This window comes from Homo sapiens, chromosome 8, assembly GCF_000001405.40.
Source record: "Homo sapiens chromosome 8, GRCh38.p14 Primary Assembly".
Taxonomy (NCBI): domain Eukaryota; kingdom Metazoa; phylum Chordata; class Mammalia; order Primates; family Hominidae; genus Homo; species Homo sapiens.
In genome coordinates, this window is record NC_000008.11 from 100,117,288 (window position 1) to 100,383,883 (window position 266,596).

The 266,596-nt window shown below is 39.8% G+C and overlaps 4 protein-coding genes, 2 long non-coding RNA genes, 1 other non-coding gene and 1 pseudogene across 42 annotated transcripts, besides 23 other annotated features; 4 read left to right on the top strand and 4 right to left on the bottom strand.

Moving 5' to 3' along the window:
* Positions 1 to 16,063: 16,063 nt before the first annotated feature.
* On the bottom strand, positions 16,064 to 33,282 carry FBXO43 (F-box protein 43). 8 transcript variants are annotated; one of them, XM_011516990.2, is made up of 6 exons: positions 33,246 to 33,282; positions 23,396 to 24,881; positions 22,203 to 22,331; positions 20,278 to 20,380; positions 16,874 to 17,077; positions 16,064 to 16,763 (listed from the first exon to the last, which is right to left on the bottom strand). In XM_011516990.2, the coding sequence occupies exons 2-6, from the start codon at positions 24,862 to 24,864 to the stop codon at positions 16,515 to 16,517; spliced, it is 2,154 nt and encodes a 717-aa protein (XP_011515292.1). In that variant the 5' UTR covers positions 24,865 to 24,881; positions 33,246 to 33,282; the 3' UTR covers positions 16,064 to 16,514. The 8 variants fall into 8 exon arrangements, 7 of the variants coding, with proteins under 7 accessions (XP_011515292.1, XP_011515289.1, NP_001025031.2 ...); XM_011516987.4 differs by lacking the exon at positions 33,246 to 33,282 and adding an exon at positions 27,764 to 28,530; XM_017013358.3 differs by lacking the exons at positions 16,064 to 16,763; positions 33,246 to 33,282 and adding exons at positions 17,669 to 17,717; positions 27,764 to 28,530 and having other exon boundaries at positions 16,997 to 17,077.
* Positions 26,993 to 27,142: an enhancer, noted in NCBI's record as "active region_27684". NCBI's record gives its function as "activates an Ori minimal core promoter by ATAC-STARR-seq in GM12878 lymphoblastoid cells {active_cell/tissue: GM12878}" and the evidence as "EXISTENCE:reporter gene assay evidence [ECO:0000049][PMID:35858748]".
* Positions 28,254 to 28,713: a silencer, noted in NCBI's record as "silent region_19407". NCBI's record gives its function as "represses an Ori minimal core promoter by ATAC-STARR-seq in GM12878 lymphoblastoid cells {active_cell/tissue: GM12878}" and the evidence as "EXISTENCE:reporter gene assay evidence [ECO:0000049][PMID:35858748]".
* Positions 32,731 to 32,870: a silencer, noted in NCBI's record as "silent region_19408". NCBI's record gives its function as "represses an Ori minimal core promoter by ATAC-STARR-seq in GM12878 lymphoblastoid cells {active_cell/tissue: GM12878}" and the evidence as "EXISTENCE:reporter gene assay evidence [ECO:0000049][PMID:35858748]".
* Positions 33,184 to 33,687: an enhancer, noted in NCBI's record as "H3K27ac hESC enhancer chr8:101162699-101163202 (GRCh37/hg19 assembly coordinates)". NCBI's record gives its function as "activates a minimal SCP1, AML or CMV promoter by ChIP-STARR-seq in naive H9 embryonic stem cells {active_cell/tissue: H9 hESC(naive)}" and the evidence as "EXISTENCE:reporter gene assay evidence [ECO:0000049][PMID:30033119]".
* POLR2K (RNA polymerase II, I and III subunit K) lies at positions 33,349 to 36,716 on the top strand. Its single transcript, NM_005034.4, has 4 exons — positions 33,349 to 33,422; positions 34,060 to 34,129; positions 34,537 to 34,629; positions 36,007 to 36,716. Exons 2-4 carry the CDS (start codon positions 34,069 to 34,071, stop codon positions 36,027 to 36,029), a joined length of 177 nt encoding a protein of 58 aa, NP_005025.1. The 5' UTR covers positions 33,349 to 33,422; positions 34,060 to 34,068; the 3' UTR covers positions 36,030 to 36,716.
* Positions 33,381 to 33,470: an enhancer, noted in NCBI's record as "active region_27685". NCBI's record gives its function as "activates an Ori minimal core promoter by ATAC-STARR-seq in GM12878 lymphoblastoid cells {active_cell/tissue: GM12878}" and the evidence as "EXISTENCE:reporter gene assay evidence [ECO:0000049][PMID:35858748]".
* Positions 40,624 to 40,693: a silencer, noted in NCBI's record as "silent region_19409". NCBI's record gives its function as "represses an Ori minimal core promoter by ATAC-STARR-seq in GM12878 lymphoblastoid cells {active_cell/tissue: GM12878}" and the evidence as "EXISTENCE:reporter gene assay evidence [ECO:0000049][PMID:35858748]".
* Positions 40,751 to 124,617, top strand: SPAG1 (sperm associated antigen 1). 11 transcript variants are annotated; one of them, XM_047422128.1, is made up of 19 exons: positions 40,751 to 40,913; positions 44,992 to 45,133; positions 48,527 to 48,686; positions 60,529 to 60,654; positions 66,088 to 66,149; positions 66,669 to 66,775; positions 67,341 to 67,446; positions 69,833 to 69,963; positions 74,103 to 74,209; positions 76,825 to 76,981; positions 95,803 to 96,141; positions 96,532 to 96,631; positions 102,992 to 103,144; positions 107,886 to 108,052; positions 113,869 to 114,001; positions 116,124 to 116,250; positions 121,953 to 122,117; positions 123,116 to 123,484; positions 123,604 to 124,617. In XM_047422128.1, exons 2-19 carry the CDS (start codon positions 44,994 to 44,996, stop codon positions 123,733 to 123,735), a joined length of 2,781 nt encoding a protein of 926 aa, XP_047278084.1. In that variant the 5' UTR covers positions 40,751 to 40,913; positions 44,992 to 44,993; the 3' UTR covers positions 123,736 to 124,617. The 11 variants fall into 11 exon arrangements, with proteins under 11 accessions (XP_047278084.1, NP_001361250.1, NP_757367.1 ...); NM_001374321.1 differs by having other exon boundaries at positions 40,751 to 40,841; NM_172218.3 differs by having other exon boundaries at positions 40,751 to 40,831.
* Positions 40,764 to 41,203: a silencer, noted in NCBI's record as "silent region_19410". NCBI's record gives its function as "represses an Ori minimal core promoter by ATAC-STARR-seq in GM12878 lymphoblastoid cells {active_cell/tissue: GM12878}" and the evidence as "EXISTENCE:reporter gene assay evidence [ECO:0000049][PMID:35858748]".
* On the bottom strand, positions 47,043 to 48,256 carry UFM1P3 (UFM1 pseudogene 3; annotated as a pseudogene).
* Positions 95,599 to 95,788: a silencer, noted in NCBI's record as "silent region_19411". NCBI's record gives its function as "represses an Ori minimal core promoter by ATAC-STARR-seq in GM12878 lymphoblastoid cells {active_cell/tissue: GM12878}" and the evidence as "EXISTENCE:reporter gene assay evidence [ECO:0000049][PMID:35858748]".
* Positions 95,879 to 96,238: a silencer, noted in NCBI's record as "silent region_19412". NCBI's record gives its function as "represses an Ori minimal core promoter by ATAC-STARR-seq in GM12878 lymphoblastoid cells {active_cell/tissue: GM12878}" and the evidence as "EXISTENCE:reporter gene assay evidence [ECO:0000049][PMID:35858748]".
* Positions 99,910 to 102,996, bottom strand: LOC105375669 (uncharacterized). Its single transcript, XR_928450.3, has 3 exons — positions 101,812 to 102,996; positions 100,108 to 100,256; positions 99,910 to 99,996 (listed from the first exon to the last, which is right to left on the bottom strand). It is a non-coding gene; the product is annotated as an uncharacterized LOC105375669 (long non-coding RNA).
* Positions 111,909 to 111,958: an enhancer, noted in NCBI's record as "active region_27686". NCBI's record gives its function as "activates an Ori minimal core promoter by ATAC-STARR-seq in GM12878 lymphoblastoid cells {active_cell/tissue: GM12878}" and the evidence as "EXISTENCE:reporter gene assay evidence [ECO:0000049][PMID:35858748]".
* On the bottom strand, positions 139,780 to 218,917 carry RNF19A (ring finger protein 19A, RBR E3 ubiquitin protein ligase). 17 transcript variants are annotated; one of them, XM_047421668.1, is made up of 14 exons: positions 218,821 to 218,917; positions 196,004 to 196,085; positions 192,580 to 195,123; positions 185,873 to 186,078; positions 183,241 to 183,364; positions 170,214 to 170,980; positions 157,666 to 157,874; positions 152,582 to 152,726; positions 151,498 to 151,660; positions 147,384 to 147,498; positions 146,747 to 146,908; positions 144,255 to 144,468; positions 142,567 to 142,710; positions 139,780 to 141,959 (listed from the first exon to the last, which is right to left on the bottom strand). In XM_047421668.1, exons 6-14 carry the CDS (start codon positions 170,885 to 170,887, stop codon positions 141,269 to 141,271), a joined length of 2,517 nt encoding a protein of 838 aa, XP_047277624.1. In that variant the 5' UTR covers positions 170,888 to 170,980; positions 183,241 to 183,364; positions 185,873 to 186,078; positions 192,580 to 195,123; positions 196,004 to 196,085; positions 218,821 to 218,917; the 3' UTR covers positions 139,780 to 141,268. The 17 variants fall into 17 exon arrangements, with proteins under 17 accessions (XP_047277624.1, XP_047277621.1, XP_047277629.1 ...); XM_047421665.1 differs by having other exon boundaries at positions 185,873 to 186,114; XM_047421673.1 differs by lacking the exon at positions 192,580 to 195,123.
* Positions 141,345 to 141,444: an enhancer, noted in NCBI's record as "active region_27687". NCBI's record gives its function as "activates an Ori minimal core promoter by ATAC-STARR-seq in GM12878 lymphoblastoid cells {active_cell/tissue: GM12878}" and the evidence as "EXISTENCE:reporter gene assay evidence [ECO:0000049][PMID:35858748]".
* Positions 141,835 to 141,884: an enhancer, noted in NCBI's record as "active region_27688". NCBI's record gives its function as "activates an Ori minimal core promoter by ATAC-STARR-seq in GM12878 lymphoblastoid cells {active_cell/tissue: GM12878}" and the evidence as "EXISTENCE:reporter gene assay evidence [ECO:0000049][PMID:35858748]".
* Positions 191,899 to 191,948: a silencer, noted in NCBI's record as "silent region_19413". NCBI's record gives its function as "represses an Ori minimal core promoter by ATAC-STARR-seq in GM12878 lymphoblastoid cells {active_cell/tissue: GM12878}" and the evidence as "EXISTENCE:reporter gene assay evidence [ECO:0000049][PMID:35858748]".
* Positions 192,219 to 192,268: a silencer, noted in NCBI's record as "silent region_19414". NCBI's record gives its function as "represses an Ori minimal core promoter by ATAC-STARR-seq in GM12878 lymphoblastoid cells {active_cell/tissue: GM12878}" and the evidence as "EXISTENCE:reporter gene assay evidence [ECO:0000049][PMID:35858748]".
* Positions 192,319 to 192,408: a silencer, noted in NCBI's record as "silent region_19415". NCBI's record gives its function as "represses an Ori minimal core promoter by ATAC-STARR-seq in GM12878 lymphoblastoid cells {active_cell/tissue: GM12878}" and the evidence as "EXISTENCE:reporter gene assay evidence [ECO:0000049][PMID:35858748]".
* Positions 192,769 to 193,158: a silencer, noted in NCBI's record as "silent region_19416". NCBI's record gives its function as "represses an Ori minimal core promoter by ATAC-STARR-seq in GM12878 lymphoblastoid cells {active_cell/tissue: GM12878}" and the evidence as "EXISTENCE:reporter gene assay evidence [ECO:0000049][PMID:35858748]".
* Positions 192,864 to 193,023: a silencer, noted in NCBI's record as "fragment chr8:101322379-101322538 (GRCh37/hg19 assembly coordinates)". NCBI's record gives its function as "represses an EF-1alpha promoter that drives an FKBP-Casp9 reporter gene in an ReSE screen in K562 erythroleukemia cells {active_cell/tissue: K562}" and the evidence as "EXISTENCE:reporter gene assay evidence [ECO:0000049][PMID:32094911]".
* Positions 196,454 to 196,603: an enhancer, noted in NCBI's record as "active region_27689". NCBI's record gives its function as "activates an Ori minimal core promoter by ATAC-STARR-seq in GM12878 lymphoblastoid cells {active_cell/tissue: GM12878}" and the evidence as "EXISTENCE:reporter gene assay evidence [ECO:0000049][PMID:35858748]".
* Positions 198,787 to 198,846: an enhancer, noted in NCBI's record as "active region_27690". NCBI's record gives its function as "activates an Ori minimal core promoter by ATAC-STARR-seq in GM12878 lymphoblastoid cells {active_cell/tissue: GM12878}" and the evidence as "EXISTENCE:reporter gene assay evidence [ECO:0000049][PMID:35858748]".
* Positions 198,867 to 198,926: an enhancer, noted in NCBI's record as "active region_27691". NCBI's record gives its function as "activates an Ori minimal core promoter by ATAC-STARR-seq in GM12878 lymphoblastoid cells {active_cell/tissue: GM12878}" and the evidence as "EXISTENCE:reporter gene assay evidence [ECO:0000049][PMID:35858748]".
* Positions 218,133 to 218,945: an enhancer, noted in NCBI's record as "OCT4-NANOG-H3K27ac-H3K4me1 hESC enhancer chr8:101347648-101348460 (GRCh37/hg19 assembly coordinates)". NCBI's record gives its function as "activates a minimal SCP1, AML or CMV promoter by ChIP-STARR-seq in primed H9 embryonic stem cells {active_cell/tissue: H9 hESC(primed)}" and the evidence as "EXISTENCE:reporter gene assay evidence [ECO:0000049][PMID:30033119]".
* Positions 218,946 to 219,757: an enhancer, noted in NCBI's record as "OCT4-NANOG-H3K27ac-H3K4me1 hESC enhancer chr8:101348461-101349272 (GRCh37/hg19 assembly coordinates)". NCBI's record gives its function as "activates a minimal SCP1, AML or CMV promoter by ChIP-STARR-seq in primed H9 embryonic stem cells {active_cell/tissue: H9 hESC(primed)}" and the evidence as "EXISTENCE:reporter gene assay evidence [ECO:0000049][PMID:30033119]".
* On the top strand, positions 219,021 to 264,637 carry LOC124901991 (uncharacterized). Of its 3 annotated transcripts, none has more exons than XR_007061030.1 (2): positions 219,021 to 220,428; positions 264,359 to 264,637. It is a non-coding gene; the product is annotated as an uncharacterized LOC124901991 (long non-coding RNA). The 3 variants fall into 3 exon arrangements; XR_007061028.1 differs by lacking the exon at positions 264,359 to 264,637 and adding an exon at positions 228,681 to 231,791; XR_007061029.1 differs by lacking the exon at positions 264,359 to 264,637 and adding an exon at positions 228,681 to 231,791 and having other exon boundaries at positions 219,021 to 219,210.
* Positions 265,287 to 265,386: an enhancer, noted in NCBI's record as "active region_27692". NCBI's record gives its function as "activates an Ori minimal core promoter by ATAC-STARR-seq in GM12878 lymphoblastoid cells {active_cell/tissue: GM12878}" and the evidence as "EXISTENCE:reporter gene assay evidence [ECO:0000049][PMID:35858748]".
* Positions 265,476 to 265,558, top strand: MIR4471 (microRNA 4471). The gene has a single exon (NR_039681.1). It is a non-coding gene; the product is annotated as a microRNA 4471 (primary transcript).
* The last annotated feature ends 1,038 nt before the right edge of the window (positions 265,559 to 266,596 follow it).

Here is a 266,596-nt window from a genome sequence, read left to right on the forward strand (position 1 = left end):
AAACCCACAGCCAATATCATACTGAATAGGCAGAAGCTAGAAGCATCCCCCTTGAAAATCAACACAAGGATGCCCTCTCTTGCCACTCCTATTCAACACAGTATTGGAAGTTCTGGCCAGGGGAATCAGGCAAGAGACAGAAATAAAGTGTATTCGAATAGAAAGAGAAGAAGTCAAGCTATCTTTGTTTGCAGATGACATGTCCTATATCCAGAAAACCCCATTGTCTCAGCCCAAAGGCTTCTTAAGCTGATAAGCAACTTCAGCAAAGTCTCAGGATATAAAATCAATGTGCAAAAATTACTAGCATTCTTATACACCAACAACAGGCAAGCAGAGAGCCAAATCATGAATGAACTCCCATTCACAATTGCCACAAAAAGAATAAAATACCTAGGAATACAACTAACAAGGGAAGTGAAGGACCTCTTCAAGGAGAACTACAAACCACTGCTCAAAGAAATCAGAAATGACACAAACAAATGGACAAACATTCCATGCTTATGGAAAGGAAGAATCAATACCATGAAAATGGCCATACTGCCCAAAGCAACTTATACGTTCAGTGCTATTCCCATTAAACTACCATGAACATTCTTCACAGAACTAGAAAAATATAAAACCAAAAAAGAGCCCAAATAGCCAAGACAATCCTAAGCAAAAAGAACAAAGCTGGAGGCATCATGCTACCCAACTTCAAACTATACTACAGGGCTACAGTAGCCAAAACAGCATGGTACTGGTACAAGAACAGACACATAGACCAATGGAACAGAATAGAGGCCCAGAAATAAGATCATACATCTACAACCATCTGATCTTCGACAAACCTGACAAAAACAAGAAATGGAGAAAGGATTCCCTATTTAATAAATGGTGCTGGGATAGCTGGCTAGCCATATGCAGAAAATTGAAACTGGACCCCTTCCTTACACCATATGCAAAAATTAACTCAAGATGGATTAAAGACTTAAATGTAAAATCCAAAACTTGGCCAGGTGTGGTGGCTCACACCTGAAATCCCAGCACTTTGGGAGGCCAAGGCGGGTGGATCACTTGAGGTCAGGAGTTCAAGAGCAGCCTGGCCAACATGGTGAAACCCTGTCTCTACTAAAAATACAAAAATTAGCTGGGAGTGGTGGCTCACACCTGTAGTCCCAGCTGCTCGGGAGGCTGAGGCAGGAGAATCACTTGAACCTGGGAGGCAGAGGTTGCAGTGAGCCAAGATCGTGCCACTGCACTCCAGCCTGGGCAACAGAGTGAGACTCTGTCTCAAAAAACAAACAAACAAGCAAACAAACAAACAAAGCAAAACTATAAAAACCCTGGAAGACAACCTAGGCAATACCATTCAGGACATAGGCACCGGCAAAGATTTCATGACTAAAACACCGAAAGCAATTGCAACAAAAGCAAAAATTGACAAATGGGATCTAAGTAAACTAAAGAGCTTCTGCACGATAGAGGAAACTATCATCAGGGTGAACAGACAACCTACAGAATGGGAGAAAGTTTCTGCAATCTATTCATCTGACAAAGGTCTAATATCCAGCATCTGCAAGGTACTTAAATAAATTTACAAGAAAAAAACAACCCCATTAAAAAGTGGGCAAAGGATATGAACAGACACTTCTCAAAAGAAGACATATATGCAGCCAACAAACATGAAGAAAAGCTCAACATCGCTGATTGTTAGAGAAATGCAAATCAAAACCACAATGAGATACCATCTCGCACCAGTCAGAATGGCAATTATTAAAAAGAAGAAACAATAGACGTTGACAAGATTGTGGAGGAAAAGGAACACTGTTACACTGTTGGTAGGAGTGTAAATTAGCTTAACCATTGTGGAAGACTGTGGCAATTCCTCAAAGACCTAGATGCAGAAATACTATTTGACCCAGCAATCGCATTCCTGGGTATATACCCAAAGGATTATAAATCATTCTATTATAAAGATATGTGCATGCATATGTTCACTGCAACACTCTTCACAATAGCAAAGACATTGAACTAACCTAAATGCCCATCAATGATAGACTGGATAAAGAAAATGTGGTACATATACACCGTGAAATACTATGCAGCTATAAAAAGGAATGAGATCATGTCCTTTGCAGGGATATGGATGGAGCTGGAAGCCATTATCCTCAGCAAACTAACACAGGAACAGAAAACCAAACACTGCATGTTCTAACTTATAACTGGGAGCTGATTGATAGCACATGGTGGGAAACAACACACACTGGGGCCTGTTGGAGGGTAGAGATGGAAGGAGAGAGCACATCAGGAAGAACAGCTAATAGATGCTGGGCTTAATACCTAGGTAATAGGATGATCTGTATAGCAAACCATCATGGCACACATTTATCTATGTAACAAACGTGCACATCCTGCACACGTACCCCTGAACGTAAAAAGTTTGAAAAAAATAAAAAAGTCTATTAGTCATCCAAATGAAGATTTTCAGTTTGCATTTGACATAGGAACCCAGAATTTGGGAGATAGCAGTTTGAGAGTTAGCATGTAAGTGGGCTCTTCAGGCATTTGCTTGTGCTGTTTCTACCACCAGAGAAACTCTCCCGGCCTTTCTTTACCAGGCTAAATTTTCTCATTCTTCAAAACTCAGCTTGGGTCTCATCTCCTTCAGTATACCTTCCCATGAATTATTTTCATTTGTCTCTCCTCTTGCTCTTGAATACTTGGGGCAAACCCATATCTCAAAAATGTATTAAAATCACTGGTACAAAGAGGTACACCCTCTTCCCCTAGTGCCACCCACCAGACAGTAAATTCCTGGGGGCTGAGGGAGCTATATTTTATTTTAACCTCCTCCCAGCCCCACCACATCCCCTGCTGAGTGCCTACCACTCACTAGATCTTTGTTGAAATGAACTTCTGGAGTTGCTCTCCATTGCAATCATTCTGCATGGTGCTTTGCTCACAGGCAGGATTTGTTCATCCCTATTTTAGATAGCCCATGCTGATGGGAAGTCAATTTGTTTTAACATTAATAGTAGCTAACATTTATTACATTTATTACATATTTGCTATGGGCTCCTAACAATAGCCCAAAGAGATTGATATTAGTCTCAGTTTACAGTTTACAAAACTTAGAAAGGTGAGATGATTTGCTCAAAGATACATAGCTTGAAAGTGCTGAAGCCAAAAGTCTGATTCCAAAGCCCTTGCTCTTTGACCACTATGTTATGTGGCCTTTCTCTCTAAAAGCAATCTCACGAGATTAAAGAATGGTGTGAGAACCACAAAGACAGTAATTTGAACCCAAATGCCTAGGTTATAAACTGTTATAATGTTTTGCTAATTTCTTTGGTAACAACTTCATTGAGATATAATTGACATATCACAGTTCACCCATTTAAAGAACACAATTCGGCTGGGCACAGTGGCTCACGCCTGTAATCCCAACACTTTGGGAGTCCGAGGCAGGCAGATCGCCTGAGGTCAGGAGTTCAAGACCAGTCTGGGCAATATGGTGAAACCCCATCGCTACTAAAAAAAAAAAAAAAAAAAAAAAAAAAAAAAAAAATAGCCAGGTGTGGTGGCACACACCTGTAATCCCAGCTACTCGGGAGGCTGAGGCATGAGAATCACTTGAACTATTTACTTTTAGCACATTAGATTCTGTCTTTGCCCCCCAAGTGATAAACCCTAGCCAGTTTTTCTTTTTTTTTCTTGAGATGGAGTCTCACTCTGTCATCCAGGCTGGAATGCAGTGGTGCAATCTCAGTTCACTGCAACCTTCACCTCCTGAGTTCAAGCAATTCTCCTGCCTCAGCCTCCCGAGTGGCTGGGACTACAGGCACGCACCACCATGCCCAGCTATGTTTTGTAATTTTTCTTAGTGGAGACAGGGTTTCACCATGTTAGCCAGGCTGGTCTTGAACTCATGACCTCAAGTGATCCATCTGCCTCAGCCTCCCAAAATGCTGGGATTACTGGCATGAGCCACTGCACCCAGCCCCTAGCCAGTTTTTCTAAAACTGTAGAAAAGCCTTTTTTCTTTATCATTGTTGAAACCAAGATAGTTTAAAATCAAAGTCTTTAATGGCAAATAGAAATATAAACATAAATGGAATTAAGCTTCTCTGTTTATTCTCTTCTAACTCTGGACATATAATCAGCAAATTTGAAGTGTTTGTTTGGGATGTTCTTACATAAATTTTTTTGTACACCTGAAATTCAGCTTGGGGAATCCTGGAGAACATCTCAGGCAATCACCCTGCAAAACAGCTAAAACTATGATATGAGAAACCAGTATAATTGTGGGACAAAAGTGATATCATATTAAGCTGCTACAGACAGAGAAAAAGACCGTAGGTTTTCCAACATGAGCCTCAAACCAAAAACCACAAGGGCTGACCTTCTGAAGTACAATGATTAATTTGCTTTGGGGTATTTTATGTAGCTTGTTTAGTGTGAAAAACTACAGGGATTTAATGATTCTCCCAAGTACTGTTGGAGAGACTGGCTAGTATATGTATGTGTAAATATCTCCTTGACAATCAGAAGCATATTTTCAGGCATCCTACCTATTGTTTAATGATTTTAAAGTGTCAGTCCTTCTCTGAGTTTGGTGTGGTAGGGTCCAACATAAGCCAACGTAAGCCTTGTTCTTAACTTTTCTGAGTGTGAACAGGAATAGCACCAAGAGACAAAATTCATATTATCATTGTGATTTTAATTTTTGATGGAAATTGGATATTTTATATGGCTGAGAGTCTGAATATACAAATGGACAGTGGCCATGCCATGTATGACAAAACTCTGGCAGCAGTCAGCCTTGGAAGCCAACACAACTTTTGCAGCAATAGGATCAGAATGGTATGGACTTGGTAACTGCCAGCTTCCCTAATTTTGCCCTCTCTTCCCTCTCTTTGACCTCTTTTGTTGGTCCTGGTTCTCTTCAGGACCAACAAAAAAAAGCCGAGTATGTTCCCTAAATCAATCACATAGGATGCCCACTAGATTCTAGTTAACTCATTTTCAGCTTCCTATGTTAACAGCCTCCAATGGGAGTATGCCTAAAATCTTCTCTTTTTTTCACTATAAAGATTTCCCACTACTTTGCCTATATTTGAGTCTCTGCAAAATACAAGTGATGGAGGCTGACTCCCTGGCTATAGCAAGCTCTGAATAAATAGCCTCTGTTCCTATTGGGGATGTCTTCATGTATTTCCACATAGCTAAGGCATACTTTAAATTTGTATACACAAATGAATCTGAATGACAGGACAGTGCATTAGAGTGTTTTTCCTAGGAGCTGGATGGCAACTCCACATGGAATGATATGTGGTACCACCCCCACATTCCAATCTCTAAAGTAACTGCGTGTGGTAAGGAGATTTAGAAACATGGGTTATAAATTTTATATATTGCTTATTTCCATTTTTTAAATAATCATTGGTTATTTTTACTTTTGTTAAATTATGTATCTTATCTATACTGGATAACAACTACCCACATCATTATTACATTTAACTGGAAAATGACTTTTTTCCCTTATTTCCTAACTTAACAGTTCATACTTTTTTTGAAAAAGGAACATAATTAGTTTAATATATTCATTAGGCAATTTCTTAACTTATCCAAGATAACTACCATCTGGACCTGCTGGTTTAGATTTATTCTAATTGTCAATATATTCCATTACATTACTTTGTTTCTTGCACAGACTGATGAGATAATTCAATTTTTAACCCTTCCCTAGTCAAAGTTTGAAAACTCTTAATATTGCTTTAGGACATTATAATTTTTACTAGTAGATAATAATTTATTTTTCTCTTCTCCTCCTTTGTTTCTTCTTCCTCCCACCTCTTTTTTTAAAATGGATTTTAGCTCTAAGAAATTTTTTTGACCTGTGTTGGTCTCTCCTGTAGCCCCAGCACCTAGAACAAAGCCTGGCATAATGCAGTAAATGCTCAATAAATATTTGTTAAATGAATTGACCATATTTAATTAAGAAATAAAGATTATGTTATTAAAATTTATAATAAGAATATTAGATTGGTCAAAATAAATGATCTCAACTTTTAATCCCCCAATCAGGTATCGGTGGTCAGAAACAAAGAAGTCCAATAACTTGAATTTCTAATCTCCTTACCTAAGGCTAAACCAACAGCAAGTGATTCTTTAATAAATCAGGGGTTAGCAGCACCAAAGTTGGGCTGATGCAGGAGAAGAGTACTATTCAGGAAAGTATGAGCAGGCAGAAAGCCAAGGTGAAATATTTGGAATCAAACAGCCACCATTTTTTTCACTCCAGCTCTGAATTTACTAACGTGGAATGAACATATTTTTAAGCTCCTCTAAGCCTTGGTTTCCTTCTCTGGAAAAGAAATTGCAGATAATAGTCGTACTGCCTCATAGGGTTGCTCTTAACATAATGAGATAATGTCTGTAAGACATATAGTTTACTGCCTGGCCAAACTGAAAATTAGCCACCAATGATAAAGATATATAAAATGTATGCATACTGACAGCAAGGGGAAAGAAGGGAAAAAAGATATATAAATATTTTTAATTGGTGTCACTGTTTTAGGATTCTACAGCCCTTTTCGTCAACATTTACTGTGTCTCTATCTGATTATAGTACCTGTAGCAGACACTAGAGCACTGGAGAGAGGTAAGCACAGCCCTTGCCCTTGGGATATTTACACACCTCATAAAACAATTCAAGAGTACTTATAAAGTAACTGGAAAATGAGTGCAAATTATACTCTGTATCAGTACATAAAGAGGGAGGTAGCAGTTTATATATTTCTCACAGCACAGAAGAAAAAATGAGATCTTTGACATCAGCAGCCTGGACATCTCTTTATTTTTTTTTTTTTTCAGACAGAGTTTCACTCTGTTGCCCAGGCTGGAGTGCAGTGACACAATCTTGGCTCACTGCAACCTCTGCTTCCTGGGTCCAAGCAATTTGGCTGCCTCAGCCTCCCAAACAGCTGGGATTACAGGCATGTGCCACCATGCCCAGCTTTTTTGTATTTTTAGTAGAGACGGGGTTTCACCATGTTGGCCAGGCTGGTCTCGAACTCCTGACCTCAAGTGATCCACCCGCCTTGGCCTCCCAAAGTGCTGGGATTACAGGCATGAGCCACCGTGCCTGGCCTACATTTCCTCATTTTTAACAACAATAGGGAAGAACTGTTTGACTTAGGCGCTCCCTCTTTGCCCCATAGCACTGTGTGTATACCCAACTTAGACTGGGAACAGAAGAGGTGGCAGGGAAGGCTTTTGCCAAACTGAACATCTATTCAGTGCTGAGACACTAAACAAAATAAGTATTGGGGACACAGACACAGGTCAAAGGAAATCACTGTCTAACAAGGAAAACATAAAAGATCTGATAAATGCTGTGATAACACAGTATAGAGGGGCTCCAGCTGTGTTGAGGAGAAAGATACAACCAGCCTGGGGAGGTGATCAGTTGAATGACCCCTGAGTAGTCTTCAAAGGCAAGTTCAATTGGGACACATGGGGTAGGGAGAGAACAACAATCCAAGAGGGAAAACAGCATTGGCAAAGGCAAGGAGGAATAGAAAAATGGAATGCTGTCCAAACTCCAAGTAATTGGAGGGTTAGAGCAAAGGGAGTGTGAAGAGGGTGGTGTCTCCATTTTAGCTCGCTCAAAAACAACTGTATTTCAAGTTCCCCATGATACCAGCTGAAAAAGTAAAGAAAATTGAGATTTGGATGAAATTTGTCATATCACATGACAACCAGTCATCACTACTTCAGCAATTCAATGAACACTTGCTGCACATTTTGTCATGCACAAGATACCATGCTAAAGGAGGTAGAAAGAGAAAACAGTTTGGCCCTTAAGGAACTTGCTAATGGTAGAAGACAAGTAAAGAATTATCACAAATAAAATATGCCATAAATACCATAAGAAAAGTATAAATAAACACCAGATTCAATGAAGGTAAATATCTCATCTTGTTGGAGAGATCAGAAAATGATTCATGGAAATAAACTAAGGATTAGCAGGATTTTTATGTGATTTAATATGGTAAGGAGGAAGGAAGTAGAGAAATCACATGGCAAGTTTAGAAAACAACAAAGAATCTAGTTTGGCTAGAACAAAGTGTACAGAGTAGAATGATGGGAGAGATTGCTAGAAAGTTAGGACCATTAGGAGATTCTAAATTCTGCTACGTTTTTAGTAGGAGGCAACATGACGGGCCACATTTTGGTACAAATAACCAGGCAGTGGACGTTTAGGAGAGATTCAAATGGGGAGAATTTGAATCTCCCCAAATTCAAATTCTCACGTTTGAAACATGAGAAGAAAGAAACAAACGTGTTAGGAGGCATTTATAGTAATCTAGGCAGGATGAGATTAGGACCTGAACTGAACACTACCTTTCTGCAGGAATGAGAATGCCAGAGGGAAATCACTGGTTGCACGCCACCACCATTCACAATAGCACTCACCTGCCAGGTTTCCATTGCTCCTTCTACTCCTCTGGCTCCACAGTCCATGCTGAGGGAGCCAGGAGTGCAGAGCTGTTGGGCAAGTAAACACAGATGGCCAAAGCACAAACCAGGGCCTGCCAATAGGTGTTCTGGGGAAACCAATAAGGTATTCCAGGAAAACAGTACACTCTTGCAAGCCAACTAAAATATTTTAATTACCAACTCTAAGTAATAACTATTACCAAAATTTATTCTATATACACTTTAAAAATTAACTCAAGGAACATTTCCCCTATTTGGCAATGTCACAGCACATCAGCGTCAAATATATAAAAGCTACATTTACTTTTTTGAAGAAAAGCCAAAATCATCATAAATGAGTCTTTGGTGCCCCCTTGTGAAATGTTCAGTGTAATCCTTGAAATACCCTCCATACAGAAATAATGGGTATTTCAATTTTTAAAAACACTTAAAGCATTTTCTATTTATGGTACACTATTTTTAATGGAAATAACTGAAAATAAAGCCATAATAAATAACTTAGTGCAAACCAGGAACATAACAGATAAAATTTTTTAAAGTTCCGTAAATTTTTGTGTCATACAATTATGACAATTTTGCTTTGTGTTGTAAACTAAGCAAAGGTAGTGAAAAAACTTAGCTTTACACAGTGCTAAGTATCAAAATATTTTCTCAAGAGCAATTCAATCCTTAAATTATTGCTAGGAAATCCATAATAAGACTTAAGTCTTTCAATAGCTAGGATAAATGTAAATCCATATTTGTGTATAAAATTATCAGATAGCTCTTAAAGTGTTGTTTCTCTTTACATTATTTGCCACAAGTTTCTGGCAATTTTTTCTAAACTATGGAGTTAGAAACAGAAAATACCTGCCCTTCCTGAAACTAAGTAGAAGTCAAATAGGAAGAATAATCTTACCCATTAGTTAGCAAGACTGTCAAGGCAACAGACCATAGGGAGAAAAGATTGAGAGGTTATTACCCCAAGTCAATAGAAGGTAAAACATTTATTGGCTTTCCTCTTAATTTTCTTTTTTTTTTTTTTTTTTGAGATGGAGTCTGGCTCTGTCGCCCAGGTTGGAGTGCAGTGGCGCAATCACCGCTCACTGCAAGCTCCGCCTCCCGGGTTCACGCCATTCTCCTGCCTCAGCCTCCCCAGTAGCTGGGACTACAGGCGCCCGCCACTACGCCCGGATAATTTTTTGTATTTTTAGTAGAGACAGGGTTTCACCATGTTAGCCAGGATGGTCTCGATCTCCTGACTTCGTGATCCGCCTGCCTTGGCCTCCCAAAGTGCTGGGATTACAGGCGTGAGCCACCGCGCCCGGCCAATTTTCATTATTTTCTTATATCCTTATTAAGAAGTGAAACAAACCACAAAAATAAAGTGCTAAATTTAATCATTCCTCTTGTTTTGGAACCTCCTTGGGAGCCCACAGTACATCCATCAATAAATGTTTGGTCAATTTTTCTTATTGCTTTCCCTCACCTAATAATAAAAATCTGATAAGAACGTAGCAATAACTGGAATGTAGAAATACTTACTCTTGTTTTCATGCCATATCTTTATAAACACTTTGGAACTGGAGCAGTTCTCTTTCTTTTGAGCTGAGCTCTTGGATAATAGTATACTCATTTCATTCATTTAGATTTTCAAGTAATGAAATTGTTTAAGCTACTCATGAGCTAAGGAACTACTTTATTCAAGCAAAATTATTCTCAATTAGAATTGTTTTTTCCCTGAGTAGACCAACTTATTTTTAAAAACAGGAAAACAATTTTCCATTTATGACATTGTAATTACATGTGTACTGAGTTTACCAGTAGCTCTACAAGGAGTTTTGTTATGTACTAATGGCAGACTGCTTGTTAGAATACTGGCCCCTACTTTCTGTGTGATTTTTTTTTTTGAGACAGCGTCTTGCTGTGTCTCCTAGGCTGGAGTGCAGTGCTATGATCATGGCTCACTGCAGCCTTGGCCTTCTGGGCTCAAGTGATCCTCCCTCCTCTGCCTCCTGAGTATCTGGGACTACAGGCATGCACTACCATGCCCAGCTAGTATTTTTTAAATTTTTGTAAAGACAGGGTCTTGCTATGCTGCCCAGGCTGGTCTCACACTCTTGGGCTCAAGTAATCCTCCTGCCTCAGCCTCTGAAAGTGCTGAGATTACAGGTGTAAGCCACCATGCCTGGCCTAAGCCGGACATTTTTTTGCAAGCTGGTTAGAAGTTGATTTTATAGTTTCATTTGGCAGGATGATAATGATATCAAGGTTATATATTCTATCCCCACAAATGCTATTTCATTTTATTCTATTCACATGCAGGCAAATGTGTAGTAACACAAATTGGTGTAAGAGTTTCCAGAGTGAGTTCACAATACATCATGCCTTTTAACTTTCCATTTATAGATAAAGGAAATAGGCTCAGATGCAATAAGTAACTTGCATAAGGGGACAACTAGTAAGTAGCTCAGGAGACCAACCCCAGCTTTTTAACTTCTAGACTAAGGTTCCTTCCATTATACCCTAAATGGTTCTACTCAGCTAAAAGAATGAGTAGACCAAATATATTCATGACTATATATTTACATGGAATTTAAGAAATCATTTAGATCCCACTTTTTGTATATTAAAGCATTAATCACTGAAAATCAAACATTAAGAAATTAACAAATTATTAGGATAAAATTGTTTAGTTACTATTTTATAGTGGTTTACTTGGATGAAAGTACCAATAGCACCAAAAAAAGCAACTTGTTCAATAACTATTTACTAAGCACCTTTTACTTGGCTGGCACTATGCTAGGTGCTAGGGATACAATGGTATTTACATCAAACGTGCGATACTCTAGGACTTCACAGAGGTTACAGAGAAATAAAGTTAACAACTGATTTAAATAAAGTGAACTAAGTGCCATGACAGAGGATGTACAAGCTGCTATGGAAGTACACGGTTGGGAAAACTGGTCCAGTCAGTTATGACAATACACAATAACAATAGTGTCGCTTTTTTCTGGGTAGCTGGATCCTCTGTTTGATGAAGTTGTATACAATACTATATGATTTTCTTCTAGTTAACCTATCTCTTGACCCCATCACAAACATAAAACCCACCAAAAAGAAATGCCTTTTGAATTCCTACTCTGATCTTTTTTCTTCAGAGTTTTATTACAAAATCATTAAAATACGGGTATTCAGTCTTAATACTACTTCATTCACATATACTTGATTGTAATATTTAAACCCCAAATAAAATCAGAAATATAGAAAACATCCATTTCCATTGTTTCACAGTACTTGTAGTAAAGAGAACCACTTATTTATTGTTGATTTCTAAAATTAAATGTGATAAAATATTTTTCACCACCAAAGTGAAATAAAAGATTACATTCTAATGGGCTGGTGTATTAGTCCGTTTTCATGCTGCTGATAAAGACATACCCGAGACTGGGAAGAAAAAGAGGTTTAATTGGACTTACAGTTCCACATGGCTAAGGAGGCCTCAGAATCATGGTGGGAGGCAAAAGGCACTTCTTACATAGAGGTGGAAGAGAAAATGAGGAAGAAGCAAAAGTGGAAACCCCTGATAAACCCATCAGATCTCCTGAGACTTATTCACTATCCTGAGAATAGCACAGGAAAGACCTGCCCCCATGACTCAATTACCTCCCTCCTGGGTCCCTCCCACAACATGTGGGAATTCAAGGTGAGATTTGGGTGGGGACGCCACCAAACCATATCATTCTGCCCCTGGCCCCCCCAAATCTCATGTCCACACATTTCAAAACCAATTATGCCTTCCCAACAGTGCCCCAAAGTCTTAACTCATTTCAGCATTAACTCAAAAGTCCAGTCCAAAGTCTCATCTGAGATAAGGCAAGTCCCTTCTGCCTATGAGCCTGTAATACAAAAGCAAGCTAATTACTTCCTAGATACAATGGGAGTACAGGTATTGGGGAAACGCTACTGTTCCAAATGGGAAAAATTAGCCAAAACAAAGAGGTTACAGGGCCCATGGAAGTCCAAAAACAAGTGGGGCAGCCAAATTTTAAAGCTCCAAAATGATCTCCTTTGATTACAGGTCTCACATCCAGGTCACGCTGATGCAAAAGGTAGGTTCTCATGGTCTTGGGCAGCTCTGCCCCTGTGGCTTTGCAGGGTATAGCCTTCCTCCTGGCTGCTTTCATGGGCTGGCATTGAATGTCTGCAGTTTTTCCAGGCACATGGTGCAAGCTGTCAGTGGATCTACCATTCTGGGGTCTGAAGGATGGTGGCCCTCTTCTCACAGCTCCACTAGGCAGTGCCCCAGTAGGGACTCTGTGTGGGGAATCGAACCCCACATTTTCCTTCCTCACTGCCCTAGCAGAGGTTCTCCATGAGGGCCCCACCCCTGCAGCAAACTTTTGCCTGGGCATCCAGGCATTTCCATACATCTTCTGAAATCTAGGCAGAGGTTCCCAAACCTCAATTCTTGACTTCTGTGCACCCACAGGCTCAACACCAGGTGGAAGCTGCCAAGCCTCTGAAGCCACAGCCCAAGCTGTACACTGGCCCCTTTCAGCCATGGCTGGAGTGGCTGGGACACAGGTCACCAAGTCCCTAGGCTGCACACAGCCCAGGGACCCTGGGCCAGGCCCATGAAACCACTTTTTCCTCGTAGGCCTCCAGGCTTATGATGGGAGGGGCTGCTGTAAAGGTCTCTGACATGGCCTGGAGACATTTTCCCCATGGTCTTGGGGATTAACATTTGGCTCCTTGCTACTTGTGCAAATTTCTGCAGCCGGCTTGAATTTCTCCCCAGAAAATGGGTTTTTCTTTTCTATTGCATAGTCAGGCTGCGAATTTTCCAAAGTTTTATGCTCTGCTTCCCTTATAAAACTGAGTGCCTTTAATGACACCCAAGTTATCTCTTGAATGCTTTGCTGCTTAGGAACTTCTTCTGCCAGATACCCTAAATCATCTTTCTCAAGTTTAAAGTTTCACAAATTTCTAGGGCAGGGCCAAAATGGCACCAGTCTCTTTGCTAAAACATAACAAGAGTCACCTTTACTCCAGTTCCCAACAAGTTCCTCATCTCCATCTGAGACCACCTCAGCCTGGACTTTATTGTCCATACTGCTATAAGCATTGGGGCAAAGCCATTCAACAAGTCTGTGGGAAGTTCCAAAATTTCCCACATTTTCCTGTATTCTTCTGAGCCCTCCAAACTGTCCCAACCTCTGCCTGTTACCCAGTTCCAAAATCGCTTCCACATTTTTGGGTATCTTTTCAGCAACACCCCACTCTACTTGTACCAATTTACTCTATTAGTCCATTTTCATGCTGCTGATAAAGACATACCTGAGACTGGGAAGAAAAAGAGGTTTAATTGTACTTACAGTTCCACATGGCTGGGGAGGCCTCAGAATCATGGTGGGAGGCAAAAGGTACTTCTTACATGGTGGTGGAGAGAAAACGAGGAAGAACCAAAAGCGGAAACCCCTGTTAAACCCATCAGATCTCCTGAGACTTATTCACTATCTGGAGAATAGCATGGGAAAGACCTGCCCCCATGATTCAATTACCTCCTCCTGGGTCCCTCCCACAACACGTGGGAATTCTGGGAGATACAATTCAAGTTGAGATTTGAGTGGGGACACTGCCAAACCATATCAGCTGGGTAACCACAAAATGACAAAGGTGATCAGATCAAGAGATCAGTATGACTGCAATATATAAAAGACAATAACAGAGTGTCTCATGATGGACTAGAAATAGGATTCCAGATTCCTTCATCGTACTACTGACATTTTTCACATGTAAAGTAAATGTTTCTATTTCCTTTTGCATTATTCTGTAATAAAATAAGAAAAATTCATAAGATATTGGGAAATGTGAGTATTTAAAATGACCCATTAAACTGAATAGACAACATTGCATTTCATTTTTTTTAAATATGTCAAGGAACTGGATCTGTGATTTTTAAGATCTAAAAAGTCACTGAAGGAATGTCATTTAGGCCAGGCAGAAATCAAGAGTATAAAATAGCAATACTGTTCATATGACAGATGAAGATATGGTTTGATCTGAGCCACAGAAAGAGAGGGCTTAGGTCAGGCACAGTGGCTCACACTTGTAATCCAAGCACTTTGGGAGGTCAATGCGGGCAGATCACTTGAGGTCAGGAGTTTGTGACCAGACTGCCATACATGGTGAAACCCCATCTCTACTAAAAATACAAAAATTAGCCAGGTGTGGTGGCAGGCACCTGTAATCCCAGCTACTCAGGAGGCTGAGGCAGAAGAATTGCTTGAACCCAGGAGATGGAAGTTGCAGTGAGCCGAGATCACACCACTGCACTCCAGCCTGGGTGACAGAGTGAGGCTCCGTCTCAAAAAAAAAAAAAAGGAAGAGAGGGCTTAAATAAATTAAATAATTAAATTAATCAAAGAATTAACTTCATAAATTAAGAGAATCAAGACTGGAATAAATTTCCTAAACACAAATAAACTTCTCTTATAGAGAAAAAAAGTTAAGACTAAGTGAAGAATATTAACTAGTAAATTGATCCTGATGTGAAAGATGTCTCAGAAAATTTATGAGTAAATGTAATTTACATAAATATAATTTAGTCTCCAAAAACCCTTTGTGGAATTAGAAAGGATATAGATGAAAATTTAATATTTAGCAGCTAATCAAAATTTTATAGCAAGTTAAGTAACAAGTTAAAATTTCAGGCAGATTTCCATCACGTATGTCTATATCTAACTCATACTTTAAATTGCTTTGTTAAAATAACATATAAGAGCTACATTTAAATCTATGCATAGATTGTGAACACAGATATGTATATATATCAGTTACCCATATACAAACAAAAAAATTATGAAACTATCTTCAAATTTTCTCCTGGTATTAGTAATTTGTTCAACAGTAGAACTTATCTCTTAGCCTGGCGCGGTAGCTCATGCCTGTAATCCCAGCACTTTGGGAGGCCCAGGCGGCTGGATCACTTGAGGTCAGGAGTTCGAGACCAGCCTGGTCAACATGATGAAATCCCATGTCTACTAAAAACACAAAAATTAGACAGGCATGGTGGTGCATGCCTATAATCCCAGCTACTCTGGAGGCTGAGGCAGGAGAATCGCTTGAACCTGGGAGGCAGAGTGTGCAGTGAGCCAAGATCCTGTGAGATCATGCCACTGCACTTCAGCCTGAGGAGACAGAGCTAGACCATGCCTCAAACAAACAAACAAAAAAAAACTTATCTCTTTCTTGCTGTTCTATGAATGGATCATGCAAACTCAAATCATTTTTGGAAATGATTTATAAATCGTTTAAGTACTTTATAAATAACTTAGTAAATCTTCTTACTTAAATCTGTCTTTTCCAAGCAGCCCAAATTTGTCAGAATTTCCAGATTAAATAAATGAAATCTGTGCCTGTAGTTCTAGAATTTTTTAAAGTACTTATTTGAAATGTGTTACTTACAAGGGTATATTAGCTAAGACTCCCATTATGAATAACTATATACTTCCAATAATTTACTCTTTATGTCTTCCTAGTTATTAATATTCAGTAAATTTTACTTAACCAGAGACTGAAATTATAGAATAAATTCAATAGAACTTCTGAAAATATTTTATTTATATTTCATTTCAGTCAAGTACTCATTTTCCAAATCTATAAGGCCATCTGTCTAGAGTTCAAAATCTTTAATATTATCTGAAAAACTATTTTTTAAAAAATGATTGAAGAACATGTCAAGAGTGATGAAATGCACAAATTTAAAATGTTACATAAAACAATAAAGTACATACATATAACAACAATGAAAATTCTTTATTTAAAATACCAAGTTATTAAAATGGGTAAAATGACATAGTAAAATAAAATTTTTTCAAAACAACTTTAAAGAAAACATACAATGACATCGATTATAATATATACAAAATAGGAAATTAATCATCACCTGTCATTAATGGGAAGATTTGCATGTATTCAAAATATTCATAATTTTAAGTCAGATAAATAGAACACTGCATGGGGGAGTTCTATATTTAGTCTCTTCAGAGGCGTTTTAAATTCCGCTTACTCTGGGCACTTCCTGGGAGAGCATCTTTTCTATTTCTTGGCTTTGCTGCTCCTCTACTACATTCTTCAGACCCATGATAAGCACACAGACATAACACACAAAAGTCAAAACCACAGGCTGTTCGGCTACACAGTCCCCTTTTCTTATATGGCTGGTACTTAGCAGGGGACTGGCACCTTGGGCAAGGTTTTAATGCTTCATCAGTAAAAAGTGTTTTGGCAACCTGCAGTGAAAGCACACACACTAAATCTTCTGGTTTCATATAGAGGAGCACTTTATTTCAAACTCTGTAAATATTTATTTCTAATAACTTATGACATAATAAATACTTACCTTAACATATTCTTCCTGTTTACTACTTAAGTGAGTAACAGAAGAGCTTGCTAGAGGTGTCAAAACTTCTCCCCAGGGAGATAATGTTGACCCTTGCTCTCTCTGAGAACCAGGTATCCTAGCCTGTGCCTGCACAGATCTTAAAGCTGAGCGATTTAAAAGCTGGAGCCGAGTGGCAGCATCCTCGACATTTAATACAGCCCCCTGTGGTAAAGGACAAGAGGCATCAATACTGCAATACCAAAACAGTTCCGGGATAGCTTTCTGATGCACACGGATTTATATGCTTTGAAGAGGTTTTTTGCCATCCGAATTCTCTCCCTAGGCTGTTCCTTTTCAGAAAAAAAAACAAACAAAACAAAAAACCAACCTTTTCTCACCTAACATATAAAAGTTAAATAAATATAAAAAGAAAAAAATTTAAATTAAATTCTTCATCTAAGTTTGTATGGCTGGTTATTTTTCCATTTATTTTAAACTTGGTTCAGCAAACCTTTCCTGCAAAAGGACCAGATAATATAATATATAATCTAGACTTTGTGGGCCATGTAGTTCCAGCTACTCAACTCTGCGGTTGTAGAAAAAGCAGCTGTAGACAAGAAGTAAACAAAAGAGTGGAGAAAACCATCAAATAACTTTCTTTTATAATTTTTTTTGTTTTGGTTAATAATACATTAGAATAGTTCAAGTAGAAAGCAACCAGTCTATGTTGGAATAGGACAGCAAAGGGCCCCAGGAAGGATGTCTCTGAGGAAAAGAAGGAACAGGTAGAATACCTGATTTGTTTGGACTTACACAGAGGAGACTTTCAGTTCTGGTGGATAATGGGAGATGAATCAGGGATCTGTATAGAGAAACACTAAGCAAAAATAAATAAATAAAAGAGAGAGAAAAAACTATGCAATTATTAACTGGAGGGAAAAAGTTACACTAGAACGGAAGTGTAATCATAGTGTACAACATACTATAGCTGTGAAAAAAGTTATAATAATCTCAACACAATCTTTATAATGTCAGCACCTAATTCTGATTCATTCCCAAATGGTGGTGTAATTATAGTCATAAGATAGGAGAAGAGAGAAAGGAATTCAGAGAGAGAGGGGTTATGTAGGTAGTGGCAGTAGTAGTGAGAGGTTAGAGAACCTAATCCTTCTATAGAAAATAGTAAAGAAATGACAGGGAAATAAAATTATTTCGAAATATGGAGCTAAACACTAGAAGAAAGTGTTGAAAATGATTGTCTTGATGGATCAAGAATCAAGAGTATGAAGGCATAATGGTATATTTTGTTAGGATAGTCCAGTTTGACTTTTTAAACCATGTATTACTTTGAAAAAGATTTTAAAAAGCAAGTCAAAATAAGAAAAAGAGCATAAGAAAGGGGGGAAAAGTACAGTTCTTTAAGAAACTGAGTTTTTAAAAAAGTGATTGCTAGAATATAAGGATATAATTTTTTTTTTTTGAGACAAAGTTTAACTCTGTCATCCAGGCTGGAGTGCAGTGGCATGATCTCAGCTCACTGCAACCTCCACCTCCCAGGTTCAAGTGATCCTCCCACCTCAGCCTCCCAAATAGCTGGGATTACAAGCCTGCACCACCACACCCAGCTACTTTTTGTATTTTTAGTAGAGACAGGGGTTCCACCATGTTGGTCAGGCTGATCTTGAACTCCTGATGTCAAGTGATCCACTAACCTCTGCTTCCCAAAGTGCTGGGATTACAGGCATGAGCCACTGTGCCTGGCCAAATATGAGACTATTTCTTTTCTTTTTTTTTTTTTTGAGAATAGAACATTTCATTATTTGGAGTTACATGGAGGGTTGCCAGCACAACAATATGCTTCTTCCTTAGAGGAGTTAAGGAGTATATGGAGCCAAATGTTTAAATATTAATAAGTGCATGCTTAAACAACTGTTTTTTAAGTCTGTCCCTAGCATATAGGGCAGCATTTGAAAAACAGATGTTAAGAAGGCAATTAATATCTTCCTTATTACAAACTCCCAGAGCCAGCAGCTGCAGAAGCAGCCATGAGCTCTGAACAGGTGAAAAGGTAAAGCTTTTCTTCAAAATAAAAAAGAAAGTCAAAGTTTTAGTTAATAGCAGTCCCTAATAGTTCACTGTAATGAGAAACCTGTCAATCTATATCTGGGTGTTCATATTTGTTTATGCCATGCTTTATTCCAATTATTATATTTAGTCAAATTAGAAATTTACTTATAGTATGTTATTAAATATTTTTCGCTAGAACAAGAATGAATTAGTGAACTCTCAGAATCTTTTTTGGCCTAAAGTTGAATCTATAATCAAACATGGGTGCTAGTCATCAGATGCCTATTACACAAAATAGCATGCCTGAGAGGAATCCATCAGCTTCTATAGGACTTTTCTTGTAACTTTAAAGCCAGAATTCAAATCCTCAAGGGAGTGCAAGTTTATGATGCTTCACAGGTACTGATGTGCTTTGCTCACTCACCTTCAGGCTTGTACATATGCTACTTTCTCTGCTAAAACCCTCTTCTCTGTGTTCACCTGGCTAACTGCTAACTCATCATTCAGGTCTCAGTAGAGATGCACTTCTCTTGATTCCCAAGTATCAGTCAAAAACTCCTTTAAATAACTCTGGGCTTCCTCTAACACACCTGGATTGTAGTCACCTATTTACCTATATCACCCTCAAGGTGTGTGCTCCAAAAGAGCAGGAACCATGTCAGAAATGTTCACCATTGTAATCTGAGCACTGGCACAGTTAACTAACATGTAATGTCCACTCAAAAGACTCGGTTAGAAATGCTATAAGGGTATCTCATTATAATTAGGATCCAGCATATCATTGGTATTCAAATGCTGTTAAGAGCACACCCACGTAAGCAGCAACAAAGCCCAACAAGATGTTCTTTTTTTTTTGTTTTGTTTTGAGAGAGAGTCTCGCTCTGTCGCCCAGGCTGGAGTGCAGTGGCGCGATTTCGGCTCACACTGCAAGCTCCGCCTTCTGGGTTCACGCCATTCTCCTGCCTCAGCCTCCCGAGTAGCTGGGACTACAGGCGCCTGCCACCACGCCCGGCTAATTTTTTGTATTTTTTTAGTAGAGACAGGGTTTCACCGTGTTCGCCAGGATGGTCTCAATCTCCTGACCTCGTGATCCGCCCGCCTCGGCCTCCTAAAGTGCTGGGATTACAGGCGTGAGCCACCGCGCCTGGCCAACAAGATGTTCTTGATGCTATGTTGTTTATTCCATTTACAGACTGGGTGAAAATTGAGTTTGGGAAAACTAAGGAATTTATGAGTGAATGTTTGTTAAATGGAAAAGGTTAAAGATAGCAGGAAAACCAAATTAGGTTGTCTAGCAACATGAGATTATTATGTATTTATACAAATCCATTTTAGAGAAGTATTACATACATTACCTCAGAATCTGTTTTCAGTTGTGTGATATAAAATTTCCTCCTCCGATTTGCATTTTTATCTTGAACAACAATTTCACGCCAATTTCTGCTTACTTTCCAAACACTATAACAAAAAGATCCATCCTTATATTGCATACATTCTATAGGATTAACATTTTGTTGTATACGCTAACTAATGAGAAAAATTTGTTTTAAAGATTTCGGGCAGTAAATTTAAACCTAAAAATTTACATAAAAATGTGACTTGGTCAACATTGTTATTTCATATTAATTCATCATATAAAAGAATTCCAATTGTATATGCCAGCAATATACAGATAGATTACTCTTTTATAAATGGTCATATAAAGCCAGTATGAGTCCACTGGGAGACTGATTAAGAGGATTTAACTTCAAATGTAACATTAAAAATTTGGAACAAGAGATGCAGGAAATGATTGTCATCTATAACACAAGAGGTTTCATCAATTTCTCCTATTCCTGTGTTTAACAAATCTCTGTCATTTTGATTACATAAACACAAGCACAATTAATCCTTCATTGGCATTACTAAGTGCCAACTATAAATACTATTATGGGTCGCACCACAGAGTTCCTATTTCATTAACCAAAGTTTATGAATATGAAGCAGCTAAAGAAAAAACACAATTTTTGTCCAGTGATTGCTGATTTATCAATAACTTTGATAATATTATTATTAAAAAGTAAGACTTTGACTATTAATCTGGTCTTTCTTTGTTATTCTAACAAATCAAAAGGAGTAAGGTCAGAAAAGATTGAAATAAGTCACTTCTTACGGAGGGTCCCAGTTGTCAACGCTACTATTCTTCCAGCTACCATGCCCACTTCAATTGTCATTGACTCTCTCTAGGCTGATATATGTGCCCTATATCAGAGGGAAGGAAAGGAACAGGCAGAAGTCACCCAATGATGGGGAAGAAATGAACTACATAATTGGGTATTTGCCACAGACATTGCAACTGATCAACTCTCAAGTTACCAGGAACAGTACTGCCAACATAGTTACATACTTTGCAGTACAAATACTGTATGTTTGGAGAGATGGGAAGGAGAGATAATTGTTGAAATATGACTGAAAATCAACTGCTCACATAAGCAAGCACCCAAAAGTGTCACCCAATTTTAATTTTAACTGGCCCAAATACTCCAGCATATAAAAATAGCATTCCTGGCTGGTCACAGCGGCTCACACCTGTGACCCCAGCACTTTGGGAGGCCAAGGCAGGAGGATTGCTAGAGCCTAGGAGTTTGAGACCAGCCTGGGCAATGTAGTAAGACCCCATCCATACCAAAAATATTTTTAAAATCCTATATCTCAGCCATCTCCTTAATTTTTTAAACAGTTTATCGTTTGAACATTTTTAAAAGGCACACAATATGGGTGCACTAATCTGTTTATTATCCTACTTAAGATACACCAAATACATTCTTGATCAAATCTATTCCAGAAAGCCTTAAACCTTAATAAGAGTTTATGGAAAAATACTGGATTAGAAATCAGAGGGCTCATTATAGACCTAGATCTATTCCTGTCGCCTTGAGTGGCTGTTAGCAGGTCACTTCTCTGGGGCTCATTTCCTCATCTGCAAAACATGTGAACTAGATACCTTAGAAGACTTCCAGCTAAGAAATCCTACAGTTCTCTATAATAGACATACAATTAATGTATGGAGGAAAGATAAAGAAGGGCTTCGATAGAAGTAGTGGCCATAAAAACAACAAGAACAGAACAGGCAGTGGCTCACACCTGTAATCCCAGCACTTTGGGAGGCCGAGGTGGGAGGATCACTTGAGCCCAGGAGTTGCAGACCAGCCTGAGCAACACAGTGAGACCCCATCTCTACAAAAACTAAAAACAAAACAAAAAAACCAAGGACCCTGTAAAAAACTCTTTTGACATATACCTATCAAGAAAGAGGCTCACTAACTTCCCGCATGCTCCTCCATAACCATCATCTTGCAGAAATCCTGTTCCACATGACTTCTCTCCTTCATTGCCACGGCATTCCCATGGGTCTTGTCTTCTGATAGTCCTGTAACTCCCCCAAATTGGCATGAACAGAGTCTCATTTTAGTCTTTGTAACCTTAGTTCCCACCCTCAATATTCTGAAATTTGTTTCTCCTTATTATGTAGCAGCATTCAATCTACTGCAACATCTGTGAACACAAATTCTTCAGTTTCTAATTTCTTGAAATTCCCCAAAGTAATTAACTTTCACTGCTGTGTTAACAATAAAAATGAAATAATCCACATTCCCCTGGTTCTGGAAAGATCAAACCCTAAAATGAAAGCTAACGATTGTTTTTAAATTCTAGAACTTAAATAATTAAGTGGTATTATTTGTACACTGTCATTTCTCGGTCACCACAATGCATTACATTATTTCTGACCAAGTGTCATAACTTTAATACTGCTTGCAATCTGACAATATGATCTGAACTATTAAATCATTAAACAACTTCCATGGAATAGAGCTTGCCATCTTGAAAATTTAAAATTCAACTTTTAGCAACTCTCTTTCCAAATAACAGTGACAAGAACTTTATTCAGAAAAAAAAGACTATATTATTGCTACTTAAGCAGGCTTTTAAACAGAAGGATCAGCAGGTGCTGTGGCTCACGCCTCTAATCCCAGCACTTTGGGAGGCCGAGATGGGTGGATCTTGAGGTCAGGAGATCAAGACCATCCTGGCTAACACGGTGAAACCCCGTCTCTACTAAAACTACAAAAAATTAGCCGGGCATGGTGGTGGGCGCCTGTAGTCCCAGCTACTTGGGAGGCTGAGGCAGGAGAATGGCGTGAACCCGGGAGGCGGAGCTTGCAGTGAGCCGAGATCACGCCACTGCACTCCAGCCTGGGCGACAGAGCGAGACTCTTGCTCAAAGAAAAAAACAAAACAAAACAAAACAAAACAAAAAAACGGAAGGATCTGTACTAGGTAGCTCTGTTGGGACGTTCACTTAAACTATCTTTGATATAAGACAACAAAAGACAGAGATAATAAAACAAAATAAAGGACAACCACTCAAGTCACAGAAAAACTTTTCAACTTAAAAAAAGAAGTTTTATTTCATAAACAACTCTTACTTCTTACCTGCATAGGCTCTCTGCGGTCAAGGACTCTAAAACCATAGCAAGAATATGCTTTAAATTTCTATATTTTAATTCTGTTAAGATGTCCAGTTTTTCTATACCCATTTTCTTGCCGATCAGTCCTGCAAGTATACACTGCAGTACAGCTATTTTCTCCCCATCCCCTTGCTCTAAGAATTCATGTCCACTATTTTCCTGTAATCTTTTCCTCTTGCTTTTCATGAACAGCTCATGTACCAATTGCAAGGCTGGGGTCTTTGATAAATTCTTTAAGCTAAAGGTCAAATCCCCACTCTCATCACTACTCAGCTGACCCTCTGAGATGGCAGAAGCAGCTGCTGCTCTTTTTTCAGAGTCAGGGTGGACAATCTGCTTTTCCTCTTCTGTCTCTGACTGCGAGCTTTGTTCCCGAAGGGTGGACAGTCTTCTCGACCTTCCAAGATGTCTTGTCTTTCTTATGGTGTCCCCAACTTTGGGAGTCCCCTTATGTTTCTGCAGTAGTTCTTGAAAAGAACCCTCCTGGTCAGACAGGGAATCTTCTGATTTCTCCAAGCTAAGTGAGTTAAAACCACTGTCTTCAGGCGTTGAAATACTGCCTCTCACTTCAGGTGAAGGAGAAAGTATTTGACTTGCGTTAAATCTAATGTTTGCCACAAGATTACTTATCGGAGTCACAAATATGTCCTCATCTGTTCCACAAGTTGTTCCACTAACAGAGGAGCCCAGGAGCTCTGGACATGCATTCTCATCATTAATGCATAAACTGCTATCACTAAAGTCATGTGTGATAGAGTCTTTAAAATTATTGCCCTGAATTGGAGATATACATTCAACTTCAAATAGGCTACAATCATCTTTGGAATCATCAATTGTGGAAGTCTTTTGCTGAGAAAAATTAAGCCTCAATTTTTGACTGCATGAAGTCACTTCTTCTGTTTTTAAAGTGCTAGTAACTAAAGGGCTAAAATTATTTGCCCTGGAAAAACCTGAAGCACTGCTTGGAATATTTTTTTCTAAGTTGATAACTTGGCTTATACTACTTTCTAAAGAACTATTTTGTGATTCAAAGTCCCCTTTTAGAAGAGCGAAAGATACATTCAACCTTCTGCGAGGTAAACATTTTTTCCCACTGATTTTAGGTGTTTCACAAAGTTCTGGGGTTTTATCCTTTTCCTTTCTAGGCAAGATACATTTCTTTTTTTGAGTGGGAGATTCTAAAGGATGTGTTAAGCCCAGGCCTGAAGTTTCAGGGTGCTCATAGAGTAATGTTGGGCCTTTTTCTTTCTTTCCAAGATATTCTTTATCTATATTATCAAAGCTACAAGATTTTAACTCATTGTAGCCACTATCTTGAAATGAAGATGTGGAACAAAAATCTCTGAAGGTGGAGTACTTGGAGTTGACAATTGGAGGAGAGTCCGCCCCATTTCCTGCTTCAGTGCCAGCTTGACCTGAGTGCCTTTGCGACATCTTCAAAATCTCTGTTTCTGCAAAGTGACAACAAAGTTATTCTGCCTTTGAAATGAGTATCCAGGCAGCTTATACCAAAATACATTATTTGTTATGAGTACAGATAATAATGGAAAATTGTATGACAATTTTTGAAAAGTTACTTTAAAAAAACAATTCTACCCCATAAGAAACTGATGTGTATCCTACTTAAAACGAGTTCTTGACATCACAAAGCCAAAATGTTCAGGTTATAAATATTCAAAGATCACTTGATTAATCATAGGCTAAGCATCATGCACACATATTTTATTGAGCTACCCTAAAGAGAAAAAAACCTAGAAGCATTATTTTTAGATTATTTTATTACCTTATGATTTTCACAGAACTAAACAATTTTGATTTTAATATTCCAGCTTATTTGTGCCAGCCTATATTAGTCTACTCAAAAAATGCTATATGCTACTTTTTAAACACCTTGGGAATGTGTCAAATAATGAGTGCTGCCTCTAGATCTACCTGCAATCAGGCTGAACAACTCAAGTAATGTTCAAACATGTAACATAGACCTGTTGTAGAAACCTAGTCCCCATAACCATTCACGAGATGTGAATTCCCAGACTTAAGACTTTGCAAAGACTGGCTCATCAATGAACTACTAACACATTCTTCTTGAGCTAACCATAATGAACCACTGCACCACAGATAGGGCCATTTCAAACTTGGCATGTTGTACTTATTCATATCTCACTTTCTAAATATTTTGTGATGCAAGGTCCAGTTTCAGCCTTGAATTCACAGTTAATAGGCAACTATTTATGGGAAAACCACCATTTAAAATATTCTTGAAGTTGCAAATAAAGAATGCAACTCAATTACTTAAAGAACAGTTACTCAGTAGTTACATGAGCAAGGAATGACACTAAGAAATATTTTACTCCTTAAACTTTTCAACAGTGTCATCACATTCCTTCTTTTTAGAAACTTGAAATAAATCTTAACTCAAAGCTAACAAATTTGTTTTGACAAAAATAGTGTTAAGAAAAAAATTTATTATAGTTTTTGATATTTTTCCAGATGATTCAAAGGACATGAAGAAGACTGTCATTCCTTCAAAGTTTTCTCCAGGACAAATGCACAATTTTTCTCCATTAAAAGATCCTGGGAAGATCTATTTATTGGCTGTAATGCGACAGTAATTTATTTATGCTTAAACTTAATCAGATATATGAGTGAATGATCTTTGTTACAAAAGCAAATTGCTACTCTAAACACAAAATATTTCTTTATGGTTTGATGATCATTAAAAGATTATTTTTACTAAACAAAGTCTAAGTATTTTTTAACCTTTTAAATCTATACTCGTTTTTGATAAATGTCATACATGTCCCCTTCTGATCTACATCCTCTCAGATCACTGCTAACTTCTGCACATGGTCACAAACCAAATAGATTTATCAAATTGCTTTTTATAATTTTGTTATATTTTTAAACAATTTTGTTTTACAAATATTAAATAAGTAGAATGCATATTAAAATTACATCTCCACCCATGAACTGTTTTCTCCCTCTCTGAAGGTAATTCTGTTAAATAACACTTTTCACTCAATTTGCGTCACAGCCCTTTTATTTTTAATTTTTAATTTTTTTATTTTTTATGAGACGGAGTCTCGCTTTTTCGCCCAGGCTGGAGTGCAGTGGCGTGATTTCTGCTCACTGCAGCCTCTGCCTCCCGGGTTCAACCAATTTTCCTGTATCAGCTTCCCCACTGACTGGGATTACAGGCGCCCACGACCACGCCCGGCTAATTTGTGTATTTTTAGTAGAGACGGGCTTTCGCCATGTTGGCCAGGCTGGTCTCGAACTCCTGACCTCAGGTGATCCACCCAACCTTGGCCTCCCAAAGTGCTGGGATTACAGGCAATAGCCAACGCGCCCGGCAGGTCACGGTCCTTTTAAAAGGTTATGGCAATTGTACTGCTACTTCACCACTAGGTGTCTCACAATGCTAGAATTTGGGAAACTCAGAGGCAAATTGTTAAAAACAAAGTGGGGAATGCAGATATTATCTCTTTCCTCTAAAATGTTATCCAAAAATCTATTCTGGCCGGTGGCTCACGCCTGTAATCCCAGCACTTTAGGAGGCCGCGGCGGGAGAAATGCTTGAGTCCAGGAGTTTAAGACCAGCCTGGGTAACATAGTGAGACCCCATCTCTTAAAAAAAAAATTGTTTCTGTTCATCTACACACTTGAAGTTGCCTCCAACGTCCTTTCTCTGCTAGCATTTTCATCTTTCTACTACCCCAAGACGTTGGTCTCAAACGTGGTTCTTCGCAACTGAATTTTAAAATTATTCATGTAAAATCATGGACTGTCTGTTGTATTTTATGGACTCAACAGTTCACGGATAAATCAATCAAGCCTCTTCGATATTCATTTTTAAAAACTAGGCTTCTGATAAAAGGCTGAGAAAACTTATTCCTAAAGTGTTCTTTAAGAAAAAAAAAAAAAAAAGCAGCGGCCGGGCGCGGTGGCTCACGCCCGTAATCCCAGCACTTTGGGAGGCCGGGGCGGGCGGATCACGAGGTCAGGAGAGCGAGACCAACCTGGCTAACACGGTGAAACCCCGTCTCCACTAAAAATACAAAAAAATTATCCGGGCGTGGTGGCGGGCGCCTGTAGTCCCAGCTACTCGGGAGGCTGAGGCAGGAGAATGGCGTGAACCCGGGAGGTGGAGCTTGCAGTGAGCCGAGATCGCGCCACTGCACTCCAGCCTGGGCGACAGAGCGACTCCGTCTCAAAAAAAAAAAAAGAAAGAAAAAAGAAAAAGAAAAAAAAGAAAAAGCACCTACCACATCAGAGAATGAAGTACTTACATTAAACCCAAATGTTCTTCATTTGTTAAAGTGGAAACTCTTACCATCAGTAAATCTTGAGCTCTTAGATGTCAAAGTTACGTAGGCTTCCAAACAAGAAATTCTCTCATCTTTGTCTTTAAAACTCATGCCAAAATAATGCCACTTAAAGAGGAAAACTTTAGTTTGCACAATTAATTGAAAGGTGCAGCAGCATCATGATTGCTCAAAGTCGAAGGGTACACAGGGTGCATGCCGCAGGGATTATTCCTAACACTTGAGAAGGTCTAAATCATTTTGAATTTCCTTCAGCCCTCCAGAAAATAGTTATCTTAATATCCTTGTTTTCTCCAGCTGGACTTAGACATGAGTAAACTTCCCAAATTCGGGTTCCTGAAAAGGCAGCGTGTGCTGCAGCCTGGCACTGACTCCCCCGAGGAGCTATGGCGGGCGGGTGGGTAACGGTCTCACCAGGGCGTCAAAGATCCGCTAGGCCCAGAAAGCCAAGGGCAGCAGGGGATGGGCTGGCGTCACCAGGAGCGGAGGAGTGAGGGCTGCCGCGCGCCTCCCTAGGCCCAGCACCTGGAAGACACAGGGCGACGCGGGGCCGGGCCGCCGGGAGACCCGCTAACGGGCACTCGCCTGGGGTCCCGCCGCCTGCCTGGAGGCCGCGGGGCCGGGCGAGGCGCCGAAGCGGACAGGTGGGAGAGGAGCCGGGCAGCAGCCGCTGGATGGGCCGGGGAGAAGCCTCGGCCTCGCCCCCTGGGATGCGGGCTATGGCAACCCCCACGCCAGCTTCGCGTGGGGCCGCTGCCTTTACCTCCTTAGGTTTGAACGGCCCGCCCGGGGTAACCGCTAAGCGCAGCCCCGCCCCGCGCCGCGCTGTCCCGCCCCTTCCTCCGGCTCTGCAGCGCTCCCGCCCGGCCGCCCGCAGGCCTGGGTCCTCGCTTGAGCGGGAGGAGCGCCCCCTCTCTCGCTCACCCCTGCACCCGTCCCGAGGCGGGTCAGAAAGGCTCTGCTTCTCCCCATTCCCACTTTGGGAAGCATTACCGTATTTAGGAATGCTAACGTGGCCTACAGTGGGATGCCATTAGAAATCATGTATGAGAATGTTCCCTTGGAAATGATTCTCCAAACTGTCAAGTGCAAAAAGCAAGTTACAAACTGACCCCTTTTAGGTTAAAAATATGGATATACACAGGATGAGGTCTGAAAGGTATGAATAACTTGGATACGGTAAATTTGTACAGGATTATGTTTGCTTTTTAGTTCTTTTTATCTGTGTTTTCTTCTCATGTTTCAACAATGAATATATACAGATTTTGTGATAAAAAAGCTGAGCCGGGCCTGGTGGCTCACATCTGTAATCCCAGCACAGAGGTGGGAGGATCACTTGAGCCAAGGAATTTGAGACCAGCCTGGGCAACATAGTGAGACCCCCATCTCAAAAAAAAGATTTTTAAAAAATCTATTCATAAAAACCAGAGTGAAATGTGTTCATTGTTTACAAACATCCATTTTTGGGCATCATGAACTCCCAAGTACCCTCAAAGCCAAATAAATTTTTTAAACCCTAATTTTTTCATTCAATAAATATTTACTGGGCGTCTATTATATGCCAGGGACACTCCTGCTGCTCTTGGCAGCTTCTTCCTAGTCTCCTTTTTCTGGCTTCTTTTCCTTGGCCTACTCCCTAAATGAGAGGTCCTACCTCAGCATTTTTATTAGTTTATCATCCCATGCTTATGTAATTCTTATTCAGAACTTCAACCATCACTTTTAAGCCAATAACAGGCACTACCACCACTCTTCTCTGACTGGACATTTCTCCAACTGGATGTCCCTCAGTCATCCAAAACCAAACTCACTAAAATTATTATGAGACAGGGTCTCGCTCTGTCACGCACGCTGGAGTGCCGTGGTGCAATCTTGGCTCACTGCAACCTCCACCTCCCAGGTTCAAACGATTCTCCTGCCTCAGCCTCCCGAGTAGCTGGGATGACAGGCACCCGCCACCACGCCTAGCTAATTTTTGTATTTTCAGTAGAGACGGAGTTTTGCCAGGTTGGCCAGGCTGGTCTCGAACTCCTGACCTCAGGTGATCCACCTGCCTCAGCCTCCCAAAGTGCTGAGATTACAGGCATGAGCCACTGTGCCCGTCCACTAACAGTTATTAAATTCCAACTATGTGCCAATTACTGTGCTAGGTACTGGGAATACAGAGCTGACACAGCCACAGTTACTGCTGTTAAGGAGCTCATTGGTATAGAGCAAGTGCTGTAACAGAGGAACAGTAGCAGCACAAAGGAAAGAAGAACCAGCTAACTCTACTGGAGAACAGAGTGCATGAGATAGATTTTGATGTACAAGTGGCAATTTAAAAGGCAGACAGCAGGAAATTCCAAACTTAAAATGTATAAGGGCAGGAAAATTTCAAACTCAAAACAAAATGTGCAAGAGCAGTTGGGCACATGGAGAAGCTGCAAATAATTTGTTATAGGCAGAAACTAAGAGTTGTTAGAGGAAAGGATTAGAGAAAATTCCTGAGAAGTGAAGAAGCTAAGTCTTGGGAAGTTCTGGTTGCACCTTCAGAGTTTGAAGAGCATTTTAGAAAGTCCACTCTGGTGGCAGAATGGAGGACAGAATGAAGAGAGGCAAGGGTGGCTGCTAGGAGACCAGTAGGAAGCTACTGCATTTCTCCAGAAGGCAGTGGGGGGTGGAGCAGAACCAAGATGTGACATGTTCAGTTGGCAGAATCAACTGCATGGGGCAAGGAGTGAGGGAATGAAGAGTATAGGCTTGGGAGAAAATAAGATGCATTTAGTGTGAGGTTGTTAAGTTTGAGGTACCTGTAGGACTGTAAAGAATTAATGAATTACACATTCTTCAAGACAGCACCTCTCTGAAGCCTACCCCCACACTCCCTGGTAGAGTGAATAGTACCCTCTCTAGCTCTTCAAACAAATCTCTATTACAGCCATTTTACCCTTTCCTGCCCCACATTTGCAATTCTCCTGCAGAATTCTACTGAATTTTCTCTGTGTAGTTTACTACCTTCTAAAATCCCATATTATCTACTCATTTTTGTTTAATGTCTGCTCCCCATCTCCATCCCAATGTAAACAGGGCAGGGAATTTTGCCAATGGTTAAGTAGAATCCACATAACCCCAAAACCATTTAAACATTGCCCTTTTCTTTTTTCTCCAGTTAATTTATTTTTCTTGAGATATTTTATTATGTCTGAGGAGTGAAAGACTATATCATATCTCCTTTATATTGTTCAAGGAAGAATCATTGTCACCTCTCCCCACCTAAAAACGGGCAAAAAGACACCTAGTTATATGTAGTTTGCCTGAGCTTTACTTACATACTCCAGATTGAAGCCACTGAGCTGTAATTTCATATTCTTTACAGTCTTTTGCCTTTTTGCTTCCCTTTTTTTTGAGACAGAGTCTCACTTTGTCACCCAAGCTGAAGTGAAGTGGGGCAATTTCAGCTCACTGCAACCTTCGCCTCCCGGGTTCAAGCGATTCTTGCACCTCAGCCTTCCAAGTAGCTGAGATTACAGGTGCATGCCACCATGTCTGGCTAATTTTTTGTATTTTTAGTAGAGACGGGGTTTCATCATGTTAGCCAGGATGGTCTTGAACTCCTGACCTCAAGCAATCTGCCCGCCTCAGCCTCCCAAAATGCTGGGATTACAGGCGTGAGCCACGGTGCCCAGCCCTTTGCTTTCCTTTCTTGCATTGGGTGTCATCCCATCACTAATTTCAGAACTCTAAAACCCACCTGCTTGCCACAAAATCTGATGCTTCTTTTTGGGACCATCCAATAAAACGTAATGGGAGATTTCCCAAATTACCATGATATTCAAGCTATCTGGATATATTTAAGTGAATATAATCAAGGAAAAAGGAAAGACAGAGATTCAGGGAAAAAATAGCAACTTGCATCTCCATAACCTTCTTAATAAAGAGTTAAAAGCATTGTTTTCCAGGATGGCAAGACAACTACCCCCATTAAAACAGAGCAATGCAATGATGTCTGGCATGTAGTACATGCTCAGAAAAAGTTAATGCTATCATTGATAATAGTGTAGCTTACACTGACCAAACTCCCAAGTGATCCTAGAACTACCAGTCTCTGTTGATAGGAAAGAGCGTGTTGGATTGGGAACTAGCACCAACATGAATTCTTGTTGAAATTCTGGATCTTCTTGCTATGACTTGTCATTACTTTGCCCTTTTGTAGGGCCCCAGGACCCATTTGTATTCTACATATGTTGATCCATTCTGATCTCCATAAATTGTTCTGCACGAGAATTATCTTGATATTTCAACTGGAGAGTTAATATACAAGAGAGCTTGTAAATATGAAAGTTTGACTTTTGGGATCACTCTGTCATCTTTCGCTTAGGATAACAATGGTTCCATCTAATAGTTCTTACAGGGAAGCCTATTGTGCCTCTTGTATTAGATCACCTCTTTGGTTAAGAGGAGAGGTACTTTGTAACAGGGCTAATGGTTAAAATATTTATGCTCTGTTAGCCTGTCTGTGAAGAAAGAAGCCAGGAACTGCTGCGTTTTCCTGAAGGGTTTTTAAATGGCATCTTCCTGGAAAGATCAACTTAAATCTCTCAAGCTGGTCTGGGGAGATGCAACAGAAGGAGTTTGAACTTCTGGAAGTGAAAGGTGAAGCTCAAAGTTCTCAGATTTCTGGATGGAGGGCCCGAAAGGAGTATAACCTGCTTAATAAAATATCAGACATAGTGCGTGTTGGGAGAAAGAACGCCTACTTCTTTCACTAACTTTAAAATAGTTATTAACAATTAAGTTATTTTTAAATTTTTTAAAATAGCTTCATTTTCTTCACCCTACTAAGTAAAATATCTTCTGGAAAAAAAGGAAACAAATGTAAACGTTCTGAACCCAACTGATCCATCATACTGAAATTCTGATACTTGAAAGAACGCACCTCCACTGAGCAGGGCGTTTTGTTCTTCTATGGTGGAATACATAGAACGGAGGGCGGGTGAGTAGACAGCGAAAGCTACCAAAATCTCTTAGATTTAAGAGGGAGTTGTTCATGTAGCTACCGTCACACTAACCTTTGCTTTAAAACAAGTAAACGGATTGGGCGAGGGATGTGACAGTAGCCTATCAGAGAAGGGGCCAGAAAGCAAAAACAAAATCAAGAGAAAGGTAGGAGGCAGCTGCCCCACTGCCCCAGTACAGATATCAAACAATTTTTAAAAACAATCTGGAAAAGTGTTTTTCTACGTGAAAATCATTGGTGTAGTCGATTCTTCTATGTTCGTCCGAGTAACGGCTATCCTAGTACTTCTCGGACACTGTCATCTCGGTTTTTCTTCTAACCCTCTACCCTTCTGGAAAAGTGTTACTTTGTACCACTACATTAGTCAGAAACACACACCGCCTTGTACTTGCATAACTGTTAAAATGCTCTGCTTTCCTGCAAAATTAAAATAGCTGGGGACCAGGCACTTAAACCCGTAGAATCTAATAGACAGAAAGCCCCTGCTTTACCGCCTTTGCGCCATCCGGGTTGTCTGGCCACGCCTGGGGCGGAAGGGGCGGGGAGTAAGAGAGAGAGAAAGAGAGACAGCACTGTGCGTCATGTACCAGCGCCGGAAGTTGGTCTCGACACCTGGACTAGCCGGGTTGTATTTGGAAACGCGGAGTGAGTTTTTCCGTGCTGTGTAGGTAAGCGAATTGGCGGGTTGGGGTTTGTGGTGGATATTTGGGCCAAAACTGGAAAGACACTTGGGGTAAAAAGGTCCGGTATGGGGGTAGAGTTGAGAGTGGCTGGGGATACGGTCCATGCTATCGCTCTTTTCCCTATTTTCTTTTAGTTTAGATGTTTAGCCAGTAGGAGTTATTTCATTGTTCTTCCCTCGGTGAGCCTGTTCCCCTGTTGAGGGATATAATTTTTTTTGGCTAACTTCTGCTAGAGTTTGGGAAAATAGAACTTGTGTTAAACGAGAACGCGAGCTTTACAGTCAGATCTGTATCCCTTTGACTTTTAGTAGCTGAGTGATCCTGCGGAAATTAACATGTCTAAGTATCGGTTGCGTCCTCTGTAAAACAAGAGTGATGTCTCCTAGGATTGTTATGAAGATTATAATGGCCTAACACGTATGAAGTAGTTATTATGTCCAGTTTGGGGTAAACGCTCAATACTTGTGTGTATGCGTTTCGTCCTTGAGACCTAACCCATAGGATTTGGGGAAAGGAACAGATTAGGAATTGGATCTTTGTAGCTTTTCCTGAGAAAAATGGGCCCGGATGGACTTGTGAGAAGCCCTTTTGAGATATTCAGTATTTGAGTCTGTGATTTCAGGGGCTAACAATGGACACCCAGAAGGACGTTCAACCTCCAAAGCAGCAACCAATGATATATATCTGTGGAGGTAAGAGTAGCACTTACCTAAAGTAAGAATATTTTATTTAAGTTTTTTTGAAATTGTTACATTTATTCTTTGCTTAAATGAGTTACTGGTCTTCAGAGTTATAAAGTAGAACACTTTAGCAACCATAAAAAAAATCGTTGAGGTCAGTAGACCTGGGTTCGTCCTTGGTCTTCTGTTTACTAACAGAAAAAAACAAAGCTCGTTGAGATTTCATTCTCTCTCCTGGAAATATGCATGGCCTACAACCTTTTTCTTTCCTATTTAATATATTTAATAAAAGCAGCAGACCCTTGAGATTGAGTATATTTTAGTGTTTTGGATTGCCTTAGGTAAATAATACATTTAAGATAATTTGTCTGTAATATTTTCCTCTTAGGCATTGAGTAAATTTTTTTTTTTAATTCTAGAGTGTCACACAGAAAATGAAATAAAATCTAGGGATCCAATCAGATGCAGAGAATGTGGATACAGAATAATGTACAAGAAAAGGACTAAAAGATGTATCCTTTTAACGATGCTTTCTAAATATGAGTTAGGAGGAAATGAATAATGCTGGGGTTGATAAAGATTAATTTCTGGTTAAAATGATAACTTTCTGGATTACAGTACTTAAAAAACAAACATGATTAGCATTTTCATGGACCAATGCATAGGCTCTAAATAATCTAAATAATGCTAGTTGATTTTGGTTCTCATAAATTTATTTTTTAGGGATTCTGTGCAGTCAAGCTTGAGGATAGGGATACATTCTGAGAATTGTGTCCTTAAGCAATTTCATCATTCCTACAGAAACCTAGACCGTATATCCTACTATACATACACATCTAGGCTATATGGTATAGCTTATTGCTGCTAGGCTACACACCTGTACAGCATGCTATTGTACTGAATAGACAATTGTAACACAATGTTTTTGTATATCTGAACATAGAAAAGGTACAGCAAAAATAGAGTATAATCTTATGCGACCACTGTTTATATGTGCTCCATCTTTGACCAAAACGTCATTATGGGTGCATGACTACATTTATATAAGTATTCATTCTTGAGCTTCAGTTTATGGACAAGCTAAAGTTCACGAGGAGAAATACAAATATTGTGTATACTACCTAATGGAAAAAGTTGGGCATACAAATTGTTCAAATACTGAGAGTAGGCCCAGCATGGTTGCTCACACCTATAATCCCAGCACTTTGGGAGGCTGCAGGAGTTCAAGACCAGCCTGGGCAACATAGTGTGACCCCCATGTGGAAAAATAAAATACAGAGTAAATTGTTATGATACAACTAACACACATTGTAAATCGACGGATTATCCGCTTTAACATTACTTTAGTGTTTTTTTTTGTTTGTTTTTTGTTTTTTTTTGAGACGGAGTCTCGCTCTGTCACCCAGGCTGGTGTGCAGTGACGCAATCTCGGCTCACATTGCAAGCTCTGCCTTCCGGGTTCATGGCATTCTCCTGCCTCAGCCTCCTGAGTAGCTGGGACTACAGGCACCCGCCACCATGCCCGGCTAATTTTTTTTATTTTTTAGTAAAGATGGGGTTTCACCATGTTAGCCAGGATGGTCTCGATCTCCTGACCTCGTGATCCGCCCACCTCAGCCTCCCAAAGTACTGGGATTACAGGCGTGAGCCACTGCGCCTGGCCTGCTTTAGTGTTTTTTGATACATTTTATGGAAAAGGTGGTAATAAAAATTGAAAGTGTTTTTAGTTTATTTAAAAACCAGTTGTCATAGTAAATAGTGAATTCCATTCTTTTTTGCATTTTAAGTTAAATAACAAACCAGCTTATTGCAAAGAGAAAGTGACTTTGAAACCTTCAGTCTTAATAATGTTTAAGTACCGTTTTTGTCCTTAACTCAAATTAATACAGTGGTCGTTTTTGATGCTCGATGAATGCTGGGAATTCAGAGGAATGTCTTCACTTATACTTGGATTTGCTCTCTTCCCATTTCTGATTGTTGTATAGCTTTCGATTTTGCTTACAGTAGTTCCCCCTTATCTTCGGGAGATACATTCCAAGGCCCCCAGTGAACTCCTGAAACCTCAAACAGTACCAAACCTTTATACACTGTTTTTTCCATATATATATACCTATGATAAAGTATAATGTATAAATTAAGCATAGCAAGAGATTAATAATAATGTAATAGAACAATGATAACATACTATAATAAAAGTTATGTGAATGTGGTTGGTCTCTCTTGCTTTCAAAATATCTTCTTGTACAGTACTCACCTATTTTAGAATGTGGTTGACTACAGGTAACCAAAACCACAGAAAGGGAAACTTTGGATGAGGGGGGCACTACTGTACTTAGGAATACAACTATATACATATGATTTTATTTTTAAGACCATATTATATTTGGGTATCTACTAATATTTTGTATAAAGCAATTTTTTGTTCCATTACGTGACTTTTTGTTTTATTGTATATGTAATTTAACACACAATAAAGGGTAAAGTTGCTTCCCCAAACCACACTTTTAATCAAAACCTAGAATCATCTGCAGTCCTTGTTAAAAATGCAGGTTTCTAGAACCCTCTGAAGTTCTGATTAAATAAATTTATTGCAAACCACTGTCCTGTGTCACTGTGTCATTTGATATGAAGTATACCATTGTGCTTGGTGTCAGTATGCATATGTCATCTTGAGTTCAGTTTTTCATTTATTACTAGGTATAGGCCTTTCTGTATTTTCATATAATGCTTGGTTCTCTTTTAAATCTCAGAATAATGAAGGGAAACTTTAATTGTTTTCTGTAAGGCAAAATCAACCCCAAGCAAAGTGAATGAAGCAGGCTGTTAAGCCAAGTGCAGTTTCCAAGGTGTAATCACTCATTAAGGTCAACAGTTCTGCTTTTAGGATATAAAAAGAACAGGCAGTGACTCGGGAGGCTGAGATGGGAGGATCACTTGAACCCAAGAGTTTGAGGCTGCAGTGAGCCATAATCATGCTGCTGCACTCCAGCCTGATGGACAGTGCAACACCCTGAGTCAAGGGCTGGGGAGGGGAGCGTTGGTTTACACTGAATTATTGGATAAATGTTTAAGTCTTCAGCCTTGATCTTTGGGATGTAGAATTAATGGTCACACTTATACGCTATTCTGTTCAAGGATTCCATGGTTGTGGAATGTCATGTTGGCCAGCCTGATGTGCATTTTAAAGATTAGATGTATTCCAACTTTATTAATAGTTATGTCTGTCTTTGACATTCAAAATATTGTCCATAATACTTTGTTAAAAAAAACCCTGCATTTTTACCACCATCTTCATATATTAAATTCTATAAATTTATTACATGCTATATGAAATACTTCCATGCTCAGATTTTTGTTTTGTTTTGTTTTTTTAAGACCGGGTCTCCCTCTGTTGTCCAGACTGGAGTGCAGTGGCATGATCATAGCTCACTACAGCCTCCATCTCCCAGGCTTACACAATCTTCTCACCTCAGCTTCCTGAATAGCTGGGACTGCAAGCACACACCACCATGCTGGCTGATTATTTTGATTTTTAGTAGAGATGAAGTCTCACTACATTGCCCAGGCTGGCAATGAAATTGAGCTTTCATAATTTTATAATTTTAGTATATTCCTTCTTGAACTTTTTAGATATGGGAGTCTCAATACATGGTATTTCTTTATGACAGTTCCCTAAACAGATAAATCCCCAACTTATGGGATAATATACTTCTCTTAACTCTTCTCATTTTAGACTAAGTCCTTTGCATATCAGTAGTTTAATTGAATATTGTTATCTGGTTAACTGGGCAGAATAACTTCATGCAAAATGTATTACAGCTGGAACTCAGACTGCTTTCAGTCAGCCACTTTTTGTGCTCCCTTCATGTATAAACTAGATGTAATTTTACCTCTTACCTACCTAGACAGTTTCAAGGAAAAAACTGATATAAAATTGCTTTTAAAACATTCTTTTGACTAGTGCTCTGTCAATATGAAAATTAGTAAGCTTGAGCTTGATGTTAGCACATCACTTGGTACCCTGTAAACTGCTTACTGACTGCACACACTGAAAAGCACATCCTTGTCCATGGGAAAAGCACTGAATGGAGATTTGTTCAAATTCAGCCCTGCCCCTCAATGACTGGCCAATTCACTTTATTTCTTTTAACTTCAGCTTCTTTATCAAAGTGGAGGAATTATGATTATAAGTAATCACAGGGATTATAGAGATAACAGTGCTTTAAGATAGCTATCTTAAGAGATTGGAGTTATGAAAAATTCAAAAATGAAATCAGAAATGAAGCCAGGAGTGGCGGTTCACACCTGTAATCCCGGCACTTTGGGAGGCCAAGGCGGGAGGATCGCTTGAGCTCAGGAGTTCAAGACCAATTTGGCCAACATGGTGAAACCCTGTCTCTACTAAAAATACAGAAATTACCTGGGTGTGGTGGTACATGCCTGTAATCCCAGCTAGTCGGGAGGCTGAGGCATGAAAATTGCTTGAACCCAGGAAGTGGAGGTTGCAGTGAGCTAAGATTGCACCACTGCACTCCAGCCTGGGCGACAAGTTGCCTCATAATACATAATACACACATGTCCTCACCCTTCCTTAGAATAAGCTTTGTGTAATAAGTTTAGGTGGCGTGGTTATTTGAACAGAGAGGACTGAAGGATGAGAAAGAACATTACCGAAACAGAAAACACTCCATGTAAAAGTCATGGGGTGGAAAGTGAGCTTAATCTTGTTCCCACTTCAGAATCAAGCCCATGTGACTCAAACTTTATGACAGGAGGGATAGTGGGAGGAGATGAGGTTGCAGAGGTGGGCAGAGGCCAGCTCACTTAGGGTGTTGTGATGCAAAGCCATTGGGACAGTAAGCAGGAGAGTGACCTGGTCTGATGTGAAGAATTACCAGGCTGTTGTGTGAGAATAGACTATGTAGGACAGGTAGCAACAAAGAAACAACAGACCGTCTGTAATAGTTAGTGGTAATGGTGGCTGGGCCAGGGCTGTAGTTGTGGAGGTGGTGAGAAGTATCTGGCTGTGGGACTTACTGATGGATTGGTTAGTAATTAAGTGCTCAGTAAACAACATGGGCTTTGGTGTAAGGCTTTGGGTCCAAATACGTGCACCACCCCTTGTTACCTGGCTAAGTGACCTTACCAGGCCTCACTTTATCTCCTTGTTTCTTGGATGATATCTTCTTTTATCTCTATGAAGACTAAAGTGATTTAAAAAAATTTTTTTTTTATTTTATAGAGCCAGCCTCTCACTATATTGCACAGGCTGGTCTGAACTCCTGGGCTCAAGCAGTCTGCCTGCCTTGGCCTCCCAAAGTGCTGGGATTACAGGCATGAGCCACTGTGTCCTGCCAAGCATTAGAATTTTTGCCACTAACAGTGCTTGGTAGCAGACCGCAGGTCTGTAATTTAAGTGCAAAAGGGAAAGAGAAATACATTTACAGAACTGCCAGACACTGTAAATTAACTTTGATCTTCATCATCTATTTTAACTAGTTTGAAATTATAAAACTGAAATAAATTTCCTGACAAGTAACCTCTATTGTTTTATTCATCTGAATTGTATTAGTATTTTGTCTTATTCACCTTTTCATCCCTGTGCTGAGTATGGTGCCTGACTCATAACCAGCACTCAGAAAACGTGGAATTCATGAAAAGGAAGAGGGAATTTTGTCTTTCATTTACTCTTTTTTTTTAAAGAGGAAGAGGTAAGTAAATCTTGGTTGCAATGCACTCTGAAATTTTAATTACATTTTTTATAGTTAAATAGGAGTAATCAATTTACTTAGCAGGGAATACAGCAGTCCGGGATAACAGAACAGTAGCAGCGTTTTAAAAAAATATTTTATTTATGGGCCAGGTGTGGTGTCTCATGCCTGTAATCCCAGCACTTTGGGAGGCCGAGGCGGGCAGATCACTTGAGGTCAGGAGTTCAAGACCAGCCTGGCAAACACGGTGAAACCCATCTCTACTAAAAATGCAAAAAAATTAGCCGGGTGTGGTGGCGGGCGCCTGTAATCCTAGCTACTCAGGAACCTGAGGCAAGAGAATCGCTTGAACCTGGGAGGCAGAGGTTGCAATGAGCCAAGATCACGCCACCGCACTCCAGCCTGGGCGACAGAGCGAGACTCTGTCTCCAAAAACAAAAAACAAAAAACATAAATACAATAAAAATTTAAAGTATTTAAATATATATATACATATATATATGTGTGTGTGTGTGTGTGTGTGTATATATATATATATATATACACACACACACACACACATATATATATGTATAGTGTAGAGGCAGGGTCTCACTGTGTTGCCCAGGCTGGTCTCCAACTCCTGGCCTCAAGCCATCCTCCCGCCTCGGCCTCCCAAAGTGCTAGGATTACAGGCGTGAGCTCCCGCGCCCGGCTGATGCCAGCGTTTTAACTCTACAACAAACTGAAACTCAAACGAGAGGAAGTGGACCTCTCACACCAACTCTTATGCCCAATTGGTCCTCTGCCAGTGAAGGCGGGGAAGGTGAACCTGTGGCCGTCGGCAGATCTGCAGATCTGCCGGACTGCGGGTCGGGGCGTGGCAGGGGCCTAGTCCCCGCCCCGGCCGTCAGCCTGTCGCCTCTGGCTCGGGCCGGGCGACGAGACCCTCCCTCAGCACCTGCAGTGCAGCCAGAGCCGGTGCGGCGGCCGCGACTTCCCCGACGCGGGGCGCTGAGAAGCAGTGAGTGCCTGTGTGTACCTGCCGGCCGGGAATATAGGACTTGTCGCATCTCAGCCCTTCCCTCCCGGAGCGGGGGCGAGAGGTCGAGGCGGGGAGGCGAAGGGGCGGTGGGCCGCGAGGGAGAAGGAGCGATGGGGTGGACGTCCTTCAAGGCCGGGGAACACGCGGGGCTTTCCAGGCCGCGGGGGACGGTGGCGGGTGTCGGGGCGCGGTGGCAACGCTGGAGTTCCCGGGTCCACCGGCGCGGTCAGCCCTGGTGACCCAAGCCAGGGGCTGGGGAGCAATCTGAGACCATTGCGGCTGGGCTGTGGGGCTCCCCAGTCCCGGCAGGTCCTGGCGCCGCTGTACATAGAAACCGTTGCCACGGCGGGAGGATGCCGTTTCTTTTCGGTCTCCGACTGCAGGGGGCGGTCGGCCCTGTGGATGCAGGAAAGAGGGTGCCTCGGTGGGAGAGACCCAGCTTTTCGCGTTAGTAGGCCCGAGCAGTTTGAACTGGAGGTATTACTAAGCTGGCTACGAAATATGGGAGGTGGATGTGGATCAGGATGATGGAGAAATTAAATCCAGCTAGGATCGAAGGTTTTCCCAATTAGAAACAAAGACTGCAAACAGAGGTGGAAGAGTTCTAAAGTATTGTATAACTTGTTTTTTGGAACTTGAGATGGACATTCAGTAGTCTTGAGAAGGTGTATCCTACAGAAAGAAAGAAAAAAAGAGAATCCTTTTTTTTCAAAAAGGATTCTCAGAGAGACTTGGTCCAAAGGTAGTGAGTTCTCTCACTTGATTGTTCAGTTATAGATCCACCTCCTCGTTGTACTCTTTCTCCCCTTCTCACTACTGCACTTGATTAGTCAAAAAAAAAAAAAAAAGATTCTCAGAGAAATGTTAAAATGATGTTCAGAATGAAATTCATTTGATTAGGTAAGAGATGGCTCTATCATTTCATGTGTTTTTAATCACATTTTATTGAAATCATAAAATCTCAGGGGTTGCAAAATACCTTCAATTCAAGGTAATCTATTTTAATCCCATTAGATGCTTAGATCTCTCCCACCAAAGATCCCTTGCTCTTTGGAAAAATCCTTCTAAGGCAACCCATTCTATTCTGGGCAGCATCAATAATTTACGAGTTCTTCATCTTGCTTTCCTGTAACTTCTACCCTTGAGGTTATCCTTGTCCTGGGAGCCATTCATCAATAGGCCCTGAAGGTATGGTGTGAAAGCCACATCTAATTTCTCAGCTAGATCTCATCCGGAAGCCTAAGAACTGTCATCTATATCATATACCTAAGTCAAAGCCGGCAGGAATTTGGAGAAGTGGACAGTGTCATCCTTTTCTGCAGAGGTCTGATATATGACCAGACTCCCAGAGGGCTGAAAGAAATACTTCTATGAATTAGACCCATTGCTACTTCTTGTTTTTAAAATCATTGCCCAAGTACAGTGGGTTTTCTTTAACCTTTGACAGTGACCCACAATAAGAAATATAGTTTACTTTGTAACCTCGTGCATTTATATACACACATAATTTCCATTTATATAGACATGAAGTAAAAGTTTGTATAAAGCAATATTTACTTTAATGTTATATGTCAGGTAGTCTATTTTTTATTCTATTCCATCTCATTATAAAACAATGTTAATTGCAACTCACTAAATTTATTTATGGGTTGCTACCTGCAGTTTGAAAATCACTGGTACAGTGGTTAAGTATGTGGGCTCTGTAGTTAGCCTATTGAGACTCGTATCCTTAGTTCACATGTCGACTTGCTCATTTGTAAAATAGGAGTAATTATTAATATCCTTTATGAGAGAGGTTTTGAAGATTAGGTGAGATAAGCTATGGCACATGGTAATTTAGCTCCATAAATGTTAACTGTTATTACTAATGTCACTTAAAACCTACCCGGTACAGTAATTGAGGGATTAAATGAAGTAATATATGTAAAGTACTTAGAATGGTGCCTAGCACACATTAAGAACTATATATTTGTTGCTATTATTATTATCATTAGCATTAGCAGCAGTATCTTTAAAGTGATGTTCTCCAAGACCTCCTTATTCCCAATTCAATTAAATGCAGCGAATGTTTCTGAAGGGGTATAGGCACTACTTATTATGTTAGTCCTGGAGCTGTGAGGATAAATAAAGTAAGTTCTTTCACAAACTAGAAGGGAAGACAAATAAACATAATTCAAATTTGTGCTAAGAGAGAGGTATGTACAGGGCACGGCACGGTGGCTCACGCCTGTGATCCCAGCACTTTGGGAGGCCAAGGCAGGCAGATCACTTGAGGTCCGTAGTTCAAGACCAGCCTGGCCAACATGGTGAAACCCCATCTCTACTAAAAATACAAAAATTAGTTGGGCGTGGTGGCCCACACCTGTAATCCCAGCTACTCAAGAGGCTGAAGCAGGAGAATCGCTTGAACCCAGGAGGAGGAGGTGGCAGTAAGCCAAGATTGTGTCACTGCACTCCAGCCTGGGTGACAGAGCAAGACTCCAACTCAAAAAAAAAAAAAAAAAGGAGAGGTATGTACAGAGTGCCCTTAGAACACAGTTCATTGTGTAGTAGGGAGAAGAAGTAGGCAGGGAGTGGGAAAAGGATTGTGTTAAGGCAAGTTACAGAAAGGATGTTATTATTTATGTTTATGGTGAATCACAAAGAATGATTGGGATGTTAACAGCTAAACTAGCAGAAGGTCATTCAAAATTAACATTAAAAAATCTTAAAAAGCAATTTGGGCACCACAACCTTCTCTGTCATTGTATTCCAGCTTTGCTTAAGTGAAGATTAAGTGAGGTAATCTGTGTATGGCACACAGTAATTTAACTCCATAAATGTCAATTGTTGTTATCAGGGACAGAGAATTCAAAATTAGTTGACTTCCTCCATGGAAAAAAACCTCTACCTTCTTTTTCTACAGAAGTACCTAGAAGGGCTGGGCGTGATGGCTCACACCTGTAATCCCAGCACTTTGGAAGGCCAAAGTGGGAGGATCACTTGAGTCCAGGAGTTCGAGACCAGCCTGGGGAAAATGGCAAAACCCCATCTCTACAAAAAAATCTAAGAGAAATTAGCTGGGAGTGGTGGCACGTGCCTGTAGTCCCAGCTACTCAGGAGTCTGAGGTGGGAGGATCACCGAGTCCAGAAGGTCAGGCTGCAGTGACCCACGATTGCACCACTGCATTTCAGCCTGGGTGACAGAGTGACACCATCTCAAAAACAAAAACAAACAAAACACTCCACCTCCTTTTATACAGAAGTACCTATGTGGCAGGCCAGGTCTCACTAACACAGACCTCCATAACAATGATTTCGGTACTGACTGAGTGGTTAAGTTAAATATTAAAAGCCAGTGCCCTTATACAAAGGCTGGGATGTAACAAAAGCCCACCAAGAGTTTTGCCTAGGCCTTTCCTGGGCCTTAAAGCATGACAAAATAGAAAAGGAATTTTTAATGACCCACTTAGGATTAAACAAGTTTTACTGTGGGTCTGAAGAAACTCCCCAGACCTCCACAAACAAGTTTATGGAGGGTCTGAAGGAACTCCCCAAACCTCTGTGATTTAGCAGGAGACAAGATAAGGGTAATTGCCCCAGCACCTGGACCCATTTAAATTAAGTAAATTTACTGAGACCCCAGAGGAAGGTCTTCAGCACTCAGACTTTAGATATAGATTAAAAGAAGTTAATCACTTATGTCTTTAGATGAATGCACGCTTACACATGGACATATGGCTTAGAAGGTATATAAGCTCTGGAAAACTTTGTAATTTTGAGTTGGTCTGGTGATAATTTCCAGGCCTTCTCCCTGTAGCCAGTTGCAGAAGTAAATAACGTCTTCCTCCTCGGTTCATCTGCATCTCGTTATTGGGCCACAAAACTAGCAGGCCAACCCTCAGTTTGGTCCAGGAACACCTAGGTGGGACAGGCACAATGGCTCATGCCCATAATCCCAGCACTCTGGGAGGCTGAAGCAGGAGGATTGCTTGAGGCCAGAAGTTAGAGACCAGCCTGGGCAACATAGGGAGACTCTGTCTCTACAAAAAATTTTTAAAAATTCAAAAAAATACAAAGAAGTACCTACATGGTTACCACTATCCAAATTGAGTATTATTTATACATTAGATTAATAACTTTTAAATATTGTATTTCAGCTATGACCACCAAAGATTATCCATCATTGTGGGGCTTTGGAACAACAAAAACATTCAAAATTCCCATTGAACATCTAGATTTCAAATACATTGAAAAATGTTCAGATGTTAAACATCTGGAAAAAATTCTTTGCGTGCTCAGGTAAGCATTTTAAAATCATTACATGTTTTAGTATGACAGTTTTAATTATCTTGTTGTTACCTTCTAAAGGTAAAAGCTACATTAGAAATATCTGTTTTTGCCCATGCATGGTAGGTCCCAAAATAGTGGTTTTGATCCTATGGTTAGTTTGGAGAGTTCCACCTAGGTCTACTGCCAGCATGAGACGCAGGCTAATTAATATCCAGGAGGGTATTTTTCTTGCCTTCTCTACATTTTCTAGGAGAAGGTAAAGTAGCTGTGAAAGCAGCCATTAGGATGGGCTGTGATGGCTCACGCCTGCAACCCCAGCACTTTGGGAGGCTGAAGCAGGTGGATCATTTGAGCTCAGGAGTTCAAGACCAGCCTGAGCAACAGGGTGAAATCCTATCTCTACAAAAAATACGAAAATTACCTTGGCCTGTAGTCCCAGCTACTCAGAAGGCTGAGGTGGGAGGATTGCTTGGGCCTTGGAGGCTATAGTGATCCCTGGTTGTGCCACTGCACTCCAGCCTGGGTGACAGAGTCTCAAAAAATAAAAAAATAAAAAATAATAATAAAAAAAATAAAAAAAGCTATTAGGAGGTAAGCTTATCTCACCAGCCTAGGCTGGTGGCACTTTCCCACTTCATATCACCTGACAACAAGGGAGGGTGACCCACCGCACACTGATCACATGGAGGGTGGTGGGGAGGCCTGACGGTAATACCAGAAGGCAGGGAATTAGGACCTTCTCAGGATAGAGCTCCATTCTAGTGACTGTCCAACTGAATATACATCAAATGTGGTTGTTAAAAATGCACATTTGAGGGCCCTATTCCCAGCGATTCTGCTTCAAAAAATCTGGGGTAGGGCCAGGGAACATGTGTTTTTAACAATGGAGCTGGCTGATTGATATGTAGGTGTTCAAGGAACCCACTTGAAGAAACACTGTCCTGAGTACCACCAACCTGTGACACCTCTTTTGGATTTCTTTTCTTTCTTTCTTTCTTTTTTTTTTTTTTTAAGACTGGATCTCACTATGTTGTCCAGACTGATGTCAAACTCCTGGACTTGAGCAATCCTCCTGCTTTGGCCTCCCAAAGTGCTGGGGCCTCTTTGGGCCTCTTGAGCTATTTTCATTTGGATACCAGAGTTCTATTGCAGAAGACACTTGTGGAGCATGAACTGCTTTCCAGGACATCTAGAATTCCTATTACCCTGTGGTGGTTCTTTATTTCCTCTATCCCTATTCCTTATCACTGGGTTCTTCCCTTTTTCTCTTTCATCACCTTTAGCTTCCTTTCTTCCCTGTTGGTCCACAGCCAGATGCTGATGTGATAACATCATCATTTTTAAAATGGAAAGTGAAAAATCAATAATATCAATTGTTTTCCCTTTTTTAGCAGAATATTATCATGTATACTTGGTCAAGGACGGATAAATAAAAATGAAAAGTTTATTGGATGAAACAGTTGGAAAGCTACAGTTATAATAATGTTGGTTCCAAGAAATTTTATGAATAGCCTAATTCAGTGATAATATATTGAACTTGGAATTGTTTTTTAAAATTTAATTTGGAAATGAAATTTATTTATATTTTTCTAGAAATGTAAGAGTGAACAGACCTAAGAAAGAATGGGAAAGGACTGATTTTCCTTAAAATAAAAGGAACAGATGTCTCCATTTAACTCTCTAAGGAAGGAATTCTGTTCCTTGAGTGGTTGGATTTCAGGGTGTTTTGTTTAAGCTGTTTATCTGCCATTTTCTTCCTACCTCTTTGAAATAAAAAAATTTATGAACAGAAACTCCTTGTTGAAAAGGAAGTCCAAATTCTCTTTCTGCTAGTCTCTAATATTGAATTTATGAGCTTAATATCATGTACAAAATGAACATATGAACATATATATGTTGAAGAGAAAATATTGTTTTTGTTAGATTAAAATTTTGTTTCTTTGGTTGATATTAAACTGAAATTTATATGATACATGAGATTTGAAACTTAGAAAAAGTAAATGATAAAATTTTTTTTTATTTTTATTTTTTGAGATGCAGTCTCACTCTGTCACCCAGGCTGGAGTGCAGTGGTGCGATCTCGGTTCACTGCAACCTCTGCCTCCCAGGTTCAAGTGATTCTCCTGCCTCAGCCTCCTGCATAGCTGGGATTACAGGTGCCTGCCACCACGCCCGGCTAATTTTTGTACTTTTAGTAGAGAGTCCATTTCGCCATGTTGGCCAGGCTGTTCTCGAACACCTGACCTCAAGTGATCCACCTGCCTTGGCCTCCCAAAGTGCTGGGAATACAGGCCTGAGCCACAGTGCCCAACCTGATAAAAATTTAATATAGTTAACTATTCATTGATATGTTTATTGACTTCATCATAAGCTATATATTTAATTAAAAATCAAACTATGAGTCTGCAAACCAGATGCTATCAAGCAAATTACCATCCATGATCCATAATTCTTTTTATATTTTTAACTCAGACAAATATGTAAGATTCAGTAAGTTTTAATGTTTCAAATGTTTTCCAAAAAATTATCAGAAGCTCCCAGTTATAAAATAGTTGGAGAATCCATTCACCCCAAATGAACTACCTGTTTGTGTGTGAGGTAGCAATCTTCTGTGACACTATTACCCTTAATTCATATGAATTCCCTCTTCACATGAAGAGTACAGACAACAAACAGGGACAGATGAGTCTCATTATTCATTGACTCTTGGTGTTTTCATAGTGTGTTAAATGCCTGATTTCAATTTTACAGCAACAAAAAATACCAATATTTATTCTGAAAGGTAATTGTATGTTCCAAGCAGCCGATATTAACAACTTCCATCACGACTCTAGGAATAATTCGCAGTTCTGAACCATGTTTTAGAAAAACATTTCCAGCAGGTCTGTGCAGGATTTTTTCCTATTCCATCATTGGTAATAATTGCACTTCTTGCAGCAGGAACTTGAAATTCTTCTGTTGCAAACTGTAAGACTGCTGTGAAAGGTGTACTTTCAGGAACAGAGTACTTTGTACGCCAGCCGCGGGTCAGACCTCAGAGTGATCTTAAAGGAAACCTTTGACATGGTGGCGCCGGGAGGAACCCAGAACCCACGCCAACTCCGCGGAGCAACCCCACTTCCTCCACGGTGCCGGGGACCACACCGCCCCACTCACCCTTATCCAGTTTTTAAAGTGTGTGATGAAAATTGGTTACTTTGGAGTTCCTTTTTTTCTTCTTTTAATCATTCCATAGATTAACGGGTAAAAATGGAGACTATGCGGGTTAAGGAAAGAGACTGGGAAGCAGCCCTTGAGATCTCCACAGAACCTCAGGGTTCCATGGAACCCAGCCTGCAAACCGCTGGTCTAGATGATCCTAAATAAGGTGCTAACTCTAAAACTTATTTATTTCTTTTTAAGATCTGGTGAGGAAGGATATTATCCTGAACTTACAGAATTTTGTGAAAAGCATCTTCAAGCCTTGGCCCCTGAAAGCAGAGCTTTGAGGAAAGATAAACCAGCAGCAACAGCAGCCAGTTTTACAGCTGAAGAATGGGAAAAAATTGATGGTGATATAAAGGTATATAGTAATACCAATTTTCCATAGATATTGTTGAGACATTCTATATATGTTTACTTCACTTATCGGAAATCCTAGGCTTCTTGTTTGTCCGTAAAGGGCTTTTAGTGTCAATTAGGCAGGATTGGTTGCTTTTTACACCCAGGGGAACATTGCGAATTCGCGTGTGTGTGCGTCCGTACATGTGTATATTTAAATTGATTAAATAATATTCTGTCCTATTAAAAAACCTATAATTTAATCATCTTCAATAAATAGTGCTGTATAAACATGTTTATTTGTAATTTTTTTTCTTTTTTTTTTGAGATGGAGTCTTGCTTTGTTGCCCAGGCTGGAGTGCAGTGGCACGATCTTGGCTCACTGCAACCTCTGCCTCCCAGGTTCAAGTGATTCTCCTGCCTCAGCCTCCCGAGCAGCTGGGATTACAGGTGCATGCCACCATGCCTGGCTAATTTTTGTATTTTTAGTAGAGATGGGGTTTCACCATATTGGCCAGACTTCTCGAACTCCTGACCTCAGGTGATCCACCCACCTCGGCCTCCCAAAGTGCTGGGATTACAGGTGTGAGCCACCATGCCTGGCCTATTTGTAATTTTTTTGCACCTCCCTGATTATTTCCTCAGGATAAATTATTATAATTCAAATTGCTTGGTCAGATGTGGTTGCTCACACCACCTGTAATCCCAGCACTTTGGGAGGCTGAGGCAGAAGGATCACTTCAGGCCAGGAGTTTGAGACCAGCCTGGGCAACATAGGTAGAGCTGTCTCTACAAAAATATAAAAATTAGCTGGACGTGGTGGCATGTGTCTGTAATCCCAGCCATTCAGGAGGCTGAGACAGGAGGATCGCTTTATCCTGAGAGACCGAGGCTGCCGTGAGCTGTGATGGTGTCATTGCACTCCGGCCTGGGTGACAGAGTGAGACCCTGTCTAAAAACAAAAAGCAAGAGAAAGAGAAAAAGAATTTAAATTGTTTGATCAAAGGATTTGAATATTTTTAAGCCTTTTCAAACATATGTTCTCAGAAAAGTTGTACCTTCATACACCACCCCCAACAGTGTATAAGAATGCCCAAGCCAGGTGCAGTGGTGTGTGCCTATAGTCCCAGTTACTCAGGGAGGATTGCTTGAACCCAAGAGTTCAAGGCCAGCCTAGACAATACAGAGAGACCTGGTTTCTTTATTAAAAAAAACAAAAACAAACAAACAAAATGCCCATTTTTAGGTACTCTTTGCTGGATACTGTAATCATTTTTAGTCAATTAAATAGTTGAAAAAATGGTAGTACCATAGTCCCTTCTTATCTTTGGGGCATACTTTCCAAGACCCCCAGTAGATGCCTAAAACTGCAAATAGTACTGAAGCCTAAATATACCATGCTTTTTCCTCTATATGCATATCTATGATAAAGTTTAACTTATAAATTAGGCACACTAAGAGATTAACAATAAAAAACAGAACAATTATAACAGCATACTGTTGTAAGAGTTATGTGAATATGAGCTCTCTTTCTCTCAAAATATCTTACTGTATTGTACTCACCTATTTTTGGATGGCAGTTGACTGTGGGTAACTGAAACCACAGAAAGCAAAATTACAGATAAGGGGAGGACTATTGTAGTATATTTTTTGATTGCTAGAAAAGTTGAGTTATTTTTCATGAATCTGTCACTTAAATTTCTTCTTAAATATTTACAGATTTCTTTTAATCAGCTTTATTGAGATAAAATTTACATTCCATATAAATTACCAACTTTATAGTGTACATTTCACTGAGTTTTGACAAACGTATATGATACAGAACATTTCCATCACCACTAAAAGTTTTCTCTTGCCCATTTGTGGTCAGTGTAGACCCCACTGCCTGGCCTTTGGCAACCACTGAACTGTCAGCATAGTTTTGCCTTTTCTAGACTTGCATATAAATGTAATCATACAGTATGTTGTCATTCCTGTGTGTCTTCTTTCACTTATATAATGCTTTTGAGATTCATCTGTGTTGTTGCATGTGTCCATAGTTTGCTCCTCTGAGTTGCTAAGTAGTATGAAATTGTATGAATATCCCACAGTTTGTTTACCCACTTACCTTTGATAAGACCCGCAGTGGATGCCTAAAACCTAGATAATACTGAGCCCTAAATATACTATGTTTTGACTGCCAAAATGTTTTCCAAAGTGGCTGTACCATTGTGCAATCCTGACAGCAATATATAAAATTTCCACCTGCTTTACATCCTGGTCAGCACATAGTATTGTCCGTTTTGTTAGTTTTAGCCATCCTACCAGGTATCTCATTGTGGTTTTAATTTGCGTATCTCTAGTGACTAATGATATTGAGTGTCTTTTCATGTAACTTCTATTGTGAGGTGTCTTTACATCCTTTGCCCGTTAAAAAAAAATTGCCTTGTGTTCTTATTGAGTTGCCAAATAATTGTTCTTTATCAGATACGTTGCTTTTTTGCCCAGGCTGGAGTGCAGTGGCACCATCACAGCTCGCTGCAGCCTTGACCTCCCAGACTCAAGCGATGCTCCCACTTCAGCCTTCAGAGTAGCTGGGACCACAGGTGTGTACCACCACACCTGGCTATTTTTTTTTTTTTAATTGTTTGTAGAGACAGGGCTTCACTATGTTGTCCAGGCTAGTCTTGAACTCCTGGGCTGCTTTGGCCCCTCAAAGTACTGGGATTACAGCATGAGCCACCATGCCCAGCCATCTTTTTTTTTTTGTTGTTGAGACAGAGCTTTGCTCTTGTTGCCCAGGCTGGAGTGCAATGACACAGTCTCAGCTCATTGCAACCTCCAACTCCCAGGTTCAAGCAGTTCTCCTGCCTCAGCCTTCTGAGTAGCTGGGATTACAGGCATGCGCCACCACGCCCAGCTAATGTCGTATTTTTAGTAGAGACAAGGTTTCTCCATGTTGGTCAGGCTGGTCTCGAACTCCCAACCTCATGTGATCTGCCCATCTCGGCCTCCCAAAGTGCGGGGATTACAGGTGTGAGCCACCACGCCCGGCCTCTTTTCATTTTTTTTTAACAGTATCTTTGGAAGAGTGAAAGTTTTAACTTTTGATGAAATCTTTTTTTTATTGTTTGGGCTTTTGTGTTTTATCTAAGAAATCTTTGTTTAATCCAGGACATCTAATTTTTCTCCTAGGAAGTTTATAGTTTTAATTCTTATATCTAGGTCTATAATCAGTTTTAATTTTTGTATTGGTGTTTGAACAAAAAGTGTTCAAGCACCATTTAATAAAATATTATCTTTAAATTTCTTGGTACCATTGTCAAAAATCAGTTGACCAAAGCTGGGTGTGGTGGCGCATGCCTACAGTCCCAGTTTCTCTGGAGGCTGAGACAAGGGGATCACTTGAGCCCAGGAGTTTTAGGCTATCATGCACTATTACCAAGCCTGTGAATAGCTGCTTAACTCTAGGCTGGACAACACAGCAAGACCTCATCTCTAAAAAATCTTTTTTAAAAAATCAACTGGGCTGAGCACAGTGGCTCACGCCTATAATCCAGCACTTTGGGAGGCTGAGGCGGGTGGATCACTTGAGGTCGGGAGTTCAAGACCAGACTGGCCAACGTGGCAAAACCCCATCTCTACTAAATACCAAAAATTAGCTAAGCATGGTTGCGTGTGCCTATAGTCCCAGCTACTCAGGAGGCTGAGGCACAAGAATTGCTTGAACCTAGGAGGCAGAGGTTGCAGTTAGCTGAGATGGTGTCACTGAACTCCAGTCTGGATGACAGAGCAAGACTGTCTCAAAAAAAAAGAATCAGTTGATCTTATGTGTGGGTCTATTTCTGACTCTTTCAATTCTGTTTCATTATTTTATTTTTTATATTTATTTATTTATTTTGTACTCCTTGAGGAGCAAGGCTACCCCCTAGGCAGCCTGCCCACAGTAGCCTGTTTCATTATTTTAAATGTCCATCTTTACTCCATTACCTTCTTGTCTTGATTACAATAGTTTTACAGTAACTCTTGAAATCTTACTGTAATAAGAGGCTGGAAAAAAAAAAGAGACTGGAGGTAGTACAAGTCTTCCACCTTTGTTCTTTTTAAAAGTTGTTTTGGCTATTCTAGGTCTTTTGCTTATTACAAAATAACTTGCTTGTGTTTGAATTGGGATTGTGTTGAATTTATGGATCAATTTTGGAAGAACTGACATCTTAATATTGAGGTTTCGGATCCATGAACATTGTATATTTCTTCATTCATTTAAGTCTTCAATTTTTTTTACAGCAATGTCTTATAGTTTTCAGTATGTAGTTCTTGCATATTTTTGCTAAACTTATTCCTAAGCATTATATGTAGCTCATGCTATTATAAATGTTAATATTTTTATAATTTCAATTTTTTGCTCATCCTGTCATCTCAGTTATGAAATTTTGTTTTTTTATTATAGTGAAATACATATTACATAAAATTTATTATCTTAACCAGTTTTGAGTGTACAGTTCAGTAGTGTTAAGCATATTCACATGGTTGTGCAACCACTCTTCAGAACTTTTTCATCCTGCAAAACAAATGCTATACTCATTAAACAACAACTCCCCATTTTCCCCACTCCCCTGTCCCCTAGCAACCACCATTCTATTGCTGTTCCTATAAGTTTGACTACTTTAGATACCTAATTTTAATTTCAATTTTTAATTATACAAGTTTGTATTTATCTAATTGCTTTTTCATATTGACTTCATATCCTGCAATTTTGTTAAATTCATGGATTAGTTCTAGGAATGTTTTTGTAGATTCATTGGATTTTCTACCTGCAGGATCATGCCATCTGTGAAAAATAAGAGATGTGCTTCTTTTCCAGTCTGCCATTTATTTATTTATTTATTTATTTATTTATTTATTTATTTATTTATTTATTTTTTACTTGCTTTATTGAACTGGCTAGAACCTCCAGTTCAGCAGAAGTGGTAAGAGCAGATCCTCGCCTATTTCCCAGTCTTACAGGGAAATCGTTCTGACTTTCACTGTGAAATATAACGTTAGCTTTAAATTTTGTGTAGATGCCCTTTATCAAGTTGAAGTTTTCTTCTGTTCCTTGTTTGATGAGAATTTTTATCATGAATGGGTTTTGAATTTTGTGAAATGCTTTTTCTGCATTTATTGAGATGAACAGATGATTTTCTTTGTAGTCTGTTAATAAGGTAAATTATGTAGATTGTTTTCAAATATTATACCAACCTTACATTCCAGGATAAACTCTACTTGGTCATGATATATCTTTTACAAATATATTCCTGGATTTGATTTGCTAAAATTTTGCGAAGGATTTTTGTGTCTATGATCATGAGAGATATTGGTCAATAGTTTTATTTTCCTGTAATATCACTGTCTGGTTTTGGTAGCAGGGTAATGCTGGCCTCATAAGAGGAGTTGGGAAGTATTGTCTCCTCTTCTGTTTTCTAAAAAAGTTGGTATATGATTGGTATTATTTCTTTCTTAAATGTTTTCAATTCATTGTTGACACTGTATAGGCCTGGAGTTTTCTTTGTAGGAAAGATTTTAACTGTGAATTCAATTTTTCAAATAGATACAAGGCTGTTTAGGTTATCTTTAGAGCTCTCTTTCTGTACGGCTTCCTCCTTTCTGATATTTTTTTCCCCCGAATCCTCACAGTCTTGGCCTCCCTAACGTCCAAACTTTGTCTGCTGAATTCAGCAAGACCACAGGGTTCTGTCTGGGTACTTTTCCTGTGCTGCAGCCTGGAAACTGCAGTGAGTTGGAGCAAATGTAGGGCTTACCTCATTTGTTCACCCTTCTTTCAAGAATCACTGTCCTGTGCCACCTGTTGTCTAGTGTCTGACCACCATCACTCCATATATCTTACCCAGTTTTCTAGAATTTAGGTAAGAGAGTAAATCTAGTTCCTGACTCCGTCAGGCCAGAAGAAATCCCTTTATTGATTTTTCTTTTTTTTTTTCTGAGACGGAGTCTCGCTCTATCGCCCGGGCTAGAGCGCAGTAGCACAATCTTGGCTCACTGCAATCTCTGCCTCTCCAGTTCAAGTGATTCTCCCGCCTCAGCCTCCCGAGAAGCTGGGATTACAGGCACGTGCCACCGCGCCCAGCTAATTTTTGCATTTTTTCTATTAATGTGTTTCTCATTGTTTTGTAAGAGTTCTGTACTGTATATTGTAAATTTTCCTCTAGCTTGTTGTTTACCTTTTAAATGTTGTGTGTGGTGTTTTTTATTTTTTTAAATTTTTATGCTATCCTCTTAATTTTATTCTTTAAGAACTTTTCATTGGCTTTTATAGTTAGGAAGGTTTTCTCTCCACCAGATACATATTTACTTATATTTTCTCAGAGTTTCTTCAGTTTCATTTTGCTTAAGAAATTATTTTTGGGCTGGGCACGAGTGGCTCATGCCTGTAATCCCAGCACTTTGGGAGGCCGAGGCAGGCGGATCACCTGAGGTCAGGAGTTCGAGACCACCCTGGCCAACATGGTGAAACCCTGTCTCTACTAAAAATACAAACAATCAGCCAGGTGTGGTGGTGCATGCCTGTAATCCCAGCTACTTAGGAGGCTGAGGCATGAGAATCACTTGAACCCAGGAGGTGGAGGTTGTAGTGAGCAAAGATGGCACCACTGTACTCCAGCCTGGGAGACAGAGCTAGACTCTGCCTAAAAAAAAGAAATATATGTGTGTGTGTGTGTGTGTGTGTGTGTGTGTGTATGTGTGTGTGTATGTATGTGTATATATATGTGTGTATACACATATATACCTCGCAGATGCTAGAGAACCAGTTTTTTGGTTTACTTTATTTTATTTATATTTTTCTGGGGTTAAAAACAATTTTAAAACATCTAAAAACAATGTTGAGGTATATGTATTCTGTAACTTAGAATGCTGCTTTTTAAACTTTCAGCCTTCTCATTTTATTGGCTTGAGCTCAAAAATATGGTAATTAATCTACCAGTCAAAAATAGCACTTTATGTCCAGACTTTTTGGCTTTGTTTTCAGGATGCAGACAGCTTGATTTTAGTTGAAGAGCCTAGGTTTTTCCCCATTGTGTGTCTTTGCTCTTCTTGACCACTTCTTTTTTTTTTTTTTTTTTTTTTTTTTTGAGATGGGGTCTTGCTCTGTCACCCAGGCTGGAGTGCAGTGGCACAATCATAGCTCACTGCAGCCTTGAACTCTTGGGCTCAAGTGATCCTCCTGATTCTCCCAAGTAGCTGGGATTACAGGCATTCACCACCACACTCAGCTAATTTTTTTGTAGAGACAGGGGTCTTGCTGTATTGTCCAGGCTGGTCTAGAACTCTTGTTGGCCACTTTGCAAGTTAGTCTCCTTCTCACTTGCCTTTCTTTCATACTTTGTTTGCCACTTGTCCCCTTTTCTCCATTCTTTCTCGCTCCCTTCCTCCTCTATAAGTCTTCCTCTTATCTTTTACCATTCTTACCTTATTGCTTTTCTTTTTCTTCTCATATTTCTCCTCTTTGCCCCTTTCCACCCTCCCTGCCTTCTATACAGATAGAACAGATAATATAGTTGTTGGGTTTTTTTGCTGTATCCCAGTGCTTTTAAGAGTGTCTAACAAATATTAGAACCCTCAATACATCTTTTCTGAATAATAAGTAATACAGTTTCACAGATAATAAATCTCTTACTCAATTTTTTTTCTGGCACCTGTGACAATTTAATAAATGTTAAGAACCTACTATATGTCAGACACTGAATCACAAAGATGAAATTAAGACATAGGCCCTGCCCTCAAGGAATTTACAGTATAAGAAGAGAGACTAACAATAGATGATTTTTAAATCTTTATGCTAATGTATTATGGAGGAGAAGCACTTTTAGCCCAACTAGGAAGTTCTGGGAAATCTTGCTGAAAAGAATGATGAATAAGGTATTGCAAGATAAATAAAAGTAGGAAGGGCAACAACAATGTATATATACTTAACAAGACTGAACTGTAGACTTAAAAATGGTTAAGATGGCCAATTTTATTATGTTATACATATTTACCACAATTTAAAATAAAAGGTAGGAAGTATGTTCCAGATAGTGAGGATGGCATGGATCACATTGTCTAAAAAATTGACTCATAGGAAACTATGATAAATATAGCTGACTCTTGAACAACACAAGGAGTTAGGGGCGCTGGCTCCCTACACAGTCAAAAATCTACTTACAACTTTTGACTCCCCCAAAACTTAACTATTGATAGTCTATCGTTGACTGAAAGCCTTACCAATAACATGAACAGTTGATTGACATATATTTTGTATGTTATATAGATTATATACTGTATTCTTACAATAAAGTAAGCTAGAGAAAAGAAAATGTTATTAGGAAAATCATAAGGAAGAGAATATATATTTACAATGTATTAAGTGGAAGTGGATCATCATAAAGGTCTTTATCCTCGTCATCATCACATTAAATAGGTTGAGGAGGAGGAGGAAGCATAGGAGGTGTTGGTTTTGCTGTCTCAAGGGTAGCAGAGATGGAAGAGGTGGAGGAGATGAAAGGAGAGGCAGGTGCACTTGGTGTAACTTTATAGAAATCAATCATAATTTCTGTCTGACTTTTGCTTTTTCATTTCCCTAAAAATGTTACTATATGGTACCAATCCTTCTTCCACCGTTTGCTTTAGTTTTAGTCCCCGTATCACAGAGGGTAGATGTTGTGAAAGAAGTCAAAAACAGTCTTGTGTAATCGGAGCCCTTCTGCCAGATTGTCTAATGTTAGTTTATTTTCTGGCATTGCTTCTTCTATGTCTTCTCATTGTCTGGCACTGGTTCAGAAGCACTTACCTTCATGAAGTCATCTTCTGTTAATTACTGTGGTATGGTGTTAGCACTTGAATTTCTCCAACTTCCATATCTTGAAACACTTCACTCCCAACTTTTTTTGGCATATTCATAATCTCTTTTATGATTTCCTTGATTTACTCTATTGTAAATCCTATGAAATCCCGGACAACATCTGGACAGTTTTTTTCTAGCAGGGATTTATTATTTCATGGCTTTTTTTTTTTTTTTTCTTAGAGATGGGATCTTGCCATGTTGCCAGGGCTGGAACGTAATGGCTATTCACAGGCAGGGTCATAGCACACAGTACAGCCTATAACTCTTGGGCTCAAGCGATCCTCCTGCCTCAGCCTCCTGAGTAAGTGGGGCTACAGGTGCATGTGCCACCACTCCTGGCTTAATGGCTTTTTCTATAATAATGATGGCATCTTCAATGGTGTAGTCCTTCTAGACGTTCATGATGTTCTATCAGGGTTCTCTTCTGTAGTGTTGACAATCCTTTCCATAGAGAAGGGCGTGCAGTGAAGTTCTTTTTTTTTTTTTTTTTTGAGATAGAGTCTTGGTCTGTCGCCCAGCCTGGAGTGCAGTGGCTCGATCTTGGCTCACTGCAAGCTCTGCCTCCCAAGTTCACACCATTCTCCTGCCTCAGCCTCCCGAGTAGCTGGGACTACAGGCGCCCACCACCATGCCTGACTAATTTTTTTTGTATTTTTAGTAGAGATGGGGTTTCACCATGTTAGCCAGGATGGTCTCAATCTCCTGACCTCGTGATCCGTCTGCCTCAGCTTCCAAAGTTCTGGGATTACAGGCATAAGCCACCGCACCCAGCTAGCACGCAGTAAAGTTCTTAAAGATCTTTGTGACCCCCTGATCTAGAGGTTGAATTAGAGACGTTGTGTTTAGGGGTAAGTAGACCACTTGACCCCTTCGGTCTTGAACTCATGGGATTCTGGATGGCCTGGGACATTGTCCAACATCAGAAGAACTTTAAAAGGCAGTCCCTTAGTGGCAAGGTACATCCTGACTTCAGGAACAAAGCATTGATGGAACCAATACAGAAAAAGTGTTCTTGAACCAATACAGAAAAAGGCCTTCTTGTTGTACAGCCAAAAGACTGGCAGCTGATATCTATCTTTTCCCCTCAAGGCTTGAGGGTTAACAGCTTTACAAATAAGGTCAGTCCTGATCATAAACCCAACTGAGTTTGCACAAAATAGTTGAGTTTCCCTATCCCTTCCTGCCTTAAATCCTGGTGCTTGCTTCTGTTCCTTACTAATAAATATCCTTTGTGGCATTTTTTTCCCCAAGAATACAGCACTTTTGTCTGCATTAAAAACCTGCTCAGACAGATATTCTTTCTCTTTATTGATTTTCTCAATGGCGCCTGGAAACTTGTCTGCTGCCTTTTGGTTGGGAGAAGGTGCTTTTCCTGTTCTCTTGACATTTTAAAAGCCAAACCTTTTTCTAAAATTCAAACCATCCTTTGCTGGCGTTCAATTCTTCAGCTTTATAGGTCCATCATCTTCCTTTTGCTTTAAGTTGTCATATAATGACTTTGCTTTTTCTGGAATCATATTAGAGTCTATAGGAATGTCTTTCTTTTTTTTTTTCTTTCTTTCTTTTTTTTTTGAGACTGAGTCTTGCTCTGTCGCCCAGGCTGGGGTGCAGTGGTGCAATCTCGGCTCGCTACAACCTCCGCCTCCTGGGTTCAAGTAATTCTCCTGCCTCAGCCTCCCCAGTAGCTGGGATTACAGGTGCCCACCACCACACCTGGCTAATTTTGTATTTTTAGTAGAGACGGGGTTTCACCATGTTGGCCAGGCTGGTCTGGAACTCCTGACCTCAAGTGATCTGCCCGCTTCGGCCTCCCGAAGTGCTGGGATTACAGGCGTGAGCCACCACGCCCAGCCAGGAATGTCTTTATTACATCAATTTTGCACCCACATGAAGGCTGCATTTTCAATAAAAGATAAAAAGGCATTTCACAAGAAGTGCAAAGTCTTTGCACCTGATGGTGTAGCCGCAGTGATGCAATGATGGCCTCATAAATTTCCCTCTCCTCTCCTCTCCTCTCCTCTCCTCTCCTCTTCTCTCTCCTCCCTCTCCCCTTCCCCATACCCCTCCCTCTCCCTCTCCTCCTCCCCCTCCCTCTCTCCTTTTCCCTCCTCCTTTCCTCTCCCTCTCCTCTCCTTCTTTTTTTCGTTTCTTTCTTTTTTTTCAATGGTCCTTACTCTGGATTCATTTATTTTGAAATGGTGGGCAACTGCAATGGTAGCTTATGCCAGATCTTAATCTCTGGCACATATCAAGCAATTCAGCTTTTTCTTGTAATATCATGTGTTCTCTCTGCTTCTTGGGAGCACTTCCAGCATCACTAGTGACACTTTATATGGGTCCCATGGTGTTATTTAAGGTTTACAGTATTACACTAAACATCATAAAAATATGTGAGAACTGTGAGAGATCACTTTTTATGGCAAGATGCAGTTTACTAGAGACAAACTGCTCCTGCAGAGATGACTAGTGTCACAAGGCATTTTAAGCAGATACTTGTAACTCTTAAGCTTACCACAATAGCAACAGGAGGTGGCTGTGAAATTATTACGTATTATAGTGTCTCCTACAGTCAGTTTTATGCAGCTATGATTTAATACTGCATCTTCATGTCTTTTTTTTTTTACATTTCTCTTTACTGTGAATGGTGCCATTTATGGTCTGTAAGTGTTTGTGTGGGTAAGTTTTGATAAATTTTAACTTTTTATAACTTGTGTATACTTTATGGTAGTAAATGATAAAACAGACTAGTATCTACATATATTTTATGCATTCATGAAATACCTAACTTTATCTTAATTTTTTTGATATTTCTAATTCATCTGTGAGTTTTTTCAAATCGTCACAAATCTCCAAAAATTTTTCCAATATTTTTACTGAAAAAAATCCACATATAAGTGGACCAATGCAGTTCAAACTTATATTGTTCAAGGGTCAACTATAGTTCTTTCTTATGCTTGGTTATAATTATTTCAAACTATATATTTACCCTTTTCTCTATTCTCAGAGTTGGGTATCAGAAATTAAAAAAGAAGAAGATAAAATGCACTTTCATGAAACTGAGACATTTCCAGCAATGAAAGATAATTTGCCTCCAGTTCGTGGTTCAAACAGCTGTCTTCATGTAGGCAAGGTAGGCTTCTTTGATATCTTTGTGGGTGGTAGCAGGAGAGGATTGCTGCTGTTTATTAAGGGGCAATCTCAGTTTAATTGGAGCAGCCTATGTGTGATGTCCTCTAGGAGAATTGGGGAGTTTGTTCAGCTGGCTGGGAACTATCGGCTGGGAACTATCACGTTCTTTACTGTCTCATTACTTGGAAATCAAAATGAAACAGTTTTTTCCTTTGAAGTCCTGCATCTTGGGCTTATTTACTGCCTTTAGTCTTTTTTTTCTTTTTTTATACACCCTGTCTCTTCCGTCCAGTTTTGATGAGAGCAAAAGGTCTGATTCAGTGTGTGAAAATTTCAGGGAACAATTGTATATATCTAGTAGGGCTACAGAGGATATATCATGTTACATAATTTAATTATGGATTTAAAACAGTAAACAGATACTTTCAGTACTTATAAATGTCATTCCTCTGTTTAGTGCATGTTTTTTCCTCTTATTCCCATTTCTCTGTCGTTGGTCCCTATTTTGTCACATAGACCTCTCCTTTTTAATCTGTGGGCTCCACAGAGAAGGGGCCTCTTGAAGTTCCAGGCCCATTCTATTTAACTTTAGGTTGAAACTGGGGTTCCTGGCATCCATCTGACCTTGTAATTTCTCAGATGACTCCCCAAGCCTTTTCATTCTAGGTTAACTCATTCTTGTTATTCTCGTCTTTTCTTTGAATCAATTTTATTTTAAAAACATCCATGGCTCTTCATCACTCTGCTCTCTGATAATTTACCTTCCTGGATCTTTTTACTCCTCATTAGGAATTATGCAGGTAATGGAGGTGTACAGTAATCTGGTGAGGATGCCACTATCTGCAATCAGTGAAATTGTATTTATTGAATAGTTGGCCAGGCACGGTGGCTCACGCCTGTAATCCCAGCACTTTGGGAGGCTGAGGTGGATGGATTGAGGCCAGGAGTTCGAGACCAGCCTGGCCAACATGGTGAAACCCCATCTCTACTAAAAATACAAAAACATTAGCCAGGCATAGTGGCATGTGCCTGTAATCTCAGCTTCCTGGGAGGCTGAGGCACGAGAATTGCTTGAACCCAGGAGATGGAGGTTGCAGCGAGCTGAGATTGTCTCCTCTGTCTCAAAAAAAAAAAAAAAACCACAAAAACAAACAAAAAAACTCTGGGCATGGTGGCTCACACCTGTAATCCCAGCACCTTGGAAAGCCAAGGAGGGTGGATCACTTGAGGTCAGGAGTTCAAGACCAGCCGGGCCAACATGGTGAAACCCCATCTGTACTAAAAATACAAAAATTAGCCAGCCATGGTGGTGGGCCCCTGTAATCCCAGCTATTTGGAAGGCTGAGGCAGGAGAATCGCTTGAACCTGGGAGGCAGAGGTTGCAGTGAGCTGAGATCACACCACTGTACTCCAGCCTGGGGGAAAGAGGGAGAATCCATCTCAAAAAATAATAATAACAATAATAATAGTCCCGGTGTACTAAGACTGTGCCTTGAAAATATAACAATGAACAAGCATTGCTGAAGGAGCAATGGGGTGGATGGACTAGTGGTACAGTAGTTCTTAAAGTATGGTCTAGGAAGCCCTTGAAGTCCCAGAGATTCTTCCAGGGGGTCCAGAAAGTTAGTGCTATTTTGAAAATAATACTAATGCTTTGTCCTTGTCACTGTGTTGGTATTTGCCCTGAGGATAAAGCTGCTATTGCTTTAACATGAAGCAAGGCAGGCACCACGTTGTATATACAGTAAAAACAAATTCCAATTTTACTTAAAAATACCTTTGATAAAATAATAGAATATTTACTTTGTTAGATCTTGAACTTCCAGGACATGTCATTTTAGTATTTTGTGACAAAGTGAGAAGTATGCAGAAAGCACTTCCCTGCATAGTCAAATATGATGGTTATGATATGATGCATAGCCACGTCTTCCTGGAATGCTGTTTTTACTTGAAATAATGGTTGACAAACTGTCATTATTCAGACTTAGGATTTTGGCAAAAATTTTGTTGGAAGTGAATGAAGGAGGCCTGTCGCTTTAAGAAAAACAACTCACAGTATTTGTTGCTAGTAAGAAAATCTGACCTTTCAAGTGCAAATTAGGTCCAGGCACAGGCGGGCAGTGGCTCATGCCTGTAATTCCAGCACTTTGGGAGGCCAAGGCGGGTGGATCACTTGAGCCCAGGAGTTCGAGGCCTGGGCAACATAGCGAGACCCCATCTCTACAAAACATTTTTTTTTTTATTAGTGTGGTGTGGTGGCACATGCCTATAGTTCTAGTTCTATCTATTCAGGAGACTGAGGTAAGAGGATTGCTTGAGCCCTAGTGGTCAAGGCTGCAGTGAGCCATGATGACATCACTATACTCCAGTCTGGGCAACAGAGCAAGACCCTGTCTCTAAAAACAAAGTGCAAATTAGGGCTTGAGGTATTAAATATTTAGTATAATATAACAATATCTAATAATTTAGATATTATGTGTTTCTCAAATATCTGCTTGTGACAGAAAATAGCCCTTAAGGGGGATACTTGTCAAAGGACAAAATTACAACAAATTTCAAGATCTAATTGGCTTCTATTAACAATTCATGAATCAGGATGGCATCTCCTCTAAAAATTTAGAAAATATGCTCCAATGGCCATGGCAGAACAGCTGGTTTTTATAAGGTAGCTTGAGCAGGGATAAGGCATACAAAAAATAGACTATTTAATAACAGGTTACTTTCCTTGTAAGGGTTAAAGCAGAAATTTGGCTATTATCTCTGTCTCTTGATTTCTCCAGTCAGATAAGCAACTTAGTTTTGGTTTGGTGATATGGAACTTGAGCACTAGTGACTGTATTTAAGTCTGTTGGGGCCTAGTGCAGGAGCTTAGTCCAAATCATTGACCTTCTATAAATTTTATTTAACATACTTGAAAGTCTTTTTTGATGATCTCCATGCAGATATTAACAAATTGTGATTTTTAAAATTGCATAATGAAATCTGTGAATATTTGGAAAATCTGTATAACTCCAATGACCAATAATTTTGAGGAGTGCGAGAGTGTCATGATACTGAAAAGTTTGAGCCCCACTAATGTAGCATATAATGGATTATGACAGTAAATATGCAGTGTTATGAGAATACATAGAAGGCACATGTCCCAGCCTTTCAAAGTCAGGGAGCATTGCCTTCTTAAAATATCCAAATATAATATTACACATTAGAATTTATCATGTATACTGAGTCCATGTCTTGAGACTTTTATTGCTCCACATTCTTTTTTTATTTATTGAAAATCTTCTTCTTCTTTATTCAGTCATAATTGATAAAACTTGCATGTATTTATGGTGTGCAATGTGACATTTTGATATATCTACACATTTTGAAATGCTTACCACAGTCAAGCCAATTCATGTCCATTTCTTGATCCCTAAAGGGGGATATTTTTTGTCACAGGTAGGTATTTGAGAGCCACATATGAATATTAAATACCCCTGATTTTGAATCAATGACCTTTTGAAACTAAGTGATACCACTTGTATTAGTTTCCTAGGGCTGCTGTAACACCACAGGAAGTGGTTGGCATAAAACAACAGAAATGTATTCTTTCACAGTTCTAGGGGCTAGAAGTACACAATCAAGGTATTGGCAGGGCCTTTCTTCCTCCAAAACCTGTAAGGGAAGATCCTTCCTTGGCTCTTCCAGCTTTTGGAAGCCCCGGCCTTCCTTGGTTTGTAGCGGCACAACTCTAAGCTCTGTTTTCATTTCCACACCACCAGCTTCCTTCTATTGGAACTTCTTCTCCTCTTTGTATAAGGACACAGTCATACTGGATTAGGGCCCACCCTAATGACTTCATCTTCATTTGATGACATTGCAAAGACCCTATTTCCAAATAAGGTCTCATTCACAGGTACCGGGGTTAGGACTTCATCATATTGTTTTTGGGAGACACAATTCAACCCATAACATCATCTTAGCATTGAGAACATTGTCTTTATGAGTAGGAAATCGAGTTCAAGCATCAAATGATACTTTTTGAGCCTGTAAGGACTGCATAGTACTCATTTATGTAGTTTATATAGTTCTTAGTATTGCTATTAGCAAACCTGAGCCTAATGAGAATGAAGATATGTAATAGTTTAAAAACAAATCAGTACCTACTTTATTATTATAAATTCTGCTATACTTACCTTTCTTCAGACTATATAGATAAATATTTTAAAGTTAATATTCCTTAGTACTTATCTAGCAAAAAATTGTACCCTCTCTGGGAGACTGATTATTTGTGAGCATTATGGCTATTGTTTGCCTTTCTCTCATTCTGTTCTGGTGCAGAACCTGCCCTCTGTCTTTAGCAGTGGGAATGTGGCTACTTTGGGCCACTGTTAGTGCTTGGTTAGGATGGGCCCATGACCCAAGCTAGCCAATCAGTCCTTCCTTGGAATTTCTCTAACTGAAGATGGAGAGAAGAGTCACTCTCCTTTTCCTCTGGTGGAGAGAGCTGTGAGGTTATAATTCCAGAATGCTTGTGGTGATGTTTCCTGCCACATGGAGAAAGCAAGTACCCATCAGGGAAAGTGAAATCAGTAGGTAGAGAGGAGCAGAACCTGGGAGGGGCAGGGAGAGCTGGAGAAAGGGCATAGGAATCCCCTCATCCAGCAGCACCCTTGCCCTTCCATCAGTTTAGTTATATAAGCTGATAATTTCTTCTTTTTTAATGTAATTATTCCAAATCAGATTACTATCATTGCAAACTTCTGACTAATATAGCAATTATTCTTGTTTCTCCAATGCCTAGGTTTGAAAAGAATGAATCAGAATTTAGTACTTTTTTATTATAAGAAAATCAGTAATAATCATATTCACACATAAGTTTTAAAATTTTATATGTATATACTTAAAAACCTATAGATTGTCCCCAGAATTAACTATAAATTTAAAATTCTTTCTTTTACATGCTGTATATTATTATGTTAATAACTGTAATACTGAAGTTATTATAACTTCCAGGGTACCTATTTTTCTTATCCATTCCATTTGTATATCTTTATTTTATTTTTATTTTTTTGAGACAGTTTCTCTTTGTCACCCAGGCTGGAGTGTAGTTGCTCGATCTCTGCTCACTGCAACCTCCACCTCCCAGGTTCAAGCAATTCTCATGCTTCAACCTCCAAGTACCTGGGATTAAAGGTGTGCGCCACCATGCCCAGCTAATTTTTGTATTTTTAGTAGAGACGGGGTTTCACCATGTTGGCCAGGCGGGTCTGGAACTCCTGGCCTCAAGTGAGCTGTCCACCTCAGCCTCCCAAAGTGCTGGGATTACAGGCGTGAGTCCCCGCACCTGGCTTCCATTTGTATATCTTAACCCAATACTTTCCATTGCATTTACAGTAAAACCTGATAATCTTATATTAAATATGTCTCATAAAATATGATTTTATTCTTTTAGGAAAAATATTCTAAAAGACCAACTAAAAAGAAAACTCCAAGGGATTACGCGGAATGGGATAAGTATGTTTTACATGTCTTTATATAAAATGTATCACTAAAAAAGTTATCTACCACAAAATACTGCAATAATTTCTTAAATAATTATTATAAACCTTAACATGTCAAGAATACCAAATTACTTCAATAGAGTACTGAGAATATCTGGCCTCAGCACTTTTGATGTTTTTTTCAGTACATAAAAAACTTCTACATCCTATTTTTTTATAAAGTCAGCCAAAAAAACTAATGTATTTTTTATACCCATCCAAACTAAAAAGGAACAAAAATTTAAAATTGAGATAAGTTAGTCAAAATTTTAATTTCAAAGTTCTGACCAGTTTAGATTTGATTAACGTTTAAGTTCTCACTAAATTGTATGTTTTCTTAAGAAGGAACTCAGATGACTTGAACTATTAACTTACTACATATTTTTGAATATGTATCCAAAGGCATACTTGTACAAATATAAGAATATCAATGATAAATTTATTTTCTTGCCTGTATTGTACTTTTTTGGTTTTTATTGTTCTTTCATTTAAGATTTGACGTGGAGAAGGAATGTTTAAAAATTGATGAAGATTACAAAGAAAAGACGGTAATAGACAAGTCACACTTGTCTAAAATTGAGACAAGAATAGATACAGCAGGTAATTGGAGAAAAAATAATAATTTAGTAGTCTTTAAAGTTTTTCAATTATAATAAAAAGTGTCAATCTAGAAGACATTGTCTTTGAGTACTGCACAGATTACCATGAAAAGTTTATGGATTTTCTCTTACAGTTGACCACTCAACAAATTCACTTCTCTCTTTTACCCACTTAATTTTTAAATGTAGTAAGGCTTTAAAATATAAACCTATTTTTCTTACTGTAATTCATTTGTTTTTAATTCCTTTTTTCCAATCCTCTTTTTCCTCCAAATTCCTAAAATTGTTTTCTTTTTGCTTCAAAACAAAAAGATGGGGCAGTTTATTGGACTAGCACCTATAAAGTGAAACGAAATCAATCATTAAAAAAATTCTGAATCCTCAAAACTTGTGAATGATTTAAAAAGAAAACATCCCTAAGCTTGGGGAACCTTTTATTTTCTTTTGTTTATTTTATGATCTTTCTGCTTTCTTCTGCTTCTGTTAAAATAAGCATTCTTAGATTTAAACTTGAAAAATTCTGTTAAATTATACGTTTACATATAGCAGATAACATTTATTTCTAGGTCTAACTGAGAAAGAAAAGGATTTTCTTGCCACTCGTGAAAAGGAGAAAGGAAATGAAGCTTTCAACTCAGGAGATTATGAAGAAGCAGTGATGTATTATACCAGGTGAGCAGATGTTTGTTGGGGTTTAAACTTGCCTTTTAAAAAATGATAATGTTTTAATTGTTGAAACAATATAAATAAGCGAAAGTCTATGTCAGAATCTCTCAATGTATTGTACTTGTGATTTATCATATATTCACTTGTGTTTCTCCTATTTTTTCAATAATTTTTCTCAAACCTCTAAGCTCCCACTCCACTCCTACTTTTGACAGAAGACTTAACTTCCTATCTTGCAGAGAAAATAGAAGGCATCTGACAGGAATTCAACAGAAGGCCCATATGATATAGAAGTGAATAACTTGGGTTCCATTGTAGACTGCCTGGATTTACTTCTAGTACTTTGGTGCTCCTTCCTACCACAGGGCCTTTGCACATGCTGGGTGCACCATCAAAAATGCTTTTCCCATGGCTGGTCTGAGTACAGTGGTGTTTACAACTAATTGATCACAACCAGTTACAGATTTCCTTGTTCCTTCTCCACTCCCACTGTTTCACTTGACTAGCCTTTAAAAGAGAAAAGGAAATTAAGAAAAAAAATGCTCTTCCCTCGTTCCATTATCTAGTTAATTCTGATTTATCCTTCAGATCTTAGTCTTCACCTTACTTCTTTGGAGAAGTCTTACTTCACCTTCCAAACTAGGTTAAATCTCCATCTCACCCCACCCACCTCACCTCCCAATTTATAGGCTCTTATAGCAGTCTTACCTCTCCTTTGTAGCACTTGTCAGAAGTATAATTTAAGCTTGTGTGATTTGATAATAACTAGAATGTAAGATTTGTAACAGCAGAACCCATTTGTCAAGGATTTTTACACCATTGTATCCCCAAGGCCCAACAAAGTACCTGGTTCATAGTAGATGTTCAATAAATATGTATATGAACTTCTGAAGTTCTTAACAGCCTATGAAAAGTAGACTAAGTTTTTAAAATGTTGTTACAGATAAACTGTTCTTATAGAATCACTAATGCTACCTTAGCACTAAACTCTGTACAATCTTTTTTCCACCTTTGGAAATAAGATAGATTTTTTTCAATGTTGTTGGTGTATCTAAAGAAGTTTTCTCAGATTGTTTAAATGAAGATACGAGGTAAAGAGGATATATGATGGATCATTCATTCAGTACAGCCTCCCCTGTTCAGGCAGGTGGATGTCAGCCTTGATAACTGTTCTTTCTTTTCTTGTAGGTTTATACCAGAGATTCTCTTGTCTATTACAGGTTACAAAGCTCTTTTCTTCTTTTTTGAGGAGTCATATAGTTGAAGAATTAAAGCAGCATAGTATGATGGTTAAGGGAATTCAGACTACCACTTTCTGACCTTGGGCAGATTCTTTTTTTTTTTTTTTTTTTTTTTGAGACAGGGTCTCACTCTGTTATCCAGGCAAGAGTGCAGTGGTGTGATCATAGCTCGCTGCAGCCTCAAACTCCTGGGCTCCAGGGATCCTCCCACCTCAGCCTCCTGAGAATACTGGGACTACAGGTGTGAGTCACCATACCTGGATAATTTTCTCTTGTGTTTTTTGTAGAGACAGGCTCTCATGATGTTGCCCAGGCTGGTCTCGAACCTCTGGCCTCAAGCCATGCTGTCACCTCGGTCTCCCAAAGTGCTGAGATTACAGGGGTGAGCCACCATGCCTGGCTTCAAAAAATGTGTTTGGTATTTGATATTTGATGTTAACTTACATCAACGGTTTTTTTTAAAGTGATCTATAGGTATTTATCTTTTTCTACCTTCATTTTTTATTCCAGTAACTAAAGCTCAGATTCCAGATCTATCAGTATTTAAATTCCCATAATGCCTCTAAAGCCTGAGTTAACTTTAAGGCTATTAACTGGATATTTAAGCATCTGTTTAAATATTGATTTAGTATGCTTGTAGAATTGTATTTTATTATTTTTGATAATATAGGCTGTATTTGTTTGCTAAGGTTGCCGTAACAAAGTACCACAGACTGAGCGGCTTAAACGAGAGAAATTTCTTTTCTCACACTTCTGGAGGCTGGAAGTTTGAGATCAAGGTGCTAGCAGGGTTGGTTTTTTCAAGGCCTCTCTCCTTGGCTTGTAGGTGGCCGTCTTCTCCCAGTGACTTCACAGTCTGTCCATACATGTATGTCCAAATATCTTCTTCTTATAAGGAAACCATTTTTATGGGATCTGGGCCCCCTCTCATGACTTCATTTCACCTTAATTAGCTTTTTAAAGACCCTATCTCCAAATACAGTCATGTTCTGAGATACTGTGGGGTTAGGACTTCAACATACGAATGTTGGGGGATACAATTCAGCCCATAGACAGGTTATAATTGTTTTATGTATAACTGAAGCTGAATTTCTCTACATTCTTATGTTTACCTTAGGCTTGCTTGTTGCCAGTAACTGTTTCTTTTCTAGGAGCATATCAGCGCTTCCCACTGTAGTTGCCTATAACAATCGAGCTCAAGCAGAAATCAAATTACAGAACTGGAATAGTGCTTTTCAGGATTGTGAAAAGGTCTTGGAGTTAGAACCTGGAAACGTAAAGGGTAAAAAATATTATAGAATTCTTTTACATTTACAGCAGGATCCATTAATAAAGACCATTTGTAGATACTTGTAATGTTTACATTAAAAATATTTCAGATAAACTCAAATTTCTGTATGTGAATCACCAACTTCATAAAGTTGCTTTTAAATTGAACTTGTAAGTTAAGCTCCTGATTATTTGTACTGAAGTAGCTAATAATCCCAGAGGATTTAATAAAATACATATATATTTTAAAGAAGTATCTCAATAAACAAAAAACCAACAACAACAAAAATAAAATAAAAGAGAAGTATCTTGGCCAGGCACAGTGGCTCACACCTATAATCCCAAAATTTTGGGAGGCCGAGGTGAGACGATTGCTTGAGTCTAGGAGTTTGAGACCAGCCTGGGCAACACAGCAAAACTCTGTGTCTCAAAAAAAAAACTCAAGCTTGCATTTGAACATTCTTTTTCTCCAAAAAAAATTAAGTATAACTTAATATAGATTTTCTGGTATTTATAAATATAATAAAATAATAAGCCCACACTGGACCTCTAGAACCTTCTCCCAGCTTCTTTGTGGATATTTCCACCTAGGTGGCTATATATAATTTTGTTTGTTTGTATGTTTGTTTTTTTGAGACTGAGTCTCATTCTGTCACCCAGGCTGGAGTGCAGTGGCGTGATCTCGGCTCACTGCAACCTCTGCCTCCTGGATTCAAGTGGTTCTCCTGCCTCAGCCTCCCAAGTAGCTGGGACTATAGGCGTGCACCACCACGCCTGACTAATTGTTGTATTTTTAGTAGAGAGACGGGGTTTCACCATGTTGGCCAGGCTGGTCTTGAACTCCTGACCTCAGGTGATCCACCTGCTTCAGCCTCCTAAAGTGCTGGGATTACAGGCGTGAGCTACTGCTCCCAGCCTGTTTTTGTTTTTTTGAGATAGGGTCTCACTCTGTCACCCAGCCTGGTGTGCAGTGGTGCAATCTTGGCTTACTGCAACCTCCACTTCCCAGTCTCAAGTGATCCTCCCACCTCAGCCTACCAAGTAGCTGGGACTACAAGCACGTGCCACCACACCCAGCTAATTTTGTTTGTATTTCTTGTAAAGATGGGGTTTCACTGTGTCGCCCAGGCTGGTCTCAAACTCCTGAGCTCAAGTGATCTGCCCACCTCGACCTCCCAAAGTGCTGGGATTACAGGCATGAGCCACCAAGCCTGGCCTGCTATAAATAATTTAATTTTCATTTTAAATTAATAATTTGAATAACTTAATTCTAAATTAAATTTGTCCAAAACTGACTCTTTCTGCCAAAAACCTGCACTCTATTTTGATTCCCTGTCCCTCTGACTGACCACCTTGTCATGGTTCAGGCCTGAAATATGCAAATCAGACTCTATTCTCCTTTTCTGTTATCAAGAAGGAGTCATTCCAAGAGGGAGTGACATACATTATAATAGACACATTATATTTCTTTAAATTTTTATGGATTCAAATAAATATAAACACTTTTTTCACATGGAATGTATCCCTTTTTGCCTATAAACATGGTGGAGGTGGCAGAAGCCATGGGAGTGCTAAGGGGAAGCCTGGTGCATCACCTGCCACTGTCATTGCCATGGATTGCCCTCCATTTACCAATAAAGTCCTGTTGGGCCTGTGTTTTACGCAAGCTGGTCTCTGTCACAGAGTATGGCTGGGCTCCCAGCTTTAGGCAGCAGCCCACTGAAGGTTTTGCCAACCCCATACCACTGCTCTGCCAGGCCCCGTGCCAAGCACTTTACATGTATTAACTCTGTTAATTTTAACAAAACTCTCGGCCAGGCTTAGTGGTTCATGTCTGTAATCCCAGCACTTTGGGAGGCCGAGGTGGGCAGATCACCTGAGGTTAGGAGTTCGAGACCAGCCTGGCAAACATGGCAAAACTCCATCTCTACTAAAAATTAAAAAAAAAAAAAAAATGGAGGGGTGCAGTGGCTCATGCTTGTAATCCCAGCACTTTGGGAGGCTGAGGTGGGTGGATCACTTGAGGCCAGGAGTTCGAGACCAGCCTGGCCAATGTGGCGAAACTCCATCTCTACTAAAAACACAAAAAATTAGCTGGGCATGGTGGCAGGCACCTGTAATCCCAACAACTTGGGAGGCTGAGGCAGGAGAATCACTGGAACCCAGGAGGCAGAGGTTGCAGTGAGCTGAGATCACGCCACTGCACTCCAGCCTGGGCGACAGAACGAGAATCCATCTCAAAAAAAACCATAATAAATTTTAAAAAAAATTACTAGACATGGTGGTGGGCACCTGTAGTCCCAGCTACTTGGGAGGCCGAGGCAGGAGAATTGCTTGAACCTGGGAGGCAGAGGTTGTACTGAGCTGAGATCACGCCACTGCACTTCAGCCTAGGGGACAAAGAAAGACTCTGTTTCAAAAAAAATAAATAAATACAGAATATGTTAGCATTAGGTAAAGCTGAGTTAAGGGACACAGGAACTCATTGTACTATCTCTGCAACTTTTCTGTAAATCTCCAATGATTCCAAAATAAAAAGTTTTAAAAAAGGATAATCATTATGTCATGAATATTTCTTCATAGAAATTCCCTTCAGAAATCTGTGTAGCAATAGCAATAGCTAAATTATATTTAAAGTGCAGTGCTACAATTTTAATTAAATTTATAACAAAATGATTTCTCATTTAGATTTTCATAGCTCATTCTAACACTAAAATTCAAATTGGTCAAATTTATAATTATGTTTTAAAATAGCATATTAAAATATGTCAGATAAAATTTCTAACTTTTCAGGCAGGCGCGGTGGCTCATGCCTGTAATCCCAGCACTTTGGGAGGTTGGGGCAGGCGGATCACGAGGTCAGGAGATCGAGACCATCCTGGCTAACACGGTGAAACCCCGTCTCTACTAAAAATACCAAAAAAAATTAGCTGGATGTGGTGGCATGAGCCTGTAGTCCCAGCTACTTGGGAGACTGAGGCAGGAGAATCGCTTGAACCCGGGAGGCAGAGGTTGCAGTGAGCCGAGATTGTGCCACTGCACTCCAGCATGGGCAACAGAGCAAGACTCTGTCTCAAAAAAAAAAAAAAAAAAATTCTCACTTTTCAGAATTACCAAACTTGATTCTTTTTCAAAGTAATGACTTATTACACAAAGTTCTCCTTATATAATAGTTAATGATGAGTCTAGAGAGGCATTCATTGTCAGTATTAAATAATTACCAAATTATACATTGAAACGTACCCAAAAAATCAAATGCGAATTATCAAAGTGCTTAATTTCTGACCTAACTGACTTAATCATCAGGATTCTCTCAGTTCCCTATGCTAAGTCACTCCTTCTAATCATTTTAGAGATTGCTATACAGATGTCACTAATGAGCCACATTCTGAGCTAGATGCTGGTCAGTAATATACTTTTTTTTTCTTTTTTTTTTTTTTTTTTGGAGACAGAGTCTTGCTCTGTCACCCAGGCTGGAGTACAGTGGCACAATCTTGGCTCACTGGAACCTCCACCTCCCAGGCTCAAACAATTCTCCTGCCTCAGTCTCCCGAGTAGCTGGGATTACAGATGTGTGCTACCATGCCAAGCTAATTTTTTTTTTGTATTTTTAGTAGAGATGGGATTTTGCCATGTTGGCCAGGCTGGTCTTGAACTCCTGGCCTCAAGTGATCTGCCCACCTCAGGCCCCCAAATTGTTGGGATTACAGGTGTGAGCCACTGTGCCTAGCCAATATACTAAATTTTGATAAGGGATTTTATGTTTTCAAAAAGTGGCTAAATAATACTCGCCATAATTATAAAAAGGAAAGGATTATTATCAGTGAAAATCATTCCGATATTGCAATACAATGTGTTGCCTGTGAAGGGTTGAGGTATGAAATCTCTTAGTTCTTGGAAAAGCTGGCGGGGCCTGGGGCTGCCAGAGGGCCAGAGGGTTGTTATAGAGGGGACAGCTGGCTGATGTAGCCTCTTTTATGTACCTCAGTGTCATCTCCTATGTGTGTATCAACATGAAAAAGGGTGTAGTTGAGCTTTGGGTAATTACATCCTAAAGTATTCTGTGCTGCTCATATCTTCCACTTGCCAAATATGTTGTAACCATAATGCCACATATTAAAAAACATAACTTTTATATTGGTAAATTTTCAGCTCTTCTGCGTCGTGCTACTACATATAAACATCAAAACAAGCTCCGGGAAGCTACAGAAGATTTGAGTAAAGTACTAGATGTTGAGCCTGATAATGATTTGGCCAAGGTAAGTATAGAATGTGATTTCTCACCTAATTCTGTAGTTGGCTGTTTCTGTATTTATTTTAAAGTGGTATCAATCTTGCCAAACAAATTATGTTGAAGATCAGGTCACAGCTTTAAAAGGTAGGTATATTCCAGACACCCCAAAACGTTAACATCTATTTCAAGTGGAAGAAAGCAGAATCTTAAAATTTTTTTTCAAAACTATAAACCTTCCTCTGAAAGACAAATATCAATTTTTCTTTTTCCTATAGTGTTGTAGGCAATGTTTTTCTCTGAGCCATGTGGAGTGGTATAGAAGGTACCTTCCTAGGTAGGATTAGGGGTGAACTCTGTGGCCATTGAAGAGTGTTTCTCTTTGTAATGAGCATGGTAGCATTTGCTACCTGACTGAGCAGACTGACTCAGTTATACACTTAGGGGATCTGTATTCACGCCTAAAGAGTAGAGGTAAGTGTCAAGAACTGAGATTTTCCCCTGCTTACAAATGAACAAGGTGGCCTACCAGAGGATACAAGATATCCTGAGTCAAACACGAAAAGACTTTGTCACTCCAAGCAGATGAGCTTCACGTTCATGTCAGTTCCCCTTGCTCCCAAGTCCCACAGGGGTGACATAGAGTGGCCCAGATGGATGTTGCACACTCAATGGATTTATGTGATGGCTGACAAATCAAAAATTTAGGAAACCAGCTGAGTGCAGTGGCTCACGTCTGTAATCCCAGCTCTTTGGGAGGCTGAGGCAGGCAAATCACCTGAGGTCAGGAGTTCAAGACCAGCCTGGCCAACACTGCACTCCAACTGGGGCAACAGAGTGAGACTCCATCTCAAACAAACAAAAATTTAGGAAACCTGCTTCTTTTATGATGGGATATAAGCAAACCTGCCCAATCTCTGCTCCATAGGGAAGCATCACCTTTATTACACTGGAGAGCCAACACACCTGCCCTCTCCGCTGCAGATGAATACTATTTCTGTTTGCCAAGGTTGTTCTCAGTACAAACATCCTTAGAGATGTCCAGAAAGAAGGTGGTTTAGTGCCTCTGCTGGCAGTATAGTCAGAAATAAGAGAAACCCATGGAAAAATTGTTACTAAGTTTCCACATACACCTATTGGGTTACCTATCCCACTGTCTCTGAGTGGCAGCTAATGTTCCTAGAATATCAGCTGCTTTGTCAAGTCAACATTTTAGGTTTAGGTTTAGGGCCTGGCTTAGTATTTCCTTTTTGTAATGGTTATGTTTATTTATTTTTGAGACAGGGCCTTGCTCTGATGCCTCAACTGTAGTGTGGTGGGAACATGGCTCACTGCAGCCTCCACCTCCTAGGCTCAAGCAATCCTGCCATCTCAGCCTCCTGTGTAGCTGAGACCACAGGTGCACGCCACCTCCCAAAGTGCTAGGATTACAGGCATGAGCCATTGTGCCTGGTTTCAAATGCATTTTTATCTTAACCATATGCAAAGATTAACTCAAAATGGATCATATACTTTTTGATGTAAGATATAAAATATAAAAGTTCTAGAAGAAAACATAGGAGAAAATCTTTATGACCTTAGACAAATATTTCTTATGTAAGACATGAAAAGTACAATCCATAAAAGAAAAAGTTGATATATTGGACTTCATCAAAATTTAAAACATATACTTTTCAAAGACACTATTAGAAGAATAAAAGACAAGCCACAGCTGGGCACGGTGGCTCACACCTGTAATCCAAGCACTTCAGGAGGCTGAGGCAGGCAGATCACTTGATCCCAGGAGTTTAAGACCAGCCTGGGCAAGACAGCTGAACTTCATCTCCACAAAAAATTTAAAAAGTTAGCCAGACATGGTGGTGTGGGCCTGTAGTCCTAGCTACTCGGGAGGCAGGGGTGGGAGGATAATTTGAGCCCGGGAGGTCAAGGCTGCAGTGAGCTGTGATTGCACCACTGTACTCCAGCCGGGGCAGCAGAGGGAAACCCTGTCTCAGAAACAACAACACCAACAACAACAAAACAAAACAAACAAAAAAGCCACAGACCACAGACTGGGAGAAAATATTTGAAAATCGTATATCCAACAAAGGATGATATATCTATTTTTCATCAGAGTCAGCATAAAATATTTCAGAATTTTCAGCATTACTCTAAAACAGTAATGTGGGCTGGGTGTGGTAGCTCACGCCTGTAATCCCAGAACTTCAGGAGGCTGAGGTGAGAGGATTGCTTGATCCCACCGTTTGAGACTAGACTGGGCAACATAGTGAGACCTCATCTCTATATTTTAAATAAACAAACAGCGTATGTAGCATGATTTCATTTGTGTAAAACTGTACATCTCTGTGGGTATATATGCATAGAAACATCTAGAAAGATGATTATCAAAATGTTAATAGTAGTATCTGAATGGCAAGATTTTAGGTGATTTTTTCTTTATTTTTTATACTTGTTACACCGCTTTTTGTGTGTGTGTGTTTTTTTTTTACAGTGGACATCTATGATTACAATCAAAGGCCACCAAAAAAAAGCCTTGTCTTAGTTGTATTCATTTTTCAACATCTTTATGTTTTTAACCTGAAAGAATGGTTATATTTATTATTAGAGGAAAATATTTTCTTTAATATGGTAATTATGTTGCAGAAAACCTTGTCAGAGGTTGAAAGAGATCTGAAAAATTCTGAAGCTGCATCTGAGACTCAAACCAAAGGGAAAAGGATGGTTATTCAGGAAATAGAAAACTCCGAAGATGAAGAAGGAAAAAGCGGAAGAAAACATGAAGATGGCGGTGGAGATAAGAGTAAAATATTTTTTCTATTTAGGTTATGTAAAAAGCTGCCTTTTAATATGATGAGCTGGCTCAATTTTTCTATTCGTACAGAAATTCGTAATCTATCAGTTTTTCTAGCTTTGCCTTGTAAATTCACAAGCCAGTTTCGCTCATCTTTTTCTTAATACAGCTTGGTAGAATCTCTCAAACCCATTTTCCTTCTTAACCTGTCACCTTTTTCTAGTGCTCAGTTTAATTCCTGGTCATCACCTTTAAATGTAAATGGCTGTGTTTATTTGACACAGACCATTTGCCAGTTAACTTTAAATATCTCTCTTTGATAATTGTTTTGTATATATCTACTTGATTGCAAACAAATGTGTTGGTTTCAAAACAGGTATGGGTAGCCCCATTTATATGCCAAAAATGAACGTATTACTAGAAAATTGCTATGTGTGTTTTTCAAAAATATTTTAAATATGCAAAAGAAATAAGTATAATTTAACACTTGAAACAATATTTTAAGAGAATCTAGACTAGATAAAGGGTTATCTTCATAATATAAAACATCGAAAGTTATGTCAACTTTGAGGGGAAGGATTTGCCTCCTCACATGACAAGGGACATAAAAACTTTTCCCTCCGTCAGCTGGGCGCGGTGGCTCACACCTATAATCCCAGCATTTTGGGAGGCCGAGGCGGGTGCATCATGAGGTCAGGAGTTCAAGACCAGCCTGGCCAACATGGTGAAACCCTGTCTCTACTCCAAATACAAAAATTAGCTGGGTGTGATGGCATGCACCTGTAACCCCAGTTACTCAGGAGGCTGAGGCAGGAGAGTGGCTTAAACCCGGGAGGCGGAGGTTGTGGTGAGCCAAGATGGTGCCATTGCACTCCAGCCTGGGCAATAGAGCGAGACTCCATCTCAAAAAAAAAAAAAGAAAAAGAAAAAAAGGTTTTTCCCTCCTTCTTGAGAACACCTGAGCAACTGGCAGTGGCGGGGCAGTGGAGGGGGGAGATATTATCAATTTTGAAAATCATTCACAAGTAAAAATCAACTTGTAAGTAATTTGACAGAATATTCTAATTTTGAGAGAGATACAAAATGTTCAGTTCATTCAATTTTAAAAATAAAGAACGAGTTTTAATTTTTTTAAGTGACAAAAAATAATGCAATGTATACACTTCAGATTAAAATACAATCAGTTAAGACTGGATAAAGACAAAGGAACAGAAAGGGAGGGAGCGAGAAAGAGGAAGACAATCAGAGAGGTGAGAAGGAAGAGAGAACATAAAAAGGATTGAAAAGGGAGAAATTAAGGTAACCAGTTTTTCAAGGATTCAGGCTTGCCTTTTAGCCAGATTGTAAATACGATCTGGCAGCAAATCTTCTTAGGGTTTATATTGAGCTTTTGCATAATTAACCATATGTCTTACAGTTAAAGGAAACCATTTTAAATCTTATCTGAAGTGAGATGAAGTATAAACTATATTACTTCCTATTATTTTAAAATTGTTATTTTAAAATTTTATATATAGTAAAAATGAACCTTTTGAATATACAGTTCTAATACATGTACGGTTTCATGTAACCATCACCATAGTCAGGATACAGAACAGTTCTACCACCCAAAAAGGCCTTCTTGCTGTCCTTTCAGTGAAACCCTTCCCTCACCCCAGCTCTTCTCTATTCCTATAGCTTTACCTTTTCCAGAATGTCCTATAAATGGAACTGGAAAGTATGTCACCTTTTGAGTCTAGCTTCCTTCACTTAGCATGTCACTGAGATTCATTCATGTAGCTGCATGTATCATTGTCTCATTCCTTTTTACTGCTGAGTAGCATTCCATTAATAGTTGTACCAAAGTTTATACATTCGGTTATTCAAGGACATTCAGGTTATTTCCAGTATTCACTAATCATGAGTAAAAACTGCTATACACACTCATTTGCAGGTTTTTGTGTAAACATATGTTTTCATTTCCCCTGAGTAAATAGCTAAGAGTGGGACTGCTGGGTCATACGGCAAGTATATGTTTAACTTTATTGGAAGTTGCCTGACTGTTTTCCAGAGTGGCTATACCATTTTGCATTGCCATTAGTAACATATGAGAGTTCTAGATGCTTCTCGTCCTTGCCAGCATTTGGTATTGATTTTTTTCCCCTTTTTACCCATTCTATTAGGTGTATAGTGGTTTCTCATCAGTTTTAATTTGCATTTTCCTGATGAGAATCTTTTTATGTGCTCATTTACCATCTCTATATTACTTTTTGTGAAGTGTCTCTTCAAATTATTCCACCAATTTTCAAAAATTGGGTTGTTGTTTTCCTACTGTTAAGTCCTGAGAATTCTTTTTATAATCTTGATGCAAAGTCTTAAAATTTTTTTGTCTGTAGCTTTTTTCATTCTTTTAACAGTCTTTTACAGAGCAAAGGTTTTTCATTTTGTAGAAGTACAATTTATCCAGTTTTTTTAATGGACTGTGCTTTTAATGTTATATCGATGAACACTTTGCCTAAGTCAAAGTCATGAAGATTTTCTTGTAAGTTTTTCTTTTTCAGAGATAGGGTCTTGCTCTGTTGTTCGGGCTAGAGTGCAGAGGTGTGATCATGGCTCACTACAGCTATGATCACTCTTTATTATTTTCTTCCTTCTGCTTGTTTTTATGTTCATTTGCTTCTCTTTTTCTTTTCTTCTTTTTGAGATGGAGTCTCGCCATTTCGCCCAGGCTGGATTCAAGCTCCTGGGCCAAAGATTCTCCCACCTCAGGCTCCCGAGTAAATGGGACTATAGGCACACCACCGCACTCAGCTTGCTCCTCTTTTTCTAAGATAGTTTCTCAAGACAGAAGCTTGGAATATTTATTTGAGAATTTCTCCTCCAAATATAAGCAGTGGATGCTATAAGTTTCTTTCTGATAGAAAGAATATAATTTTTAAGCCAGGCACAGTGGCATGCACTCATAGTCCCAGGGAGCTCAGGAGGCTGAGGGTTGCTTAAGGCCAGAAGTTCAATCCCAGCCTGGGCAACATAACGAGACCCCATCTTTTTTTAGAAAAATAATATAATAGAAATTTTAAGACCAGTAAGTTCCCTTTTATCAGAAAAGTCAATTGAGATGAAGTAGAATAAATAGCCGGAAACTCAGACATAATCTTTTCATCTTAAAATGAAATGAAATCAATTGAACTAGTTTACATTCACCTCTAGTTACATTGAACTAGTTACATTCAAACAAGTTACATATCAAACAGTCATTGTTTGATAGAGTGTGAAAAGAGGTGCTGGAGCCTTGGACACAAGAGAAGCAACCCCAGTCACTTTTAGGAAAATCATGTTAAAGCCCAGAGGAAAGTTATCAAGTTGGAATCTTTACATGTGGTTCTCCATCTCATCACATTCCGGGAAAGAATTCCCAGTCATTATGGGGTATGTTCCAGGACCATGGAAAAAGGCAGCAATTTGTGTTTTTTAACCTTGTCTGGTAATGCTGTCCCTTTATGATCTCCACTCGGGTTGGCCAGGCCCAGTTCATCCCGACTGGGGTATAACATAACTGATGAATTTAATTTAACAACTGACAATTATTGAGCACCTACTCTGTGTCAGGTGCTGAGATAAGACAATTGATAGGCTTTCTTTGCCTCTCCTTCTAAGGGCCAGTATTAACAAATTGCCTATTGGCCAGGATGATTACACCTGGGGATTTGAGTTCATGGGCTTTTTCCTGGAAGCTCCCTATCTGTTTGCCTTCTCTAGTAGAGATCATTTAGAAGGAAGAAGTGGCCATTACCATACAGCTGTAGCTGTCAAAGAGTTTGGTATTTATTCCATCTATCTCCTTACAGAGACGCAATCAGAGGAAAGTGAGCATCTACCCTCCCTTGCAGTGCTGTTGGTGTTGCTACTTAAAAATGAAAGCTAAGAAAATTAAAGTCACTCACAAACAGAAGAATAAATATAGATCAGTATTTCTCTTGTGCTAGAACTGGCAGGATCAGGAGAGTGGAAGTCAGGGATTTCCAGGAGTTCAAACAATCAACAAAATCATAAAGGTGAATAATTTTGATTATGTGAAAATGAAAAACGTGTATGTTAGGCGCCATAAAAAAAACTAAAAGACAAATGACAAACTAGGAAAGATGGCAAAGGGTTGATAACCTTATAATATGAAAAGTTTCTACAAAACAATAAGAAAAAGATGAGGTGCTAGTACAAAACTGGGCGAAGCATACAGACAAATCACTAATGAAGAAATAGAAATGATCAGTAATCTTTGTATTACTCATAAAAATGAAAATCAAATATTCTTTTTCTTTCCTATCAAATTGGCTGAGATAGAAAAAATAGTACCCTTTGTTGTCAAAAGTGAGGTAAGATAAGCATTAAAAATATTTTAATATAATGCATATATAGTAAAATCCATCCTTTTCAAATTCAGTGAATTTTAGTATATTCATGAAGTTGTACAACTATCACCACGATCTAATTTCAGAACATTTTTATCATCCCCAAAAGAAATTCTATACCCATTGGCAGTTACTGCCCATTTTACCCTTCCCCTGGCCCCTGGCAACCACTAGTCTACTTTTGTTTGTATGGATTTGCCTATCTTGAGTATTTCATACAAATGGAATCATAGTATGTAGACTTTTGTATCTGTCTTTCACTTAATGTTTTCAAGGTTCATCTATGTTGCATCTTGCATTAGTACTTCATTCCTTTTTATGTAGAAATAATATTCCATTGTGTAGATAATACCAGATTTTCTTTATTCACCAGTTGATGGACCTTTGGGTTGTTTCCACTTTTTGGCTATTATGAATAATGCTGTCATGAACGCTCATGTACAGATTTTTGTTTGAACAGATGTTTTAGATTTTCTTGTGCATTATTTTGGAGTGGAATTGCTGGATGATATACTAACTCTGTGTTTAACTTTGAGGAAATGCAGACTGTTTTCCAAAGTAGCTATCCCATTTTACATTCCCACCTGCAATAAGGGTTCCAATTTCTTTACATATTTGCCAGCACTTGTTATTGTCTGCCTTTTTGGCTATAGCCATCTTAATGGGCATGTAGTGGTAACTCCTTACGGTTTTAATTTGCATTTTCCTAAGAACTAATTATGTTGACTGTCTCTTCAATCCCTATGGGCTATTTCTATATCCTCTTTGGAGAAATGTCTATTCAAGTTCTTTGCCTTTTTTTTGTTGTTGTTGTTGAGATGGATTTTCACTCTTGTTGCCCAGGCTGGAGTGCAATGGCATGATCTTGGCTCACTACAACCTCCGCCTCCCAGGTTCAAGCAATTCTCCTGCCTCAGCCTCCCAAGTAGCTGGGATTACAGGCTCCCACCACCATGCCCAGCTAATTTTTTGTATTTTTAGTAGAGATGGAGTTTCATCATGTTGGCCAGGCTGGTCTTGAACCCCTGACCTCAGGTGATCCACCTGCCTTGGCCTCCCAAAGTGCTGGGATTACAGATGTGAGCCACTGCGCTCAGCCTCTTTGCCCATTTTTAATTGGGTTATTTATCTTTTTACTGTTGAGTTGTAAGCATTTTTTATATATTCTAGATACTAGACCCTTATTAAATATGATTTGCAAATACTTTTCCCATTCTGTGGGCTATCTTTTAAGTTTTTTGATAATTTCCTTTGATGCAGAAGTTTTTTGTTTTTTTTTTAGGGTGCAGCAACTCATTTTGACTTTTTTTTTTATTATACTTTAAGTTCTAGGGTATATGTGCACAACGTGCAGGTTTGTTACATATGTATACATGTGCCATGTTGGTGTGCTGCACCCATTAACTTGTCATTTACATTAGGTATATCTCCTAATGCTATCCCTCCCCTCACTCCAACCCCATGACAGGCCCCGGTGTGTGATGTTCCTCTTCCTGTGTCCAAGTGTTCTCATTGTTCAATTCCCACCTATGAGTGAGAACATGCAGTGTTTGGTTTTCTGTCCTTGTGATAGTTTGCTGAGAATGATGGTTTCCAGCTTCATCCATGTCCCTACAAAGGACATGAACTCATCCTTTTTTATAGCTGCATAGTATTCCATGGGGTATATGTGCCACATTTTCTTAATCCAGTCTATCATTGATGGACATTTGGGTTGGTTCCAAGTCTTTGCTATTGTGAATAGTGCCACAATAAACATACGTGTGCATGTGTCTTTATAGCAGCATGATTTATAATCCTTTGAGTATATCCCCAGTAATGGGATGGCTGGGTCAAATGGTATTTCTAGTTCTAGATCCTTGAGGAATCGCCACACTGTCTTCCACAATGGTTGAACTAGTTTACAGTCCCACCAACAGTGTAAAAGCGTTTCTATTTCTCCACATCCTCTCCAGCACCTGTTGTTTCCTGACTTTTTAATGATTGCCATTCTAACTGGTGTGAGATGGTATCTCATTGTGGTTTTGATTTGCATTTCTCTGATGGCCAGTGATGATGAGCATTTTTTCATATGTCTGTTGGCTGCATAAATGTCTTCTTTTGAAAAGTGTCTGTTCATATCCTTTGCCCACTTTTTGATGGGGTTGTTTGTTTTTTTCTTGTAAATTTGTTTGAGTTCTTTGTAGATTCTGGATATTAGCCCCTTGTCAGATGAGTAGATTGCAAAAATTGTCTCCCATTTTGTAGGTTGCCTGTTCACTCTGTTGGTAGTTTCTTTTGCTGGATGCACAAGTTTTAAATTTTTATATGAAGTCCAATTTTTTTTTTCAGAGCCCCCCTTAAGAAAGATTTTTTTCAGATTTTTTTTCTTTTGTTGCTTGTACTTTTGATATCATATATAAGAATCCATTGTCAAATCCAAGGTTTAAAAACTTACTCCTGTGTTTTATTTCTTTTTCCTTCCTTCCTTCCTTCCTTCCTTTTTTTAGACAAGGTCTTACTCTGTTGCCCAGACTGAAATGCAGAGTGGCACAATCATAGCTCACTGCAGCCTCTAACTCCTGGGCTCAAGTGATCCTCCTACCTCAGCCTCCCAGGTAGCCTGGACTACAGGCACATGGCAGCATCCCTGCCTAATTTTTTCATTTTTATTTTTTGTAGAGACAGGGGTCTCACTTCGTTACTCAGGGTGGTCTTGAACCCCTGGGCTCAAGACATTCTCCCACCTCAGCCTCCCAAAGTGCTGGGATTACAGGCATGAGCCACTATGCCTGGGCAACTCCTGTGTTTTTCTAAGATTTTTATGATTTTAGCTCTTGTATTTAGGTTATTGGGTTATTGATCCATTTTAATTCTTATATACAGTGTGAGGTAAATGTGTGTGGTATTACATATGTGTGTGTGTATATCCATATATATATGTTTTTTGGTCATAGTTCCTGATTTATACAACTCCCGTAGCCCTTGTTACAGACTTTTGTCATAATGCTGGCTATCTGAGGCTTCAGGAAACAATCTCTCCAGATCTCCTTTCACCTTCCCCAAGGCAGGACTCTAATCTTACTCTGCCTTTCTGATTGTGGGTCAGAAGACCCTCCCCAGAGAGGGTCCTGCCACATACTCTGAGGGAAGGAATGCTGACTTCAAAAATTTTCCTTCCGATAGCTGAACACAGGGAGGTTCCTGGAAGGTGCCTGGCCACCCTAGGCACCTCTTCCTCTGTAACCCTTGCAGTATCCTTTGTAATAAGCCATTAAACATGTTGTCTGGAGTTCAGTGAGCTGCTCCAGCAAATTAATTGAACTCAAAGAGTAGGGGTCATGGGAACCCTAACTTGAAACCTGTTGGTGAGAAGTTCTGGAGGCCCAGACTTGTAACTGGTGTCTGGAGTAGGAGACAGCCTTGGGGACTAAGCCCTCATCCTGTGGAATCTGACACTATCTCCAGGTATATAGCATCAGAACTTAACTGGAAGATGCTCAGCCAGTATCTGCTGCTTGGTGCCTGGGGATAAACCCTCACACATTTGGTCACAGAAGTCTTCTATGTTGATGATTATTGTGGTGGTGTAAGAGTAGAGGAAAAACAGTTTGTGAGAGTTTTTCCAAAAGAGCGTCCAACTTAGTTTTGTTTTCTGTTTTGTTTTTATTTGTTTTTAGTATGTGGAAATCCAGTTGTCACATCACCATTTGTTTAAAAAAAAAAACAAAAAACAAAACAAAAAAACCTGTTCTTTTCCTACTGAATAGACTTGGCACCCTTGTCAAGAATCAACTGGCCAGGCCGGGCGCGGTGGCTCATGCCTGTAATCCCAGCACTTTGGGAGGCCGAGGCGGGCGGATCACGAGGTCAGGAGATCGAGACCATCCTGGCTAACACGGTGAAACCCCGTCTCTACTAAAAATACAAAAAATTAGCCGGGCGTGGTAGCGGGCGCCTGTAGTCCCAGCTACTCGGGAGGCTGAGGCAGGAGAATGGCGTGAACCCGGGAGGCGGAGCTTGCAGTGAGCCGAGATCGCGCCACTGCACTCCAGCCTGGGCGACAGAGCGAGACTCCGTCTCAAAAAAAAAAAAAAAAAAAAAAAAAAAAAGAATCAACTGGCCATAGATGTATGGGTTTACTTATCAACTCTCAGTTCCTTTCCACTGGTCTATGTGTCTTTCCTTATGCCAATACCACACTGTTTTGATTACTCTAGCTTTTAGTAAGTTTTGAAATCCAGAAGAGTGAGACTGGGTGCAGTGGCTCATGCCTGTAATACTAGCACTTTGGGAGGCTGAGGCCAGAAGTTCAAGGCTATATTGAGCCTACCACTGCACTCCAGCCTTGGCGTTTGTGCTGGTTAATACTGAGTGTTAACTTGATTGGATTGAAGGATACAAAGTATTGATCCTGGGTGTGTCTGTGAGGGTATTGCTGAAAGAGATTAACATTAAGTCTGGTGGGCACAATCTAATCAGCTGCCAGCAAATATAAGCAGGCAGAAAAACATGAAAGGAGAGACTGGCCTAGCCTCCCAGCAGCCTACATCTTTCTCCCGTGCTGGGTGCTTCCTGCCCTCGAACATTAGACTCCAATTTCTTCAGTTTCGAGACTTGGACTAGCTCTCCTTGCTCCTCAAGCTTGCAGACAGCCTATTGTGGGACCTTGTGATTGTGAAAGTTAATACTGAATAAGCTTATATATATATATATCTCCTATTAGTTCTGTCCCTCTAGAGAAACCTGACTAGTATAGATTTTAGTACCCGGAGTGGTTCCAGAGGAACAGACTATTAAGGATGCAGTTCTTTCGTTGGTTTTGGGGTTTCTGGAGTTGGCTACTTAATATGATTAGACCCAAAAATGCTAAGGACTCTACTTCTAATAGTATGGAGAATACTGATAGTCCTTGGTGTGAACTGTTTAGAGAGTTATGCAAAATAAATGCATTTGACACTTCTGATTCATCACTCATGAGAGGCAAGGAGTTTAGTAACTCTATACATAGTACCTTTGACCATATGTGGAGAACCAAGGAACATAATGAAGCTGGTTGGTTGCTCCTAAGTTCAGTGGACAAAGTAGTGAAAGAAAATGAACTCAGGGATTCTGTCTCTCAGCTTCAGAAGCAGATACTGAGCCTCAAATCTGCCAAGATTGCCCTGAGTGAGAGTCTTATCTCCTGTAGAGAAAGAGCTGAAATTGTGGAAAAACAGACACAAGCTCTCATCATGCGAGTGGCTGACCTGCAACAAAAGGTGCGTGCACAGCCTTGCCAGGTGTCTACCGTTAAAATAAGGGCATTGATTAGAAAAGAATGGGACCCTACAACTTGGAATGGGGATGTGTAGGAGGACCTTGATGAAACTGGGGACACTGAATTTGTAAACTCTGATGAACCTTTCTTTTGCCAGAAGGAACAGATTCCCCATACCCAGTAGTGGCAACATCCCCTCCCTGATCCATGCTGCCATCAGCCTTTCCACCTTTGTCTGAGGAGATAAATCCTGCACTGCCTGACGCAACAGTGATGGCCTCCCGAGACAGTTGCCAGGCAAGATAATGTTGATTCTCCTCAGAAGCCACCCCCAACAACCTTGTTTGCTTCTAGACCTATAACTAGACTAAAGTCCTGCCAGGGACCTCTGGCCAGCCCCTAGAGGTGAGGTTGAGAGTGTGACCCATAAGGAGGTGCGCTACACTCAAAAATAACTGTTTGAGTTCTCTAATTTATATAAACAGAAATCTGGAGAACAGGCATGGGAATGGATATTAAGGGTGTGGGATAATGGTGGAAAGAACATAGAGTTGGATCAGGCTGAATTTATTGATTTGGGCCCATGAAGTAGGGACTCTGCTTTTAATGTTGCAGCTTGGAGAGTTAAAAAAAAAAAAGGTTATAATAGATTATTTGCTTGGTTAGCTGAATTATGGATTAAAAGATGGCCCACTGTGAGCCAGCTGGAAATGCCTGATCTCCTTTGGGTTAATATAGAGGAAGGGATCCAAAGGCTTAGGGAGATTGGGATGGTGAACTGGATTAGTCACTTTAGACTGACTCATCCCAGCTGGGAGGGTCCAGAAGATATACCCTTGATGAATGCCTTGTAAAATAGATTTGTGAGGGGAGCACCTGCATCTTTGAAGAGCCGTGTAATTGCTCTTCTCTGTATGTCAGACCTAACAGTGGCAACTGCAGTCACTCACCTACAAAATTTAAATACAATGGGAATAATTGGATCCTGAGGTGGCAGGAGCCAAGTGGTGGCACTCAACCATCAAAAGCAAGGTGGACGTAGCTACCATAATGGACAGTAGAGGCAAAGCAGCAATCAGAATAGTCTGACTCATGTAGAGCTCTGGCATTGGCTAATTAATCACGATGTTCCTAGAAGTGAAATTGATAGGAAGCCTACTGCATTCCTACTTAATTTATACAAGCAGAAAACTTCTAGGTCAAATGGACAAAAGACTAATTTGAATTATAAAAACAGAGAATCATGGCTTTTCAATTAATTTCCAGACTTGAGCCAGTTTGCAGACCCAGAACCCCTTGAATGAAGTGGAGTCTGGGTCCCCTTGAGGAAGGACCCCACTACAGTACCAACAATTTATGCAGTGAATCTTTCTCCCATCCTTCCCCAAGGAGACCTCTGGCCTTTTACCAGGGTAACTTGCACTGGGGAAAGGGAAATGACATTTCAGGGACTACTGGACACTGCCTCTGAGCTGATACTGATTCCAGGAGACCCAAAACATCATTGCGGTCCTCCAGGTAAAGTATGGACTTAGGGAGTTCAGGTAATTAATGGAGTTTTAGCTCAGGACTTACAGCGGGTTCAGTGGGTCCCCGGACTCATCCTGTGGTCATTTCCCCAGTGCCAGAATGCATAATTGGCATAGACATACTTAGCAGCTGGCAGAACCCCCACATTAGCTCCCTGACTGGTAGGGTGAAGGCTGTTATGGTGGGAAAGGCCAAATGGAAGCCACTAGAGCTGCCTCTACCTAGAAAAATATTAAATCATAAATAATATCGCATCCCTGGAGGGACTGCAGAGATTAGTGCCACCATCAAGGACTTAAAAGATGTAGGGATAGGGCTGGCTGGGCATGGTGGTTCATGCCTGTAATCCCAGCACTTTGGGAGGCCGAGGCGGGCAGATCACGAGGTCAAGAGATCGAGACCATCCTGGGCAACATGGTGAAACCCCGTCTCTACTAAAAATACAAAAAAAAATTAGCTGGACATGGTGGTGCATGCCTGTAGTCCCAGCTACTCAGGAGGCTGAGGCAGGAGAACTGCTTGAACCTGGGAGGCAGAGGTTGCAGTGAGCCGAGATCATGCCACTGCACTCCAGCCTGGCGACAGAGTGAGACTCTGTCTCAAAAAAAAAAAAAAAAAAAAAAAAAAAAAAAAAAAAAAGAAAGATGCAGGGGTGGTGAGTCCCATCACATTCCCATTCAACTTCCCCATTTGGCCTGTGCAGAAGACCGATGGATCTTGGAGCATAACAGTGGATTATTGTAAGCTTAACCAAGTGGTGACTCCAATTGCAGCTGCTGTACCAGATATGGTTTCATTGCTTGAGCAAATTAACACATCTCCTGGTACCTGGTATGCAGCCACTGACTTGGCAAATGTCTTTTTCTCCATTCCTGTCCATAAGGCCCACCAGAAGCAATCTGCCGTCAGCTGGCAAGGTTACCAATATACCTTTACTGTCCTACCTCAGGGGTATATCAACTCTGCGGCTTTGTGTCATAGTCTTATTCGGAAAGACCTTGATTGCTTTTTGCTTTGGCAAGATATCACACTGGTACATTATATTGATGACGTTATGCTGACTGGACCTAGCGAGCAAGAAGTAGCAAACACACTGGACTTATTGGTGAGACATTTGCATGCAAGAGGATGGGAAATAAATCCAACTAAAATTCAGGGACCTTCTACCTCAGTAAAATTTCCTGGGTTCCGGTGGTATGGGGCCTGTCGAGATATTCCTTCTAAGGTGAAGCAAGATATTCCTTCTAAGGTGAAGGAAGATATTCCTTCTAAGGTGAAGGGGCCTTTGGCCCCTCCTACAACCAAGAAAGAGACACAATGCCTGGTGTCACAAGGCCTATTTGGATTTTCGAGGCAACACATTCTTCATTTGGGTGTGTTACTCCAGCCCATTTATCGAGTGACCTGAAAGGCGGCTGATTTTGAGCAGGGTCCAGAACAGGAGAAGGCTCTGCCACAGGTCCAAGCTGCTGTGCAAGCTGCTCTGCCACTTGGGCCATATGACCTAGCAGATCCAATGGTGCTTGAGGTGTCAGTGGCAGATAGGGATGCCGTTTGGAGCCTTTGGCAGGCCCCCATAGATGAATCACAGTGGAGGCCTCTAGGATTTTGGAGCAAGGCCCTGCCATCTTCTGCAGATAACTGCTTTCCTCTTGAGACAGCTCTTGGCCTGTTACTGGGCTTTGGTGGAAACTGAACATTTGACTATGGGTCATCAAGTCACCATGCAACCTGAACTGCCTATCATGAACTGAGTGCTTTCTGACCCATCTAGCCATAAGGTAGGTTGTGCACAGCAGCCTTCCATCATCAAATGGAAGTGGTCTATATGTGATCAGGCTCAAGCAGGTTCTGAAGGCACAAATAAGTTACATGAGGAGGTGGCTCAAATGCCCATGGTCTCCACTCCTGCCACCTTGCCTTCTCTCCCCCAGCCTGCACCGATGGCCTCCTGGGGAGTTTCCTGTGATCAGTTGACAGACTAAGAGAAGACTAGGGCCTGGTTCACTGATGGTTCTACACGATATGCAGGCATCACCCAAAAGTGGACAGCTACAGCACTACAGCCCCTTTCCAGGACATCCCTGAAGGACAGCAGTGAAGGGAAATCTTCCCAGTGGGCAGAACTTCAAGCAGTGCACCTGGTGGTACACTTTGCATAGAAGGAGAAATGGCCAGATGTGTGATTATACACTGATTCATGGGTTGTAGCCAATGGTTTGGCTGGATGGTCAGGGACTTGGAAGAAGCACCCAATGCTTCTGCCAGGACTACCATCCATGGACTCATGGAATGCCTTATCCGCCATCATGTTATTCCACACGGCATTGCCTTTGACCAAGGCACTCACTTTATGGCTAAAGAAGTGTGGCAGTGGGCTCATACTCATGGAATTCACTGGTCTTACCATATTCTCCATCATCCTGAAGCAGCTGAATTGATAGAATGGTAGAATGGCCTTTTGAAGTCACAATTACAAAATCAACTAGGTGACAATACTTTGCAGGGCTGGGGCAAAGTTCTCCAGAAGGCCGTGTATACTCTGAATCAGTGTCCAATATATGGTACTCTTCCCCCCATAGCCAGGATTCATGGGTCCAGGAATCAAGGGGTGGAAGTGGAAGTGGTACCACTCACCATCACCCCTAGCAATCCACTAGCAAAATTATTGCTTCCTGTTCTTGTGACATTACGTTCTGCTGGCCTAGAGGTCTTAGTTCCAGAGGGAGGAATGCTGCCACAAGGAGACACAACAATGATCCTGTTAAACTGGAAGTTAAGATTGCCACCTGGACACTTTGTGCTCCTCCTACCTTTAAGTCAACTGGCTAAGAATGGAGTCACAGTGTTGGCTGGGTGATTGACCCGGACTCTCAAGACAAAATCAGTCTACTCCACAATGGAGGTAAGTAAGAGTATGCATGGAATGCAGGAGATCCATGAGGGCGTGTCTTAGTATTACCATGCCCTCTGATTAAGGTCAATGGGAAATTACAATAGCCCAACCCAGCCAGGACTACAAATGGCCCAGACCCTTCAGGAATGAAAGTTTGGATCACTCCATCAGGAAAAAAAACCACGACCTGCCGAGGTGCTTGCTGAAGGCAAAGGGAATATAGAATGGGTAGTAGAAGAAGGTAGTCATCAATACCAGCTATGACCACGTGACCAGCTGCAGAAACGGGGACTGTAATTGTCATGAGTATTTTCTCCTTTTGTTAAAAACATGTTTGTGCATGTATACATTTGTACTAAGAAATGTCTTCATTTTATTTCCTTTTTCCTTTATCATGTGACATAAGATTTATTGACTTCATATCAGCATTTAAGTATTAACTTTATATTATAGTATTTGGGTTGGGGATTGGTGCATTTCTGGTTGTACAAAGGATAGTTGTATTATGTTAGGTGTAATTATGACCTTATTATTGTCTTTATTTGAAGATTATGTATAATCTCAGGAAATGTATATGGGTTCAAATTGACAAGGGGTGGTTGAAATGGTTAATACTGAGTGTCAACTTGATTGGATTGAAGGATACAAAGTATTGATCCTGGGTGTGTCTGTGAGGGTGTTGCCAAAGGAGATTAACATTTGAGTCAGTGGGCTGGGGAAGGCAGATCCACCCTTAATCTGGTGGGCACACTCTAATCAGCTGCCAGCGAATATAAAGCAGACAGAAAAACATGAAAAGGAGAGACTGGCCTAGCCTCCCAGCCTACATCTTTCTCCTGTGCTGGGTGATTCCTGCCCTTGAACATCACACTCCAAGTTCTTCATTGTTGAGACTTGGACTGGCTCTCCTTGCACCTCAAGCTTGTAGACAGCCTATTGTGGGACCTTGTGATCATGTAAGTTAATACTGAATAAACTCCCCTTTATATACATATATATATATATATTCCTACTATATATATAATCCTACTAATATATATATTATATATCCTATTAATTCTGTCCCTCTAGAGAGAACCCTGACTAATATATCATTAGAGTGAGACCCTGTCTCAAAAAAAAAAAAAGAAGAAGAAAAGAGAGTCCTTTGATTTTGCTCTATTTTTTCAGGATCTTTTTGGCTATTCTGAACTCCTTACAATATTGTATGAATTTAAGGATTGTCTTTTCCATTTCTGCAAAAAGTTTTGATAGGATTGTGTTGCATCTGTAGATTGCTTTGAGTAGTATTAACATTTTAACCTTAATAACAATAAGTCTTCCTATGATTACAGGATATATTTCCATTTATTCAAGTCTTTTAAAAAATTTCTTAAAGCAATACTTTTATCTCCTTGGTTAAATTTATTCCTAGGTATTTTATTCTTTTGGATGCTATTATAAATATAATTGTTTCCTTGATTTCCTTTTTGCTCTGTTCATTGCTAGTGTATAGAAACACTGATTTTGGCTTGTTGATCTTATACCCTACAACTTAGCTAAATTTGTTTATTGCTCTAGTTTTTTTTGGTGGGGGTGGTGAAGGGGGTGGATTCTTTTTTTTTAATATAAATAGGATCATATAATTATGAATAGAGATACTTTTACTTTCTTTCCAATTTGGATGCCTTTTATTTCATTTTAGTGCCTAATTGATCAGTCTACAACTTTTAGTACAGTGTTGAATAGCCGTGGTGAAAATGGGCATCCTTGTCTTGTTGCTGATGTTTAAGGGAAAGCTTTCATTACTTTTATCTTTGAATATGATGTTGGCTCTGGGTTTTTCATAAATATACTTTATTATGTTGAGGAATTTCACTTCTATTCCTAGTTTTCTGAGTTTTTTTTTTTTTTAAATCATGAAAGCATGTTGGATTTTGTCATGCCTTTTCAGCATCAATTGTGGGATCATGTATGCAATTCTTTACTTTTTCTGTTAATGAGGTGTGTTGGCATTGATTGATTTTCTAATGCTGAACTACCTTTGTATTCCTGGGATAAATCCCACTTGGCCATGGTGTATAATCCATTCAGTATGCTGTTGAATCTGTTCGCTAGTATTTTGCTGAGGATTTTTGGTCTATCAACTACTCACACTACCCTACTTGAGGCTACACTGTTGGCCATTCATTCCTTTGATAGTTGTTATTGTTGACTCCTTTCTTCCCAAACTACTCTTGGTGTTTCTGAGGCAGTATGCGCTCCTGTTTTTTTCTCTCATTTCTAGGCATTTCTGTGCCTACACTGTAGATTTTTCCTCTCTTCATCCTTTAAGTGTTAGTATATCTCAGGGATCCTTATGAGCCTTTGAGTGATCCCATCCACATCCAAACTTTTATTTTTATTTTTTGTAGAGATGGAGTCTTGCTATGTTGCCCAGGCTTGCTTCAAACTAGTGGCCTCAAGCAATCCTCCTGCCTCAGCCTGCCAGAGTGCTAGGATTATAGGGGTGAGCCACCTTGCCAGTTCCACACCCAAACTTTTTTTTTTTTTTGAGATGGAGTTTTGCCCTGTCGCCCAGGGTGGAGTGCAATGGTGTGATCTTGGCTCACTGCAACCTCCACCTCCCGGGGTCCAAATGATTCTCCTGCCTCAGCCTTTTGAGTAGCTGGGATTACAGGCACCTGATACCATGCCCAGCTAATTTTTGTATTTTTAGTAGAGACAGGGTTCACCATGTTGGCCAGGGTGGTCTCGAACTCCTGACCTTGTGATCTGCCTGCCTCAGCTTCCTAAAGTGCTGGGATTACAGGCATGAGCCACCGTGCCCGGCCCCAAACTTTTATATATTAGTAACTCCCAAGTCACTGTCTCTGGATAAGGCCACTTCTCTGATCTACATGTAGAGCCACCCTCTGAACAGCTCCATTGCATTGTCCCACGGGTATCCCAACACCCAACAGAACTCACAAGTCTTTCATGTTTGGGCCTCTGTTTACCTGTCCAGAGACTATCAAAGTTGTTCAGAGCCATTTCAATCTTAAGGTAAGAATGCTTTGCATTCAGTTCAAATCTGGGTTATGGCTGGGCACAGTGGCTCATGCCTGCAATCCCAGGACTTTGGAAGGCCAAGGAGAGAGGACTGCTTGAGACCAGGACTTTGAGACCATCCTGGACAACATAGCAAGGCCTCATCTGTATAAAAAATTTTAAACATTAGCCAGGCATGGTGGCTGGCTCTCACCTGTAGTCCCAGCTGCTCTGGAAGCTAAGGGGAGGATTGCCTGCCCCAGAGGTTGAGGCTGCAGTGAGCTATGATGGCACCATTGCACTCCACCCTGGGCAATAGAGCAAGACCCTGTGTCAAAATAAATACAAACAAATAATAAAAATAAAAACAAGTCCGAGTTATGCTGGCTTCTAGCTCTGTGTACTAGAGCGCATTCCTTAGCTTCTTGTTTCTCTGTTGCCTCATTTGTAAAGTGGGAATGATAATACTTGGTATTAGGATTAATGTGATCCATATCAAGTTCTAAATGAACTGCAGCTCTTTAGTGATAGCATTGGTCAGACCCGAGGGGATACTGTGCAAAGGGGTGGAAAGTAATACCAAGCTGACCATTGTTTCTGCCGACCCTGACTTTTGTGCTTTCACCCAGTTTCTGGTGGAGAACCTGATTGACAGAAACCAGATTAAAACTGGAGCCTTACTCTAATAACCCTACTGGGTTTAATCTGCAGATTTATCTTTATAGCAAAATCTTTTTATTGTTTTAATAATTAAGATCCCTTTGGCTGGTGATCCAAATTGGATGTTATTCTGCTGTATAGAAAACAGTATTTATTAATGTGTTTTTATACTTGATGCTTGTCTTAAGGTGATCATCCACTGATTTTCACTTAAATAATTGTGCTTTTCTATTCCCTCTGTCTCTGTGCTTAAAATCTTGGCTTTACCATTCATGAAAAAGAATGGAAAATATATCCATTAAGAATCAGATAAGAATTCGTTAAAAGAGAAAGCTTGGAAATCTCTATATTTAAGTACTTTTTAACGGTGCTGTGAAATGATTAATTGCTTTGTTTTAAATATTGCTAAGACACCATAAATTAAATATTTACACATCCTTTTTATATTTAAAAATAGATTCAACAATTATTAAAGCTATTAATACCTGAACTCCTAATCAAAATCAAAGAAATTTTTAGTTTGAATAAGGCAATGGGATGGAAAATTTGCTGTGTTTTTAAGGCTCCCTTTAAGTTTAAAAACTAGGTGCCTAATTTGTGACTTTTTTGCTAAATTCACTTTTAAAATGACTTAAAAATCACTTACGCTTTATTTTTCTTTCAAATCTTTTTCTCCTAATCTTTTAAAATAAGGAAAGGTGCCTCCGTGTTGGGTATTATAATTGTATTCAAGTTTTTGCAACTCCATTCAAAAAAGTACGTATTTTGTAAGCTCACCTGGACAGGTGGACTTGATGAAGGGGATGGCTCTGAGATGCCGGTTTTCAGCCACAGGCCCTTCAGCGCTTAAACAGTTAGAGACAGGGTACGTTTCTGGCCGAAACCCGGGAGCCGAGTCCTCAGGAAGCCGCAGGGGGCCTCGAGGGAGCGGACTGGGCCGACTGGCTCTAGAGGTCCGGCAGCACAGGCTCCGCCCGCAGGGGCGGTGCCCGAGCCGGCTTCCCTAGAGCCCGCCCTCCGCGTCCTGCACCCCCGCGGCCTCCGCGGCCTCCGCGGCAACTGCTCCCGGTGATGCAAACCCTCACTTCCCGCATCCACTTCCTCACAGAGCCCGCGGAGCCGGCGGGAGCCGCGCGCGCCGCCCAGCCGTGCGTCATGGGCAACATCCAGAAGAAGCTGACTGGCAAAGCCGAAGGCGGCAAGCGGCCGGCAAGGGGCGCGCCGCAGCGGGGCCAGACCCCGGAGGCCGGCGCGGACAAGCGGAGCCCACGGCGGGCCTCTGCGGCGGCGGCGGCGGGCGGCGGCGCCACCGGGCATCCGGGCGGCGGGCAGGGCGCGGAGAACCCTGCCGGCCTGAAGAGCCAGGGCAACGAGCTGTTCCGAAGCGGGCAGTTCGCCGAGGCGGCCGGCAAGTACTCGGCGGCAATCGCGCTCCTGGAGCCAGCAGGTAGGTGCGCCGCGCCCCGCCGCTTCCTGGGCCCCTCGCGCTGCGGTTCACCCGACCTCCGGGGCCCCCGTGGGAGAGGCGCTGCCGCCTCCTGAATGACAGGCGCCGGCATCGCTGCATTCCTCCCAGGTGACTAAGAGCGCCGTGCCACCTGACCTCAGTGAGCAGCACCTGGGAATGCCGGCATGTTCCCGGCCAGGCACGTTTGCCTCCGTCCCCGCCGGGTTTTCCCTTGGTGGCTGTTGCGGGTAGCAGCTCCGTGGAGTTCTGCATGATCAGTCTGCAGGACTGCAGTGCCACCCCACCGGAGACCTCGGCCGTCTTGTAATTCTGGTGAACTGTGATCTTGCTAATGGATTTTAACTGTATTTAATTAAATGTGATTTTTAGGAAGTGAAATTGCAGATGATCTAAGTATCTTATATTCAAATAGAGCAGCATGTTACCTAAAAGAAGGAAACTGCAGTGGCTGCATTCAAGATTGTAACAGGTAAACTGCACGTTTTCAGGTTTGTCAAGAGATTGTTATAATTTCATTATGGTGAATGCAATATCCAAGATCCTAAATTTTCTGCCTAAGGATCTAATTTCTTAAGAGCTTTATGGTATGTTAATTGATTGATGCATAAAAATCATAAATTATCTTACGTATATGAAGAGAGTTATAGAAGATTGTGCAAACTTTTTTCATTTCCACTGCTACCGCCCTAATTCGTGCTCTTTTCATATCACTCCTAGACTACTGGAGAAGCCTGATAACTAATTCCAATCCACTGCGGCATCAGAATAACTTTCCTGAAACATTATTTTGTTCAGATTGTTTCCAACAGGCCTTTAATGGCTCAGTATTGGCTTCGAAATAACTGTAAACTTCTCTGTCACTACACTGCCTCCAAGCAAGTTTCTCCTTCCGTTTGGTCTACTGGACCACTTGCTTACTCTCGCCCACCTTGTTCTCTGAGCCCTTGCCCATGTTGCCCCTAATGGTGGTAATGCCCTTTGCACATCTTATCTTCTGAAGTTCTTGCTCAGCTGCCCCTTCTCTCTACCTTCTTGAGTGCCCTAGACTTCCTGGTCATCTGCAGGCCTGTAACACCTACACTGACACTCGGTCACACCTCTAAGTCCTGTTATCCACTGAAGGGGGTTTAAACACATCGAGGTTAGGAACCATGTCTTTTCTTTTTTAATAGACAAATAATCACTGTACATATTTATGGGGTACCGAGTGATGCTTCGATATATATGATGTGGCCAGGCACAGTGGCTCATGGCCAGGCACAGTGGCTCACGCCTGTAATCCCAGCATTTTGGCAGGCCAAGGTGGGTGGATTGCTTGAGGTCAGTTTGAGACCGTCCTGGCCAACATGATGAAAGCTAGTCTCTACTAAAAATACAAAAATTAGCTGGGCCTGGTGGCATACCCTTGTAGTCTCAGCTACTCGGGAGGCTGAAGCAGGAAAATTGCTTGAACCTGGGAGGCAGATGTTGCAGTGAGCAGAGATGCCACCACTGCAGTCCAGCCTGGGCAACAGACAAGAGACTCTGTAAACTTTACTCATATATATATATATATATATATATATATATATATATATATATATATATATATATATATATATGAAACTATGTATCATTGTTAACTATAGTCATCCTACAGTGCTATAGAACACTAGAACATGTGCCTCCTATCTAGCTGTAATTTTATATCCTTTAACAAATCTCTGCCTGTCCCCCTCTTCCCCCTACCCTTTCCATCCTCTGGTGTCCTCTGAGGAACCCTGTCTTATACAGCTTCGTACCCCTCGAAGCATAATAGTCACCCGTGGTACTCAATAAGTTACCTGCCTGGATGGTAAATAGCTACATAAATAAAACATTGTTTTCCACCATGAAGTAATAAGAAGCCCTTTGGCAAGAAGCTACTATTAGTACATCTAAAAAAGAAGAAGTCATGTCCTAGTTTGACTAACACAGCTCTGGCTTACTCCTGTTGTCTCATATAACACTCTCAGAAACTCTAGTTTGAACAGTAAATTATGTGGACACTGTTTATAAGGTGAGTAATGTATTATTGTTTTCATTGGCTGTATCAGTTTATTTTGTTTTTTTGTTTTGTTTTGTTTTTGAGACAGAGTCTCGCTCTGTTGCCCAGGCGCCATCTCGGCTCACTGCAAGCTCCGCCTCCTGGGTTCACCCCATTCTCCTGCCTCAGCCTGGAGAGTAGCTGGGACTGCAGGCGCCCGCCACCATGCCCGGCTAATTTTTTGTATTTTTAGTAGAGACGGGGTTTCACAGTGTTAGCCAGAATGGCCTTGATCTCCTGACCTCGTGATCCACCCGCCTCGGCCTCCCAAAGTGCTGGGATTACAGGCGTGAGCCACCGCGCCCGGCCCAGTTTATTGATATGGGTAAAGCTTGCTAGTATCTGTGCCTAAGTTTAAAAAGAAGGCCTTGAGGCACTTGAATTTTTTTGCCAGTTTTACATATTTAAATTTGAAGTGAATAATACTTATATTCTCTTTGGCCTGACATCAGACCGCATCCTCAGTTGTGCTGGCTCACACTCGCTAATCATTACATTTTTCAGGATTTTGTGAGCTGGTTGATGTCAAGTTGATATTTTGAAATCTGCCATGGTGGGATACCATTTAATACCATGAAATGAGCAAATGCCACAAATCTGGGCTTCCCACCCCTCCTTTTTTCTTTACCCAGAGAGCCAGTTGTTAAGGGCTTTTACCAGTGCTCCTAACAGACCAGACCATGTGAATTTGTTGGATACCAAGCCCGTGGTGATTTGCAGCCAACATCCTTTCAGCTCAACTGTCTGTTTCTAATCCATTACCCTTCAGACTTGTTTTAGGCCTTTCCACAGTGAGGGAGGTCAGGACACTTTAGTTAAAACTTGAGACCCCTAACATTAGAGCTGCTGCAAAAGAGTGGATTTGTGTTGTCCTTATCTGAGATCCTCTAAGGTGATTAACATTTACTGGCTAAAATTGGCTGTGTTTCAGTGTAGACAGAGGAGAAAGTCAAGTATGGGACTCCAGCCATGGTGTCCAGGGTGGCTAGAGTAGGGGCTTGTCCAAGGGGAGGGCAGGAGATGGCTCACCAGAGAGGGAAGTGGGCGTCGGTTTAGGTAGGTTGTGCTAACCTTAAGAGCTGTTTTCTAGGCAAGGAACCTGGCCTTGCTGGTTGGTGCTGACCTCCGTAGAGACCGACCTACTCAGATGTTTTCTTTGATAGCTGGCCTACCAGTCCCAGTGTAAGAGAAATGGAGATGAGGCCCAGCAGGGGGTGATTTTACACTAAAGCAGTGATTCTCAATCTTGTTTTAATGCCAGAGAAGCCACTCTGTGCTTTTGTGAACATCTTTTCAGCTCAAGTGACTATATTCAAACAGATTGCATACATGTTAAAGGGAGTTTTTGTGTTTTCATTTTGTTTTGTTTTAGTTTTTCAGTTAATTATCTTTGCTCTTTGGAGAGTTCCATGAGTTCTTTTTTTTTTTTTTTTTTTTTTTGAGACTGAGTCTTGCTCTGTCCCCGAGGCTGGAGTGCAGTGGCGCAATCTCAGCTCATTGCAACCTCTGCCTCCCAGGTTCAAGTGATTCTCCTGCCTCAGCCTCCCGAGTTGCTGGGATTACAGGCACTCACCACCGCACCTGGCTAATTTTTCATATTTTTTGTAGAGAAGGGGTTTCACCATGCTGCAGGCCAGGCTGGTCTTGAATTCCTGACCTCAAGTGATCCACCTGGTTTGGCCTCCCAAAGTGCTGGGATTACAGGGATGAGCCACTGTGCCTGGCCCAAAAGTTCTTATCACCAGATAAGTGGTATCAGGAGTCAAACACTGAGAAAGAAAAACAGGCAAAATTTAAAATAAGAGGAGAAAATTTTACCTATGAAAATAATTTTTAAATGTATTTTGGGAAAAACTACCATTTGATTTTAAATGTCTTACCTCTGAGGAGCATTGGTTGTTTTCCAGGGGTGTGTTTGGAGAGTGGCCATTTGGAGTGCAGAGTTGGGGTTGGGGGGGTGTTGAAGATCTTGAAGGTCTCTAAGCCTGGCCTCTCCCCTCACCACAGCATCTCCATGACTCTTTTAGACCTCCAGGTGAAACATGAAAAGGGGTTATGATGCTTCAGTTTGAAAGCCATCATTTTACAACTTTTAAAATACTCATAATTGTTTATAAGCTAAAATACTTCACTTTTCTCATCTATCAGAACCTTTTTGGTTTATCTAAACCACACCAAAAATCTTTTGGTGACTTTCCATTGAGGACATTTCAACAGACTAAATACAAATGAATGTTGCCTAGTAATTCTCTCCTTTTTCGTTTTTCTTTTCTTTTCTTTTTTTTTGAGACAGAGTCTCACTCTATCACCCAGGTTGGAGTGCAATGGCATGATCTCTGCTCACTGCAGCCTCTGCCTCCTGGGTTCAAGCGATTCTTGTACCTCAGCCTCCCAAGTAGCTGGGATTACAGGTGTGCACCACCTAACCCAGCTAATTTTTGTATTTTTTTTTTAGTAGAAACAGGGTTTTGCCATGTTGGCCAGGCTAGTCTTGAACTCCTGGCCTCAAGTGGTCTGCCAACCTTGGCCTCCCAAAGTTCTGGGATTACATACAGGCTTGAGCCACCGTGCCTGGCCAGTTCTCTGCTTTTTCTTATCTTTGCTACTCTCACAGTCTTGAAATTGGAAGATTTTTTAGGGTCTTAACTGTGTTACCTTGAATAGATAGCCTCTTTTGTAAGCTCTGCTTCAAAAGTTCTCTGTGCTTATTTTTATACATGGGTGGTTTTTTTCCTTAATGGAATTTCCATTCATAAGTTCATATTCATTTTCAGGATTGTAGTTAAAGAAATAAATTTACTGGGCAGAAAGTGCTAAAAATTAATACAGCATCTCATCAGTTTTAGATCCCAAGCTTGGCTTAAGGCCATCTTGAATAGATAAATGGCACCTTGGTCATTGGAAGTCTTCTGTGAAGTGAAGGTAGTCACATGGTTGTGACTCTGCTCATAGAGTTAATATTACCTAAACATTAAACTAAGCTAAATTTAAGGCAGTGGTACAGGTGACAGATCCTGATGCCCACAGATCTATTTTCTAGTGTTGAAATATGTTTACTTGATTTTAATTTTATATTTTAAATAACATTTACTGTTTTAAAAAACCACTTACCTATTATAGAAAACTTAAGAAAAAACTAGCACAGCACAAAGACTATCATTAAAATCACTCACAATCCTAACACCTAGGCAGAGTGAAATTGGTTATTTTTTCAGAGAAGTGAAGCAGATTAGGTTTAACAGCATTTCTAGAGTAACTTCTATGATATGCCAGAAGGGCTCCCACAAGTGCAGCTGAGTATCTGTATGATGTGGTCTGAGTGGCAAATGACTCAAGAGTTCCTTCATTTGCAGTGTTTGTATGTGTACTGCGGTAGGCAGAGTGTAGGCTTTTGAGGGCTCACAGAGAAGTTTGCTGAGTGCCTCTCATGACCCAGGTGATCTAGGACTGGGAATATAGTGGTGCTCAGGACAGGCAATGCCAATTGCCTTCCTGAAGCTCACATTAGAAAGAACTGACCTGTGGGCATGTCACTCCTCATGTTTCTGTTTCTTCACCCACATAATGAACATATTAATATTTACCTGACAGGTTTGTTGTGAGATTAGATGGGGAAGTCTACAGTGACTAGCACATAGCAGATACTCTGTCAATGTTTCCTCATTGCTGAATCATTGTAGACAGGAATAGACAGCAGATTTCTAAGAGTATCGGAAAAACAGCAAGTTAAAGAAAGCAGCCCTTGCTCATGCTTTCCTGGAAAGTTAAATACTTGTTATATTAACTGTTTATAGCATGAGTTGAAAGAATAAATCCACCATCTTCAATGTGGACAGTCTGGTGCAGATGTTAGTTAGGTTATATAGAAAGGAGGCTCTTCATAGGATCTCTGCATGGAGGACTTCTTTGCAGCTTCTGTTGATTTTGTTAAAACCAAGAGTACTATAGTTTTCATTCATAAATACAGATTTGTGATTCCTTAACCAAAGGCTCTGCGCTGCCTTTTGACTTAACATATTTTCAGTTTACCATGGGATTATTGGGACATAACCATATTGTAAATCGAGGATTATATGTACAGTTTTTTTATTGTTTTACTTCAGAATATAATGAAGTACGTTAAATGCTGAAGTAGCTTTAAACACTTCAAACAAAACCAAAAAACACAACCATGAGATACATCTTTAGTGATATTGGAAACACTTCATAGACTAAAACGTGCAAGATGAAAATTCATAACTTAGAAGAAATCATTGTAGGTTTAGTTCCTTGATTCCCCTTTGGTCTGTTTTTGAAGCCCTTTTGCAGCAAGTGAATCATAATGAACTAATAAGTTTTAGAGTGCCGATTTTCAAAATGTGATGCAACTTTTATGGTTCTGTACTTTATTATTAAATACATAGGTGCAAATAAGAATTTTCATTTTAATCTGTCAACGACAATCTGTTGAAACCCTGCTGTGTGCCTTGTGCCATGCTGCTCTGTTAGGGGACTGGGGAGGCCAGGACATGCTGCCAGGGAGCTCCCGGCTCAGTGGGAAAGAGTAAATGCAGAGTGCTTTGCTACTGGTTTAAAAGAAAGGAACACAAATATGATTGCTTTCTTACTCTGGGTTTGCCTTTCTGGCATGTTGCCTGGTTCCCAAGACGAAGTCTCGGATGTGTACATATTTGAGAGTTCAGTACTGCAGTATCTATTCAGTGAAGTATAAACGAAAGAGCATTTTTCAAAACAAATGGTATGTAATATTTTTGTCTTCTTTAGGGCTCTGGAACTTCATCCATTCTCTATGAAACCTCTTCTGAGGCGGGCGATGGCCTATGAAACTCTAGAGCAGTATGGGAAAGCTTATGTGGATTATAAAACAGTGTTGCAGATAGACTGTGGACTCCAGCTAGCAAATGACAGTGTTAACAGGTAATTAATCTGAGGCAGCTACCTAAAATCTAGTTGTTTTATACTGTTTTTCCCTTCCCCTCCTTCAAGAACATGTCAAAATATAGATGTGTTATCAGTTACTTTTATCACCTGAATGATTGCCTTCTTTTATTCCATTACATCAAATGGTTCTCTCCCTTAACTTAATTTCTGACTCTCCCTTAATTAATTCTGACTTGTCCTCTAATGCCTTTGTATTTGTTTTCTGATCCATTTATTACTGTTCAATCAGTATTTTTTTTTGGTCTTAGTAACACAGGATATAACTCATATGTGCTGCTTAAATATATGTGGTGATAAGAGGGTATTTACATAGATATCATAAAATCAGTACTAGTAGCTGGGTGCGGTGGCTGATGCCTGTAATCCTAGCACTTTGGGAGGCCAAGGCGGGTGGATCACTTGAGGTCAGGAGTTCGAGACCAGCCTGGCCAACATGGCGAAACCCCATCTCAACTAAAAATACAAAAATTAGCCAGGTGTGGTGGCGGGCGCCTGTAATCCCAGCTACTCAGGAGGCTGAGGCAGGAGAATTGTTTGAACCCAGGCTGCGGAGATTGCGGTGAGCTGAGATCATACCACTGCACTCCAGCCTGGACAACGGAGCAAGATTCCAACTCCAAAAAAAAAAATTAAAATAAAATAAATAAATCAGTACTAGCTATAGAATAAGATCCAAAAATGTGGTGAAAACTGCTATGTTGAATCCTCTCCTCCCACAGGATTTGCAGGTGTTCATTGGCACCATATCTGTCAGTGGAAACATATCTCTTGTTTCTCCTGAGGAGAATGGATGTCTTCATGAGCCTGCCAGATATTTCTGTTATATGCCCTTGTAAATAGACACTTATCTAGGATGAATAGTAATTTATAATGGCGAAATAGCAAAGAATTTGGATCTAATTTATGTTATGACCTATTTACCCCCAGCGTGAGAATGGGAAGGTAAAAACTTCCAGACTTCATCAATTGCTTTCCGGTGAAATTTGAAAATTAACTAGTTGGATAACATTTCTAGTTATGTATGACATTTTCTGATCCCATTTGCTTAAAGTGTAACTTCTGAAATATTTATATGTTACACTGTACCCCATGCTAGTCTAGTGGACCAGGCCTTGATCCTCTCAAAAAAGAAAAAAAGGGGAAAAAATGACATGGTCTCCGTCTTTAAACATACTAGAATATAGTTGGGTAGAAACAGTGTACAGCAGTTTATCTCCAGGCTCGGGGAAGGGGATCACAGAGAGGCCAGGCCACCTGTGTCTGTATGGGCTGAACTTGTTGCAGAGAGAGCACTTGAAGGGGGCTTTGAAGGATGCTGAGAGAACATGAAGAGACCTTAAACAAAATTGTAGAAAATGAGAATGGTAATTCAAGGTAAGTTTTAAAATCAGACCTTACCTTCCCATGTGGTCCCAGCCCTGCTGGAAAGATACATAGGCAGAAGTGACAACCGTTCTCTTGGTAGTCACAGGGAACCTGTCTGATCCCAGCCTGCCTAGAAGAAAGGGACATACATCCATAATCTGTGATGGGGTGAGATGAGACGTCTTGAACCTCTGGCACCCACAGCCTCCTTGACCTTGAGCTTCCTTGGCCTTGACCAGGCGGTCTCACCTGGCGCTGCACAGCCACCCCACGGTGCGCCATCTGCTGCCTCCTTTTATGTGCCTGCAGGCCCTTTCTCCTTTTTGTCTTTGAATTCCTTCTCATCTATCAGGAGAGGACTTGCCTCCTCTAGGAAACTACTTGCCCTGATCCACTGTCTCCCTACCCCATAGGTGCACCTTAGGTTCCCTTTCTCAGTGCCCCCATAACACTGGGCCCTCTTTTATTACCCAGCTTCTATATTGTTTTCACGTTTGCTGTCTCCCTGTGTAAAATTCTTTTCCTGTAGCTGTAGCCGGTGTTCCCTGAGGTCAGAAATTGTGTTTTTTCATCTTTGTCGCTGCACTGCCTCCTGTGTCTGCCTCCAGTAGACGTCCTCAATAAAAATGAGTGCATTTTCAAACAGAGAACACAGAGTTCACTCCTGTGCTTTGGGGCATTGTTTGTTGCTTTTAATTCGCCCCATCCTCGGCTTAGTAGTTTTCAAGGTAGAGCTGGAGAAAGTAAGATCTTCTCACAGTGTTAGAGGTTATCATGAAATGGAAAGTGGGGAGACACCGGAAGTATCTGGCAGAGAGGAGGGCCTGATGAAAAGGTATTTTAGGAAGTCTAATTAATAGTAGGCTGAATGGTTGAAGGGAGAAATGGGTCTGAGAGAACATGATTACTGACATTTCTGACCTTTTGCATTATAGTTTTTCTAAAAAATTGAGGTAGAATTCATGTACATAAAATTAACTAAGATGTGCAATGCAGTGGCATTTTGTACACTTACCATCTTGGGCAGTCATCACTTCTTTCTAGTTCCAAAACATTTCCACCACCCCAAAAGGAAGCCCTGTACCCAGTAAGCAGCCACTCCCCATTTTCCTTTCCCCCCAGCCCCTGGCAACCACAATCTGTGTTCTGTCTCTACGGGTTTATCTGTTCTGATGTTTTATCTAAATGGAATCATATATGGCCTTTTGTGTTGGGCTTCTTTCACTTAGCATAATGTCTTCAGGGTTCATCCACGGCATAGCATGGATCAGTACTTCATTGCTTTTTATGGCTAACATTCCATTATATGCATGTATATATCATATCACATCTTGTTTATCCATTCACCAGTTGATGAACATTTGGGTCATTTTCACCTTTTGGCTATTGTGAACAGTGCTGCTGTGACCATTCATGGACAAATTTTTGTTTGCATACTTGCTTTCAGTTCCTTTTCGTATATGCCTAGGAGTAGAATTGCTGGGTAATTCTATGTTTAACTTTTTGAAGATTGTATTATATTTGTTATATGTACTCAGGAAGGTTCATTTAAAGTAATTGACTTTTAAGACTGAGTCATTTTTTTTAATTGAATGGTTCTTGTTGATATTTTGTTGATGAGGAGGCTTTGGTTTTGCCATATATATTTTTATATACAATATCTGTTTAAAATTTTTCACTATTTCTTATTTGTGAATCCCACATTTATGCTTGCTTTTCCATCTATTCCAATTCATTATGGAAAATTAAACAGCAGAAGCTTTTTTTTTTTTTTAAATTTAAACATCTGTATTTATTTTGTTTCTGTCTTCCATTAACCATATGCCTCTCTTCCTCTCCAGGAATCTTATATGTTAAATTTCCCTGCATATACTTATTTATTCCCTGGCAACACATCATCTCTTTTCAGCTGCTTCTTCCTTCCTCTCTGCTGGTAATATAAGTTTTGCTTGAAAATTCTTTTTTCTGAAACTTCTTTTTCTTCTGCAATTCTGGGTGGTTATACATTAATTTAAATTTTTTTTTACATTAAAGCATAAGATTCAATTATTATAACCAAAGATCACTATGGAAATTTAAGTTTAAGAAACTGTAGGGAAATTATGTGCATTACATTTGTCTATATATAAATATAAAAGTTTTTCACACAAAAAGTTGCGACTAGATTTAACTAACTTGAATTTATTCTGCTAATTGCCAGTAAACCAATTCAGTCTTAGGAAGCAGTTCTTTTTAACCAGATTTGTTCAAAAGACGTAATTTTTAATTTTATTTTTAAATCTAATTATGACATTCTGTATGTTTAAAATAATGAAAAAGTGATCACTGAGGATATTAATCTAAATTTTATGATGGCCATCAGTAAATGCCATTAATAAAAAAGCCCTTGTAGTAGAATCTAGTATCTTGTATTTTCATCTTTATTCATATGAAAAGAGAATAAATGGGGCTGGGTGCGGTGGCTCACGCCTGTAATCTCAGCACTTTGGTAGGCTGAGATCACCTGAGGTCAGGAGTTTGAGACCAGACCGGCCAACATGGCAAAACCCCGTCTCTACTAAAAATACTAAAATTAGCTGGGCGTGGTGGCGCGTGCCTGTAATCCCAGCTACTTGGGGGGCTGAGGTAGGAGAACTGCCTGAACCCGGGAGGCAGAGGTTGCAGTGAACCGAGGTCGCATCACTGCACTCCAGCCTGGGCGACAGAGTGAGACTCCATCTCAAAAACAAAACAAACAAACACACAAAAGAATAAACTGATAATTATAGAGATGAAAAAAATACAGAGCAAGAAAGAGTATCTTAAACACATGTAAGTGTTTTGAGAAAAAGCATTATTCACATGACAGCGAGCCCTTACCAGTGTTGGCAGCCAGTCTTGTACACCTGTTGTCAACCACAGTAGTTGGTAATGTGGTTATCATAATGTACAGTTTGGGCACAGAAATTCTAAAATACTTCTGATCATTCTCAAGAGTAATACATTATCAATTTAGTAATGATTTTAAATATTACAGGAGACATTTCTTCTAGGCCTCCTAAATTTTAGTTTTATTAATATATTTAACTTTCTCAAAAAATACAATTTTATTATGTATATGTTAAAATTTTTTAACAAATTAAAAATGTCTTTTTTGTTTTGATTAAAAAATAGTCTAAGTTGCATCATTTATGACAACTTGTAAATATCTTTTTGAAAACAGTTTATACGGACAGAAAATGCTCAGGATTGCATGTTTTCTACAAGGAAGTACACATTTGCATAGCATTTGCAAATTTTATTCTTAATCTGACCTTCAGTAATATAAAAAGCAAACTAAATGATCAACAGAGAAAATTCACTTTCTCTTTAGGCTATCAAGAATTTTAATGGAGCTGGATGGACCAAATTGGCGGGAGAAGCTGTCACCTATTCCTGCTGTGCCTGCTTCTGTGCCACTGCAAGCTTGGCATCCGGCAAAAGAGATGATCTCAAAACAAGCAGGAGACTCCAGCAGCCATCGCCAGCAGGGCATCACAGGTGGGGGATGCCTGCACTCATTTCTTCTCAAGGTTACCTTGAGTTGTGTGTGTACTTTCACAGTAAAGCAGAGAGATAAGAGCATTAATTCTAGAATCAGACCTAGGTTTAAGTGAAGTCCCTGTTCTCCCTATTTTATTATTATTTTGAGACAGGGTCTTGCTCTGTTGCCCAGGCTGGAGTGCAGTGGTGCGATCTTGGCTCTGCTTCCTGGGTTCAAGCAATTCTCCTGCCTCAGCCTCCTGAGTAGCTGGGATTACAGGCATGTACCACCACACCTGGCTAATTTTAGTGGGTTTTTTTTTGTTTGTCTTTAGTAGAGACAGGGTTTCACCATGTTGGCCAGGCTGGTCTCAAACTCCTGACCTCAAATGATCTGCCTGCTTTGGCCTCCCAAAGTGCTGGAATTATGTTCTCCCTCTTTAAAACTACATGGTCTTAAGAAGTTGCTACATACCTCCTGTGTCCTACTAGTATACATGTAAAAGCGTTTTTTGTTTTGTTTTGTTTTGAGACAGGGGCTTGCTCTGTCACCCAGGGTGGAGTCCAGTGGCGCAATCACGGTTCACTGCAGTCTCGACCTCCTAAGCTCAAGCAATACTCCTGCCTCAGCCTACTGAGTAGCTGGAACCACAGGTGCACACCACCATGCCAGCTAGTTTTTTTTTTTTTTTTTTGGTGGAGTCTCACTTTGATGTCCAGGCTAGAGTGCAGTGGTGTGACCTCGGCTCACTGCAACCTCCACCTCCCAGGTTCAAGCGATTCTCCTGCCTCAGCCTCCCGAGTAGCTGAGATTACAGGTGCCTGCCACCACGCACGGCTAATTTTTGTATTTTTAGTAGAGACGGAGTCTCCCTATGTTGCCCATGCTGGTCTCAAATTCCAGGGCTAAAGTGATTCTCCTGGCTCAGCCTCCCAAAGTGCTGGGATTATAGGCATGAGCCACCATGCGTGGTTTAAGGCAGGGGAATGTATTAATAAATGTCTCACAAGGAGGTTGTCAGAAATAAATGGAGATGTGTATATAAAATAGTATATTCTGACTTTGTAAACCTGTAGTAACCTCTTAAACATTGTTAACTAAGAAGGCCAGGTGCAGTGGGTCACTCCTGTAATCCCAGCACTTTGGGAGGCAAGTGGATCACTTGAGCCCAGGAGTTCAAGACCAGCCGGGGCAATATGGCGAAACCCTATCTCTACAAAAAAATAGAAGAATTAGCCAAGCGTGGTGGTGCATGCCTATAGTCCCAGCTACTTGGGAGGCTGAGGTGGGAGGATCCCGAGCCCAGGAAGGTTGAGGCTGCAGTGAGCTGTGATGGTGTCACTGCACTCCAGCCTGGGTGACAGAATAAGATGCTGTCTCAAAAAAAAAAAATTTAAATAACATGTAGCTCTACAGTAGACCCTGTATGTGATGAGGCTAAAGGAATAAGACTGATATGTTTAAAATAATAAAGTAAAGCCCCACAACATAAATATAATCATGTGCTCATAATGGTATTTCAATCAACAATGGAGCACATATATGACAGTGATCCCATAAGATTATATACTGTAACTTTACTGTGTTTTTACTGTAAAGGTACTATACTCTTACTGTACCTTTTCTGTGTTTAGATACACAAATACCATTGTGTTACAGTTGCCCACAGTATTCAGTACAGTAACATGCTGTTACAGGTTTGTAGCCTAGGAGCATTAGCTTACACCATACAGCCTGGATATATGGTAGGCTATACCATCTAGGTTTGTGTAACCACACTCTATGATGTTTGCACAATAGCGAAATTGCCCAACGACAAATTTCGCAGAATGTATCCATTGTTGAGTGATGCATGGCTGTGTAATGCAGGTGCTTCCTTCTGTCTTTATTGTAGTTGTTAAAAAATTTGTATTCCCTTAGTGCCTACATTATTACTTTGAGTGTAGTAAGTAAGCATTTAATAAATGTGACTTCACCCTTGCTTTCTGCTTTAAAGCCAGCTGAGGCCCCATTTCTCCCACAAAGCTTAGAAACTCCATATGTGTCCCCAGGCTGTGCTTCATCTTGCAGATGCCCTGAGGTTCCTGACCCATGATGTCCAGATGGCTAGTGTTGGACCCTCATTTTCTTTATTGCCAAGAAAGAGCAGACAGGGAATATCTGCCAAGTAGATGATCTAGCAGTCCTAGGGAAATTATGGAGATCTGTAGTTTTCTAGAGTCCATTATTAATAGGGCCTGACACAAAGCATTTGTTCAGTAAATAAGAGCTACTTCTTATTAACAAAATGCATATATAGCTGTGAGTTAGCAAACCATAGCACAAGTATAATCAGCTGTGTTTGAATTTTTCTGTCCATATTTGTTTACTGATTGATAGTGAGAATGGATACCAAAGGTTTAAAGACACTGGAGGATAAAAGCTTGAGGAAAATTTTTCAGCAAAATCTTCCCTAATATTCTATTTCAGGGTTTATATACCAGGATTGGGAAAGTACCATTTGACCCTATTGTGTCAGATTTTTTTTTTTTTTTTTTTTTTTGAGACAGGATCTTGCTCTGTTGCGCAGGCTGGGGTGCAGTGGTGCAATTTTGGCTCACTGCTGCCTCGACCTCCTGGGTTCAGGCAGTCTTCCCACCTCAGTCCTGAGTAGCTGGGACTACAGGTGTGTGCCACCGTGTCTGGCTAATTTTGTATTTTTTATAGAGACAGGATCTCATTATGTTGCCCAGGCTGGTCTCGAATTCCTGGGCTCAAGTAATCCTTCTGCCTCAACCTCTGAAAGTTCTGGGCTAACAGGTGTGAGTAGCCTAGGCTATGTGAGATCTTTTGAAACATGAAACATGGGCAGAAATATTCTGTGATTTGAAATAGAAGATGAAAAGTAAACTAGCATTTTATACAATTTGTGCAGAGGGACAAATAAGATTATTGTTTACATTCTGAGTTTATATTATAAATTTAGGGGGCTGGGCATGGTGGCTCTTGGCAGTAATCCCAGTAGTTTGGGAGGCCATGGCAGGAGGATCACTTGAGGCCAAGAGTCCAAGACCAGCCTGTGAAACAAAGCAAGACCCCCATCTCTACCAAAAAAAAAAAAAAAAAATTGGCTGGGTGCGGTGGCTCACACCTGTAATCCCAGCACTTTTGGAGGCTGAGGTGGGCAGATCGCCAGAGCTCAGGAGTTTGAGACCAGACTAGGCAACATGGCAAAACCCTGTCTCTACTAAAAATACAAAAATTAGCTGAGCATGGTAGCATGCCCCTGTAGTCCCAGCTGCTTGGGAGGCTGAGGTGAAAGGATGGCTTGAGTCCAGAAGGCAGAGGTTGTGGTGAGCCGAGATTGCACCACTGCACTCTAGCCTGGGCGACAGAGCCAGACCCCATCTCAAAAAAGAATAATAATAATAAAATAATAAATTTATCTATCAGAAGATTTTAAGATTACAAAATTTAAAGGTATATTTTAAATTTTAATTTATGGATTTTTATTATATATCAAATTATTCCATAGGATAAACTTATTACCTAGGTTTAAAACTTTAAATTTTAATATTTTGTGTATGTTTGAAAACTTGGTTGTAAGTAACAGAAAATCTGTTGACTTAAAGTGTAAGGGATGGTCTTGGCTTGTGTCACTGAAAGGGCCCAGACAGGCTGTAAATCAGGCTCAACTCATTAAGACTTAGGCTGTAGCAGGAAACAATAGAACTGTAGCAGTTTTAGGCTTTACATCTGCACATATCAGTGTCCAAAGAGAGAGAGAAACCATTGATTTTGATGGCATTAAGAATGAGGAAGTAGGCCGGGCGTGGTGGCTCACGCCTGTAATCACAGCACTTTGGGAGGCCGAGGCAGCACTTTGGGATCCTCGAGGATCACGAGGTCAGGAGATGGAGACCATCCTGGCTAACACAGTGAAACCCCATCTCTACTAAAATACAAAAATTAGCCGGGCGTGGTGGTGGGTGCCTATAGTCCCAGCTACATGGGAGGCTGAGGCAGGAGAATGGCGTGAACCCGGCAGGTGGAGCTTGCAGTGAGCTGAGATTGCGCCACCCACCGCACTCCAGCCCGGGCGACAGAGCGAGACTCCGTCTCAAAAAACAAAACAAAACAAAACAAAAAAAAACAAAAGAATGAGGAAGTACATTTCCCCAAGGCCCAGGCTTTTTAATCTGTTATTCTGTTCATCTGAATTGGGCCATGTGCCCATCCCTGAGCCAGTCTCTTTTATGAGGAAACACCCCACGCACTGAATGGCTTAGACCTGGGGTTTTGATCAGTGAGGTCAGCCTCCCCTGAACACGTGGTCTGAATAGGAGAGGGGTGATAGCTGAATGAATATTGAGGTCCTGGAAACAGATTCTGAGCAGGGTATCAGCCATGTTCACTGCAAGATAATAGGGATAGTGTGTAATTCTGGTAATGAGCAGTTCAGACTCTGATTGTAGATAACAGAAAGCCCAACTTATAATGCCTCAAGTAAGCAAAAAGCTGTTTATGGGCACTTACTATAGACATATCCACAGGTGGAGTGGCTGCAGGGATGGCTGGATTCAGGACTCAGAGACTCCAGCTCTCCATCTTGGCCTCTTCCTTGCTCTGATGGCCCCATTTTCACATCATCCCTTTTTATCACAAGATGGAAAAATAGCTCCTCCTTTGAGCCTTAAATCCCACAGGAAAGAAAAAGATTTATTTTACAAGAACCTTGCAAAACATTTTATCAGCTCTTATAGACTCATCCCTGAACAATTGGATTACTATGGCCATAGGACCATGATGTGCTGATTAATAAAATGATTATCCCAAAGGTTAGGGCTGGAGTGAGGTTTGCTTCACTTAAACCAAAGGAGCACAGAATGAAAGAGATATGATTTCCCAAGGAAATTTGGGGTGCCGGATAGATGTCCACTTCAGGCTTTAAGAGGAGTGTTCACTATTCACAAAATAATTGCCAAGCAAAACACTGTGGATATTTGTATCCCATTTCATTGACTGGTTCTGTCGTATCCAAGCTTAACCAGAGGTCTGAAGTGCTCGTGTACCACTGTAAAAGCGCTGTGTGAGGCAGCATAGATGGAGATGACAGAAAACACTGTGAGGGTTGCTAGTTCACATGTGCAGCCTTATTGGAGACTCTGCCTCTTGTCATATAGTCACCTGAGCCCTGTTAGCATTGTTTGCTTAATTCTCTCCATCTCTAAGGTGGTTCTGGCCTCTGTTACTGTCTTTAGAATCCCAGTAGAGAAAAGATGGCATGTCAAGATGGATAACATGACAGAATTATTACTTGTATCTTATTTTATTTTTTTGAGATGGGGTTTCGCTCTTGTTGCCCAGGCTAGAGTGCAACGGCATGATCTTGGCTCACCACAACCTCTGCCTCCCAGGTTCAAGCACTTCTCCTGCCTCAGCCTCCCGAGTAGCTAGGATTACAGGCATGTGCCACTACGCCCAGCTAATTTTATATTTTTAGTTAAGATGGAGTTTCCATGTTGGTCAAGGTGGTCTTGAACTCCTGACCTCAGGTGATCCGCCCGCCTCGGCCTCCCAAAGTGCTGAGATTACAGGTGTGAGCCACTGCACCCGGCACTTGTATCTTATTTTCTAATTAGAAAATAATAGTATCATAATTATATAATTATTTTTACTTATAGCCTATTTGTCATTTTAATTTGTCTACAAAGTTTTGTTCTAGTTAGATTTTCACCCTGCATGCTGTGTGGTCAAGTTAATTTGCAATAGAAGATTTACTTATAGTTGTACTTAAGATTTTATAGAGGTGCTTGTACAGATACTTCCTCTTCTTTGTTTTTTTGTCCCATAGATGAAAAAACATTTAAAGCCCTTAAGGAAGAAGGAAATCAATGTGTAAATGACAAAAACTATAAAGACGCCCTCAGTAAATACAGCGAATGCTTAAAGATTAACAATAAGGAATGTGCCATATATACAAACAGGCAAGTTCTTTGTAACTTTATATATTTCTTATGTTAATAGTTTTGATTATTAAAAATATTTTAAGTTATTTTATTAACACAATTAAGTAATTGCCAAAGTTTTTTGTGATGGTTCTAAGAATTTCTATAGCAAGCTGTCCTAACCAAGTGTGTCTGAAAGAGGTGAGGCCGTGGGAGTTCTACAGAGACTGGAAGCCTGAGGTGTGGGCGGGATGGGAGGTCTGACATAGTTTGTGCCACCAGGTTCCCAAAAGCGACCATGGCTGCTTTGGCTTGTGCAACTCTGATTCGGCATTTCCTGGCTTGCCGGCCTCGTTGCAGCTAGCTGGGCCTGGGCATTGTCCAGTGTGGGAGGAGCAGGAATCAATGGCCTTTCAAAATAGTGTCTTGGCTGGGCACGGTGGCTCACGCCCATAATCCCAGCACTTTGGGAGGCCGAGGCGGGTGGATCACGAGGTCAGGAGATCGAGACCATCCTGGCTAACACGGTGAAACCCCGTCTCTACTAAAAATACAAAAAAAAATTAGCCAGGCGCAGCGGCAGGCACCTGTAGTCCCAGCTACTCCGGAGGCTGAGGCAGGAGAATGGCGTGAACCCGGGAGGCAGAGCTTGCAGTGAGCCGAGATAGCACCACTGCAGTCTGGCCTGGGTGAAAGAGCAAGACTCTGTCTCAAAAAAAAAAAAAAATACTGTCTTAGGGAGAATGCCCTTTTCCTTCTGAAGTGCTGCGGGAAGGCACCAGCGTCATTTATAGCGTGCAGCAGGAATGGGCAGATTGTTGCTCAGGTACCGTCTTTACCACGTAGTAAAAGATACCTATATAGAATATGGTGATAGAATATTGGACAAAAGATGTCACTAAATCCAACAGATGTTTTTCTGCCCTTCTGTTCAGCCTCTGTAGGATCGGGCATTATTGGTCACTCAGTTTTCTGTGAAGACTCCTCCTCCTCTTGGCTGCGGAGGAGGAGGCTGGCAGCTCATTGCCTGGTTCTCGTCCTCTCCCTCTCCTTCTGTAGGCTTTTCTTTCCCTAGAATTCTCATAGTTCTGAGGGTCTAGATCCTTTTTCCTTTCTACGTACTCTAGAGGCCATTCCATCCTCTCCCCAGGTCCACTCACCACCTTACAATGATGTCTTCCAAATCTCTGTCTTCTGAGCTCCAGACTGAAGCGCTCCCCATCTCTTCTGCACTCAGGGCTGGATATCATCCCCTACCTCCCTCTTCCAGTCAGCAAGCTCAGATGCTCCTACCTTCTAAATCCCAAATCCATCTTCAGTGTGACCCTTTCTGTCTCCTTGCCACCATCCCCCTGTCATTCCCTTGCTCTGGGCCACTGTCCTCTCCTCCTAAATGTCTGCAGCACCCTTATGGTGTCCTTGCACAGCTTTGTTCCATCATCTCATTCTCCAAGCTGTAGCCAGAGGGACTGTCTAAAACATGGCAAATGTGTCAGCCCCTATTAAAAACCCTTCATCGGACTTCCATTAAGCTCAGTTTATAAAGCTCAACTTCCTTCCATGACTTACAGTGCCCTTCGTGATCTGGCCTGCCTGCTCTTCCAGCCTCATCCCTGCATTCCAGCCATATGGAACTCTTCTTAATTCTTCAGGAACACCATATTCTCTTCCACTGTAGGTGCAGGTCTGTGCACTCGCTGTGTCCTTGGCCTCCACTCCCCGCTACCTCCATCTGAACTTTCTCAACCCAGTGCATTTGCATTGGATAATTCTTAACTTCATACTCTGGATTTCAACTTAAATGTCACTTCTTCCAGGAAGTCTTCCCTGCCTGCTCTGCGCCTTGTCTCAGCCCCACTGAATCTGATGTAGTTCTCAGCTGTGTGCTCCCAGAGTACTTTGCACAGATTTTATTGTGTTTGCTTGTTTTAATGGTCTGTCTCTTCCACTTGATTGCATCCTCCTTGAGGGCTGTGACTGTATTTTGTTTGCGGTTGTATGCCCAGTGCCATAATTGAATCAAATGTTAAGTTTCAATGGAAACCGCAGTGGTATAGCAACAGACATATTGAGCTATTTTCTGATTTTTCTTAGCTGTCTAAAACTTACAGATAGCCAATCTTTACCTTTCATAATACTGAGTTCCATTGCATTATGCCAGAGCTCTCTGTTACTTGAAGCTGTGCCAGTTTGAAGAAGCAAAGCAGGACTGTGATCAGGCACTTCAGCTAGCTGATGGGAACGTGAAAGCCTTCTATAGACGAGCTCTGGCTCATAAAGGACTCAAGGTGAGGAAATCTTCATTTTAATGCATAAACTTCAGCTCTGAACAAATCAAGTGGTTTTCACAAGCATAAATCTCCAGATCTTGGGATGGGATTGAGGTTATTCTTGGATTTAATCCTAGAACTGTACTAACCAGTTCTAAAACCTTGATAGAGGCCTCAGATTTCACCCCTAACCATAATGTGAAACTAGATTGCTTCTAAGATTCCTTCCAGCTCCAAAATAATGATTTATTCTCTAGTTTTCTGAGGAATATTGTTAGTTATAGTAGGTTCATTTTAAGATAGAGGAAGGTTTGGTACTGAATTACCGAAACTAGCAGTAATGCTGCTGGTTCCTCCGGCAAGGATTGCTGTTGGAGGTTGGGTGGGGAAGGCATCAGAATAGAAGATGGGTGACCCAGCGGAAGTTGGGAGAGACACATCGGAGACTTGAAAGCTTATAGTGATCTGGGCCTTAAGCCAGCTGATGGTCAGTGTAAATCTGTAAAATGCCATTCTTCTCTAAGAAAACCATGCCATTAGTTTAGAAGAAAGTGGATATTGTATCATTCCACTTTTCTTCACACAGATTCTTCTGCATGGAAATCCTGAGGAATGAATGTTCATATTTATAGAAAATAACATCACAAGGAAAAACCAGAACATATTGGAAAATAGTACTTCCTGAAATAATTTTTTAAGCTCAATTTTATTAAGGTGTAATACAATGAAGTTCATACATTGTAATTGTGCAGGTCATTGACTTTTGGTATGTGCATATCCTCTTGTAGCCAATATCCCAATCGAGATAAAGAACATTTTCTTCTGAAGGTGGTGTGTGCTAAAAAAAAATAACATTTTCATCTTTCTAGAAAGTTCTCTGTGCCCCTGTACAATAAATCTTCCTCCCTCCACCCCTACCCTCAGGCAGCCATTCATCTGATTTCTATCACTATAGATTAGTTTTGATTGTTTTGGACATTACCATAAATCATATAGAATGGACTCTACTGTTTGGCTTCTTTCAGCATAACCTGAGATTTGTTTATATTGTGTGGGTATCAGGAACTGTTCCTTTTTATCACCGTGTTGTATGAATATATCACAATTTGTGTATATATTCACCAGTTGATGACACTTAGGTTGTTTCCAGTTTGGGGCTGTTAGGAATAAGGCTGCTGTGACATTCTTGTGTACATTTTTAATGGATGGACTTGTTTACAAACTGTACAGCTGGAGGCCAGATGTGACTAGGAGTGGGGATAGAGGGAGATGGTCAGATCCTGAGGGGCTTGGTAGGCCATGCTGAGGAGGCTGGACTTAATTCTGAAGGTGATGGAGCCTCCAGAGCAGGGTAAATGGTGGTGTAATGGATCAGATTTGGGGACCTCATGGAAGGTTGATAAGAGGGGCCCAGGATGAGGAGGAAGGTAAGTGAGAGATCACCAAGGTGAGAAGCAGGTACCTGAAGGAAAGTAATGTCCAAGGAAAGGGAGAAGTATGTTAGCTGCTGTGGCTGCTATAACAAAGCGCCATAGACTGGGTGGCCTGAACAACAGAAATCTATTCTGGAGGTGGGAAGTCTCAGCTTGCGGTGTTAATAGGGGTGGTCTCTTCAGAGGCCTATGTCTCTGGCTTACAGTTGCTGTCCTCTCCCTGGGTCTCCATGTGGCCTTCCCTCTGTGTGTGTGTGCCCAAATCTTCTCTTTTTATAAAGACACAGTCATCTTGGACTAGGTAGGGCCTACTGATTTTAACTTGATTACCTCTTTAAAGGCCCTGTCTCCAAATATGGTTACATTTTGAGGTACTGGAGGTTAGAACTTCAACACAGGACTTTCTGTGGGGACGTAGTTCAGCCCATAACAGAAGGGAAGGGGCCAATTCAAGGGTTTATGGTAAAGTTGACATAGCAGTCAAATGTCTAGGGGAAGTGATGGAGGGGATGCCTCCCAGGTTCTGGCTGGGTGGCTGAGGGTAGTGGTGTGATAATGGGGAGCATTCAGGAGCGGGGCAGTTTGGGAGTGGGGAGAGGATTGTTTTGACTGATTGAGTCTGAGATAGTTGTTTTAATTCCGTGCCCATGACTGAAAGGGAACTATCTAGGTTCTGCAGGGAGAAGAGCAGTCATGTTGCATAATATAGCAAATGAGGACCACCCAGGTGCACTGAATGGCCACCTTTTCCAGATTGTAGATCCACTCTGGCTGCAGTGCAGTCAGCGTGCATGTCCCGCCAGGACCCCCGTGCTGCCCTGTGACCCCCGCCCCATGCTGAGGGAGCCACACAGTGTCCATGTGACCCTAACACATGCCTCCCCGCCGGCCCTCTTTTTTTTTGGTTAGCAACACACTCACTTGTAAAAAAAATTCCTAGATGGTGTATGGCACCACAAATTAAAAGAGACTCCTTTGAAATTTACTCACCTCTTTGAGCTTAGTAGATTTGGTAAATGAGGATCTGTATGGCTCATGAGTTTACAGATGGCCAAACTCTTGGAGCACATTTACCTCTTACTGGCTGCCTGACTTTCTGAACCTGGTGAGCTGACTAAAGGTCAGAAGCTGCACCCTAATGAAAGACTGGACTTTAGTTTGTGTGGGTATCATCATTAATACTTCATTGGACTTTTCTATTTCCTTGGAATGAATTCCAGAAATTATATTATGATGCAGAAAAATAATCCCAAATTTGAGTAATCCTATCCCACTAGATTATGAGGCTGGTAGCTTATAGCTTGATTTGTTGTCCAGTAATTTGAGGTATGTGCCAGGTGAATTTAATTTCAGAATTTTAAAAAATGTTTAAGAGAGACAGGGTCTCACTATGTTGGCCAGGATTGGTGTTAAACCCCTGGCCTCAAGCAATCCTCCCACTTTGGCCTCTCAAAATGCTAGGATTACAGATGTGTGCCACCATGCTTGGCCTAATTTCAGGATCTTCAAAGGCTACAACTGCTTATAGAATGTGTCAGAACTCACGCCCAGGCCTGTTTGCCCAGGGTGACTGCAATGAGGAAGTGGCACAGGGGCTCACGGTGGCAGGTGTCCTGCCTTTAGCTCCCAGCTCAACTCTATGTTTTCCTCAGATCTTCTGTTTGTTTTCTGACTTTGTTATTTTTAATGGTGCCAGCTTTGAAAAATATGAGCTTTCTTTAATGTACAGCTGTTCTTTGTAAGAAAAGATCACTGAACATTTTGCTTTTATTTACAATTTATTTCTCTTATTGAGTGCCAATTATGTGCTAGGTGTTAGGAGTATAGAGGTGAATAAAGACATGGTGCCTACTTAGGGAATTTACACCCAATAGAGGGTGCTGCAAGATCCACCCAAAAGAGGATGCTGTAGAGGATGATACATACAATTGTTATGTATCAATACAAATATCAAAAAGAATATCATAAAATAACTATTGCTTTTATGGTTTCAGCAAAACTATTAATGGTAAATATCACAAACACGTGATTATAATACATCCCTTTTTAAAGGCCTAATGAGGTTAGCAACTTTTAATGCCTTCTTTCTTGTCAAAGCTACATTTTCTGGTTTGTTGTTGTTATTGTTTGTTATTTGTTTATTTTTGAGACAGAGTCTTGCTCTGTCACTCAGGCTGGGGTGCAGTGGCGTGATCTTGGCTCACTGCAACCTCCACCTCCAGAGTTCAAGCAATTCTCCTGCTTCAGCCTCCCGAGTAGCTGGGACTACAGATGTGCACCACCACATCTGGCTAATTTTTGTATGTTTAGTAGAGACGGGGTTTAGCTGTGTTGGTCAGGCTGGTCTCGAACTCTTGGCCTCAGGTGATCCACCCACCTTGGCCTCCCAAAGTGCTGGGACACACTTTCTATGAGCTCTGCTCTTCCCTCTACACTGCATGGCTGGGTTCTCTTCAGGTCTTGACTTCTCTGACACCTGTAACTGTAGAAAAAGGAGGCTCTCTTGTTAGTATCCATCTCAACCTTTAGTTTTCTCCATGACATCAATGACAGTCTGTAATTATCTATTCATTTGTTTACAGGTTTTTAATTGCTTCCCCTCATAGGACGTAAGCTTCCATAAATGTAAAACTTAAGTCTGTCTTTCTTTGTCTTTTCCGTGGTCCTCTTAGCTCCTGGCACATGGACGTGCTCAGAGACCATCTGTGAAGTGAATGAGCCTCGCCCCCTCTTAGCTGCCTCCTTGCCCAATTCTGTCTATGCCCTTGCTGCCATTCTGCCCTCTTCATGCTTGTCTGCAGTGCTAACACTTGTCAACATGCATTTCTTGTTTTCTTATGTCTCTTCCAACCAGTCAGGCTGCTCTTTAGGCAGAGACTTTCCGGATTCATGAAAATGATCCTATTGACTCCTAGGGTGCTGAGCTTCCATTTCCAAGGCTGTGGCTCACAGGTCTCTATTTCCAGTCCTTTCCCTTGAGCTCCATGCCATGTAATCATCCACCTTCTGGTCATTGCTGTTGTGACCATCCCATTCTTCATTTTTAAAATGGGAACAATAGAAGTTAATATTTGTAGGGCTGTTGTGAGGGTAAAGTAATAATTGTAAAATGCTTAGAATGGTAAGAATCAGCCTTTATTACTTCCTCAACTTGCCCTCCTGCTCCACTCCCTTGCCTTTCAGGTATGGCTCCCTGCCTAGAACGCTTAGGATATAAATACAGTGTCATTTTTCCCCCGGTAAGGTTCCAGTGCTGGTCTAGGACAGTGGTATCTGGAGATTTGTTATACTTTGTAAATAATTTACTTTTATAAACTAGAGCAGATTTAAGGTTATCCCTTTAAATATGTCCCTCTTGCTCTGGTGTGTTGCTGTAGGGGAGGGGAAAGGCATGTGGGATTACAGCTAGGCCCCCGGGAATGTCACATAATCACTAGCTCAGCTTATCTGTGCTCAGCCTCTTGTGCATGCTGTTACTGATGTGTCATGAATACTTGAAGAGGTTACACATCCTTGCAATTCTTTGCCTCTTCACAGTTTGGTTTATTCAAAACATGGGTCTAGTCTGTAGTTTAGAACATAGCTTGTCACAGCAGACTGACTTTGGGGCATCTGTCTTTGCTGCTAGATTCAGTGGTCATGTCTTGTTAGGTGCCCTTTCTTTCCCTCAACTTCTTCAGTGTATTGTGTGACTCATGGAAGATTAAATGTTGACTCTAGCCAATTCGAAGAGTAAACAACCTGGAAGGATTTTATGGAACAAAAGTATTATAATAACTACCATTTGCATAGTCCTTTATAGGTTTAAGCCACTTATTATTTGTTCATTTATTTCTTGGTACAGCCTTGTGAAAATTTGAATAGAGCTTTTGTTCCCCTTATGTTAAAGATGAGAAGACTGAAGCCCAGAAAGGTTAAGTAGGATCTTAAGTTTCATTGCTAGTAGGTGCTAATACAAGGATGAGTTCATTCTTTCATTTATTCATTCAGCAAGCAACAAGTGCTTATCATGTGTTAGGGACTGGGAAGGTTGTGGTGATACAGAATTTAACTTGCGTTTTCTAACTCCAGATCCTGTGCTTTTTCTTCTATAGTCGATGTTCACTGTATCATGGGTTATACTATTTCAGCTGCATATTCACCCCACAGGCTCACTTTGTAAGAGTGGTATTAATGTGGACCCTGCACACATACTGCACAGCTCACTACATCCACCCCACTCCCACTCAGGTTACTCTAGGCTCCTTCTATTTATGAAAGTTATTTTCTCTGTCTTCCTACTTACAGAATTATCAGAAAAGCTTAATTGATCTCAATAAAGTTATCCTACTAGATCCAAGTATTATTGAGGCAAAGATGGAACTGGAAGAGGTAACTAGACTCCTTAATCTTAAGGATAAGACAGCACCATTCAACAAAGAAAAGGAGAGAAGGAAAATTGAGATTCAAGAGGTATTTGTATTTGATTATCTTTGAAAGTACTCCTTTGGGGACCTTAGACTGGATTCTAAGGTCATATTCCTGTGAGTTCTAAAACATTTTTAATTTTGTGTTTTTATTCTGATGATCAGTGACAAAATTTTAACCAGCAACAAAATGTCTCCTTTGCAATGATAATTAGCCATTGTATTTCCCAACGTGGGTCCATGGATGGTACTGGGAGTCTCTGCATTACTGCAGTTCTTCCTTTCTTTGGCCTCCATCTGTACTGCTCCCACTCCAGAGTACACTGGGAACCAGCGGCCACTGACTTTGCTCCAGGGTAGACCTGGAGAATCCTGACGGGACTGATTTTGTTACAGGGGCCCTGAAAGCCTCACCTCATAGAGATTATCCAGATTGATTCAGACCTTTTTAGCACTCTGAAATATGACTGCCTCATCAGAGATCTCGAACTACCTCAGGATCAAACTGCTTTTGTGATTCAGATAACTAAAATGTTTTTCTCTGCCTAATATTAGGGAAGAATGTTAGGCTGTGAATCCCTGTACATTCATGAATGCTAATACCCCATTTATAGTCTCACATTTCCACTAAGAGTAAGAGGCTAATATGTAAGAGAAGCTAGGAAGGTTTTTTTTCCTCTTTAAGGAGGGAAGAAAAAACTGTTTTAGGAGAATCGAGCAATGTAAGTTCATTTCTCTGTTAAAATTTATTGTGAAAAGGAGATAAAATTGACATAGGCATTTATACAACAATTGTATAAAGTCTAAAAATTAAATTTTGTTGTCATAGTTTCAATGTCAAATAATTTTTTAAAACTTTTATGAATTGGATCTTACACCCTAAAACTTCTCTTCCTAAAAAAAATTATTACAAAGTTTTCACTTGGAACTGGACTACAGTACAGTCTACTTGTAGTTTTCAATTCTCATTCTGACAGACGTACTTAGGATGTATGTGGTGATTGTGGTTCAGTGTCACAATGCATTTTTCTTTTCTTCATGAAGGTGAATGAAGGCAAGGAGGAGCCTGGAAGACCTGCAGGGGAGGTCTCCATGGGATGCCTTGCTTCTGAGAAGGGAGGCAAAAGCAGCAGGTCACCAGAAGACCCTGAGAAACTTCCGATAGCCAAGCCTAATAATGCCTATGAATTTGGTCAGATTATAAATGCTCTCAGTACCAGGAAGGATAAAGAAGCCTGTGCACATCTTTTAGCCATCACTGCACCAAAAGATTTGCCGATGTTTTTAAGTAACAAACTTGAAGGGGATACATTCCTTCTCCTCATTCAGTCTCTGAAAAATAATCTTATTGAAAAAGATCCCTCATTGGTGTATCAGCATCTTTTATACCTGAGTAAAGCAGAAAGGTTTAAGGTAAGTGGCTAAGTATTTTATTAGTAGAAATTGGTTTTATTAGGGTTTCTGTAACTTAAAAATGTTACTTATGCTAACATAGTTGGTTTTTTGTTTTTTTTTTTTTTTGCTTCTTTTAGATGATGTTGACACTAATTAGCAAGGGCCAAAAGGAGCTAATTGAACAGCTGTTTGAGGACCTTTCGGACACACCAAACAACCATTTTACTTTAGAAGATATACAGGCCCTAAAAAGGCAGTATGAGCTTTAAATCAAGATAATTGTTAGATTTCTTCCATGCATGTATGTGTTCCAGGAATGTTAATGAGATGGTATTGTAAAAGAGTTGCATGGATAAAACTTGGCCTAGAAAAGTTTGGTCTGCACTATAAAACATTTTACTTATTTTCCTACATAGAACATGTATATTCTACAATCTGCTTTTTATTAGTTGTAAATATTTTCTTATGTACCAGAACCAAATAAGTATATTTAGAACTTGTTAAAAATACATTTTAATTTATGATATACATATTATTTTAATTACTTGTTAAAATTTTGAGTTAAGTTGCATTTCTTTGGGCTATGAAGGAGTCCTCTTAAGTTTGATAGAAATGAATTTCTTGTAACATTCTTTTTTAAAAGTGGAAGTCATTAACAGTGATTATTATATCACTTATATCCTGCTAAGATACACATAAATCCCATTTTGTACTAGTACCTGTGGATTACAGTCAGTTAAAATGAAATGCAACACTGAAGTCTATAACATGAAATGATTATTAAATTGTTTATTAATTTAGAGCTATAAGAGGAACTTATTTTTTCTAATACGGAAGCATTGCCTAATAATTAAGAACAAAAATTGCCAAAAATTTCTACCACTTTTTACTAGATTTTAAAAAGCTACTTTCTTTTATATTGCCTATATAAGCAAAAAACCAACCACTGTATTAAAGCAAACTAAGCCTGCATTTATATCTGAATTATTACCTCCATATTTTACCAAACATTTGAATGTCCCCCTTCCCCCTTTTTTGTTTTCTGCTTTTATGACTGTATTTATTCCTTTACTGTAAAAGAATATGAAGAACTCATACATGTTGAAAGCTCCTTTGTTGACTGGGTCAAAGTGAAGGAATTTCAATCTCCATCAGTGTACTGTCATTTATTTCTGCGGTCTGTAGTGCGTTCCCCCTTTCTGGAGCATTTTCTTATTCACTTAGAAGTGAAGATGAAAGTTAGTATCATGTTTACTATTTCCATATTCATTATTATTTTATCTAATCTTTTATAGTTACAGAATATTTTAACTCATCTTGGGTAAATATCTTTCAAACTGTGCCATTTTTCTTTGAAACTGCTTTCTTTGTTCATAAGTGAAAAATCTGTAATGGGACTTTAGTCTTCAAACAAAATTTCTCCTTTTTAATGTTATTGAATTTTTATAAAAGTAAATGGTGGATTGTTAGAAATGTATCCTATGTATGGAGTTTACTTACAGAAATGGGACCACTCTTTTCCTATACATAGCAACTTGAAATTAACTTTAGAGACAAAAGGGAACTTTCTCTTTTGGTGCCTGACACAGTGACATTAATAACTGTAGGTGATTTTGTTGAGCTTTGTGATAGGCACTGTGTGTCATTTATCACACATTGTCTAATTTAATCTTCATAACTCTGCTACAGATGAGGAAACAATGGAACAGAAGGTTGTATAAATTAATGAGGATTTACAAATGTTGCAAGTGGTCTCTCCAGTATCCAAACCTGGGCAGTCTATCTTTTGAGTTCATATACTCTGTGCTGTGTAATGGAAAATATTAAATATGTGAATGGACTAATGGTTCAGGTGCCTATTCCTTAACAGTCACAGATGAGTAAAAGATTAGTGAATGTAAATTGGCAATTTTGGTATTTATAGTGAAAACACAGAGCAAGAGGAATGCCCAGGCCTGCCTGAGAGAGGGTTAGGAAAGGTTTCTCATGGGGCACAGTTCTGCCACAGCTTGAGTATGTCATAGGCAGAGGAAACGAGATGCAAGGGCATCAACGTGCATATTGAAGGTGCAGGTTGAATGAAAGTGTGAAGTCACTTGGCATGTTCAGAGAACTGCGTGAATCTTAATATTACTGGAACATGTGGCTTAAGAGATAGCTGGATAGAACAGAAAATTGCATGCTGCATATAAAATGGCAGAAAATATCAGAATTTTAATTATACTCTGGCATTACTCTTAACTAAGACCTGGTTTTCTTCCCCTTCTGGGCATACACAAGATTGTACTTTTCAGCCTCTTTGTGATTGGTCGGGGCCACGTGACCACTTCTGCCAGTAGGGTTTAGGTAAAAGTGATGTGTCACTTCTGAGCCAAAGTATGCAAGATCTGGCCCCAAACCCTCCCTGATCGTTTCCGTTGCTACAGTGACAAGGCTTCATGTTGCAGTCAGTGCAGTTAAAAGATGACTGGCTCTGTCAGCCTCGTTCTTTGAATGCTGGTTTGAAGCAGGGTTCTGCCAGTCCACATTGGACACAGAATGAACAAGCTTATGCTTTTTTTGTTAAGCCACTGAGATTTTTATTATTTGTAACTATATCCAAACACTTAACCTCTCAGTCTGCTTCTGTATCTCTTCTTTCTTCAGCCTTTAAATCTTTCCTGAGCTTTGACCTGTAAAGCCAACTTCAAACTGTTCACCTCTACACAGATGTCTTACAGATACTGTAACTATACATGCCCTAAATGGAACTCGCTGTTCCCTGAAACTCAGGCTTCACTTATCCCATAGTTCCACAAAAGGTACCAGCATTCACACACTGGCCTAAGAAACCTGGGCTTCTAAACTTTCCTTGCTCTCAGTCCTCACATCTAATATTTCATCCTGGCAGACACTTCATTACACGAACATGGCACACTCACCCAAGACTAACTGCGTTTGCGCAGGATGTCTTACCACATTGTTTTGGTGTTTTTGAGTTTACTTGTCTGATACAAAATATCTGGTTCAGTTCTGTTTCCCATAGTGCTCAGCAAAATGCCTGGCATAATAGATTCAGTAAGTTATTCACTGAATGAATGATGTCTTAGTAATTGTATAATTATATTTGTGGGTACATGTATTACCTAAAGTATTTTAGTGGAATGTCAGCACTTGTTATATCTAATTGGTTTGCTGTAAATTGTGCATCTGGAAGGAGAGAAGTCTCAAAAGTAATTCTATACAGAGTGTGGGTTATTTAATCATCAGAGCTTAACTCATGCCTTAGGGACCTTATGAACAAAGTTTCTAGACAAAAACATCAAAGACAAAATGTTAGAAAAGGAAAGGAAAGAAACTAAAAGCCCTTGAATTAAAACTGTGTGACAATTATTTACTAGATGTAAAAACATCCAAGCAAATCACAGTCACTCTGGGCTTAAATTTGCTTATTTTTAAATGTTAAGTAAATATCATCTGGAATGACAGATTTGTTGCAAAATAACATGAAAATACTTCCTAAATTGCACAGTATATAAGAGACTAATGTCATTACTATTTCTGGCTTGTGGGTAATATGAAAGTTCCCTGTGTGCAGATCTTGAATGCAGGATTCCACACCTCCCATGTCCAGCCTCTTAATATCTGGCCCCTGGAGTTTTTACCACATGCTCCCATGGTCACCCTCAGCCTCCTGATCTTAACTGAAGTAACGGACCATCCCATAGGACTGCTCCAATCAGCTTCCCCTCCTCTTGACTCATCACCAGATCCCCTGCCTCCAACTGTTCTCTCCCTGAAAGTAGTCTTACTCCTCTTTTCTAATGCTGACCCCTGATCTTATTCCTCCCTTTTCTTCTAGGACTTTCCTCTGAGAATAATACCTTCTCTTTCATGTCTGCAATATCTCCCTTTTCATCGCTGCCATCCTGTCAGCCTATAAACCTACGCAGCTATTCTTCACCTAAAGAAAAGTCTCAACCTTTCATCTTTCCCTATACCATTGCTTTCAAAACTGGATAACTTTCTGTTTACAAGACAAAATGAAAAAATCATTCTCCATTTTCCCCACCTCTCACTGATTCCTTTTTTGAAGGAATTTTGGCTTCTGCCTCCCATCACTATTGAATTTAAACTCCTCTCAACAACCTTGATCAAACCCAGCAGCCTTTTTTTTTTTTTTTTTTAAGACGGAGTCTCGTGCTTTGGCCCAGGCTGGAGTGCGGTGGCGCGATCTTGGCTCACTGCAAGCTCCGCCTCCCAGGTTCACGCCATTCTCCTGCCTGAGGAGAATACTCCCGAGTAGCTGGGACTACAGGCACCTGCCACCACCCGGCTAATTTTTTGTATTTTTTAGTAGTGACAGGGTTTCACCATGTTAGCCAAGATGGTCTCGATCTCCTGACCTCGTGATCCACCTGCCTCGGCCTCCCAAAGTGCTGGGATTACAGGCGTGAGCCACCGTGCCCGACCCCAGCAGCCTTTTCTTAGTCATAGAATTGCGTCGCATTGTAGCCTGGAGAGAATTGTTATAGGTCATCTCATCTAAATCCTTTCACTTATATTGAAGCCCAAATAAGAACACACCTAAGGATATTGTGTATTGTGAAACGCCGAGAAACTGTGGCTGGTTTGGCCCTTTTGCTATCTGGGATTTGAGGGAAAAGGTGAAATTTGGAAGGCAAAGAAAGCAAACCTTAAGGACAGCTATGATACTGAGTCTAGACAGGCTATTATATTTCTTTTTTTTCTTTTTTTTTTTTTTTGAGACGGAGTCTCGCTCCGTCACCCATGCTGGAGTGCAGTGGCACTATCTCGGCTCACTGCAAACTCCGCCTCCCGGGTTCTCGCCATTCTCCTGCCTCAGCCTCCCGCCTGGGTAGCTGGGACTACAGGCGCCCGCCACTACACCCGGCTAGTTTTTTGTATTTTTAGTAGAGACGGGGTTTCACCGTGTTAGCCAGGATGGTCTCGATCTCCTGACCTCGTAATCCACCCGCCTCGGCCTCCCAAAGTGCTGGGATTACAGGCGTGAGCCACCGCACCCAGCGCTATTATATTTCTTAATTGCTCAGACTGAGCCATAATCTAATCTAGGCAAATTCAGAGAGTGCCTCCTTCATGAGCAAGATCTTAAAATGAAAAGGCCTCTACAAGTCGAGACTGCAAAGTGATGGATATATTGAGAATTTGATATTTGTCAGGAAAGCTTCAAAGACATGGAGCTTCTAAGCTTAATCTTTTCATTTCCACTTCTTATGCATCTTAGTGAAAACTCCCTTTATCCTACCAAGTGGTGGTGCCTATTAGTAGTATACTGTTCGCTAGAGGCCTCCCAGGAAGTAGTTCAGAAGGCTTGATTTCTATGTTATGTGCAGAGATGAAGCATGAGTTATGGCACAGCATGTTGTTAAAGTGATTTCAAATATATTTTCTTATAGTTACTTTCCTAACACATGGGTTTTGCTCTCTAGGAAGAGAATGGAGCAAAGTGTGTAGCTGGAATTTGTTTTACTTTCCTATTAGCCTGTAGGTACCACTCAGACCAAAAGGACTCCCTAAAAACTGATGTGCAAGTCACAGAATTCTCCTGCCTGACCTCTATCAAGGGATGTCTGTAAGGAGAAATCTATCTCTAAAGTACTATGAATTTTGTCACGTTTATAGGTTTTTTGCTTGTTTTTAGAGACAGGGTCTCAGCTCTGTTGCCCAGGTTGGAGTGCAGTGACATAATCATGGCTCACTGCAGCCTCAACCTCCTGGACTCAAGCAGTCCTTCTGCCTCATCCTCCTGAATAGCTGGGTCTACGGGCATACACCACCATGCCCGGCTATTTTTTTTTTTTTTAAAGTAGAAACAGGGTCTCATTATGTTACCCAGGTTGGTCTCAAACTCCTGGCCTCAAGCGATCCTCCTGCTTCAGCCTCCCCAAGTGCTGGGATTACAGGCATGAGCCACCGCACCCAGCCGAGTTTATAGGTTTTGATGCCTTTTGCCAAAAATCAAAGAGGTGGCTGAAAGTCAATTGATATCAGAAGAATCAATGAAAAGCAAGAGACTCAGCAGCTCTCCTTTTCCTCTGGGAAACTGCTTAAGAGCACAGAATTTGGCATCAGATACACCTGCAATCAAATCCCAGCTCTACTTAGGAGCTGTATAACCTTGCAGTCTTTGGGTTCCTCGTCTGCAAAATGGAGTATCTTCCTACCATTTGGGGTTGCTGGTTTATGTGGTTCATGTAAAATGCCTTTTATTTGATAAGCACCTTATCTTTCCTTCCATGTGTATAACTGCTTTCTTCTTTTAAGTATAATATCATCTATGTGTTAGAAAAATGTAAGAAACCTCTTTTCAAATAGTGTGGACACCTTAATAGTTATTTACTGGAGCAGAGGCACACATTAAGATCCCTCCAATAGAAGTATTAATATAGACAGAAGCAGCTAGTCTTGGACCTCTGGTGTCATCTCCTGGAAATTAGTCATGGTACAACAGCCAAGAGGTTACCCCACAACTTGAGCTACAGAGAATGTTTGCAATAGCATCTTTATTTTCCAATCTGTCATTGTTTTGAGAATGAACCAATATGCAAACAGTTGTACGTCCAGAGTCTGGTATAGGCTAATGGATGCTTAGTAAAGTTTGCTGAATGAATGAATCCAGAGGACATTGCCCCATTGGTGTTCTTGTCTCCAGAGTTCAGATTAGGAAGTTCCTATTACAGAAATGTTTACAATGACACTCTAAATATTTCTCAAACAGTTGTTCTTGAAATGTTTGCACAGAGTCACTTGAGAATCTTACAGTCTAGGGGGTTGGAAATCTAAAAATCTCTCATGATGCTTAGGGAAGTTAGAATTTATGATCTACAGCATAGAAGCTGAGGATGCAATAATTAACATCTGAATTGCATAAGCATTGCCAGTGAATGACACTATTTATGATGCTCTTAGTAAGTATTGTGGGGGATAAACTTTTTAAAAGATAGCCCCTGCTTTTAATGAGCTCATACTTCATTTGCAAAAAAAACTGTCAATAACACCAAGTGCAAGAGACTCTCCTAGGAGAAAACAGCATCAATGAAATGTTCAAGTGTTAAAGGTATTAAAAGGGCCAAATAGGTTACTCAAGAACATTTCAGGAAGAGGTAAAACCTAAGCCATGTTTTGAAATAGACTCAGGTCAATGAGAAGGGAGAGCTCAGTGTGACTGGATTACTTTACTGTAGAATTTCCAGTACCACATTGCAGGAGGAAGGAACTTGGTAAGAAAAATTCTGCCACTGCAGGTATGCTTCACAGTGCAGGAAAGAGCAGACAGGAGACTTACGAAGCAACCTGAATTAATATTCTGTTTTTAATAGTGACCCAAGTTCGAAAATAGCCTAAAATTTAATCTTACTACCTGCCGTTAGATCTCTTTTGTATCAGTTTCCCATCTGTAAAATAGGACCAATTTATTTTTATTTTTAAAAAGGAGGTCAGAGTGTCCCTTTTGTATCAGCTGTTTTTTGTTCTTTTTTGTTGTGTTTGAGATGCAGTCCTGCTCTGTCACCCAGGCTGAAGTGCAGTGGCACGATCTCGGCTCACTGGAACCTCTGCCTCCCAGGTTAAAATAATTCTCCTGCCTCAGCCTCCCAAGTGTCTGGGATTACAGGTGTGCACCACTTCGCCCAGCTAATTTTTATATTTTTAGTAGAGATGGAGTTTCATCATGTTGCACAGGCTGGTCTTGAACTCCTGACCTCAAGTGATCCATCTGCCTCAGCCTCCCAAACTGCTGTGCTGGAATTACAGGCATGAGCCACTGCGCCCGGCAAAATAAGGCCAATTATTTTCTGTAATTAAGCAGCGGATTGGGATGACTATTTCAATAAACATAACTTTGATCCTAATTCATACTTGTGCTAAAACAAGGGCAAAGATTTTGTTAGGGTGGCTACAATAAAAAAAAAAAGGTGGACAATAACAAGTATTGGTGAGGATGTGGAGAAATTAAAAACTGCATACATTGCTGATGGGAATGTAAAATGGTGCAGCTGCTTTGGAAAAGTTTGGCAGTCCCTCAAAAACTTAAACAGAGTTGCCATTTTGATCCAATAATTCTGCAACCCCTATTACTGAAAGTAGAAAACATATGTTCACACAAAAACTTGTACACAAATGTTCACAGCAGTTCTACTCATAATAGCCAAAAAGTGGAAGCCACCCAAATGTCCATCAACTAACTAATGAATAGATTTTTTTTAATAAGGACAGAGTTTCGCCATGCTGGCCAGGCTGATCTTGAATTCCTGACAGATGATCTGCCTGCCTCGGCCTCCCAAAGTGCTGGGATTACAGGCGTGAGCCACCACACCTGGCCTCTATAGGCTTTTCTGTATAGGCTTTCTATAGGCTGAGGCAGGAGAACTGCTTGAACCCGGGAGGCGGAAGTTGCAGTGATCTGAGATCAAGCCACTGCACTCCAGCCTGGGCGACAGAGCAAGGCTCCGACTTAAAAAAAAAAAAAAAAAAGTCTATAGAATCTACAAAAAAACTACTAAAATTAATATGATTTACAAGGTCATAGGATTCAAGATCAATATACAAAAATCTATTGTATTTCTATATACTAGTAATGAATGTAATCATAAATTGATCTCTTTAAGAGATCTGTACACTGAAAACTACAAAGCATTTCTGAATATTATTCAGCCATAAAAAAGAATGAGGTAGTGATACATGCTATCCCTTGGATGAACTTTGAAAGTAGTAAGTGAAAGAAGTGGGACACAAAAGGCCACATTTTATTATTCCATTTATGTGAAATGTCTGGAATGGACAAAGCCATAGAGAGAGTAAATTAGTAGATGCCAGGGACTGAGAGGAAGGGGAAGTGGGAACTGACTACTAATGGGTAAAGGGTTCTTTCTGGGGTGATGAAAATGTTCTGGAGTCAGATATTAGTAACAGTTGTACGACCTTGTAAAAACACTGAATCGTACACTTTAAAATGTGAATTATGCGAACTGCATCTCAATTGTGAAAAATGAAGTGGGGTGGGGGGAAGCAAATCACCCAAGGTAGTGAATAACTTAGAGGCAAACTCTGGGGTTTTCCAATCAATCCTGATAAGGCCACCTACTTGAGTTTTTCAAGAACCTGCCAGGAGGAATAAAAACTGAGGAAGACTGAAAGACTACCTCCACCCCATGACTGGAAACAAAGTAAAGATGTCCTCTTACCCTTCCTATTTAACATTGTACTGGAGGTTGAAACCAGTGCAATAAGGGGTTAAAATGTTATAAAAGGCATCCAGATTGGAAAAGAAGAAGTAACCTTTCTTTATTTGCAGACACAATTATCTATGTAGAAAAGCCAATAGAGGCTGGGTACGGTGGCTCAAACCTGTAATCCCAGCACTTTGGGTGGCCGAGGCAGGCGGATCATCTGAGGTCAGGAATTCAAGATCAGCCTGGCCAACATGGTGAAACTCTGTCTTTATTTAAAAAGAAAACAAACAAACAAAAAAACCCCACAAAAATCAGCTAGGTGTGGTGGTGCACACCTGTAATCCTAGCTACTCTGGAGGCTAAGGCAGGAGAACTGCTTGAACCCAGGAGGCGGAAGTTGCAGTGATCTGAGATCAAGCCACTGCACTGCAGCCTGGGCGACAGAGCGAGGCTCCGACTTAAAAAAGAAAAAAAAGTCTATAGAATCTACAAAAAAACTACTAAAATTAATGTGATTTACAAGGTCGTAGGATTCAAGATCAATATACAAAAATCTAATTTCTATATACTCGTAATGAATGTAATCATAAATTGATATTTTTAAGAGATCTGTACACTGAAAACTACAAAGCATTGTTGAAATTAAAAAACTAAAAGATAGATATACTGTATTCATGAATAGGAAGACTTGATATTGTTAAGATGCCAGTTTTCCTCATATTGATAAATAGGTATCAGTGGTGATTCAGTCAAAATCCCAGCAGACTTTTTGGTAGAAATCTAGAAATGGATTCTAGTGTAAACACAGTATTCAAATCACTGGGAAATTTGGAAAGATTATTTTAAAAATAGTGCCATCACAAATGGCTTTCTATCTGGAAGAAAGTAAAACTGGACCTTTATATTACACTAAATGCTAAGATAAATTGAAGATAGATTTTATAAAATATGAAAAATTTAAAATCTCACTACAAACTACCAAAAGAGACTACAAGTACAATTTAGAAAGAGAGGAGAGCTTAATCATGACCAGAAGGTCTAAAATATTACAATTAAAGACACACAACAGGTTTCATATTGCAGAAAAAAAATGTAAAGAGTATGTGGAAATGCTGAAATATCTGCAACTTTTCTGTAAATCTAAAAATATTCAAAAATTAAAAGTTTACTTAAGGATAAAATAGAATGCACACACAATGCTAATAAAAGTCGAATGACATATTTGGAGAAAAATACAAGAGTCAAACTATTAACAGCTATAGTATAAAAAATATATTTATTTTCATTTTTTTAAATTTATTTTTCTGAGACAGAGTCTTGCTCTGTTGCCCAGGCTGGAGTGCAGTGGCGTGATCTCAGCTCACTGTAACCTCTGCCTCCCGGGTTCAAGCTATTCTCCTGCCTCAGCCTCTCAAGTAGCTGGGATTATAGGTGTGAGCCACCGCACCCGGCCCTATTTTCATTTTTATTTATTAACAGAGATGGGGTTTTGCTATGTTGCCCAGGCTAGTCTTGAACTCCTGGCCTCAAGCAATCCTCCTGCCTCAGCCTCCCAAAGTGAGCCACTACACCTGGCCAAAATACCTTTCAAACTGACAAGAAAACAATAAAAAAAAAAAAATAGGCAAAGGATATAAGAGCCAATTTAGAGAACACCAAACTCAAATACCATCTTCCAGCCCCTAGGCCAAAAAAAAAAAACAAAAAAAAACAAAAAAAAAAACACAAAAAGATGTACACATTTACTAGCCAGGAAAATGTAACATTAGATAATAGATAATACTTTACACCAAACAGTTTAAAAGTTTGTAAAGCTCTAATACCTATTGTTAGTAGAATGCAGGGAAAAGGGAACTCATGTATTGTTAGCAAATTGTAAATTGTGACAGCCTTTTTTGGGAGACAATCTGGTAAACCTTTTAAAAATTCAATAGACATGGACTTTAACCTAGCCATTTGATTTCCTTGAATTTATCTCCCATACTTAGAAGTACCAGAATATAAGGACGTAATTATTAGAATTTTTTTGCAGTGTTTTGTATTGAGGAAAGAAACAACAAATAACAAAGTGAATGCTCATCAATATGAGAATGTCTGAATAACTGCAGCACATCTATACTACAGAATTCTTATGCAGCCATTAAAAAGAATGCGTTGGAGTTATACAGTTGACTTGGACAGATTTCCCAAAGATATTACTGAGAAAAAATCAAGAAAATTAATGTATATATGCATTGTGTGTGACTATGAACATGGAGAAAACTGGCATCACACACATTTTGTCATTTGCACTGGTTATGGGGGAAGATAATGAGGGAAGGAGGCAGAGAAGAGAAGGGGAGAACAAAACACAAAAAGAAGGCAAGGAAAAAAGGATGGGGAAATAATTTGTGCACATTTTAATTAAGCTTTCAATAGAAAGTCTCTAGAACATCAGTTCATGATACCTCTAAGGCAACTGTGATTTCCTTATCTAGTTGAAAGTATTACATTTTCTTTAAACAAGCAAAAAAGCAACAAAAAGCCCCCAAAAGCAAAATTAAAATGCCTTGGCTATATTAACCCTGAAAATTAGGTCCAATGGCTGTCATACATGATAGAATATTTGTAAACTAATGTATTTGGTATAAAACCTTGTTAAAAGTTAACTGTCTTTTCAGCCACTGTATTGCTTCAAACAACTTATTTTACTGTACAATATTATGAAGTGACTGGTTATCAACTCTGAATTGAGTCCAGAAACATCCTCATTCCCTTTGCTCAGTTGTTCTTCTGTCCCATCAGAATTTCCTCTTCATATATATAAATACTATAAGTATAGGAAAAATAAAAGGAAAGACAAGGTCCCTGCCCTCATGAGACTAGAGTTCCTTTAAGATTTGTTCTCCTAATATCTTGAATACAGAATTAAGAATCTGGAGGTATTAATACCTGGAACACATGGTGTTATGTATGTCTATATTTTACCTCCATGCAGGACAAAAAGTGACAGAAATATGTGATCCAACGCTATTTAGGCAAAAGGCTGGAAAGAAAAAAAAAAAAAAAAGCAAAAGCAAGACTATCTTGTCACCAGCCAGCCCACACATTCTAGAATTAGTCAACTCTTATAGAGCAAAGAGACTGCCTTATCTTACTGCTCATATAGATGAAAATGAGCTGCTTACTAACCCTGAAAACCTGGCTCTCTCTTGTACTAAAAAACAATTCAAGTGCAGACAGCCTTAATAGCAATTTCTACCAAACATTCAAGGAAGACATCATTCCAATCTTACATACTCTGATCACTGAAGTTTGCCCCAGGTTAACATTTGAAGAATCAAATTCACTACATTAACATGTTAATCACAATTATATGGCAGATGCTCCCCCCACCAAATAAGCAGCCAATAAAATTCAACGTATTTTCAAAGGTAAAAACTCTTGGCAAACTAGGAGTTAGAAGATAATTTACAAAATTCAATAAAGGATATCCTATAAATATATCTGTGGCAAATAATAGCTGAAATGATGAAAGGTTTCCCTTTGAGGTTATCAACAAATCAACAATGCCCCCTATAACCACCGCTATTCAGAAGTATACACTAGAAGTCCCAGCCAGTGCAAAAGGCCAGAAAAATAAATAAATGATGCAATGATCTAAGAGAAAAAAACCAAAACAATGGGAATCCCACCTCTACCACTTAGCAGCTGTGCAACTCCAGGCAAATTACTTAATATCTCTGTGCCTCAGTTACCCCCATCTGTAATGAAGATAGTAATACCTCCTTCACAGAGTTGTTCTGAGGAATAAGTATTTTATTTTGAACCAACTCTAATGATAATTAAGACTTTAGTATATAATTTGATATACAATTACCTTTTGCATCTTTCTAAATTATATGACCCCTATTCACTGTTCAAGGTAAACCTAATATTACTTTTTAATTTAACTTTAAAGTTCAGGGGTACATGTGCAGGTTTGTTATATAAGTAAACTTGATAAGTTATATTTTTCTTTTATTGTTTGCTTTTCCATAAGTTACTATTTTAAAAGTGCTCGGAAAGTATTTCACACTTCAAAGCACTGTAAAAGTGTTTAATACAAACATTCACAAGTGATAATTGTACAGTGATATCCCAAAGAATCTGGAGATAAACCATTGGAATTAAAAGAGTAAGATTCACCAGATACAAAATTGTTAATACAAAATCAATGGCATTTCTCTATACTATTAGTTACAAACAGAAAATGAGGCTGGGCGTGGTGACTTATGCCTGTAATCCCAGCACTTTGGGAGGCCGAAGCAGGTGGATCACTGGAGGTCAGGAGTTTGAGACCAGCCTGGCTAACATAACGAAACCCCTTCTCTACTAAAAATACAAGAAATTAGCTGGGCGTGGTGGTGGGACACCTGTAATCCCAGCTACTCAGGAGGCTGAGGCAGGAGAAACACTTGAACCCAGGAGGCAGAGGTTGCAGTGAGCTGAGATCGCACCACTGCACTCCAGTCTGGGCAACAAGAATGAAACTCTTTCTCAAAAAGAAAGAAAGAAAATGACATTTTAAAAATATACATTATAGGATAAAAAATATCAAGTACCTGGGAATGAAATTTAACAAAAGATGTAAAAGAATTCTATGGGGATAATTATAGATTCAATGTAATCCCAATCAAAATTAGTGAAACACAACAAGGTTATTCTAATATGTTTATGGAAATATAAAGTGCCAAGGACAGTCAAGACACCATCCAAGGAAAAAACAGTGGCAGACTTGCCCTATTAGATAGCAAATTCAGATTCCAAGACTGATGTCTAAATTGTCCACTAACTCACCTTGGAGATGTTTCTGAAAATGCTCATTCACCAGGTATGTTTTTACATGGTTCCTTCATTTCCTTTAGATCTTGGGACAAATGTCTTCTAGAGACTTTTCCTGTTCTGCCCTGTATAAAACAGTACTGCTTCCCCAAAATCCCAGTCACTCTTATTGTGCCCACCTCTAATTTTTCATAGCAATCATCATCTGGTTATTTTACATCTCGTTCCATTATTTTAAGCTACATGCATATGTTTATTATTTTTGTATCCTCCAAATTCTAATACAAGCCCTCTGAAGCCAGGGTGTTTGTTTATTTGGTACTATGCTGTATTTCCAGCATCTACTTTGTTGAACGAATAAATTGGTAGAAGTCACAAAAATTCTGACTAGCATATGATGTACAGTGATCCAATCTGAACTAAATTTTAAAACTGCAAACTTTTTCATATCCAGCTATTAAATAATAGCCACCCTAAATAACATAACTCTCCCCAAGTTTAGAATACTATTTTTGGCATTCAAAAATCAACCAGTATGTAAACACTGGCTGTTAAGCAATGATATCTCATGCTCTAGTGAAGGAAATAAATGAAACAACAAATCCATTAAAAGGAACCATATGAAATGCAGCCTTGAGAAAAGAATTTTTTTCCTTAGATCCAAGTACAGACTAGAATCTGTAAGAAGCGTGATGACTGTGAATGGAAAGGCAAAACAATCTATGGAGCAGGAGTTTCTTTTGCTCATGTCATGTAGCAATTAATAGCTCCGATAGTTTTCAACACATACTTTATCCTTTGGTGATTTGTCTATATGTTTACCTAAATAACAGGCTAGGGAAAGTCTTACATGTTTACAAATTAACACAATTTCCAGGAAAAATAAGTTAGGAGTGGTGGATTATGTGCATTTAATATAAAAAGCTAACTAATTAAGTGCTCTGAAGCTGGGAATTTGTACAATGAAGTGAATCTACCAGTTAAATTGGTGGTCTACATAATCAACAGTAGGATATACTATTATAATCTTTGTATTTCTTTTCTCTCATTACCAGATGATTTTTCCAACAGGCTTTAAAGTACAAAGAGTTTTAACAAGATTTCAGTGAGTTAAGGTTTATTTTGAATACCCTGGAGGTATCTCTTGTTCAAGGCTAGCCCAGAGTTGAGTTCCAGGGAAAACTGGCTTGGTCCTAAATTAATCCAACTTTGAAGGATACAGGAGACAAGGAATTTCTGAAGCTAGTTGAAAGGTCCAGGAGACAAGGAATTTTTGAAGCTAGTTTTAAGGTGAGACTGAAGTGGTACTGGTTGGGAGTATCACCAGAAGTAGGTGTAGGGTGAATGAATGCACCAGCCTCCTATAGGGCACTATTTTTGCTGTATTCCTCTGAAGATCATTTAGCTTTCCATTTCATCTTTAGCCTTTTAAAGAAATGTCAACAAGGCAGTCAACATATTCATAAGATTATTTTGGCCGAGCATGGTGGTTCACGCCAGTAATCCCAGGACTTTGGGAGGCCGAGGTGGGTGGATCACTTGAGCTCAGGAGTTTGTGACCACCCTGGGCAACATGGCGAAACCTCGTCTCTACTAAAACACACAAAAAAATTAGCCGGGCGTGGTGATGTTTGCCTGTAATCCCAGCTACTTGGGAGGCTGAGGCACGAGAACTGCTTGAGCCCAGGAGGCGGAGGTTGCAGTGAGCTGAGATCGCACCACTGCACTCGAGGCTTGGGCTACAAAGTGAGACTCCATCTCAAAAAAAAAAAAAGATTATTTTCATGAAGCATTAACTATATACCAGGGAAACAGAAAAACCATCTATGCATTTTACAGAAGCTACAAGAATAGAAAGCATCTGATTACAATTAGCTTGAATTTAAATGGCTCATTTCATAATCTAATGTTGCTAGAATAGAATCTCTTAAAATAGTCTTTTAAGATCTTTTTACTTTTTTCCCCTTTTCCCAAGTTAGCTGATCTTTCCACTTTTCTGAGGATTTATAATACTGATTTCTCTTCACAATTTAATGATACATATATTTACTCAAGTTAAATTCAACCAATTTACTCAAAAAAATTATGTTGATGTATACAGTATCTTTTTTTCTGGTGGAAAGGCAGGAATTAGACAGGAAAAAAGGGTAGTTTCTAACACTGTTGAAAAGTTCAGCAAATGCTTCCCCTTGAGCTGAGACCAGAAGGCAGAATAATCACAATGGCTTGCAATATTTATGAATACTACCACATGGCCAATGAATATTCTCATTCTTATTAAAAAAAAACACTTGTGTACACACCAGAAGGCAGCAGTACATTAGTATTTACATTTATTTAACGTATGCAGTTTACACACTCATTATTAAACAAAATTGGAATGCAAACAAATATACAAATACCATAAGCATTATCAAATAAAATAACTGGCACTAGTGTTATAAGCATATTAATGGACCTGGTAGGGAAAAGTGATGGAAGAAGACTGCAGCCCATGGCATTTTTCTTTTTACCAAAAGAAAACGCTCAGTAGCACCATAATGGTAATACTTAAAAGAAATACATAAGATAGAACATTTTAACTGCTATCATTGAGGTTAACCTGCTTTTATTTAAGTGAATTATACAGGAAATTAACAGTACAGGCAGTATTTTGGCCAACTTCTGCTTATGTCAGCTGAACATTGTCCATAAACAAAAGCAAAAGAAAATAATGCTAATCATACATGGACCTTTTGTACTTGGTACAAGTTCTGCACCGTGCTTTGATTTCATGGTTGGAGAAGATATGCATGTGTTAAAAACTGAGGTTATGTAAAGTTATTCACTAAAGCCTGAGTGTGTCTTTGGTAGGCTAATACTTTTTCAGCATTATTAATCACATTCATGTTTATCTATTTCCTGTATTTTTATATATAATCCAAGGTGACCAGAGAAGACATGGAAAACAACACAGCAAAATCCTCAAATAACTAGGCCATTAAAACCCAGTCGATCCCAAAGGCACCAAGAATCAATGGGGTACAAACTTCCCCTTAGAGAAAGGTGGATTTTTTGTAATACTTATAACCTAATGGGACTTTATTTTGTAGTTTTATGTATCTTATTTGTTGCTGTCATATGCTTAATTACTTACCTTTACATTTTTTCCTCTAAGATGGCATCAACAATAAACAAGATAGAGTACCAGGTATTTCTATTTCAAAGTTGTGCAAAAACTGCCACAATCTTGCTCAAAGTGTCTAAGTATCCAAATGGTAGCAAATGAGCTGCATTAAGCTTTATATAACCACATTGCATATGAAGAAAAAAAATGAAATTTATGCCGATATAAATAGAAATGTTACAGAGTATCATATACTGAGAGTAACCTATGCAGTTCTTTTAAACTTATCTCTTTAGTGGTTTCAATAAAATATCACTAACCACTTATCCCTAAAGCCTCAAGTTTTCTTCATTTGAATGCTGTAGAATTGCATTAGTATTTTATATTGATTATATAAATTAAGACCAATTTCTATCTAAGTATGTGCTTCAAGCAATGTTTTGTGGCAAACACACAAAACATGCTTTGCTCTTCAAATTTATTATCCTTAAAATAATGCACTTTTAAAGCCTTCACTTCATAGTTTGGTAACTAAGATCCACATGACACACAATGCCTTGCTGAACACAGAAAATGTATCTGCATTATGATAATGAAACCCGGCTTTTGCTGGTAACCTGAAACTTAAGTAGTCACATGTAGTTCAACCAGCTCCAAACACGGTTGTACAGTGGTAATTATTCTGCAGCATTTATGGGCCTAAATTTCAGTCTGAATTGCAACTTTTAATTCCATTGTCTGATGTGAGTGGTTGTTATTTGTTTCTTTTAGTGCATCGCCAAAATATAAATCAACATTAGGTTTTATTCCATTGTTACCATGTTCTTCAGCAATATGATTCAACTGTGAAACTTCTGAACAGGAAGCAGTTTGGGTAACCACAGAAATGCTACACTGATGTGGGGAATTTTCCAGACGGTCATTTTCTACCTCAGGAAGAATGTTAACAGTAGCAAAGCGGGTGTGATAATCACTGGAACCATGACTACAAGAAGTTTTCATGCTTTCTAGGTCAGAACAACTAAATTCAGAAAAATGACTAGAGTGAGAATCTGCTACAGAAGGCATACTGTCACTGAGGGATGGAGCCTCAAATTCACTTGAGTTCGTGCTTTGTTGTTCTAACAACTGTGCATCCATGTCCTCTCTCGTCTCATTTATCTTCATGTTACCCTTTTTCCTCAGTTTACCACTTTTTGATTTTTTCCCTGCTGTTGCTTCTTTGGACCACTTGGTGGCACTAGATTTACCTTCAGGCAAGCCACTGGATGAACCGCCAGCATGACTTCGGGTGGCACTGCCATCATCCACACTACTGCTTCCACTGTTGTGCCTGAATTTGGATGGCTTTGACTCAATATCTACTTGCACCTCCATACTGTTGCCTTCTCTGAAATATAAGAGTAACAAATACAAACATAATTGCTGACTTCTTTTTGTTCAGATGACTGGGGGAAGGGTTTCTATGTGGAAAATTCAGACTATATATAAGCTATGAGAACACCTTAACGCAGAACACGTTCTACTTAAAAAACATACTTGATATAACAGAACTCTTTATAATGCTTCAATGTTTTAAAATAGTGGTGGACACATTTATTGCTTATGCTGTTCTAGACACTATGCTACCTTTTTTTAAAGAACAGCTTTATTCAGATACAATTCCCCTGTTTAAAGTGTACAATTCAGTGATTTTTAGTTGTGATCAGAGCTGTGCAACCATCACCACTACCTAACTTCAGAACATTTTCATGATCCCAAAAAGGGATCTTGCATCCATTAGCAGTTAGTTACCATTCTTCCCTTTCCCAGCCCTTGACAACCACAAATCCACTTTATGATCTATACAGATTTGCCTACTCTGGACAGCTCACTGTTTCCTTTTCTCAGAGAACTTAATAGTTGGTAGCCACTTTTCACTGGTAATTTGTCTAATGATAGGAATTATTCCTTTAATTTAAAAAATACTTTCAATTTTTTAACAGTTTTTTCCTTACTTGTCCAATGGGATGTAGGAATTCAGAATGGATCCTGCCATTGCTTTGGTGCTGGCATTATCACTAACTGTTCCCAAGCTGACTGTGCCAGATTCTCCACTTAGACTGTACCGTTCTTTCTGTACATCTGCTTGTACTTCCAACCTTAAAGGGGGGTATGAAATCACCAAAATTATATTTAATATCAGCACTACTGTAATATGTATCTTTAAATAATTCAGTTAAGAACCCTAGTAACCAGAAGCTATTTTAGGAACCATTATTTTTTATTTCCTTTTATTTAATTTAAATTCTACTGCAGCACACTGCATAGTACCAGCCATCCAAATAAAATGGGGAACATCAGCTGTCTGCCAAGTAAAGTGGTAATGAAATAACACAAAAAAGACACAAAGGATTTTCACTTAAATGTACTCCATTATTCTCACTCAGCATATGGCACTTTGTAATGTTTCAATGCAAAACACAAAGTTAGAATACATTATTAATCATTAAACATGACACACCAATGAATCCAAAAATCCTGGGCATCTATATTAAAAAATGACTCTATAAATAACACCTGCCTTTTAATACTTTATTTATTTATATATATTTTTAGAGACAGGGTCTCGTTATGTTGCCCAGGCTGGTCTCAAATTCCTGGCCTCAAGCTATCCTCCCAACCTGGCCTCCCAAAGTGCTGGGATTATAGGTATGAGCCACTGAGCCCAACCAACATTTGCCTTTTTAAAAAGAGGTAGTATATACCACTATAACTTAAGAGTTTGTATTTAAAAGGCAAACTACCTAAAAATAAGATGTCTAATTTATCTTTTAATTCATGTATTCTCCCCTACACTTAAAAAAAGCAAGGCTAATAAGCCTAAGTGAAAAATAGTGAATTAAAGAGAAACAGGGGAAGATAATTTTTCCTACTTATCTATATGGCTATTGATAAAAGACTTGGTGAGAACAAAGTAAGCAAGCATTAATACATAAAAGGACCCTAGCCGATTATCCCGGTCCCAGTTCACACATTCCTGGATGTCCTGACTCCACCTGTTTCCCAGGACTCAGCCAAAGTCCCATCTCCTAATATCTGGCTGTTGTTACCCACAGAGGTAAGATCTAGGCTTAAGTACTGCCTTTGCTTCAATGTCTACTGAAGCAGCTGTAGCAACGATTTATAATATAAAATGTGACAAGGACAGTGAAAAAATTGGCAGAATGTTATTCCTTAGACTTAGAAATCTACCACCAAATTTTTCTTTTTTTTTTTGAGACAGGGTCTCACTGTCACTCAGGTTGGAGCTCAGTGGTGTGATCTTGGCTGACTGCAGCCTCCAACTCCCAGGCTCAAGTGATCCTCCTACCTCAGCCTCCCGACCAGCTGGGACTACAGGTGCATGCCACCAAATCCGGCTAATTTTTTATATTTTTTTAGTAGAGATGGGGTTTCGCCATGTTGCCCAGGCTGGTCTCGAACTCCTGAGCTCAGGCAATCCACCTGCTTTGGCTTCCCAACATGCTGGGATTACAGGCGTGAGCCACTGCACCTGGCCCCAAATTTCATTTTTAACATTACTATTTTGAACCTTGACATAGTAGGGTTATATATAATCATCATGCTTTATGTTCAAAATTCTCACCTAATTAATAATTTGTAGTTACCAGAAAGCAGAACCAAACCAAACCAAAACACACACCTGTTAAAACAGTTTACCATGGCACTTCCTGACAGACTCCCCGTTATACTGGCTCCAGCTAGTGCCATGGTGCTGGCCGTTTCACTCAGGTTGTCTCGGATGGCTCCTATTCGATCCATGTGGCTTCCACTTGCACTCAAACTGCCAGTCAGCCCACCAACACTTCCCTCCCCTATGCTTGGGTTGTGTCTTGCTTCTGCTACTGATGTTGTGTCTAAATGCAAATATTCCAAAGAAACTAAGTAAGTATGATTATCAATTTTCTCCTTCTTAAATTCCTCCATGATTTCAGAGAGGACATTATATAAGGTATAAAATATACGCAGACATGGAAAAATATTTTTTTCAGGCTAGTCCACTAGAAGCAGTGGGAATAGAGCCAACAATTTTAAATGGTCACTAGTTTCTTTTTTCAAAAACCCAGATTTAGGAATTCTATAAAGAATATGATTGTTAAAAAATATCGCTGACTTTAGAGGAAAATTATGTGACAGTTTTCATTAAGGGTGTCATTTAAAGAGCTTATTATTCTCTAGGTCAGTAAGAATAGGCTAAAAGTTGATTTCTAGATATATGCCACAGTTCTGTCTACAAGCTATTATTAAGATCTGATAACACTATGTTCCAATTTTACAGTACCTCTCACACATTTTGTATTAAGGAGTCACTTATTTGCACCAATATTTGAGTTCCTATTATATACCCAATCACACGGTGACAAATGCTATGAGGAAAAATACAAGAGAGTAAAGGGGAGGAGAGTGATGAAAAGTGCATGTACGTACATGTCTGTGAGCCATTTTATATGATGTGATGACAGAAGGCCTCTTTGATAAGGTAATACTTGTAGAGACAAATGAAGTAAAACAGTGAGTCATGAAATTTTCTAGGGAAAGAGTATTCCAGACAGAGAACTGCCAGTTTAAAAGCCTAGAAGTAGGATAATGCTTGGCACCCTCAAAAATCAAGCAAGAGTGGTATAAAATAAGAGGGTGACAAGAGATGAGCTCAGAGACATAGTTGGGGCAGATCATGTGGGGCCTTTTGGGCTATGATAAGGACTTTGGATTTTCTTCCCCAGTACAGTTAGAAGCCACTGGGGAAGTTTTGAGCATAAGAAAGTTATAATCTGACAGGGTTTAGACATGTGACTATGGCTGCACTATGGACTAGTGAATAGAAGCTGAGAAGTTGATACAGCAGTTAAGAGGCTATTACAATAGCCCAGGAAAGAGGATGGTAGCTTGGACTAAGGGAAGGACAACGAAGAGAGTAAGAAGTGGCTGGATTATGGCTAAATATTGAAGGAAGCAGCAGAATTTGCTGACAGATCAATCAGATGTAGGACAAGAGGGAAAAGAGGGAGGCATTGTTAAGTGAAGGTTTTTGGCCCAAGCAACAGGAGGAATGGAGAAGCTACTTATTGAGTTAAGGAGGATGAAGGGAAGAAGAGATTTTAGAGCCAAGAATTTGGCTGTAGACAAGTTAAGCTTGAAATTCTTGTTAGACACTCAAGTGCAGATTAAAGAGGAAAGTTACACATGCAAGTTTGAAGTTCAGGGGAGAGGTCGGTCTATGCATTATTTAATAGATGAGATTAGGGGAAAAGTGTAGATACATAAGAATTCTGAGAACTGAGCTCTGGGGAACAAACATTTAGAGGTCAGAAGAGGAAAATGAACCAGCAAAGATTAATGAGACGGACTGGCCAGGAAATATGGTAAGAAGTGGTTTCCCATAAGAAAAGTGAAGTATTTCAAGAAGGGTAGAGTCTCTACCATGTCGGATATACTGTTAAGATGAGGACCAAGACCTGACCACTGTATTAGGTTACGTGGAGGCCACTGGTGACTCTGCTTCAGTGAATAGCAGAAATAAAATTCTGGAGTGGTAGGGACAAAAATCTGATTGAGGCCAGTTCAAGAGAAAATAAGAGGTAAGAAAGTAGGCATTATCTTTACACATCTGCCTAATTATTTCCCTATGACAAATTTCTAAAACAAGAATTGCTAGAATATAGAACATGCACTTTTTAAAAAAGGTTTATTGACATACTCCTATAGGCAGTCTATGAAGGCTTTTTTATTCTTCTTAATCTTTGCTCGTTACTGTTCTAATTCACATTTCTTTGAATAACATTGAGTTGAAGATATTTTTGTATTATTGGTCATCCGTATTTCTTTTATTAACTGTATTCCTCTTCATATCCTTTACTTAGTTATTTATAATGTTTCAGGCAAAATTTAAGATGAAAAGTTTATGATTTCTAAGACATTATATTCCAATTAGAGGTCAGATACCCAGAATTACCCCCACCTCTTTCATCCATACACTCCTCCTTGGCAGTTTATTCACTTATGTACTTCTGAATGAATACTATTAGGCCTAGTAAAAGGATGGCAATGGAAATTCTGAGTTGCATGTTATCTCTGGCCTCCCCACTACTTACACTGTTAATAAGCACATTTTCTTCCTTTGCTTAAAGGACTTACCTACAGCTGTGTTAGTTCCACCAACATTTATATCATTTTCATCATCAAATTCAATCCTAACTCCTTTTCCATTGCCTGCTGAGACTCCACAACCTCCGCTTCGACAAAGAGAAATTGGAACTACGCCATAGACATAAGCTAACATAATAGGAACACCGATACCTAAAGAGAAATTAAATCAGTCATTACAAACAACAACAACAAAATAACTCACAGAAACATGAGTTTTAGAAAGTCTTTTCAAGAGAGTCATACAGAGAAAAGCGCCAGGGTTCTGAAGAGTTGGCTGGAACATTTGCCAAAAGTAGATTTACCCAGTTGTTAAGCAAATTCAAGGTTCCCAGCCTTTCAGGTAATGCACATAAGGGGAAAAAGAGAGAGATGCAAACTTTTTTCTTTTGAAGTGCCAGGCCTCCGAACTGTACTTGGGGTGGAGTGGGGAGGAAGGGTATCAGCCACTAACAATTTACCAACTACTTTAAGGCTAGGCTCTTGAATCTGTAATACTTTCAACCAAGACTTACTGCAGGCTCAATTTAAATTGTCCTCAAATTAAAAAACAATTAAAAAAAATCCTTCCACAAAACTTTAACTCCATAAAATTGTAGGTAATTAGTACTTTTCAGCATTTTCTTACCTACAGTCACTGCAGCTACTACTGGAGACACGATTACAGACAACGTTACACCACCTGCTATGGCCAAATTCCGTTTGTGCTTTGAAACATCCTTGCCTTCATAGCGATTGTGAATCTTGAATTAATAAAAATAGGGGTGGGGGATTAAAGAGAAAATACATTACAATTTAACTTAGTTGAAAAAGATCTATACTTGCTAAAGTGATTTTTCATAGAAGTTCGTAGCTGAGTATCTTAGTTCAAGGTAAACCTACTAGTGTCCTTAAACTATTATATATTCTCACAAATAATTTGCTCCTTATTAATTTGCTTAAGACAGTGATTTAATGGATTTTACTTTGTGCTTAAAAGTTCTGAGTAAAAGTCATCTTTATAATCTTAATCAAAAGTAGTGTAATTATGTATCGAGCAAAGAGGAAGAAATTAAGATTATTATTTTCAACACAGTTATGAGTTACATGGTTCACCAACAGGATACTTCCAGCATTCTAAAGGTTTCTTTCTAAAGAATATTCTCTAAATGGTAAAAATTGGCTTCTAGGGAAGGTTTCTTTTTAAAAATTGACCTTAAAAAGCAGTTCTAATAAACAAGTATGAATAAACAGTATTATTTTTTTCTCAGATCCTTTTTATGAAGACAATATTGACAAATGACTCAAATTCCAGGGCTCTCATTTATAGCTCAAAGTAAATGGCAGAGAAAGAAAAAAGATGATAAATAATGGCTACCAGAAGACAGGATTGAATTCACTCAGCAATCTCTGTACAGGACAGGTGTTAATAAGTAGAATTTGATATCATCATAGAAGCGGTGATTAAAAACTGGCTTGTGAAATTATATGAACTTTGAGATCTTTATTTTCATGGTTTGCAAGGGCTAATATGGCACATTTTCCCCCTCTGTTCCAAAACAAATTCAAAACAGCCTCAAAAGTATGGGGACTCTCTAAAATAAAATGACTTATAAACAATACTACAGATGGGACTTATAAAATAATCTATTATTACATGGTATAATAACACCTTTGGCCTTTGGAAGGCTGTAAAGTACGATGAGTGTTGTGGAAAACAGTAGAAAGGTTGGGGTGGGAGGTGGGTGATGCATGTATGGGACAAGAAACCTTTCTATTTCCTAGTCAGAATCCCATTTCCCAGCATTGACTAGAGGTTCCTTGTCAATGAGCCTCCTCACTTCCCTACACAGTCCATGCAGGCAGAGATGGTAGACCTTCCCAAGGTACCTTTCATTATCCTTCAGCACTGCAGCTAATTCCTGCTCCTCCCCACTCCCATTCCTGGGAAACTTAGCACTGAAGAAGAGAAAAGGCACAACTGATGGAGCAGACTTGCAAAGGCAGGCTGCCAAGAGAAAGGAGTCTTCTAGAAAATTTTTCAGCCTCAAGCACCAATGTTTGATTAGTGATCACATTATCCCACTATTTCTGGTTCAACTTAATTTTTCTGTTTACTATTTTTTGCCACATTCTCTACTTTTTATTGTTAAGTGAAGGCTCAGCTTTTGGGTACTTTATTGACTTAGCAGGTTTTCCTAGGCTGGTTGGGATCCCAAAGCACCACAGAATATTATTTCAATGGAAAACTAATTCATTCATTTACAACCCTTTGGGTACATGTTTGAAAAAAGGAGATCTGTAACTGTACCCTATGACCTGAACAATGAGGTAAATAATCTCTTCTCTATAAATGATTTATAGGTACATGTGGTACAACAGTCTCTCTTTCCCTTCTAAGTATCTGAATAGTTTTGTTTTCAGCAAAGCCTTGCTTTGAATAACTACATGAAAAATTACGATCAGCTAATATATTTTGAAATTTTTTATTTTTTCTCTCTTTTTTGGAAATAGGGTCTCTCTGTGTCGCTCAGACTAGAGTGCAGTGGCACGATCACAGCTCACTGTAGCCTCAACCTCACGGGCTCAATCAATCCTCCCATCCCAGCTTCCTTAATAGCGGGGGCTACAGGCATGCACCACCACTCCCAGCTGATTATTTAGTTTTTTGTAGAGACAAGGTGTCACACTGTGTTGCCCAGGCTGGTCTCAAACTCCTGGATTAATGCAATCCTCCCTCCTCACCCTCCCCAAGTGTTAGGATTACAGGCATGAGCCACCACACATGGCCCAACATTTTTTAAAGTCCAGGTTTACTCACTTAAAACCTTCAGAAATAAATATGTGACTTATAAATATGTTTGTCATCAGCCCCAAAACTAATTTTTAAGAAATAGTATATATTATTTTTCTGATTATAAAATGTATGTTGAATATAAAAAATTCAGCTGTTTTACAGAAGAAGATCAACCTTATTCCCAGTCGGGTCCCAGAAGTTAGAAACAGAAATAAAGGAAACAAAAGGAAACAGATCTGACTCAAACGTAACAATTTTGTAACAATTAGTAGCCATTTTACAACAGAATGGATTGCTTCATGAGTTGGTGGTTTCCCCATGACTGAGTTCCCAAATAGCTACTGAAACTTAATCATGGAACTTATATTAAGAATTCATGCATCTGAGTTCAAATCTCAGCTCTGCTTCTTTGTGTGTAACTGAAGATATATTACATAAACTTTCCTAAATCTCAATATTTTAACACACAGAGACCGAAATATCGAGGTTGCTGCAGGGTTAAAATAAGTAAAAGTACATACAACACCTATGACACAGTATGACAACCTTTAGATCCTTTTTTTATTTTAGAGATAGGATCTTGCTCTATCACCCAGGCTGGAGTGAAGTGGCACAATCACAGCTCACTGCAGCCTCCACTTGCCCATCTCAAGCAATCCTCCCACCTCAGCCTCCCAAGTAGCTGGGACTACAGGTGCATACTACCATACCCAGATAATTTTTAAATTTTTTTGAGAGATGGGGTCTCACTATGTTGTCCAGGCTGGTCTTGAACTCCCAGCCTCAAGTGATCCTTCTGCCTCAGCCTCCCAAAGTGCTACGATGACAGGAGTAAGCCACCATGCCCAGCTTGTTAGTTCTTTTTTTTTTTTTTTGAGATGGAGTTTTGCTCTTGTTGCCTAGGATGGAGTGCAATGGTGCAATCTCAGCTCACCGCAACCTCCACCTCCCAGGTTCAAGTGATTCTCCTGCTTCAGCCTCCCGAGTCTGGGATTACAGGCACCTGCCACCATGCCTGGCTAATTTTTTCTGTATTTTTAGTAGAGATGGGGTTTCACCATGTTGGCCAGGCTGGTCTTGAACTCCTGACCTCAGATGATCCACCAGCCTCAGCCTTCCAAAGTGCTAAGATTACAGGGGTGAGGCACCGCACCTGGCCTGTTAGTTCCCTTTTTGAAAATTGCTATCCTTTGTTCTGCTTGGGTACAAGGTTGGGATTAATTTCTTTTTATTTTTTAAAAAAAGTTTTAATTTTTTTGATCTTCTTGGATACCAAAGAAAATTTCTTTTTTTTTTCTTTTAGCTATATTCTACTGAAAGTTACTTCTCAATCCAGAGATTCTATTAATTTAGGCAACAACAGACTTCTTAGGACCTCATAAATTATCCCATTAACCCTTAACAAAAGAACTATTTGCTTAGCTAATGAAATATAATTCATCAATTAGAGGCCAGTGGTAGTCACTGGTGTTTGGACTTTCACAAGATTGTTATAATTTGCAAAATAGTGTATTTATTAAAAGCAGTAATCCAAAAAAAAAGCTTTGAACTACAGCAGAAATAATTCAAGAACTGGCTAATTATTCTTTGCCTGAGGGCATGTGTTATTTAGCTATTAACTTTCATTAAAAAGATCTCATAGACCTGACCTTACAAGGATATACCTATGAGAAAAATCTCAGGTGTGTATCCTTCAATATTTTATACTCAAAGTTTTATAATACAAACATACTAAAATTTTCAGATTCAGAACATTTTAAAGCAAGTCTGCTTTATACGTATTTATATATGCTTGCCAAACACTAAAAATTTATGAAAAAAGAGTAACTGTTTTATACTGAAGAAACTAAAGATACCCTTTGTCTAAAAAAAAAAAAAAAAAAAAACCCAAAAATCATCAATACTAAAAGAATACACCTAAAGATTTAGAATAAGATAATGGACTAACAAGAAGTATGCATTTTACCTTGCGGCCCACATACACAGGAATGCCAATAATCATTGCAGGAATAGCAATGCCAGCTATTAAAGCGATTCCGACAGGAGCACCAACCAGTGTTCCCAGTTGCCACAATATTTTCTTCTTTCGGCTCCAGGGTTTCTTCCCCCAAAAAGTACATCCTGATGGACTAACGGAAAAAATTATAATGTAAATAACTGCTGCAAAACACCACAATAACAAATTAGTGCACTATATTAAAACAATGACTATTTTTAAAAACTTCTCATAGTTAGGAGCTTTTTTCCCCTTTAAATTCTGAGTTCATTAAACTAAGGTAAGAACCACTATAAATTATATTAACAAGATATTGATATATCTTATTTTATATTATATTTTATTATTTAATCTATATTATATTAACAAGATACTGATAACTGAAATTCAGGTTAAAAATTTATCCCTAGTCTTCCATTACCCTCATACCCTTAAGTCAGTTTAATAGTAAATTAATGCAAAACATGCATATTTTTAGGCATCAATTATCTGATTATATCACAAACTCACTCTGTAGCCTAAACGATAAAATTTATGTATGGGAAAATTCAATGAAGTATAAGGTAAGAACCACTGTAAATTATATTAACAAGATACTGATAACTGAGATTCAGGTTAAAAATTTATCCCTAGTCCTCCATTATCCTCAAACCCTTAAGTCAGTTTTTTAATAGTAAACTAATGCAAAACATGCATATTTTTAGGCATCAATTATCTGATTATATCATAAACTCACTCTGTGCCTAAATGATAAAATTTATGTATGGGAAAATTAAATGAAAGTATTTATGGGTCTAGCATAATTACACAGGGTATTACATACTTACTAGCATTCTAGTTTAACAAAAACAAAAAAAGGAAATATCCATTTCCTATTTTGACTAGTTATTAATTCCAAATGACTAGCATAATAACTTGGTTTCTTTTAAATTTATTTAACTAGAATAAAACCAATCCCTTTAAGTATCTTATAAAACCCAAATTTAAGACAAGTTATTTTGTCTTACAATATAAAATTACATTTACATATAAATAGCTCCTTCTATAAGCTTACCTTAGATAATGCAAATCTGAGATTTCTTTCATACACAACCAACAAAACTCACAACCACAAACAGCACATGTCATGTGATTGCAGCTCCCATCATTCATCTTTATTATATAAGCAGCACATCGTGGACATGGCTTTATATCATCAGCTATTGGGAACACAGAGAAATCTATTAAGTACATAAAACTGGTCTAAAAATAACTTCTAGCAGTTTACCAATTGTAGCACTGTCAAAAAATCTTAAGATGTAGTTTGTTAACTTATAGCTTCAGCCTGCTGTTTTTAGTATATAAAGCATTTTTTCTTCCCTTCTAAGAAAACATACTTTACATTAAAATATCAAGTTATAAACATTTTTAAAACATAGTAGTAAAACAATGAGAACAAAGAATAAAAAAAGAATAAAAAGAGAAAGGAGAATCAAGGACAGCTCTAGGCAAATTGTGAACTACGTAAAGTTTGTCTTTGTCCTGGTCCCATAGAAGTCTTCTGAATGGTAGTTCCCGGTTCCAGAACTTTTCTAACCATCTTCCCTTAATTCAAATGTACACGTTCTGTACACTATTCCTTTAGTGAATGAACACTAACAGGAGGTGACAATTTGATATTAATCTGAGGTGCTATATCCAAAGCACTATGAATTTATTTCTTCTAATTACATCAGTTATAAGCACTATAAAAATAGCAAAACAGGTATCTTTAGAAAAGCAGCCTTTTCCCAGTATTTTACTTCACACAAAAGAGAGATGGACCTTGCAAAGAATCAGTACCCAAAATACAAGGAAGGAAGGAAGAGATTAAGGAAGGGTCATATGGCTATGAACGTTATAAACCATGGAAAACAGTTTCAGAATAAAAGCAATCATTGTTAGTTATGCTCATGACTTTTAAATTAGTTGTGTTTATCCTTTTTATTCATTTATTCACCCATTTACTCAACTGTTGTTGGTCTATGCTCCTTGTATAATAATATGGTTACAATGCACAATGGCGTCAAGTTAAAATCAAGTGTAACATAACTTTAGGAAAATTATACAACTACTTTGCATGTTGGCATCTGTTTAAATAGTAACTTGTAATTACTATTAGCCAGCTATATTTTCCAACTACTCACAGTTAAGAAAAGATATTTATAGTGCTAACCACTGAATTTAAGTATTTGTTCCAATGTCTTACATTATAAGCATTAAGCTATATTCCATTCTTTCTACAAGTTTTATGGTCAAACTTTACCTGTGCTTTATCAGTTAATTCAGGTTTCCTTAGCACTTCTTCTAGGACCAAAGATGCTTTTTTTTTTTTTTTAACTTAAGATCTGGTCAATGCTCACAATTAGTATTTGCTTTAATGATTCAAGCAATTTTGAGCAAACTGATACTCTAAGCAGCCAGACCAGGACAATTGATAATTACTAGAATATAAAAATTAAAAATATCCATGTCATGATTTAAATGATCAAAAGAACATGAAGTCTGCATTTAACAATTTTAAACATTGGGGTATGACTAAAAAAAGCTGGCTTTTATGCCTGATACAACACGTGGTATACTAAATTAAGGAAATGCTAATCCTATCTGCGTAAGCAGCATGTTAATCGATAAACTTTCTCATTCCAGAGTATGCTCAAGTAGTAGGTATCTCAACAAGACAGGGGAGTAAAAAGACTCAAGCTTTGGTAATGATGCATGCAATCTTTGGAACAAACTGAAAGGTAACATCCCCATTTATTCTTATGGTTCTAAAAACACAAAACAGCCTTTTAATATGCTAAAATCACACATGAGAATTAATACCACAAGCAATGTATTTTTGATAGGTCTCTATATACTTGTACCCATATCTTTCACTCTCTGTATACTTATTTATCTATGAAAGGCTGTTTAGTTTGCTTTGTGTCTTTCCTCAAAGCAACAAATTAGGAAAAACTTACTGTGCACATTATAGGATGATATATTTCTCTCCAAATACCCTCATGATGCAAAAATCCTAAATGAAATTGTTTATGGTTAGTTGATCCCCCATTCCCCAAGAATCAATTAAGCCACCGTTCCCCGATATGAAAAAGCTTCCCATTTCTATTTACAGTGTTTGGCTAAGCTTTCATCTTCTGTATCTTTTTGTTTACTGCTAAAATATGGGCCATTGTCATATTAAGAAAAAACAACAGGTTACAAAACACCATGTCCTCAAATGTTAACAATGATAATCTCTTAGGGTGGTAGCGGTAAGGGGACAGAGGCAGGAGTGGAGAGCCAATTAAATATTTTATTTGCATAAAATGGGAAAACTACATTAACAAAAATGAAAAATATGTGGTTCATTTAAAATTTAACTCCAAGTGCCTAAACCTCCTAGTAGCTATAAAAAAGAGCCTCAAGTGGATGCAGTGCTGTCACAATTTAAACACATATATAAACATTATACTATAAATATTGTATTATTTTATAAACACAAATATTAATGTACTTTATGTAACTAAGCACACATCTTCAGTGACTGGGGAAAAAAAACAACTAATTATTATACCAATTAATATTAAAAGTAAAACTAGTTTTTTAGACTATCATGATACAGAAAACAATACCAAAATATCTGGAATAATAATAAAACCATTTAGATGGTAGCTTCCTTTTTAACTTTCTACGAGTCTGCGAGAAGCCAAGTTCACTACACTTTTTTTTTTTTTTAAATTAATAGGGTCTTGTTCTGTCGCTCAGGCTAGCATGCAGTAGCACAATGGCAGCTCACTGCAACCTCCACCTCCTGGGGTCAAGCAATCCTCCACTTCAATCTCCCAAGTAGCTGGCACACACCACTAGAGATGCACACCACCACGCCTGGCTAATTTTTGTATTTTTAGTAGAGACGGGATTTCACCATGTTGCCCAGGCTGTTGAAGTTTTAGAACTTCTGAGCTCAAGCAATCTGGCCGCTTTGGCCTCCCAAAGTGCTGGAATTATAGGCATAAGCCACTGCGCCCAGCCCTCACTGCATTTCTAATTCTTCCTCTTGTTTTTGGAAACAGGGTCTCACTCTGTCACCCAGGCTGGAGTGCAGTGGCACAATCATATTTCATTGCAGCTTTGACTTCCTAGGCTCAAACGATCCTCCCACCTCAGCCTCCTGGCTTGCTGGGACCAGAGATGCCCATCACCACGCCCGGCTAATTTTTTAAATTTTTTGTAGAGAAGGAGTCTCGCCACATTGCCTAGGCTGGTCTCGAACTCCTGGGCTCAAGCGATCCTCCTGCCTTGGCCTCCCAAAGTGCTGGGATTACAGGTGTGAGCCATTGCGCCCAGCCAAGATTTTTAAACAAACATGGAACAAATTCCAAATGAAGTTTTTTTTTAAAACAATCGCCTTGAGACTATTTATTCCAACAATGTTATTGTTCGGCTAAAAGCATTTGGTAAGGTTTTCTTTCATAATTACCCTCAAAGCTCCTTTAGATAAAAGAAAAATCACTCATGATCATATAGTCACATCTTACTTTGCATCTATACCAAACCAATAATCCAACCTGGTATGATACTCTAGCTGCTAGACTTGGCTCTAAAGCAACTTTTAGTCATTCTCAGAAATCAAACTGATACTAAGCTGACATATCCTAAAAGTTATGCCAATGAGGCATTCCAGGGAAGCACTGCTGAAATAAACACAAAAACTCCCATGGTGACTACGTTGAGGAAGACCAATATTCATTTGGATAACTAAATCATGATTTATTTTAAAAAATAATAAAAGCCATTTCTGTCGTTTTTTAATTTAATGATAGCCCAGACATACTTAAATCTCTAGAAAGTGACTGTGGTTTCTCTAAGGTCCCCTACCTCATATAGCAAAAGCACTTACTATGAGCCAGGAACTATTTCAACTATATGGACATAAGCATTATTAGTATCTTTATTTTATTATTATCATCATTATTATTTTTTGAGATGGAGTCTCACTCTGTCATCCAGGCTGGAGGGCAGTGGCACAATCTCGGCTCACTGCAACCTCTGCCTCCTGGGTTCAAGTGATTCTCCTGCCTCACCTCCCGAGTAGCTGGGGATTACAGGCGCCCGCCACCACGCCCAGCTAATTTTTGTATTTTTTTAGTGGAGACAGGGTTTCACCATGTTGCCCAGGCTGGTCTTGAACCCCTGATCTCAAGTGATTCGCCTGCCTCAGACTCCCAGAGTGCTGGGATTACAGGCATGAGCCACCGTGACTGGCCAGTATCTTTATTTTAAAGATGAGACAAGTAACTTGCTCAGGATTGCTCACGGAGTAAGTAGAGAATGTGGGATTTGAATTCAGGCAGTCTGATTCCAGAGTCATTCTCTCTTGCTCTGTATGACTGTGTGTTCTGTGACCAATAAATACACACCCCCAACTTGGAGGAGAGGAATATCATTTCCAAGTGAACTACCCAATGGCTACTGCTGACTCTTCAGGGAACAGTTTAGGTATATTCAGGTCCTCTCTGAATTGCTTCTGGACCCATACCTACAAATTAACACTAATACTACTGAGTTCCACAAATCTTTAGGAAAGAGAAGCAAATCAATCAGCAAACAAGTATAAAAAAACATTTATGTTACAAAAGTATTAAATGTCGAACATTCTGTGTTAAAATTTCATGTGACTTTTTTTCTAGTAGCATAAAGTACATGATTATCTCAATACACTGCTGGCAGGAATATAAATTATTTTTAGTAGAGATGGGGTTTCACCACGTAGCCCAGGCCGTTCTCGAACTCCTGGCCTTAAGTGGTCGGCCCGCCTCAGCCTCCCAAAGTACTGGGATTACAGGAGTGAGCTACCATACCTGGACAGATACCTTTATAATCAACAGTTTCAGACTATCTTTGGCTATCAGTTATATAAATCATCACAACACTTCCTTTTTTCCTGGACAGTATAATCTTTCTAATTTCAGAACCACTTTCTTCCATAGGAAAGAATGAGTGCTTCTGGGATAGAAATGCACTTAAAAACACTTTCGGCAAGTGAAAGGAAAACAGGAATACTTAACTTTAAAAAGTTAAAATAACTAGTGTTTTGTGTCAAATATTTTATTAGAAAAAATTAGACATAAATACCTGCTGCTCCAGACTCTTGACTATAACTAATGGATGAAGAACGTATAGTTCTCAAACGTAAGCTCTGGGCTCTCTCTTGTCGAGCAGCATCACAGGTCTGGTTGGGGTGCCAAATCTGTTTACAGTGGTAGCAAAACTCTGTTCCACAGCCCTCTCGCCCACAAGTTAATTTTGGACAGCTGGCACATCCAAATGCTATCACAGCATATCTTGAAAGAACAAGAAAAATGATTTAAAATGTGACATAAAACAAGAGATACTCATTTCAAAAAGTATCCAACTAAAGATTATTCCTGAAAAACATTTTCTATTTATACATTAGCAAACAGTCATAAGCACAATCTCACCAATATAAAAATGGGGGAAAATGAAGTTTACAAATGAAGATATATAAATGGTGTAAAATATTTTAAAAGTTCAATTTTTAACTTTCAGGGTTTTTTTTTTAGGTTCAGGGTTTTTTTTTTAGATTCAGGGGGTACATGTGCAAGTTTGTTACATAGGTCTATTGCATGATGCTGAGGTTTGGGCTTCTAATGATTCTGTCGCCCAAACAGTGAACACAGTACCTGACAGGCAGTTTTTCAACTCTCGCCCCTCTCCCTCAACTTTTAAGTAGGATACCAAATTGCATTTAGCCTAATCTCAATTTTATAAAAAACCATATTAAATTAGTACAGTATTGTATGCACACAAAAAAAAGACTAGAAGGAAAAACACCAAAAATCTTAATAATGGTTTTCTTGGTATTGGGTTTTAATTTTCTTGTTTATATGTTTATACATTTCTGATTTTCTACAATTACTTGTTGAAGTGGAAAAAGTTAAAAGAAAAAAAGATTGCCTGTTTAAAAATGTAGTGACTATAGGTTAGTTTTAACTGTCAGGTAATGGCATACTGTGCCAATTTATAAATTTTGTGATAATTTTGTATGTATGCAGAAGTCACACATTTTTCTTCCTAAGATGCATGGCAAAAGTGGTCTTTGGTGCCAATCTCCTGCCAAAAAATAAAAAAAAACTGTTTTTTTTTCCTTCGGATTAAAGACTGAGAACTGTAGATTCATGACTAGCAGGAATACCTTTCTCCGAGTTAATATTTCTGACACTTTAAAAACTTATGACTTAACTTCTAGGCATTCTTTGGCATTTATCCCAAACAAATGAATATTTGTGCTCACACAAAAACTTGTACACTAATGTTCAAAGCAGCCTTATTCAGAATAACCAAAACTGGAATGAGCCCAGATGACCTTCAAAAGGTAAATGGTTAAATAAGCTATAGTGCATACACACTACCATCAATAAAGAAAGTATTGATGCAAGTAACACCTTAGGTGACTCTTCAGAGAATTACACCGAGTGAAAAAAGTCAATCTCAAAATGTTACATACTGTATGATTCCATTTATATATTTTTGAAATGTCAAATAGATTAGTGGTTGCCAAGGATTAGGAATGGGGACTGGGGAGGGGAAAGAGTGGGGGGAAGTACATGTGATTATAAGAGAGCAACACAGGCCAGGCATGGTGGCTCACACCTGTAATCCCAGCACTTTGTGGGGCCGAGGTGGGCAGATCACTTGAGGTCAGGAGTTCAAGACCAGCCTGGTCAACATGGCAAAACCCCATCTCTACAAAAAATATTTAAAAAATTAGCCGGGAGTGGTGGCACACACCTTTAATCCCAGCTACTTGGGTGGCTGAGGCAGAACTGCTTGAACTTGGGAGGCAGACGGAGGCTGCAGTGAGCCAAGATCACACCACTGTACCAAAAAAAAAAAAAAAAAAAAGAAAAAAAGGAGTAAAATGAGGGATCTTTGTTGTGATGGAACTGTTCAGTATCTTGACTGTGGTGGTGGATACACAAACTTAAACATGATAAAATACATATAACTAAATACACTGTGCAGAAATAACTAGAAGTAAATCAGGAAATTTGAGTGAGATTGGTAGATTGTGTCTATGCCAATATCCTGGTTCTGATATTGTTCTATAACTTGTGCAAAATGGCACCACCGAGACAAACAGTGAGAAAGGTACATACGATCTCTGAATTATTTCTTACAACTGCATGTGAATCTACCATTACCTCTATAAAACTTTCAATTTAAAAATTTCTAGAAGTTTCTAGTTTGCTTTGAAAGCAGCAACAATCAAGTTTTATCAATGCATGTCTTTTGTAAATACTAAACATTTCCTTTTGCCTGGAAATTTAGGGGAGTTTTCAGAGCTGTCAATAAAATTTAAGTAATAATTGTAACTGAGATTGCAATTAAGTTTTAAGATACTCTATAAAATTGTGCAGGATTTTAAGAGTCAGGGAGTTCCCTCCATTTTTGGACTTGTTGATCCCTTAGTATCACACTCTTTTTTTTTGAGACAGAGTCTCGCTTTGTTGCCCAGGTTAGAGTGCAGTGGCGCGATCTCGGCTCACTGCAATCTCCACCTCCTGGGTTCAAGCTATTCTCCTGCCTCAGACTCCCGAGTAGCTGGGACTACAGGCGCCCACTACCACGCCCAGCTAATTTTTTTGCATTTTTAGTAGAGACGGGGTTTCACCGTGTTAGCCAGGATGGTCTTGATTTCCTGACCTTGTGATCTGCCCGCCTCAGCCTCCCAAGTACCACGTACTCTTTAAACACATCTTAAATTCCACTTATTTCTGATAGACCAATTATCTAATTACCATTCTCTATCCAGATATGTTCAAACAGGACTGAATTAAAGGCAATTTATAATCAGCAATGGGTAATTTAACAAAGCTTCATTTCCCTGAGCTTTAAAATTTCCAAGACAGCTTATTCATCGCAGTCCCAGATAAAGAAAAAAGACCCTATTTTTTTTAATCAAAGTTTTAATCTAAAGTATCTATAAGCTAAAGTGTAGTCTTTGTTTTAAAACAATAACGTCAGTGAAAAGGATTCTCTTCCAAACTTTTTCTCTACCTACCTTTTATTGAAGGAAGGAAGAAGGAAAGAGGAGGGGCAGAATGGGGAAATCTGTGTATGCAGGAGACAATGCCAAAACTGTTTTCTGAAGTTGGTTACAATTTACAAAGGCAGCAAAGAAGTTTTAGCGTGGCCAGTTCAAATTCTACTTCCACCACTTAATACTTGTGTAATTTTAAGTAAATTACATTATCTCCCAACAACTAAGTTTTCCCATACATAAAACAGGCATTCACTTTAGTTTGGCTTAGCCTCAGTATTCAGCCAAAATAATCTTTGGCTTTGGCCTTGGCCTTTAGAATGCCAAATAAGCACATGGCTGCTTTGATAACATTTCTCATAGTTCTGCACTTGTGCTTGACTAATGACCATTTGATCATACAAGTGACTATCATTTCTACATAAGTAATATAAATAATGTGTTATTAGGATTGAATATTAATATCTGAATACTCAAAATAAATATTGGTTGGCATTTTAGACATAACAATAGAAATCTTTTATATGGTAACATTTTACTGGATAACTGAGTCACTTAAGTATAAATGTCCAGTATGTTGCAAGAGTAAAATGCTATAATCTTTGTGATGACTGTAAAAGCCAAATTTAGGTACATGCTTAACTTTCAAATAATTAAATAGGAAAACAATTTACAGCTAATATGAACACTGAGAGTGCTTTATCTATATAAATTTAGGAAGAATATATCGTTTCTAAGCAAATAAGTATTTATAAAAATATACAAGGCAGATTAATAGAAATTAGATTACATATAATTCTAACCTTTGTAGAAGGCTGTTCAATATACTAGTATTCATAGCACTACACTAACTTTAAAGAACTGACCTAATTTTTAATTAATGATTTAAGTAAAAAAAATTAATGAATTAAGTTTTAAAAAAAAGTACTTCTTCTTGACAAGAAGAATTAAAAGCAGAACATCAACCTCGCCGTTTAAAAATTTCATGACAAGTTCCAAAATCTGGTACAATTTCCATAAAAACATGAAGGGGTTTGGCAAGAAAACAGAGAAAACCGTGGACCTAAAGCATATTTTCTTCTCAAATTTTTCCTTGTATTTCTAACTCTGTTCAGATCTTCTCAATAATTAAATTTTAAAACAGCTTCATAAATTGCTTTCAGATGATAATTCCTTACAAGTTCTGAGTCTAGAGACTTAAACTCATGAAAATGGCTGCTTATAGAGAACAAGATTTTTGAGATTTATCCAAACTTTATACCAAATATAATGTTCCTCCTATAAAATATATTACTATAAAACTTTTTCCTGAATTATATCAATAGTGATATTAAAGTGAATATTTAGAATTTTTAAAATACACAGTATAAAATATACATATATACACACGGTATATTTATTAGGAGCAAACTAATAGCTGGTAGTGTAGGGGAAATTACTAATCCTGCATTACCACGTCAAACATTTAATATTTGATTGCCAGGTTTTGTTTTGTTTTGTTTTGTTTTTTTAAGCAGAATCTTACTCCGTCACCCAGGCTGGAGCACAGTGGTGCAATCTCGGCTTGCTGCAACCTCCACCTCCCAGGTTCAAGTGATTCTCACGCCTCAGCCTCCCAAGTAACTGAGATTACAAGCGTGAGCCACCAGACCTGGCCAATTTTTGTACTTTTATTTTTTATTTACTTTTGAGATGGAGTCTCACTCTGTTGCCCAGGCTGGAGTGCAGTGGCACAATCTTGGCTCGCTGCAACGTCCGCCTCCCAGGTTCAAGCTCAGATTACAGGGGCGCATCACCATGCTTGGCTAATTTTTTTTGTATCTTTAGTAGACACGGGGTTTTGCCATGTTGGCTAGGCTTGTCTCGAACTCCAGACCTCAAGTGATCCGCCCACCTCAGCCTCCCAAAGTGCTGGAATTACAAGTGTGAGCCACCACACCCAGCCTCAATTTTTTGTGTTTTTAGTAGGGATGGGGTTTTGCCATGTTAGTCAGGCTGGTCTCGAACTCCTGGCCTCATCTGCCCACCTTGGCCTCCCAAAGTGCTGGGATTACAGGTGTGAACCACCACTCCTGGCTTCATTTCTGATTTCTTTTAATTTTTCATAACTTCAATCTCTTAAGATAGCTATCTTAAAGCACTGTTATCTCTATACTCCCTATGATTACTTATAATCATAATTCCTCCACTTTGATAATGAAGCTGAAGTTAAAAGAAATACAGTGAATTGGCCAGTCATTAAGGGGCAGGACTGGATTTGAACAAATCTCCATTCAGTGCCCGGCCCTTGATTGCTAGTTTTTAAAAATTAACTAAAAATTTCCATTTATTCTTGTATCCCAGAAGTTCATCATACTATGACGGAGATACCTGACTTTGGCCACCTGGCATTTGGTCAAAATATATCCCCCAAACTAGCAAATAATAAAAAGACTTGTGAGATTAAAATAAGATTATACATATGTAGTGTTTGTGTGTCTGTGAAGAGAGATGAGGAGAGAGGAAGACAGAGGACAGGTAGGGTTACGGGGGTAGAGAGAAAAGGAGAGTTTAGTTCACGGCATGTTATATTTACTCAAATGTTAAAGTACCAACATTTTATGCTACTTCTCAGTATTTTTTAAATGGAAAAGGTAAGATGTCCTACCCCTAGAACTAAACATTCAAGTCTTACTGAATTTATACAAATTCCGAAGAAAAACATGTTTACTTTAATAATACTGACCAAATGTTTTCATAAATGTATAATCTGACAACAAAAGTTAGAGCAGTTTGTCTAGTAGTTTTTTCTCACACTAACACTTATTGAGTGCTTCCTATGTAGGTGTTTCACATTCATATGTATTCAATCCTAACCATAACAGTATTAGGCACGTTCTGTAATATATCAAGGAATTAAATGTACCTGGCATTCACACATTTTGAAAACAGATTGTCAGGCCTCTTGAAGATGACGTTCCTTTTGTGGGAGCTGTATTTACTTGCCATTGAAAAACAACTCTCAAATTATAATGGAAGCAAATGGTAAAAGTAAATTAAATACAAGACACTTGCTTTATAGAAAATTCCAGGAGTCTCTCTGCTCTGGTATAATAAGTGTTATTTGGAAAAAGAACAGGCTCAATAGAAGGTCATGGAAATAACTGAACATCTCTGACTCAAACAGCCCCCAGACCTTAGTTTAGTGGTTAGCTCCATTTCCTTCCATGGTCCATTATTTAATTCAAGCCTTACTTTCCTTCTCTATCCTTCAGCTGAAGGTCTCTAGGTACTGTACTTGAAATGCTTAACCTAGGAGTGGATGGACAGCAAGAAAGTGGGGAAGACAGGAAGGGGCTGAAACAGCAGTCTCTCCAGAAGTATCTTCTGTTCACTGCATTGTTAACAGGTGACCCACACTAAGAACTCAGTGGTCAAGTTAGGAAAATGCCAAGTAAAATTAAAGTGGTTTTTGTTTTCTATTATAGGATTTGCTAAAACAATTAACATACCAATGTTCAGTACATAGTCTGCAGTATTTTCTTAATTTACTTAAATTAAGTCATTTATAATATCTCCTGGGAGAATTTCATAGTACTATGTTTTATAAATTATACTATTGATAACATCAAGCAAGTAGGGATACCAGATAGGGTGATATATTCTACCTGGAGCAAATTCCTTGTGAGGAACAAGTAAGAAGAAAAAAACATACCTAACATGAAATGTAATCCTAAGAAAGACATGACAGTCTCAATAAATATTTTGATTACAAAATGACACTGTCTCTCATGTCACGTCGATTAAAAGAGAATGAAGAAAAAGTATCTGTAAGTCCAAAATAATTTTTTAAAGCATAAAGCTTTTAACATACCTTTAAATAACTTTCTTTGTTCTTTAAAGGTAAGAACAGAAAGAAAATATAATCAGAAATAGCAAAATTATTTGATCCAGTTAAGGGGAACAGTCAAGTTTTATATCAGAATCAAGAGGCTCATGTTTCTACTTTAACATTTTGATTATTCCAGTGAAAAAGGAATGACTTACTTAATATACTTGAGAGAAGGTCTAGACAAAGGGAGGTTCATCTCCTGGTTCCCTTTTTTAGGATTTGCAACCTGCAGACAGGATGCATTCTGGTTCTTTTTTCCACTATATGCTGCAGGAGAGGCCTTCAGTTGTTCTCAGGGCTACATGCCTGAGACTAGTTGGGGAAGTCTGTCCAATTTAGGGATGAAGTGTTAGCCAGCCATTTTGGCTGCATATCCAAAGCTACATTCTTTAGTCAACTAATTAGAGAAAGCTGACATGTCTCCTGTGTCATACATTAACATGGTTTTGAATGAGGGTGAAGGGGAAGAATGTTATTTTTATTGACTCATTAAAACACCACCAAAAATCTTAGTATCAACTAACAATGTTTGGTATAGGAGTAATATACAGATTGAGCATCCCTAGTCAAAAAATTCAAAATCTGAAATGCTTAAAGTTTATTACACTGTCAGAAGACATAGAAAATGTGATTTTTAAACTTCAAAGAACTACCCACATAGTATATTTAATTATTTAGTGTTAAAATATACCTGGGTTAATTTTATGGTTAGGAAGAATAAATTAAAAATAGCACTCTCAGTTCAAGCTATTAACTCTTATAATATGTTTATGTATGTGTGTTCTAACACATACAATTTATCACTAGTCATGAATTACAACTTCCCCTGAAATGTAGTTTATTCATTATGGCTCTTTATACCCTAAATCTGTTTTCTAAGTCCCATGTACTTGTTTTCTCTGGATAAAATCAAAGTAGGATCTGTGATCTCTGCAAAATTTGTAAAAGGTCTACAACAGCATTTCCAGCATGTCAAAAGATAGTCAAGGTATAGCTAAAACACATCTTTGCAGGATGAGAATGAGTTACACAGACATTAATTAGAATTCTAAAAATACATGTTATTTAGTCCCTAAGTCTATGGCCCTATTTTTTTTAATCCATTAAGAACAATATTCTCCACCAGAGTAAGTTATCATTGAAAACCATTTAAATGTCATAGCAAACCAGCTTGAAGCTTACACAAAGCCAATTATAGTTGATCACATTACCCAAATGTATATGAGTTATGTTAGTAGCATACAGTCAGGCTGGTTCATTGAACAATTTTTTATTGAGCATGAGGTTAGCCTGTGGTTCCAAAAACAAAAAGGAACTTTTCTGGAGGATCCTTGGGAGGCTCAGAGACAATAAATCATTAATTATGTCCCAGTATAATAAATGTTCTTGTATATTCAAAGCTCCCCAGCAAAGTCAGAAGAACTCACATGGGATGACAGGGATAATGTGCGCTGGTAGCAGGGTGGCCTTAGCCAACTGAAACAGGTGATAGAAACTAAAACAACAACTTTTTGCTCATCTGCCTAGACAATGTACAAACTAGGACTCCAAGGCAGAGGGTAATCAGATATTTTTATTCAAGGCAGCTTCTATGCTTCTCCTCCTTGCACACTGGGATCCCTCCCCCAATTTTTCTCCCTAACTATGGCTGGATTTTTCTCTGAACCTGTGAGGACTGGCATGTTCTAGAAGCTGTCTAGCTAGACTTACTCTGGTTAAATCACAGCACTCAAATTTGGTCCCCTGGGCCCCTCCTCAAGTGGGATTTTTAGAAATACCGTCCTTCAAACAAGTATGATCAGTCCTAGCCCTCAAAAGAGTGGAAAGAATATTAGGTCAGAAACCCCAAGAGATCTTAAATGGAAACCAGGTCAGGTAGAACTCTTTTCTACTCTGTGGTAAGGACAGTATTTCTCAAGGTGTGTTAAACTGTATGTTTAAGTAAAATTAATGTCAGATACAGAAAATGTTCATACCTATAAATAACAAATGCAAAAGAAAAAATTCATAATTTCACATCTAGCATTTCTGGAAAAGAACCTTTCAAGTGTGTTATATAATAAAAGGGTTAAATACTACCTATATGCCTATGGTCCTGACACCGTGGCTAACCATTTTTATAAAAATCAAATATTCAGAAATTTACCAATATTTCTTATGCCAGATTTAAATAAAAAATGGGGTTTTAATTTTTAAAAAGGGCGGTCCTCTGTGTGTTTCAAAGGCTTCAGTAAGCTTCAATAGGTCAGGGATTTTTGTCTTGTGTTCATTAATAAACCTCCAGTTCCTGGTACATAGGTGCATTAAATATTTGAATGATTATCTGATTTAAAAAAAAAAAGCAAAACTTTGGAAATACAGATGAAGAATAATAAGTAAGAGCAATGACAAGCTTACTGTGTGCTAGGAATTTTGCTAGTAATAGCATTAAAGATCTCACTTAATCCTTATAACAACAAGATAGGATAGGGACTCAAAATCAGGTATTTACAGCTCATAATAAGTAAAGCTAACTTTTAATGAGGGCTTGTGTAGTATCCTATGAAGTATACATACAAATTTTATATTATTGGGTGACATTTTCTTCAAAACACAATCATAAAACCTACATCACCAAGTATGTGAAATACGACCATAACAACTAACAGAGCAGTATAAGTCAAATATAAAATAAAATACACAAAAGTAATCTCTGTGACTTTTTTTCCTCTGTCCTTTGTGGGTAAGACTATGACAACCAATAACACCAAAAATTAATGTATGGCCAAATTAATCACGGACAATTATTTGTTAAATTTATATAATAATCACGTGGTTGTTTTCATAGTAACAGAGTCTAGTAAAGCAAGTGTTTCTATTATTTTATGATATTTTATATTTGAGTTAACATTTGAATTATCATCTCTAAAATATTAATACTGAGCCATTTTACTTTTTAACAATGAAGTCTCAATGAGAAGAAAATGTGCCAAAATATCCCAAAGTATGAGTTTCTGATTATTTTTATTAAGAAATATCACATATAAAAAAGGTTTATAAAGAATAGTAAAATAATACTCCTGTATCTACCACTGAAGTTAAGAAACATTATCAGCAGGATGATCATTAACTCACAATCTAAATTGGAACACTTGAGAAAGAAATGTAGTGCTATTAAAAATTGTATCAGTATACTAAGCATGAACTGGAAATCAGAACCTTTATTTACCAGTGGCTTTACAAGTAACTTGGTTACCCCCTGAAGTTCACATCCCCTCTTCCTACTCTCAAGAGGTAACCAATAAAACCAAATATATTTATCTATTCTACTGTTAATGAACATTTTTTTGTTGTTGTTATTGTGGAACATCCCTGTACAAATCTCCTGGTACACAAGTAAAGATTTTCTCTACAGTACTTACCTAGGAGTTGAAATTCTCAGTTGTAGAATAAATGTGTGTTCAATTTTAATACACAATGTGGCAGTAGGTTAATCATTCACCTATATTTTCTTTTAATTTTTTCCTTTTATTTATATAACCTACACCTCTGTAATCTGTTTTGATTTTAATATATTGGTGACAATCTAATGTTTTCCCCCTCAAATAACTAATTTTCGTAATTCTATATGTTGAATAATCAATTCTTTTCCAGTTGGTTTGGCATGTTTCCCCTAAAATCAAGTTCTTATACAAATTATAATTTGCTTTAGCCCTACCTATTGTGTTCAATTAGGTTGCTAGTATTAACTATATATTATGATGACATTACCAATCAATCTAGTACAAGATAATATACAGCAATTAAGTGACCAGAAGGTTTGTGTCCCTGAATTTACTGTCTTAATATCTCCTGGCCAAAGGCTGTGACAACTTAAGTCTCCTTTTCCTTTATCATTGTCAGAATTTTTTTTTTTTTTAAGACAGGGCTTTGCTCTGTTGCCCAGGCTGGAGTATAGTGGCGCAATCACGGCTCACTGCAGCCTCGACCTCATGGGTTCAAGTTACCTTCCCGTCTTGGCCTCTCAAAGTGCTGGGATTACAGGAATGAGCCACCACGCCCAGTTGTAGATTTTTTTTAAGCTATTAAAAATTTAGAGGAATGTATGAAGCACCTCTTGCACCCTGGGGTTCTATGAAGGATAGACAGAAAAATCACACTCTTTCTGTAGATGAAACATAACATAGACATATTCCTCAGTACCTGAACTCTTGCTATGGGAGTATTTGTTATAATGACTCACAAAAAGTTTTTTTAAAACTAAAATTTGCTATCCTACTTGAAATCTACTCTAATTTCAAGAGTATAACTTGCACATGTGCACCAGTGGAAATGCACACTTGCACCTGTGAAAACGTTATGCAGGGGTCAGTCCATGGGATCAAGGGCGATTCAATCGCATCTAAGCTGTTTTTCTGTCAGAATACTGTCTTCTGCTCAAGTTATTTAAAGCTACTATTCATTATTCCTATTTTCTTCCCACCTTTTTCTTGAAAATTTAGCCCTGCATACGTCCCAGAGTTTGCTTCTGCCATTACACCTGGAAACACAGCTAACCTTGGCCCAGTTTAGACAGCATCCATAACGTATTTTGTTGTTATCTATATTATAGTACAAGCTCCCTGCAGTATAGGACAGCATAATTCAAATCTAATAATGAATAATATCTGAATCCTACATACAACTAATTCATAAAATATTAATTAGGTAATTTTTGAATGTTGTATATTACATAGAAATCCTTGGTGGATGGTAAAGTGTTAGTGATACCTGGGAAAATTGGGATTTGCACAGGCAGGAAACACTACTTTTCTCATTTAAAATTATGGAATGTAGGTTAGATGCGATCTGAAAATTCACTACTCAAGAAACTTTTAAATAGTGGATTTGATTCAGGTAATGAGTCTTGAAGTTGTAATTTGATAAATGAAACTCACATCCCAGTCTTGCCTCTGAGATTATACCCAGATAATCTTGGAAGTTCTAGGTTTCCCCAAACCTTACTTATAATCTCTGGTTTACTAATAGTATGCTACGTATCACATTAATTGTTTGTGGCTTTTACTATTCCTGAATAGTATATGACTACTGTTTCCCTAATTCTGACAACTGTACACAATAAATACTCTATAAACAGGAGCTGCTCACCAACATAATAATCAAATATATAAGCAAAATTATTTTATTTTAAATGTTGAGAATATGGTATGTGTAATTCAAAAACTTGAGGCAAATCCAATATTACATAACCCCTAGAACTTGAGACTAGCAAATGCTTATGTATATCAACATGAACACATCATACTGTGGCACATGCTAAGGTAGGTACCTTTCAAAAGGGCCATTTATCTCATATGAGAAACATGTCAACAAAGAGAAAAAAAATAAAGAAGGTCATTTGAATTTATGACCACAAATAACCCCCTCATCATAAACAAACCTGATCATTTCATCTGTTATTCCAAAATAAAAATTCTCCAAATGGATGAGAAAACCAATTTTGTATACAACTAGATCCTGTACTCTACCACCTTACCCTTTCCTTCTAAAAGTGCTCAGTGAGTATGTAACGCAGAGACGATATAGAAATGAGTAAGATAGGATCACTGCCTTTAACACCTAGCATAGTGCCTGACATATGGTGTGCACTCAACATGTCTGTTGAATGAATTCTCCAGCATGTAAAAATTTTTCTTTTGAGTAATAGCAAATTATTTTATCCACAGAGAAAAAAATTAACTCAAGAAAAATCAAACATTATCTTCTTACCCACAGTCTGGAGCTGGACACCACCTACAATCAGGATCTGCAACAAGCCACCGTCTAAGCATAAATTCTTCGTATTTTTCCATCAAGACATCATCACTTAATATCAAGCGAATATCATGGGGATTAAACCGTTCAGTACATTCTGGGCAACTAATATTAACTCTGCTTTCAGAGATTTCTATCCTTAAATATTGTCGTAAGCAATCCACACAAGATCTGTGATGACAAGTCATTATATCAGGAAATCTGTCTTTAGAATGCCGCAAAAGGCACAAAGGGCACTCTATGAAGTCTCCAATTTGTTTGCTGATGGAAGTTAATCCATTGTCAGAAGAGGTATTTGTAGAGAAAATGGAGTTCTTATCAGTACACATTTCAGAATGTATACTTTCAATACTTGCAATTCCATCCACCCCGCCATTTAGCTCCCTTGATTTACGTTTGTTATCTTTTTTCCTCCGAAACAGGGAGCCTATTGAAATTCTTCTTTTTTTGGGTGCCTTTTTGACTGAAGGCAAGCTCACAGATGAAGCAGAGGACTGAAGATCTCGATCTGAACCCATTTGCCGATGTAAACTCATGTCTAAAATGCTTGTTAGAATTGAGACAGGGTCAGTGTTTACACACAGCCCTTCATTATATTTAGAGATAAAACCTATTTCTTGTTCTTGCATTCACATTAAGTCATGATGTAAGAATATCCTACTTGGTTCCTTCAGAGAATTCTTGAAAAGTTCGATTTACAGAAGACTGCTATCATGGATGTTCTGAAAAATAAAAAATAAAAAAATCAAGATCATTTAATTGTATTCTTAGTTTGTATATTTTTATAAATATGAAATTTCAAACAAGTATGTTTCTTAACCATTAGTAGTAGTTGTTTTTTTTAACAAGGCCAATTTATTAAATAGTCTATAAGAAACTACAAGACTAATGCTGAAATAACAACAAGGGCATTCTTTAATCTTAATAAAAGATTCTAGATTTGAGCTGACCAGAAAAAACTTCTGGTCATTATCACTCTGACTTCAATGATTTCTCACTGCCTTTAGCAGGTCTTTTTGTTGTTGTTTATAACTGACCATCAAGTATACATGCAAATACAAAGGGCTAAGAATAGCTTACACAATCTTGCAGAACAAAGTAGGGAAAGGGCTCTAACACCGCCAGATATAATGACTTCTTATAAAGTTACAGTAATTAACATAGTGTGCTATGCCACAAGGATGAATACAAAGACCAGTGGAACAAAAAGTAGTCAAGAAAAAGTCCCATATAGGCCAGGCGCGGTGGCTCACGCCTGTAATCCCAGCACTTTGGGAGGCCAGGATGGGCGGATCACAAGTTCAGGAGATTGACACCATCCTGGATAACACAGTGAAACCCTGTCTCTTTTAAAAATACAAAAAACTAGCCGGGTGTGGTGGCGGGCCCCTGTAGTCCCAGCTATTCGGGAGGCTGAGGCAGGAGAATGGCGTGAACCCGGGAAGTGGAGCTTGCAGTGAGCCGAGATTGCGCCGCTGCACTCCACCCTGAGCAACAGTGCGAGACTCCATCTCAAAAAAAAAAAAAAAAAAGTCATATATATGTATATGAGACTTGATTTCTGACAAAGGTGATGTTGCTGAGAACTGAGAATAAATGGCCTTTAAAAAAAGAAAAATACTATGTCTACTGGTTATCCACCTGAGAAAAGAAACTTGATGGATGGATGGCTCACCCATGTGTGAAAATCAATTACAGATGGTTTACAGATCTAAATATAAAGCTTCTAGGAGACAAAAGAGACTATTTCTATGAAAAAATTCTTAAACAGAACATACAAGAATACCAACCATAAAATAAAAGACTGATAAACTGGACTAGAATAAAATCAACAGACAGTATTAAGGGTATGGGAGGAGACTTTTGCCACATATAACTAATAAAGGCACAGTGCCCAGACTATGTAAAGAATGCTTACAAATCAATAAGAAAACATAGACAATCCAATAGAAAAACGGGCAGGGGACTTAACAGGCATTTCACAAAAGGATATGAAAAGTGCTCAACATCATCAGTCATCAGGAAAAAACACATTAATGCCACATTCAGAGACAACACACCTAATAGGATGGCTAAAATTAAAAGACTGACATTTCCAAGTGTTAGCAAGGATGTGGAAGAATAGGAACTCTCTTACACTACTCGTGGGAGTGTAAAATGGCACAATTACTTTGGAAAACTGTTTAACAATATCAAATTGGAACACAGAGATGCCCTATTACCCAACAATTTCACTCCTAGAAAGGAATGCATAAGAAAAATGAATGTACACATACATTAAAAGACATACTTAACAATGCTCACAATAGCATTAGTAATAATATTCAAAATATTGGAAACAACCCATAATTTTATCAACTGTAGAATGAATACATAATTTGTGGTATATTCACACTCTAAAGCAATGAAGCAATGAAAAGGAATAAAATACTGCTACACACAAGACAGGACTCTCATACAAAAGAGTATGTGGTATAATTCTATTTATAAAAAGTTCCAAACAGAGAGAATTAATGTACAATGTTAGGAGTCAGGATTGTGGCTACATTTTGTGGTGAGGCACAAAGGGAACTTTTTTTGTTTTTTTGAGACACAGTCTGTGTCTGTTGCCCAGGCTGGAGTGCAGTGAAGCAATCTCGGCTCACTGCAGCCTCCATCTTTTGGGTTCAAGCAATTCTCCTGCCTCAGCTGGGATTACAGGCATGCGCCACCATGCTGGCTAATTTTTGTATTTTTAGTAGAGACAAGGTTTCACCATGTTGGTCAGGCTGGCCTCGAACTCCTGACCTCAAGTGATCCGCCCGCCTTGGCCTCCCAAAGTGCTGGGATTATAGACGTCAGCCACAGTGCCCAGCCAAACTTTCTTAATATGTGCAGTATGCATAGTGGTTACAAAGGTATGTTCACTTTGTGATACATACACGACCCAGAAACTCATGATTAATGTGCCTTTTTCTATGTGTTTTTTTCCTCCTATGGCTGACCTCCTAATTAACATGTGTTCTCTGGAAAAACATTTCACTCAAACAAACTTCACCTCATGTCCCTCGGTTTATATTTCCCTTCACAAACACAGGATAGATAAGGAACAGTCAGAGAGCTCAATCTATACAAATACAGTTATGCATCACTTAATGATCAGGATACATTCTGAGAAATGTGTCATTAGGTGATTTTGTCGTGTGATCACAGAGCACACTTACACAAACCTAGATGTTATAGTCTATTACACACCTAGGGTATACTGTATAGATTATTGCTCCTAGGCTACAAACCTGTACAGTATGTTACTGTAGTGAATACTGGAGGCATTTGCAACACAATGATATCTGTGTACCTAAACACAGATGTTTCATTTCTTTGGCTCTCCGATATCCTGCCAGTGCCTCACACTGGGTAAATCCAACCAGAAGCCAACTGCCTCTAAGGCAGTCCTTAGAGGTCAACCTCCTGGGGCACAGAGCAGGGTAGAGAAGGCTGAATGAGAGTAGATCTGGACATGCAAACAAAAAACATCCAGTATTGTATGTATAAAGAAGAGAACTTGGGAGTCAAAAGACCTGGCTCAGCTATTTTTTGTTATCATATCCTAGGTAAGATATATTCCTGAATCAGTGATCAGGACCACAAAATATGGATGATACCACTCACCTCAAATAGATGTTCTAAGAATAATATGAAATTGACATGTGTTAAACCTGCCTAACAAACCCGGCACCGTACTAAATGTTAGCTGAAATGGAATGTAAGATAACCTAGTGCTTTACAAAATGTGTACCTTATAGCAAGTGCTTAGTATTAAATGAATGAATGATGCTTTTCAGTTGCTATTACTCTGTGATCCTTAAGCCATACGGCCTTACTACATCCAGTTTTTTAACTGTGGAAAGACAAGAACCTTTTACCTTCAGAAGTGCTTCAGGATTCGTAAAACATGTTAAGTATCCTGACACTACAACTTCAAGAATTATACATTTATAATATCCCACCAATAAACATCTAACCATAAACACTTCAGCAGCATCTAATAGCCACCTATCTGCCTAAATGATTTACACATCATTAGAAAGGTATTCTGGAAATGAAGAAGGCAGGGCAAAAAGTTTGCATACACAGAAAACACTTACTTCCCAAGAGGAAAACCTACTACATGGTCAAATAACAGTTTTTGCTTCTGTTATTCAGCTAAAATTAGGTTTCTTCTGTCACTTCTCAAACAGCTTAAAATATGGAGAAAATCCAGTAATTTTGTGCTGATGGTCAAAATACTAAATGTAAGAGCAGTGTACCTATGTCTTCTAATTTTAATTTGTTTTTTAGATGTCTGACATCCAGATGTATGGTACTTCTAAAATAAGCATGCAATAAAAACAGCATGTGACAATATTTACTAGCACTGTTGAACAGAAAGAGGACTAAGTCTTTTTTTTTTTTTTTTTTTTTTCAAGTAAAGATGGAATAGGTACAGATAATTCCCAGCAGAGTTTCTACTGATCACTAACTTGGTCACTACAGAAGCTTAAAGCTATTCTATACTCAAGTGAAACTGTCAATAAAGAAGACAAATAAAAAATACTATGTTAAATGCTGTATTCTGTATTACAAAAGAATAACAAGCTATTAAACTTCAGCACATGCTTATGTTGAGAAGATAATAAAGAATAAAAAAAACAAATTTAACTTTAATGGCTATGTATTTGCATGTGAGATTGGGAATCCACGAGGAACATTTGCTTTGATAGCAAAGATATTTTTAGTATTGTCTCACTACAAGTCATTTACATTTCACTTTCTGTGCACTAGGCACATGTTTATATCCTGCTGCAGCACTTTTCCTTACTGATGTGTAAGACATAGTTCTATTTAATAAAGAGGCTTGCTATCATATGGGTGTGTGTGTGTGTGTGTGTGTGTGTGTGTGTGTACGTATAAATTGTATTTGACTATATGGCAATTTTCCAATGTAGAAATTTCAAAAGTTTTTAACGTGCTCAAATTCACATATCTTTCTGACTTTTGACTTCTACACCAGCCTTAGAAAGCCTTGCCCACTCTAAGATTATATTTTTAAAATCCCTTCACATGTTTTCTACTGGTAATTTGATAGTTTATGAATAAGTAGAGATCAAAATTTGTTTTCTAAATGGCTAGCCAGTTACCTCAACACCAGTTACTGAATAATGATCTTTCCTCCATGCCCCACCCCCTACATACATACTGATTTAATTTTTTAATTTCTTATTTTTGAGACATTTATTTATTTATTTATAAATTATTCCATTGCTCTATAAGCTTACCAAGTCTTCTTTTGGAGGATGAAACCTAATTGTTACATATTTACTTTCTGGTACTTTTCAATCTTTCTTGTGCAGCGGTGCCCAAACTTTTTGGTACCAGGACCAATTTCATAGAAGACAATTTTTCCACAGATGGAGGTGGGGGGTGGGAGCAAGGATGGTTTCATCAGGCATTATATTCTCATATGGAGTGTGCCATCTAGATCCCTCGAGTGCAGTTCGCAATACTCCTATGAGAAATCATTGTTGCCACTGATCTGACAGGAGGTGGAGCTCAGGCAATAATGCTCACGGCTGCTCGCCTCCTGCTGCGTGGCCCAGTTCCTAACAGGCCACACACTGTGGCCCAAGGGTTGGGGAGCCCTGTTCTTGTGGATCCACTTTTCATCTGGTGTCATGTATCTTCAGCCTCAAGAACTTCCATTAGCATTTTTTGATATGCAGGTCTCCTAGCAATGAATTCTTTCAACTTTTATCTGGGGAAAAAAAATGTTATTTCACCTTCACGTTTTATGGATATTTTTGCTGAATACAGAACTCCAGGTTGATATCTTTATCCTTTCAGGACTTAAAATAGGTTATTACACTGTCTTCTGGCCTCCATCGTTTCTGACAAGTCATCTTTCCTGATATTTTAATTCCCCTGTACATAATGTGTCTTTTTTTCCTTTGCTTGCATTCAACATTGTTTTCTATCTTGGATGTTCAGCAGTTTGATAAAGATGTGCCTAGATGTGGTTTTCCTTGTCTCTATCCTGCTTGGGGTTCACTGAACTTCTTGAATTTGAAGTTGATTTAAACCAAATACAGGAATTCGGGGAAAATTATTTCTTTAAGTATTTTTTACCACACTGTCTCTCTCTCTCTTCCCACTCCTGGAATTCTAATTATTTGTATGTCAGTTTGATTTTTGTCCCAGGGGCAACTGAGGCACTGTTCTTTTTTGTAATCTTTTTTTCTTCGTTCAGTAGACTGGCAAATTTCTATTGATTTATCTTCAATTTAATCAACTTTTTCTTCTGCCATCTCCAATCTGCTGTTAAATCCATCCAGTGAAATTTTCATTTTAGATATTGTACTTTTCAGTTCTATAACATCTATTGTTCTTTTTCATAGTTTCCATTTCTCTGATGAGACTACCCACATGTTCGGTCATTATGATATTTCCCCCTTTAAGTCCTTAAAAACTGCAGTTGCTATAAAGTCTGTCTGCTAATTCTGCTAATTGCAGAGTCTGCTACCTATTTTTGAGGGAGTCTTGACATGGAATGAAGCATATTTTCCTGCTTTTTTACATGCCTTGTAACTGCTTATTATAAACTGGATATTGTGGATATCTTATAGAGGCTCTGTAGTCTCTTGTCTTCTCCTGAAGAGTGAGGACTTTTATTATACTGGGCAATTAAGTCACTGGCTAGTCAACTTGAACTTCTGAAAGCTTGGTTTTATGCTCTTTTAGAGTAGATCTGTGGAAAGCACCCATGTTTACCAATCCCTTCTATCTTGCTGGGAATCAAACACCAAATTCTGTCACCCCTGCAGAAGCCATTAGCTAAAATCTCTATTTAGATTTTTCTGCCTGCCAGCTGTTGTTTTCCACTGAACTCCTTGGAATCTCCCAAGCACAGTTCTAGGGGACATCTAGATATCTGAAGGGAGTTTACCCACAGATTTTTGGAAGTTACTTACCATAACTCCCTCCTTTCTGCGATTTATCCTATTTCTGGCCACTTAACTTCCATCCCCTGATACTTCAAGCCAGTAAGACTCTTGATTTTCTGCTTGACTTTCAGCTGCCCTACACTACATAGACTTTTCTTTAGGGGGAAAGATGTATAAATTTTTTAAGGAAAACATCTTGCAGTTTTCCAAAGGATATCTTCATCTAGGCTTTGAGATACAGTATTCTTGAATCTGTACAGGATGCTGTCACAGGAAATTTTAGCCTACTTATGCATCCACGATCTCCACAATATAACTGCTTACTAGACTGCTTTTTTAAAACGATCCTTTAAAAGATTTTCTTGCATTATTCAATACCTGGAACTGTAAGGTCTTCAACGAATGACTAAATGTGTTAAACTTTTTGCCTTACTTGCTCCAAGTAACCTGTATAAGTATTAATTCATTTATTCTTTCAACAAATATGTTCAGTGCCTATCATGTGCCAGATACTCTTGTAAGTGCTGGATAGTGAACAAAATAGACAAGGTCCCTATTCTGTGGAACTTTCATTCCAGTACATTTAAGCATTGAACAGATACTTCAGATGATATCTTCTCCAAAGAGTAACATGAATGACTTTGCAAGGATCTAAATTTTAATAAGTAACTCCCTCTTTTCTAAGCATAATTTTAAAGAAAAAAATTGATTTTTATTTGGACATACATATATGGTAGTCCCATAACTGAAACTAGTATTTATCAAAATCCATTTTAAAGCTTTCTTCCTAGTAGACTTTAGATACTTTTGACAGCACTCTATTTTTCGTAGTTACAATGGTTTTCTAATACCCAAACATTTTGGTAGACAATTTAAGTTGCACAAAAGAAATCACTATTTATCTAACCAAATTATCTAGTATACAGAATATTCATTTTGCTCACTGGGCATAACTTTAGGAACCAATATTAGCAGATAAAAGGTGGGGAAATCCTCAACCCTAGACTCACTATTTTGGATCTGCTCAGCCTCTGGTGCTACATAAACGTTCCTAAGGCAATGAAAAAAGGGAAATATCTGTCTTTGTGCAGCATTTACTATATGTAGTGTTGCAAACACCATCTCATCAAATTTAAATATGGCTATGTACAATTTAATGTAGTAGCTGACTACCAAAAAATAGATAATTATCATAAGCCATCCTTTGATCAGACTATAACTTAAAGTGATCTACTAGAAATGATGTATTTCTACCCAAGCTAATTTTGGCCCAAAGTAAACAGAGTTTTTATAAATCTGAATCATATCATTAAGAGAAGTTTGAGGCATTAAACTAGATTATCATATATCACTTTCTCTTAACAGAGAGAAATCACTGAAGTTCATTATAATAAAGTTTGCTATTACTAAAAAATCACATTTAAATGTTATTTTTAAGTTATGCCATTCATGATCTATGCTTACTTATAAGACTTGCTTATGAACCTCAAATTTAGAAATGTCATTATTTTCCTCTAATAAATTGATTCCCCAACATAACTACCAAATTCGGATACCAAGCAGCAATGCATTCTCTGGGCATTATTCTTTTTTTTCTTTTTTTCCTTTTTTTCTTTTTTGAGACGGAGTCTCAATCTGTTGCTAGGCTAGAGTGCAGTGGCATAATCTCAGCTCACTGCAACCTCTGCCTCCTGAGTTCAAGCGATTCTTGTGCCTCAGCCTCCCTAGTAGCTGTGACTACAGGCACGTGCCACCATGCCTGGCTAATTTTTGTATTTTTAGTAGAGACGGGGTTTCACCATGTTGGCCAGGCTGGTCTTGAACTCCTGGCCTCAAGTGATTTTCCTGCCTCTGCCTCCCCAAGTGCTGGGATTACAGGCGTAAGCCACCACGACCAGCCTCCGGGCATTATTCTTACTGCCCAGGTAATAGTATTTATTAAACATCTCTTTCTACAGCCTAGTAAAGTAAAAATATAACAAGCACATTTTTAGAAAAAAATAAAAATGCTTAAAATAACAGCTAATGCATGGACTGGCTTCAGAGAAATCCATGAAATCTCAAAAGTGTATGTTAATTTGTGAATATATATATATTCTAGGCACAGGATAGATCCACAGCTTTCAACACATTCTCCAAGGAGTCTAAAGTACAATGAAAGGTTAACTGTTAATGCTGAGATGTCAGATTTAACTTGCCAGTAAAAGTTAACAGTTTCTGTAAATCATTCCTACTCTCGCTATTTACATTATTAGTACAGCATTCACAGCTGTACCAATTATAACCTCAGTTAGAAAATAATTCTATTCCATTAGAAGTATTCCAGTTGAAGGTGCAACTCTTTCCACAAGAGTTAAGTTTTTGGGAAGGTTAAAAAACAACTTTCATGGCTAAACAAAGTCTCCGATTCATCACACAAGAATAAACATTATGTGGATAGATGGCCGGCCCACAGTAACCCATCACATGTATTGAAAACAAAAATCATACAAACAAAGGTTAATCAATATTGTATATTCAAAAGACAGGTGACCATAAATATGTCCATAAAGATATTATAATGCTATTGTGTCATCTTTACTTAAAATGGCAATTACCACTGAAAAAATTTTAAAGTTGATTATTCCTTATGAGGTAAGTCAATTAATAATCTATTTAAAGTCTATTAATAACAGACATGAAGAGATGAAGACATTTAATGCCCAATGTGAAAGAAAGCAATGTTACTAGATGTACAATCTAAATACCTTTCAATTACTTCAATGTGTCCTTAGACGCGTGAGCACATAATACGCAGATCTAAGGTAACCTAGGTTCTATGATCTCTACCAAGTAGTTTTATGCCTTTTGTTCAGAAAGGACCTCTCTGTATCATCTGTAAAATGGGGAAAATACTATTGTGGCAGAGATGCTGTTACATGCTCATCTGCTTCATTTTCCTTCTGAGCACAAAGCAGGACTACATTTTCCCATTCCACTTATGGCTAAGTGTGGCCACATTATTAGTCCTGGCCAATGCAATCTGACTATAATAATGTATGCCCTTTCAAGGACTGACCTCTAAATCATCCCTGAAAAAAACCTTCAAGCTCTCTTTCTCTTCACACAATGACTGGCTGAATGGAGTAATTCTAGTGAGGCAGAACTTAGAGGACAGAGGAGTCACAAGATGGAAAGAATCTGGATACCTGAGTACTACACATGGTTCTTTGTGTGAGTGAGAAATAAATTGTTATTGTGTTCCACCATGAGATTTTGGGTTTTCTGTTACAGATACAATTATCTATCTTACTCACCTTAAAGCTGGAAAATATAATAAGATGAGGTAACAAAATTTAGCTTAGCTTGGGGGGAAAGGTTTTTTAAATGCTATATAAATATGGGGTAGTGATAGAGTATATTTTGTTGAGTGAGTAAAGCATGCACTTTGGAGTCAGGATATCTTGAGTTCAAGTTCAGCCTCTGAAACTTACATTAACTATGTGACATTGGGTTAAATTACTAAGACTCAGTTTCTTCAATTATAAAATGTGAATTACAGTACCTACAGTCCATAGATTATAAAGATTAAATAAAATAACACATCAAGAATTCAGTGAAGGGTATGGTACATATAATCACTTAAGTATTACCTGTAAGTATACTCATCTGAGAAGATAGCACAAATGTACCTAAATTTACCATGTATTGGGTTAAAAAAAAAAAAAACACTTATTACACATTAGGTTAGAAATAAAAACAAATGCTTGGCTCTGAAATGGCTTCCCTAATGAACAGGCACTTGGAAGTTTGGAATACATTATTAAAGTACACGAATTTCTCAAAGGTAAATTATATAAATAATGTACAGCTAGTACAAACCTACCTCAAGTGGTCTAATATTAAAAATGGAATGAATATTTTTAATTCAACTACTTATAAATGAGGGAGATGGGGATAATTCAACATATCATTAGTGTAGGTGAGTATCAGTTTCCAACAAGTTCTTTAGAAAGTAAATGCTTACCAAGACCCAGATATACTCTCTTGGGTTCTAGCCTTAAGATAGTTTCTATAATCTCTCAGAAACAGAAACTCAAAGTTCAGAATAAGCTATTCCCATAAGCCACAAAGCCTCCCAAAAGAGGTATTTCTTAAACAGCTTCACAAACACGCACCTGCCACATCTACCTGTTTAAGTCCATATTTGATTGGGAGAAGAACAAAATGGTGCTTTGTGGTTTTAATAATACTCATTACAAGTAATATTCACTACTCAAGTTATTACAAAAAGTAAGCTGCTGCAGAAAGGAATAAAGCATTACTCATTCAATTTCTCCAATAAAAAACATTTTGGTTAGCTTATTCCAGGCCCTCTTCGACAAGAAGCACAAACAATACACCATTAGGAAAACCACAGGGAAAGCAGAGCGCAAAATGCCAGGTATGATCAAGTGCCCAGAGACATGTAAGTTTTTAAATAGGTTTAAAAAAGATACCTAGCTGTCAAAAATTTCCTTCAACTGGTTAAAACACACATTGCTGAAGAGAGACTAATTTGAATGCTGCATATCCAAAGGAAAACAGACACATTTTGCTTACTGTGTCCCTTGGTTCTCAACAGAAGGGAAACACTAACCTAGTATTAGATCTTAACCAAGTTTACCTATGTTTTTGAATTTTAATTTCCATATTCGAAAACTAAGGTGATTAAGACCAGATGATGTCTAGGGTCCCTTAGTTCCAAAAGACTATGATAATAATATACAAATATATAGGCAGTTTTAATATACAGAATACTCTAGGTTAAGTAGATGATTACAATTTTCTAGGATAAACAAATAATTGTTGTTTCTGTTCTTTACAAAATGTCTCCAAATTCTCCCAAGTATTAGTATACTCTTCTTAGTAAATTCAGTGTCAAAGTGAATTTTACCAAGTCTCATGATTAATGTGATTCTACTATTTGGACAATTAGAAGTATTAAGTGTTTGGACCGGGTGCGGTGGCTCACGCCTGTAATCCCGGCGCTTTGGGAGACCAAGGTGGGCAGATCACCTGAGGTCAGTAGTTCAAGACCAGCCTGGCCAACATGGTGAAACACTGTCTCTACTAGAAATACAAAATTAGCTGGGTGTGGTGGCACATGCCTTTAATCCCAGCTACTCGGGAAGCTGAGGCAGAAGAATTGCTTGAACCCAGGAGGTGGAGGTTGAGTAAGCCAAGATTGTGCCATTGCACTCCAGCCCGGGTGACAAGAGCAAAACTCTGTCTCAAAATAAAAAAAAGAAAAAAAAAAGTATTAAGTGTTTGGACTAATCTTATCCTAACCACTTTCTCTGGAAATCCCTCAACTCCATACAAATTATTGATAACAGTAGCATCCCACCTCTCCAATTTTGGAAGCTCATTTGTCTCTTTCTCCTAAAGGACACCATGAGTAAGGGGGAGGGAAGACCTCTGGTTAGCTAAATCATTGTGTGTGCATGTAATTGAATGATATATGTACATAGGAGATAAGAGTGCAATCTGTAAGAGGTGTTTGGTAGAGATCCTAGAACTTAGTTTTAAAATTTTCTTCAAACTATAAGGTAATTCTCAGATGGAATAATATCTCTTGGGAACCAAGAGGCACAATAAGCAAAATGTGTCTGTTTCCCTTTGGGTATGTAGTATTCAAATTAGCTTCTCTTTACACAAGTCTCCCGAAAATGAGATTAAAAACTCACGTACAAAGGAAATATTATTAACTGTATAAGGAAAGAAAAGGGAGTATTTTCTAAAGACAGAAAAATCTAGGTAATAATTACACAGCAGGTAAACAATCATAAAGGTTTATCTCTGTTACGGTTTTCTTACTGAGAATTCAAAAGCAACAAAATCAGCTGGGCATGGTATGGTGGCTCATGCTTGCAATCCCAGCGCTTTGGGAGGACAAGGCAGGCAGATTACTCGAAATTAGGAGTTCAAGAGCAGCCTGGGCATCAAGGTGAAACCCATCTCTACAAAAACTACACAAATTAGCTGGGTGTGGTGGTGCACACCTGTAGTCCTAGCTACTTGGAAGGCTGAGGTGGCAGGGTTGCTTGAGCCCAGGAATTCCAGGCTGCAGTGAGCTATGATCACACCACTGTATTCCACCCTGGGTGACACAGTGAGGCCCTGTCTCTGAAAAAAATGAAATAGAAAAAAATTAAAAAATAAAAAAACAAAAGCAACATAATCAGTTTAACTACAATTCTAAAACAGACTATTAAATTAGATGTATCAGATATTTAACTAGTCAACTCCTGGGAGACAGTAATCCAAAGACTAATTTGAAAAAGCAGCCATCAAAAAACAGAGTGAGTCTTTTAAGTAAGTCAAGAAGATACAAAGAGTGAAAAGGCTACAAATTCTGGACCTATTTCACACAGACAAAAAAACTAGTCATGTAAAGGTCCCTGTGCTCATGTACTTACTTGCTCTTCTCAAGAGGCTGCACCAACTTTATGTGGCTGTGAAACCTATCCTTCTAGTGACTCTAGCATTCTAATCTAACCTATTTTTGTAAGTGAGAAAACTGAATTTAGAGCTAGTAGGTTCGATGTATCACCACTAGTCCCATGAGGCTATTTAAATTAAAATTAAATTTTAGTTCCTCAGTTGTGCTAGTCACATTTCAAATGCTCTACAACCATAGGTTGCTATTGGCTACCATATTGGACTGAACAGGTCTAGAACATTTCCTTCACCACAGAAAGTTCTATTGCACAGCACTGGTCTAGAGATGTGACTTACCCACACAGCTAACGTGGCAGAGCTAAAGGCTCAGCATTCTTTCTACTATCTTACTGCCTAGACTAGGCCTTCATTAATCACCTGGTATCCAAATTACCACATTATCCTCTTTGTTAAAGTCTGCTTACAAATTTCCACTGGTTTCCCCGAGATGAAGAATAAATTTCAAGTTTCCTGTGGCATTAAAAGCCCTCCACAGTGCAACCTCAGTTTCTCACTGTTCTACATAAAAACCCCACACTTTAGCCAACTGACCTATTTGTTAAATATCTTAACAAAACATATATAGTTTCAACTCTATGAATTTTCCTACGCCTTTGTCTCTGCCTGGAGTATTCTTTTCCATCTTCACTGCTAGTCCTACTCCTCTTTCAAGGCCCAACTCCTATCTTATCTCCACAATCATTCTAGGTCAGTAACTATAAATAAGCATTACTAAAAGTTACTCCATGCTCTTATATACAAGTTTACAATTTTCTAAATATCGTCTAAATATTTTAATATTATTCTTTACTAGAAGGTGGGGAAAAAAGTTAGGCAGAGCAAAGGAGATCAGTGTATGTGTGGTGTTGATTACTATTTTAAACAGGGTGATCACAGTCTCATTGAAAGGGTGGCATTTAGCAGAGACCTGAAGGAGGTAAAGGAGGTGTTAGCTATGTGGAAATCTGGGGAAAGAGCATCCAAGGCACAGAACAGCCACTGCAAAGCCCCTAAGGGAGGAATGTGTCTGGTATGCTCAAGGAATAGCCAGGAGGCCCTAATATGGCTGAAAATTAATGAGCAAGGCAAAGACTATCTGAGATACATGAGAATGCCAGGTTGTGTGGGGTTAAGGCCACTGTAAGTACTTTGGCTTTTATTCTAAGTGAGACAGGGAAACTTGGGTTTCTAAAGTGACAGAGATAGTTTAAAATCTAAGTTTAAAAGGATCATTCAAGTGTTGTGAACAGATGGGGAGGTATTAAGGATGGTAGCACAGAGAACAGTTTAAAGACTACTGAAGTAATCTATGAGAAAGATGACGATGGCACATCAGTGAAGGTGTTGAGGACATGTTTTGAAGGTAAAACTGTAAGGATTTCCTGATGGATTACAAGAGGATTTGGCCTGATTAATCAGAAGGCTGAAACTGCTATCAACTGAAATGGGGAAGGCTATGAAACACAAGTTTTAAGAGTGAGCCAAGACCAGAAGTTCATTTTTAGACATTTATACTTGAGATATCTCTTATACCTAGGTGGAGATGTATATCCAAACACCCGTTTGACAAGCCCAGAGATTAGGAAAAAAGTAAAGCCTAGAGATGTAAATTTTGGAGTTGCTGTTATTTGGATGGTATGTAAAATCGTGAACACAGATGAAATCACCAAAAAGTAAATATTAAAGAGTAGGGAATGAGGTCTGTAGCATCCCAACATTAAGATGTAGGGGAGAAGAGGCGAATCCAGTAAAGGAGACAGAAAAGGTGGAAGGGGGATCATGGAGGAATTACACTTTAAAGAAGACAAAACCTGTTGGTCTATCCTACTAGTGTTTTACTCATTCCCCTCCCCCATGTCAACTACATCTTAAAAAGTATACAAAGAGCAAAGAAGGAGCAAGTTAGGAGAAGAAAGAAACGATACAAGCAAAATAACAAAATGTATCTTATAAGATATAATCGATTCCTGTTGAGACTGGAGGGTATTAAAACACTTCCTCTGATATTTCTCAGAATTAGAATTCTAACGAAAGAGCTGTTTAGTCTCTGATCATCATAGCACATGATATAAAACAACGATAATTAGAGATTTTTGGTTTACTGAAGACTTTTGACTGCATAGTAGTTTCCTGGGGCTGCTGTAACAAACTACCACAAACTGGTTGGCTTAAGACAATGGACATTTCTCTTACAGTTCTGGAGGCCAGAAGTCCAAAATCCAGCTGGGCCGTGCTCCCACTGGGGCTTGAGGGGAGAATGTGTCCTTTGACTCTTCCAGCTTCTGGTGACTATAAGCATTCCTCGGCTTGCGGTTACATCACTCCAATCTCCGCCTCCATGAGCACACTGCTTCCTCCTTTTCTGCGCGTCGTCTTCTCTGTAATGGGTCTACTTGTCCCTTACAAAGACACTTGTCACTTGATTTTGAGGCTACCTGGATAATCCAGGATGATCTTATCTCAAGATTCTTAACTTAATTACATCTGCAAAACCCCTTTTTCCAAATAACATTTGCAGATTCTGGGGATTAGGACATGAACATATCTTTTGTGGGGTTACCATGCAACACACTAAAATATGGTTCTGGAAATTTTTGCTAAGGACATCAGTAAGGTATGCTAAATTATGCAAAAATCTAAAGGATATTTAACGTTTGTGCATAATTTTAAAAATGGGCCAGGTGCAGTGGCTCACGCCTGTAATCCCAGCACTTTGGAAGGCTGACGTGGGCGGATCACTTGAGTCCAGGAGTTCGAAATCAGCCTGGCCAACATGGCAAAACCTCGCCGCTTGTAAAAAAAAAAAAAAAAAAAAAAAATGATTAGCTGGGTGTGGTGGCAGGTGCCTGTAATCCCAGCTACTGGCAGGCTGAGGAATGAGAATCGTTTCAGCCTGGGAGGCGGAGGGTGCAGTAAGCCAAGATTGCGTCACTGCACTCCAGCCTGGGTGACAGAGTGAAACTCTGTCTCCAAAAAAAAGTTTTTATTTATTTATTTATTTTTATTTTTGAGACACAGATTTGCTTGTCACCCTGCCTGGAGTGCAATGTCGCAATCTCGGCTCACTATAACCTCCACCTCTCAGGTTGGAGCAATTCTCCTGCCTCAGCCTCCCAAGTAGCTGGAACTGCAGGTGCCCACCACCATACCTAGGTAAATTTTTTTTTGTATTTTTAGTAGAGACAGGGTTTCACCATGTTGGCCAGGCTGGTCTCGAACTCCTAACCTCAGGTGATTTGCCCACCTTGGCCTCCCAAAGTGCTGGAATTACAAGCATGAGTCACCATGCCTGACAAAAGTTGGTTTTATATTAAAGGGTATGGCTATAAGGAGAAATCTATTTGATATGGCTATGTATACAACCAGAAGTCACAACTGCCTACCAGGTAACCACTGCCACCCTTGCTTTGGATAAAAGAATTACAGTCATTGTACTATATACATCATATACCCTAAGATAACAGGCTTTTCTAAATGGTTACTTTATTTTCCCCACTTACGCACTCACACTACTTACCAGTTCCCACCCCCACTTACGCACTCACATTACTTACCAGTTCCCACCTCCACTTTCCAAATGACCTTATTTCATGATTTTATTTAAGGATGCCTATATAAAAAGTCCCATTTATTCCATACAAAAACTGAAAAACAGATTTGTTCAGGCAATATTAAATAGATGAGAGGTTTAAAATCTGGTGCTCAAACCAACCTAGTCGCCTCTCCTGATTCTATTTAAGAGCATCTTGTATTGATTTATTGTTACTGATTCCAATGTGGGAGGTAACAGTACATTCTATATGCACCAGTCTCATGGGAACTTCTATCCTGTTTTTTACACTGAGCCTTGCTCTGACTAGTTACTAATAATTAGAGGATCTCTTTTATAACAGTCTTGTCTGAGTAGCCCAGAGTGTTTCAAAGGCATAATTAACTTATACTAATCCAATGAAAAAGATGATGAATATCCTTCCTTATTTTATTTTAGAGATGGTGTCTTGCTCTGTTGCTCAGGCTGGAGTACAGTGGCACAATCTCAGCTCACTGCAACCTCTACCTCCCAAGTTCAAGCAATTCTCCTGCCTCAGCCTCCCTAGTAGCTGGCATGACAGGTGCCTGCCACCAAGCCCAGCAAATTTTTGTATTTTTTAGTAGAGGCAGGGTTTCACCATGTTGGTCAGGCTAGTCTTGCCCGACCTCAAATGATCTGCCTGCCTCAGCTCCCCATACTGCTGGGATTACAGGATTATACATTGGGAAAGACAGTAACGCGCAAAGTCATTTTGTGCGGAGATGTAAAACTGAGAGAAGACAGGTAGCCTGACTTTCAATCCAACTCAATAACTCCAATTCGAAGGTGTATGCAATTCTGTATTTGGCCTCAAAAGACACATCAATCAGTTAGAAAAAGACTACAAAAAGACAAGTTCTGCAGAAAGAAACATGTCATACAAAACGCCCCTAGAGCTACGCTGTCCAATATGAATAAAAGTACGTAAAGTCACTCATGATAATCTTTCAGATCTATTGGCTTAAATGCATTATGAAAACTAATTTTGCCTGTTTCCTTTTACTTCTTTAATGTGGCACTAGAAAATTTTAAATTATATTTGTGGCTCACATTGTATTTCTATTGGACAACACTGCTGAAGAGATAGTTATAAAATAAATACCTTAGATTGTAGATACTTTAATTCTATTAGCAAATACTTATTCGACATCTTTTATTGTCAGGCTTATGCTAAGTGCTAAGACTTAAAGAGTGAACAAAGAAAATGGTCCCTGCCATCACAGAGCTTGCATTAGCTCCTATACTTCTGCACATTTCACATAGTCTCATTTGTGATTATGCATTAGAATAACTTAATTTAGGATACCTTACCATTTTCAGGGGCAAATACCAATACGTGACTTAGAAATCACAAAATATAAATCAACAGATTCATGATAATGAGCTTATTTTTGTGATACAATATTTATATTAATACGTTATATAATATTTATCTGGAAACCTAACATCATCACATTCCCAAAAGCTTCTCCTGGTTTCTTGCTCCTTCCCTCTAACAACTCTGGCTCCCTCCTTATGGCTCACTTCTACCAAAGTCTCTTCAATTGGCAACCTGCCTGCTATTCAAATCATAAGGACTATTTTTATCCTCAGGGGTCTCCCCAACAGGACAGAAGTTAAAAATGCTAAGTATACATAATTTCATGGGGCCAACTCCAGTTTTTTGAACCAAAGACTCAGTTTCGAAGTTTCTTTTGGGCGTAAACAAGCTAAGGTGATTTCTGAGCAGGATTTTTGCTTCAGAATTCAATGCACAAACTTATTTCAGAGTTAAAACAACTGAACACTTCTGTCATATTGAGAGTTTCATGTAACAAAACCTTTCCTAATAGGACTTCTAAAACAAATTAACAGTAATTCTTTAGTAAATGATTTATAAAATAAAATACTAGATAACATCAATAGGATAAGACTACATAATGGTTTTAAGGCTAATGGCATAGCTTTTTAAAAAAGTTATCAATAAAAATAATTCTTCAGGTGTTAATGACAGTGATAAAGAGAGCAATGCAAGCAAAACCTCCTTTATCAAGAAGTGTTACTTTTTCCACTTTGATATAGAAAGTATCACTGACATATGATAACTTTTGAGAAACAAATGAAGTACACAAGTTTTAAACACCCAAAGTGATTTCACTGCCTGTTTGGTTGAAGCCTACCACCATCTGAAATACAGGTATGTTCAGCAAGGAAATATTATCCCTTAGTCTTTAGCTGTGCAGGTACGGTTAAGTAAATGAGTTGTTTCAATGTTAGACATCTTCTATCTACTAACAGAGAACTGGCATGGCTTAAAAAAAGAAAATTCATAATTACTCCTAGTTGGAGAAAAAAAATTCCTAAGTAAAGAAAAATTTAGCTATTCTCCGTAAGTAGTAAGATGAATATTTTGATAAATAGCTTTTAAGCTGAAGTACTACTCCATATATAATCATGGGTCCTTTCAGACAATCTAAATTCAACTACCATTTTGCTATGATGTGCTAGTTTGCCAAATACAATGCAATATGCAATGAAATGTAAATTTAGAAATTCAACTTTACTTTGGGCTTTTGCCCAAGGTGGCCTAATTTTTATCTTGGCAAAGAATGTTAAAAGATCATAAGCTTATTAGTTCAGTACAAAACCAGCCTGCATTTGACAGTCAGTTTTCACTTATTAATGACATTAGAAAAACGAATAACAATTCCCTAAGATTTCCTATATAACCCGAGTAGAGAAGATATAAGTGAGCAATTCAGATGTAAATATTAATATAACAAAATTTATCTCCAGCTTACTCTGCGCCCAGCACTTGACTAGGGACTTTTACATGTTATCACAAATATTTTGCCTTCTTTTCCCTACTTGGAAATTACAGAAAACTACATATCTCAACCATCTGTGCCCTGTAGATTAAAAACGACAACAACAACAAACTATATGTGTTGGAGAAGGGGGAGAAATAATCTGAAACCAAAAAATTTCTATATAAATCTAAATAAGTGTTCAAGATACAAACTGCCGCAACAAAAAAAAAACCGTGGTGGGGAGGGGGTGTCAGAATCTTCCATAATATACAAGTGATTATTTCAAATAGTTAAAACAAAAAGTTTGCTTTTAATTACCCATATTTAATTCTAAACAACCCCATAACAAATAGTATCCTTCAATCCAACCCCAATAAAATAGAGGTGACCCAAGTGTCTTACATCCTCAACTGCAAACATACTGCTTTACGACTTCACTTACATTCAAATTTGGGAAGTGCATTTACTTTCCACCAAGATGCTAAGTATTTTATTTATTCATCCATTTTCTTGAATGAAGTATCTTTAAAAATAGGAATCTTAGCACCTCTCGTGTGTTAGGCAGAAAATAAGTTTCAGTCAAGCAAAATACATCAAAAACTCAAGAAATCACCAAAATTTGTTTAAAAATCCCAACACTGTCTGGTTGACAGTATGGACAGTTCTTTATATTAAGTCTACTGATCAACTGAGGCATCCCCTAAATGAGAAAACAAAATTTCCAGTGGCCACTATTTGGTACTAAGAATTGGGTTGTGCTTCAACTCCTAAAATGATGCTGCAGTTTTAAAAATTAATCTTACTGGAATCTCCTGGAAGCTAAGATAGTGAAAAAAATACACTAACATTAGTTGCCAACTGTAATTTTTTCCTCAAAGACACCTTGCGATGACATTAAAATATTTTCCATGGACACGTAAAATTTAAACTTCAGTTAAATTTTATACAGTAATTTAAAAAAAGAGAACATTAAGCAGGGCATTAAACTAACAAATTTTAAAAGTGTTTTTTTAGCATAATTTGGTTTATTAAGTCCCAAGACTTAATTCTAAATTTTTACCATGAAACTGTAACAAGGAAAGAACATTTGAAAATACGATCATCGCCATTTTCTAAATAGAGAAGTATTTACATTTTAACTCAATTCAGATAGTTCAGTCAGTGTTAAAGAAGCAAAAACAGGCAAACAGGGTAATGGCTTGCATTATAAACAGAAGTGGTAAAATGTGTATTAAGACGGGTAATGGCAAAACTGAAAATAAAACTTAAGGCAAACCGTCAGACTTCAAACAACCAAAACTCAATGAATCTAGGTTAAAATAAGAAAAGATATTTTAAAAAAATGAAAAGAACCATGTTCTTTAAAAAAAAAAAATGTGGAATGTAAAGATCACAATTTAAGACAACCGATCAAAGGAAAGGGCTGCTTTAAGCCTCTACTGTTTACTAACACTTAAAATTAGCATTTCTAGCCAACATCTAGGTTTGAAAATTGCAACGGCACTTAAACGCCGTCTTTTCTAACGTCACCCCAACAGAACATTCTGCAACACTGTGGACAGTAAACATTAAGCAGAGTAAAGCATCGTTCGTGTATTTATATCTCCAAGGGTCAATGGGAAAAAATTAAACGTTTCTCTCTCCCATATATAGCCTTAACCACTCTCTTCCCTCTTTTTATTTACTGCCCTTGTCGCGGGGTTAATGAACCCTAAACTTCTTTTTCTTCTTCCCATTAATGGAAATGGGAAAAAAAGAGCAACTGCAGAGTGGAACCCAGATAAGAAAAACTGAAAATTCAAAGTAGTAGTATTACTTGCCGGGCGAGGGCTGGGAACACCCTAAAGGCTTAGCACGGGGAGACAATCCCGGAAGACCCCCGTTAACACATACTTCACCCCAAGGCTACACCATTTTGGTGTGATGTGTAATTTTTGCTTTTGAAGGAGGTGGTAGCAGTCCCGGACTAACCTTCCTCCGAACACAGCTCCCCTCCCTAAGGCCCCAGGCAGCACGGCTTGCGGGGCGATGTCCCGGCTCCAAATTTGCAGCGAGGCCCGGAAATCGGTCCCGTTAGAGCCGATTTCACCCGTCAGGAATGCGTTCCGCCCCCGCCGCCTCCCCGCGGCAACCGCCCTTGGGTCTCCCCCGCTTTAGGGGCAGGAGACAGCTCGAGGGGAGCGCCGCCTCGGCCCGTCATAATATCGCCGGGCCGGCCGCCGGCCGCACAGGCACCAGGAGGACAGGGCTTGGGGCGGATCCCACGCTCCACCTCGGCCCCCGCGGCCCGGGAGACGCCCGCGCCTGGGCCGGGTAGGGGACCCGGAGCTGACCGAGGCCTGACCCCCTAAGCCGGCCACGGCCCCGAGCCCACGCTGGACACTGGAGGAGACGCCTTTCCCACCGGACTTCCGAATCCATTTCTGTCCCGGGCAGGGGCGCTAGGGCTGCGGCCCGGCCAGAGCTCCCTGGGTCGTAAGCGAGAGCCGCCCCTTCTCTCCCGCTCCGGGGCGCAAGCTCCTCCGGGTGCCCGCCCGTACCTTTAACTCCTCAGAGCGGCGGCAGCGCAGGGTGGCGGGCGAGTAGGCCCATCTCCCAGCAGCGGCGACAGCAGCCTGAGGAAGCGCGGGGGAGGGTCCCTCCGATGCGCCGAGGCGCCTCTCAACCGGGGCGGAGACGACGGAGGGGAGGAGTCCCGACGGCCGCTTTCCCGAACTCCTCCTCCGCAGTTGTGGCTCGACGGCTGCTCCCGGGAACCAGCGCCGCAACTACCACCTCCCCCTCCCGCAGCCCCCGCTTTCCCCTCCTCCTCCTCCCACTTCTTCCTCCCGCCCCCGGCCGCCCCGCCCCAGCGCGCCGCCCGCGTGCTGTGCGTCATGGCGTCACGCCCACCGGGCCCGCTGCGGGCGGCTCTGGACGCGGCTGTTCCCTTGCGCACGTTCGTTCCGCGCCCGCGCAGGAGCCGCCCCGCTGCACCCGGGTGGCCCCGACTGCGGCCCCCACGCCTGTCCCTGGCGGAGGGGACTTCGCCTCGAGCGCGCCGGGCAGTGGGGCCGGTGTCTCCCTGGCCGGTTCTCCGTGGCCCAGAGAGCGTCTCCTCCAAGGACAGGTCGGGGTGGCTGGAGCTGCGCCCGGTTGAAGGGAGTTGCCAGACTCGGCGACTCTGGCTCTTGGCAGTTTGCCCGGCATTATTCATTCCTTTGTGTTCTCAGGGTTCACCTGCTAGATTGGCAGGCCGAGGGAGAGAAGTGCCGGGATGTTGCAGCTCTCGGCGAGGAAATGTCCTTTCCCAGAGGACGGCAGCACCCTGTGCGTCTGCAGCCGCCCTCTTAGTGCACCTGTCTTTGCAGAGGCTGTTAGGAACAGTACTTAGCCACAATAGCAAGCCTACGTGAGGGTTTGGAGAGTATCTTCCATTCATCTCTTTTATTTCATTTTTTTTTTACTATTTTGCAGTCAAGTAATCAGAATTCCTATTTCATCTCTAATACATTCCTAATTACTTTAATCCAGCTTTATTTGTTCCTTCGTCTCATATCTTTTCAGCCAGTCATATCCCCTTTGAATGTTTCAATCTACACTAGTCTTGGTATTCTTAGTTGAATAAACAAATTCCGTCTGGGCCTGGTGCATTTCCTCCTGGTTTATTCTCTTCAAGATTTAGATCACTCTAACATAGAATACTGAGAAACGAATGTGATAGAGGCTGGACAGAATGTCCATTTGCCATCTGTTACTTAACTAAATATATCACTCTCCCAGTCCTTGTTTAGTGTGTCTGTGTAATTTAAATTAGAAACAAACCAAGGAGCCATGGTCTTTCCGAATGTACTTGGTATCTTTGGTAACCCAGTAAATGTTTACCAATTAGAAAATTGAACAAGCTAGGCAGTTTAGGTTTAAGTGTCTTTGGCCTCGAATCTTAAAGGAAGTAATTATGGGTATGTTTATTTTCATTTATGGGAAGTTTTAAAGCTGTTATACCTTTAAATGCTACTTGAAGGCTGCCAGCGACTTTACATATGGGATGCTTTAAGCCTACAGATAGCACAAGAATAGTAAGTTAAGTACCCATATATAATATCCTTCTTGAAAATATATCAATATGTTGGCCGGAATTGGTGGCTCACGCCTGTAATCCTAGCACTTTGGGAGGCCGAGGCGGGCGGATCACGAGGTCAGGAGATCGAGACCATCCTGGCTAACATAGTGAAACCCCGTCTCTACTAAAAATACAAAAAATTAGCTGGGCGTGGTGGCGGGCGCCTGTAGTCCCAGCTACTCGGGAGGCTGAGGCAGGAGGATGGCGTGAACCCGGGCGGCGGAGCTTGTAGTGAGCAGAGATCTCGCCACTGCACTCCAGCCTGGGCGACAGAGCGAGACTCCGTCTCAAAAAAAAAAAAAAAAAAAAAAGAAAAGAAAATAGATCAACATGTTAAACAACATTTCAGCACAGATGGGGCACTGGCTTGAAAGGGGATTTTGAATAAAGAAGCTGTGCGGAATGAAAATGGTCTTACACTCTGTACAACGGTAATATTTTCCAGAGATGCTGCTTCTGGCTTTCTTGTCTTCCTAAAAATTAGAAGGACTTTCTATTCTTCACTAGGCCAAATAAATCTATTAAAAAACAAATACCTATTGAACATCCCCAACTTGAATTCCTAGAGGCACCTCAGATTCAGGCTGTCCAAGATGTAGTTTGTTCTTTCCTCAAAGCATGCTTCTTTCATTCACCCAGACACAAGCCAGAAACCTAGGATTGTTCCCAGGCCCCATTCTTTTTGTCCCTTCCAATTCATAACTAACCACCAAGTCCTGTTTATTATACCCCGGAAATATCCCTGTGCTCTCTGTTCTATATCTCCCTCTGCTTTTAGAGCAGTGTTTTCAAATTTGGCTGCATATTCTTATGTCCACGTTGCACCCAACAATTAAATCAGAATCACTGAGGGTGGTGCTCAGGCATCAGTAGTTTTTAAAACTCCCCAAGTGTGCTGGGCACGGTGGCACACACCTGTAGTCCTAGCACTTTGAGAAGCAGAGGTGGTTGGATCACTTGAGTCCAGGAGTTCAAGACCAGCCTGAGCAAGATGGCGAAAATACAAAAATTAGCCTGGCATGGTGGCCCACGTCTGCAGTCCCAGCTACTCCAGGGGGCTGAGGCAGGAGGATCATCTCCATAGCCTTAGGAGGTCAAGGCAGCAGTGAGCCCTGGTCACACCACTGGCCTCCAGCCTGGGCGACAGAGTGAGACCCTGTCTCAAGAAAGAATGAAAGAAGGGAAGGAGGGAGGGAGAGAAAGAAAGAAAGAAAACCGGGCGCAGTGGCTCACGCCTGTAATCCCGGCACTTTGGGAGGCTTAGGTGAGTGGATCACTTGAGGCCAGGAGTTTGATACCAGCCGGGACAACATGATGAAACCTCATCTCTATAAAAAATACAAAAATTGGCTGGGCATGGTGGCACACTCCTGTAATCCCAGCTCCTCAGGAGACTGAGGCATGAGTCGCTTGAACCTGGGAGGCAGAGGTTGCAGCGAGCTGAGATTGTGCCACTGCACTCCAGCCTGGGCAATAGAGCGAGACTCTGTCTCAAACAAAACAAAACAACAACAACAACAAAAATAAATACATAACCTCTTTCCAGGTAATTGCAATGCATGACCAAGGTTGGAAACCACTGCCAGGGCCTCATCATTTCCCACTGGAATACTGCAAAAGCCTAATTGGCCCCAGGTGCCTTAATTTTTGGCAGTATTCTCTTTTGTTTCCCTCCTCTCTTCTAATTCATTTAACATCAATTCGATAAACATTTGAATGCTTACTATATTGGGGATGGGGTGTTTGCCATTACAGGCACTGAGACTATAGCAATGAAAAAGCCTACATATCCGTTTGCATGGTGCTTACATTGGGGGATGAGGAATAAAGAAGGAAAAATAATGAAAAGGAAATACACTTACCAGAGTAACAGAAACCAAAGAGGCTGTAACTTAGTTTGGTCTCTCAAACTAACGTCAATTCTTCTGACATTTGAGCTGGATTCTATAAGACAAGAAGAAGGCAAACTAGTTAGGAGGTGGGGAAGACGGAGGAACAGCAGACGCAAAGGTCTTAGCCAGAAACACTTGTCAAATTCAAGGCAGCTAGAGGCTGAACATAGCAAAAGGGAGGGGAGTATGACGTGGGCCAGGGGACGGGGGGTGGTCAGAAAAGTAGGAGGCAGCTGGATGATTTAATACCTTTTTAGGTATGGTAAGGAGAATTCTAAATGATTGGTATGAAGTGTGATGAGACAATAGATGTTTAAGCAGCGTGACATCTGATTTGTCTTTGAAAAGGATCACTCAGGCTGTTCTGTGGATCAGATTAAGGCAGAGCAAGAGTGGAAGTAGGGAGACCAGTTAAGAGGCTATTCCAGGAATCCAATAAAGATGTCATAGTTCTTTGAACCAAGGTGGAGACTGTGGAGACAGAAGTGGATGGTTTTGGTTTTGGTTTTGGTTTTAGAGGTATAATCAGTCATACTTGCATGGAATGGAATAAAAGTGGCAAGTAAAGAGAAAGAGAACTACTTTTTTTTTGAGACAGAGTCTTACTCTGTCACCCAGTGGCTCAATATTGGCTCATTGCAACCTCCACCTCCTGGGCTTAAACAATCTTCCCCCCTCAGCCTCATGAGTAGCTGGGACTTCAGGCACATGCCACCATGCCTGGCTAATTTTTGTATTTTTTGTAGAGACGAGGTTTTGCCATGTCGCTCAGGTGGGTCTTGAACTCCTGGGCTTAAGTAATCTGCCCAGCTCAGCCTTACAAAGTGCTGGGATTGCAGGCATGAGCCACGTGCCCAGCCGAGAACTACTCTTTATTGCATACATACTATATATACTATATATAGTACACTATATGTTCACTTTATTGAGTACACATACTATATATACTTTTTATTGAGTACATATACTATATGACAGGCACTATTCTGATTGCTTTATAAGTATTAAGCCACTTAGTTTATCATCAAGAATCCCTAAAGCTCCCAAATTAGGATCTGAGGCACAAGAGTTTAAGTAATTTGCTGAAAGTTACGTAGCTAAGTGGCAGAGCTGGGATTTGGACCATCCGGCAGGCTGGCTCCAGAGCTCATGCTCTTCTCTTAAACCTACCCCTGGCCCCTTCCCTGGTGTCACAGCCTAAGTGAACATTTCTTTAGCCACAGTAAGGTACTAGCAGTACCACAAATCCCCCCATCCTTTCCTGTCTTCCTTCTCTTCTCTTTCTCACACACCCTGCTAACTTTCTTTCTCTTTGTAGGTACTACCTAGCTTTGCAGATGCTACTATGCCTAAAATGCCCCCTCCCCTCTCCTCTGCCTGGCTCATTTCTATCAACTCTCACTGGTCCTGACAGGCTAAATCAAGCTCACATTCCCTAGCTCCACAACAACCATGCTTACCTCTATAATTTTTCTGTATAAAGTACTTCATTGTCATTATTTGTAGGCCTTTCCCACTAAACTTTGAAGGTAGAGAACTTAATGCCTGACACCTAGTGAGAGAAAGAGGAAGCAGGCACAGAAGCTTAGCTATGCACATGACATGCCTTCCCTAGGTGCTGCGAGACACCAATATGGTAAAGTATCGTCCCTCCCCTTGAGCAGCTTGTAAACTTGCCAGGGAAACTGACATCGAGAAAATCACTCTAGGCCAGTGTGCTGGCACATGCCTGTAATCCCAGCACTTTGGGAGGCTGAGGCAAGCAGATGATTTGGGCCTAGGCAACATGACAAAACCCATCTCTAGGAGTTTTGTCGTGTGCCCAGGCATGGTGGCACACACCTGTAGTCCGAGCTACTCAGGAGGCTAAGGTGAAAGGATCACTTAAGCCTGGGAGTTGTAGGGTGCAGTGAGCCAAGATCACACCACTGCACTCCAGCCTGGATGATCTATGTATACTCACTCTAATATAAGAGCCAATAAAGTACATATGATATAGACACAGGACAAGGTACCATTAATTGTGCTTCAGGACATCAAAGGCAAGAAGCTTGGCCTTATGTTTGTTTCACTGGGGGGGAAAAATGCAACCAGGAATGAATGGGAGCTTGGGGGCTTTAGTCTCCACCATCATTTCACCTGGCTTAGGGAGGCAGTCTGGGGCCTTGTCCAGGGAGAAAGAGATTCTCTTTCAGCACAATTGATCATTGGAATGTGCTACTTCTTGACTCTCCTCCTTACCTGTCCTTATGTGACTAAATATACTGATTTCCAAATTGATTCAGTTTCTTTCCCAGCAGGGTCATGGAAATTTTTCTTCTTCGTCGTCTTGTTGTTGTTGTTGTTGTTGAGACAAGGTCTCACTCTGTTGTCCAGGTGGGAGTGCAGTGGTGCAGTGCGATCACCTTGACCTCTTGGACTCAAGCGATCCTCCCACCTCAGCCTCCTGAGTAGCTGGGACTACAGGTGTGTGGCACCATGCCTGGCTAATCTTGCTTGTTAAAATAGATTTCTGAGTTTCATATCAGACTAACAGACTCATTTTCTATGGGGTTGGGGTGCTAGAATCTAGTTTTCCACAAGCTCTCCAGGTAATTCATATCACATGTTTGAGAACCACAGCATAAGTGTGGCTGGAATTGGTGGGTTCTTGGTCTCACTGACTTCAAGAATGAAGCCGTGGACCCTTGCGGTGAGTGTTACAGCTTTTAAGGTGGCGCATCTGGAGTTTGTCCCTTCTGATGGTCAGATGTGTTCGGAGTTTCTTCTTTCTGGTGGGTTCGTGGTCTCGCTGGCTCAGGAGTAAAGCTGCAGACCTTCGCGGTGAGTGTTACAGCTCTTAAGACGGCGTGTCTGGAGTTGTTCCTTCCTCCCAGTGGGCTTGTGGTCTCGCTGGCTCAGGAGTGAAGCAGCAGACCTTCGCGGTGAGTGTTACAGCTCATAAAAGCAGCGTGGACCCAAAGGGTGAGCAGTAGCAAGATTTACTGCAAAGAGCGAAAGAACGAAGCTTCCACAGTGTGGAAGGGGACCCCAGTGGGTTGCCACTGCTGTCCCGGGCAGCCTGCTTTTAGTCTCTTATCTGGCCCCACCCACATCCTGCTGATTGGTAGAGCCAAGTGGTCTGTTTTGACAGGGTGCTGATTGGTGCCTTTACAATCCCTGAGCTAGATATAAAGGTTCTCCATGTCCCCATCAGATTAGTTAGATACAGAGTATCAACACAAAGGTTCTCCAAGGCCCCACCAGAGCAGCTAGATACAGAGCGTCGATTGGTGCACTCACAAACCCTGAGCTAGACACAGGGTGCTGATTGGTATGTTTACAATCCCTGAGCTAGACATAAAGACTCTCCACGTCCCCACCAGACTCAGGAGCCCAGCTGGCTTCACCTAGTGGATCCCGCACCAGGGCTGCAGTTGGAGCTGCCTGCCAGTCCCGCACCGTGCGCTCTCGCACTCCTCAGCCCTTGGGTGGTCTGTGGGATTGGCTGCCGTGGAGCAGGGGGTGGTGCTCCTGGGGGAGGCTCAGGCCGCACAGCAACTCATGGAGTGGGTGGGAGGCTCAGGCATGGCGGGCTGCAGGTCCGGAGCCCTGCCCCGCGGGAAGGCAGCTAAGGGTCGGTGAGAAATCGAGCGCAGCGCCGGTGGGCTGGCACTGCTGGGGGACCCAGTACACTCTCCGCAGCCGCTGGCCCGGGTGCTAAGTCCCTCATTGCCCGGGACCAGCAGCGCTGCCCGGCTACTCTGAGTGCGGGGCCTGCCAAGCCCACGCCCACGCCCACCCGGAACTCCAGCTGGCCCGCAAGCGCCGCACGCAGCCCAGCCCGGGTTCCCGCTCGCGCCTCTCCCTCCGCACCTCCCTGCAAGCTGAGGGAGTGGGCTCCAGCCTTGGCCAGCCCAGAAAGGGGCTCTCACAGTGCAGTGGTGGGCTGAAGGGCTCCTCAAATGCCGCCAAAGTGGGAGCCCAGGCAGAGGAGGTGCCGAGAGCAAGCGAGGGCTCTGAGGACTGCCAGCACGCTGTCACCTCTCATAAGTGTTTCAGTCATTATGATAATATCCCAACTTCAGGAAGTTTTCTTCCACTAGATCTCTCACTGGGCCCTTCAGAGAGTGCCAGGGGAAAGGAAATTGTTTCTTCCTCTTCATGGGACCCATGCAATTACTTAGAATCTTCTTTATTTCCCCTCCCACCCATTCTTCTGACATATCCCCAAAGGTCTTCTTGATGGATTCTCAGGCGACTGTTCCCATTTGCCTACTCCAGTCTTTCTTGGTTCCCTTCCCTGTTTGACTGACTCACAGGCAAGCCCACACTGTGCTGGTGACCTGGACCAGAATCCTCCAGAGGCTTCTACAAATTGAGCTGGTTAGACAAACTCCATGTTTGACAGGATGAGGTTGGCTCACGAGGTCTAGAGTGGCAGGATGCACTGGGGCAGGATGTCAGCAGGTGATGAGCAATGACTTAGAGTGACCATATGTGGCAGCTTGCTCAGGACACTCATGGCTTACACCTATTGTGGGGACCTGATTATTAACAGTACCCTCTTTCATTCTCAAAGTGTCCTGAGTTAGACAATAAATTACATGGTCACCCTGGTAATGAGCCTCAATGTCAAGGCCAACTGTTGTGACATTTTTGCCCCTGGATAGGGCCTAGAACACCCCCTCCCCACCCTCTCCAGCCCCTGACCCCATGCCATGGCTCCTTCCTCCCCTCAGATTTCCTTAAAGAATCCCCTGTGGTATAATACTTCGGGCCTACATTAAGGGATTTATAGGAGCCATGAAACTTGTTGCTATATTTACTCTCTCTGACAATATCTAGAAAATATTTTTCTTTGGTTTTAGCACCTGGTATAGTTGTGTTTCCCTTGTTTATTATCCCCATTTGTTTTTGCCTTCTGGAAACCTAATTGTGGAACTGACAGTATTTCCCTTGGCTGTGAGAAAGCTTAAAGCCTTATATGTGGTCTCCTTCCGGTCTGTGTATAAGATTTAAAAGGATGTATTTTATATACTTAACTCACTCTTGGCTTAAATTCTCTGTTCCCATTTCTTCACTGCCTTCAGATTGAATTTTTCTCGTGCTATATTTTATGTATATTTGTAGCCCTTTTATCAATTTTGAAACAAGGCAAATAAAAAATGTGTATGAATACATGCACACAAAAAAATGGGTGCTAATTGTTATATAACTGAAAAGGATTATATTTAAATGTATACACAGAATAATTTCCACACTTATGAAATATAACTGTAAGCAATGAGTAGCACTTCAAATAATGCTGGCTTCAGCATTCCTCAACTACATTATTATCTAGCGAGTGAAATGATTCCAAACAAAAGCAAACAAACAAGAGATTAAATTAATTTTCAAGCTGGAACACTCTTAGATATGACCCAGAAGCTTGATACCAAATAATGCAACAAAGAACACTCACTACCGGATTTACATAGCCCAATTTGATAGCATGCATGGTTTCACCCTCAGAGTGAAATCCTGTGCTGTTGGAAACGAAGAAAGGGAGAGGAAGAATGGTGGTTGGGGGAATCAGATTTGGGAATGCACAGTCCAGATGATAACAGTGACCCACAAGAAGGAATTATGGCCAGAAGCACATGGCCCAGAGCAATCCCCAGGCAACTGTTCTTCCTGTTGCCCTGGATAATGCTGTGAGAGGTTGTAGGGACTGGCACCCTGTGGTTTGCAGCTAATGTAAAGCTGAATAAAGAAATTCACCGTAATCAAATTACTGAGGAATATATTTTACAACTAGTTCATTTTGGAGGATACATGGAGTTTCCAAGACTCAAAGATGGACATTCTATGGATGGTTTACTAAGTTATTTTATGGATAAATTGAGCTTGTAGTTAAACCTGCTTCAAAAAAATTTGTAAGCTAAAATTTTAGTGATATTATGTTTTATATGGTGATTCCTGCTCTTTTCCAGCAAGAATATAAATTTTTCTTAGGATGAAAGTTTTTTTCTTTTTTAACACAAAAGCTTTCAGAAAATAAGGTAATAAATTCATGTAGACCCTGTAAGAATAAATGTTAACTTTTCTCATATTTGTATTATTATTTAAAACAAGATAAATGAAACATAGAAATGGAGTTGAGGCCTACTTTGCACCTTCCCCTAGTGCACCATTCCTTTCTTCCCTCAAGTAACTGCTATCCTGAAGTTTTACCTATCTGGTTCACTTTTTTTTTTTTTTTTTTTGAGACAGAGTCTCACTCTGTCATCCAGGCTGGAGTGTAATGGCACAATCTCGGCTCATTGCAACCTCCCGCTCCCAGGTTCAAGTGATTCTCCTGCCTCAGCCTCCTGAGTAGCTGGGATTACAGGCACACACCACCATGCCCGGCTAATTTTTGTATTTTTAGTAGAGATGAGGTTTCACCATGTTGGCCAGGCTGGTCTCCATCTCCTGACCTCAGGTGGCCCAACTACCTCAGCCTCCCAAAGTGCTGGGATTACAGGCGTGAGCCACCGCGTCCAGGCTTTTTTTTTCTTTTTTTTTTTTCGAGATGGAATTTTGCTCTTGTTGCCCAGGACAGAGTGCAATGGTAGGGTCTTGGCTCACTGCAACCTCTGCCTCCCGGGTTCAAGCAATTCTCCTCCCTCAGCCTCCCAAGTAGCTGGGATTACAGGTGCCCGCCACCATGCCTGGCTAATTTTTGTATTTTTAGTAGAGATGGAGTTTCACCATGTTGGCCAGGCTGGTCTCGAACTCCTGACCTCAGGTGACCCAACTGCCTCAGCCTCCCAAAGTGCTGGGATTACAGGCGTGAGCCACTGTGCCTAGTCTATCTGGTTCACATTTTTATACTTCTACAACATAAGTACAAATTCACAAATAACATATTCTATTGTTTTATATTTTAAATAGTTTTTACTAAGCAAAATTTTACATAAATGATTTTATACTGAATGTATCATTTTATAGCCTTTATTTTTTAAAAAACAACAACAACAACAAAACACTATTTTCAAGATCTACCCATGTTGATACATGGAAATTTAGTTTATTCATTTTGACTGCAATGTAAATACACATTTTCATACATGTATCTTCTTGCTCATGCAGGAGAGTTTCTCTAGGTTATATGCCTAGAAGCAGAATTACTGAAGAAAACCTTTTAAAAGTTGAAAAATGCTATAACCAACCTCTATCCCCATACTGATTATACTTGTAGGTGCTAATATTCACTGGGTGGAAAAATAACAGGTGCATTTGGATTCTCAGAGCCCTTCCAGTACAAGGTCTAAAATGACTATATCAGGGTGATGAATGCCCATACATCAAGGTCCTTTAGGCCTGTTTTCTCATTTTTATAATGAAGGTAATAAAAATACCTTCTTCATAGGGTTTCTATGTGGATTAGATAAAATAATACACGTAAAGCATTTAGCACAGTGTCTGGCACTTAGTAATAGCTCAAGGCATACCTTGAAGATATTGTGGGTTCAGTTCCAGACCACCAAAATAAAATAAATATTGCAATAAAACGAGACACACAAATTTATGGTTTCCTATTATATAAAAGTTATATTTACATTATATTGTGGGCTATTAAGTGTGCAATAGCATCACGTGTAAAAATGTATATACCTTAATTTAAAAATACTTCATTGCTAAAAAATACTAATGATCATCTGAGCCTTCAGCAAGTCAAAGACATAATCTTTTTGCTGGTGGAGAGTCTTGCCTCGATGTTGATGGTGGCTGAATGATCAGGGTGGTGGTTGCTGAGAGTTAGGGTAGCTGTGGCGGTTTCTTAAAATAAGATAACAATGAAGTTTGCCACATCAATTGACTCTTCCTTCCACAAAAGATTTCTCTGTAGCATGCACTGCTGCTTGGCAGCATTTTACCCACAGTAGAAGTTCTTTCAAAATTGGAATCAATCCTCTCAAACTCTGCTGCTGCTTTATCAACTAAGTTTATGAAATCTTCTGAATCCTTTGTTGCCATTTCAACAATGTTTCCAGCATCTTCTCCAAGAGTAGATTCCATCTAAAGAAACTACTTTCTTTCCTCTTCCATAAGGGATCAACTACTCACCTGTTCAAGTTTTATCATGAGACTACAGCAATTCAGTCACATCTTAGGCTCCACTTCCAATTCTAGTTCTCTTGCTATTTCTACCACATCTGTGGTTCCTCCCCTGAAGTCTTGAACCCCTCAAAGTCATGCATGAGAGTTGGAGTCAACTTCTTTCAAGCTGCTGTTAATGTTGATATTTTGAACGCTTCCCATGAATGACAAATAGCTTCCAGCTTGGTGCATTTTTACAGAAAGTTTTCAATTCACCCAGATCCATCAGAGGAATCACTATCTATGGAAGCTATAGCCTTACAAAATGTATTTCTTAAATAATAAGACTTGAAAGTTGAAATTACTCTTTCATCCATGGGCTGCAGATGGATGTTGGGTTAACAGGTATGAAAACAATATTAATCTCCTTATACATCAGAGTTCTTGGGTGACTAGGTGAATTGTCAGTGAGACATAATATTTTGAAAGACATCTTTTTTCTGAGCAGTAGTTCTTAACAGTGGCTTAAAATATTCAGTAAACCATGCTGTGAACAGATATGTGATCATACAGGCTTTGTTGTTCCGTTTCTAGAGCACGTGTAAAGGAGGTTTAGCAAAATTCTTTTTTTTTTCTTTATCAATACCCTGACATAATTTAGCTTAATTCTTAAAAGCCCTAGCATTTGTGGAATGGTAAATGAACACTGGCTTCAACATAAAGTCACCCCTGCATTAGCCCCTAAGGAGAGAGTCAGCCTCTCCTTTGAAGCTTTGAAGCCAAGCATTGACTTCTCCTCTCTATGAAGTCCAAATGGCATCTTCTTCCTATATGAGTCTGTTTAGTCTATATTGAAAATCTGTTGTTTAGTATAGTCCCTTTTATTAATGATCTTAGCTAGATCTTCTGGATAATTTGCTGCCGCTTCTACATCAGCACTTCCTGCTTCACCTTGTACTTTCATGGCACAAAACAAACTCTTTCCTTATACCTCATGATCCAACCTCTGCTAGCTTCAAACTTTTCTTCTGAAGCTTCCTTACCTCTCAGCTTTCATAAAATTGAAGGGAGTTAGGGCCTTGCCCTGGATTAGGCTTTGGCTTAAGGTTTAATCTTCTATTCAGACCATTTAAACTTTCTCCAAATTAGCAATAAGGCTGTTTCATTTATGAGTTCACTGGAGTAGCAATTTTAACATCCTTCAAGAACTTTTCCTTTGCATTTACAACTTGGCTAACTGGCATAAGAGGCCTAGCTTTCAGCCTATCTCAGCTTTTGGCCTGCCTTCCTCATTAAGCTTAATCATTTCTTGTTTTTTGGTTTCAAGTGAGAGGCATGCAACTCTTCCTTTCACCTGAACACTTAGATGTCATTGTAGGGTTACTAACTGGCCTAATTTCAAGATTGTGTTTCCAAGAATAGGGAGGCCCAAGAAGAGGAAGAGATGGGGGAATGGCTGGTCAGTGGAGTAGTCAGAACACACACACACATTTATTAAGTTCACTGTCTTCAGTGGGAGTGGTTCATGGCACTTCAAAACAATTGCAATATTAACATCAAAGATCACTGATTACAGATCACCATAACAGATATAATAATAACTTAAAAGTTTGAAATATTGTGAGAACTACCAAAATACGACACAGAGGCATGAAATGAGCACAGGCTGCCGAAAAATGTTGCCAATAGACTCGCTGGTTGCAGGGTTGCCACAAACCTTCCATTTGTAAACAAAAACAAAAAAACAAAAAAAACTGTGAAGTGCAATAAAGCAAAGCACAATAAAATGAGGTAAGCCCATAAATATTAGCTGTTACCCAGAGTGTTATTTTAAGATGATGGGATATAGGACTCAATGGTTTTTATTTGAAGGTAGTATTTCATAGAAAGTTTTTAAGGAAGAAAGAAAACTTTATTCTTCTCTGTAATATCATTTTTGGAAGTTTTATCTGAATATTTTCCTTTTCCTTTCACATTGTATTTAATTCATATTCTTGGCAGAATCTCAGCACTGAAACAGTAAGAAGAAAACAGTAGAGAAAGGCAACTAAGTAGAAAATAACTCCTGCTGGACAGCCTGTTTTTGCAGGATGACCACGTTTCACCCTTCTTTTCTGCCATCCATTCTTAGAATTGTCACATTAACTGCACGTATGCTAGCCAAGAAACTCATCAGCAATTACCAAAAACAATTCTGTTTCTAGTACGGCTCCAGTTTTTAAAATTTCATCTACCTTTGCCAGGGGAATCCCATTAGAAATGTGTTAGAGGAAGACATATTTAAATAGTAATTTCCTAGCAAATGTGGTCAGAACCCAAAATGGCTAATTGAAAGTTTGTGTGATATGAAAAGATAGGCAAGAGATGACATATAATAACTTGAACATATCAGCTGATATTTAGGGCTGGAAGGGAAAATTTAGGGCCCTGTGTTAACTTGTTGAAATTCATACTTGGGAGTTTTCAATAAACATCACAAGTTGTTTGTAAAATGACTGTGCCAAACCAACATTCCTGTCAACGATCAAAGAAAGTAAGATTTTTAAATGGTTGGATAACTCAGCAAGGGAGAAAAATTTATCTGAGGTCTCGGGGCCAGAGATCTGTATTCAATTTCAAATTGTTTCTAAGGGTTTAGTATCCTGTGATAAAAGCAAAACTTTGTACAATGTATCCCAAGGACATGAGGGAAAAACTGAACAATTACTACAGAGCTGTGATTTTGAGATGACTTTGTTCAAAGAAAATTCCCACACACTGAAGCTGCTACTATAATTTATTTTTTACAGCGGAGGAAGCCCAATCTAGATTTATAAAGTTAGTTCCATAGATCACATGAGCCCTTTTAAATGATCTTCTCTGTATTTCAGTGTTGAATAGAACAGGAATAATTTAGTGGCAAGCATTTTGGGGTATAGAAACAATACTTGAGACTATTTTCAGAAGTACAATCTGCAGCACAATCAAGTTCAAGAGTTTGGATGACTAAAGTTGATGATTAATCACAAAGAAGTATTTCTTTTGTTTCCACCTTAATATTTACTGATTTATAGACCCAACAGGAAAACAAGTGTGGAATTCTTGTTTTTCTTTAAAACAAACAATGGATTCCCTTGAAATACTACATTTTAAAGGCTAAGGAAATCTGGAGGAGAGTGGAAGTTCCTTTCATTCTCTCCTCTGTCCAAACCCTACTCCCACTTTACCCCCATCTAGTAATGAATCACTGTTTTCTTTTAATTAGGCTTCTAACATACATTTGCATTGATTTTTCACAAACGAAGAATTTCCAACCTGAGAAACCTAAATATGAATCTACGCGTTTGCTTCAAGAAAATTCAAAATAAATAAACAGAACTTCATGACAAGACATTTTAACAAGAGATGATAGGAAAATTGATTAAAGGCATTGATCTATCTTTTTTCTTTCTTTCTCTTTCTTCTTCCTTCCTTCCTTCCTTCCTCCTTCTTCCTCCCTCCCTCCCTCCTTCCTTTCTCTCTTTCTCTTTTTTTTCTTTCTTTCTCTCTCTCTCTTTCTCTCTTTCTTTCTTTCTTTTCTTGATAGAGTCTCACTCTGTCACCCAGGCTGGAGTGCAATGGCACAACCTCAGCTTACTGCAAACTCCACCTCCCAGGTTCAACCCATTCTCCTGCCTCAGCCTCTCGAGTAGCTGGAATTACAGGTGCCTACCACCACAACCGGCTAATTTTTTGTATTTTTAGTAGAGATGGGGTTTCACCATGTTGGTCAGGCTGGTCTCGAACTCCTGACCTCAGGTGATCCACCTGCCCTGGCCTCCCAAAGTCCTGGGATTATAGGCATGAGCCACTGCGCCCAGCTTAAAAGCATCGATTTTTAATAGAAAATCCTAGAAGAAGAAACATGTTTGATACTGAAGGCAGAGAACTTAAGAGCCTGAAGGGTTTTTGCAGAGAGTTTGGTTTCTGAGTCTTCCAAAAAGTAGTTACAATGTAACTGTGTAAATTTATAAATTATAAAATTACAAAGTAATTCTGGATCTGCCTCTATGGTGTCTGCTAATTTGCCCCTCTGTTTAACCTGGCCAGTTTCATGATCTCTGATGCTGGTGAGACCACACCTTGTCACCTCTAGGTCCTCCCTTTTCAGTAAGTGACCTCTGAACAAGACGTTTCAACTTTATATGTACCCAGGAATTTGGATCTAGTTCTCTGCCCTCAGCAGCACCACACCTCTAGCCTACGCCCTGGGTCCTCAAGCCCAGCCTATATTTGCCATATCTTGGCCCCATCCCACAGTAGGGAAGATTGAACACAACTTAACAGACCGATTATCTAGTCATTGTTATCAACCTCAATATTGCAGAAAATATCTGTGGATGTTTATGGATGGTATATGTATTTATGTGTGAGTATGTATTACACACACACACACACATTTATATCCATAAAATCTAAGCTCATAATTTCAATAGATATAACACGTCAAGCAAGACTTTAACTCATTTTCTTCCTTCTCTCCTCTTTTTAAAATTTATTTAATTAACAAACTGAGCTACTAGAGAAAACATATCAGACACAGTCCATGTCTGAACACTCACAGAATTCAGGGTATATATTTGAGTTGGACACTTATCCTATTACAAATCTATGTGCTACAAAGCTATATGCTATCTGCTATCCGGGTGTTTTATGCTCTTTGTCTAAAGCCTTCAGAAGTGCCTGTAATCTCATGACCTTGTCAGTCTATTGCCGTTTTCAGTCTGTCTCCACCCTTGACCTCATTTCCAGCCTGGCTTTCATCACCCTCACATGCATACGAAACTCTCTTACCCTGTTTCTATTCCACTCTGCTGGTCATGCCAATTCCCATCTGCTTGCTTTTTCTGTTCTTTCTTCTGAACTTCAGAAAAATGCTGATTCAATTCTCTTTAAATGCATACCACCTAACCTCAGTTTAGCAACCTCATTATTCATTTCTTGTTGATTCCAGAGCACAGTTCCTAACACAGCGATTCCCAGCATTTTCCATTCTTCTAAGTCCCTAATGCCCACATTCTTTCATTCCTTTTATTTAGCAAATTCTAACTGAGAATCAAAAATATGCTGTATACTGTGCTGGGCAGAGGGTATTATACTAGAGACAGAACAGAGCCAGTCCCTGCCCTAACAGATCTTGCAGTCTAGTGAGGGAAACTGAGGTAACCCCTCCCCCTTTCCTGCTTTACTGATACCATTCAATAAAGGGGAAAGCACTTGACCCCCTTATCCACCTTTGTCCCATGCCATCTCTCCCTGCCTTCCCTTCAAGTTTCTCTATCTTATTTCCTTCCCATGAGCTCTTGAATTCATTCCCTTCTTCCCTCTTCCAAGACCTTACTCCTTATGGGCCTTAATATTTTTTATTTTGAAATAAGTGATACTTATCTTAAACACTTTAAACAGTCTGTATCAAACACAAAACTGTATTTGACTCTCTTTGATGAAAGAAGTGCTGAGCATATTTGCTAATAGTTTCTAACTCAGAATTGGCAAGGTTTATTTAAGTGTTATCTTATACTTCTTTTCCTTTTGAAATTTGGTTCTGTCCCAAAATAATCAGCAGAGGAGCCAATGGGTTGACATCCTTGGATCTGGTCTAAACGTTCTGATTAACAGTTCCTCAGCAGATGTGTCAGCATTACTTCTCTTGAAATGATTCTATGTGGATTGTCTTCCAGGTACTTTTTATTTTGCTATGAAAAAAGTCCCACACATCTTTGGTTTGGTTTTTCTGTTTTTAATCTTAGCCTCGCTAACAAATGTAAAGAAAAATTATTCTCATCTTCTGGCTAATTTTGGATTGGTAAGGAAGAGTGTTTGAGTATCTAGGAATTCTTATAAAATTCAGCAATTACTTCTTTTTTTTTTTTTTTTTTTTTTTTGAGACAGAGTCTCACTCTGTCGCCCAGGCTGGGGTGCAGTGGCATGATCTTGGCTCACTGCAACCTCTACCTCCTGGGTTCAAGTGATTCTCATGCCTCAGCCTCCCGAGTAGCTGGAATTACAGGCGTGTGCCACCATGCCCAGCTAATTTTTGTATTTTTAGTAGAGATGGGGTTTCACCATGTTGGCTAGGCTGGTCTCAAACTCCCGACTCAAGTGATGTTCCCGCCTCGGCCTCCCAAACTGCTGGGATTACAGGCGTGAGCCACTGTGCCTGGCCACAATTACTTCTTATATGCTACTTACTGCATCAGTTCTTGAAAAACTCTCTCCTATAGGTGATGTCATCCATGACTTTATTGTGGTCATAACCTGGGAAATCCTGAGTGGATGGTCCCTCAGTTCCAGTGTCTTATTTTTCAGAAAGAGGATGCTAGAAATTTCCCTTTAGGAAAACATCCGGTTCCTCTTTTGAAAATAACACAAAAAGGGCATCACACAAAACAAGTTTGGAAAGGTGATGAGAGCACCATGGATGGTTCTGCTTCACCATTGTTCTTCAAGGCACCATTTCTTCTCCAGGGACTCAGAATATGTGATCAAGAAGCACAAATATATCATTTCTTTATTACTGTTGACACAATCTGACAGCTATTGCAGAGATTTGTGAGAAAACTGGTAAATAAATCCTAGAAAACAGGTAGGCTCTTCAAGTGTTTGAGGTAAGAGTCTCGCATCATGATGAGTCTGAGAACTCAGTTCTTTTATAAGAATGGCTGTCTTTGCTCTTGAATGCATGCATTATGGGAGGCGAGATGAAAGGGCAGGTGGTATCTACATCCCCCCACTCTCCACCCACTCCTCACACAATGCACCTCCCTTTCTTTGAGTCAGGGAAGACTCCACCTTCTGCCACACCCTCAGTGTCCCAGTTGCCCATTCTCCTTAATCATCGTAATTGGCACTTTCCCAGACCCTCAAGGTACTTAGGACCTCGTGGCAGTGTTGGGGCTGAGACTCATTGAGTCAAAAGATCTAGCCTCTGCCAGGGAGAGGTCAGCAGTGGAAATTATCAAATCCAAGAGACAAAGTGAACTTTAGTTCATTATGTTGTCTGTCAACATGCACAGGTTCTAGTCTAAGGGGCCTGGGACAGAGAATAGGAGAGGACTTCTAGGCATTAATGTTTTTGTTTTTTGTTTGTTTGCTTTTTTTTTTTGAGACAGAGTCTCGCTCTGTCACCTAGGCTGGAGTGCAGTGGCACAATCTCGGCTCCCTGCAACCTCCACCTCCCGGGTTCAGGCGATTCTCTTGCCTCAGCTCCCTGTGTAGCTGGGATTACAGGCACGCGCCACCACACCCAGCTAATTTTTGCATTTTCAGTAGAGACGGGGTTTCACCATGTTGGTCAGGCTAGTCTCAAACTCCTGACCTCGTGATTCACCCCCATCAGCCTCCCAAAGTGCTGGCATTACAGGCGTGAGACACCGCACCTGGTCTGCGTTAATGTTTTAAGACAGCAATGGTTGTGCAAATCTTAGATCAGGGAGATCTTTCCAAATAGAAGAAGCAGGTTATAGACTTGTGCAAAGGGTCTTCTATAAACCAGGTGAGCAGGTCATAAGGGAATAGGACCCCCAGATGACACAGCTAGAGCACGAAGGGCTTCAGTTCCACTAAGGATACCGAGGTGGATCTAGGAATCTGGGTCTTGCGCAGGTTTATCAGTTTGGCTACATGGTGATGACTCTTCTCCAAAGCACAGGCCAGATGTGACTAATTCCAGGTGCCTCCAGATCTGTCCTGGCTGCTACCCTTTAATTTGATATAGGAGAGGGAGAGGGGTGGTGTAGCTTACAGACACCAAAGTGTTCGTTCATCCAGAACTGCTGGCACAAAGCAAAAGTGGGTGCAAAGGTTGGCAGTGGCTGACTTGAAACCACAGGTCAAAGCTCATCTCACACATGCACATATACATATACACACATACACGTACACAAACACACACATTAGGACGTTCTATTCTTTTGGATCAAAAAATGCCACCTACATAGTTACAAAAGGCCTGACTTGGCAGCCATTCATGAGGGAAAAAAAAAAGACTTGGGATTTTAATGTTCACAAGCTCAAAATGAGTGAGTTGTGATACAGTGCTGCAAAAACAAAACAAAACAAAACAAACAAACAAACAAAAAAAGTCAGTGAATCTTAGGTTGCATTAGCAAAGCATGTATAGTGTCCAGATAAAGGAAGTCAATGGTCCCACTGAACTCAGCAATGGTCAGGCCTCATCTGGAGGCTTATATTTAAGCACATTTTAAAGAGAGACACATGCAAACTAGCATGAATCCAAAGACAGACAACTAGGTTAAGAGAAGTCTGGAAACCATGTCACCTGATATGTGGTCAAAAGAACTGGTTGTACTTGGCTAAGAGAGAAAAGACTAGAGCAGAAATGAAGTGTCTTCCAACACTTAAAGGATCGTCTGATGAAAGAAGAAGTAGCTTCATGGTTTGTTAATCCAGAGGGCAAACTGAGTACTAGATTTCAGCTCAATGAAAAGCAGACATTTTAAAGAATCAGACCCACATGACAATAAAATTAAATATTTTCTCATGTATCCCATACATTTGCACAAATGAAAAATTTAAATACTTTCCAAAATCATGAACTATCTATTACTGAATATGTTCAAGTAGAGCTTAGATGGTCATGTAAGGGATCCTAATTTGTTTTTTTGTGGGGGAGGCAGTGGGAGGAGGCTTATAGGAGAGGTGGGGGAAGTTGGATTAGAGGGCTGCCAGGATCCTTCTTGGCTCTTAGAGTTCATAATTATTCTCTACCGACGTTTCCATCCAAACACCATCCCTTCCACTTCTTCCAGAGTTTGCTCCCACAATCTCCCCAACCTTCTCTAGCATCTTAACTTTTTCTCTCTCCAAAGCCTCTTTCTAATTTTTGTTAAGGAAGGGAACAACTGTCGTTTGATCTTGTTTTTGACCATAGTGGACTGTTATTATTTTTATTATTTTCAACTGTTCAGCATCTTTGTGTTTGGAAACAGCATCCTGATTTATTTGGAGACCCATCCCTCCCTCATTCTTGGTTCATAATATTAAAGTCATGACCTGTAAGGGTTATGATCTTTGCCTGGCATAGTGACTATTTTAGGGATGGACATTTGACACAGTAGTCCAATATGAATTAGTGATGAGATTTTTACTGGAACTATTAGGAACTGTTGGGGACACTTATGTGTTAATTGCAAAGCTGGAGTTGCCAGAAGCCAACATGTGGAAAGAGTCTGCAAGAGAATAAAGCCAACACAGAAAAGTGGGTGTTGGGGAGGGTGGAGAAAGAGAACGAATATCCTGATGATATTGTTGAGTCTCTGGACTTTCCAGTTACCCAAGGCAATAAATTACCTGTTTTATTTAGCTCTCCATCTCTTGAAGCCAAAGTAGTCTGAACAATATGTTTGTCCTTTCAGTTTCTAACTTCTCTCCTTCTCTCTCCTTCCCATGGCTTCTAAGGCCCAAGAAAACTTGGCCCTGCCCACCTCTCCAACTTCATCTCTCTCCACAACCCTCTTGAGACTCTTGCTGTGTATACAGCATTAATGCGAAAAGTGCAGACTGGCTCCAAGGCTCTGAGCTGGTCTTTCTGAAATCTGACTCCCTTGTAACATTTTTGCAGGGAATCTTCTTTTCACTTCTAAATGCTTTTTGTTTCTGAGTCTTCCTTTCACATTGATACGTCCATTTCTATCTATGGCTCCTCCACTTTTCTACCCTTTAGGTTAGAATCCTAATCTCCTATCTAACACATTTATTAAGCACATCCCATATGGGTCAGGTGCTGGGCAATTCAATAAGAAAGACAACATTCACAGCCTGATCATCTTGGGTTTAAAGGAAAGAACACTTGACACAGCTGTATCTGAATCTCAGTTTGGAGAGAATCCAAGTGGCCGTCCTTTTGAACCTTGATTTCACATAATGTAGAAAAGCCATCGTCCTCTTGAGATATTCCCATTGCAACTCCTTTCAAGACATCTTATTTAGAACAGAAAAACAGATATAGGCCAGGTATGGTGGCTCATGCCTGTAATCCCAGTACTTTGGGAGGTCAAGGTGGGAGGACTGCTTGAGCCCAGGAGTTTGGGACCAGCCTGGACAACATGGTGAAACTCCATCTCTACAAAATATTTTAAAAAGTAGCTGGGCATGGTGGCATGCACCAGCAGTCCCAGCTACTCGGGAGGCTGAGGCAGGAGGATTGCTTGAGCCCAGGATGTCAAAGCTGCAGTGAGTCATGACTGTGCCACTGCACTCCAGCCTGGGTAACAGAGAGAGACAAACAAACAAAACAAAACAAAAACCAGATATACGGCGCAAAATTTGAAAGGAATAAAAGGGTAGAGTGAAAGTCTCTTTTTAAATTCTATTCTTTAATTTCCACCTCTTCAGTGCCTCTCCTGCAGACAACTATTATCCGTTTCATATGTATTGATCAAAAGCAAGTCTGTGCACATACAAATAAATCTATATATATCCTCCCCAGCCCTACCTACCTCTCTTACACAGTACTAACCTTTGCACCCTGCTTTTTTACTCAAGAATATATCTTGGAGAATTACTATTAATATATCAGTACCTACAAACTCACACAGTTCTTTTTAATGGCTGCATGATATTTAACTTTACAGATACACCATATATTAACTAAATAATTTCCTATTGGTATACCTTATGTTGTTTCCAATATTATGCTCCTACAAACATATTTGTAAGAATTATCTGGGTTATATATTATTTTACACATATTGTGAATTACCTGTAGGATAAATTCCTAAAAGTGGAATTGCTGGTTTAAAGGATATGTCCACTTTCCATACTGATATCTGATTTGGTTTGGCTCTGTGTCCCCATGTAAATCTTATCTTGAATTGTAATCCCCATAATCCCCAAGTGTCGAGGGAGGGATGTGGTGGGAAGTGATTGGGTCATGGTGGTAATTTCCCCCATGTTGTTCTCATGATAGTGAGTGAGTTCTCACGTGATCTGATGGTTTTATAAGTGTCTGGCATTTCCCTTGTTTGCACTTCTTTCTCTCCTGCCGCCTTGTGAAGAAGGTGCCTGCTTCTCGTTCCACCATGATTGTAAGTTTTCTGAGGCCTCCTTGGCCATGCAGAACTGTGAGTCAATTAAATCTCTTTCCTTTATAAATTACTCAGTTTCAGGGAAGTTCTTTATAGCAGTGTGAAAACAGACTAATACAATATCTATTGTCCAATTATCCTACAAGTGATCACATAAATCACCTTGATAAGACAAATGGTCTTATCAGCAATGTATGCATTGCCTATTTTCCAACATCCTCTTTAACAAAGTGTATTATTAAACATTTTGGTCTTTGCAAATTTGTTAAAATGTTATCTCATTTTCATTTTAACTTGCACACTTAATTGTGAGTGAAGTGGATTATCTTTTGTTTTTAAAACCCATTTGTATTTCCTTTTCTAGAACCATTTGTTCATGTCCTTTGCCCATTTTCCTATTAGGATGTTGACCATTATTGATTGGTACAAGCTGTTTATATTTTGTGGAAATTAGCCTCTTTTCTATCATATGTGTTTCAATTTTTTTCTATATTGCTGTTTAATCTTTCATTTTGTCTATGGGTTCTCTTTTTGCTTTGTCTTATTTACATTTGCCAAGAACATGACAACTTTGACTCTTTTCTCTTTTTCACCCTCAGTATATTGCTAACTCTTAAAATTTGTTCCTTCTTACCATTTCTAGTATGGAAAAAAAAAAGAACAAACCTAGGTTCTGCCTTCATAAATGGGGTGGGTTAACATGGGAGTGGGTTTGTCACAAAAGTGTGTTTGGTCCTGTCTTGCTCTTCCTCTTGTCCATGTGATGCTTTCTGCCATGTAATGATGTAGCAAGATGGCCCTCATCAGATGTGCCCACTCAACCTTGGACTTCCCAGATCCAGAACAATGAGCCAAATACACTTCTATTGTTTAACAATTACCCAGTCTGAGGTATTATATTATAGCAGCACAAAATGGACTAAGACAGCTGTTGTCTTATAAGTAAATCACAGTGCATCTATACCAAGGAAGTTCACATAGCTACAAAAACAAAGCTTAAAGCTATTAATGACAAGAGAAAATGCTCACACTATTATATTAGAGGCAAGATTCAAGATTGCTTATACAGCGAGATCAGTACCATATAAAAGTATATCAAAATCAGAAAGAAATATGTCAAAGCAGCAGTTACCTGTGTTTAGAGATTATGCATAATATTTTTCTGGTTCCTTTTACTTTTCTGTGTGTTGCCTGGGCAACATAGCAAGAGCCCATCTCTAAAAATTTTTTTAAAACAATAGCTGGGCATGGTGGTGTCTCCTGTAGTCCTAGCTACTTAGGAGGCTGAGGTGGGAGGATCACTTGAGCCCAGGAGTTCAATGGTGTAGCCAGCTATGATTATGCCACTGCACTCCAGCCTGGGCAATAGAGTGACACCCTGTCTGTAAACAATAACAACAAAAACCGAAAACACATTGTCTATCTTTATTTACGACCCCATAATGACTCCCTGTTCCCTACAGCATGATGTTTAAATTATTCAGTCTAGTACCCCGATATTCTAACTTTGGCCCCACTCTACTGAAATTATCCAAGTGTATTTACTACTACTGCCCAATAAACATCCTCCACCCTAGTTGGACTGGTCTGTCACTGTTTGTGCCTACACCATGCCTTTTCTTGATTTTGCTCATTCTGTTCACTGTGCTTGTAATGCACTTCCTCAGGCTCCCTTTGTGCCCAAATCCTTCTCATCTTCAGGAGGTTCCACCTTCTCCATCTTGACTTTCACCTTGCCCTTTGCCAAACTCTCGGAGCATGTTCTTTTCATCATAGCCACAACATAATGCTTCACGGTTCTGCCACCATTTCTTGTGTGCTAATTTTGACTTTTCAACTATTTTGAAAGCTCTGTGAAGGCAGGCAGTATTAATCATTATCTTCTTTTCACCCTCTGCTCTGTTTCCACACAGTGCTGAGCAGAGGGTAAGGCTCGATAAACTGCTGACAAGGCTGATATGATGACCAAGTTCTTGGGCAATGTCTTCTTTCCTCCTTTCCTCTGTTCTTACCTGCTAGCCTCTCTTCTGAGTAGTGCTCAGTAGCAGAGGCAAATTAGTTGAAGCCCCAGAACATTGGGGTTCTGAGCCCTGGCTGCACATTATAAGTATCTGGGGAGCTTTAAAAAATATGGCTGCTCACCTTCTCCCTTTCTTGTGCCCCACCTCCGAGCTCCAGAATTTTATTGGTCTAAGATGGGACCAGCATTGGTATGTTTTCTAAAGCTCCCTTGTTGATTCTAACGGTTTCATTGAGTCCCACTCCTTTCAAGACCCAGCCCCGCTGGCGTGCACCCATTCAGCACTTTCCTGTCTGGTTTCCAGGCAGGAAGTCATCCTAGAACTGGCCAGAGACTCCAAAGAGACGGTCTTTAGATAAGTCCTTTGACATCAGCTATAGCCTTTGTTGTATTTCAAAGGTGTTTACCTTCAAATTGACAACTGTCTGCACTGGGGCCTGCTCTGAAGGTTGCCTTTCAGTCTAGGCACCAAGATAAGCTAATGGGTAGATAGACCAGCACTAGGGTTAAAATAAGCTCAGATCTCCCCAAACAATACCCTGTTGTTATACAGTTAAGCAATCTGATTGAAGCAATTTGTTTTAATTGGAAATGCAATACACAATTTTTATGACAGAGCTAGAACACTGTGTCAAGGAAAAGTAATTACGTATATACAAATAGGAAAACCTCAACTATTATCAACCATTATAAAAACTCTACTAATATGTTAGTACATAGCTCCCCTATTTATATAAGAACAACAAAACAACAACAACAGCAATAATACTAATAGTTAACAATTTTTAACACTTACTGTAAACCAGGTACCCATCCTAAATGTTTAATTTGGATTTTTCTCATTTAAAGTGGCAGCCCTGTGAAAGATGTACTATTATTATCCTCATTTTATCTATGAGGAAATTGAGGCACTGTATTACAAAAGATTTGCTAGCTGGGAAGTGGCAGAGCCAAGATTAGAAAATGTTCAGAGATATCTACTCAACAACTTCCTAGTTTCTATTTCAAAGGAAAATGAGATTGAATTGAGAAAAAAAGAAACCCAAGCTGTCCCAAATATGAGTACATATTAAATACTTTTTACTATTTTTACTTTAATAATTTTTAATGGAAATTACTCCAAAGTCTACTGTACACATCACTGCTTCCTTAAATAGAAGAAACTGAACACAATTTAACCTTTTCTTAAAGACTTCATGTTACTGTCATAGACTTTATCTGGGGAGGCTAGATGGAGCCTGATTCTCTGGGGCTTTTTATGGTTTGAAGAGTTGGGTCACTCTTACCCAGTGCACTGGACAGTGACGGTGGCCGCCTGTCCCTAGGTGCTTTCTAAGGTAACTGCTCTGCCCACAGTCCCTGCGGAGGTGCGGGCCTAGACAGCAGTGCTCTGGTCTAAGTGGGCCAGGCTGCCCCTCAGCCACGGCTGATTGGGCAAAGAGCCCACACGTGACCCAAAGCAGCTATCCTATAGGTTGGCCGCTTTCTATACTATGAACCAACGGGACAAGTTTAGCCAAAAATGGGTGAGATGGTCCAGATTCTCCCTTTGGAGAATTTGAATGACTGGTTAGCAGTGGGAGCTAAAGGGATATACAGTACAGACAGAGTCCATGGGATAGAACAAGCAAAACTGATAAGAAACCAGATATTACCATGAGCAGAAGCTGTGGGGTAGCGAAGAAATGCAGGGCATGGGTCCCACACTCAAATGCCCTCGGCAGTAGACAGGCAGTGCCAATGAGAGAAGAGGGCGCGGCGAAGGTGATCCCGCACGTAAAGATTCCGGACTGCCAAGCTCATGCCACGCCCAGAGACTTCGGAATTCTCAACAATGCAAAGGCGTCCTGCTGGCCAAACACAATGAGTCTGCAGGCTGAAATAGGTCAGGAGCTGCCAGTTTGCAAATTCCAAAGAAAGGACGAGGAAGTCAGTTAGGGGCAAGCCCAGAAACCGAACGACACTGACAAGCACAGAGGCAAGGGAGAGCAGATTCACAAAAATAACTCATCGCTGAGGTGAACTCCCGATGCTGAAGTCCTGAGGTAACCTTGGATTCCCGATGACGTCCTGGCTCCAGTCTTCATGAGACTTCTCGCTCTTGAAGCTCCTGTTCTTCCAGAGGCTTGGTGATTTGGCCTCTCCTGGGTTCCCACGAGGCCTTTTGGGGCTGAGATCCCTGTTTTCTTCATTCCTTATAACTCCTTCCCCTAATATTATATGTAACTTGAGCTGTTCCTCGGAACCAAAAGAGCCTGACGAAAACACTCTAAATGGCCCCAGATTGTTTTTTTTTTTTTTTCTTCTTTGGAATTATTGTACTCCTATTTATAGTTTTTCTGTTTCCTCCTTTGCTGCTAGGCCGTCAACTGTCACTTTTTATTGCTGTAGTGTGCTTGCTTCTCCTGGCCATTCTCTCTGTTAATAAAGCTACTCATAGACTTGGACACTAGATCTGGAAGCCTGATGGAATTAAAAAGTTGAAAGTAAACAAGCAATGAAACAAGGGTGAATTTTATAGGATGTAAGTTAAATCTTAATACAGTTGTTATACAAATTTAAAAAGTAATAAAGGATTTTTAGTATCACAAGATCTTTTGTATATAGTATTTTGAAAATGCAATTTGGCTATTCAGATGCATTTCTTGTTTACTTTTTTACTTTTGGCTCTAGTCCAGTTGGTGCATATCTTACTAAAGTAATCTCTGGTTCTGAGGAATCAAAACATACTGGAGCCAGCACAAGTAATGGGAAGGAGATTTATTTTAAGTTATCATACAGAACCCAACTGAAGAAAGCATGTGTGATCAGGCAGCTTCTCTCCCTCTTTCTGTTCCTCCCTTTGCTTGGTTTTCCAATCTCTTTGTCCTTGTTTCACATCTGCTCCATTTTCCTTTTGGCAGACTAGTTATTCTGCATCTCTGTAAGTTTTTTTGGTTACTTTACCCTCATAACACTGGCTTGCATATGGTTTTGAGCTGTCATGCTGCCAGTTTTGGCAACAAGTCTTCATGACCTCGCATCATCAGTGTCAACACTATCCACTTCAGCTTCTGTGTCTCTCAGAATATGATTTACTCAGTTTGGGCCAAGTGACTGCCCCTAGTCAAATTAGCTGGTCAGAGAGCAGAGCACAGCCCCTATTATTTAAGGAATGTCCTTCCAGTCTGCAGGCAGATAGGCTCTCCAAGGAGATTTTGGCAGGGGTGAAATGACTGGCATTTTGACCTGAGCGAAATTTCTGAATTTCCGAGCTGTGATAGGTAATGTATTATTACATATTTACTTTTCCTCTTCTTTTTTGCTCTTTATTCAGCACTTAAAGTCCTACTAACAATAAAATTGTTTGTTGGTGATATTACCTATCAGCACCTGGAGTTAGATTATCTAGTCTAGTAAATAATTGCTATTTTAGTTTTTATTTATGTAAAACTACAAAAATGTTAAAGACATTTCTTCCCTTCAGCTCTTTTCTGTCATTTCTCAGGACTCTACTACTAAACTATCATTGTAAAACTAGTCTTGTGGTTTGGTTTGTTTCTTTGAGACAGAATATCACTCTGTCACCCAGGCTGTAGTGCAGTAGCACGATCTTGGCTCACTGCAACCTCCGCCTCCTGGGTTCAAGCAATTCTCCTGCCTCAGCCTCCCAAGTAGCTGGGACTACAGGCACCCACTACCACGCCCAGATAATTTTTGTATTTTTAGTAGAGATGAGGCTTCTCCATGTTGGCCAGGCTGGTCTCGAACTCCTGGCCTTAAGTGATCCCCCGAACCTCGGCCTCTCAAAGTGCTGGGATTACAGGCGTGAGCCACCGTGCCCAACTGTAAAACTAATTCTTGTTCAGACAAAACATAGTGGAGATTTAATTTTTAACAATGTAACTAAAAGTTTTTGATGTTTTTGTAAAATCAACTTAAACTCCACATTTCATCTACACAGGGATGCTTTCCTGACCAAAAAGTCTTCAGGAATGTAGGGGTGATTTGAGAATTTGTCTAAAATCACTACTTTCTATCATACTTCCTTCTCTTCACAGAAGTATGAAATAATTACAAGTCAATCACAGGTGAAAGAGTTTTTAGTAGTTTTTCAAAAGGTGCCAGGTGTTAGAGAAAACATTTCCTCTAAGCCAAAACCAGAACAGTTCTATTTAAAAAACAACAAAATACAAAGTAAATGTTTCCCCATTTTTATTCTAGCTTTTAAATGGTACTAAACAGTTTACAAAACATTTTCTTGCGCATGATTAAAGTTAATAATCAAAATAATGTTCTGGCCAGGTGCAGTGACTCATGCCTATAATTCCACCACTTTGGGAGACCGAGACAGGAGGATCACTTGAGCTCAGGAGTTTGAGACCAGCCTGGCCAACATGGTGAAATCCTGTCTCTTAAAAAGAAAAAAAAATAGCCTGTTGTGGTGGCATGTGCCTGTAGTCCTAGCTACTCAGGAGGCTAAGGTGGGAGAATCACTTGAGCCCAGAAGGTTGAGGCTGCAGTGAGCTGTGATCGCACCACCGCCCTCCAGCCTGAGCAACAGAGCAAGACCCTGTCTCAAAATAATAATAATTAATAATAATAATGTTCTGAGGCTGGTAATATCATTTTGTAGCTGGAAAACAGGCTTAGAGAGGTTATGTGACTTGTTCAGGGTCACAGTGCCATGTGCACCGGGTAAAAACTAAAGTGGTCTTACTATAAATCTTATGGGGTTTGAATGGCACTTACTCTCCCTTTTTTTTATCCTTAAAATAAATTTGAGAGGTGGAGGTAGGGCATTAGTTAAGTGCTGTATCTTAGGGTTATCAAAGCCTGCAAATTCTCAGTACAAACTTTCAGTATAATCTTGCTTTGTTTCTCTAAACTCAAGACTCATACATATTATGATATAACAAATGACTGCCTAATTATTTATAATAAATTGAGTGACAAATTGAGGGTCACCACAGCCTAAGGCAATGTTTGAATCTGCCCCTTGCAGTTGAAATCATATACACTATTTTAATTCAGTGTATCCCTTTCTAAATTTGTCAGGCATATAACTCTATGGAGATTAAAATAATGTAAAATGTAAATCGCTAACGAAACCATTCTTGGAAGGAATAACTTTTACTGCTATCTAAAGAAAGCAAATTAGTCCCCTAAGTGAGACTGTGATTGTGTGGTTGTGGTGGTTAGGATGTTAGCCTACTTAAAAGCAAAGGAGATAGATGCATTTGCTATTTATATGTAAATAGATACAGCTAACTACCCAAAGTGTTATTCCATCACTAAAGTAGGCAACTAGAGCTTCTACTTAGAAACTCCTTCTTACTAGTTCAAGTTACTGTATGTTTCCAAAAGGAATACAATGATTTAGCGTTTTTTAAAATTATTATTATACTTTCAGTTCTGGGATACATGTGTAGAACATGCAGGTTTGTTACATAGGTATACACGTGCCATGGTGGTTTGCTGCACCCATCAACCCGTCATCTACATTAGGTATTTCTCCTAATGCTATCCCTCCCCTAGCTCCCCACCCCCGCTGACAGGCCCCAGTATGTGATGTTCCCCTCCCTGTGTCCATGTGTTCTCATTGTTCAACTCCCACTTACAAGTGAGAACATGCAGTGTTTGTTTTCTGTTTCTGTTAGTTTGCTGGGAATGATGGTTTCCAGCTTCATCCATGCCCGTGCAAAGGACATGAACTCATCCTTTTTTACGGGTGCATAGTATTCCATGGTGTATATGTGCCATATTTTCTTTATCCAATATATAATTTATGGGCTTTTGGGTTAGTTCCAAGTCTTTGCTATTTTGAATAGTCCTGCAGTAAACATATGTGTGCATGTGTCTTTATAGTAGAATGGTTTATAATCCTTTGGGTATATACCCAGTAATGGGATTGCTGGGTCAAATGGTATTTCTGGTTCTAGATCCTTGAGGAATCTCCACACTGTCTTCCACAATGGTTGATCTAATTTACACTCCCACCAACAGTGTAAAAGTGTTCCTATTTCTCCACATCTTCTTGAGCATCGGTTGTTTCCTGACATTTTTAATGATCGCCATTCTAATTGGCGTGAGATGATATCTCATTTTGGTTTTGATTTGCATTTCTCTAACGACCAGTAATGATGAGCTTTTTTTCATGTTTGTTGGCCATATAAATGTCTTCTTTTGAGAAGTGTCTGTTCATATCTTTTGCCCACTTTTTGATGGGGTCGTTTTTTTCTTTTTCCTTTTTTTTTTTTTTTTTTTTGAGACGGAGTCTCCCTCTGTCACCCAGGCTGGAGTGCAGTGGCACAATCTTGGCTCACTGCAAGCTCCGCCTCCCAGGTTCACGCCATTCTCCTGCCTCAGCCTCCAGAGTAGCTGGGACTACAGGTGCCCGCCACCACACCCGGCTAATTTTTTTGTATTTTTAGTAGAGACGGGGTTTCACTGTGTTAGCCAGGATGGTCTCGATCTCCTGACCTCATGATCCGCCTGCCTTTAAGTTCCTTGTAGATTCTGGATATTAGCCCTTTGTCAGATGGATAGATTGCAAAAATTTTCTCCCGTTCTCTAGGTTGCCTGTTCCCTCTGATGATAGTTTCTTTTGCTGTGCAGAAGCTCTTTAGTTTAATTAGATCCCATTTGTCAATTTTGGCTTTTGTTGCCAATACTTTTGGTGTTTTAGTCATGAAGTCTTTGCCCATGCCTATGTTCTGAATGGTATTGCCTAGGTTTTCTTTAGGGTTTTTATGGTTTTAGGTCTTAAACATTTAAGTCTTTAATCCGTCTTGAGTTAATTTTTGTATAAGGTTTAAGGAAGGAGTTCAGTTTCAGTTTTCTGCATATGGCTAGCCAGTTTTCCCAACACCATTTATTAAATAGGGAATCCTTTCCCCATTGCTTGTTTTTGAATGATTTGGTTTTTTAAAGTCTCTAATTCAGACTTTTCACAACTTTAGAGTTTTCTCTCTACTACGTGTAAATGAGTAGGATTTTGCTGTGTTTATTATGATGTGAAAGACCGACATTGGATTGGAATTTAGGTCTTCTGTGTGCACTGTTCACTACATTTTGTTTGTTAGAGTTATTTAGTGCTTATAACAGAATAGTCACAGCTGTGATGAGCAGAGGAATAGTTCTTATGGCCTAGAGAGGATGAGCAAGAAATAATCTACATGCAATAACATACTAAGAAACAGAGGGCACTCATCAACAGATGAGTTGTTTTAATTTCTAATTCTTTATGTTGACTATATTTCTAATCCCTTTGCCTAAAGGCATTTAGAATCACTCTGGGAAGAAAAATAATCAAGATGTTTGGCCAACAATGTAGGGATAAGGAAAAAGAGTATGACTCCAATGAAAAGGGCTGAGAGGGGAGAGCTGCGGTTCAGCACAGAGACGAAAAGTCAGAGGTAAACATAAGAGGAACAGCAATATTAGATTTCTGTTAAGAGTAAAAGGATTGGTGCGGGTATTGGGAAGGAATGGGAGAAGTTGATTCAACAAAATCACAGGACTGGAGAATTTTGAATATAAAGAAAGGAAGACAGTCCCCTTTTCATACACGAGTTTGTGAAAATGTGGATTTAAATCAAATGTGTCAAAGCTGAACAATAGAATTATATGTTACAAGGAGGATTTTAGTCCAGAGTATAAATAATTGTATATACCTATATGAAACTTTAGAATAACCTTTGCAATATGGTTCTAGCATTTAACTCATATTATCAATTTTGTATTTTTCCATTACAACTGAACAAAAATTAATCAGTTTATGTCTAAAAAAGTATCTGAGGAGGCTGAGGATTCCCATGTTTCTGATTGTCACGATTGTTCATAAGACCAATGCTTCTAATTCCCATTCTTAACAATTTCATTTTATATTTTATACTTTTAGTAAAACGAAGGTAAAATGCAATAACTATTCAAATAATTGTTGAAACACTGAGGCAGAGAAAGATGGCAATATATTTGAAATCAACCTGTTGCCTACCAGGTAGCTCCCTCTACCTACCTCAAATATCCGTTTGTTAGCTTAAACACAAAAGATCCAAGTTCAGCATATGAAGACACTTTAGTGGCATTATCTAATATGTGACTGTGGACTAACATCAAAGAAGTCAGGTAAATGGAAAGCCTAAGGCTGAAATTAATTAATTAATTAATTAATTTTTAAGCCCGTCAAATTTACCAGTGGGGGGTTGTATACCAACCAATGGGAACGGAGAGAAATCTAGGGGGGCAAGACTTCTGGGAAAATTTTCCTCCATGTGAAAAGACAGACCATGAGTATAAACCCTTTTCCCCCTTCTTACCTATGAAATATGGCCATGACAAGAGAAGAAGCAGGAAAACCAATTAGGAGGCTCTTGGAGTGGTCCAGGTGAGAGATGATGGTACCTGCACTAGAGTAACACCAATGGAGATGGAGGGCAGGACACCGTCAGGGTATATTTTGGAGATAAACAAAACAAAACAAAACAGAAACAGTGGAACATGCTGATGGATTAGATGTGTGGGACCAGGGAAAGAAGTCAAGGATGAGTTCCAGCACGGAATGTCCAGAATAACCCAGGAGGAGGGATGTAGGTGGTGGTGGAAGATAAGCAAGTTTGCCCATAGTTGATCACTGTTAAAGCTGAGTGATGAGTACATGGGGTTCACTTTGCTATTTTGTCACTTTTCTTTATGCTTTAAACTGTCCACCATAAAAGCGTCTTAAATGCCAAAAAAAAAAAAAAAAAAAAAAAAACAATAAAAATAAAAAGAGAAAGGAATATGGCCATGAAAAGATGTAAGGCTTGGTGTTCTGGTGGCCATTTTGTAATTATGAGAGCAAACCAGGCCAATAGCAGAGAGATTGCCCCAGAGTCCTGACACTGTCATGCCACTCATTTCACCATTCCCAGAGCTTCCTACTTTCAGGCTTCTTGTTATGGAAGAGAAACAAAATGGAGAAAAAACAAAACTAAAACAAACCTGTGTTGTTTACATCACTTTTATCTGGTTAAACTAAATTTTTTTTACTTGCAGCCAAATACATCCTGATGTATAGATCAAATATGTAATTTGATCCCATGAGGCAAAAAGCACAGAATAACCACTGGATTTGGAGTTTGCTCTGCAGCCTCACCTAGACCTCTCATTCCTGCAGTCACTTCTTATAGTCTCCTCCTGTCTGTTTCTCTTGGACTAATTTCCTCTTCCGTCCAAACAGGAGTGTCACCTCTCGTCAGTCTCAGTGAATTCACTCCCTTGTCCTCTGCCAAGCCTCTCCTGCATTGGCCTCATCACTCGTATGCTGATCATGTTCAGCAATACAACCAGCAATACAACCAAGGACAATTGCCTAACAAAAGCAATTGCAATTTCAAGGTTCCGAGACTCACCTGGGCCCTTACCATCATTTAGCTTCCCTTCTATTTTTTAGTGGTTACCTCTCTTCCCCATTCTCCATGGTATCTATGCCAGATCTTAGTTACTCTTCTCCAACATACTGTTCTCTAGCCTTGTCTCCCTTCTTTTATCAGATGATCTTGTCTCCTTCCAGAGAAAATGGAGACCAAGAGGTGATACCATTTAACACCCCCAACCCCACCCACTTACAAATTTTGCTTTAATTTCTTTCCTTTTTGTTTTAGTGGGAAAAGGGATTCATTTGTGTCCTCGTGAACTCCTGTTCCAATCTGCTTTTGACTCTTTTGTAATTTTTTATATTATATATCTTCAATCGCTCTTTTTCTCTAATGGTACCTATGTTCAAATCTCTTATTTTCTCCACATACAAAACCTAACTCAAAATGGATTATAGACCTAAAATCTACACTGTGAACTGTTTAGAAGAAAACACAGGACTTTGAATTAGACAAAGATTTCTGAGATAGAACACGAAAGTATGAACCATGAAAACTTGATAAATTGGATTTCATCAAAAATTTAAACATCTGCTTTTCAAAAAACATTGTTAAGAAAGTGGAAAAACAAGCCACAGACTTGGAGAAAATGTTTGAAAAACACCTATTTGATAAAGGATTTGAAGTCAGAGTATGTAAAGACTTTCACAACTCAATAATAAGAAAACAGACAACCCAATAATTAAAATGAGCAACAGATTTGAATTCACCAAGGAAGAGGTACAAATGACAAATAAACACATGAAGAGATATTCAACATAATTAACAGAGTGCAAATGCAGTAGGAAATGGAAATTAAAACCACAATGAGATATCACTGTACATGCATTAAAACAGCCAAACTTTTAAAAACTGACAATATCAAGTTCTGAGGAAGATGCAAAGCAACAGGAACTCATACATTGTTGGCATGCAAAATGGTATAATCACTTGGGAAAAGTTTGGCAGTTTTCTTAAAAAGCTAATTTATACTCAGTAACCCTCTCCCAAGGACCAAGAGAAATGAAGATGTGCGCCCACACAAAGACCTGTATGCAAAGGTTTATAGCATTTTTATTTATAATTGGCCCAAATTGGAAGCAATTCAAATGTTCATCAACTGAGAGAAACAGACAAATCCTGATAGCACTCACTAATCAAAAGGAATGAACTACACAAGCAACAACATGGATGAATCTTAAAAGCATTATACTAAATGAAATAAACCAGATGCAAAGGCTCTGGTTTGATTATCTAGTAAACAAATAGACTCCTGTTTGAATGCCATTTACATGACATTCTGAAACAGTCAAAACTATGGGGACAGAAATTAGATCAGTGGTTGCCACAGACTAGGGTGTGTGGGTGAGGGACATGAGGGAATTTGGGGGGTGAGGGTGATAGAAATAATCAATAATTTGTCATGGTTGTTGTATGACTGCATTTGTTTGTCAAAACTCATAGAGCTGTATGCATAATATCATAAACTTGAAAAACCAGTATCTTTTATCCTGATAAAAACCCTCAACCATTCATCCTACCCCATTTATTTATTTACTTACTTGAGTGTGAGTTCTCTAAGGGAGGAGCCTTTTTCTGTCTAGTTTGTATTCAGCTAATATTTATTCATTGTTTACTACATGCAAGCATACATCTTGACTGGAAAGTCAAGATGGAACAAGATAGTATTTTTCCTCTCAATATACAGTCTGAGGGTTAGTTTTTGCCTGATCCTATTCCTTTCCTTTTGAAGCAAATTTTGTGGAAGAAACATCTAAACTTAATGCTAATATTTTGTTTTTCGTTTGGTCCTTAACTTGCTGCAGTCCAGGTTTCCCATCCATTTTAATAAAATTCCTCTTATTAGGCTATCAAAGACCTCCAAATGGCTGAATTCAATAGAGACTTTTCAGTCCTTTTTTCGTTTGACCTCCTTATGATATTTGAACTGTTCATTCTACTCTGCTTAAACATCTTCCTTCCCTTGATTCTGGAGGCACCACTCAGTTCTGATGTTTGATTTTTCCAGACCTCTACACAGGTTACTCTTTTTCTTTTTTTTAGTTACCCAGCAACTTTGTGTCCCTCAGGGCCCTAATATTTTGCTCTTTTCTCTTCTTACACCATGTTCTTCCTAGGAAGGAGGAGGAAGACACCAGTCCCCACTTCTACCTCACCCTTGCACTTTTAAGAAGACTTCTTGGAAGTCCCACAGAACACTTGTTAGGATTTAGTTAATAAACCATGACCAAACTGTGGCATGTGGTCCTTTCTTTCAGGTAGTAATGTGTCTGGTTAAAAATGGAAGTTCTGGTGTACGGTATGGAAGATTTGGAAAATTGCAATTTTGCAAACATCATGGTAAAGATTGATTTGGACAAGAATCATCAGAGAATGCTAAATCTAGGCAAGAAAGTTTGTTGAAGAGCAGAATATTTCTGTGGTCTTAAAGTATTTTTCCACTAATCACAAATTGGTAACAAGAAGGAAAATAGTAACTATACAGTGGGAAAACCAGACAATATCCTGACCAGATGATCAAGATTGACATAACCAATGAAGAGCAAGTGGACATCATGTGGTCTCCAGATGTGACCGTCAGAAGGACACAACATTGCTTACGTGGTATTCCCACTGGAAATGCATAACTCAAATCAAATCTTGAGAAAACATCAGACAAACAAAAATTAAGAAACAAGCTATGAAATAACTGACCCGTACTTTTCAAACATGTCAGTGTCATGAAAGATAATGAAAAGCTGATGAACTGTTTCAGATTAAAGGAGACTAAAGAGACACAACAATTAAACACAATATGTGACCCTGGACAAGATCCTGGACTGGAGGAAAACAAAATGCCATAAAGGACATTATTGAGACACTTGACTAAATTGGTAAAGAAATTTCAGAGAGAGAATGGACAGGACCTGACTATTGACTGTTTTCTTCTTTCTATCCCCAAAACCACTGTCTTAGTCTTTTGCATTTCTCTCCTTAGTGTATTTCTAGAGCTTGCCAAGTGATAGTGCGAAGTCCATTGTCTTTCTCTTCCAGTCTGTCCTCCATATGATCACTACTGTGACTTTTTGATCTGATCATGCCCTACTCCTAATTAGAAAACATTTTTGGCTTGCTACTGCTCAATCCTAGTCCGGCAAACCAGAAGTAGCTTCAGAATTCCTTTTATTTGTCTGTCTGTCTGTGTGTTTGTTTGTTTGTTTGTTTTGAGACAGGGTCTTGCTCTGTTGCCCAGCCTAGAATGCAGTGGTGTGATCATGACTCACTGCAGCCTAAACTTCCTGGGCTCAAACAATCCTCCCACCTTAGCCTCCCAAGTAGCTGGGCTCATAGGCATGCACCACCGTGCCCAGCTAATTAAAAAAAAATTGTAGAGATAGGGGTCTCACTGTGTTGCCCAGGCTGGTCTTGAACTCCTGGGCTCAAGAGATCCTCCCACCTCAGCCTCCCAGGGTGCTGGGATTACAGGCATGAGCCACCACACTGAGTCTCAGAGTTCTTTAGTGGCCATTTCCCTTCTGCATTCACATCCCAAATTGCTCTAGTTATTGATCGGTCCCTCCACCCTCAGTAGTTGTGACATAACACCCAGTGTGACATCACAAGGACAGGGATGAATGAAAGATGAAGGATGGAATGAAATAAGCCAGGAAGATAGGTAGTACTTTTAAAGCTTTGTACCTAGTTTGAGATATAGGCTGTTCTATCAAGTGAAATGACCCCGTTAATATATGTATATATATTTTTTGATACGGAGTCTCACTCTGTAGCCCAGGCTGGAATGCAGTGGTGTGATCTCGGCTCACTGCAACCTCTGCCTCCTGGGTTCAAGCAATTCTCCTGCCTCAACCCCCTGAGTAGCTGGGATGACAGGTGCGTGCCACCATGCCCAGGTAATTTTTGCATTTTTTGTAGAGACGGGGTTTCACCATGTTGGTCAGGCTGGTCTTGAACTACTGACCTTGTGATTCACCCACCTCGGCCTCCCAAAGTGCTGGGACTACAGGCATGAGCCACCGTGCCCGGCTCATTTTTTTTAATAATTTATTTTTTAGAGAAATAAGTGTCCACTGTTTGTGCCAAATTAAAGTAAAAGGCAAACGAAAATGGCTTTCTTGGCTGACTTCCATCCTGAGATGTCCTGTGAAGCTATTAGATGCAGGTAGCTAAGGATCTCATTATCTGGGTCAGGATTATTCTATCAACAGCCCTTTTTCCCTGTCACAGCTGGAGCTGAGAACCATGTGTCATAAGACTCCCTCTGCCCCAAAGTGTAGAACCCTTGCTGAATGGAAAATAAATCACTGTTGTTGAATCAAATGACCTATTGGGGTTCCCAGGAGAATTTGCCTTTATATTTTAGTTATGTGGTGAAAACTCATGATTTTTATTACCCATGTGGCTTTTCTCCCATTTCCCATCTGCTTACTCCCCATAATTTTGCCAAAATGTGATTCCATCATTCTCTTCAATAAACAAATAGTGTTTCCTTACTTGCTCTCAGGAATAAAGCCTTACAGGAATTGCATTTAGTGATGAATTGATACAATTCATTTACTCTGGACTTATCAAATAAGATTACCAGCAAACAAAAACTTATCTAGAATTCAAGGCAGAAGATTCAGCTATTATATGTTAATATCTATTCCATAAATTCATAAAGTCATGGCTACATTAATATAATGAACAATGAAAGAAGATTGTGAGTATAATTTGGGAATATAATGGTGAATTGCCAGAGTAAAGGTTATTCATTCTGCACCATGTATTCTGCAAAGTCAAGTGGAATTAGAATCTGTGACCAAATAACCATACTCATTTCTATGTAGGAGCAATGGTCAATTTAGCTCCTTATAGCTTTGTGTCTCGCAGGGATGTTGCTATGTCAATTTATACCTAATCCATATTTTTGCTATGTTTCTATTTCTACTTTACTCTGTGAATCACAAAAGCCACTTACCTTATATTTTTGGAATAAGTGAAGTAATGTATTATTTGTAATAGCAAGCATTTCTAAGCTACACATCTATTAATATTATACTTAGACTCTAAAGTTATCCAAGTTTTACAGTTAGATTCCAGTAAATTGATGAATAAAATCTAAGTTACCCCCTTACCTTCTCAGAGAATGCTCCTGGTTCATAAATATCTATGTAAGTTTCCAGAGAATTGTCAAAATTGTTATGTGTTAGACACTCCCAAATAAAATAAATTAGTAATTGCTCTTTTAATGGGGCTGATAATATCTGTTCTACTCACTTCACAAGCTTGTAGGAAGCTTATGAAATACTTACAGGAAAATGAATAAAGTGTTATTCTAATATTAGGTATTATTAAAAATAATATATAATAATAGATATAATAAAAGAAATATAAATCTTGGGAAGACATATAATATTACTCTTTGATAACAAGGAGACATATATTCTGTTCACAGACCAGGAAGAGTGAATTCTACAGCCCTAATCTCATTATTCATTGTCTAAGTGAAATCAACCAAGTTTAGGCATCCGCCTTGAGGTGAGCCTTTAAGGGCCTAGACTTATTACCTGAATTGCCCCACCCCCACTGCCTTATTTAAAATATCTGGGATGTGTGTGCATAAATCTTCTACTAAGCCTTTATTTTACCCATTCTCAGAAATAAGAGTCAACAACTGCAACAGACTCAGCACTGGAGGGAGGCGAGGTGGGAGGACTCCCCTGTCCAGTAGAGACTGTGCTAGTTGTTTAAGGCTGACATCCATTCTTTTTGATCAGAGTCTATGTTAGACAGTTCTATGAGGTGGGTATTTTTATTAATATCATCTCTATTTTAAAATTAGAAAATTGAGAGTTTAAATAACTCTCAAGGTCACATACTCAAGGTCACATAGCTAGCAAGTACTAGAGTCAGTATTTGAACTCAATCTGTCCCCAGGCTCTGTGCTCATAACCTTGACACTATTGTCAAGTAACTGAGTGCAAGGGTCTATGGAAAAGACTCCTAACCAGGACATGAAGCGGAATCAGATGAGTGGAGAGGGTACAAAGGGGAGACGGCAGAACTCCAAAGGCAATTCTGTCTGTCCTACCCCTGGAGAGGCCTAGATGGAATATTTGTAACTGAATATTATGCATTCAAGGAGTATTTGAGCAGGCCAGGACTTGGAAAAAATAGACGGATGCTGTGATGGCTAATTTTATGTGTCACCTTGACTGGGCAAAGGGATGCCCAGATACCTGGTAAAAATGTTATTTCTGGATGTGTCCATGACGGTGTTTTCAGAAGAGATTAGCATTTGGATTGATAGAGTGAATAAAGAAGATCCACCCTCACCGATGTGAGTGGACATCATCCAATCCACTGAGGGCTTGAATAGAACAAAAAACAGTGGAAAGGCAAATTGTCCCTTTCTCTTCTTGAGCTGGGATATCCGTCTTCTCCTACCCTCAGACACTGGAGCTTCTGGCTCTTGGGACTCTAGCAGAACCCCACCTGCTCACCCGCAGGCCTCAGGCCTTCAGATTAGGACTGAATTCCACCACTGGCTTTCCGGGTTCTCCAGCTTGCAGATGGCAGATGATGAGACTTCTCAGCCTCCATAATCATGTGAGCCAATTCCCATAATAAATCTCTCTCTCTCTATCTCTGTCTTACTCTCTCTTGATTCTGTTTCTCTGAAGAACCCTAACTAATACAGATACCTTCATTTTACAAATGAATAAAGTGCAGTGCCAGAGAAGTTCTGTGAATTGTCTAGGGTCATACACTCCTTCATTTATTTAATTGTGCATTAAGTCAACTAGTATTCTAGGTACCAAGGAAGTCAACATACTAGACCACATTGCCTGTCTTCAAGAAAGTTATGTTTTGGTTAGAAAAGCATATAGGACCTCGGCCTCCACCTCAGCCTCCGCCTCCACCTCCGCCTCCACCTCCACCTCGTCTCCCACTTTCCACAGTCTCCCTCTGATGCCGAGCGGAGGCTGGACTATACTGCCACCATCTCGGCTCACTGCAACCTCCCTGCCTGATTCTCCTGCCTCAGCCTGCCGAGTGCCTGGGATTGCAGGCGCGCACCGCCACGCCTGACTGGTTTTTGTATTTTTTGGTGGAGACTGGGTTTCGCCGTGTTGGCGCGGCTGGTCTCCAGCTCCTGACCGCGAGTGATGTGCCCGCCTGGGCCTCCTGAGGTGCCGGGATTGCAGACGGAGTGTCGCTCACCCAGGTCTCAATCTTGCCCAGGCTGGAGTGCAGTGGCGTGATCTCGGCTCGCTACAACCTCCACCTCGCAGCCACCTGCCTTGGCCTCCCAAAGTGCTGAGATTGCAGCCTCTGCCCCGCCGCCACCCCGTCTGGGAAGTGAGGAGCATCTCTGCCTGGCCGCCCATCGTCTGGGATGTGAGGAGCCCCTCTGCCCGGCCGCCCAGTCTGGGAAGTGAGGAGCGCCTCTTCCCGGCCGCCATCCCGTCTAGGAAGTGAGGAGCGTCTCTGCCCGGCCGCCCATCGTCTGAGATGTGGGGAGCGCCTCTGCCGGGCCGCGACCCCTTCTGGGATCTGAGGAGTGTCTCTGCCTGCCCGACCGCCACCCCGTCTGAGAAGTGAGGAGCCCCTCCGCCCGGCAGCCGCCTGGTCTGGGAAGTGAGGAGCGTTTCCGCCCGGCAGCCGCCCCATCCAGGAGGTGGGGGGCAGCCCCCGCCCCGCCAGCCGCCCCATCCGGGAGGGAGGTGGGGGGCAGCCAGCCGCCCCGTTCGGGAGGTGGGGGGCGCCTCTGCCCGGCCGCCCTGTCTGGGAAGTGAGGAGACCCTCTGCCCGGCCGCCACCCTGTCTGGGAGGTGTACCCAACAGCTCATTGAGAACGGTCCATGATGACGATGGCGGTTTTGTTGAATAGAAAAGGGGGAAATGTGGGGAAAAGAAAGAGATCAGATTGTTACTGTGTCTGTGTAGAAAGAAGTAGATATAGGAGACTCCATTTTGTTCTGTACTAAGAAAAATTCTTCTGCCTTGGGATGCTGTTAATCTATAACCTTACCCCCAACCCCGTGCTCTCTGAAACATGTGCTGTGTCCACTCAGGGTTAAATGGATTAAGGGCGGTGCAAGATGTGCTTTGTTAAACAGATGCTTGAAGGCAGCATGCGCCTTAAGAGTCATCACCACTCCCTAATCTCAAGTACCCAGGGACACAAACGCTGCGGAAGGCGGCAGGGACCTCTGCCTAGGAAAACCAGAGACCTTTGTTCACATGTTTATCTGCTGACCTTCCCTCCACTATTGTCCTATGACCCTGCCAAATCCCCTTCTCTGAGAAACACCCAAGAATGATCAATAAATACTAAAAAAAAAAAAAAAAAAAGAGGACAATAAATTATTGTTGACAAAAAAAAAAACAACTAAAATTCATCCATCAACAGTCTTTGGTGAGATGATGGATATTTTAATTTGCTTGACTATAGTAACCATTTCACTATGTGTAAGTATATCAAAACATCATGTTGTACACTTTAAATATATACAATTTGACATTTTTTAAATTAAAATATTGGGAGATAAAAAAAAAGAAAACTTTCTTGATCAATTGAGATTTGGTCCATTTTTTTCCCCTCTCTTTCACTACACAAATCTCAGGAAAAAATAAACGGTATATTTGTTTGGACTATGGAAAGGTGCGATAGAATGATATTTGTTCTCTTCCATGTCAATGAGAATTACCAAAAGAGTTAACTTTGTTCATTACAGGTAAAAATAAACTGATAACAAAATAAAATTAGCCAAAAGCTTCTGTCTGGGATTTATCATGTCACTTCTCTGCTCATATTCCTTCAACAGCTCTTCATTGCCTACCCAATAAATTCTAGATTTTTTTAACATGAAAAAAAAAAAAAAGAAAAGCATATAGGAAAACCAAAATTATGAAACAGCAAAAATACTTTAAAAGAGATATGAGCAAAATGTATGAGAACCCAGAGATTTTCCTGGGGGTAGTCCTTGAAGGTTTCTCAGGGGAGGCAGCATTTAAGCTGATTCTTAAAAGATGAGTAGGAGTTTGCCAGATAGAGAATGGAAGATCATTCTAGGCAGTACAGCTGGTTGGTGGCTGGGTACAAAGTAAAACCCCTGTATCCTGCCTCAGTCCAGTACCCATCGCTTTATAACTGCCTCCCAGGTTCACGCCATTCTCCTGCCTCAGCCTCCTGAGTAGCTGGGACTACAGGTGCCTGCCACCACGCCTAGCTAATTTTTTGTATTTTTAGTAGAGATGGGGTTTCACCATGTTAGCCAGGATGGTCTCGATCTCCTGACCTCGTGATCCACCCACCTCAGCCTCCCAAAGTGCTGGGATTACAGGCGTGAGCCACTGCGCCTGGCCGATTGGTGGCAAAAATTTCTATAAAACTCATGGACTTTGTAATTTTTAAATTAAATGACATTTTTCCTCCAAGTTTTTTCTTCAAGACTAAAATAGTAACTAGGTTAATTACCGTGCTCTGGGTATATGTGTTAAGGTTATGCCCAGCACAGGGCTCCCAGGCAAGGGTATGAATTGGGAGTGGAGTCCAGCCTGAACTTTCTCAGTCTCAGAAAAGGAAGCCTTTTCCTGGTGACACTTAGATGCTAACTGGGCTAGCTGCAGTCCTTTAGGTTACCCAAACATGGGTTTGGTCTTCTGTGGGAACTCGGTAAAACTTAGAAAACCAATTCCAGTTCAAGTTTGGGCTTTTACAAGAAGGATTATTACTCAGTGCTGGTGTGTTAGGCCATTCTTGGAGTGCTATAAAGGAATACCTCAGACTGGGTAATTTATAATGAAAGTAAGTTTCATTGGCTTACAGTTCTGTTGGCTGTACAAGGAAGCATGGTGCTGGCATCTACTCGGCTCCGGGGGAGGCCTCAGGGAGCTTTAACTTATGATGGAAGGTGAAACAGGAGTAGGGGTCTCACATGATGAGAACAGGAGCAAAAGGAAGAGGGTGCCACACACTTGTAAAGAACTAGATCTCACGAGAACTCACTCACTATTGTGAAGGTGGCCCAAGGGGAAGGTGCTAAACCATTCGTGAGAAACCTGCCCCCGTGATCCAATCACCTCCCACCAGGCCCCACCTCCAACACTGGGGATTACATTTCTACATGAGATGTGGGGGAACAAATATCCAAACTATATCAGCTGGGTTCTAGTTACACCATTAGATTAGCTTTGATGCCATGGTAGAGGCAGAATTTGACTTTGGACAGTCTGACTCCAGAGCCCTTGCTCCTAACCACCAAGGTGTGTTGGCTCCCATTGTGCAATTCTGCCTCTCTAGTCTAAGCATACAAGTCAAATCATGGAATAGCATTTGTGCCTGGAAGGTCCTGTGCTTGCAGTTCTGCCACTCCATCAACCTCCTGCCCCTGACCAAGTAAAGAAAACTTCTTCCTGGGCTATTTCTGGGAATTCTCCAGGGAGCAGGCGAGGAGATGGAAGTGCTCACACACCTGCCTGTTGGCAGCACCCAGCCTGTTTCTCTCTTCTATTCTCATTCCCTTCATCAATATCCACGGTTTGGGAAGCTGCTCCAAGGGCCCTCAAGATCACCATGGACAGTGATATCCTTCCAAACAGTGTTACAGTAAAGAGCAAATACTTGTAAAGCACAGGCACTGCTCTAAGGGCTTTGCACGTAGAACTCATTTGATCCTTTAAACAGCCCTGTGAGGTAGATACTGCATTATCCTTCTGTTTTAGGGATGAGGAAGCTGAGGCACAGAGAGGCTAAGTAATTGCTCAAGGTCAAGTAGCAAGTAATAACGAAAGTAGCGATGTCAGAGTTGATGGTCTTCAGCACAATGCTGACTGCTAGTGTTCCAAGATATGCTCCTGATGCTTCCAATAGATGAGATGAAAAAATGGTACTGGGTTCCTTTCGTATGTAAGAAAAAGGGCTTTTTCGCACCTTGGGGCTGCTCTTGGTCCTCTTGACTCCAGGGAACCATCTGTGCTCAGATTCTCTCAAAACCTTCAATGTAAAATCTCCTTAAGTTCTTGAATAAATGCTTTCTAAAGGGTATTCATGGCTGGGTGCAGTGGCTCATGCCTGTAATCCCAGTGCTTTGGGAGGCTAAGCGGGGAGGATCACTTGAGCACAGGAGTTCAAGGCTGCACTGAGCTATAATTGCACCACTGCACTCCAGCCTGGGCAACAGAGACTCTGTTTCTAGAAAAGAAGAAAAAAAAGAGTATTCATGTTTCCATAAGCGCAGGCAATAGTTTATCTGCATTTATTTACAGGCCAGTTTCCTACGTAGAAAAATTGAAATCAAACATTGAGCACCTACTCTAGGCCCTGGCAATTCAGTGCTAAGTCAAACAGTACAAATCCCTGTTCTCATGAGAGTCAAATTCTTAAACGAACAGTTTAGATCTTTGGAGTCATGCCTCCAACATTGGGTCTGTGCTCAGTATTTGAGTGGTTAAGTGGCCCTAAGGTGGGCTTCATGGTCTTACAACCTGGGATGTTCCACAGGGCCCTGTGCTTAGAAAGGGTATTTGTTTTAATGCTCCACTGCCATCATTTTGGAATTCTTATGAATTTATGAAGAACAGTTCTAGGTTTTCACTTTGTACTGGGTCCTGCAAATTATGTAGCTGGTCCTAACTGGCCCTTTAGATCTCCTTGTTTGTAAGGCTGAAACTGTTTGTGGTCTTAAAATGGCTATTTTTTAATCAAGATTTCAGAGATCGTTGGTCCAAGTTCCTATAAAAAAAAATCATTCAAGGTCCCAAGGTGATGGCTGCAGGGTTACTTCCTCCTTCCCCTTCTCGCTCTAGGAATTGAGTGTTTTTGCTGTGCATCAATGGGTTCTTGTATCTCTGACAGTAAAGATCACTGAAGTCATGAATTTGCATTGATCATTGACTAATAATAAAATATAGCTACACTCGAGGAATAGAAACCTCCCCAAACCATTGACTTGATCTCTTTTGGCATGCTTTGGCTCCTGACTTGTGATCCATCTACTTTTTCTTTCTCCCATTTCTCAGGTAGTGATGGGAGTGGTGAGCTGTTTGTCCCTTAGATACCACATGAGGCAGAGGGAATACGGCAGAAATGGAAATAGGAACACCTATGACCCTGCTTTTGGCTAGATTGCGATGTAGGCAACTGGACTCTTAAATTTTTCCATGACCTTTATATCCTACTCATTGTCTGAGACTCATTTTTTTCTTTCTCAACAATTGCTCTGTGGAAAGTGAAAAAGAGAAATAGTCAACTACTTTTTATAAAAATGCAAATGACCAATCAGACTTAATGTGGGCCATGGTGGCTCACGCCTGTAATCCCAGCATTTTGGGAGGCCAAGGTGGGTAGAATGCCTGAGACCAGGAGTTTGATACCAGCCTGGGCAACAGAGCGAGGCCCCATCTCTAAAAGGGAAGGTCAGAAGGAAGGAAGAGAGGAAGGGAGGGAGGGAGGGAGGGAGGAAGGAATGAAGGAAGGAAAGAAGGAGGGAAGGAAGGAAGGAAGGAAAATGTGTATTTCTTTTTGTGATATTTTCATTTTAACTTAGTGCCAAAACCATTTGATTATGCTTCAGGATGACGAGCTGATAGGAGAATTCCAGGCCAGTCAGTAGGGGCTAGAGGTTGTGTGAGGAGGGTTAAGGAGGGTAGTGGGGGGCAGGAAAGGAGAAGTCTTTCCACTGCTCCGGATTCTCGTTCAGGAGTAGTCCTGAAAGACCACTTCTACCTGGAATAAAATAGAACAGCTTTGTCCTTTTGAATGTGGAGGCGGTAGCCTAGGTAGAAAAGGTAAACTAAAAACTAGGTCATAGACCTCAAAGCCCCCCCAAAATAAGAAAATGTTTTAAATGGGAACTGGGGCATAAGCATCTTTGTGAATTAGTATGGAAGGAGACTCATCCTGTCGCTGTCCTAGTTTGTGCTGTTGTGATTGTCTGTTCTGACGCAGACAGTTCTTGAAGTGGGGGCAAGTCTATCCACAGGCCTTGCTTCTTCTTGATTTTTTTTCTTTCCTTTTTTTTGAGATGGCGTTTCACTCTTGTTGCCCAGGCTGGAGTTCAGTGGTGCAATCTCAGCTCACTGCAACCTCCGCCCCCCAGGTTCAGGCGATTCTCCTGCTTCAGCCTCCCAAGTAGCTGGGATTACAGGCACCTGCCAGTATGCCTGGCTAATTTTTATATTTTTAGTAAAGACAGGGTTTTGCCATGTTGGCCAGGCTGGTCTTGAACTCCTGACCTCAGGTGATCCACCTGCCTCGGCCTCCCAAAGTGCTGGGATTACAGGCGTGAGCCACCTCACCTGGCTTCTTCCTGAATTTTCATACTCCCTTTCTATGAACCCCCTTTGGCGCTGGGTAGTAAATTATGTCTCAACGTTGTTGGTGGTCTTTAGCCGCTATGCCTGCAATTTTAAATAAAAAGCTAGCACAAGGGTGTTGACTGTGAGGGAGCAATAATCTAAGAATGTACATCACAGAGAGACAGCCGTTCTCAGTCAATTCAACAGACTCAGCTTGCTGGAGCGAACTCCTGGCAGCACGTGAATTAGAGATTGGAGTATCTTGGCATTTTTTTGGCCAAGATTTTGTTGTGTGACTTTAGGCAAAGGACAACTGTGATTAGAGACTGTAAAAGGTTGGGGAGTGAATGTACCGGAGCTGAGTCTGTTCACTGAGTTTGGGAAGATTCTCTGCACTCTGGGGGAACAGAGGAAGCAGCTGCAAGGAGAGAAGGGAGCGGCAGATGGTAGAGTCTTGGAGTTGATTCTGAGGTGCGGGTGGGGGTCAAGCTTCTCCCTTTGAGGGGAGAAAAGGCAGGGTGCACAGGACCAAATACTACGGCTGTGAGAGGAAGCCTCCCCTCAGCTCAAGCGGGGCTGTAAGTTGTGGCCCGGACTTCCCCAGAAGAATGGCATGGCATTCTGAGGTCAGTGTGGGGCGTCAGGGTTGAGGGGAATAGAGAGAGGATTACATCATCTGTTGGACACACGATTTAGTAATAAAAAGAAAGTCCTATGATTTGCCTTTTAGGGTTATAAGATAGATAAATGTTAAAGTATGAATAGCCTCAAAAGATTCAAAACGACCATATCGAAACATCATGTACTTTTAGGGGGCATCGTAGGCTCTAGTCCCTGAGTGGAACTACAGGCATGAACCTTCTCACAGGGCAGAAGGCAAGGGCTTGGCATTGGTGACAACTGAAAAGTGTTCCAGCAATGCAGCAGAGAAAATCAGGTCACGCACAGCAGAAAATTAAGAAAGGATTCACTGGGGTTGGTGTGTTCATGAGGCAGGGGCATTATGGTAGAAGGGGTAGGAAGGGAGGTGAGGCATCAATTGTCAAGGAAGGTACTGGATCCCTAGGCACTTAGAAGTAAAGTAGATCCCATCTGCAAGTCCTGGGCATCTGGAACCTCATGTTGACGCAAGCGCCAATTTGGATAGGGCAGAAGTTTGCAAACTTAGAAAAACTGTGCCAGTAATGTTTTTGGGAAACCGTATCATTCCCAGTTTGTTGATCTGAAAAACACTTATTATATAATCTTTTACTGTATCTTTGTACTACCAAATAAGAATAATAAACTCAAACCTTCCTCCTAAGACAGTATGTACAAAATGCTTAGCAGAAATATGTTACTTAGAAAAAATTTCCATAAAGGGCCAAGCCAGGTGGCTCATGCCTGTAATTTCAGTGCTTTGGAAGGTTGAGACAGGAGGATTGCTTGAGGCCAGAAGTTTGAGACCAGCCTGGGAAACATACCGAGATCCTGTCTCTATACAAAAAATTAAAAAGTTAACCCGGTGTTGTGGTGCACACCTGTGGTCCCAGCTACTTAGGAGGCTGAGGTGGGAGGATTGCTTGAGCCCAAGAGTTTGAGGCTGCAGTGAGCTATGGTCGTGCCATGGCACTCCAGGCTGGACAACAGATTGAGACCTTACCTCCAGAAAAAATAAAGAAAGAAAGAAAGACAAGAAAAGGAGAAGAAAAAAATAAAGAAAAATTTTTGGCCTGGCGTGGTGGCTCATGCCTGTAACCCCAGCACTTTGGGAGGTGAGGTGGTCGGATCACTTGAGGCCAGGAGTTCGAGACCAGCCTGACCAACATGGTGAAACCTCGTCTCTACCAAAAATAAAAAAATCAGCCGGGTATGCCGGGCACAGTGGCTCACATCTGTAATCCCAGCACTTTGGGAGGCCAAGGTGGGCGGATCACCTGAGGTTGGGAGTTCAAAACCAGTCTGACCAACATGGAGAAACCCTCTCTCTACTAAAAATACAAAATTAGCTGGGCGTGGTGGCACATGCCTATAATCCCAGCTACTTGGAAGGCTGAGGCAGGAGAATCGCTTGAACCTGGGAAGTGCAGGTTGCAATGACCTGGGATCGCACCACTGCACTCCAGCCTGGACAACAGAGTGAGACTCCGTTTCAAAAAAAAAAAAGAAAGAAAAATTTTTTATAATTTGAAAAGCTATTGTGTAACTAAACAACAAATGAAAACTTGTATTCTCCCCCTTTTATCAATAAGGAAAGCCCACTAGGGATGCAAGATAGATGCAGGGCTATTATTACAGTTCTCCATGAAGTCACAAGGACTTGGACAAGATGTTGCAAAAGAGAACTACTGGAATTGGGTAACTAACTACGTATGGGGGTTGAGGGAGGGAGAAAGCAGGAAGAAGAGCCATTTAGGGGAGAAAAATAAGGTTTGTGTTAGACATGACACAGTCAAGCTGATGCTAGCTCATATATGTGGGAGCACCCAGCAGACCTGGGGAGACATGGAGACTGAGCTGCATATGAGGGTCATTCTGCTTAGAAACTGGTCACTGAAGTTGTGAGGGTCAGTGAGACCATGAGGGGTACTGGGGCAGGCAAGAGGAGAATGTAGGTGAGAAGATCAGAGAATACCACAGTTAGGAGGTGGAAGAAGGAAGGAGGGTAGGCAAAGGGTGATGAGGAAGTGGGCCTGAGAAGTGGGAGAAAAATCACACTATTGCTATATTACAGAAGTGGAGGGAGAAAAATGCCTCCCATGACCAGTAGGCTGGCGAGAGAAAAAAGTCCTTGGACTTGGCAAATTGAGTTCACAGGTGATCTTTCAGGATAATACAGCTTCATTAGACTTCTGAGAACAGAAGCCGGATTGCAGGGGGTTGAGGTATGACTGATTGCATAGAAAGTCAGTGATTATTTTCTTTTGTAAAGTTTGACTTAAAATTGTAGTGCCAAAAGGCAAAGATTAAAGTCCGAGTCATTGATGTGGAATTAGTTTTAGGAAGGCTCTTTGGGGATTTTTGCAAAGTGACAAGTGAACTAGAGAAAGGCAGAAGAGCCTCCTCAATTTTTTTGTAAGCCTTTGTAGTTTGTTTTGTTTTGTTTTGTTTTTTTTCTGGACAGAGTCTCGCTCTGTTGCCCAGGCTGAAGGGCAGTGGTGCAGTCTTGGCTCACAGCAACCTCCACCTCCCGGGTTGAAGCGATTCTCCTGCCTCAGCTTCCCGAGTAACTGGGATTACAGGCACTCACCACCACTCCCACCTAATTTTTGTATTTTCAGTAGAGACGGGGTTTCACCATGTTAGCCAGGCTGGTCTCGAACTTCTAACTTCAGGTGATCTGCTCACCTCAATGCACTTTCTTATACAGTCCCTTATTTCATCCTCACAAGAGACTTCTGAAGGCACCAGCATTTCCATATTACAGATGAGGACATTAAACCTCCAAGAAGTTATGACTTGTTCAGCATGTCATAGCTGATCTGTGGCAGCATTGGGACTCAAATCCTGTCTCCTTGTCCACCATTCTGAAATTTCATTTCAGCTCACAGTTGATAAGCAGCCTTTTAGGCAATGCACTAGAATTTGGGGTCTGAGGGTTCCTGCTTTTGGCCAAAATTGAATGGGATATGTGGTTACTTCTTGGAGATAAATATTCCATATCTGTTTTGGTGAGGAGGTTGAAGGAGGGGGGAGGATGAGCCAAAAGTCAGTTGGATTCATGTGGCTCAGAAATGTGAGACAAAGGACATTCACTTTCTCTTACCATGGACTGTAGCTAGAATAGTCATTCTTGGCAGCAGCTCAGTCTCTCAGTAGGTTAACAAGAATTTACTGAGTATCAGTTGTATGCCTGAGTCCAGAGTGCTTAAGGTACAAAGATCAGGAAAGTCCCATTGAGTAACAGAACAGAGAGTGAGGCAGAGTTATGATACAAATATACACAATCACTATTGTCATTATAAAAGTGCTTGGAGGAAATCAACAGTCATTTAAAGGTTGTTTTTAATGTAGTTTTTCCTCTAAATGAGTGGATGCTAGTTGAATAAGATTATTAAATGAATGAAAGACAGTTAATGGAAATATCCTGGAATTAAGCGGGTTTGGTGGGGAGTTAAATAAAAGGCCTAGAATATATATGTTGGGAGTGGTGATGGAGAGGGAGGCAGGGTTCAGCAGAAAAAGGAAGGTGTCTCCAGGAATGTGGACAACATGGACCAACGCTCAGAGGTGGTGGAGTGTAGAACAGATGTAGGAAGGCATCAGAAGGCAGTGTGGTGGAAATGAGGCCTGGGGCTGGGGTAAGTGAGACATGGAAGAGAGTGAGGAGAGATCAGTAACCAGCTAGTTACCACTTTTCTTCTTTTCCACATCTCTGACAGACACACACCTTGTTCAGGACTAAGATTGTGATGACTGTTGTTTGCAATTGTACCTAAATTCTAATTCAGGTACACCTCCAAGCCAATTAACCTAGCTCCCCTGATGAATTTTTACTCCAATTCCCTGCCCTCTTATCCCATGAAAATCTTGCCGCAGGGTGAGAGAGATGAGAATGTGTCCTTGCATGTAGGAAAATTTTAGAGTCAACATCAACATCATTTTTTGAAAATATAGTACTTTGTGCAGCCAGTAAGTCACAAAACATTAGGTTTTTGAATGTCAGTCAAGCAGGACCCTGTAGTTTAATTTTAAAACAAAAGAGCAAAGAAATGTCACTTCTATTATAAAGCACTAATTGTTACCATCTTATCCTTTTGCAATCTGTTTAACAGATATTTGTTGCCTTTTATTTTGTGAAGAAAAGAAATGCTTTTGAAATCTTCTCTAACCTGTCATACATACTTCAATTTTCCCCATCAGATTAGCTTAATGGCACTAGTAACAAAAGAAAAAGGTAAATTTTTAGAAAATGACATAGGAATTCTAATGGCATACACATCAAAGTAGGTGATGAAGATATTTATATTTCTTCTTGATGTCAAATCACTGTTTATCCTACAGAAGTCAATGTTATGGCCTGTGTAGTATCTGGTCTTTTCTGGTTGCATTGTTTTGCTTATGGATAAAATTTTGAAAGGGCATAAAACAGACAAACAAATGTCTATTGGACTTGGGTAGGACGGGGCTTTAATCTGTGACGACTTGTTCTGTTTTATCACTTCTCATATTTTGGCAAACCAGGCTTTGACAGTAGGCTGACTCTTCTTGGTTATAATGTTTAGTTCTGCCAAAATATACAGCTATTTAAAAGTAAAATATCAAGTTCCTTTTGCACCATAATTCTTTGCTTAAAATACCTTGTAGTATTTTAATTGGGTTTCCAGATTGTTGTGTTCTAGTAATGGACACCATATGTTTAAAGAAGCAGTATGTTATAGTGTAGTGGTTAAGAGAACAAATAGTGAGTGGTTAAGACATACGAGCTGGGAGTTAGATAGCCTGAGTTCAGATCCCAATTCTGCCGTTTACTATTATGTGATCACGGGCATGTCAGTTTCTTTATAAACAGGGACAAGGATACTTATCTTATAGGGTCTTGTAAGGATCAAATGAGTTAATACATATAAAATACTTAGAGAAAGTATGGTCCTTAATAAGCACTCAGTAAATGTAAATTCTTGTTGAAGGGCTTGGTTTTACTTAATGATCCTGGGGCAGATCCACCACGTGATTCTCTGAAGTCTTTCTTGGTATAACGCGTCTATTGAGATACAATTTACATGCCACAAAATGCATCTTCTTAAAGCGCACAATTCAGTGGTTTTTAGTGTAGTCACAGAGTTCTGCAACTATCATTACGATCTAATTTTAAAACATTTTCATTGTCCCCAAAGAAACTAGAAATCTGGACCCATTAGTAATGGCTGAATTATTTTATATTCCCACCAGCAATGAATGAGGATTCCATTTTCTCCAGATGCTGGTTAACACTTGTTACTATTCGTCTTTCTTATTTTAGCCATCCTACTTGGTGTAAAGTAGTATCTCCTTGAGGTTTTGATTTAAATTTCTCTAATGACTAGTAACGTTGAGCATTTTTTCATGTGTTCATTGGCCATTTGTGTATCTTCTTTGAAGAAATATCTAATAAATCCTTTGCACATTTTAAAATTGGGTCTAACTTCTTTTAATCCACTGAATTTCTGCTATAATTCTTTTTTTTTTTTTTTTTTTTTGAGATGGAGTCTCACTCTGTTGCCCAGGTTGAAGTGCAGTGTCGCGATCTCGGCTCACTGAAACCTCCGCCTCTCAGGTTCAAGCGATTCTTTTGCCTCAGCTTCCTGAGTCCAGGATTACAGGCGCACACCACCACGCACAGCTAATTTTTGTATTTTTAGTAGAGACAGGGTTTCATCATGTTGGCCGGGCTGGTCTCAAACTCCTGACCTCAGGTGATCCGCCCGCCTCAGCCTCCCAAAGTGCTGGGATTACAGGCGTGAGCCACCTCACCCAGCCTCCACTACAATTCTTTATACATTTCCTTATAATTTGTCCATTATAACTCTATTTCTAGGTAAAAATATAATATTCCAAGAAATTGGTGCACATAATTTAACCATTCATCTGTGGATGATTATCTCTATTTTTCCTGCAATTATAAATAATGCTACAACAAATATTATAGTACATATATTCTCAAGTGTTTGTGCTTTTCTATAGGATAGATTTCTAGCAGCATAATTGTACAGTTGAAAGATATGTATCTAGAAATATTTTTATAGATATGCCAAATTGCCCTCCAAAAAGCTTACACCAATATATACTCCCACTAACAGGGTATGAGGGTACATCTTTCCTTATACTCTTAGATAGACAAGTTTTTAATGGGGTCATGGGTGAACTAATTTATTTTTCTCATTTCATGTTGTATCTGCAGGAAACCCTATCAACATCGTCTTTACATATTTAGACTGCTTTAAGCATAAGCTTTGCATTCAGGAAAAGAGGGAATAATGTCAGCATTATTATGAAGAAGCTTCCCATATCCACTAAGAAAAGGACAATTCTTTAATAATTTTAATATAATTTATAAGAACTTTTGCCGTCTGGTTTTATGTTATGGGTATTTTATTTTTCAAATTTTAATGTCTGCATTCTATGGGATGCTATGATTTATGTTGTATATATGATTGCTACTATTGCTGGGAGGATATAATGGAAATTAAGCAATGTGAACAATTTCCTGAATTATAAAAAAATAAGTAACCAGTTTGAAAAATGTTAACCTGAATTTTTAAGAAATCAAACTCCTTGCCTCTTAGGAGTTAGTTTACAGAGAGACTTACCTTTCCATGTAAGCTGGATCCCCTGAACATTTTAAACATTTACATTTTGGACATTTACCTTATACATTTGGAGTATTTAGTATCATTGATAATCAGTATTTCAAATGCCAGCTGTCCTTTAGTAGTTCAGGAGAAAATAGTGATGCTGTCTTTAAGTCCTTTTTTTTTCTTTGAGACAGTCTCACTTTGTCACCCAGGCTTGGGTGCAATGGTGCCATCTCGGCTCACGGCAACCTCTGCCCCACCAGATTCAAGTGATTCTCATGCCTCAGCCACTCAAGTAGCTGGGATTACAGGCATGAGCCGTCATGCCCAGCTAATTTTTGTACTTTCAGTAGAGATAGGGTTTCGCCATGTTGGCCAGGCTGGTCTCAAACTCCTGGCTTCAAGTGATCCATTCACCTTGGCCTCCTGAAGTGCTGGGATTACAGGTGGTGAGCCAACATGCCCAGCCTAAGTTCTTTTTCTTCTTTTTAGAGATAGGATCTCACTGTCTTGCCCAGGCTGGACTTGAAGCAATGCTTCTGCCTCAGCCTCCCAAGTAGCTGGGACTACAGATGTACACTGTCATGCCTGTCTCCTAAGTTCTTAATTTGTGGTAGGCAGAATAATACCTCCCCCAGGAAAGCCCATGTCCTAATGCCCAGAACCAGTGAATGCGGTACGTACGTGGCAAAGGAAAATTAAGATAGAAGATGAAATAAAGGTTGCTAATCGGCTGACTTCAAGATTGGGAAATTATACTGGATACTCCTTGTGGGCTCAATGTAATCACGAGGGTCCTTAAAGGTGAAAGAAGGAGGCAGAAGACAAGTCACAAAGAAAGAGATATGAGAACTGCAGTGAGGTCAGAGTGATAGGATGTGAGGACTAGACCTACTGTTGCTGGTTTTGAAGCTGGGGAAAGGGACCATGAACCAAGGAATGTGAGCAGCCTCTAGGAGCTGGAAAAGGCAAGGAAATAGATCCTTTCCTAGAGCCTCCAGAAGGAATGCAGGCCTGCCAACACCTTGATTTCCACCCAGTAAGACCCATTTTGGACGTCCAGAACTGTAAGATAATACATTTGTATTGTTTAAGACGCTATGTTTGTGGTAGTTTGTTACGGCTGCAAATAGAAAACTAATAAGATTTGAAATGTTGGCACAATGCTACTGAGTAGCCCAGTTTCCTCATTTGATACCATTGTAGCTGTTTGAATGTGGATGTCTTACTAAGCTGATGAATCTATATTCTGTCCCAGAACTACAGCTGCCAATCCTTCTGATATTTATTTCTTCACCTGTCCAAATCCAGTCAATTGAGAGCTTTTCTCCAGTGTCTAATGTGGCTTTAAACATTGGCAAGTCTGTGTAAACTGCACAAGGACACTGGATATTAAATTATTTTAAATTTATTTGCCAAGTGCCTCTTGGTTCACAATGACTGTGTTCTCTAGGGATGTTTCTTGGTCTCTTGTTAACATGGAAGCAAAGAATGTCATCTCATGTGTTGGTGAGAGAGACCTCCCTTTGTCTTTTTTCTGGGCTAAACTCCTTCTACTCCTATCATGTGACACTAATGAGTACTCAGTCTTCTCATGGCTACTGGTCTTGGCACTGCTGTTTGGCACAGGGATAGGCAATAATCCAGCTCTTTCCTGGTACTTCTGAACCTGGGGTATGACAGCGAGTGTTTCAGTCTCTCTCTGGTGGTGAAACAGTGAAACACCAGATGTAGGCAGCTAGCTGGTGGCTCAGTTGAGAGAATAAAACTGAAGGGTCAAGAGAGAAAACTCACAGAGTTCGAGTTCTTGGCACCAGTTATATTTGAGGCACAGCTGCATAGAAGCCCTTCCCAAAGTTTACTTTTACGAGCAAATAAGTTCTTTTTTAAAAAATAAATCAGTTTTAATTGTTCCCGTGAATTTAATTCACCCGCAAGGAAAATAATCTTGATTAATACATTTGGTAAAGGAGTGTTAGAGGTCTATAAGATTTAAATTTGATTGCTCTTACTTGCAACCATGGGTTAGCAGTGTCCCTATCTCCTAGAAGTGCACCAAATAATTGATAAGTCACTGTTACACGTTCACTGAAATTGTATAAATTCTTTCTATATATCAATCTCATCCTGATGTCTTATATTCAGTAATTCTCAAAGACTGTTTTACAGAACCATATTTACTTCAAATGACCTATGAAAAAAATTAGGTTACAAAGATAAAAGACTGGGAAATGCTGAATGCTGTCTCTTGGAGTGCCATATATAGACAAACATATTAAAGGCTCTGAGAAGTCCAGTGTCAAGTAAAATTAATCAGATAGTTGATAAAAGTAACAAATAGCTTTAAAAGTTCAACTTTGCTTATAATTAAGTAAGTGCAAATTTAAACAACACTATTTTAACCAATTAGATTGGCAAATATCAAAAAGTATGTTACTACACTGTTTGGGGTAGGTTATCAGGAAACAGGAATTTGCATGCATTATTGAAGGCAGTGTAAATTGCTATATTGTCTTTGGAGGACAACTGACACTATTTATAAAAGATAAAAATGCACACACAGTTTGATACCCCCTCCGCATTCCACTTACAGATGTTATCTCGCATTCGCACAATGGTATTTATTTCAGCTTTTGTTTTTTTCCTAGTAAAGGACTTGAAGTAACCTAAATGACCATCAATATTATACTGGTTGTATAAATTATGATTAATCTATACAGTGAAATGACTGGATAGTCCTTTAAAAGTGACTAGACAGAAATCAGAGTTTCTTAACAGTGCCATTTGGGGCCTAATAAATCTTTATTGTGGGGGCTGTCCTGTGCATTGTAGGATGTTATGCAGCATCCCTAAACTCTACCCATTATTTGAAGGGTATTTAATGGATAGGGAGTTTGCGATGCTGCTAAATTCTGCCCACTAGTTGCCAGGAGCAACCTGCTCTGTCACTCTCCCAGTTGTGACAGTTAAAAAATCTGTAGACTAATTATCCCAGGTTGAGAACCACTAATCTATTTTTTTGTTATCTTTAATGTATCCAACTGAGAGAATCACTGATCTAAATGAACTGATATTTTCCCAAGGTATATTAAGTGAACAAAGGAAGATGCAGAAATATTTATAGTTTGCTACCATTTTGTAATGTATTTATCCATATCTAGCTATACATTGATTAACTAAAATGTTTACATGGTCTTCAAAAAGTTCTTGGAAAATGCATATTATGAAAAAAACTATGCATAGATTTAAAAAATTTTTGTACCAAAATTAACTTGCACTAACTCTATAACATGTCTGAACAGAATCTAGTTTGAGGCAGTAGGAAGAATACGACATCAGTTTGAATAGAACCCCTTTTAGAGCAACATGAATTCTGCTAAAATAGAAGCAAGAACAGACATGAAATTTAGGATGAAGTCTGGGTGGAAGAATGGTGAAACCACTGACGTTTTATGAAAAATTTATGGGAACAATGTTCCAAAGAAATTTGTAGTTTATAAATGGATAACTCATTTTAAGAAAAGACAAGATGATGTGCTAGATATATCCCACAGTGGCAGACTTTCCACATCAATTTTTGAGAGAAAAATTAACCATCTTGTCCATGCTGTAATTGAAGAGGACCGATGAGTAACAGCAGAAATAATAGCCAACACCATAGACATTTCAATTGGTTCTGCTTACACAATGCTGACTGAGAAATTACAGTTGAACAAATTTTCCCCTTCATGAGTGCTAAAACCATTAAGCCAGATCAATGCAGACAAGAGCAGAGCTTTCGGTGGAAATTTTAAACAAGTGAGATCAATATCCTGAAGCATTTCTTTGAAAAATTGTAGCAAGAGATGGAACATGGTTTCACCACTACAATCCTGAAGACAAAGCATAATCAAAGCAATGGCTACCAAGAGGTGTAAGTGGTCCAGTCAAAGCAAAAAGGGACTGGTTAAGAGCAAAGGTCATGGGAACAGCTTTTTGGGGATGCACAAGGCATTTTGCTGGTTGACTTTCTGGGGGGCCAAAGAATGATAACATCTGCTTATTTTGAGAGTGTTTTGAGAAAGTTAGCCAAAGCTTTAGCAGAAAAATGCCTAGGAAAGCTTCACCAGAGAGTCCTTCTTCATCATGACAATGCTCCTGTTAGTTCCCCTCATCAAACAAAGGCAATATTGTGAGGGTTTCCATGGAATATCATTAAGAATCCACCTTTCAGTCCTGATTTGGCTCCTTCTGACTTCTTTTTGTTTCCTAATCTAAAAAAAAGCTATAAAAGGCATATAAAACTTTATATATATATATATATATATATATATATATACAAAGTTTTGTGTGTATATATATATGAAACTACATGACATGGTTATTCCCAGAACTCTCAGTTCTCTAGAGATAAACTAAATGGTTTGTATCATCACTTACAAAAGTATCTAGACCTTGATAGAGCTTATTCTGAAAAATAAAGTTTATGTTTTTACTTTTATCTTTTAATTTCATTTTTTTCATAAACTTTTTGAGGTCTCCTCATATATACATGCAATGGTTCTGGAAGGATATACAAGAAACTAGTAACAATTGCTGATTCTGTGAAGAACTGGAGGATAGAAGCTGAAGTGAGCAGAAATCTTACTTTTCATCCAATGTTCTTCCCTAAATTTTTATCAAGTATATGCATTACTTTAGGAAAAAAGCCTAGAAACTGGTTTAACTTTGTTTAACCCATCAGCTCTTATATTATATAATTCCATACTTTTTTTTTTCTGAATAACACCCAGAATATACTTTGGAAAACATTTCCTTGGTTCACTTTCATTGTTTCATTACTGAAGATCCAATAGTTTTCTTGCTTTAGTCTAGGAATGTACTAGTTTTAGGAGACTTTGCTCTGGAGATTACAGGTTAGCCCATCTTATAAACTTGACTGAAGCAGAACCACTGTAACTGAGTTCGATTTTGTCAAATAGCCAAAAGTTTACTAGTCTTGCTTCCCTTCCAAAAAACTCTTCTGATACAAATAAAGTTGTTCTTTCCATACAGCCTTCACTTTAGTTGGCCTGCATTTCTTTTTTAACCTGGCTTTCAGTTATTTTGTGTTTGTGTTCCAATATTTTCTTGCATCCTTGCCAAACAAACTCTGCTGTTTAAGATGGGTGATGGTACTTTCTTATTATAATAACTGTTTACTGAGATATACTAGTATTATGTTAGTACTAGTACTATGTTATCTGTGTCTTGTACTGTTGAAGGCACACTTTGCATACACTAACCTATTACTTACAACGGCCTTGCAAAGGAGATGAGAGTATCCCTATTTTACTGATGAGGAAGCTGAGTTTCCAAAAGTGACTTGCCCAAGATTACTCAGCTTTCAAAGGAAGGATTTGGATTCAAACCAACATCTGTCACACTCCAAAAAGCCTGTACTTTTTCTGCTAAGTTCTGATTCCTTACTCTATTCTGCTGTCTTAGGTCTTCTGTTTCCTCGACAATTATTTTTCTGCTACTTTAAATGCATCCCAAGTAAGAATTTTTCAACTCTTCAAGGACTATGCTAAAAGCAGTCACAGGATGATAAAAATGCTACTACTGTGTCCCATAACAAAGCTGTGTTGTCAAGATTCAAGTTTTATCCCTATCATCTGCTATATTTTGAAACAAATTTGCAAAAGAACACTGCCTGGTCTGAACCTATTTTTATTTTAATTTCAGCTGAAGAGATACAACTGCCCAAACTGATTAAATTAAAATGCAGTTTAGACTTGAGAAAGTTGCATGTGGAAAGGAAGAAAATATACAATTTATCATATATGGGTTCTAAATATTCCAGCTGTGCAAGATACATTTGGGTGTCTGCAGTTATTTGCAAACTGAATTGTCTTTGTTTTTCAGGATAACGAGGATTTATTCATTGCCGTATTAACTAATCTCGACCAAATATTCGTTGTCCACCCCCAAATTTGTGTAACTTTTCAAAAGGCTGAGATACAAATGCCTTTTGTTTAGGGTGAAGACTTCAACTGAGCCTAATGTTAATAGTTTCCCCATCCAGTTACATATAACAAGATACACAGTCCATTTGGCTCTTGTTCCAGGCTGTGGGCATCATATGAGAAGTTTTCAGAAATTAGTTTGGCGAAATTTCTTGCTTTTGAGATCTCTGAAGCAACCAGTTAAAAATCAGTAATGGCTAATTAGATTGTTTTCATTGTGTTTCTTTTAACTTTACTGTATCAGGCTCTTCTTTTAGCAGTTTTCAGCATCTTAGTCCTCTTTTCAGGCTGCATAAATTAGTGGTTTCCAAAGTATCTTTGGGGGAAGCTTGTCCCAAGAGGTGTTCTGCAATGAATGAGTTTTATAATCAAATAAATTTGGGAAATGCTACATTGCACAGTTCAATGTAGTTGCAATGTGCAAAAGCATAATAAGGGCTCTGAGGGATGCAGTAGTAAAGACATATGTTTAATTTGTTTTAATCTAATTTTTCTAAAATTTTTTAAAATCAAAGACCACCCTCTCTTTTTTTTTGTTGTTTCTTTTTTTTCTTTTAAATTAACACCTGTTAAATCTCACAGTAAGTTTCACTTTGGAAAACACTGACCTAGGCCATTGCAAGGTCAAGGGGACACTTTGTTCCCATAGCCTATCTGTAGTGCGCCACTGGCTAGTTTTGACAGGCAAACTCACCAAAACTCCAGATTTCAAGTGAGACTCCTGGCACAGTGGTTGATGGATATGTAGGCACTCATGAAATGTTCACTGAGTAAATAATTTTTTCTTTTAAGTTTTTTTAATTAAAAAAGTTCTTGATTTTTGTTGCACATATTTAAAGTGTATGACATGATATTTTGATATACATATGCATAGTGAAATGATTACTACAGTCAAACAGACTAACATATCCATCTCCTTACATACTTTTCTTTTTTTTGGTGGTGGTGGTGGTAAAAGCACCTGAAATCTACTCTCTTAGCAAATTTCCAGTATGCAATACAATATTATTAACTCCAGTCTTCATGCTGTACATTAGAGCTGTAGAGCTATTTATCCTACAGAGCTGCAACTTTGACCAACATCTCCCCATTTCCCCCTTTCTCTTTGGAATAGTTTTAAATTTACAGAAAAGCTATAAAGTTAGTACAGAGTTCTTATATTACCACCCTCTGCTCTTCCAGTTTCCCCTGCGTTAGCATCTTTTGTTAGTAATGGTAGATTTGTCACAATTAATCAATATTGACACATTATTATTAACCAAGGTCAATGTTTTATTCGGATCTCTTTAGTGTTTACCTAATATCCTTTTCCTGTCCCAGGATCCCATCCAAGATCCCACATTACATTTCATCATCATGTCTCCTTAGACTCCTCTTGGCTGTGATTGTTTCTCAGACTTGCTTTGTTTTTTGTGATCTTGACAGTTTTGAGGACTACTGGTTAGAATGATTCCTTTTAATTTTTTCCTTTTGCCCCTTTTGTTATTTGATTTGCGGCAGTTAATAATTGACAATAAACCACTGGGATATGCTTCTCAGATTGTGAGTAGACTTGTAAACAAACTCCTACAAATGTGAAATTTAGAACCCCTGGATTGGGAGAGCCAAGAGCATAAGCCAATTCTAAATGGACCAGAGTGTGGACAGCGTTACAAGTGCTTTACTCTTTTTGTTTGTTGGTTTTTTTTGTTGTTGTTGTTTTTTGAGACAGGATCTCACTCCATCGCCCCGGCTAGTGTGCAGTGGCGCAATCTCGGCTCACTGCAACCTCCACCTCCTGGATTCAAGCGATTCTCATGCTTCAGCCTCCCAACTAGCTAGCATTACAGGCATATGCCACCATGCCCAGCTAATTTGTGTGTGTATGTGTGTGTGTGTGTATTTTTAGTAGAGGCAGGGTTTCACTACATTGGCCAGACTGGTCTTGAGCTCCTGGCCTCAAGTGATCTGCCCACCTCGGCCTCCCAAAGTGCTGGGATTACAGGTGTGATCCACCATGCCTGGCTTTACTCTTCTTTTTGCTTGTACTGCTTTGCTTTTTGCTTTTGTGATTTTTCTCTTTTACCTTGGGAAATGAGATTTTTCAGCTTCTTACATCCCCCTGTGAGTCCTGTTTAGATTCAATCTCCCCTCTGTATCAAAGCCCAGTGGGACCTGACTTTGGCAAACACTTGTGCTCTTGGGGTCTTCATCTCTGCTCTGTCTTAAAATGGAGAAATGCTTTGCTAGGCTTATTCTGGTCTTTTAGCAATCCCTATTTCTGAGCTTCGAATCTTGCTATGAGGTCCTTAGGTACCAAGGTTTTGCAGCTCTTCTCTGGTATTAACATTACAAAGGCTTGTCTTTCTGTTGATCAAATAAGACATGTTAATCAAGTGAAGATGCAGGCTTTTAAAAATATTTAAATAATGTCCTTGGCTTTTTCTACCAGGGCTGTCCTTGTTGATTTTTATAGTCTTTCAACATTACAATTGTAATGCTAAAAAAAATTGCTGTTTCTTTCTTTTTTAAGGGATTCAATGACTTCTTTTAGATAATTCTAACTCTGTAGCTTTGTTTGCCAGACAGTCAAATCTTGCCAAGAGTTTTGAGCTCATCCCTGTCAACTGGTTAGTTCCTAAACTGAGTAAATATTAAACTTTTTCAACAATAGTTGCTTGATCAATCCTCTTCCCTAGCTGGCGTTATTGCCTCTTGCTGCCATCTTGTCAAAACTGTTAAAGCTTTCTTGAGGAGGAGATGATATGCTTATGTCAGTTGCAGAAAAAGCAGGAGTATTTATAAATTTCTGTTAAATGTTTCCCTTTCTGGCTTTTGATGGATTCTCCTGTCTGGAACAAACTTCTTTATGACGTTGCTTAGCCTTAGCCTTTTCACTGCCTCCCTCATTCTCTTTGGCTCTTTTTTTTTTTTTTTTTTTGAGACTGAATCTTCTCTGTTGCTCAGGCTGGAGTGCAGTGGCACAATCTTGGCTCACTGCAATCTCCGCCTCCCGGGTTCAAGCGATTCTCCTGCCTCAGTCTCCTGAGTAGCTGGGATTACAGCCACTCGCCACCATGCCCAGCTAACGTATTTTTAGTAGAGACGGGGTTTCACCATGTTGGCCAGACTGGTCTTGAATTCCTGACCTCAAGTGATCCTCCTGCCTCAGCCTCCCAAAGTGTTGGGATCACAGGCGTGAGCCACTGTGCCTGGCCTTCTTTGGTTCTTTCTTTCCCCTTCCTCACCTAGTTCCACCTTCTCCTTACTTGCTCTTCCATGCTGGGATAAGGTGTGATTAAATCAAATAAAATGAAAGTGTGGAGACCACTGTGCACTTGGAAACTTTCCAGGGAGTATTGGCTGTTTGTTAATTAAAAGAATTTCCAACCTGGGACTACATTTGGGAAAAGAGTGAAGAAGGGGAAGGGCAGGGGTTTGGTTGAGTATTTCTTTTCTTTTTCTTTTTTTTTTTTTTAAGACAGACTCTCGCTCTGTCGCCCAGGCTGGAGTGCAGTGGCGCTATCTCGGCTCACTGCAATCTCCTCCTCCCAGGTTCAAGCAATTCTCCTGCCTCAGACTCCCGAGTAGCTGGGATTACAGGCGCCCGCCACCACGCCCAGCTAATTTTTTGTATTTTTAGTAGAGACGGAGTTTCACCGTGTTAGCCAGGATTGTCTCAACCTTCTGACCTCGTGATCCTCCCGTCTTGGCTTCCCAAAGTGCTGGGATTACAGGCGTGAGCCACCACGCCTGGCCTGGTTGAGTATTCCTAAGTGAGGAGGCTTCTGCTGTGATTTGCTTATACCAGGGGCTGGCAAACTTATTCCGTGAAGGGCCAGATGGGAACTATTTTAGGCTGGCGGGCCATACGGTCTCTGTTGCAACTACTCAGCATGGCCATTGTAACAGGAAAGCAGCCATAGACACTATGTAAATAAATGAGCATGGTTGTGTTCCAATAAAACTTTATTTATGGACACTGAAGTTTGAATTTCATACAGTTTTTTGTGTGTCATGAAATAATATTCTTCCTTTGATTTTTTTTTTCAAAAATGTAAACGCCATTCTTATTTCATGAACCACACAAAACCAGGGGGAGGGATGAACGTGGCTGGCCTGTAGGTTCTAGTTTGTGGACCCCTGGCCTGTGCCAAGAGTTCAAGATCTTTCTTATACCAACCAGTCAACCAACTACCAAACTAACAACAAACAAACCATGCGGCAGGGTTAAAGTGGTTAAAGGAGTTCAGGGAGGGTGTCTTATAGAGGATTTTGTCACTTGGGTAGATAAAGATTCCCTCTCCGGTCGGAGGGAACCCTGGCATGAAGGGACAGAGCTGTGCCACATGCCTTGGGCCTGGTAAGGCTAGAGGGTGTTAGCTGGGGCCACTGACACAGGAACACAGCACCTCATGGGCACCCTTCTATTAAAAACACTACCTTTGGCCGGGCACGGTGGCTCACGCCTGTAATCCCAACACTGGGAGGCCGAGGCGGGCAGATCACCAGGTCAGGAGTTCAAGACCAGCCTGGCCAACATCGTGAAACCCTCTCTCTACTAAAAATACAAAAATTAGCTGGGTGTGGTGGTACGTGCCTGTAGTCCCAGCTACTCAGCAGGTTGAGGTGAGAGGATTGCTTGAATCTGGGAGGTGGAGGTTGCAGTGAGCCGAGACTGCACCATTGCACTCCAGCCTGGGTGACAGAGTGAAACTCTGTCTCAAAAATAAAAATAAAAATAAATAAATTAAAACACTATCTTTTATGAAGCATTCACTGTGTGCTAGCTACTTTCCTTGAAATTTCTGATTTACTCTTCACTCTCCTATCCAGTAAGTGTGATTGTCCATCTATAAGGGATATAGAGCTGTTGAATGCCTTGCCAGAGTCACATAGCCACTAAGTGGCAAAAGTAGGATTTGAACCCTGGCCTAGCATACCCCCTAGTTGCCTTCCTTTCCCTGCTCCATATTGCTATTTCTAGGAAAGATCACAGAAAATCAAGGCAGTTACTGTCTCTATAATCTCATTCTGTCAGGACCACCCAAAAGTAAGCTTCACCATTCCAAATAGGAAACAGCTTTTCAAGGTTGCCCAGTAGCTGTAAGGATCAGCAGTCCTTCTAAGTTGCTGACTTCCTTCACGTGTTACTTTAAGGAAGGAGGCAAAAGACAGAATGGGAAAGAGCACTTGAGCTTGACTCCTGGCTCCTGTTTACCACCTGTGGGACCTTGACCTTGGGTGATGCATTTAACTCCATGAGGCTGTTTCCTTATCTGAAAAATGAAGAATAACAGTAACTGCCCAGCTGGGTTGTGAGAATTAAATGAAATGTGGGTGCAAGCCACCTGCATGGTGCTTGTCACAAAGGAGGTACTCAATCAATACTGACACCCTTCAAGCAGTCATTGTTTTCTCATTCATGCTATTAGCATCTGTTGAGTGGCTATTATGTGCCAGGCACCTTGAGATAAACAGATGAGTCATAGTTCCTGCCTCCAAGGAGCTGACAGTCTAGCAGAGTAACAGGCATATATACAACCAAGCTTGACAAAGTGCCACAGGAATATGTGGGGGTCACAGTGAAAGCACAAAGGAAGGACTGGATATTTCTCAGTGGATGGATGAGAGGCACAGAATAGGCTTCAGTGAGGAGGTAACAGAGTTTATATCTGGGTAACTCAAGCTGATCCTGCACGATTTCTGTGGCTGATCACTCACCAACATAAATCTTGTCTCATGGAAAAAACACAAAGAACAACAACAAAAAAAAACAATACAAAAAAACTTTTCCTAAAAGGACTTAAAAAATTCTATGAAAATTTTGGAAAGCAAAACAGGAAACCCAGTTATAGGCAAGGGCAAACACTCCTTGCTTCTCAAGTCTCTTTTGCTTGTTGCAGGCAATGTTTCCTGCCAGGATGTTGATCAAAGAGAGGAACAGCCTGAACGAGAGTCATTTGTTCCTTGTGAGCTTCTTTAAAAAGAATCTGATTTCATTTTTTGCACATTCTCTGTGGCTTTAGGAAACACCTCCTATAAAAATAGAAATACGCAAAAGAGGTTCGGGAAGAAGTGATTCCTTCTGGGACTAAACTGTCCGTATGTGACATTGGCATACTGCCTTGAGTTTGCAGAGTAGATAACACATTACAGTGCAAGGGTGCTGGGGGCAGGCTGCCTGGGTTTGAGTTCTGGTTCTACCATTTACTAGTTATGTGACCTTATGGTTTTTGGGAGAGACGAGATGATACATGTAAAGTGATTACCATGTATCACGATAATCTGGCCCAAGAATTGTTAACATTTTCCTGTCAGTTCTAGTTTGGAGAGACTGTCTTGGATTCCCCCATCCCAACCCACAGAATTCTGCAGTTGAGTGGGAAGGTCAGGAAGAAGGGGTCAGACATGGTGCCACCTCAGGCTAAGTTCATAGAAGGAGACTTTGTAATAGAACTCAAAATCAAAAAGAAGAGGGAAACTTTTATAGGGTAGTAGGTATAGGTAACCCAGAGTTAGTTTAACAGGAAAGACATATGACCTGGTGAGTGCTAATGGCAGACGACTGATCAGAAAAATGACACCTTCAGTGAAAGCCACTAGAGGAAAGGAAATACTGTGGAGATGGCCCAATTAGAGAAGTAGTAATGTTGACTCCTGGGTGGATTTCCCCTCCCAGGGGAGAGCTACAGACACCCTCTGAGTCAAAGATGAGTAAAGCCCGGGAAGTGTGAGGGGTGGGGAAACAAAGCAAATACAACTTTCACAGGTTTATTTACTTATTTATTTATTTTATTTTATTTTTTGTAAGACACAGGGTCTTGCTCTGTCACCTGGGCTGGAGTGCAGTGACATGATCATAGCTCACTGAAGATTCAACCTCCCAGTGATCCTCCCACCTCAGCCTCCTAAGTAGCTGCGAATACAAGCACTAGCTACCATGCCTGGCTAATGAGATGGATCTTGAAAGATGTAGAGAACACTGACAGGCAGAAGTGGGGACAGCTTCCTTTTTAAGGAGAAGGGCAGTCCCAACCAAGCAGAGGGAGTAGTAGAGAGAAGGCTGGGGAGGCAGGGTGGGTGCGGCTCATGGAGACCTTCTATACTGGGCCAAGGAAGTGTCACTTGGTTTGAGGGAAATGGGAAGGCATTGAAGATTCGCAAACATGGGTGGCAGGGTGTGGGTGACATGATTCAGCTGGGACTTTCAGAGATCATTTATCAACTACATGTGGGACAAATTGTGAGGAAGAAAGAATGAGTAAGGAGAAGTTACAAAACATTTTTAATAGGGTAGGTGAGAGATCATACTATAGAATATAATTTTATTTTTTGTATTACTGAGGATGAGTTTGTCTGCAAGTAATGGAAAACATCCCAAAGAGAAGCCTACACAAAATATGGCATTATTTCTGTCTCATGTGAAGGACTGGCATGGCAGATTTGCCAGGTCCCCCACCCCACTACCCCACCGCCATCCTTAGGAGAGCCTGCTTCCCATGTCCCGGGAGGCCATATCAGCAAGATGGAAGAGAGCAAAGAGCAGACACAGGGTGTCTTTAAAGGAAGGTTCCCAGAAACTTCCATGTGATACTTCTGCCCCCATGTCATTAGTCAGAAGGTAGCAACAGGTCAGGTGCGGTGGCTCATGCCTGTAATCCCAGCAGTTTGGGAGGCCAAGGCAGGCGGATCACTTGAGGTCAGGAGTTTGAGAGCAGCTTAGCCAATATGGTGAAACGCTGTCTCTACTAAAAATATAAAAATTAGCTGGGCATGGTGGTGCACGCCTATAATTCCAGCTACTTGGGAGGCTGAGACATGAGAATTGCTTGAACCCAGGAGCTGGAGGTTGCAGTGAGCCAAGATTGTGCCACTGTACTTCAGCCTGGGTGGCAGAGTGAGACTCTGTCTCAAAAAAAAAAAAAAAAAAAGAAGAAGTAGTTAGCAATAGGGCCACACCTAGCTAGCAAGGGAATCTGGAAAATGAGATTTGCTGTCTGGATTTCCACATTCCCAGCTGATAAACCAGGGATTCTGCTATGAGGGAGAAAGGAAGAATGGATATAAGGGATTTGCTGGCATTTTCTGCCATAATGTTATAAAAATCAAAGAAACAAAGATAAGAGACTATAATTTCATAATCACTGAAAATTATTCTTTGGATCTTAATGAAAAGAAAATTTTAAGTGAAGGTTGTTTCCTAGAATCTTGCCTTAAAGCTGATTACCCTTGAGACAAAATAATCCCTCACTCCCAGATAACACTGGATTTGACTCAAGTGGCCAAGGCTATCCAAGGCGGTGAGAGGGTCAGTTTGTCCAGGTCTTCATGACCCTGCCTTAGTAATCCTCTCTGAGTTGTTTCAATAGGAAAGTAAATTCCATTATCATCAAGCATTGCTAAATTCAGGGAATTGTAAACCAACAATGTGTAAGCATTGTGAAAGCTCTGTCCTTAACAGAAGTCCAGCTTTGCAGTAATGTCCACACTCCATTTCCTTGGCTCTGAAGTCAAGCAGCCAGCTTCCTTGGTGCACATCTCATCATAGGCAGCCTGGTGCATCTCTCTCCTCTACTTTCTTCCCTGACCGCCACTGCCTGCAGAATCTTCTTAAGGCACGATTGACAACATCTGACTGTGCTCCACATGTTCTCATGGTTCTCAAATGCTCACTACCTTAAAACAACTCCTTGGCCTGGCCTCCCAGATCCTCCAAAATCTTACCCACCCTCCCAATTCAACCAGATGTTCCTCTGAGATATGGCGATTGCATTCTGGGATTTTGGGGAAAATGGGAAGGCATTTTGTACTCTTCCTCCTTCACTCTGTGCCCTTTGCCTCTTGTTGCTATCACTAGTTGATTGGTGGTCCATTCACTTAAGTGACATATGGAGCTTTGTGCTTAACATAGAGATGGATTTCCAACTGGAATGCTAAGAACCCCAGAGAAGAAACATGCCTGTGTTTAAATGTATGAAATTATATTTATAATGATAAGTATATACTCACTACTAGCATGAGGAAATAAATCAATGTCCCAACCAGAAAAATTTAAAATTTTAAGTATAAACAAACCATTATTTCTTTCTTAACTTTATTAAGGATAAAGCTATCTTGATTCTGTCTTATTCCAATTGATTCTCACTTATTTTAATCCAGGAAGGCTTTGGGATTTGATTGTCATGTTCTCACTGCTCTTCCATTGCTGTTATGATTCATAACCCACTCATTCATTCATTTATTCAACAAATACTTATTCAGTGTCACTTATGGGTTGCTGAAGATACGTTAGAAAATGTTCCAGCTTTCATGGCATTTACATTCTAGAGCAGTGGGTCTTATCCACAGACGATTTTGTCACCCCTGGGGGCTGGGGGGAAATGTGGCAATTTCTGGAGATAGTTTTGATTTTCATGAGTTGGGGAGGGGCATTACTGTCATCTAGATGGTAGAGTCCTGTGATGCTGTCAATGTAGCCCCACTTTTCCACACCCCATACTGGAGCACTGTATCCCCACCCCCACACCTCAGAACTTGATATAAGCTGCTCCTGTCCTTCACCGGGTTCACAGTTAAGATGATTATCACATGATAGGCACCAAGACGCCAGGTGTCTATTCCACCTGTTCTTCAAGAGCATCCACTTCCCCAAGGGCCTCTCTGTTCCTTCTCCTGTCCCTTTGTCCCTTGGTGGTGGGGACACTGGCCTTATTTAGTGTCTGTTCTGCTCTCTATCTCAGCACCAAGTGGCCAGACATCTCCATTATGGTGTAGCCTCTCCATTGTCCTCTTACGTCTTCTTATGTGCACCCTCTGTCCACACAGGGCCCTGCTACCCATCTTGAATCTCTGTCAGACCCATATCCTGTTGCTGGGCCCTACCCCTGCTCCTCTTTGCCCTGTTTTAGACAGAAATCCAGGAATGACCCTGATTCTGCCCATTAGTCTCACTACCTCTTTCCCATATGACTCGACAGCTTACCTCTGGGAGGAAGTAGACTTCCAAGCAAGTCCCTTCCTCTGGGGACTGCAGCTCAGGTTCCGGTTTCTTAGCTCCTCTTGGCTTCTTGCTCTTTGTTGCCCCCCTACCCCTGGCCCTTACACTTAAAATGTGTTTTAGGCCTTCAAGCTTAGTCTATAAACCTGGTTATTTTATTTGTAAATATAGTGATTTTTATATAAAAATGAGAACAATTGCTTTTCTTGTTTGATTAGTGTTCAATCAACTTACAAACTTAAAAACATTAAATTTCTTCAAACTGACCATCTTTATACATGTAAAAAGATTTCCTAAAATATTTTTAACTATCTTTACAAATTTAATAACTTTGACTTTCTCAAACACTTCAAATGCCTGATGGGGCAACATTTACAAACAAAGCAAGAAAAATCCTTCAATATCTCAATGAACTCTTGTAATAATACTAGTTTATACATGTAGTAAATTAGATTCTTCTGAATATTCAAACACTTTTAAAGAACATATTCAATTATTCTGCAACTTTCAAGTGAAAATTACAAATTGAGTATTAGTTTATCATTCCAAAATAAAATCGTAAGGCTAATATGTCAGATTATCTTAATCATTTTAAGCTGCTTAAATAACAAAAACAAGCTGATTGCAATGATTACAAAACTTACTCCTAAAGCTTAACACAAAGTATTGATACTATGAGTTTGATTGGCTTCAACGTCCATTTTCTACACCTTTTCCATTGAAACAAAGTTATTTTTACAAGTCAAGGGGAGCAAGAAGGTATTTCATGCAGGCTGGAGTTATTTGTATAACTGAGATACTGATGATCAGTTAGATTGTAAAACTGGGAGTTTTTCCAGGATGGTTTTATCCGAGCAACAGATTAAACACACTGAGCTTCCTTTTATAGTTGGCTTGGTTCTGCCTACTGTGTCACCAGGGAAGGAGTGTGCTATGTGTCCCCAGAGCATTTTTCAAATTTCACCCTCATCCTATTTTTATCATAACTTCTTTCACAATTTAACACATAATTTGGGTAGGTAGAATTCTGCAGACTACCTTGGCATGTAGTCTATCTTTTTGTTAACTGAATTTTCTCTCCCTCCTCAGGTTGTAAAATTCTTTTTCTTTTGCCTTCTTATCTGTTTCATTGTTGCAGAGATTGACTAAGTCTTCATCAAATCTGTTTTTCTTTGCTTCTTGGGCACAGAGCTAGACTCCATTTCCCAGCTTCCCTTGCAGTGAGTGTGGCCATGTGACTGAATTTGGGCCAATGAAATATGAGTGGCCTGACCCCCTATCCTCTTTTGCAGGCTTGATGCAGGGCAGCAGGGCAATCTTGGAAGCTCCATATTGAAGATGGTGGAGGCACAGTTTGAAAGGAGTCTGGGTTGGAGGAGAGCTACAGGCAGATCAGGAACACCCATCTTGGATTTGACCTGAGTGAAAAATAAACTGCAATCATTATGTTAAAACACTTACATATTTGGGGGGATTTTTTGTTTATCTTGTGAAAATGCTCATTAACCTCTATTGTCATAATAAAAATCCTTAAAGTTGGTGCTAAAAATAAATGCAATTTTGAAAATTCATGTGATGTTAGTTACTACTGCATATCCTGAGTCAACGCTAGAAAACATCAAGTGAAGCAGAGGGTGTATTATGGGACAGAGTCACTCTTGGATGTTACATAAAAATCTGACTGAATTAACTCAATCTTTTTTAATAGGAACTAATGTCATGTGACTTGTGTACCTTTTTAAATAACTTTTTTAAAAAGCAACCAAGAAAACAAAAATAAGCAGCCCATTGACAATTAAATCACCTACAATATTCATGAGATTAAAATAAACCTGTTGCTCAGTTACAAATATTTGGGCTCCCATGAGCAGACAGAAATTTTCCCCCAAGGGTCCTAATAAACAGGAAATTACATGATACAATAGACTCATATCCTTAGTAGACAAAACAATGTCAACTACCCAGACTCTCCTAAAGAAACCACACACACATGTTCAAGGGAGTAATTAAAAAAATTTAAAAACATAGGTTTCTTTTTTCTTCTAAAAAGTATACTTTTCTTTAAAATGGTAAGGGTGTATTAGTGCGATGAAGATCAATAAGGCCTCCATTTTTTTTTCTAGTTTGGTTATTTCACACTCTGCTTTTGGCATTTGAGGTTGCTAAGGTTATGGGTTTCTAAAAGTATTGTCCTTATGCACAAACGGACCTGTCATCAAACAGCTTTTGACCCTATGCAGTCAGAGTTTCCCTTTCCTTCTCCCACACCAACTAATTCTGCCATGTGTGGGTTGCAAGTGCACCAGGCAACAGTTTAATCTAAATGAAGTGATCACACATTAGATTTTGAAAATGAAACTTACTCATAAATATATTTCTTTCAAAATGAATTTTGTAAATCTTTTCCTTCCAAATTTAAAACTTAAACCTCTACTAAGTTTCCATGAAAAGAACCCATGGGAACTTAGTAGAGGTTTAAGTTTTAAATTTGAAGGGAAAAGAGTTATAAAATTCATTTTGAAAGAAATATATTTATGAGTAAGTTTCATTTTCAAAATCTAATGGTGCATGCCTGTAATCCCAGCTACTCAGGAGGCTGAGGCAGGAGAATTGCTTGAACCTGGGAGGTGGAGGTTGCAGTGAGCCGAGATCACGCCACTGCACTCCAGCCTGGGAGACAGAGTGAGACTCCATCTCAGAAAAAAAAATAAAAATGAAAAACCATGGGAACAATAAATACAGACTTTAGGCAGTGCTGAAATATACGGGAGAGAGACAAAGAGGACATGGTGGATATTTAGGTAGACGTATTAGAGTAAATACTAGTAAAGCAAAATTCTTTCCATGAACTATATCTGTTAGCAAAACTCTGACTAAAAGTAAATTCCACAAATAGGGGTTTATGTTTCTCAAACAACATGAAGGTTAAAAGTACAACAATGGTGCTGATTCATCAGCTCAGTGATGTGATGCCAGAGCTAACAATTTGACAGTTCTCTTGGCCTTTCCTTATCATAACAAGATGACTGCCTCAAGAAGGCTGCTGTGGCTCCAGGCATCACACCACTTTCAAGGAAGAGGAGAAGAAGGGGGTCACACTGGGAATATTTCCCCCTTTTATCAGAAAAGTAAAAGCTTTGTATGTGTAACTATGTCATATGTTTTTCCTAGCTGCAAGAGAGGCTGAAAAAAGCATTTTAGAATTGGAGGTAGGCAAGTGGCAATGAGAAGGTATATCAGCCCAACAACAGTGGGTGCCACTGAGTGCATGGCTGGCAGTACTCATGCTTTGTTGATCTCATTATAATGAATTCTTGAAGCCAGATAATGTACACAACACAGCATGCTTTCTCAGCCCACGTTCATATAAGAATCATGTAGAACTTCATGTTTTAGAGGAAAATAATGCTGAACATTCCCATTAATTATGTCTTGCCATCAAGTAAGTAGTGACTATCCTTCAGGCCATCTCCTCCCTCCCTATCTCAAACACTCAAATATTCACAATTAAATTCTACTTAAACTCTCCA

Coding starts and splice junctions, on each gene's coding strand:
- FBXO43 (XM_011516987.4), bottom strand. CDS start 27,848: ATGAGTTTTAAAGACAAAGATGAGAGAATTTCTTGTTTGGAAGCCTAC. Junction 24,882..27,763: donor GAGCTCAAGATTTACTGATG/GTAAGAGTTTCC, acceptor GTCACTTTGCAG/AAACAGAGATTTTGAAGATG. Junction 16,764..16,873: donor AACAGGAAGAATATGTTAAG/GTAAGTATTTAT, acceptor CTTTCACTGCAG/GTTGCCAAAACACTTTTTAC.
- POLR2K (NM_005034.4), top strand. CDS start 34,069: ATGGACACCCAGAAGGACGTTCAACCTCCAAAGCAGCAACCAATGATA. Junction 34,130..34,536: donor AATGATATATATCTGTGGAG/GTAAGAGTAGCA, acceptor TTTTAATTCTAG/AGTGTCACACAGAAAATGAA. Junction 34,630..36,006: donor CAAGAAAAGGACTAAAAGAT/GTATCCTTTTAA, acceptor AAATTAATACAG/TGGTCGTTTTTGATGCTCGA.
- SPAG1 (XM_047422128.1), top strand. CDS start 44,994: ATGACCACCAAAGATTATCCATCATTGTGGGGCTTTGGAACAACAAAA. Junction 48,687..60,528: donor AAATTGATGGTGATATAAAG/GTATATAGTAAT, acceptor CTCTATTCTCAG/AGTTGGGTATCAGAAATTAA. Junction 67,447..69,832: donor GCAGTGATGTATTATACCAG/GTGAGCAGATGT, acceptor TTTCTTTTCTAG/GAGCATATCAGCGCTTCCCA.
- RNF19A (NM_001280539.2), bottom strand. CDS start 170,887: ATGCAAGAACAAGAAATAGGTTTTATCTCTAAATATAATGAAGGGCTG. Junction 152,727..157,665: donor TCAAGAGTCTGGAGCAGCAG/GTATTTATGTCT, acceptor TGTTCCCAATAG/CTGATGATATAAAGCCATGT. Junction 146,909..147,383: donor AGTAGCTGCAGTGACTGTAG/GTAAGAAAATGC, acceptor ATTTCTCTTTAG/GTATCGGTGTTCCTATTATG.